Here is a 288,358-nt window from a genome sequence, read left to right as displayed (position 1 = left end):
GGTGTAGCAGTGGGTTCAGCGTGGCGTCTGGCTTGTTTCGGTGCCTGTTACTCACGTGATGGGAATACTGAGTCGCCCTGGGGTGATGGAAAGCTGGTAACTCTATTTCTTCGAGTGTTTCTGAATCTTCTTAATTCCGGCAAGTTGGGCATTCTAGACAATGCATCGGCTTTCACATTCTTGTGCCCTGCACGGTACTTGATAGTGAAATCATAATTGGACAACCGACCCATCCACCGTTGCTCCAAGGCACCTAGTTTTGCTGTGTCCAAGTGTGTCAGAGGATTGTTATCCGTGAAGACGGTAAATCTTGCCAAGGCCAGGTAGTGCTTGAATCTCTCTGTCACTGCCCAGATGATGGCGAGGAACTCCAGCTTAGAGGAACTGTAGTTTTCAGGGTTCCTTTCGGTGGGGCAAAGTTTCCTGCTGGCATAGGCAATTACCCTTTCTGGACCTGGGACAAAACTGCTCCTTGTACAGCACAAACGGTTGGTGATATTCAGGATAAGCCAGCACCTCATCTCCCGTCAGAGCCAACTTCAAACGAGTGAAGGATCTCTCCAGTCCGTCGTCCCAGTCAAATGGGGTATTCTTACCCTTGGTTTTCTTGGATTGGCCCACTAACAGGTCTTGTAGTGGTGCGGCTTTCTTGGTGAAGTCTTTGATAAATCTTCTGTAGTAGCCTACCAACCCGAGGAACTGCCGGACTTCATGGAGGTCTCTGATCACGGTGACCTTGTCAGGGTCTGGTGCCACTCCTTCAGCGCTCACCACATGGCCCAAGTACTGCACTTTGGGCTTTAACAGATGGCATTTGGATGGTTTTACCTTTAGGCCAAAGTTGGACAGAGCTTCGAACACCTCGGCCAAGTGCTTCAGGTGGTCCTCATAAGTCTTGGAGAAAACGATGACATCGTGCAGATACAGCAAGACGGTTTTGAAATTCTTGTGTCCAAGACAGCACTCCATCATCCTCTGAAACGTTCCTGGGGTGTTGCACAGTCCGAACGGCATGTAGTTGAATTCACAGAGACCCATCGGTGTGGTGAAGGCCGTCTATTCCTTATCCGCCTCTGCTACGGGAACCTGCCAGTACCCACTGGTGAGATCCAATGTAGAGAAGTAGTTAGCAGATTTTAAAGAAGCTAGTGACTCTTCTATTCTTGGCAGTGGGTATGCATCTTTGTGTGTTATGCGGTTTATCTGCCTATAATCTACACACTTGGCAAATTCAGAGGTCACGGATTTAGCACCCCTACTAGTTTTACTTTTATTAGTTTTACTTTTACTTTTAATTTTCTGTATACATTCATATTGGGACAATACTCCTGTTTTAGAAAGGGCATCTTGAACCAGTTTTTTAGGGTAGCCTTTTTGTAAAAAACGTTGCTCTAAGACTTTGGCCTCTTCAAAAAAAATCCTTGTCTCTTGTGCAATTTTTTCTTATGCGCCAATACTGCCCATGCAGGATGTCACGGATCCATTTGGGAAGGTGTCCACTATTAAAATTCAAGTAACTATTCGCATCCACCTTTTTAAAGTGTGTAGTGGTGGAGAAACAGCCCTCAGTGTCAACATGTACCATTAGATCTAAAAATTGAATTGAGGAGCGTGAGAAATTAGCTGTAAAGGTAAGACCCCAAGAATTAGAGTTGAGACTGTGAACAAATTCAAGGGCTTCCACAGAAAATTAAAAGTAAAACTAGTAGGGGTGCTAAATCCGTGACCTCTGAATTTGCCAAGTGGAGCTTGGTTACAACTTTTAATCAATCTCATGCTACCATCAAAAGACTTTTGAAAAAATATTGGTTCATATTGAAAGGTGACCCGATATTCTCAGGTCACATCCCTACCCACCCCAGAATAATTTATAGGCGGAATCGCACACTCCGCAACCTAGTTGCACCCAGCAATACAGTTATTAGCCCCAGTGCCATATCCGCGACCCAGCTAACAAAAAATCCCGGCTGTTTTGCTTGCAGATCTGCAAAATGTCTATGTTGTAACTCCATCAGAAATGGTGTTAAAGAATTCACATCCAATACTACTAATATTAATTACAGAATCAACTACCATGTTAACTGACAATCTTCATTTGTAGTATATCTAATAGACTGCGGATGTGGGCTCCAATACGTTGGACAGAGGTGTATCTAGGGTTTCTGGCACCCGGGGCAAGAATTCAGTTTGGCGCCCGCCCCCCCCCCCCCAGAACGTATGCGATATTCACACTTAGCCATGTACCGACGAGCTCCTCTCCCTAATGCTCTCAATGTTCAGTGAAAAACTGAGAGAAGCAGAAGAGAAGCTCGTTGTCACAGGACCTTAAGTGTGAAAGTCGCATGTGAGTGAAGTGTCCATGTGACGATGACTGGAACATGCAGAGCTGAATCCTGACATCGCAGCTTCTGAATTCTCACAACGCATGCACTGCACACTTTTAGGATTCTCCCTGGCCAGTGGACAGTCATGTCAGCACAAGCATGTGATTTGTATACCTCTGGCCACATTTCGACTAGACGTGCCTGGCCTCGCTCAGTTCATTTTAATTGACTGAGGCCACATATGTCTAGTCAGCACGTGACCGCATGTATGTAAATCGCCAGCACGAGAGAATCCTGACAGCGTGCAGTGCACACTGTGAGAATTCAGAAGTCTGCAGTCACATAGAATGAATCACAAACCTGGACATCCCCTTTAATGTTCCTAACAAATAAAAACATGAGAGTTAGTCAGTATCACAAATAACATTTACATCCAGGTACCTTACAGAAGACGTCGTCTCTGGAGCCGATCTCCTTTTCTTCATCTTGTCCAGACCCCATGATGAGTTTTCTCATCCACAGCCGTCTCTGCAGACTTCCATCTTCTCCGCTCTTTTGCAGAAAATCTCCACATGATGCCCTTAAAGATACAAGTGTCATTATAATGCTCCTGAATAAAAAATTGCCCCTCATTATATTGTCTGCATAAAATATGACCCCCACACTGTCCCTCTTATGGTACATGCTCTTCACACTGACCTCTCCTTTCCATATCGGACCCCATTTTCACACTGTCCTCTCACACTGTGTCCCCCCTATAGGGCCCAGTATTTATACTGTACTCTCATCACACTCCCCCCTCCTTGGTATACTGTCCCCTCCTGGCTGTGCCCTTACACTGTCCCTCCATGCTACGCAGGCACACATCCCAACACCCTCACTCCCTGTACTCTGTCCACACGTTTTTCACATCGCTACTCATACTGTGTCTGCATACATTCCCCCGTTTGCTCCCCAAACTGTCTGCACCCATCCCCCATTCTGTTTCCTCATACATGCCCCCCATCTCCCCCTTTGCTCTTTATTTTGTGTCCTCAAATCTCCCCCACACATTAAATCCCCCATCCCCATGAGAAATCTCCCCACACATTAAATCCCCCCATCCCCATGAGAAATCTCCCCCCACACACATTCAATCCCCCATCTCCACTCCAATTCTTTCCACACACAATAAATCCCCCCATCTCCACTCATATTAAATATCCCCATCCAATAATAAATCCCCCCATCCCCATTAAATCTCCCTCCCACAATAAATCCCCCCATCTCCACTCACATTAAATCCCTTCCCCACAATAAATCCCCCCATCTCCACTCATATTAAATATCCCCCATCCAATAATAAATCCCCCCATCCCCATTAAATCTCCCTCCCACAATAAATCCCCCCATCTCCACTCACATTAAATCCCTTCCCCACAATAAATCCCCCCATCTCCACTCATATTAAATATCCCCCATCCAATAATAAATCCCCCCATCCCCATTAAATCTCCCCCCCACAATAAATCCCCCCATCTCCACTCACATTAAATCCCTTCCCCACAATAAATCCCCCCATCTCCACTCATATTAAATATCCCCCATCCAATAATAAATCCCCCATCCCCACTCACATTAAATCTCCCCCCCACAATAAATCCCCCCATCTCCACTCACATTAAATCCCTTCCGCACAATAAATCCCCCCATTTCCACTCATATTAAATATCCCCCATCCAATAATATATCCCACCATCCCCACTCACATTAAATCCCCCCCTGCACCTTCGGTGTCTTCAGCTCCACTGGAGCACTTACCACCGCTCTGTGTCTCTGCCTCTGCTTTGCCGCGCGGGTGAGTGACGTCAGCAGCGTGATCACATGACCTGATCACGCTGCTGGCGTCGCTCTGACCCGGCAGTCAGAGCTTCAATTGTACTCGCATCTCAGATGCAGTACAATTGAACACTGGGAGCCGGCGCGCTGCAACTTCTCTGTGCCGGCTGTCAGCTTGACAGTCGGCACAGAGAACAGCTGACTCCTAGTGCGGGGGGCGGCAGAATGCAGCCACTGGGGGAGACACTGTGGACCGCCGCTTTAGGCGGCCCGACTGAGCCCCCCTGCCGGCTGCGCCCGGGGCACATGCCCCGGCTGCTCCCCACTAGATACACTACTGACGTTGGACGGACTATACAGACCATGCACGCAAGACTGAACAAGCATCGCCATAATATTAGGAATGGTTTTATGTTGCATAGCCTATCAAAGCATTTTTTAACCAAGCACCAAAAAAATTTAGAATCTCTCAAACTAACGATTATAGATTTTATACCAGACAATGTATCTGATCGGTATGGGAGCTTGATTAATAGGGAAAGTTTCTGGATTTTTAAGTTGGGGACTCTGGCGCCTGAAGGGTTAAATCTTACCATTGAAAGGGTTAACAAGTGATCTCTCTGTTTTTAAGTCGTTTTATAGTGTCATTTTATTATATGTTGTCTTATTTCTGCTTTTTATCATGTTTTATATTTTAATCAGGTCTAGGGGCTTTATTTAATCTTTTTTTATATATACACAATTTTGTTCCTATTGTGTTTTTACCATGTGACCTTACTATTTTATCATGTGACTTGTTCTTATCACGTGACCTGCTGACTGTGAATTTTATTGGTTGCTATTTGTTTAAATACCCCTTCCTGCTCTCCATTAAAAAACTTCCACCTGATGAAGACGGTTTAACCGTTGAAACTCGTTGTGGTTCAACACTAAAATCCTTGTTTTGGTCTCATTTCCAGCGTTCCTAGGACTGTTATTACTATTCTTTACTGCACGTGTAATTTCTGACACCAATCTTCCATTTCCCCTACAGAGCCATTGTCCTCCACCTGGTTGGACGGGACCAAGGGTTCTGTTGCCTGTATCACATTATTATCAACCGTAAACAGTTTGGCAAGTGTGGCATATTTGGTTAGGCGGACCTCCTTCTCTCCACAGTTAGAGACACGTACTGGCACCCTCCCCTTGCAGACTTCAACCACCCCTCTGGCTGTCAAGATTGTGGGCCTACTATCTGAATACACAGGTTCTACCAGGGCCTGGTAGTCTTTACCTCTGAGGCCTATTGCTGCCTGACACCATATTAACATTTCACTCCTGGGGGGTAGGGTTGAGCGACTTTTATTTTTATAGGATCGGGTCGGGTTTAACAAAACCCGACTTTCTCAAAAGTCGGGTGGAGTGAAATCGGCCGATCCTATAAAAAAGTCGGGGTCGGGGTCGGCCGAAACACGAAACCCAATGCAGTGCAATGGGATACTATGGTTCCCAGGGTCTGAAGGAGAGGAAACTCTCCTTCAGGCCCTGGGATCCATATTTAAGTGTAAAATGAAGAATAAAAATAAAAAATATTGATATACTCACCTCTCCGACACAGCCCGATGTAACCAGCAGCTTCGTTACCTCAGAATGAGCGCTTGAAAGACCTGAGATGACGTCGCGGCTTCTGATTGGTCGCGTGGCGGTCACGTGACCGCCACGCGACCAATCACAGGCCGCGACATCATCTAAGGTCTTTCAAGCGCTCATTCTGAGGTACCGAAGCTGCCGGTTACATCGGGCTGCGTCGGAGAGGTGAGTATATCAATATTTTTTATTTTTATTCTTTATTTTACACTTAAATATGGATTCCGATACCGATTCTCGATATCGCAAACATATCGGAACTCGGTATCGGAATTCCGATACCAGATTCAGAAGATCGCCGACCTCATGGCCGACCCCACACAGGGGTCGGGTCGGGTTTCATGAAACCCGACTTTGCCAAAAGTCGGCGACTTCTGAAAATGGCCGACCCGTTTCGCTCAACCCTACTGGGGGGTATTGCAATGGGAATTGAATCACTCACTGTGGCACGGCCAATTTCTCCACCAGATGCTGTCTGCTACATGCTGTCTCTGCACCAGAGCTCTGATTTCTTTCTGCAGTACACGTTGTTCACTGGAACCAGCAGTTTCGGCCATCTGTTGCAATAAGACAATAACCTCTGCAAGACAATTTTCTATGACATTAGTACCAATGGTCATCATGGGGTTACGTTCACGTCAGTCAATATCAACAATCACCATTCCTTGGGCCTTCAATTCTACCCGCCCCACCTTAATGGTGACCTCTTTGTACCCCACTCGTGGCAATGGCTGACCGTTACTGGCTACTATGGTGAAATCATGATCTGGGCCACGAGTAATGTCTGTGTCAGCCCAATAACGTTTATAAAGGATGTAAGTGTTATGATCCGGTGACCTTGGAGCCGCATGAGACTTTCTCAGGAGTAGGTGGAACCTGTACTGACCGCAAACCCTAAACTGTCACCGCAACTAGTAGTAGCCGTGGGGTGTACCTAACACATCCTAGACACCTCGACACAGCCGGAGGACTAAATACCCCTATAGATGGAAATGGGAATTCTATCTTGCCTCAGAGCAGAACCCCAAAGGATAGGCAGCCCCCCACAAATATTGACTGTGAGTATTAGAGGAAAGACACACGCAGCCAGAAATCAGGATTTAGCAAAAGAGGCCACACTAGCTAAATAGGAAAGGATAGGACAGAATACTAAGCGGTCAGTATTAAAACCCTAAAAATATCCACAGCAGATAATACAAAAATTCTACCATCTAACTAAAGACATGGAATGTATATCTGCATCTCCTGAGAATCCAACTTGACTGAAATATCCAAACACAGTCTAAGCTGGACAAGAAAAAACATTGAATAGTACTGAATTGTAAAGCACACAGCATGTGTACTGTAAAAACAAAACCAGACCTGTTGTGAAATTGGATTCTGGGCTCCCCCGGTGGCCACTTGTGGAATTGTACTTGTGTGCATCATCCCCTCTGTTCACCTGCTCCTATCAGGATGTGGGAGTCGCTATATAACCTTGCTCCTCTGTCAGTTTCATGCCGGTCAACAATGTAATCAGAAGCCTTTCTGTGCATGTTCCTGCTACTAGACAACTCCCAGCTAAGTTGGACTTTTGTCCTTGTGTGTTTTTGCATTTTGTTCCTGTTCACAGCTGCTGTTTCGTTACTGTGTCTGGAAAGCTCTTGTGAGCGGAAATTGCCACTCTGGTGTTATGAGTTAATGCTAGAGTCTTAAAGTAATTTCTGGATGGTGTTTTGATAGGGTTTTCTGCTGACCATGAAAGTGCCCTTTCTGTCTTCTTGCTATCTAGTAAGCGGACCTCGATTTTTGCTAAACCTATTTTCATACTACGTTTGTCATTTCATCTAAAATCACCGCCAATATATGTGGGGGCCTCTGTCTGCCTTTTGGGAAAATTTCTCTAGAGGTGAGCCAGGACTGTCTTTTCCTCTGCTAGGATTAGGTAGTTCTCCGGCTGGCGCTGGGCATCTAGGGATAAAAAAACGTAGGCATGCTACCCGGCCACTTCTAGTTGTGCGGCAGGTTTAGTTCATGGTCAGTATAGTTTCCATCTTCCAAGAGCTAGTTCTCATATATGCTGGGCTATGTTCTCTCGCCATTGAGAATCATGACAGTTTGACCGGCCAAAAAAAAAGGGTTAAATTACTGGCTGAGAAAGGAGAGAAAGAAGAAGTCTGCTACAATTTTTTTTTTTTTTTTTTCCCTCTAGTTCTGAGTGTGCTCTTAATTGAATCACTTGCTAGTCTGCCTATACTGCAGCCTTCCTCTCTTTCTCTCCTTCTTATCCTTGAATGGCTCTGTGTTCACCTGTTTCAAATGGATCTTCAGAGTGTAGCTACAGGTTTGAATAATCTCGCCACAAAGGTACAAAATTTGCAAGATTTTGTTGTTCATGCACCTATGTCTGAGCCTAGAATTCCTTTGCCTGAATTCTTCTCGGGGAATAGATCTCACTTTCAAAATTTTAAAAATAATTGCAAATTGTTTTTGTCCCTGAAGTCTCGCTCTGCCGGAGACCCTGCACAGCAGGTCAGGATTGTAATTTCCTTGCTCCGGGGCGACCCTCAAGACTGGGCTTTTGCATTGGCACCAGGGGATCCTGCGTTGCTCAATGTGGATGCGTTTTTTCTGGCCTTGGGGTTGCTTTATGAGGAACCTCATTTAGAGCTTCAGGCGGAAAAGGCCTTGATGTCCCTATCTCAGGGGCAAGACGAAGCTGAAATATACTGCCAAAAATTCCGCAAATGGTCTGTGCTTACTCAGTGGAATGAGTGCGCCCTGGCGGCGATTTTCAGAGAAGGTCTCTCTGATGCCATTAAGGATGTTATGGTGGGGTTCCCTGTGCCTGCGAGTCTGAATGAGTCCATGACGATGGCTATTCAGATCGATAGGCGTCTGCGGGAGCGCAAACCTGTGCACCATTTGGCGGTGTCTACTGAGAAAACGCCAGAAAATATGCAATGTGATAGAATTCTGTCCAGAAGCGAGCGGCAGAATTTTAGACGAAAAAATGGGTTGTGCTTCTATTGTGGTGATTCAACTCATGTTATATCAGCATGCTTTAAGCGTACTAAGAAGCCTGACAAGTCTGTTTCAATTAGCACTTTACAGTCTAAGTTTATTCTATCTGTGACCCTGATTTGTTCTTTGTCATCTATTACCGCGGACGCCTATGTCGACTCTGGCGCTGCTTTGAGTCTTATGGATTGGTCCTTTGCCAAACGCTGTGGGTATGATTTGGAGCCATTGGAGGCTCCGATACCTCTGAAAGGGATTGACTCCACCCCATTGGCTAGTAATAAACCACAATACTGGACACAAGTGACTATGCGTGTTAATCCGGATCACCAGGAGGTTATTCGCTTTCTGGTGCTGTATAATCTACATGATGTTTTGGTGCTGGGATTGCCATGGCTGCAATCTCATAACCCAGTCCTCGACGGGAGAGCTATGTCTGTGTTAAGCTGGGGATGTAAAGGAACTCATGGGGACGTACCTTTGGTTTCCATTTCATCATCTATTCCCTCTGAGATTCCTGAATTCTTGTCTGACTTTCGTGACGTTTTTGAAGAACCCAAGGTTGGTTCACTACCTCCGCACCGGGAGTGCGATTGTGCCATAGACTTGATTCCGGGTAGTAAATACCCTAAGGGTCGTTTATTTAATCTGTCTGTGCCTGAACACGCGGCTATGCGAGAATATATAAAGGAGTCCTTGGAAAAGGGACATATTCGTCCTTCGTCATCTCCCTTAGGAGCCGGTTTTTTCTTTGTGTCTAAGAAAGACGGCTCTTTGAGGCCGTGTATTGATTATCGACTTTTGAATAAAATCACGGTTAAATATCAATATCCGTTACCACTGCTTACTGATTTGTTTGCTCGTATAAAGGGGGCCAAGTGGTTCTCTAAGATTGATCTCCGTGGGGCGTATAATTTGGTGCGAATCAAGCAGGGGGATGAGTGGAAAACCGCATTTAATACGCCCGAGGGCCATTTTGAGTATTTGGTGATGCCTTTTGGTCTTTCAAATGCCCCTTCAGTCTTCTAGTCCTTTATGCATGACATTTTCCGCGATTATTTGGACAAATTTATGATTGTGTATCTGGATGATATTCTGATTTTTTCGGATGACTGGGACTCTCATGTCCAGCAGGTCAGGAGGGTTTTTCAGGTTTTGCGGTCTAATTCCTTGTGTGTGAAGGGTTCTAAGTGTGTTTTTGGGGTTCAAAAGATTTCCTTCTTGGGATACATTTTTTCCCCCTCTTCCATCGAGATGGATCCTGTCAAGGTTCAGGCTATTGGTGATTGGACGCAACCCTCTTCTCTTAAGAGTCTTCAGAAATTTTTGGGCTTTGCTAACTTTTATCGTCGATTTATTGCTGCTTTTTCTGATGTTGTAAAACCATTGACTGATTTGACTAAGAAGGGTGCTGATGTTGCTGATTGGTCCCCTGATGCTGTGGAGGCCTTTCGGGAGCTCAAGCGCCGCTTTTCTTCCGCCCCAGTGTTGCGTCAGCCTGATGTTGCTCTTCCTTTTCAGGTTGAGGTCGACGCTTCTGAAATCGGAGCTGGGGCGGTGTTGTCGCAGAGAAGTTCCGACTGCTCCGTGATGAGACCTTGTGCTTTTTTTTCCCGTAAATTTTCGCCCGCCGAGCGGAATTATGATATTGGGAATCGGGAGCTTTTGGCCATGAAGTGGGCTTTTGAGGAGTGGCGTCACTGGCTTGAGGGGGCCAGACATCAGGTGGTGGTATTGACTGACCACAAAAATTTAATTTACCTTGAGTCTGCCAGGCGCCTGAATCCTAGACAGGCGCGCTGGTCGTTGTTTTTCTCTCGGTTTAATTTTGTGGTGTCTTACCTACCGGGTTCTAAGAATGTTAAGGCGGATGCCCTTTCTAGGAGTTTTGAGCCTGACTCCCCTGGTAATTCTGAGCCCACAGGTATCCTTAAAGATAGAGTGATATTGTCTGCCGTTTCTCCAGACCTGCGGCGGGCCTTGCAGGAGTTTCAGGCGGATAGACCTGATCGTTGCCCACCTGGTAGACTGTTTGTTCCTGATGATTGGACCAGTAGAGTCATCTCTGAGGTTCATTCTTCTGCGTTGGCAGGTCATCCTGGAATCTTTGGTACCAGGGATTTGGTGGCAAGGTCCTTCTGGTGGCCTTCCCTGTCACGAGATGTGCGAGGCTTTGTGCAGTCTTGTGACGTTTGTGCTCGGGCCAAGCCTTGTTGTTCTCGGGCTAGTGGATTGTTGTTACCCTTGCCTATCCCGAAGAGGCCTTGGACGCACATCTCGATGGATTTTATTTCGGATCTGCCTGTTTCTCATAAGATGTCTGTCATCTGGGTGGTGTGTGACCGTTTCTCTAAGATGGTCCATCTGGTTCCCTTGCCTAAGTTGCCTTCTTCTTCCGAGTTGGTTCCTCTGTTTTTTCAAAGTGTTGTTCGTTTGCATGGTATTCCGGAGAATATCGTTTCTGACAGAGGGACCCAATTCGTGTCTAGATTTTGGCGGGCATTCTGTGCTAGGATGGGCATAGATTTGTCTTTTTCGTCTGCTTTCCATCCTCAGACTAATGGCCAGACCGAGCGGACTAATCAGACCTTGGAGACATATTTGAGGTGTTTTGTGTCTGCGGATCAGGATGATTGGGTTGCTTTTTTGCCTTTGGCGGAGTTCGCCCTCAATAATCGGGCCAGCTCTGCCACCTTGGTGTCCCCGTTTTTCTGTAATTCGGGGTTTCATCCTCGATTTTCCTCCGGTCAAGTGGAATCTTCGGATTGTCCTGGAGTGGATGCTGTGGTGGAGAGGTTGCATCAGATTTGGGGGCAGGTGGTGGACAATTTGAAGTTGTCCCAGGAGAAGACTCAGCTTTTTGCCAACCGCCGTCGTCGTGTTGGTCCTCGGCTTTGTGTTGGGGACTTGGTGTGGTTGTCTTCTCGTTTTGTCCCTATGAGGGTTTCTTCTCCTAAGTTTAAGCCTCGGTTCATCGGCCCGTACAAGATATTGGAGATTCTTAACCCTGTGTCCTTCCGTTTGGACCTCCCTGCATCCTTTTCGATTCATAATGTTTTTCATCGGTCATTGTTGCGCAGGTATGAGGTACCGGCTGTGCCTTCCGTTGAGCCTCCTGCTCCGGTGTTGGTTGAGGGTGAGTTGGAGTACGTTGTGGAAAAGATCTTGGACTCTCGTGTTTCCAGACGGAAACTCCAGTATCTGGTCAAGTGGAAGGGATACGGTCAGGAGGATAATTCTTGGGTCACTGCCTCTGATGTTCATGCCTCCGATCTTGTCCGTGCCTTTCATAGGGCTCATCCTGATCGCCCTGGTGGTTCTGGTGAGGGTTCGGTGCCCCCTCCTTGAGGGGGGGGTACTGTTGTGAAATTGGATTCTGGGCTCCCCCGGTGGCCACTTGTGGAATTGTACTTGTGTGCATCATCCCCTCTGTTCACCTGCTCCTATCAGGATGTGGGAGTCGCTATATAACCTTGCTCCTCTGTCAGTTTCATGCCGGTCAACAATGTAATCAGAAGCCTTTCTGTGCATGTTCCTGCTACTAGACAACTCCCAGCTAAGTTGGACTTTTGTCCTTGTGTGTTTTTGCATTTTGTTCCTGTTCACAGCTGCTGTTTCGTTACTGTGTCTGGAAAGCTCTTGTGAGCGGAAATTGCCACTCTGGTGTTATGAGTTAATGCTAGAGTCTTAAAGTAATTTCTGGATGGTGTTTTGATAGGGTTTTCTGCTGACCATGAAAGTGCCCTTTCTGTCTTCTTGCTATCTAGTAAGCGGACCTCGATTTTTGCTAAACCTATTTTCATACTACGTTTGTCATTTCATCTAAAATCACCGCCAATATATGTGGGGGCCTCTGTCTGCCTTTTGGGAAAATTTCTCTAGAGGTGAGCCAGGACTGTCTTTTCCTCTGCTAGGATTAGGTAGTTCTCCGGCTGGCGCTGGGCATCTAGGGATAAAAAAACGTAGGCATGCTACCCGGCCACTTCTAGTTGTGCGGCAGGTTTAGTTCATGGTCAGTATAGTTTCCATCTTCCAAGAGCTAGTTCTCATATATGCTGGGCTATGTTCTCTCGCCATTGAGAATCATGACACAGACCCTTATCTTTGCTGATTTGGTAGCAGGGCAGGAGGAACCAGACAGAGATGTAAAACCTCCAAGAACAATGGACAACTGGCAAGGGCTAATGAATACTGTACACCTAAATATCCCAGTCAGAGCTGCAATCAGCAGGGACACATGCCCAGGATTGCAACCCAGGGACAACTGCATTACTATCAACAACCACCGGAGGGAACCCAAGAGCAGAATTCACAACAGTAAGGCATAGTTCTCACCTGAGAACCGGTGTTCAGTAAAGCGTTCATCGGGATGCCGTCTATCACAATAGGGAGGACTGGTCGTCCTCCGACGTACTTGGCTCGCCAGTTGTGTGGGCTTGGTCGTCCTACTCCTGGGGGTTGGCCCTCTGCCCCAGGGGTCGCTCGTTTAAATGACAGTACCTTGCGATGTGTCCTGTCTGATCGCAGCGGCGGCAGATGGGTCGTCCATCCTGGTGATCGTCGTCCCTTCCTCTGGTCGTCGGGGTCCTCTTCTGTCGTCGCCAGGAAACATCCTCCGGTCTGGAAGCCAGCTTGATCTCCTTGAGGGCCTCCTGTAGGGATTGCACGGTCCGGGCTAATGAGGAAAAGTTCTTGGTCAGCTCCTGCAGCTGGAGACGTAGTCCCATTGGGGAATCATCATCGAGGAACTGGGCATCGGCCTCAGCAGGGATCTGAGGATCTAGCTCCACCTCTTGGTGGTGTGAGGGCTGGATGCCTAGGGGGCACTGTGCGGCTGGGCTGTGGTTCATGTAGCACCCAGATGGCCTTGTCTTTAAATTGTGCAAAGTCCAGGTCAGGGTTTTGCATGGCCAGGAGGCGCAGCTGGGTTCTGTGGTTGTTGCACAGGAGTCCTTCAATGAACCGCTCTGTTAAGAGTTTGTCTCCATCCTGCATGCTGTTAGGGTCAACCTGCCTGACAGCCCGCAGTGCCTCCTGGAGATTAAGGGCATAGTCCCGTATGCTATCCTGCACCCTCTGCTTGCACCCATAAAAGGTGGTTTTAAGTTTAGCAAATATCTGCCATACAGTCCGTTTGTCCACATTTGGCCAGGATTTCACTTCTCTTAGGGCTGAACCTATCAATTGCCCAATTAAGATGCTGACCTTTTGATGCTCTGTCAGGGGATATACTTCAAATAGGCTGCAGAGTCTTTCCTTAAAGTCACTTAATGTGTGGCACTCCCCGAAATATTGTGGAAGCCAGGCCGCTCCAGGTATATAGGGCATGGACAGCGGCATGATGGGCGCTGTAGCTGCAGTAGGGTCTGGCCGGCTTATGGGAGCTGCGAGCTCGGCTAGCAATATGGGGACTGCGGCTGCGTTTTCCGCGGGGCCCGGGGGCATCACTAAGCCTGCAGGTGCATCTGCTGCTGGGCCTGGGGGCGCTATGAGGTCTGTGGCTGCGACCACCACCAACTCTCCCCCCAAACTAGATATGGCTCTTTCCCCTCGCTAACTTGGTGGAAGTCGGATATCTTCTTCCAGAATCTGCAGTGGTCCCTCCTGTGTGTCGCTCGGCACTTTGCAGCGTCCTCACTTCTGGCTCCGCTGTACGGCGTCTTCACTTCTGGCATTCCAGGCAGCGCAGCACCCACTTCCTTCTAGCTCTTTCCGGCTGGCTCCGCCCACGAAGGTACGTCTCCTCCCTCTTGAGCTCCACGCGGCGTGGCAATGGCGGATTTTGGCGGCACTTTTTGGCGGCAATGGACAATGAATAGTCTCTTAGCAGAAAACAGTTAGGCACAGTCTTTTAGGCGCATGTGACCCATTTTGCTGGGTCAGTACATCCTGTTCGTGACGCCAAGTTGGAGGGGTTACTCGGTACCGGGTTCTGCGGTTCACAGGGGGATGTCACTGTGGCTGACCTGGTCCATGGCCCTGGGGCGACCGTATAAAAGGGAAAGGTCCATAAAGGGAATAAAGTTTGTGTTCGTGACGCCACCTGTGGTATTTGGTCAGGGTGTCCGACGCTGCTTTAAGGGGTCCCCTGGGGTGAGGTTATGGCAGCTAGATGGTATACCTTCCCACAGGGGAAGTATATCCCCAGGGCTTCCCAGTATGTAGATGGTAGAATGGTGAGAAGTGCAGTGAAGAACGAGGACACAGGTTTGCAGTCTCTTTACCTTGTTTACTGTTGGTTTCAGCAGCCACAGTCCAGGGCACCAGATCACAGGGCAGGTAGAGTCCGGCCAGTTTGGAGGCAAGTCCAGAGTACCCTTGTCTAGGTGGAAATCAATAGCCTTCCCTTGCGCTGTAGTGGTGTAGTCCCTTACTGCATAAGCTTCAAATAAGGTCCTCACAGATGTGGTGTTTCTCTCTGTCCCCCGTAGTCGGATAGGACAAAAAAACGCATGACTGGTGGCTTGAGGCGGTTTATAGGGACTCTAGCATGCCCCAGCCTCTGAAGGGGTGCCACCGTGCCTACTAGGTGTGGGTGCGGACAGGTAAAATGCAATTTGCTGTCCTGCCGGTCTCTGAAGTAAGGAGTAGAGGTCCTCACTACCTTGGTGTTCTGGCTACCGACGTTCTGCGCCTCAGAAGGAGGCAGCCTGCTCCGGGCTGGTCCCCTTCTGGTATCCTCTCCTGTGCTTTGCTTTCCTGCATGCCATGAAAAGCAAAAAATAGAGCGCACTACCAATACAACCTGTAATAAAATATAAAAACGGGGTGCAACAAAGCAGCCAGACAAGGCCAATACAACAAAAAAGAAGCTGCTCAAAAAATGCACACCACGCAAGATAAGACAAAAATGATTATATACTGATAACAAAAGGAATTTTTATTGACACACAACAACTTCAAAACATGTAAAACATAATTAAAAACAATGTAAACTTCAATTGGCACATACACATATGACGTGTGCAAAAATACAAAGTACAAATCTGCAGAAACCGGTATATATATGACAGGAGTCCCTTCTGGCTCATGGAGCTGCCAGCACCCAATCAGATAGGTGCACCACCCTTATATGAACCAAAAAACAGTCCACCAACCTGGGAAAACTAGTCAAGCGTCAGTGCTCACATGCAAGGTGAAGCCACTGAAATGCAGCAACGCATGAAGTAACTTATGGAGTCCCAGATGGTCCAGTGTCCCTGATAAGACAAAGGAGCTGAACATACCCACAAGGAGGAGGGCGGGCACACCGGCTCCAGACGCAGACAAAGTATGTGCCAAGAAGAAAAAAAAACGCCCAAAAAAATTCCTTTTGTTATCAGTATATAATCATTTTTGTCTTATCTTGCGTGGTGTGCATATTTTGAGCAGCTTCTTTTTTGTTGTATTGCTTTCCTGCATGCTCACTGCAACATATTCTGCTTTCTGAAAAGTCTCCTTCCAGGAGCTGTAGCAATTCAGGCTACACGGCTCCTCTGCTTCCTTTCCCTTTGTCTCTCTGACAGGAACTGAACTCTTTCCCTCCAGATCAGGATGTTCTTATAGGGGAGTTCACCTTAAACAGGTTTAGAGCTCCCCCTTCTGGTCTGGAGTGTGAACATGTTGCATGCATTGTGTTACCTGACAAAGAGTTCTCCTTCGTTGCCTCCAAACGTAACATCACTCTCCCCGTGAGGAAAGCAACATTACTGTGACGACCAGGACCCTGGGGCGCCACCGATCCAGAGAAGGTGTCGTCAGCTCTCAAAATTAACACGTCTAGATGGCTTTAACTCATTTCAGCAGATAAGGATTTGCCAACCATTATCGCAGTTTATTCCCTGTTTCTCATCTCTAACCGACTCCATTTCAAAGCTGATCCGTTAGTGCGTGAATCCAAAGGTGTGGATTCTGGAGTCTGAATTCACATTTTTGACCCTAAAGGCCTTCTCCTGTGCTACATAGACCCAAAATCAATAAACTGTTTTTCTTGGAAGTGGATGCTTCATCACCTGTGGCAGGGGCAGGTTTCACGCAAAAGTTTTCCTCTGGTTGAATGATCACCTATGGTGTCTTCTCCAAGGCATTTTCTGTTCCTGAATGCATCGAAACAATTGGCTAACGAGAGTTACTAGTGATTAAGGTGGCCCTAGAAGAGTGGAGTTACTTTCTCAAAGAAGCAGTTCATCCTGTTATATACTTCGACCATAAAAGAGCTTGGATTTCCTGCAGTCCACACAAAGGCGGAATTTGCGTCAAAATAGGTGGTCTCTGTTCCTTGCCTGCTTCGACTTTGTCTTCCATTTCTGGCTAGCTGACAAAATGGTTAAGGCGGATGCCCTTTCTATGGCCTTTCTGCCCATTGATCAAGAGGAGGAACCCAAACTTATTAAGTCTTCTAATATAGTTACAGTGGCTCATGTAAACTTGTCTCAGATTAATCCGGGAGACATTTGTTTCTGAATCTGATAGGGGGCAAGTCCTGCAGTGGGAGTAATCTTCTAAGGTGGCTGGTCAGGCTGGGCAGAGAAAGATCTTGCAACTCATCTCATATCGTTATTGGTGACCAACCAAGTCAAAGTATATGATGGATTTAGTTTTCTGCCTGTTCTTCTGGTGCTCATAAAAAGGTTCCTAAGCAACTGCCATCCTGACGACTGTTTCCACTTCCTATGACATCGACTTCTGGCAACACATCACCATGGACTTTATTACAGGCTATTTCAGGCTTAGGACCCACTGAGAGGTTCACCGTGATGTTGTAGCGGGCTTCATATAGTCTTCTCAAAATGTTAAACTAAGAACCTCATGTTCATTTTGTAAAGTTTTGCCTAGCAGAATTAGATAAGTATGATTATTGGGATGTGCAGTACATCTTTTTCTATAGTTATAGCTTATAGTATGCTCCCTCCTCTTTTTTTGGCTTCACGTGGCCAGCACTCGTTTGACCCAGGTGCTTTAAATTAGCAGGAGACTGCAAGAGGGGTTCTGCCTATTTTTGCTCTGAGTTCACATTCTGAGGGTTTGTGGAAGGTGAACAGTGATGGACAAATCTGAATGGTAAAGACAACTTCCAAAAAGAAACATTTCACCTGCATTTACATAACGTTGCTGTCATCCGTAGGGCTTACAAAGTTGGAGGAAATGCAGCCCTTGTTCAATTTTAGAAGAGTCAGCCATTATGATTGCACCTGCCAAACTAAAAACCCATTCAGACAACACTTGCGGCAGGGCATGGCAGCACCTCCATGGCGTACAATGAGAGGTTGGCCCAAGTGTGCAGCTTGGACAACCTATAGTTACAGGGCACTGAAGAGTCAGGAAGGATGTTGGTATTGTCATTTAAGTAGTCCCTCACCATTTTGGTCAACTTCTCCCTCCTCATCATAGTTACAAACACAGATAGCCCTTGCTGATGGGATGGTCTCATGAAATTGGCCCAGTTGGTGGACACCCCCCCCCCCAAAGTTGCATCTAGTGTTTGTGGCCCTCCCCTGTAATCCTTGTTGTTGAAAAGAGCCAGTACCTCTGCCTCCAGTGTTGTCTGAGGGTAATCTTTTGAGCAAGTTTTCCACTACGGCCCTCTGGCATGTCTGCACACTGAAAATGGCACGTCTGCCTCCGACATTAGAGAATCAAATTTCTCCTTGTACCGTGGGTCAATTAAGTCACACAGCCAGTGTTTCATGGTGGATAAAATGTGTTTCAAGAGGGGGTCTTGGGAAAGGCATCTGGACATGAACTATGACATGTGTGCCAGACTACAAAGAGTTAAATGTTCAGTGTCCTCACCAGGAAGAACAGTAACCATCCTCTCCTCCTAGCCTCCTCCTCTTCATGCCACATATACTAGACAGGAATGAAGCTGGGATTGGGAGTCCCCTCTGTAGTGCAGAGCAAAAAATACTTTTCCTCCTCCTTCTCCATCACCCAATGTGGCCTAAGAATACTGTGTGAGACTGGGCTGTGTGGTATCAGCCACTGTACAATCTTGCTCCATAGGCACCTGCTCGGCATTCAAAGCTACCTCTTTTAGATTCTGCACCGAACATTTTAATAGACAGAGCAGTGGGATGGTTACGCTCATAATAACATCATCAGCACTCACCATCTTGGTGCAGTACGCAAAGTTTTAAAGAACCTCACATAGGTCAGCAATCCACACCCACACAGCAGTTGTTATGTGTGGGGCCTGAGTGTTACTCTGACCGGCATTGAGAAGCTGGAATTCAGACACTGCCCTCTGCTGCTCACTAAGCCATTCCAACAGTAGTAGAGCGTCGGGTGGTTTCGTCAAACTCAATTTGACAGGTGGACACGCCCCTATCAAAGTTTATCAAAGTGTGTAACTCCACCCCTCCCTGGCAGCCAGCTGTTCCTCCTTGTCTGGCTGTTCCCTTTTGATATAGTTTAATATTATTATCACAGTATTTGATGCAGTGAATATTATCCCAGTAATTGTTTTATATTAGTTGTTTATATGCAGTATTATTCTGCCGTGAGTTTGAATGAGTCTGGTACTATAATTGCTAGCGGCTGCTAAAATGTATCTCTACTGACCACTAACTAGGCAGCCAGAGTTTCTGTGTTGGAGATACAAACATTCCACACAAACACTCCTTAAACCACACAGAAATAATTTGGTGTTGTGATTATTATCATAGTGTTGGTTTGTTTTTATAGCCTATTAGATTTTTATATTAAATGTAACTGCTGAGTTGAATGAGTCTGATACTATAATTGCTAGATTATCGTATCAAAGTGTATTATTACACCTATTATTACATAGGTCCTTTTATTTATAGTCACAATAATATTTATTCTCTTTTATTTACATTTTCATACACCTATAGTCCCAATAATATTTATTTGACCAGCAGTTAATTAATTAAAATCGCATAAAGTGTGTTAAATAGACATCATACGGATATCGTAGTGAATCAAAATGTATTAAATTGATTACTGATACGGTTCCAACAAATTGATAACAAATTGTTATCAAAGTGACAGCAAAGCATATTAAATAGATATCACAGCGAAATCATAGTGTATCAAAGTGTATTATTACACCTATTATTACATAGGACCTTTTATTTATAGTCCCAATAATATTTATTCTCTTTTATTGACATTTTCATACGCCTATAGTCCCAATAATGTTTATTCTCTTTTATTTACATTTTCATACACCTATAGCCCCAATAATATTTATTTGACCAGCAGATAATTAATTAAAATCGCATAAAGTGTGTTAAATAGACATCATACGGATATCGTAGTGAATCAAAATGTATTAAATTGATTTGCAGTGAATATTATCCCAGTAATTGTTTTATATTAGATGTTTATATGCTGTATTAAGATTACTCTTATTTGATAATCCGATGATAGGGAGAGTGAGGCTGTGCTTCTGCAGTATTATCGGGGGTAGTGGTATTCTCATTTATATCTGATTTATAATGGGCACATTATGTATGCGCCCATATTACAACACCCGCAAGTATGAAGCGTGGTGTTTTATACGTTTATAAAAAGCAAAGACACGGTATTGTAAAAATGTAAAAGATTTTATTGTAAAATAAACACATGTCAAATACATTTCTTCATTGCTGTAAAATTCTTGCAGAGTATAAAAGCAATCACATTAAATAGTACAGGGTTCATTCAGCAACACACTTCGTACAAAATAAACAGCATCACTTGAATATACATCATTACACTTCTTACAAAATAAATATAGTGTTACAACAGTAATTGTTTTATATTAGATGTTTCTATGAAGCTGAGATTAGATGTCTATGAGTTCGAGTTTCTGTTGACCCAAGCAGTAAAACAGGTGTAGAACTGAGTTTGCTCCCGTAATCAGAGCAGTGTATTTTAGACCCAGTGTTTCTGTCTGCAGCATGTAATGTGTAAGAAGTACATCAGCACACACATGGCTCCTCAATCAGCACAGCAAAACTGTCTGCATTTGCTTCCCACGGGCATTAAAATTCTTGCATACAAGTCATGTACGTCATTTATCCACTATAAGATGTGTTTCATTATCATAATATAGTGTTACAAGTTATGTAGTCCCCTTTTGATATAGTTTAATATTATTATCACAGTATTTGATGCAGTGAATATTATCCCAGTAATTGTTTTATATTAGTTGTTTATATGCTGTATTAAGATTACTCTTATTTGATAATCCGATGATAGGGAGAATGACCCTGTGTTTCTGCAGTATTATTCTGCCGTGAGTTTGAATGAGTCTGGTACTATAATTGCTAGCAGCTGCTAAAATGTATCTCTACTGACCACTAACTAGGCAGCCAGAGTTTCTGTGTTGGAGATACAAACATTCCACACAAACACTCCTTAAACCACACAGAAATAATTTGGTGTTGTGATTATTATCATAGTGTTGGTTTGTTTTTATAGCCTATTAGATTTTTATATTAAATGTAACTGCTGAGTTGAATGAGTCTGATACTATAATTGCTAGATTATCGTATCAAAGTGTATTATTACACCTATTATTACATAGGTCCTTTTATTTATAGTCACAATAATATTTATTCTCTTTTATTTACATTTTCATACACCTATAGTCCCAATAATATTTATTTGACCAGCAGTTAATTAATTAAAATCACATAAAGTGTGTTAAATAGACATCATACGGATATCGTAGTGAATCAAAATGTATTAAATTGATTACTGATACGGTTCCAACAAATTGATAACAAATTGTTATCAAAGTGACAGCAAAGCATATTAAATAGATATCACAGCGAAATCATAGTGTATCAAAGTGTATTATTACACCTATTATTACATAGGTCCTTTTATTTATAGTCCCAATAATATTTATTCTCTTTTATTGACATTTTCATACACCTATAGTCCCAATAATGTTTATTCTCTTTTATTTATAGTACATGCATGTACTATTGGAAGCCTCTGCTTCATTCTGAAAATAAAAGAACGAGAGAACTTTTTCAGATAAAAGTAATAACATTTATTGAACAAAATCAATTACATTTTATAAAAAAGTTCTCTCGTTCTTTATTTTACAAAGATCGGTACTGTTTATAGTATCAAATTGTCAATAAAAGAGGGTCCTACCTATATAAATACTGTAGATGTATCAAATTGTCAATAAAAGAGAAAAACATTATTTAACTATAAATAAACGCTAATCAACAGTCATTATACTGCCAGCCACATATGCTCAGATCGGGTGCTCTTCAGAATGAAGCAGACGCTTCCAATAGAACATGCATGCACTATAAATAAAAGGGCCTATATAATAATAGATGTATCAAATTGTCAAAAGAGAATAAATATTATTGGGGCTATAGGTGTATGAATATGTAAATAAAAGAGAATAAACATTATTGGGACTATAGGTGTATGAAAATGTCAATAAAAGAGAATAAATATTGTTGGTCTCTAAATAAAAGGTCCTATATAATAATAGGTGTAATAATACACTTTGATACACTATGATTTCGGTGTGATATCTATTTAATATGCTTTGCTGTCACTTTGATAACAATTAGTTATCAAATTTTTTGGAACCGTATCAGTAATCAATTTAATACATTTTGATTCACTACGATATCCGTATGATGTCTATTTAACACACTTTATGCGATTTTAATTAATTAACTGCTGGTCAAATAAATATTATTGGGACTATAGGTGTATGAAAATGGAAATAAAAGAGAATAAACATTATTGGGACTATAGGTGTATGAAAATGTCAATAAAAGAGAATAAATATTATTGGGACTATAAATAAAAGGACCTATGTGATAATAGGTGTAATAATACACTTTGATACACTATGATTTCGGTGTGATATGCTTTGCTGCCACTTTGATAACAATTTGTTATCAATTTGTTGGAATCGTATCAGTAATCAATTTAATAAATTTTGATTCACTACGATATCCGTATGATGTCTATTTAACACACTTTATGCGATTTTAATTAATTATCTGATGGTCAAATAAATATTATTGGGGCTATAGGTGTATGAAAATGTAAATAAAAGAGAATAAACATTATTGGGACTATAGGTGTATGAAAATGTAAATAAAAGAGAATAAATATTATTGTGACTATAAATAAAAGGACCTATGTAATAATAGGTGTAATAATACACTTTGATACGATAATCTAGCAATTATAGTATCAGACTCATTCAACTCAGCAGTTACATTTAATATAAAAATCTAATAGGCTTTAAAAACAAACCAACACTATGATAATAATCACAACACCAAATTATTTCTGTGTGGTTTAAGGAGTGTTTGTGTGGAATGTTTGTATCTCCAACACAGAAACTCTGGCTGCCTAGTTAGTGGTCAGTAGAGATACATTTTAGCAACCGCTAGCAATTATAGTACCAGACTCATTCAAACTCACGGCAGAATAATACTGCAGAAACACAGGGTCATTCTCCCTATCATCGGATTATCAAATAAGAGTAATCTTAATACAGCATATAAACAACTAATATAAAACAATTACTGGGATAATATTCACTGCATCAAATACTGTGATAATAATATTAAACTATATCAAAAGGGGACAGCCAGACAAGGAGGAACAGCTGGCTGCCAGGGAGGGGTGGGGTTACACACTTTGATACACTTTGATAGGGGCGTGTCCACCTGTCAAATTGAGTTTGACGAAACCACCCGACGCTCTACTTCTTCCAAGATATGGATCAGTTATGACAAGGCAAATTAAAGCGCTGCTGCAACGAAGCTAGACTGGCGAAATCCTGAGATGACTTTTGGAAATGTGCGCTAACACGGCATATCTTGGCAAGTAGGTAGGCAAGTCAGGGTATGTTTTAAAACCCGCTGTACAACCAAATTCAGCACATGGGCCATGAATGGAACGTGTACCAGCTTGCCAAGCTTTAAAGCCACCACCAAGTCACTCCCATTATCACACACAACCTGACCTGGTTGGAAGTTCAGCAGGGAGAGCCACTGATCGGTCTGTTGTTTTATAGAGCAGATCATGCTGCTGCTTCTCCAAGGCCGTGCTGCAGATTTCCCAGCTGGGGACTGATGGGGAGGCTAGTTCCGCTGAGGAGGAGAGACAGGAAGTGGAATACGAGGAGACTGAAACCCTGCTGGATGTTGGCCCACTAATCTTGGTGTGGGTAAGATGTGTGATGTCCCAGCCTCTGATTCTGTACCAGACTCCACCAGGTTAACCCAGTGTGCCATCAGGGAAATGTATCTTCCCTGTCCACAAAAACTTGTCCACATGTCTGGATAGGTGGACCTTCCCTGTGACTCCGTTGGCCACAGCAAGGCTGATATTGTGTAACGTGCTTATGTACCGCAGGGATGGCACACCGGGAAAAATAGTGTTGGCTGGGAATCGAGTACCGTGGGACTGCCACCGCCACGAGGTCACAAATGACTCAGTTCCCATAAGTCGAAACATCAACATTTCCAGGGCTAGCAATCTGGCAATGTGGGTGTTTAGCGTTTGGGCCTGTGGGTGGCTGAAAATTTCTGCTTCCTAGTATATGTCTAGGGCAGGGACAAGTGAACGCTGAGGAGTATTGAAGATTATTGCCCCTGATGAATTGTCATGATTAGCTCTACCCAGATGGCTCCAGTCGCTCAACTGCTAGACAAATAGTTAGATTATTTTTAAGTGGGAAATAGCAGAGAGCTACAACATGTACTTGCAATGATCAGAACACCCAGGTGCCTGCCTTTCAGCCAAACACCCTCCCTCCTATTAAATCTCTCCCCACTAAATCCCCACCCAACAAACAAAAACAAGTAATCTTGACAGTCTTCAGCTCTTAAAAGAGCTTTTTGGAATAAACAATGCTCACTATAACTTTTTTCACTGTCACTACACTCCGTTCACTCTCCCTACGATCACACTACGCTCTCACTACGCTGTTTCCAGCTGCAGTTTGTAAAGGATGGCTCAGGAAGCGTTTAAATAGTCCTGGAAGGCCAGCCAATCACAGTAATGCCACTCCAAAGATGGCACCAGCATTACTGTGATTGGCAAGCCAGCAGGTCACTCGAATATACCAATTGGTTGCCAAGTAACAAATAACCCAAATACCATACTATTCGTGGAGGAATGAATGGTGCCCAATTTATTCACTCATCACTAATAATAATGTCTGAGCCTGATCTTGAACTCTCATTGTTCATATATGATGGTTCAATAAGATGTTTACATTTGATTCTTACTGTATAATTGAATTGCTGCTGGACTTTTGGTATTTTATATGATTTGTACTTAGCACTTTATTATAGACTTTAGGCCACTTCTAGCTCTCAGATTATATACTCATGGCATAACAGTTATGGTAATGCTAGGTCTAAATATTTTTGCACCATCTTGTCTCATTAATATGCAAGCAGTATTTATTTTTATTATAGTACTACATACCTATTTATGCCAATCCATGGTGCCCTTATTTTCTTGGTTTGTAGCCACCACTTAACTTTTGTACCATCGTGTATCTTTTCCCTCTCCCCGCTATTTTGTATTTGTACATGAAATACAATTGTCGTTTTTATTATTATTGGTTCCTCGTGTGCTTCCTTGTTTTTAGATGATATCACATTTCTATTTATAGATTCTGGGCTCTCGCTCTGCCTATTTCAAGCGGGATATGAGGAGATCGCATGTAGCGATACCCATATATTTGAGCAGCCACGTTCACAAGAAATGGTGGGAAAATGCAATTATTGTCTCAAGAGTTGGATGATGATGAGACACAATTGCTAGTAAGTGATGTTGTTAAGTCAGCAAGTCAAGAGGAGGACCAGCATGCAGAAGTTGAAGATGAGGTGGTGTACAATGAAGTCACTCACCCAAACTGGAAAGGTGACATGTATAGCGAGGACAGCAGCACAGAGGGATAAGGATCCGTAGCACCACAACAGTAAGGCAGAGGCAGTGGGTGGACAGACAGACACAAAATTGGCAACTGTTCCATGTGAAGTTGTCAGGCCAAGGGTTAGCTATTGCCAAGTTTGCCCTTTTATAAAGAGAGGCAAGTTAACCCAAAAAGGCCATTTGTAACATCTGCCATGCCAGCAAAAGAAGGGTCAGCACAACTACCAGCCTGACAATCATCAGCATGCTCAGGCACATGAAAGCAAAGCACCCAACTAGGTGGGCCATCCACCAGGGTCCACAAACAGTGTCTGTGGGTGACCCCACTGCCTTTTCCCCTTTTCTACTTGCATGCCAATCCCCTGTCAATGACGCAGGTGAAGATGCCTCCCACCCTGCACCTGTCATTGCACACTTACAACCACCATCAGCAACCGCATCCTTGTCACAGTGCAGCATTCAGTTGTCCCTACCCCAGTCCTTGGAACGCAAGCTAAAATACGCAGTCACCCACCCACAGGCTACAATACTAAAACAGCTACTTTTCCAGACTGCTTGACCTGGTAATGTTGCCGCTTAGGCTTGTGGAGATGGAAGCTTTCCGCAATCTCATGAAGGCAGTCATCCCTTTGTACTCGGTTCCCAGCTGCCACTATTTATCCCAGTTTGCTGTCCCTGCCTTACCCAAACATGTGTCCCATAACACCAGCCGTGCCCTGACTAATGCTGTTACTGGGAAGGTCTATTAACCACAGACACGAGGACAAGTGCTTATAATCAGTGACACTACATATTCCAGATGGCACATTGGGTGAACATTGTAGAAGCTGGGACCTAGTCGTACCCTGATGGAACACGTGCTACCTAACCCTTACCCTTGGCTTGGCAACTTCACCAGTGTTTCTGTTGGCAACTTCAACTGTGTTTCTGCTCTGGGGAACAGTTGCCCACCTTGTGTCTCTCCCCCCACTGCCTCTTCCTGCCTGTAGTAGTACTGTGGATGACTCTCCCTGTGCGCTGTTGTCCTCACTCTGCATGTCATCTTCCCAGGATGGATTAGTGACTTCATCATCCACGACCTCGTCTTCCATTTCTGCACTGTGGTCCACCTCCTGACTTACTGACGTAACAACACCACTTGTTGGCAATTGTGTCTCATCATCATCCTCTACCTCTTGCAACAGTAATTGCATTTTCCCACCATCGCCGCCTTGTGAGCATGGCTGCTCAAATATTTAGGCATTGCTACTTGCGATTTTCTCATGTCCTGCTTGAAACAGGCAGGACGTGAGACTAGAGTCTATAAATGGAAATGTGAACAGCTGTTCGGAGTGTCCAACTGTGGAATCACTTGTGTCACTTGTGTCTAGGCACTTGGCATGATGGGAAAAAGGAGGATCAGGGTGAGGATTATGTGGTACAGAATTATGGCTACTGAGACTGGACCGTGATGTAGACAGGGTAGCAAAGTGACGGGAAGCATTATCTGCTATTCATCCAGCAACATTTTCACACTGGTCTGGCTTCAAGAGTGGTGTTCTGAGTCTCCCTACAAAGTGGGACAGGAAGCTAGCTAGGTTGACTTAATGTGTGTGTTTGTGGTGCTTCCGCGACAGGCACCATTGCCCTCGGCCTCTGCGCTCACCATCATCATCACGTCCTTTTCCCATTCCATTACCATACGCTTTGCCCAATTTAACCCCTTTACCCCCAAGGGTGGTTTGCACGTTAATGACCGGGCCAATTTTTACAATTCTGACCACTGTTCTTTTATGAGGTTATAACTCTGCAACGCTTCAACAGATCCCAGCGATTTTGACATGGTTTTCTTGCAACATATTGCACTTTATGTTAGTTGTAAAATTTATTTGATATTACCTGCGTTTATTTGTAAAACAAATTGAAATTTGGCGAAAAGTTTGAAAATTTCACAATTTTCCAACTTTGAATATTTCGCAATTTTCCAACTTTGAATATTTATGCCCTTAAATCACAGAGTTATGTCACACAAAATACTTAATAAGTAACATTTCCCACATGTCTACTTTACATCAGCACAGTTTTGGATCCAAAATTTGTTTTTGTTAGGGAGTTATAAGGGATAAAAGTTGACCAGCAATTTCTCATTTTTACAACACCATTTTTTTTTAGGGACCACATCACATTTGAAGTCACTTTGAGGGGTCTATATGACAGAAAATACCCAAGTGTGACACCATTCTAAAACTGCACCCCTCAAGGTGCTCAAAACCATATTCAAGAAGTTTATTAACCCTTCAGGTCTTTCACAGGAATTTTTGGAATGTTTTAAAAAAAATGAACATTTAACTTTTTTTGGCAAAAAATTTACTTTAGCTCCAATTTGTTTTATTTTACCAAGAGTAACAGGAGAAATTGGTTGTGCAATTTGTCCTGATACCCCATATGTGGGGGTTAACCACTGTTTGGGTGCATGGCTGAGCTCGGAAGGGAAGGAGCGCCGTTTGACTTTCCAATGCAAAATTGACTGGAATTGAGATGGGATGCCATGTCGCGTTTGGAGAGCACCTGATGTGCCTAAACATTAAAACCCCCACAAGTGACACCATTTTGGAAAGTAGACCCCCTAAGGAACTTATCTAGATGTGTGGTGAGCACTTTGACCCACCAAGTGCTTCACAGAAGTTTATAACGCAGAGCCGTGAAAATAAAAATGATTTTTTTTCCACAAAAATTATTTTTTAGCCCCCAGTTTTGTATTTTCCCAAGGGTAACCAGAGAAATTGGACCCCAAAAGTTGTTATCCAACTTGTCCGGAGTACGTTGATACCCCATATGTTGGAGAGCTCGGAAGGGAAGGAGCACTGTTTTACATTTTCAACTCAGAATTGGCTGGAATTGAGATCGGACGCCATGTCGCGTTTGGAGAGCCCCTGATGTGCCTATACAGTGGAAACCCCCCAATTCTAACTGAAACCCTAACCCAAACACAAAACCATAACCCTAACCACACCCCTAACCCGAACATGCCCCTAACCCTAATCCCAACCACATCCCTAACCCCAACACACCCCTAACCCTAATTCTAACCCTTACCACACCCCTAGCTCCAACACACCCCTAACCCTAATCCCAACCATAACCCTAACCACACCCCTAACCCTGACACACCCCTAACCCTAATCTCAACCGTAACTGTAATCCTAACCCTAACTTTAGGCACAACCCCAACTCTAACTTTAGCCCCAACCCTAACTGTAGCCTTAACCCTAACCCTAATGGGAAAATGGAAATAAATACATTTTTAAAATTTTATCATTTTTCCATAAGGTGGTGATGAAGGGGGGTTTGATTTACTTTTATAGTGGGTTTTTTAGCAGATTTTTATGAGTGGCAGCTGTCACACCCTAAAAGACACTTTTTATTGCAAAAAATAGTTTTTGCGTCTCCACATTTTGAGAGCTATAATTTTTCCATATTTTGGTCCACAGAGTCATGTGAGGTCTTGTTTTTTGCGGGACGAGTTGTCGTTTTTATTGGTACCATTTTTGGGAACGTGACATTTTTTGATCGCTTTTTATTCAGATTTTTGTGAGGCAGAATGAACAAAACCCAGCAATTCGTGAATTTCTTTTGGGAGAGGCGTTTATACCGTACCACGTTTGATAATCAGTACGATTACAGTGATACCTCATTTATATCATTTTTTTAATGTTTTGGCGCTTTTATACGATAAAATCTATTTTATATAAAAAATAATTATTTTTGCATCACTTTATTCTGAGGACTATAACTTTTTAATTTTTTCGCTGATGATGCTGTATGGCAGCTTGTTTTTAGCGGGACAAGAAGACGTTTCCAGCGGTATCATGTTTTTTTATATCCCTCTTTTTTTTTACTTTGTAACATTGCCCCGGGGGGGACATAATGCTATATTGTCAGATCGCTGATCTGACACTTTGCAGTGCACTGTGTCAGATCAGCGATCACACAGGCACTGAAGGAAGCTTGCCGGCGCCTGCTCTGAGCAGGCGCTTGCAAGCCACCTCCCTGCAGGACCGGGAATGCCCCCGTGGCCATTTTGGATCCGGGCCTGCAGGGAGGAGGAGGTAGGAGACCCTCGGAGAAACGCGATCACATCGCGTTGCTTCGAGGGTCTCAGGGAAGCACTCAGGGAGCGCCCTCCCTGCCCGATGCTTCCCTGTGCTGCCGGAATGCTGCGATCATGTTTGATCGCAGTGTTCCGGGGGCTAATGTGCCAAGAGCGGTCCGTGATAGTCAGCTGACACCCGGCCCCGATCGGCCGCGCTCCCCCCGTGAGCGCGGCTGATCGGTGATGACGTACTATCCCATACGGGCCCATACCACCTCGACGGGAAAGTACGTCAGATGTCAGAAAGGGGTTCAATTGCGTATGATACAGTATATCCCTGCGAAAACGTTGCAGACAGTATTACAATGGCAGCAAAATTTGCCCAATTCAGATGGACATATAAAACTGCAGTATCAATATAGCAATACTATTGAGATCCAACTTAGTCTGGCTATATGCTTTTGATGCACGCAGTAGCTGCCACAGTAAATATGGTGTATAATATTTCCCTGCTCTGAACAATTGCAGGATTAAGAGCAGAAACTATTTTATTAGTCCTGAGCAGGGGGCTGCAGCATAAAGGATATGCAATTCACCCTATTACATTTCCTTGTGAATTTTTTTTTCAACATTGAAAGCAATGCAAACATGCAAAAATTCAGGAATTACAACACGTGTGAACATAGCCTTATACAAGTTATTATCTTGGAAAGAATGTTTAACATTTTTTTTTCTAGTAAAAATCAATTTTATCTTCGGTTTTGTATGTTTTATCGTCAGTACCTAAAGATGTGACAACATTGTTCCCAGCGCAAACTTCGGGGTGGAAGGAGGAGCATTGGAAAAATGCTTGAGTTTTCCATTGACTTCCATTAGACTTATTACTTGGATCGATCACCCAACCATTACAAATTGCTCGAGCAACGAGCACCTGAGCATTTTAGTGCTCGCTCATCACTACAAAAGACATGAATGATCTATGGAGGAAGGTGCTGTGGTCAGTTAAGAAGAATATTGTACTTTTTGCACACCAAGGTAAACGCTGGTAAATGTCTGGCGCCAAACCAACACAGCTCATAACCCGAAAAACACCATTCCCACAAACATGGATGGTGGCAAAATCATGCTGTGGAGATGTTTTTCGGCAGCAGGGACAGGGAAAATGGTGCAAGTAGAGGGGAAGATGGATGCTGCGAAATACAGAATAATTCTTGAGCAAAACCTGTTTGTCCGTTAGTGATTGAGACTGGGACGGAGATGGACCATCCAACAAGACAATGACCCAAAGCATACTGCTAAAACAACACTCAAGTGGTTAAGGGGAAGCGTGTAAATGTTCTGGAGTGGCCAGACTTGAAGATTGCTGTTCACCAGAGGAAACCATCTTACTTGAAGGAGCTGGAACAGTTTTTCCTTGAGGAATGGGGAAAATGCCAGTAGCAAGATGTGGAATGCTCAGAGATTGATTTGAAGTGACTTGCAGCTATAATTGCTGCAAAAGGAGGCTCTACAAAATTCTGACTTTAGGGGAGTGAATACTTATGCACACTGAAGTTTTCAGTTATTTTGTCCTCTTTGTTGTTTGCTTCACACATAAAAAGAAAACCAAATGTTCAGTTAGGCTGGGGTCACACTGGCGACTTAAACGGATGAGTGCAATGCGATTAAAAATCGCATTGCACTCGGACCAATGTTAAATTATGGGGCAGCTCACAGCAGCCGACTTTTTGTGGGCCGTTTTCCTCGGTCCGAGACAATCGCAGCATGCTGCGATTGTCATGGACACTCGGTCGACTCTCGGCTCACTCGCACACATATGAGCCTATGGGTGCGAGTGAGACAGCGCACATCACTCGGATATTATCCGAGTGCTGTGCGTTATAAGTGGACCTCAGCAATGGAAGAGATGGAGAAATTAGTTTCTCTGCCTCCTCCACAGCTGTACTCCGATCCGCTGTGTGCGAGAGGTTCGGAGCACAGACGCATGACACTCGGCTCCCCCTCGCAGCAGAGCAGGAGCCGAGGGTCATTAGCATATCGCATCCAATGCTCTCGCATCGGATGCAATACGCTAGTGTGACCCCAGCCTTATAGGCATGTTCTTTACATGAACTGATGCAAACCCTCCAAAAAAACTGAAATTCCAGGTTGTTAGTAGCAAAACCCAAAAAATGCTATGGGTGTGAATACTATTGCAAGCCACTTTAGGTGTTGTGCAAATTTAAATCTTGCCAGATACTCTCATCTTAAAGCAACATCTTGGAGGGGAGGGTTTGGTAAGGATCACTTCGCAATAAACCACTGATGAAGGGCGACCTTTTCCAGCCCACAGCAGTCTCAGGACTACCAGTAAATTTGCTTTACTGTTGTTCCCAATTATGCTCCTGTTTGGGCCTATCCCAGCTTCCGACAAAGCTGCACTCTCTTCACGGAAAATACTTCTGCCACGTTTCTGGATTCCTTTTCTTGTAGACTTTGCATTCTGTGTGGTTGATGCTCACTGTGCTGTAACGCTGTAACTACAGGCACTTCGGTGTGCTAGGTGTCTACAGTCCTTTATATTGATAAACCCCTCCCTGAGCTTCACACTAATTGCCAATTCTTTCTTGCCCAAAACTTTCAGCTAGAATTAGTTTTCATAGAACACTTCTAAACTATTGCAGCAACTGAGAAATACATTCATAAAACAGATTATATTTATTATAATATATTCTGGGGGTGATGATCACTCTTCCTCTCCCTTATACCAAATCCCTCTTTTCTCCAGTTTATTTGCCTGCTTTTAGGTGCTGTCATATCAGAAGATACTCAATTGGAGTACTTATGTTGGCAGTCAAAGTGCCAGTACCTGTCTCCTCCTCTGAGTGTTGTGTTTATCAGAACAATCTTCTGCAGCAACTTCTCCCCAGAGTTAGTGAGAAATGAATGCTGAGCTGTCCTGCTCACTAGCCATCATCTGTACTCCAAATGAGTATCTTCCGATATCATGGCTGCTAAAGGCAGACAAACAGCCTGAGTAAAAGCAGGGGTTTGGAAGCAACTAACATGCATTTTTTTTAAAAGAAATTAAGACAAATTCACTATTAAAGTGATTTGCAAATTTTCATAATAGAGATTATTGCACCTTTGGAAATTTAAATTGTTGCAAATACATTTGCACGAATAGCAATACTGGAAAGATTGTAATTGCTTGGAAAATACACATGGGAGAGGGGACAAGGTAAAGAAAATCCTGCTGACCATAAGAGCTTACACGTTACAGGCAATAGAGTGGACCCTGCTGATCAGAAAAGATGACCCACACAAGAAAAAGAGGACCATGCTTATCATGTAAGTTTACATACTACAAAAGCGATTAAGCGGATTCTGCTGGCCATAAGAGCTTACACACTACAGTAGAGAGAAAGGGGCCGCCACTGATCATGTGAGTTTACACACTACAGTAGAGTGAGAGAACCTTGCTGACCATAAGAGATTGCACTCTGCAAAAGAGAGAGAACCTTGCTGCCCATAAGAGATTATACTCTACAGAAGAGAAAGAGGACCCTGCTAACCATAAGAGATTACACTCTGCAGAAGAGAGAGAACCCTGCTGACCATAAGAGACTACACTCTATGGAAGAAATAGAGGACCCTGCTGCAGTGGCGTAGGAAGGGGGGTGCGGGGGGGGCGGGCCGCCCCGGGCGGCACAATGCCGGGGGCGGCTCCGACCCAGGGAGGAGGAGGAAGAAAGAAAAAAAATTGAGACGCGGGCCCTTTAAATCTTCGGGCGGCGCCGACGCCACCGCCACAACCAGGGCCGCCATACCAGCTGGCATTGGGCCCCCCGTTCTAATCCTCACCTCTCCTGGTTCCTGCGGCAGCTGCAGCTTCTTCACCGCTCTCTGACTCTGCGACGTCTCAGGGCAGAGGGTGCGATGACGTCATCACTGCGCGCTCAGCCTCTCTGTCCTGAGCGTTGCAGAGCCGGAGAGACGCTGAGTGCACGGGACCTGCGCTGGGAACGGGAGAGGTGAGGATTTTACTTTTTTTTTTTTTCTTTATGTCTGACTCAGACAGACAGATTGCTGGAGACAGACTGGGGGCAGATTGCTGGAGACAGACTGGGGGCAGATTGCTGGAGACAGACTGGGGGCAGATTGCTGGAGACACACTGGGGGCAGATTGCTGGAGACACACTGGGGGCAGATTGCTGGAGACACACTGGGGGCAGATTGCTGGAGACAGACTGGGGGCAGATTGCTGGAGACAGACTGGGGGCAGATTGCTGGAGACAGACTGGGGGCAGATTGCTTGAGACACACTGGGGGCAGATTGCTTGAGACACACTGGGGGCAGATTGCTTGAGACACACTGGGGGCAGATTGCTTGAGACACACTGGGGGCAGATTGCCGGAGACACACTGGGGGCAGATTGCCGGAGACACACTGGGGGCAGATTGCCGGAGACACACTGGGGGCAGATTGCCGGAGACACACTGGGGGCAGATTGCCGGAGACACACTGGGGGCAGATTGCCGGAGACACACTGGGGGCAGATTGCTGGGCACACTGGGGCAGATTGCTGGACACACTGGGGGCAATGCTGGACACACTGGGGGCAATGCTGGACACTGGGGCAGATTGCTGGACACACTGGGGGCAATGCTGGACACTGGGGCAGATTGCTGGACACACTGGGGGCAATGCTGGACACTGGGGGAGATTGCTGGACACTGGGGGAGATTGCTGGACACACTGGGGGCAATGCTGGACACTGGGGCAGATTGCTGGACACACTGGGGGCAATGCTGGACACTGGGGCAGATTGCTGGACACACTGGGGGCAATGCTGGACACTGGGGCAGATTGCTGGACACACTGGGGGCAATGCTGGACACTGGGGCAGATTGCTGGACACACTGGGGGCAATGCTGGACACTGGGGGAGATTGCTGGACACACTGGGGGCAATGCTGGACACTGGGGGAGATTGCTGGACACACTGGGGGCAATGCTGGACACTGGGGGAGATTGCTGGACACACTGGGGGCAATGCTGGACACACTGGGGGCAATGCTGGACACTGGGGCAGATTGCTGGACACACCGGGGGCAATGCTGGACACTGGGGCAGATTGCTGAACACACTGGGGGCAATGCTGGACACTGGGGGAGATTGCTGGACACACTGGGGGCAATGCTGGACACTGGGGCAGATTGCTGGACACACTGGGGGCAATGCTGGACACTGGGGCAGATTGCTGGACACACTGGGGGCAATGCTGGACACTGGGGCAGATTGCTGGACACACTGGGGGCAATGCTGGACACTGGGGCAGATTGCTGGACACACTGGGGGCAGATTGCTGGACACTGGGGCAGATTGCTGGACACTGGGGCAGATTGCTGGACACACTGGGGGCAATGCTGGACACTGGGGCAGATTGCTGGACACACTGGGGGCAATGCTGGACACACTGGGGCAATGCTGGACACTGCGCCTGTGCGGCCGCCCTGCTTGTGAATCCCAGCCCCGAACTCTGCATAATGCATAACACACTGCAGGGCTGGGATTACCAAGGTGGGTGGCCGCACAGGCGCAGTCTGCAAGCCTGGCTGTGACGTCAGACGGCCAGAGCTCTCTGCGCCTGCACCAAACAGCGATACACAGCGCAGGCACCGGATTTCATGGGTAAACAGTGCTGAGGGGACGGTGCCCGTCGTTGAGTGACGGCAATGGGGGGGGGCGCCAAACTCGGAAACAGCCCCGGGCGGCAAAAGCTCTAGCTACGCCAGTGCCCTGCTGACCATAAGAGATTATGCTCTACAAAAGAGAGAGGACCCTGCTGACCATAAGAGATTACACTCTGCAGAAGAGAGAGAGGACCCTGCTGACCATAAGAGATTACACTTTACAGAACAAAGAGAGGACCCTGCTGACCATAAGAGATTATGCTCTACAGAAGAAAAAGAGGACCCTGCTGACCATAACAGATTACACTCTGCAGAAGAGAGAGGACCCTGCTGGCCATAAGATATTATACTCAATGGAAGAAAGAGAGGACCCTGCTGATCATAAGAGATTACACTCTGCAGAAGAGAGAGGACCCTGCTGACCATAAGAGACTACACTCTATGGAAGAAATAGAGGACCCTCCTGACCATAAGAGATTATGCTCTACAAAAGAGATATAGAGGACCCTGCTGACTATAAGAGATTACACTCTGCAGAAGAGAGGACCCTGCTGACAGTAAGGCTGCTTTCACACATCAGGTTTTTCCCCGCATGCCGGTTCCGGCGTCGCGCCGCAGCGCCGGATCCGGCATAATTAGCTAAAGCCTGATGGAACAGATCCGGTTTGTAGCCGGATCAGGCGTCCGGATCCGGCAAGAAACCGGATCCGTTCCATCAGGTTGTCACCCGTTTCGTCCGGTTTTCCATCCAGTTTTTGATGGATACGGTTTCTAAAAACGCCCCCTGAAAGGCTAAAAAAGTGATTGGCCTGCTGAAAACTATATATACAGTGTTCCTACAACCCATCTGTGACAGGTCTGAGAAGAGCAAGATACAGAGCAAGATACAGAGCAAGATACAGAGCAAGATGGACGGCATTATTGCGAAGATTCTGCAGAACAACGTGGATTTCATCGTGGAGGCGAATCGATTGAAAGCAAGTGTTATTGAAAAGGAGCGAGAGAGACAGCGTGTCATGCGTCTGCGCTGACGCCGTTTGTGGATCCACCCCATCACGGCACAGAGAATGACGCGGGGAGTCTTTTCTACTTTATACATGGAGCTATGTGCAGATGAAAGCTGAGAACTTTGATGTATTGGTGGAGCGGGTTGAACATCTAATAAGAAGGAGTGATACCTATTGCAGATTCTCCATAACACCGGCTGAGCGTCTGATGGTCACTCTTCGGTAAGCATTCTTTTTGTATCTACTCTTGTAGCGCACTTTCATTGATTGATATTTTGAATTTGCAGTAATTTCTGCCTTGCTTTTGTTCAGATTCCTAGCAACTGGTGAATCCCTGTCTTCACTACATTTTCAGTTCAGACTGGGCATTTCAAGCATATCTGGAATAGTGAGGCACACTTGCCGTGCTGTGTGGGACTCTCTGCACGACGAATGCATTCCACATCCCACAATGCAGACATGGTTGGAAGTTGCTGACAGATTCCAGGAAGTGTGTCAGTTTCCCAATTGCTTGGGCGCGGTGAATGGGAAACACATCCGTATCGTGAAACCAGCTGGTTCTGGATCTCAGTTTTTCAACTACAAAAAGTACTTTTCCATCATGCTGATGGCCATCACCGATGCGGATTACAAATTTGTAGCGGTGGATATTGGGGCGTATGGCCGCTCTAATGATTCTCAAGTTTTCAAACTGTCTTCTATGGGATGGCATTTGTATGGACAAACCTTTCAATTCCCCCCCCCCCAGACCACTGCCACAAACCTCTGAGCCACCAATGCCTTTTGTTTGTGTTGGAGATGAAGCTTTTCAGCTTTCAGAACATCTTTTGAAACCCTGCTCCAGCCGTGGTTTAAACAATACTAAAAGAATTTTCAACTACAGACTCACACGTGCACGTAGAATGGTGGAGTGTGCGTTTGGGATCTTAACCGCCAAATAGAGAGTTCTCCTGACATCCATTAACTTGAAGTGTAAATAAACCCGGCACTCAACTTAATGCTAGTAGCTTGGAATTTTATTGTGTAGAACCAACAAAACGTTTCGGTCTCACATAACCTTCTTCAGTTACTACAGTGTGTGAAAATAAAACATAAAAAAAGAACAACAAAAATGAAAACAAAGTGTAAAAGAACAAAAGTATATACAATCTATAAAATAGGTCATATCTTGGTATAAACATATGAAGACAGCTAAAAACAACGCATGGATTCCACAGAGATATCCTATACCACAGTATATCATGTATAGTGGAAGCTAGAGGAACAGGAAAAGCTAGCATACCGTGTTTAGAGTAGGTAGCCTGTCACTTCGTGAGCGTAGTAGGTAGGTCAACTTGGACTCACTACGGAGAATAGGGGAGTGCATATGAGTGTTATTTATGAGACCAGGTGTCATAAGTGTCTTAAATAGATCGGTATTACCTGGGGTGCCAGTGCCCTGTTAATGGAAGAGGCTGTAAGCTGTGGGGAGAGGAAGCATTATGATAAGGACTGGGGATTACGCTGTGTGGTCAGCCCAAAGTCCGGTACAGCTAGATAATGGTGGCGCTAAGTGTGAGTGGCGATGAAACTACACAGCCAATTCGCGATCGGATTTCAAAGCATAAATCGACAATTAGATGCGGCAATATGCTCCTACCAATCCCTCATCATTTTATATCGAAGGGACACAATATATTACAGTTGAGGTTCCAGGAGATTGAACATATACCAGCTCCCAGACGAGGGGGCGACAGACTAGCCTCCCTCAAACGTCGGGAGGCGTACTGGATTCACACCCTGGATACCTTACATCCAAAGGGATTGAATAGGGACTACGATCTTCTGAGTTTCATGTGATAGGTTCTCATGATTAGCGTGGCATCCTAATTCTGACATAGACACCATAGCACACATAAGGGCTGACCCTCTGTCCCATGTAAATGACAACACATGTGTATAATATTTATTGTATAGTATTTATTGTTTAATATTCTTGTTCAATGATTTGATACTCTGCCATTAGGTTTAATGCCTATATACCGTTTATTAGTTGCAATATACTAATATTATTGTCTGTTTCTCTAGAGTCACCTTTACTGAGGCTTCGTCATTATATCTCCGCCTCCCATCACCTTGGAAGTCACAGAAATTGTCATAGAAATGGGCACCACGGTCACAGCCTCCACAGCGCTCGGAGATACACCATGCGCAACATAGACCTTATCGCTGGCACATTGGTATGCAGCACAATCCCTTTGACCCACCCCCCACCTCCGCTCCTATCTTCTCATTGGCCGATCCATATATGCCAGTCTCTGCATCTCGGTGATGCACTTCCGGTGCGTCACTTCCGGCCAGCTCCCGGCGCTCACAAAAGAGCGCGCAGCAGGTGCCTTCTCACTCTGGCATGCACACATAGACTAGCGGTGGACACTGCGTCCAGCTCCGGATCAATAAGGTAATTACAACATCGCCACTCACACTTAGCGCCACCATTATCTAGCTGTACCGGACTTTGGGCTGACCACACAGCGTAATCCCCAGTCCTTATCATAACGCTTCCTCTCCCCACAGCTTACAGCCTCTTCCATTAACAGGGCACTGGCACCCCAGGTAATACCGATCTATTTAAGACACTTATGACACCTGGTCTCATAAATAACACTCATATGCACTCCCCTATTCTCCGTAGTGAGTCCAAGTTGACCTACCTACTACGCTCACGAAGTGACAGGCTACCTACTCTAAACACGGTATGCTAGCTTTTCCTGTTCCTCTAGCTTCCACTATACATGATATACTGTGGTATAGGATATCTCTGTGGAATCCATGCATTGTTTTTAGCTGTCTTCATATGTTTATACCAAGATATGACCTATTTTGTAGATTGTATATACTTTTGTTCTTTTACACTTTGTTTTCATTTTTGTTGTTCTATTTTTATGTTTATTTTCACACACTGTAGTAACTGAAGAAGGTCATGTGAGACCGAAACGTTTTGTTGGTTCTACACAATAAAATTCCAAGCTACTAGCATTAAGTTGAGTGCCGGGTTTATTTACACATATGGTCTTAAGGTGCGGGAACCTACCCGGGCACCACTATAGCAGTGCTCACGTCTTTGTCCACCACATTATTTTCCCATACGTGATAGCACGCTCACCTGGTGACCTCTAATACTTTCTCATACAACTCTGAGGAAACCACTAATATCCTATCGCACTCAAAATATTCGTGTGATTTTCTTAAAACTGCACCCCGGGAAACCAGGGTACGGGACCTAGAACGGAAACTAAGGCACCATATCAATATCGAATTGCACTGTGCCACCCTTTCAGAATATCTACGCGTACAACGCATCCCCAGGGGCCTTAGAGTTCCCTTACACCCCACATTATTCCGTGATTCTCCGGAATATTGCACTAAGATTGAACACATTTTAAATAAGTGTTCCTTAGATTTGATTACCCTCACCATAGAACACTTACATAAAGCGATTGAGTCAAGCTCAGAACGGATCAAGACTATTGAGGCACAGCTTTCGTCCACAGGTACCCCGGAGGAGCTGAACTCCCTAAAATCTGAAATCAAAATCAGAAAAGACCAACATCGGAAGGATACAGAGAGCAGGAAGCGACAGAAGTTTGCCAGGGACACCGAGGACTACGAGTGTAAACAGGTCTATAAATGGCAGGACAGCTACTCTTCCCGTCACACCACCTCAAGAACAGAACACCGTTCATCAACAGATTACTCTACCTCGGAATCGGAAATGGACAGGAGCTCCTCAATTCCAAACACATCCCGTTTTTTAGGTCAACGAGGCCCACGTGGGAAAAGAAGAGGATGCGGAGGGGCCATGGACACCAGAAGAGACGGGGATCGAATGCGGATCACACGGTCACAGGTACAGAGACTCTAATTGTGAATATTTCCTCTAAGACTTTGGGAACATCTGAATATAGTGTTCTCCAAAAGGGACTCTCTTTCTGCCCAACATATCGATACCGTACCTTCGACCTCGATATGGACCTTCAGAGGTTCTTCCGGACATTGCGACTGAAAGTGTATTTTGCTGATCCCAATAATTGTATCCCACATATGAACAGAGACAACCCACCCCAACTACTCACAGCAGAGAGTCTAGGATTGCGTCCCAAGAGTCACTTTAGACCCCCACGTGGTTCTCACGCATTAGAGACATTCATTGAATTCATCCAGAATTAATTCCAGACATTTCGGGGGGAGGTTGAACTGGGCCATCTCCACTATCCACCCAATTTGACCAACACAGAACGTCAGGCTTTACAAACATTACAATCGGACACCAGCCTTATGATTAAACCGGCGGATAAGGGTGGGGCGATAGTTGTCATGGACAAGAGTGTCTATCTACAGGAGGTACTAAGACAACTCGACAACACCACAATTTACCGTAAACTAGACTCTAACCCTACACACTCCATCAAGAATAGGATCTCAGCAATCCTACAGAGATACACTGAAACAGGCATCCTTGACATGAAAACATGTAACTACCTTACTAATGATCACCCCGTCACCCCGGTGTTCTATATACTCCCCAAAATACACAAGAACCTGGAACATCCCCCAGGGAGACCGATAGTGGCCGCCACTAATTCCGTTTTGTCCCCCATCGCCATTTTTTTTAGAAAAAATACTAACCCCTCCATATTCAATCCACTAGATCTTATCTTTTGGACACAGGCGCCTTCCTAAATATCATACATAGTATGGGCAGTGTACCACCCAATGCCATCTTGGTATCACTAGACGTAAAAGACTTATACACCTCTATACCTCATACAGATGGCATTAATTAAGTTAAAAAACTTCTGACGGCATCTGCAACTGATAAGCAACAGATTGACCTTTGCATTGAACTCCTCACCCTAGTGTTGGATTCAAATCACTTTCTATTCCAGGACCAGTTTTATCTCCAGATACGTGGGACCGTGATGGGCTCCAATGTGGCACCCCCATTTGCAAACTGCTATATGGCAGATTTTGAAGATAGCTTAATCTATTCTGATACCCGTTTCCAAGACAATGTGTTGCTATGGAAACGTTACATAGATGACATTTTTTGCATCTGGGGTGGCACATTGGAGTCCCTCCTGTCATTCTTTGATTTTTTGAACTCAGCCTGGCCTGGTATTTCTCTCACTATGTCCCACGACTTAAATAAAATGAACTTCCTGGACACAGTGGTTATCAAGGATCCCAATGGTTTCTTGAACACGGATCTCCATATTAAAAATACCGACCGCAACAGCTTGCTCCACTTTGCAAGTCTACACCCTCAGGCGGTCAAACGGTCTATTCCCAAATCCCAAATCCAACGTGTATCACGCATTGTCTCAGATGACAATCTACGTGAACAACGGATAACCGAGATGAAGTCAAAGCTTCGTTCCAGGGGTTACCCCAACTCCGTACTCCAGGACATATCCCAAAGACCCAATAGAGATAGAGCCAAGAATAATAACAGAATCCCATTTGTTCACTCTTTTCATCCGTTCGCATACATCTTGCACAAAAACATCTGCCGTCATTGGCACCTTCTAGCCACTGCCCATCCGGACATCCCGGAGTTCCAGGAACCTTTCCTCCCGTGTCCTCCCGGGACACATTGGTAAAAGCAGACATGAAACCAGAGAAACACCTATCCACACAACGTTTCCTACAGAACCCGAGGTTCGGTACTTTTCCATGCCTACATTGCATGCAATGTAGCAACGTTCTTAAGGGGAGCTCATTTCTCCATCCACGCTTGGGCAAAAGTTTTCCCATCAAACACTACTCCACATGTGACTCAACTTATGTAGTCTACCTCATAAAGTGCCCCTGCGGCATGTTGTATGTGGGAGAAACTACACAGCCAATTCGCGATTGGATTTCAAAGCATAAATCGACAATTAGATGCGGCAATATGCTCCTACCAATCCCTCATCATTTTATATCGAAGGGACACAATATATTACAGTTGAGGTTCCAGGAGATTGAACATATACCAGCTCCCAGACGAGGGGGCGACAGACTAGCCTCCCTCAAACGTCGGGAGGCGTACTGGATTCACACCCTGGATACCTTACATCCAAAGGGATTGAATAGGGACTACGATCTTCTGAGTTTCATGTGATAGGTTCTCATGATTAGCGTGGCATCCTAATTCTGACATAGACACCATAGCACACATAAGGGCTGACCCTCTGTCCCATGTAAATGACAACACATGTGTATAATATTTATTGTATAGTATTTATTGTTTAATATTCTTGTTCAATGATTTGATACTCTGCCATTAGGTTTAATGCCTATATACCGTTTATTAGTTGCAATATACTAATATTATTGTCTGTTTCCCTAGAGTCACCTTTACTGAGGCTTCGTCATTATATCTCCGCCTCCCATCACCTTGGAAGTCACAGAAATTGTCATAGAAATGGGCACCACGGTCACAGCCTCCACAGCGCTCGGAGATACACCATGCGCAACATAGACCTTATCGCTGGCACATTGGTATGCAGCACAATCCCTTTGATTCACCCCCCACCTCCGCTCCTATCTCCTCATTGGCCGATCCATATATGCCAGTCTCTGCATCTCGGTGATGCACTTCCGGTGCGTCACTTCCGGCCAGCTCCCGGCGCTCACGAAAGAGCTTGCAGCAGGTGCCTTCTCACTCCGGCATGCACACATAGACTAGCGGTGGACACCGCGTCCAGCTCCGGATCAATAAGGTAATTACAACATCGCCACTCACACTTAGCGCCACCATTATCTAGCTGTACCGGACTTTGGGCTGACCACACAGCGTAATCCCCAGTCCTTATCATAACGCTTCCTCTCCCCACAGCTTACAGCCTCTTCCATTAACAGGGCACTGGCACCCCAGGTAATACCGATCTATTTAAGACACTTATGACACCTGGTCTCATAAATAACACTCATATGCACTCCCCTATTCTCCGTAGTGAGTCCAAGTTGACCTACCTACTACGCTCACGAAGTGACAGGCTACCTACTCTAAACACGGTATGCTAGCTTTTCCTGTTCCTCTAGCTTCCACTATACATGATATACTGTGGATATCTCTGTGGAATCCATGCATTGTTTTTAGCTGTCTTCATATGTTTATACCAAGATATGACCTATTTTGTAGATTGTATATACTTTTGTTCTTTTACACTTTGTTTTCATTTTTGTTGTTCTTTTTTTATGTTTATTTTCACACACTGTAGTAACTGAAGAAGGTCATGTGAGACCGAAACGTTTTGTTGGTTCTACACAATAAAATTCCAAGCTACTAGCATTAAGTTGAGTGCCGGGTTTATTTACACATATGGTCTTAAGGTGCGGGAACCTACCCGGGCACCACTATAGCAGTGCTCACGTCTTTGTCCATCCATTAACTTGAAGACAGACACTGTGGATGAGGTAGTGAAAGCGTGTGTTGTCCTTCACAATTGTTGTATCCAAGGAAAAGCTTTCCATTGAGGACCACTCTTCCGAAACCACCTTGGCTGATTATAGCAACCAAACATACAGAAGTTCTGCCACTGTTTCCAGAATACGGGATCACTTTGCAGAATATTTTATTTCACCCGAAGGAAGAATACACTGGCAAGATGAGAGAGTTTAAACAATTTGTCTTGAACCTAGTAACTTTTTCACCTTTTACCCATGTCGTGTACCTGTTTGGTTTTACCTTTTACCCAAGATGTGTACCTGTTTGGTTTTACCTTTTACCCAAGTTGTGTACCCGTTTGGTTTTACCTTTTACCCAAGTTGTGCATCAGTTTGGGTTTGGTATTTGGTATTTTACCTCTGACCAAATAAACCTTGTTTATCCAAAGTGTGTTAATCTATACCTTATGAAGAATAAATACAAGATAGCTGTAAACAACAAACTTTTATTAAAAAATTTTTTTTACAATATCCAAACCCAACTTTTATTTGGAAACAAAAATAAATAAATAAATTTTGCAGCGTACTAAACAAACTAAAGATTGGAATAAGTCGGGGTGGAGATAGTGCTGGAGGGGCTGTCGGATAGGGACACCGACAGTGGGAGTGTGGAGAGAGGAATGTGTTGGTGGTGGGGAAGGATCAATAGGTAGTGGTGAAGGAGTGGAGAAGGAAATTGACCGGGTGGGCAAGACAGTGGGATTGGGGTTAGGAATTTGGTAGGATGGAGGGGTGTAGGTGATGTTTTGGGAGGATTGGGAGGCAGAAGCAGTGATGGGTGGAGAAGAGAGTTGGGAAGGAGGTGAAACAGGCTGGTGGTAGTGGCCAGGGAGAGGAGGCGTGGATGAGAAGTGGTATGGGTTGGGATCATCATATTGGTGGGAAGGGGCACGGGCAGGACACTGGTAGTGTGGCTGGTGGGAAGGGGCACGGGAACGCTGGAAGTGTTGTGGCTGGTGGAACGGGGCATGGGCACGATGTGGGTGATGGTGAGGTTGGTGGGATGGGGCACGGGCAGGTTGGTCGTACGGGTCTGGAGGATGGTAGTGGCTGTAGTGATGGACAGTGGAGGAAGGGGGAGCAGTTGCAGCATGGGTGGCAAGAGTCTCAGCTCTTGAGGCAATGAGCGCTAGAGTAGACTGGCAGGATTCCATTACTTGCATCTGCTGAGAAGCAGATAGTGTCTCCATTTGCTCAAGCACCGACTGGAAAAAAGTATTGTTCAGTGACTGTCTTGCCTCTGAACGCATCGTTACCAGAAGTGTATGCATCTCGAGTATACTTTTATTTATAAAATTAAAACCTGCAGCCATTTGCTCGGACAAAACTTTCAGACAGTTCTGGAATGATGCGTTCAGGTGTAAGAACTCGGGCGCATAACTCTGTACCTGACCCCTCTGCCGAAGGCGCCCCGATGCTACAGGTGTGCTAGAGGTGGCAGCAGCAGAGGGGTGGGGTACAGGAAACGATATATCCTCACCAGCAGATACATGCAATGGAACCGGCCAGGATGCTCCAGCGCTCATGGATGGGACAGAGGGATCCGATGTGTGGGAAGGTGCAGAGTGGGAAGGTGCAGAGGGTTCCTCACTGTCAAAGTGGCCTTCAGTGGCAGCCTCCTGAGGGATCGCCGCAGAAGGGTTCAACTGTGCTGCAGGCTCCCGGTGCTGTGGAACAAAAGAGAAAAACAAACAATTAATATACTGTCATAACATTGCCCTGGCTGAAAGAGCAAAAGAGGTTTAGACATTTGTTAGTGCATGTGGTGGGTAATATTTACCTTCGTGTCACCATCATTGACCTGAGGAACAACAGGGCTCGGGCATACTTGTATTTGCTCCTGCGTCCTCCAGATCCACTCGGGGCCCGCATCTTTGTTGAACTCCTTCTTAAAGCGATCCCTGATTGACCGCCACCTTCTCACAATCCTCTCACCTGTTAAAAAAGGAGAAACACAACGTGGTTAGAAACAATACTTAAAATGCATCAACAAAACTGAACTGTGGATACTTACGTTCTTGATTCTAGGCCACAACATTAAGGTCCTCCCATCTCGATATAAGTTCTTTGCAGATTTGCTCTCAGAGTCGACGGGTCACTGTGATATCAGCATGGCGGCGGTCACCCATATTCCACAGCGGCTCCCTGTCTCGGACAAGATCGATGAGGAGGTCAATATCAAGGCCGACTTCCTCACCGTCAGGAGCATGCTGTGAAACCTGTTATAAAAAAGGGAAAAATAAATTAACACAAAATTGTAAACATAGAAAACGTCACAAAAAAAAAAGTTAAATAAAATAAAATCTTACACGACGACGGCCGCCACGACTCTCACACCGACGACCCTGGGAGCCACTGGAAGGACCTCTCGATTGAGCACCAGAATCCGAACTGTAGAAGAAAAATAACTAAAATTTTGTGCTTGTAGGTAGCCTTTCTATGTGTTGTGTGCCATGTGATATCTATAATGATAAGTTTTTTATGTGTTGTGTGATGTCTGAATGTATCAGTTTGTATGTGTTGTGTTCTATCTGTAAGTATCTAGTGTTTTGTGTTGTGTGTAGTGTTAGGTTGTGGTTCCGCAATACATGAAAGAAACATACCAATTGTGAACCCTCTCCATGTCTTTCTCCACCCCTTCCCTCTTCTTCGGGGAGCACCTCTTGGACTATGGCAGCAGCTTCAGCAGCTTCCTACAAAGATGCAAAATGACAAAATACATTAATATACACACACAGACATGCATTCACAAATGCACACATACACACACAGACATGCATTCACAGACATGCATTCACAGACACACACAGACACACACGACAGCGAGGAAGCAAGAGAGCAAAATCATGTAACATATTTACCTGCGCTGCCGATGGGGAGGAGGGCTCCCAGAAGACATGTCTGCTCTGGTACGGCTAGCTGGCAGGCCTCTGTGGAAGGAGAGCTGGCTGGGCTCTGTGGCAGGTAGCTGGCAGGCCTCTGTGGCAGGTAGCTGGCAGGCCTCTGTGGCAGGAGAGCTGGCAGGCCTCTGAGGCAGGAGAGCTGGCAGGCCTCTGTGGCAAGAGAGCTGGCTGGGCTCTGTGGCAAGTAGCTGGCAGGCCTCTGGCAGGAGAGCTGGCAGGCCTCTGTAGCAGGAGAGCTGGCTGGGCTCTGTGGCAGGTAGCTGGCAGGCCTCTGTGGCAGGTAGCTGGCAGGCCTCTGTGGCAGAAGAGCTGGCTGGGCTCTGTGGCAGGAGAGCTGGCTGGGCTCTGTGGCAGGTAGCTGGCAGGCCTCTGTGGCAGGAGAGCTGGCAGGCCTCTGTGGCAGGAGAGCTGGCTGGGCTCTGTGGCAGGTAGTTGGCAGGCCTCTGTGGCAGGAGAGCTGGCTAGGCTCTGTGGCAGGAGAGCTGGCAGGCCTCTGTGGCAGGTAGCTGGCAGGCCTCTGTGGCAGGAGAGCTGGCTGGGCTCTGTGGCAGGAGAGCTGGCAGGCCTCTGTGGCAGGAGAGCTGGCAGGCCTCTGTGGCAGGTAGCTGGCTGGGCTCTGTGGCAGGAGAGCTGGCTGGGCTCTGTGGCAGGTAGCTGGCAGGCCTCTGTGGCAGGTAGCTGGCAGGCCTCTGTGGCAGGAGAGCTGGCAGGCCTCTGTGGCAGGAGAGCTGGCTGGGCTCTGTGGCAGGTAGCTGGCTGGCCTCTGTGGCAGGTAGCTGGCAGGCCTCTGTGGCAGGAGAGCTGGCTGGGCTCTGTGGCAGGAGAGCTGGCAGGCCTCTGTGGCAGGTAGCTGGCAGGCCTCTGTGGCAGGAGAGCTGGCAGGCCTCTGTGGCAGGAGAGCTGGTTGGGCTCTGTGGCAGGTAGCTGGCAGGCCTCTGTGGCAGGTAGCTGGCAGGCCTCTGTGGCAGGAGAGCTGGCTGGGCTCTGTGGCAGGAGAGCTGGCTGGGCTCTGTGGCAGGAGAGCTGGCAGGCCTCTGTGGCAGGAGAGCTGGCAGGCCTCTGTGGCAGGTAGCTGGCTGGGCTCTGTGGCAGGTTCTAGCTGGCAGGCCTCTGTGGCAGGTTTATAGCTGTCTCCGCTCTCTCTTGTGGTCTCTCTGGCTGGCAGTATGGCTGAAAATGAGTGAAGGCCTCAATGGCATTGCTTTATATATATAGTTCTGGGGGCAGGCCCATAGTTTCTGAGCATGCTCAGTGTAAAAAGCCGGATCAGGCCGCCGGATCCGCCATTTTCTGGATCCGGCGCTATCCGGCGTCCATAGACATGCATTGGCGAAAAAAGCCGCAAAAGCCGGATCCGGCCCTTCCGGCTTTTTCGCCGCAGACAAAAAACGCTACAGTAGACGTTTTTTTCAGACGCCGGAATCGATTGTCCGCCGGATCCGGAATCAAACTGGAAGGAACGCTAGGCAATCCAGCGCGAATACAAGTCAATGGGGGAAAAAACGGATCTGGTTTCACACTATTCCGATTCCGGTTTTCCACGGAAGAGCCGGAATTAGCCTGAAACAAAAAACCTGATGTGTGAAAGCAGCCAAAGAGATTACTCTCTGCAGAAGAGAGAGGACCCTGCTGACCATAAGAGACTACACTCTTCAGAAGAGAGAGAGAGGACCCTGCTGCCCATAAGAGATTACACTCTGCAGAAGAGAGAGAGGACCCTGCTGACCATAAGAGATTATGCTCTACAGAAGAGAGAGAGGATCCTGCTGACCATAAGCGATTATACTCTACATAAGAGGAAGACCCTGTTAACCATTAGAGATTACACTCTGCAGAAGTGAGAGAGGACCCTGATGACCATAAAAGATTACACTCTGCAGAAGAGAGAGGACCCTGCTGACCATAAGAGATTACACGCTACAGGAGAGAGTGAGAGGACCATGATTACTATAAGAGCTTACATTCTAAACATTACAGGAGCGAAAGACTTATTCAGTGGCTTTGGAGAAGGAAAACGATGAAATGGTGCTGGGCAATTTTTTTTTTTTTTTTTTACGAACCGCAAATTGAATTTCAAAATCTTCTAATTCGTGTGAAACCACAAATTTCAAGAAATTCAACTCGAACTTGATCCTCTACAGATCGATCTGATCATCTCTATTTCAATACTTTCCATGCTGGACAAAATTATTTAAAAAATTAAAAGTTTAATTACTACTGTAAGAACATAATTTCAAGAAAATATCCCAGTTTTTCAAAGGTAAGAGCATTTTTATATTGTGGATGGAAATGTCTGCAACAACTGTTTATCCAAAGTGGGAGAGGGGGACAAAATAAGAGCCGATTTTCTCAGTTTCATGTTCTGGATCAGAACGAAAAAAAATCAGCACCATTTCGGACTTCCCTCCAATATACAGTTGTGCTCAAAAGTTTACATACCCCAGCAGAATTTTGCTTTGTTGGCCTTTTTTCAGAGACTATGAATGGTAACACCAAAACTTTTTCTCCACTCATGATTAATGGTTAGGTGAAGCCATTTATTATCAAACTACTGTTTTCTCTTTTTAAATCATAATGACAACCCAAAACATCCAAATGACCCTGATTAAAAGTTCATACACCCCATTTCTTAATAGCATATATTGCCCCCTCTAACATCAATGACAGCTTGAAGTCTTTTGTGGTAGTTGTGGATGAGGTTCTTTATTTTCTCTGATGGTAAAGCTGCCCACGCTTCCTGGCAAAAAAACAGGAGTTCCTGTAAATTCCTGTGCTGTCTAGCATAAACTGCACGCTTGAGCTCTCCCCAGAGTGGCTCAATAATATTGAGGTCAGGAGACTGAGATGGATACTTCAGAACCTTCACTTTGTTCTGCTGTAGCCAATGACAGGTCAACTTGGCCTTGTGTTTTGGATCATTGTCATGTTGGAAAGTCCAAGTACGTCCCATGCGTAATTCTTCTTTTCTTCAACTTTGACCAAGTTTCCCATGCCTTTGTAGCTCAGTAGGAATGGTGTTCCTTTCATCATAGGCCTTGTTGACCTCTCTCCAAATGTAACGTTTATGGTTGCGGCCAAAAAGTTCAATTTTGGTCTCGTCACTCGAAATTACCTTGTTCCAGATGTTTTGAGGCTTGTCTCTGTGCTGTTCTGCATATTGTAGCTGAGATACTTTGTGGCATTTGCACAGTAATGGTTTTCTTCTGACGACTCAACCATGCAGCCCATTATTCTTCAAGTGCCTCCTTATTGTGCATCTTGAAATAGCCACACTGATAGTTTTCAGAGAGTCCTGTATTTCAGCTGATGTTATTTGTGGGTTTTTCTTTGCATCCCGAACAATTTTCCTGGCAAGTGTGGGTGACATTTTTGTTGGTCTACCTGACCATGGTTTTGTTTTTACAGAGCCCCTGATTTTTCATTTGTTAATCACAGTTTGAACGCTGCTGACTGACATTGTCAATTCCTTGGATATCTTTTTGTATCCCTTTCCTGTTTTATACAGTTCAACTACTTTTCTCATAGATCCGTTGACAATTCTTTTGCTTTCCCCAGGACTCACAATCCAGAAACGTCTGGCTGGAAGAAAAATGCAAGAGTCTGTCTGGATCCCAGTAACTCACTCAGCTTTTATGCACACACACTGATTACAAGCAAACAGGTCACAGGTGAGGATGTTACCTTTAGTAGCCATTCAAACCCATTTGTGTCATCTTCTGTGTATGTTATCAGGCCAAAATCACCAGGGTATGTGAACTTTTGATCAGGGTCATTTGGATATTTTGGATTGTCATTATGATTTAAAAAGAGAAAACACAGTAGTTTGGCAATAAATGGCTTCACCCAACCACTAACCATGAGTGGAGAAAAAGTTTGTGTTATCATTCATATTCTCTGAAAAAAAAAGCCAAGAAAGCAAAAATTCTGCCGGGGTATGTAAACTTTTGAGCACAACTCTATTTTATTAACCAGAATAACAAAAATACAAGTTCTATACCCCATTCCGGTATCAATATTTGCAGTAATAGCAGATCTATTCATACATAATTTACATTGCAAGCTACTTGTGTAACCCCATGGATTTGTACCATTTCCCAGGATTGAGATGACAATTGCATCTACTTATGATCTATTGCCCTCTTGTGGTTGCTATTTATAATATATTGTTTGAAGCAACTTCCATATAGGAAAGAAGATAATACCACCACAACCTGCCAATTTATACAAAGCATATCGATCAGCAATAGGCATCTTGGGGAGGGTGCACAGACGTGGCTTGTAGGACTGCAGTAGACATACTTAGAGAAAAACTTGTAGACTGAGTAAAGGTTCTTGTAACCCGAAATGCGTAAGGGCTGAACATGGCCTTTCTGCTATTTTTAATGGAATGCAAATTAAGTGAGACAATAACTCTCGAATGCTTCTGCATATCCCAGTGATTCTAAGATGTTTTTTTTACAAAACATTGTACTTTATATTCATGGTAAATTTAGGTCGATATATTTTGCATTTATGTGTGAATATATCTAGAATTTGATAATTTTAGAAAAATTTACAATCTTTAAACTTAATTTTCATAACCTTAAACCACATATATCACATATAAAAAGTCAATAAATAACATTCCATTTACTTTGTCAGCATCATTTTTAGACTTCCTTTTAACTTGTTAAATGGCTTTAAAGTTTAGCAGAAAATTTTCATTTTTTTTCAAGGCAAGGAAATTTACAAGACCTGTTTTTTGAGGGACCTAGTCACTTTTGAAGTGACTTCAAGAGGTTTATATATGGGAAAAGTGATACCCATTTTAAAAAACATATCTCTCAGGCCGGGCGCCAATGATCCAGAAGTGGCAGTGCTTTGGACACAGCTCATGTTCGCTGTGTCCAAAGCGCTGCCGTCTATTGAACGCAGATAAATCCACATGTGATTACTGAATCATGTGGATTTACCCATACAATACCAATACATTCTACAACCCCTGGCAAAAATTATGGAATCACCGGCCTTGGAGGATGTTCATTCAGTTGTTTAATTTTGTAGAAAAAAAGCAGATCACTGCACAAAACTAAAGTCATTTCAAACGGCAATTTTCTGGTTTTAAGAAACACTAAAAGAAATCAAGAACAAAAAACGTGGTAGTCAGTAATAGTTACTTTTCTCAGTCCCCCATGACAGCACCACAGAGAGAGGGGATCTGCCCATCAGGGACAGGAAACGTACAGGATAAAAAGGGCGGTACCTCTCCCCCGCATCAGTTTGGTTTCCTGTCCCTGACGGGAGACCTACTTGGTGTCGGTACCTGAAGACATCTGAAGATCAGCGAAGATCCGGAGCCGGCCAGTCCGGGGTCTGGCAGCGGGTAGGCCCCTGCCACGGCTGGTGTGGTATCTGAAGCTGCCACTGCTGAGACTGATGGGTCTGCAGTGAGTGGGGGGAAGCGCGGCCGCCACTCCAGATAGGAGACAGGGGCTTCGGTGTCCCGGCCAGTGTTCACGAGGAGCAGAAGGTGTTCCGAGATGGCGCCGCACCGGAAATAGTGAGGACTTCCAGTCTCGGGGCGGGTGCATGCGCAGTGTGTGCTTGGGGTGCACCAAGATGGCCACCGCCCCGGATATAGAATTAGACTTCCTGGTCCCTGGCAGCACGCGCATGTGCAGAGCAAAAAAAAGGAAAAAAACGCTTCCCCAGCGACGCAGCCACAGGGGGAGGGTCTAGTAATTGGCGCCGGTTTTGAAAAAGCAGCTAGTTGTGGAGCTCCCTACTGCATGCAGTCCTAGGTGAAAACCATGGAGGACGGTGACCAGCAGCTCCAACCCCAGCAGACACCGCCGCCACAGCAGCGCCACCACCAGCGACAGAAATCGGATGTGCAGAGGAATCTATCTTCTGCTGACATCTGGAGTACTCGGTCCAGCTGTCATTCCACACAACGTAGTAAGAAGTCCAGTGGGGTGAACCAGATACCTTCACCGGAACTCACATTACAGGATCCTACCCCTCCTCTGTAACCGGTACCTGCGGCTGCATCAGATTGGTGAGTGATCTTCATGAAAGTTCACTATTATAATTAGGGTCCGCTCTGTTATGTTTATTTTAGGGAAGGAAAAGAGCGGGAAAGACAAAACACAGGTCCTGCCCCTTGTGCGAAAAGCTCCTGCCGCAGTCCTGGGACAAGAAACTCTGTGAATCCTGTATAGGATGGGTCCTCTGCTAGGAAACCCCAAGCTTTGCCTCTGAACTAAGATCTGTAATTAAGTCGAAGGTTGAGACTGTGTTTAGTTCCCTTAAAGAAGGGGAGAAAACAAACAGAAAGGACTCTATAGTTTATTCCCACTCAGATTCCTCTAGTTCCGAGGGTAGGGATTCAGAGATACTGGACTCTTCCCTCTCTTCCTCGGATGATGAAAGTAGGGGCTGTCATTGTTTCCCCCTACATGAAGCAGATGCCCTGGTGAAGGCTGTAAAATCTACTATGGGGGTGCTGGACCGTCGCCCCCACAGGACGGTCCAGGACATAATGTTTGGAGGGTTAGGCCAAAAACGGCGGAAAGTTTTCCCCCTTAATGAGAATATACAAGGCCTGATCAAAAAGGAATGGGAGAACCCAGACAGGAAGAACTCAGCGGTACCCTCCCTTAAGAGGAAATATCCCTTTGAGGAGGAAGCTTCCACTTCTTGGGATAAGGCCCCTAAACTTGTCATTGTGGTAGCTAAAGCCTCAAAAAACTATGCACTCCCCTTTGAGGACATGGGAACTCTAAAGGATCCCCTTGACAAGAGAGCTGACACCTTTCTTAAAGGGGCTTGGGAATCGACAGGGGGAAGTTTAAGACCAGCCATAGCAGCCACGTGTACTTCTAGGTCCCTAATAGTTTGGGTCGATAACTTAGAAAAGCAATTGTGGGATGGGGTACCTAGGAATAAGGTAAATCATCACGCAATGTTGCAAAAGATGTTGGTTGTTCAGTCAGCTGTGTCTAAAATCTGGACCAAATACAAACAACTTAGGAAGGTTGTTAAAAGCAAATATACTGGTAGACCAAGGAAGACATCAAAGTATCAAGACTGGAAACTTAAAGCAATAGGTTTCCAAAACAGGAACTGCACAACAAAACAAATGAGGAACGAATGGGTGGAAACTGGAATCAATGTGTGTGACCGAACTGTAAGAAACAGCCTAAAGGAAATGGGATTTACTTACAGAAAAGCTAAACAGAAAAAAACAAGGTTACAATGGGCTAAGTAAAAGCAATTGTGTACTGTGGATGACTGGATGAAAGTCATATTCAGTGATGAATCGCAAATCTGCATTGGGCAAGGTGATGATGCTGGAACTTTTGTTTGGTGCTGTTCCAATGAGATTTATAAAGATGACTGCCTAAAGAGAACATGCAAATTTCCACAGTCATTGAGGATAAGGGGCTGCATGTCAAGTAAAGGCACTGGGGAGATGGCTGTCATTACAGCTTCAATAAATGCACAAGTTTATGTTGATATTTTAGACACTTTTCTTATCCCATCAATTGAAAGGATGTTTGGGGATGAAATCCTTTTTCAAGATGCTGATGCATCCTGCCATAGAGCAAAAACTGTGAAAACATTCCTTGAAGAAAGACACATATGGTCAATGTCATGGCCTGCAAATAGTCCGGATCTCCAATTGAAAATCTTTGGTGGAAGTTGAAGAAAATGCTCCATGACAAGGCTCCAATCTGCAAAGCTGATCTGGCAACAGCAATGTTAGAAAGTTGGAGCCAGATTGTTGAAGAGTACTGTCTGACACTCATTAAGTCCATGCCTCAGAGACTGCAAGCTGTTATAAAAGCCAGAGGTGGTGCAACAAAGTTCTAGTGATGTGTTGGAGTGTTTACTTGCTTGTTTTTCCAGATTCCATAATTTTTTCCCTCAGAATTGAGTGACTCCATAATTTTTACCCTAGGCTTGGTTAAAAAAGTAACCATTACTGACTGCCACATTTTTTGTTCTTGATTTCTTTTGCTGTTTCTTAAAGCCAGAAAGTTGCCATTTGAAATGACTTTAGTTTTGTGCCATGTCTGTGATCTGCTTTTTTTCTGCAAAATTAAACAACTGAATAAACATCTTCCAAGGCCGGTGATTCTATAATTTTTGCCAGGGGTTGTATTAGTGAAATTTCTCTTGCAGAGACTAGAATCTCTGCAAGAAAAATTTAAAAGCTACGTTCTGGAAGGACGCGCCGCATATCCTTCTTCATGGGTGATCCGTGGGCGTCTGTGGACGCATAGTGGACATGGAATTTATTGTAATCCCATCCACTATACTGTAACTTCTGGACGCTGCAGGCTGGACGCTGCACAAGTATGCAGCATCCAACCATCAGCGTTTACTGATAGTCTGCACATACCCTCAAAGGGTTCAAATCTGCAGACAGGATGTTTTGTCAACCCTTCAAGTGTTTCAGAGGATGTAATGCAAATAGTAATGAATAAAATAAAAAAAATAAAAACATTTCCACTGAAATATTGCTTTAACCCCAAATTTCCTAATAGAATACAGATCTGATTTTTTTTTAAAGGATACAGATCTGCTGCATTGACCATCACTGAACTATGGATAAGTTTGGAATAGTCAGGATTTGGACCCACCGATCTACTGAGCCCCATGGATATGTTTCGGAAAGCCAGGATTGGGACTCATTGGTCACCTGGCTTCATGGGGATGTTCAGAGAAGCCAATGGACTGTTAGCTTCCTAAAACTTCTTACTACCTCCTCTTTGTGCGTGCTACAGGTGGGCGTAGTTGGACCTGGAAACTCACAGCTGCTCTTATCACAGCGAGTCAGCGGAAGGGTGAGACTCTGTAATTTTGCACCATCTTGGATATTTTGCTGGGACTGATCGATGTGTTATTTGCCTGTTTTGTTGTTCAATAAAGTATTTCCACACTGTTTTACCCTCACCTTGTGTTGTCTGAGTAGTATTATGCCCACGGTGAGAGGGTGTACGGTGGTATGATCCCTTGTTCATGCAGTTTCGGCTAGCGGACTAGAGCACCCACTGACCCCTGTGCCTCCACAGGCATTATCAGCACTACATTATACAGGTCCTTCTCAAAAAATTAGCATATAGTGTTAAATTTCATTATTTACCATAATGTAATGATTACAATTAAACTTTCATATATTATAGATTCATTATCCACCAACTGAAATTTGTCAGGTCTTTTATTGTTTTAATACTGATGATTTTGGCATACAACTCCTGATAACCCAAAAAACCTGTCTCAATAAATTAGCATATTTCACCCATCCAATCAAATAAAAGTGTTTTTTAATAACAAACAAAAAAACCATCAAACAATAATGTTCAGTTATGCACTCAATACTTGGTCGGGAATCCTTTGGCAGAAATGACTGCTTCAATGCGGCGTGGCATGGAGGCAATCAGCCTGTGACACTGCTGAGATGTTATGGAGGCCCAGGATGCTTCAATAGCGGCCTTAAGCTCATCCAGAGTGTTGGGTCTTGCGTCTCTCAACTTTCTCTTCACAATATCCCACAGATTCTCTATGGGGTTCAGGTCAGGAGAGTTGGCAGGCCAATTGAGCACAGTAATACCATGGTCAGTAAACCATTTACCAGTGGTTTTGGCACTGTGAGCAGGTGCCAGGTCGTGCTGAAAAATGAAATCTTCATCTCCATAAAGCATTTCAGCCGATGAAAGCATGAAGTGCTCCAAAATCTCCTGATAGCTAGCTGCATTGACCTTGCCCTTGATGAAACACAGTGGACCAACACCAGCAGCTGACATGGCACCCCACACCATCACTGACTGTGGGTACTTGACACTGGACTTCAGGCATTTTGGCATTTCCTTCTCCCCAGTCTTCCTCCAGACTCTGGCACCTTGATTTCCGAATGACATGCAAAATTTGCTTTCATCAGAAAAAAGTACTTGGGACCACTTAGCAACAGTCCAGTGCTGCTTCTCTGTAGCCCAGGTCAGGCGCTTCTGCCGCTGTTTATGGTTCAAAAGTGGCTTTACCTGGGGAATGCGGCACCTGTAGCCCATTTCCTGCACACGCCTGTGCACGGTGGCTCTGGATGTTTCCACACCAGACTCAGTCCACTGCTTCCTCAGGTTCCCCAAGGTCTGGAATCGGTCCTTCTCCACAATCTTCCTCAGGGTCCGGTCACCTCTTCTCGTTGTACAGCGTTTTCTGCCACATTTTTGCCTTCCAACAGACTTACCATTGAGGTGCCTTGATACAGCACTCTGGGAACAGCCTATTTGTTGAGAAATTTCTTTCTGGGTCTTACCCTCTTGCTTGAGGGTGTCAATGATGGCCTTCTTGACATCTGTCAGGTCGCTAGTCTTACCCATGATGGGGGTTTTGAGTAATGAACCAGGCAGGGAGTTTTTAAAAGCCTCAGGTATCTTTTGCATGTGTTTAGAGTTAATTAGTTGATTCAGAAGATTAGGGTAATAGGTCGTTTAGAGAACCTTTTCTTGATATGCTAATTTATTGAGACAGGTTTTTTGGGTTATTAGGAGTTGTATGCCAAAATCATCAGTATTAAAACAATAAAAGACCTGACAAATTTCAGTTGGTGGATAATGAATCTATAATATATGAAAGTTTAATTGTAATCATTACATTATGGTAAATAATGAAATTTAACACTATATGCTAATTTTTTGAGAAGGACCTATACATAGTGTACTTTTCAAAAGGAGGGGGTAATTTTTTCCTAGGGTACTTCTTTGATAGATTTTATATCTATGCGCATTCATTTCAATTAATACTTTGTAATCCTTCATTTTCTATGTGATGGCACAGCAGGGGAATGGAACACTTGCTGTCAGGTTCTCTAATTTTACCATTGATCTCTGAGGGTTTAAGCAGTAGGGCAATCTATTATAAGCTTATTTTCAAGAAAACTTTCTAACAAATAAGGATTGTCCAAATGAGAACAAAACCTTTATGTAACAGTATTTTATTATTTAAAGTTGATTTAAAATGAAAGATAGAAGGAAAGAGGTGATACTGGCATTCTAAATTTTACTCTGTATATATAATGTATGTAAATTTGAGTATTCCAAATGCCAAGTATAAAATATATATGAAAAAATACCTATAATTTTAATAATGGTTGTGATGATACCAATCATAAATCACACATTATTCAGATTAACAGAGTTGAAAGATTTGGGCTTAATCTTTCTGCCTCTACCACTAACATTGAAGCGTTTTACATTCCTTTGAACTGCTGCATGATGGAAATCAACTGTTGATTGCGTTTTTCAATCATTTGCTGATCTTCTTTCAACTTTTCTTGTTGGAGAAGAATTTCTTCCTAAGCAGCAATTAAAATACAGTTATGGAGATGATGATTATTATTATACATTTGCACAGACAAGTTGTATGGTAGCACTTTACATTACTTATAGACAAGGTAAATCTGCTACTCAGAAAAATGTTTTATACGTTGAAATCGGGGTAGAACAGAATCACCAGTCCATTCAATCCAAATAGCAGTACCTTTATTTTGAACTAAACTGCCCTCGTGTAACCTGGAAATGGAAGCATTCCAGTAGTAATACAAGTTCTAGAAAACTTTCATTCCATTAAAGGGGTTGTCTATTTTTTTTACTTCTGCTCCTATGGTTCCCAGCTTCCTGCTTGCCAATGAGTTGAGTGCTCTTGAAGATTGACAGTTCAATCCAGCTGCATCATCAAACCCGCTGGCCTGAACTGTGCACTCACTCATGCTACAAGCAAAACTTTGGCAATGCAGCATCGAAGGAGTGCTGGGGCACTGAAGCCCAATCTGGTCAGCTTCAGCTCTGCACTTGTAGGCTGTATAGCAAACAGCTTGCAAGTGTGTGCTCCTTGCCTAGGGACAAGACACCAAGCTACAGTTGTGTGAAAAATTGTTTACCCCATTCCTGATTTCCTATTTTTACATGTTTGTCACAATTAAATGTGTCAGATCACCAAACAAATTAAATATTAGACACAAATAACAAAAAGTAAACACAAAATGCAGTTTTTGAATGAAGGTATTTATTATTAAGGGAAAAAGAAATCCAAACCTGCAGGGCCCTGTATGAAAAAGTGATTGCCCCTGTGGTAGGCCGACTCGCTCAGCAGCTCACAGAGTTATAAACAGGAATGTTTCTTCTGCTGGTTTATTTAAATCACGGCATAAAACAGTGCAGGGTTCAATAAAATAAACACGGCCTTTCTGGCAAAACCGGGAAACAAAAAGATAACGTATAGCACAGTGCTTAAGCCTTCAGGAATCCGCCAGCTCAGGGTACAATCACCAGTGCCCAGCACAGTTGCATATACACACTTCTCTGGCGCTCTCCTTCCTCTAGACACACAGAGAAAAAAACTCAGTGGCAGGACATTTTACTTGCCGAACCACATCCTTGGGGTGGAGATATGGTGAGTTACTGTCCCTCCCATCTTTTACAACTACTCACAAAAAAAACAATCCCGCCATGGCCAATTAACCCCTATCAACACATAACATGCTGGAGCTAAACTTCTGGGTTTTCACATCACGGAAGATAGCAACCTTCGTGACACATATCTCCACTCACTTACATTACCATTGACCCTGTCACATATCCCACCTCTCTGCCCAAAGCCAGGGGTTTTGACTTTCAGACACCAAACATGGACTTCTGGAAAGGGCATCTGTATCACCTTGCAACTTCCCAGGTCTATGTTCTACTTGGAAATTAAAGTCCTGGAGGTCTAAAAACCACCTAGTCACCCAGACATTCTTACCTTTCTATTCTCTTAACCATCTCAGAGATTCAAGGTCCAACACTAGCTTAAACTTACGGCCTAGTAGGTAACACTTCTGCATATCCATGGACCATTTGATAGCAAAGCACTCTTTCTCAACAATGGCATAATTCTTTTCACAAGAAGAGAGCTTCACTCAATGACTCAAATACAGGATGGGATGTTCTTCAATATTTATCTCTTGCAATAACACGGCTCCCTACCTGACTGCTGAAGCATCTGTCTGGATCACAACTTCTCTGCTGAAATCCAGTGCGAACAGGACTGGCTGTTTACTTAGGGCCAGCTTCAGCTCTTGGAATGCCATTTCTGTTTCAGCACTCCATTTGGCCATCGTCAATTTGGTTCCATTAAAGAGATTCATCAGTGGTGCGGCAGTTGTGGTGAAATTTGGTTAAACCACAGGTAATATCCCACAATAACAAGAAATCTCTCAAATGCTTCTTGGAAAGCAGTTGAGGCCACTTCTGGATTTCTTCAACTTTGTTTACTTGTTGCTTGATTTCGCCTCTCCAGATAATGTATCCTAAGTACTTGGCCACTTCCCCATGGCACATTTTTTAAAATTTATAGTAAACCCCACCTTCCTCAGAGCATCCAGAATCGCTTGTACTTTTGGTAGTTGACTACCCCAATCTGAGCCGAAGATCACTGACATTGAGGTAGGCTGCAGCATACTTCCTATGGGGAGCTAAGATCGAATCCATGGACCAGTGGAAGGTGGCTGAGCACCCTGTAGTTTGAAAGGTATTTTGGTATGTTGAAAGCACCCATCAGGTGTCGATAAGGCAGTCTTTTCCTTGGCACTTTGAGACATGGGGATATGCCACTAGCCCTTCGTGATGTCAAGGATGGTAATGTACTTTGCAGGTCCAAGCCTCTCAATGATTTCACTGATGTGGGGCATTCGGTAAGCATCAAATTTGAACACTTCATTCAGCCTGCGGTAGTCATTACTAGAGATGAGCGAATATGTTTGGAAAACGATCACTAAACATAAATTCGGCATGAATATGGCACATTCGGATTCATAATTGGTAATATGAGAATTTTTGTTAAAATCGGAAAAAAGTCAGTAAAATTCGGTAAAAGTGCAGGAAAATAATTGAGTTGCCACGAAAGTATTTTAAAGTAGATGATAGATAAGAAGCCAGCCATTAATTTGCCGCATACAGTAAAAACTCAGCGTGACAGGATAGAACAGAATAGATAGATATATAGATGTCAGTGACACACACACATATACAGCTCTGGCAAAAATCAAGAGACCACTGCAAAATGTTCAGTTTGTCTGATTTTTCTCTTGATAGGTATATTTTTTAGTAAAATGTAAATTAATTAATTCTTTAAACTTCTGACAACATGTCTCCGAATTTCCAAGCAATACATTTTTTAATTTTTTTCCAAAAAAATAAAAAAAAAAGTTTTTCAGACCTCAAATAATGCAAAGAAAACAAGTTCATAATCATTTAGAAACAACAATACTAATGTTTTAACTCAGTAATAGTTCAGAAATCAATATTTTGTGGAAAAACCATGATTTTTAATCACAGCTTTCATGTGTCTTGGCATGCTTTCCACCAGTCTTTCACACTGCTCCTGGCGCAAAAATGTAAGCAATTCTTCTTTGTTTGATGGCTTGTGACTATGCATCATCCTCTTGATTACATTCCAGAGTTTTTCAATGGCGTTCAGGAGATTGGGCTGCCCATGACAGGGTTTTGATGTGGTGGTCTCTTAATTTTTGCCAGAGCTATGTATTACATAGCTAGAGGAAAAGCCTGCAATTCAGCAGCCACGAACTGTAAAATTACATCGTGACCCGACAGGATAGAAGAGATGGATTGTACACAGTATATACACCTAAAATAGATAGATGTACAAATATACAGCATCGTGGGAAAAAGTACTGAGGTCACTGCAGTTCAGCCCAGAAGTAACCGGAAGTGACCGCAAGTAACCTCGATGACATCACCGCTAGTTACTGAGGCTGCTCTCGCAGCAGCTCATTCTTCAGTGGTTCTCAGCCTGGACGGTAGCATCTTGGCACCGTCCAGGTTGAAAACTATCAATCCCCCAGACATGGATTAAGGCATGGGACAGAACGACTGAGAGTTGAGGGAAATGGTTGTTTTTTATTTTTGTTTTATTACAGAAGACGAGAGAATCAGCAGAATTAGGCATTAGGTGACTATACTGTAACTGTTTGTTATTTTTAACCCCTTTCTGCCATTGGACGTACTATTCCGTCCATGTGGGGTGGGCCCTAATTCCCAAGGATGGAATAGTACGTCCAGTGCGATCGGCCGCGCTCACGGGGGGAGCGCAGCCGATCGCGGCCGGGTGTCAGCTGATTATCACAGCTGACATCCGGCACTATGTGCCAGGAGCAGTCACGGACCGCCCCCGGCACATTAACCCCCGGCACACCACGATCAAACATGATCGCGGTGTGCCGGCGGTACAGGGAAGCATCGTGCAGGGAGGGGGCTCCCTGCGGGCTTCCCTGAGACCCCCGAAGCAACGCGATGTAATCGCGTTGCTGCGAGGGTCTCTTACCTCCTATCCCTGCAGGCCCCGGATCCAAAATGGCCATGGGGCTGCATCCGGGTCCTGCAGGGATTACTTCCGGGTCCAGTGCAGGCGCTGGTAAGCCTGCAGCACTGCAACTCAGATCGGTGATCTGACAGAGTGCTGTGCAAACTGTCAGATCACCGATCTGTGATGTCCCCCCCTTTATTATTTAAAAAAAATAATTCCATATGTGTAAAAAAAAAAAATAAAAAAAAATTCCTAAATAAATAAAAAATAAAAAAAATATTCCCATAAATATTCTTTATCTAAATAAAAAAAAACAAACAATAAAAGTACACATATTTAGTATCGCCGCATCCGTAACGACCCCACCTATAAAACTATATCACTAGTTAACCCCTTCAGTGAACACCGTAAAAAAAACAAACAAACGAGGCAAAAAACAACGCTTTATTCTCATACCGCCAAACAAAAAGTGGAATAACATGCGATTAAAAAGACGGATATAAATAACCATGGTACCGCTGAAAACAGCATCTTGTCCCGCAAAAAATGAGCTGCCATACAGCATCATCAGCGAAAAAAAAAAAAAGTTATAGTCCTCAGAATAAAGCGATGCCAAAATAATTATTTTTTCTATAAAATAGTTTTTATCGTATAAAAGCGCCAAAACATAAAAAAAATGATATAAATGAGGTAACGCTGTAATCATACTGACCCGAAGAATAAAACTGCTTTATCAATTTTACCAAACGCGGAACGGTATTAACGCCTCCCTCAAAAGAAATTCATGAATAGCTGGTTTTTGGTCATTCTACCTCACAAAAATCGGAATAAAAAGCGATGAAAAAATCTCCCGTGCCCGAACATGTTACCAATAAAAACGTCAACTCGTCCCGCAAAAAACAAGACCTTACATTACTATGTGGACCAAAATATGGAAAAATTATAGCTCTCAAAATGTGGTAACGCAAAAAATATTTTTTGCAATAAAAAGCGTCTTTCAGTGTGTGACGGCTGCCAATCATAAAAATCCGCTAAAAAACCCACTATAAAAGTAAATCAAACCCCCCTTCATCACTCGCTTAGTTAGGGAAAAATTAAAAATAAAAAAAAATGTATTTATTTCCATTTTCCCATTAGGGCTAGGGTTAGGGCTAGGGTTGGGGCTAGGGTTAGGGTTAGGGTTAGGGCTAGGGTTAGGGTTAGGGCTAGGGTTAGGGCTAGGGTTGGGGCTAGGGTTAAGGCTACAGTTAGGGTTGGCGCTAAAGTTAGGGTTAGGGTTGGGGCTAAAGTTATAGTTAGGGTTTGGATTACATTTACGGTTGGGAATAGGGTTGGGATTAGGATTAGGGGTGTGTCTGGGTTAGAGGTGTTGTTAGGGTTACCGTTGGGATTAGGGTTAGGGGTGTGTTTGGATTAGGGTTTCAGGTATAATTGGGGGGTTTCCACTGTTTAGGCACATCAGGGGCTCTCCAAACGCGACATGGCGTCCGATCTCAATTCCAGCAAATTCTGCGTTGAAAAAGTAAAACAGTGCTCCTTCCCTTCCGAGCTTTCCCGTGCGCCCAAACAGGGGTTTACCCCAACATATGGGGTATCAGCGTACTCGGAACACATTGGAGAACAACTTTTGGTGTCCAATTTCTCCTGTTACCCTCTGGAAAATACAAAACTGGGGGCTAAAAGATAATTTTGGGGGGAAATTTTTTTATTTTTATTTTTACGGCTCTGCGTTATAAACTGTAGGGAAACACTTGGGGGTTCAAAGTTCTCACAACACAACTAGCTAAGTTCCTTGGGGGGTCTAGTTTCCAATATTGGGTCACTTGTGGGGGGTTTCTACTGTTTAGGTACATTAGGGGCTCTGCAAACGCAATGTGACGCCTGCAGACCAATCCATCTAAGTCTGCATTCCAAATGATGCTCCTTCCCTTCTGAGCTCTGCCATGCGCTCAAACGGTGGTTCCAACCACATATCAGGTATCAGCGTACTCAGGATAAATTGGACAACAATATTTAGGGTCCAATTTCTCCTGTTACCATTGGAAAAATACAAAACTGGGGGCTAAAAAATAATTTTTGTGGAAAAAAAAATATTTTTTATTTGCACGGCTCTGCGTTATAAACTGTAGTGAAACACTTGGGGGTTAAAAGCTCTCACAACACATCTAGATGAGTTCCTTAGGGGGTCTACTTTCCAAAATGGTGTCACTTGTGGGGGGGGTTTACTGTTTAGGTACATTAGGGGCTCTGCAAACGCAATGTGACGCCTGCAGACCATTCCATCTAAGTCTGCATTCCAAATGGCGCTCCATCCCTTCTGAGCCCTCCCATGCGCCCAAACGGTGGTCCCCCCCCACATATGGGGTATCAGCGTACTCAGGACAAATTGGAAAACTTTTGGGGTCCAATTTCTCCTGTTACCCTCGGGAAAATACAAAACTGGGGGCTAAAAAATAATTTTTGTGGGAAAAAATTTTTGTTTTATTTTTACGGCTCTGCATTATAAACTTCTGTGAAGCACTTGGTGGGTCAAAGTGCTCACCACACATCTAGATAAGTTCCTTAGGGGGTCTACTTTCCAAAATGGTGTCACTTGTGGGGGGTTTCAATGTTTAGGCACATCAGTGGCTCTCCAAACGCAACATGGCGTCCCATCTCAATTCCTGTCAATTTTGCAGTGAAAAGTCAAACAGCGCTCCTTCCCTTCCAAGCTCTTCCATGCGCCCAAACAGTGGTTTACCCCCACATATGGGGTATCAGCATACTCAGGACAAATTGTACAACAACTTTTGGAGTCCAATTTCTTCTCTTACCCTTGGAAAAATAAAAAATTGGGGGCGAAAAGATAGTTTTTGTGAAAAAATATGATTTTTTATTTTTACGGTTCTGCATTATAAACTTCTGTGAAGCACTTGGTGGGACAAAGTGCTCACCACACCTCTAGATAAGTTCCTTAGGGGGTCTTCTTTCCAAAATGGTGTCACTTGTGGGGGGTTTCAATGTTTAGGCACATCAGGGGCTCTCCAAACGCAACATGGCGTCCCATCTCAATTCCAGTCAATTTTGCATTGAAAAGTCAAATGGCGCTCCTTCGCTTCCGAACTCTGTCATGCGCTCAAACAGTGGTTTACCCCCACATATGGGGTATCGTCGTACTCAGGACAAATTGGACAACATCTTTTTGGGTCCATTTTCTCCTGTTACCCTTGGTAAAATAAAACAAATTGGAGCTGAAATAAATTTTGTGTCAAAAAAAATTAAATGTTAATTTTTATTTAAACATTCCAAAAATTCCTGTGAAACACCTGAAGGGTTAATAAACTTCTTGAATGTGGTTTTGAGCACCATGAGGGGTGCAGTTTTTAGAATGGTGTCACACTTGGTTATTTTCTATCATATAGACCCCTCAATACTACTTCAAATGTGATGTGGTCCCTAAAAAAAATGGTGTTGTAAAAATGAGAAATTGCTGGTCAACTTTTAACCCTTATAACTCCCTAACAAAAAAAAATTTTGTTTCAAAATTGTTCTGATGTAAAGAAGACATGTGGGAAATGTTACTTATTAAGTATTTTGTGTGACATATCACTGTGATTTAATTGCATAAAAATTCAAAGTTGGAAAATTGCAAAATTTTCAAAATTTTCGCCAAATTTCCATTTTTTTCACAAGTAAACGCAGGAAATATCAAAGAAATTTTACCACTATCATGAAGTACAATATGTCACGAGAAAACATTGTCAGAATCACCAGGATCCGTTGAAGCGTTCCAGAGTTATAACCTCATAAAGGGACAGTGGTCAGAATTGTAAAAATTGGCCTGGTCATTAACGTGCAAACCACCCTTGGGGGTGAAGGGGTTAAATAAAAAAGGAAAAGTGTGTTTAGTCTTATTTATAATAAAGGACTTTATTCTGGCTGTGTCCTTATTTACAATACAACTAAAGGTTTAGTAATGGATAGGTGTAATATACACGCCACTCCATTACTAAACCGTGGGCTTCATGTCATCTGACAATAAAAATGTGATATCAACCCCACAAATATGAACCCCACTTGCCACCGCTACAGGGCAAGTGGGAAGAGCCAGGCAAAGCGCCAGAATTTGCACATCTAATAGATGCACCTCTTTTGGTGGCTGCAGGCTGTTAATTTTAGGCTGGGGGGTGGCAATATCCATGGGCCCTTACCAGCCTGAGAATACCAGCACCCAGCTATCAGCTTTAGCAAGGCTGGTTGTCAAAAATGGGAGAATCCCCACACTGTTTTTTTAATTATTTAAATAATTAAAAATACAGCTTGGGGACCCCTCTCTTCTTGATAACCAGGCTTGCTAACACTAACAGCTGAGGGTTGCAGAAATACAGGGGAACACATGTCCATTTATATTTATAGCGCAGAAGCCGGCTGATGAATACTCCCATCAGCAGCTCCTGCTGTTACTGTTATTAGCGGCAGCAGGTGTAGGCTGATGGGAGTAATAGTCCCAAAGACCCCCTGCTTTCATTGTTCTCACTTGAATACAACTGTCATCATTGTTTCCTGCTTGTCCTGATTGATGGCAGAGCAGGGGACAATGATGAGTCGTCTTCAGCACCCGACGCCGGGGAACAGCACTTACTGTACCGCTGCTTCCCTGGTGCCCACCATGTGGTACTAATGCGGCACTGATGCGGTTCCATGGATATTACCCCCTTCCCAGACTATAAACATCTGCCCCCAGCGTCAGCTTTCCCTCTGCTGGTAAAGAAAATTACGAGGAGCCCATGCCATTTTTTTCAAAAAAAAAATAATTATATTTTTATAATTAAATACATGTACAGTAAGCTGCACATACACTGTACTAATTGTATATTGTCACTGACATGACTGCTACCTTTATTTTCCAGTACCAGAAATATCAGGAAGTGTAAAACGGCCTTAGGATGTAAATCGGATGCTAGGTGTTAAAAATCGGATTGTACTCACATGAAAAGGGCATGACACTTGCATTATACTAATCAGACTTTGCAGGAACAAACTTGGACTGATTTTAAAATCGCTTGTGTGACTGCAGCCATAGGGTATGTGCGCATGTTGAGTATTTGCTTGTAGAAATTTCTGCAAGGTTTCTGCATCTCTGCATTTTTTGCCAATTTTTTGGGTGCATTTTTTTGCCACGGTTTTGTATGCATTTTTGTACATCAATGAAGGCTTTGCTGAGCTAAATAAAGATATTTAACCCCTTAAGAACCGCCAATACACATTTCAACGGATGCAATTAAGGGTACTTATTCCTCAGCTGAGAAATAAGGGTATAGTGCCCCTCAGCATTGGAAAATCTCCGGGGTAGCTGAGACCCCGCAGAACATGATTCGGGTCCGTTTTTACCATCCCCAGTCTTGTGATCACCGCTATTCACCGAATAACGGCGATTGAAAAAAAAAAAAGGTCCAATTTCCCATTAATTTCTCTCTCCTCTGATATGATCTAGTATACCAGAGCAGAGAGAAATGAGGTTCCCCAAGCCATGCATGCGCAGTGTGCCCACAGAGACCTTCAGGCCGGTACCTGGCAACAATAGATTTTACCTATTGGTTCACTTTGATCACTGTGATAGACCCTATCACAGTGATAAAATAAAAATAAAAACCCCCTTTGTGATTTCATTAGCTAGGTAACAATATTTTAAAAATATTATATATATATATATATATATATATATATATATATATTTTTTTTTTTTTTCCATTCTCTGCAGTTAGGGTTAGGGTTGGAGTTAGAGCGAAGGTTAGGATTGGGCTAGGGTTAGGGTTGGGGCTAGGGTTAGGTATGGGGATAGAGCTAGGGTTAGAGTTGGTTTAGGGTTGGGGGTAGGGTTAGGGTTCGGCTAGGGTTAGGGTTGTGCTAGGGTTAGAGTTGGGGCTAGGGTTGTGTTGTGCTGGGGTTAGGGTTGTGTTGGGGTTAGGGTTGTGTTGGGGCTACGGTTGGGGTTACAGTTGTGGTGTTGCGGTTAGGGGGTGTTGGTGTAAGGGTTGTGGTTAGGGTTGTGGTTAGGGTGGTTTTCACTTTTTGGGTACATCAGGGAGTCTCTAAATGCGACATGGCGCTCGCCCTGATTCCAGCCAATTTTGCATTCAAAAAGTAAAACATTTCTCCCTCCCTTCTGAACCCTGCCATGTGCCCAAACAGTGCCTTTCCCCCACATATGTGGTATCGGTGTGCTCAGGAGCAGGAGAAATTGCACAACAAATTTTCCACATTGCTTTTGTTTTCGTGAAGCACCTGAAGGGTTAATAAACTTCTTGAATGTGGTTTTGAGCACCTTGAGGGTGCAGTTTTTAGAATGGTGTCACTTTTGGGTATTTTCTGTCATATTGACCACCCAAACTCAAATGTGAGGTGGTCTCTAACAAAAATGTTTTTTTAAATGTTGTTGGAAAAATGAGAAATTGCTGGTCAAATTTTAACCCTTATAACGTTCGAACAAAAAAATTGTTTCCAAAATTGTGTTGATGTAAAGTTGACATTTGGGAAATGCTATTTATCAACTATTTTGTATGACACGACTCTGTGATTTAAGGGCACACAAATTAAAAGTTTGAAAATTGCAAAGTTTTCTAATTTTTTCCAAATTTCTGTTTTTTCATAAATTAATGCAAGTCATATTGAAGAAATTTTACTACGAACATGAAGTACAATATGTCACAAAAAATGATCTCAGAATTAGTGGAATCCGTTGAAGAATTCCAGAGCTATATCCTCATAAAGTGACAGTGGTCATAATTATAAAAATTGGCTTGGTCATTAACGTCAAAATTGGCTCGGTTACTAAAGGGTTAAAAAAAGTTTTGTGCTGTAATTTCTTGGTTCAAGACCTTCTTTTTTTCATTTTGATGCAGTAATATCAGGGTAATGGGATTAGGACTTGGTGTTAGCAGCTATTATTGACACCAAGCCCTAGGTTTAGTAATAAAGAGATGTCAGCCAGACACCCTCATTACTAAAATGGTAAGTAAACACACACACACACACCTGTGCACATGCGCACGAACACATGCACATACTGTCACCAGCCTATGTAGGAGCGTTAACAGAATGAACCTACTTAAGCTGTAATCAAACAGCAACTGTTAATTTTTTACAAAATTAAAAAAAAAAAGTGTGGGCTCCCATGTAATTTTCATAACCAGCAGAGGGAAAGCCGACTCCTGAGGGCTGATGTTAATACAGGAGCTAATAGCCATAAAGGTTCCCAGGCAATTGATATCAGCTCACAGCTGTTTGCTTAGCCTTTACTGGCTAGTTTACAGGGGGGCCCCAGAAAAAAATTGACATGGGGTCCCCTAAAAAATCTAACTACCAAAGACTAGGCAGACAGCTGCAGGCTGATATTAATAGCCTACGAAGAAGCCATGGATATTGGCCCCCTCCCAAACTAAAAACATCAGCTCTCAGCTGCCCCTGAAAAGGCACATCTGTAAGATGCGCCAAATCTGGTACTTAGCCTCGCTCTTCCCACTTGCCTGTAGCGGTGACAAGTGGGGTAATGGTTTGGAGGGGTTGATGTCACCTTTGTATTGTCAGGTGACATCAAGCCCACAGGTTAGTTATAGAGAGGATTCTATAAGATGCCCCCATTACTAACCCCATAGTGATATTATAAAAAAACACACCCAGAAGAAAGTTCTTTATTTGAAATGACACAGACTCCTTTATTGAATCTAAATTAAAACATACTCACTGAATGCCTAATCCACTGATGCCAATATCTCCTGCAACAAGAATAAAATAATAAACCACAATATTCCTCACCTGTCCACAGAGACGATAATCATAATGTCCCACGATGATGATTGCTCTCAGACAGCCTGCTATATATTGGCACAGGAGATAATCACTCCTGTAGTGTATAGCAATGAGCTGCTGTGAGAGAGGTAATCGGAGTTCATCAGCTGATCAGTTCCAGTGATCTCGCGTACGATACCACTGCTGTGTGAGAAAGTTCACCGGAGTTCATCATGAACTTGTGTGACCTCTCTCTCAGCAACTTAGTGATACACTGTGGGAGCGATTACCTCCTGTCAGTGGATCGTAAGCGGCCGGTTAGATCAGTCACATCTCCTGATGTGACTGTTCTATAAGTGAGATTGCCATGGGACTCTCGGGATTATGTGGACTACCACAGACAGGCGAGCATATGGTGGGTTCTTATTTTTGATTTTTTTTTTTCAAGGAGACATGGGCATCGGGGATTGGGTGTTGTGTGTACATATAATTATTTTACATTTTTTATAGGAGGGCATCAGAGATTTGGTGTTAGGTGAGTGTAATGTGTTTTTTTTTATTTTTTAAACTTTGAACACAGGCACCGACTCACGAGAGATTACTTCTCCCATCAGCAGCTCCTGATATCACTGTTATCAGTGACAGCAGACATAGCCTGACAGGAGTAATAGTCTCTCATCACCCGGTGCCTGTTGACCTGCGGTATGCTTTTTACAGCAGGTCACCGAAGCGGGTCACGGTATCTCTGCGGGGTCACGCTAATGTCTGACAGGGTGACCACACGGCAATCTGACAGCAGTAAGCTTCTTACTGCGGATCACCACATCTTTGCATGGTCACGCTGACTTCTGACAGTGTGACCCCGCAGAGCTCTGATGGAGGTAACAATCTACCAATAGCACTACGCCAGGGTTTCCCACACTGTCACACAGTGTGGGAAACACCGGCTTTTGTGCTGTGTATGTTTAGCTATATTCAGAGATTAAATCGATGATTAAATTGGCAGATATTGCAAATTCGGCAATCATGAGCCCGACCGAATATTGAAATATTTGCTCATCTCTAGTCATTACAAAATTGCCACTCAACCACCCGCTTTTGGACTTCTCAATCATGCCGAAGTCTAGCATTCTCATCACCCCGTTTGAGATTCCCCACTGCGTGCTTCGGGAATTGTAGATGGCTTAAAATTCACCCTTACATGTGGCTCTGTCAGAGAATCATGCTCCAAAACATGCATACTCCCCGGCACTTCAGAGAATAGGTAGTATTGATGTCCCTGTGCAGACTTAACTATGGGACATACTAGGTCCATCACAATTATTTCAAAAGGGACTTCTATAACAGGTAATGGGACTAGTGGACTTCGGGAGTGGGGAGAGCAAGCAGTTACCTGGCAGGTGGGGCAGGACCTATAATAATTTAGGATCTCCCGGTAGCATCCGGACCAATAGAACCTCTGTATCACCCTCTCAAGTTTTTCCTACACCCATATGTCCCAAAACCTCGAAAGGGCCATGTCTAAAATTCTCTGCCGATAGGGACCTGGAACTAACAGCTGCTCCACAATTTCCCCTCAGTTTAATCACCCGATACAACAATTCCTCATTGAGTGCCAAGTGTTTGAACCTGGTGTCTACCCCCAGCTCTTAAGCAACCCTGTTACAGATGGTAACATTATCAAATGACCCCTTTAAAGTAAGGTCCCTAATTTGAGCAGTCCCAAAGATCTCTCTGTACACTCAACTTAGGGAGGTTGGTCTCCTCTGTCACAGTCTCATCATTCTCACCAGAAAGGAGACACAGAGGGAATTCATCCACCTTTGATTTTTGAAGGGGTCTCTTTTCAAGGGGTCTGGCATTTGTTCACGATGCTCGGTATACCTCCCTTTGCCACAAGTATCAAAATAAGGAAAAGTCCTGCCCCAATATGACCGGATGTATCCAGTCCTTGACTACTCTGACCTAATGGCACTTGGTACCACAGTCTTTTACCAAGGTTATTCTGGCCACTAGGTTACTCTGGCCACTGGGTAGTCCTTGGCTACTAATGTATACAGCGAACACTCACAAATTTGTCAGGGATTAGCACATTTGATCAGGGTCACCAGCCTTCTCAAGTCCAAAAGTCTAAGTGCCACTACACCATTAACTAACACTGCACATGCCTGTGGTCCCTTACCGTGTTGGCTGTCCACTTTGCAGACTGGATATGTAACAGGAACAATGCTGCACTAGGTTTTAGTTCAATAGTTCAGGGGACATATGACACCTAGCGGCTATGTGTCCAGGACTGTGACATTCCCAACAGACCACGCTTCCTTAACAGTCTTTGGGGGACCCTCAGTGGAATTTGGACATGACCTCATTTGTGGCTCTAGATCCCATCAGTAGCGGGCCTGCCCCCTTTTGGGTATTCCAGTACGGGGAAGTGATGATGTCTTTTTTCCTACAGATTTCTCGACAACCTGGTACCTCTCCACCAGGCCAACCATGTCATATGCATTCCGAGGGTTGCCATGGGCAACCCAGGTCTGCACCGGTTTGGGAAAGGAGTTGATGAATCTGTCATTTATCAAACGCTTGACCATCTGGACAGGAGTGGAAGACTCTGGCTGCAACCACTTCTGGGCTAGATGTAGCAAAGCAAACATCTGCAAGTGAGGGGGTTTGTCACAGGCATATGCCTAGTGGTGGACTTGCTGAGCTCTAACCGATACAGTTACTCCAGGCATGCTAAGATTTTGTTTTTTAACTTAGCACTGTAGGATGCCAAGGAATACGCCAAGTCTTAATATGCCTTTTGGGGTTCACTTGTGAAATATGGCGCCAGCACCTCAGCCCTACTGATCTGGAAGAAGTCTCTCCCATCTCAAAAACCATGAGAAAGGCTTCCACATCATCCCCCTGGATCATCTTCTGCATGGCCCGTCTTACAGTCTTCCAGACATGTGAGTTGTTATCTGGACTTGGGGAAGGGGCTGCCGGCATCCCACGAATCGCCTCTGCAAGCAATTCAATCTACTGCTGTTGTTGTTGGTGCTGGTCTTTCTGCTGTTGCTGTTGGAGCTGCTGCTGTTTCTGTTGAATCTGTTGCATAAGCAGCTTATTTGTCTACTGATGTGCCAGCTATTGCTACTGTGCTTTCACAAAGTGCATAATCAGGTCCTCCTTGGTGTCTGACTTTGCTTCTCGACTCACTGTCAACTTCATCAAAGACATGCAGGTTATCCATAGCAGCTACACATATTCCTGGAACTTTGCCCACATTTAAAACACCAACTGTGGTAGGTCGGCTCACTCTGCTGCTCACAGAGCTAGACACAGGACTGTTTCTTCTGCTGGTTAATTTAAATCACGGTATAAACCAGAGCAGGGTTCAATAAAATAAACATGGCCTTTCTGGAAAAAACAAGAAACTAAAAGATAAGGTATAGCACAGTCCTTATGCCTGCGGGAATCCGCCAACTCAGGGTACAATCACCAGAGTCTAGCACAGTTGCACATAAACACTTCTCTGGTGCTCTCCTTCCTCCAGACACACATACAGAGAAAAAAACCTTTATGGCAGGACATTTATCTTGGCGAACCAAACCCTTTGGGTGGTGATATGGTGAGTAATCGTCCCCCCCTACCCTTAGAGCTACTCACAAAAAACACAACCCTGTCAGGGCCGATTAAATCCTCTCAGCACATAACATGCTGGAGAGAAACCTCTGGCTTTTCACATCATGGAAGATAGCAATCTTCGTGATACATATCTACCCTTACATTGCCAGTGACCCTGTAACCCCAACCTTAAACCTAATCACTTGTGGGGCCACTCATAAAAGCAACAACTACAATCAAGTGTTTGCATTAATGGGCAATGAGTCTTTTACAATGTTCTGGAGGAATTTTGGCCCACTCGTCTTTTCAGAATTGTTGTAATTCAGCCATATTGGAGGGTTTCCAACCTTTTTAAGATCTTGCCACACCATCTAAATCGGATTAAGGTCAGGACTTTGACTAGGCCACTCCAAAGTCTTAATTTTGTTAATCTTGAGCATTCAGACATGGACTTCCTGTTATGTTTTGGATCGTTGTCATGCTGTATAACCCAAGTGCGCTGCAGCTTGAGGTCACGAACAGATAATTGGACATTCTCCTTCAGGATTTTTTAGTAAAAAGCCTAACTTATAGTGCAAGACTCGTTACAGGGTCGATAGTGACTTGTAGGATTGCTGCTTCCAACAAGTGGTGCTACAGAGTTCAAGTCCTCTTCTTTGAAGAGGTAATTTGAATATTACATTTCCCAGAGGAGTATTATACAGTGAATAAGCCTCCTTACCTCGACATGCCAGAGCTGGTATGCCACTCTCCACATGGAGAAACTTTACCCCTTAGACCTTGGCAGACAGAAAAATGTATGATTCCATTTACCACAGCAAGTCTTCCAGGTCCTGAAGGCGCAAAACAGCCCCAGACCATCACACTACCACCACCATACTTTTCTGTTGGTATAATGTTCCTTTTCTGAAATACTGTGTTACTATGCCAGATGTAATGGGACATACACTTTCCAAAAGGTTCAATTTTTGTCTTGTCAGCCCACAGAATGTTCTCCCAAAAGTCTTGGGGATCATCAAAATGTTTTCTAGAAAAACTGAAATGAGCCTATTTGTTCTTATTACTCAGCAATGTTTTTTTGTCTTGGAACTCTACCGTGCAGGACATTTTTGCCCAGTTTGTTTCTTATGGAGCCATGAACACTGACCTTAACTGAGGCAAGTGAGGCCTGCAGTTCTTTTGGATGTTGTTGTGGGCTCTTTTGTGACTTATTGGATGAGTTGTCGCTGTGGTCTTGGGGTAATTTTTGTCAGCCAGCTACTACTGGGAAGGTTCACCACTTTTCCGTGTTTTTGCCTTTTATGGATAATGGCTCTCACTGTGGTTCGCTGGAGTCTCAAAGCTTTAGAAATGGCTTTATAACTTTTTCCAGACTGATAGCTAGGTAACTTGAACTACACTTCCCAAAGGTGATAAACCACAGTTAATTTATGTGTTAGGCCGGCGTCACACTAGCGAGTTTTACGGACATATGAGCGCAGAAAATACGTCCGTAAAATACGCATAACACACGGCCCAATGATTCTCTATGGCCCAGCTCCTATCAGCCGTATTGTTCGGATCCGTATTATACGGTCTTCTACGGCCGTAGAAAATCGCAGCATGCTGCGTTTGTCACCATATTGCGCAAAAAAAATCGCCAATGAAAGTCTATGGGGGCGAGAAAAATACGGATTACGGTGTGACTTGCGAGAAATACGTAGCGGTGTTAGAGAGAAAAGCCGGTAATTCAGTGGGGTGTACAGTAAAATCACATTTACAGAATAGAATAGAATAGAATAGGTAGAATAAATGCCTACACATAGAATAGGTATATATATATATATATATATATATATATATGTGTGTGTCATTGAGACAATGAAACAAATATATATATATATATATATATATATATATATATATATATATATGTGTGTGTCATTGAGACACACATATATATATATATATATATATATATATATATATATATATATATATATATTTATTTCATACTGCGCTAGATATCATAAAAGCCGGTAATTCAATTGCCGGCTTTTCATTTCTCCTTCACAAACCCGACAGGATATGAGACATGGTTTACATACAGTAAACCATCTTATATCCCTTTTTTTTTTTTGCATATTCCACACTACTAATGTTAGTAGTGTGTATGTGCAAAATTTGGGCGCTGTAGCTGGTAAAATAAAGGGTTAAATGGTGGAAAAAATTGGCGTGGGCTCCTGCGCAATTTTCTCCGCCAGAGCGGTAAAGCCATGACTGAGGGCAGATATTAATAGCCTAGAGAGGGTCCATGGTTATTGCCCCCCACTGGCTACAAACATCTGCCCCCAGGCACCCCAGAAAAGGCACATCTGGAAGATGCGCCTATTCTGGCACTTGGCCAATCTCTTCCCACTCCCGTGTAGCGGTGGGATATGGGGTAATGAAGCGTTAATGTCACCTTGCTATTGTAAGGTGACATTAAGCCAGATTAATAATGGAGAGGCGTCAATTATGACACCTATCCATTATTAATACAATAGTATGAAATGGTTAAGAAAACACACACACATTATTACAAAGTACTTTAATGAAATAAAGACACAGGGTGTTGTAATATTTTATTAGACTCTTAATCCACCTGAAGACTCTTGTCACCTGAAACAAATTTAAAAAAATAAACAACAATATTCCATACCTTCCGTCGTTCTGTCCCACGTTGTAAATCCATCTGAAAGGGTTAACTAATTTTACAAGCAGAAGCCTGTTAATGCAGCCGCCCCTGCCTGTAAAAACTCGGGGAATGAATGGATTGCAGGGGAATGACCTGTAGTTACCTTGAGTTGCAGTGATGCGCCCCCTGCTGGATGTCCTCATATGAACTCGAGCGTGGGAAAAATTCCCAGTCTCCAGTTCATGAGGACATCCAGCGCTATATAAAAATAAAGATTATTATTATTATCATTATGGACTAACGGCAGACGTGAGGATTACTTCGATTTTTTATTTTAGCCTTTGCTGGCTTTTAAAAATGGTGGGGACCCCACATCATTTTTTGGGGGTCCCTGCTTTTTAATAACAAGTAATGGCTATGCAGTCAGCTGTGAGCTGATATTATTAGGCTGGGAATCTTTATGGATATTGGCCCCTTCCCAGAATAATAACACCAGCTCTCAGCTGTCTGCTTTTCTTATTAATGTGATTTAATGCTGTGTGGGTTTCAATGAATGGATGCATGACATTGATTATAATAGCCTACATTGATTTACATTGATTTTGGACTGTGCATTGTCTAGACTTAAGGTACCGTCACACTAGGCGATATCGCCAGCAATCCGTGACGTTGCAGCGACCTGGATGGCGATATCGCTGTATTTGACACGCAGCAGCGATCTGGATCCCGCTGTGAAATTGCTGGTCGCTGCTAGAAGGTCTGCACATTATTTGGTCGCTAGGTCGCCGTGTATCGCCGTGTTTGACAGCAAAAGCGACGATACCAGCGATATTTTACACTGGTAACCAGGGTAAACATCGGGTTACTAAGCGCAGGGCCGCGCTTAGTAACCCGATGTTTACCCTGGTTACCAGCGTAAAAGTTAAAAAAACAAACAGTACATACTCACCTGCGCGTCCCCCAGCCTCTGCTTCCTGACACTAAAGCGCCGGCCCTAAACTGAAAGTGAAAGCAACAGCGGTGACGTCACCGCTCTGCTGTTAGGGCCGGAGCTCAGTCAGCGTCAGGATGCAGAGGCTGGGGGACGCGCAGGTGAGCATGTACTGTTTGTTTTTTTAACTTTTACGCTGGTAACCAGGGTAAACATCGGGTTACTAAGCGCGGCCCTGCGCTTAGCAACCCGATGCTTACCCTGGTTACCTGGGGACCTCGGCATCGTTGGTCGCTGGAGAGCGGTCTGTGTGACAGCTCCCCAGCGATCAAACAGCGACGCTGCAGCGATCGGCATCGCTGTCGCTATCGCTGCAGCGTCGCTTAATGTGACGGTACCTTTAGGGTACCGTCACACAGTGCCATTTTCATCGCTACGACGGCACGATCCGTGACGTCGCAGCGTCGTATGATTATCGCTCCAGCGTCGTAGACTGCGGTCACACTTTGCAATCACGGCGCTGGAGCGATGCCGAAGTCCCCGGGTAACCAGGGTAAACATCGGGTTACTAAGCGCAGGGCCGCGCTTAGTAACCCGATGTTTACCCTGGTTACCAGCGTAAACGTAAAAAAAACAAACAGTACATACTTACATTCCGGTGTCTGTCCCCCGGCGTTCTGCTTCTCTGCACTGTGTAAGCACCATAGCCGGAAAGCAGAGCGGTGACGTCACCGCTGTGCTCGCTTTCCGGCCGGCAGGCGCTCACAGTGCAGAGAAGCTGAGACGCCGGAGGACAGACACCGGAATGTAAGTATGTACTGTTTGTTTTTTTTACGTTTACGCTGGTAACCAGGGTAAACATCGGGTTACTAAGCGCGGCCCTGCGCTTAGTTACCCGATGTTTACCCTGGTTACAAGCGAACACATCGCTGGATCGGTGTCACACACAACGATCCAGCGATGTTAGCGGGTGATCAAGCGACGAAAGAAAGTTCCAAACGATCTGCTACGACGTACGATTCTCAGCGGGGTGTCTGATTGCAGTAGCGTGTCAGACACAGCGATATCGTAACGATATCGCTAGAACGTCACGAATCGTGCCGTCGTAGCGATGAAAATTTCACTGTGTGACGGTACCCTTACACCATTATATTGATTCTATCCAACCTGTCGGGTACACTAATTAACTCAATGTTTACTGACTAATTGAAAGGGATTTAATTCATTTTTCTATACACAATTGTTTGCATGGCAGTTGTTCTGTTCTTACCCCCATTTTGCTTCTCCAAACAGACTGCAATTTAATTCAAGTTCGGTAAGTGAATATGTTAACCTAGAAGGAGTCTTCTGATACAGCAACTCAAAGATACTCAGAAATGCACATTTGTGGAGAGATTGTTTCTACCATTTGGATGACCTTGCCCCAGAGCAGGGTTCTCACCAGCCATACTGATTTTACTTAACACCAGACACAGCTCTTGAATATAAGTAGCTTTGCTTCTGGGGAAAAGGTTGATCCTTATTTATTATCTTGGACAAACCATTAAAGGGTACATATATGTATATGTGTCACCCTTTCAAAGATAAATCCAGAAATACTTTACATGACCAGTTTGTTCCTCCATTACTGAGAAATCAGTGTTTCAATTGATATGCAAATGAGGTTGTAGATCTGAAGCCTCTTTTACTCCAGCTTTATTCAATGACTGGAAATGCAATCATATCAAGTAACATTTTCCTAATTGCATCAACAACCTAAAGTACCTAAATATAATAATTTAAGAAAGAAAAATCAATGTTTCTGTATAATCTTTCTTGAGAAATTGTATAGGCCCAGACAAAAAGGTATATGCAAGAAGAAGAATCTGCGTAGGGTAAAATGACCACTTATAATGCCCACATCACAATCACAACTTACTCTTAGTTTACAAATGTCTTTCCTTTCTTTGTCATTTTCCTCAGCTCTTGCTTTCAGCCATGTTTCATTTTGCAGTCTGTGTTTTTCCAACATTTCTTGAAGTTCCTGCATACAAAAATGCTGCATGAATAAGATGTTTCCTTCTTGGCATTTCAATTTCATTGTTGATGACTCAACATTGGAATTGCAACCTTAAAAAGAAAATGAATGGACATATCAAAATCACAGGATCAATAGACATGTTAATGAGACTAATGAGGAATGTAACAATGTTATTCACTTGGGAGCAATCTGAGGTATCACAGGAACTCTTTCTATTTAAAGTCTGGCTGATTTATACCAGCCTTTTTTTTTGTCTGGCACAAAATGAAACAATGTAACAATTCCAAACAATAGTGCTGGTTAGCTGCTTAGCTTAGAGTCCAACATCTTATTCCTTTAGCAAAGGCACTCAATCCAGGAGATCTACACACAACCATCTGTGAAACAAAGTGGTCTCATTTTACAAAGTGAACCACACTCAGGGGTGGAAATATGGGGAGCAGCTGTTGCTCCCAACTCTTCAGCTACTCATAATCAGCCTGTCATGGCCGATTCCTCACTTCTAGTCCTATATTTACTAAAGCATTACTTCAGGTTTATCTCCCATCCACGAGGTATCCTAGAGTCTCTTTACATACCTACCCCCTCTCCTTAAGCAGTGAGCTTGGCACCTTCTACCACTAGACATGGGATTCTCAAGCAACAGCATCATCATTGTCATCATCAATGCATCAGCATTATCATGTAACTCCTGGCTAGAAACCAGGGGGTTAAACAAGCATTTTTCTCTTTTCCCCCTCATCCACCTGAGTGGACTATGGTCTGACAATAATAAAAATTTTTGATTTGTCCACAGCCCACTTTATGGCCAAGCATTCCTTTTCTACCATGGAATAATTTTTCTTACATGCTGCCAGTTTACTACTCGAGTAGAGAACAGGATGCTCTTCTCCATATATCTTCTGAGAAAGGACCACTCCTAATCCAATTTCCAAGGTGTCCATTTGGAGTACAAATTCCTTCTTAAAGTTGGGGGCAACCAGGACCGGCTAATTACACAGAGCTACTTTCAGTTCATTGAAAGGCCGTCTCCGCTTCTAACATCCATTTGGCCGTGACTGATTTTGTCCCCTTAAGGAGGTCAGAAATCATTGGTAAAGTTTGAAACGAATATTCTGTAGTACCCCATGATTCTCAGAAAGGCCCTAAATTGCATTTTTTGAGAGTGGTTTTGTCCAGTTCTGGATTGTGTCTACTTTATTGATCTGGGATGTGATTTTGCCTCTAGCTAGTACATATCTAAAGTATTTGGCCTCCTCTTTCCCCATGGCACATTTTTTGGATGTATAAAGAACCCCGTCTTCCTGAGTATGAAACACCGCCTTGACCTTTCCCAGATGACTTCTGCAATCTGGGCTGAAGATTATGATATCGTCCAGGTATGACACAGCATAATTCTTATGGGGTGTCAGGATGTGGTACATGGCCCTCTGGAAGGGCATCTGGACATATTGGAAGAAACTGTTGGGAGTAGAGAAAGCCATCTTCTCCTTCGCTTCTTGTGATATGGGGATTTGCCAATATACCTTTGTTAGATCCAAAGTGGTTATGTACCTTGCTGGCCCAAGTCTCTCCATCAGCTTATTGACACAAGGCATCAGATATGCATTGAATGTGGAGACTTCGTTCAGCTTTCAACAATCATTAGAGAATCTCCATTATCCATTGGGTTTTGGATCACGGATAATTAGTCCACCTGCTCTTAGACTCCTCAATAAATATGAGATTTTTAATACCTAGGGCCGTCTCAATGACCATTCTGGCCACCGAATAGTCTTTAGCATCTCCGTGAATGCAGCGGACGCCCACCTTTTTCCCAGGGATCAGTTGGAGAGGTAGTGTGGCCCTTACAAGGGTCACCAAACGCCCTGATTATAGTAGTCCAGTCATTTGCAGACCACTTTTACAGGACAAGCTTGAGGCCTCTCACTGGGTGGTAGACCCTCACTGTAAGCCAGACACGCATAGAATGAACACCGGCAACCCATGCCACAGTCCATTTGCTTGATGGTCAGGAGACAATGGCCAGCTATGTGACCTGAGCTGTGGCATCTCCAGTAAATTACAACACCCAATGAGAACTTTGGCATGATCTCCGACATTCCATTGGACTTGAAATGCCCCACCCCCTTTTTAGCCTCTGCCCCCTGATGGGACCCCCAGTGTGGAGTGGGTTGCCTCCACAAGGAACCATCGACCCCCTGTTACCTTTCAACCAGTCCCACCAAGTCATTGCCATTCCGGGATCTCCCTGGGCAACCCAAGTCTGCATAGGGCTGGGAAGGGAGTGCACAAACTAGTTCATTACAACTGTCTCTACCTTCTCTGCTGGGGTAGAGGAATTTCAGTTGCAACCACTTTTGGACGAGGTTCAGCAGATCAAACATTTGGGAGTGAGGGTGTTTGATAGTGATATGCCTAGCGGTGGACACGCTGTGACCTGACAGACCTTGTCACTCCAAGCACGCCAAAATTTATGTTTTCAGTTTTGCATATTTGTTGGTATCATGCAAGGCTAACTCATAGTAGGCCTTTTGTAGGTTTGCCTTTAACTACTGTGATAATTTTAGGCAAGTCAACTGTTGTCTGCTGAACTTGCAGTAGGAACTGCCACGATGCCATGAACCGCTTCTATGAGTAATTCAATCTGCTGCTGTTGTCAGTTCTGTCGCTTGAGATGTGGCATAAACAGCTTATTTGCTCTTGTTGTGCCTGGAGTTGTTGCTCATGCAGCTGCAACTGTTGCCGGAGCTGCTGCTGGGCGTACACCAGGTGTTTAATCAGGTCCTCCATGCTGTCTGACATTGCTCTCTGGCTTATAACACCTTCAACCAAGACATGCAGTACTTCTGTAGCAGTCACACATGGTCCCTGGGAATGCTGCCTGCACTTCTAACACCAAATGTAACAATGCTACTCACTTGAAAGTGATCTGATGTATCACAGGAACCATTTCTATTTAAAGTCCAGCTGGTTTATTTCAGTCCTCATAAATAACATCACAGGAAAACTTTAAATACAGCCTTTGTCCTGCACAAAGTGAAACATAAAGTAACAAGTCTCCATACAATAGTACTGGTTAGCCAACATGGCTTGGAGTCCAGCTTCTTAGTTCTTTATCGCAAGTACTCAATGCAGGAGATCTTCATACCTCCATACACACAGCCATCTGGGAGACAAACAGGTCTCATTTTACAAAGTGAACCACACCCAGGGGTGGAGATATGGTGAACAGCCTTCTCTCCCAACTCTTCACTACTAGGTGTCCTACAGCCTCCTTACATGAGAAAAACTACATTTTCAAAACATCAATGATTTATTCAGTATTGGGAATGAGTACCACATGCAGACATACAGACAAACACCTTGGCATACCATCAATAAGGATATTAATGGTTTGCTGATGACTGTTCTGCTACATTGAGTGCACTTGGGCACATAAATCATCAAGATAATGACATCACAGATGTTCTTGATTGAAGACAATTCTGGAGACGCTGTAGGCCACAACAGCATGTTAGCCCATGCAGGCTTATCAAAGTATCATGAGCAACATGTGGCTTTGGTGTTGTTGTCTTAAAAAATGGCTTCTGGGACACTTTGCAGAAATGGCTGTACCACTGGTTCCACAATTGCTCTATTCTGTACTTCAACTGAAACTGGATGTCACATATCAAATTTAAGGCATCAAATAGTCTTCAGAAACTATCAGAAGGCATTTCTATGACATTGGGCTATGAGCCAGACATTCTGCTACAAGTGATCTATGGAGCTTGTGCTACCACTCTTAAAGGCAATCGAGTGCAGAATAAGAATGGCAATCGAGGATGGAATAGAGGTCTATCCTCTTCAGCGTATCCTCCCGGTTTTGTCGTGGATACAGTGATAGCCAAACATTGGTCTGGATACCACGTGGGCAACGCCATGATGAAAGAAGGTCACACAGGTCCTATTCTTGTGGGGTGGCATAATGTATATGTGTGGCAATCAGATCCCTCTAGTCTTCAATCCATGCACACTAACAGCTCAGCATTACATTGATTTGGTTGTGGAATAAATTGAAATGTTTTGAAAACTTTGTTTCCATTTTTTATCATTTGTATATAATTGAAGGGAGTCTTTCATCCCAAATGTACACTTCAAATTAACCATAACCCCTTGTGGGGATGAAGCAACACAACAATAAAAAGTGTTAGTTTTTTTTTGTTTTTTTAAATCTGTTTTCATTGATCCAAAAAACAACATTATTGTAATATGCAAATAAAGGTACTCAGTGCAACCCATGTCTGGCTAAAAATGTACCATTCCACCCACTTATTTAGATTACTGCCACTCCTTCTATGTTGATTGACAGTGTTACCTTGACCAAAGCAGGGGAGAGCACACTGATCATTCTCTTCTTGTAATGCTGGTACACAGTGACCAAGTAACGTTGGTGAGTGAGAACCCACTGTGTTACGGGCCGCGCTTACCCTGGAGGGGCATGACTAAACAACTACCTTTGTTTTCACTTGAACCTCTGATGGTGAGCATAGGCTGGGCTGCTAGTAATTGCCAAGTACCACTCCAAGGCAGTCCCTGGGTCTGCAGCAGCTGACCGAAAGGTCAGAGGCACGAGTGAGCAGTACAAGTGGGCAAAGACAAAATTTAGTCAGCGGGTCTGAGGTTGGGTCAGGTAGCACAGGGTTAGTAAGAATAGCCAGGGTCAATAAGAAGCAAACTAGTTGTTAATGTAGAACAGAGCACAAAGACACGTATACAAGTGAACTAACATTGAAGGAACAAATGTTCAGGTAAGGAGTGGTTGATGTAGCTGCCAGATATAGAGCATGCAGACAAAGGATTGGCAGGGGAACTTAATCTCTGCAGGACACAGCAGGGTTAAATTCCTACCGGCCACTCCCCCAAGGCCAGATGGAAACACCATGCAGGTGCATGAGTGCTGCATGCAGCAGACTCAGTAGGATGGTCAGACATGAGATGAAAACCACATGGTGAGCAGAGCGGTGCTGAGGGGGCCTACGAGTCACTGGCATGTCACTTCTTGCTTCTGACATTGCTCATCTCCTCCGCAATCATTTCAGTGCAGGAGACAACTCATAATTCATTCTCTTGGTGATCACATTGGTATAGCTGTGTATCGATGTCAGCAGCAAGAAGAGTTATTTGTGCGCCCTCCTGCACTGAAGTGATAGCAAAGGGGACAAGCCATCTGAGAAGCGAGGAAAGAGTGATTTGTGTGCTCTCTCTTGCACTGAAATGATAGTGGAGTAAACGAGCAATGTCAGAAATAAGGAACCAAGAATTCACACCAGGAATTGAAGCTCGAAGAAGATAATTTACATATTCCTAGTGCATTCTGTCCACAGTGAGGAGTTGCCGTGAGTTTGGGTGTAGATGGATCAAACTGCTGGGAGGAAGTCATCAAACCAGAAATTTAATCTTTACGCTGATTCCACAGAAATTCATTTTGTTCAACATGGAGAAGAAGATTATCCATATGGTGTGCTGCAATGTGTGCTATATATTTACAGACTTGCCAGAGGCAAAGACAAGGTTTACGTGTCAGGTATGCAAGCTTGTTATTCTTTTAGCAGAAAAGAAGCAAAATCTTCAAGAGAGAAGAGCTACATTGAAGCTCATCAAAGATTTCCTTGACAGAGCAGAAGATTCCCTTCAAAATGTTGCAAGAGAAGAACTTTTCAGTGTTCCTGCAGAAGATAATGACAGAGTAGAAATAACTGTTCAGAATGTTTGACAATAAGCACCTTTCAATGTACCTGCAGAAGAAGAGAAATGGAAGCATGTGACTCAAAGAAGCAGGAGGATGAGGAGTCAGCACCCACAGTGTTGGAGAACCGTTGCCAGGCTCTCACGTAGGACAAGCATGAAGATGTATATCAAAAAAGTGCTTTGTCCTCAAAGAACACCCCACAATAAGATATCAGAAGCCTATTGAAGGAAGAAAAAGAAGCACTGTGGTGAAGAAGAAAAGTAGAGTGGTGATCGTGGGGGATCTGAGTGGAACAGAAGCCGCTATCTGCTGACCGGATATTACCTCATGAGAAGTGTGCTGTCTTCCATGTGCCAAAATCAATAATGTGTTTGATAGGGTATCAAGACTCTTCAGTGCTGCAGACGACTACCTACATCTACTAATACACGTAGTAACAAATGACACAGTATAAAAGGACCTAAAAACTATATGCAGAGACTTTGAAGACCTAGACCAGAAAGTGAAGGAACTGGGAGTGTAGGTTGTCTTCTCATCCATCCTCCCAGTGGATGGACATGAACCAAGGAGATTGAAAAGGATTCTACAGGTGAACAACTGGCTACGTCAATGGTGCTGTGAGTAACGTTTTGAGTTTCTTGACCATGGAGTGAATTACGTGTATGATGTACTACTTGCTAGAGATGAGTTGCATCTTGCGAAAACAGGAAAACACAATCTTGGTCCTAATTCTTACCAACAGGGAGGAAATGGTTGAGGAAGTAAAGGTGGCTGGGAATTTAGGAGGCAGTGATCATGCTATCCTTGAATTTTGGATTACAAGAGGAGGTAGACCAAGGAGGACTCAGACGTTAAGGTTGGACTTCAATAAGGCAAATTTTAATGAACTTAAAAAGAGGGTAGGAAAGGTCCAATATCTGGATGTTCTAAAGAACATAAATGTTCAAGAAGAATGGGAGATTTTGCTAAATGAAATTTCTCATGAAAAATCGGTAACAATCTCGAAAAGAAGAAAGAATTGAAAGCATTTAAAGAGGCCAGGATGTATGAACTCAGAACTTAATTACTTGTTAAAAAGGAAAAAATGTATCTTAAATGAAAAGAGGGTGGCATATCTAAAGAAGAATATAATGCTCTTTGCAGGGAATGCAGGGAAACCATTAGAAGAGCTGAAGACAGTAATGAAGTAAGGCTTGCACTGGAGACCAAAAGCAGTAAAAAAGGATTTTGGGTATATGTCAAAAACAAAAGAAAAGTTAAAGATGCTATAGGATTTTTACAGGATGAAAAGGGTGAAGTGGTCAAAAATGATGTTGAGAAGGCCGAACTTTTACATTCTTATTTTGCATCTGTTTTCTCTAAAAAAGCAATTGTAACCTCAACTGATCATCATGGTGCCATCGAAGGAATAAAAGAATCCCCACTATCTATAAACAGAGAGCTGGTGATGGAACACTTAGATAACTTAAATTAATTGAAATCTCCTGGTCCAGATGAATTATATCCTAGGGTACTGAAAGAGTTAGCAAAGGAAATTGCAAAACCACTAGCCAGAATCTTTGAAAAATCCTGGAGAACAGGAGAAGTCTCAGAAAATTGGAGAAGGGCAAATGTCGTCCCTATTTTCAAAAAAGGAAAGACGATGGAGCCAAGAAATGACATGCCAGCGAGCCTTACTTCTATATCATGAAAGATCTTTGAGCAAATTATTAAACAGCATGTATGTAAGTACTTGGATAAGAATACAATAAATAACCAGAGCCAGCATGGGTTAGTAGCAAACAAGTCATGCCAGACTAATCTAATTTCCTTCTATGATGGAATCACTGACTGGGTGGATCAGGGAAATGTGATAGATATATTATATCTCAAATTCAGCAAAGCATTTGATAAAGTATCTGATACTTCCTTATTGAAAAAATGACCAAGTATGGGATTGACAAGGATACGGTTAGGTGGATTCATAACTGGCTCAGTGATCGTACTCAGAGTGGTAATAAATGGTTGCACATTCAATTGGAAGAGTGTTTCAAGTGGGGTACCACAAGGCTCTGTCCTGGCCCCAGTGTTCTTAAACATTTTTATAAATGATCTAGATAAGAAAACTGAAGGTAAACTAAATAAATTTGCAAACTACGCAAAGCTAGGAGGGAAAGCTAACAGAGAAGACACAGAAAGGATTCAGAAGGATGTAGATAAGCTTGACCAATGGGCAGCAAGCAATAGAATGGTATTTAACAGGAAGAAATGCAAGATTCTACATCTGGACAAGAAAAATGAAAATTACATCTATAGAATGGGAGGAATAGAACTAGGCGACAGCATGTGTAAAAAAGACTTGGGTATAGTAATAGATCACAGACTGCACATGAGTCAACAGTGTGATGCAGCAGCAAAAAAGGCAAACACATTTCTAGGATGTATTAAGAGAAGCATTCAGTCTGTCACGTAAAGTAATTATCCCCCTCTACTCCTCCTTGGTCAGACCTCATCTAGAATATTGTGTCCAGTTCTGGGCATCACATTTTTAAAATGACATTGAAAAACTAGAGCAAGTTCAGGGAAGAGGTACCAGGATGGTGAGCGGACTGCAAAGTATGTCCTATGAGGAATGGTTAAAGGATCTGAGAACATTGAGCTTGCAAGAAAGAAGGCTAAGAGGAGAGTTAATATCTGTCTACAAATATCTGAAGGCACATGGAAACACAAGAAGCAATGGAATGCAACTGAAAGGCAGAAGATACAAATTAGGTATTAGAAAAAAAACTTTTGAAAGTGAGGGTGATCAATGAGTGGAACAGGCTGCCATGAGAGGTGGTGAGACTCCTTCAATGGAAGTCTTCAAACAGAGTCTGGACAGATATCTGTCTGCAATGGCTTAGTGATTCCTGTGCTGCATTAAACAGGGGGTTGGACATGATGACCCATGAGGTCACTTCCAACTCTAACATTTTATTATTTGTATGCTCTCTCTTGAACTGAAGTGATGGCACAGATGATGAGCAATGTCATAAGCGAGGAAAGAGTGATTTGTGTGCTCTCTCATTAACGAGTGACACATAACAGAGATTTATCTTCCTACAGCGCTGGCTTGAGATAAACCAGCACTGTCCAAATAGGTGGGGGAACCGAGCACCGACACATTTAGCCACACTAAGATATACTGATCACCTTAATTAGCATATTACAATGACGTTGTTTCTTGTAGCAACAGGGGATTAGATTTAAAAGCATACAAGATTTTTGTTGTTGCTCCATCTTCTACAAAGCTTTATGGTTAGCTTGGAGTGTAAATTTGGGGTGACAGACACCCTTTAATATAATTATTGATCCCGTGATTTCTATAATTTTTTTTTTTAATATTGCAATTTCAATTTTGAGTGATACATATACACTCCTCGTTCTGTCTATCTGTTTATTTATATTTTTAGAAGAGTAGAAAAATATTTCAGGCACACTGGATTACATGACAATACTAGGTAATATTATATAATTAGTTTAAACCGATCAATGCCACTTTTCATTCTACCACCAGAAAATAAAAGGGAGGAACACAAAGTGAAAAATGGAATTCTAGAACCAATAGTTCAAACCTGTTGGCGTAGTTTGTACTGTTTGTTGAATTCTTCTTTTTCATGGAGGAAAGCAGCTTGATCCTGGGCAAACTTTCCTCTTTCACTAAAGATACATGAAGTTTAAACATTTTATCTACCGTCTATTAAAAAATACTAGCACAAAGAAAAAGTTGAAGAATAGTTTCTTACAGAAACAGATTGGGTTTCAGCTCTCATTTGACATATGCTCTTTAGAAAATAACTGCCACAGTGTTATCATACTGAAAGGGGCTTCTGTCATTTGGGAATACCATTGCCATTAAAGGGTGTACTTGGCAACAATGATTAGGTAGGTTGTATGTCTAAAAGTAAAAACCATATGTCAAAACCTAAGGTTTTCCTCAAAAACATTGCCCATCGCATGACACTGCCGCAGTACATTTAGCTTTTTTTTCTATTGTGCTTCCTGGTGTAATTTCTTCCCTAGATAAGGTCCCAGTACTGCAGTGAACAGGAATCAGCATGGGTACTGTAGCTAAAGCCATATCCATAGCACTGTGTTCTGACACCTATGTATCGTAGGCAGCTATTTGTGCTAAAAAGCTCTTGTGTAAAATCACACCAATTTAGCCTTCCCGGCTAGTGTATCTGTAATTGGGTGCATTGTCAGACTAGGGAACATTGAACCTTCCAGAGGACTTGATTTTGAGGGCCCAGCCTTCATCAAGTCAAAGTCAATGCATTATCCTTAAAGGGTTTTATGGACCAAGGTTAATTTTTGGCTGGCACTTTATCTTGTGGTATTCCCATAAGATATACAATGTTAGGATTTAGCTCTACTTGCCAATAGGCTCTACTAGTTCAATTGGTCATCACATAATTGCTCGTGTGATTTGCCTGCACGTGGTCATGTGGAAATGAGCTAATCTTCCTGTTTCTCTGAATGCCAATGTTAAAGCATTGAGAGAAGAGATAAAAGTTAATTGGCATATATAACAAATATGCAAATTGCATATGAATGATCACGTGATGACTGATCAACCCGTCAAGCAGAGCTGAATCATAACAGCGTGTATACTACACACTGTTAGGTTTCAGCCTACAGAAAATTAGCCCTGGCTTGCAAAACCCCTTTAGGCATCTTTCAAACGTCCATGTCTCTAGTACGTGTGGTGACAGTTTTCACACGTACTGGAGACACGTACACATGTAGACCCATTTAAATGAATGGGTCTATGCACATGTCAGTGTGTTTCCACGGACCGTATGTCCGTGGGCAAAACACGCTGACATGTTTGTTTTTTTGCTGTCATCATGGATGGCAAAATGTCCTGCACACGTGCACATGGAAAGCACACTTTGATGTCCTCTGTGTGGCATGGACGGCCGCCGGGGAACAAGCGCTACTGTAAACACTGTTCCCCGGCGGCTGGTGCTGAAGCCGGCTGTCATCATTCTCCCCTGCTATGCCGGAGAGCAGAGAAGGATGAGCGTTATTTTAAAGTCTGAACGTCAGCAGGTGGTGGCTTTTGGGATTGTTACCCCATCATCCGAAACCTGCTGTTGCTAATAACACCGGCTGCGATCGTTCGGAAATAAATGAATGAAAAACCCAACATGGGTTCCCGCCCTATTTTATTAACCAACCAGACAAAACTCACAGCTGGGGGCTGCAACCCCAGCTTTCAGCTTCTGCAAGGTTGGTTATCAAGAATAGAGGGGTCCCCACATTGGTTTTTTAATTATTTAAAAAACAGCATGGGGTCCCCCCTATTTTTGACAACCAGCCTTGCTAAAGCTCACAGCTGGGGGCTGCTATTCTTAGACTGGTAAGGGGCCATTGATATAGGCCCCCCAGCCTAAAAACAGCAGCCCCCTGTTTTTAGGCTGGGGGGCCTATATCAATGGCCTCTTTCCAGTCTGAAAATAGCAGCCCCCAGCTGTGAGCTTTAGCAATGCTGGTTTCCAAAAATGTGCGGGACACCATGGCGATTTTTTAAATTACTTAAATAATTAAAAAAACAGAATCCGGACCCCTCTATTTTTGATAACCAACCTTGCAGAAGTTGACAGCTGGGGGTTGCAGCCCCCAGCTGTGAGTTTTGTCAGGTTGGTTAATAAAATAGGGGGAACCCACATCGGATTTTTCATTCATTTATTTCTGAACGATCGCAGCCAGCGGCTGTGGAATACCCCCATCCTCCGCACCTACTGTCACGGTTATTAGTGACAGCAGGTGTTGGATGATGGGGTAACAGTCCCAAAAGCCACCATCTGCTGTTGTTCGGACTTTAATATAATGCTCATCATTCTCCTCTGCTCGCCGGCAGAGTAGGGGAGAATGATGACAGCCGGCTTCAGCACCAGCCACCGGGGAACAGCGCATACTCTAGCGCTTCTGCCCCGGCGACTGTGTGGTACTGATGTGGTACACATGCGGACACGGATATCTCCGGTACCGTTTTTTTTGGTACCGGAAATATACGGACGTGTGAAAGAGGCCTTGGAGTTCGGAAAATGAATGGGCTGTTTTTGCGCAATTTAAGAAAACAAATGGAGTAATTATATGGATGAAGAAAGGGTTTTATTTAAAAAACTGAAAACAACGACTTGTTCTGGCTTTGCTCCTTCATCAAGTTTTTCAACTACAAATAAGAGAACCCCACAGATTTACATATCTGTATCTGTATTTGGGAGGAACCAAAGGAAACATCCAGATAGCACAAGAAAAGGGTGTTCATAAAGCAGTCGCTATATCAGAACAAAAAGAACCCGAAAACTTCACAATTATTAGGATAAACATTAAAAACTGGGAAAAATGCAAATCATGGGAGCAGACGTTCAGACATCTGGACAAAACATTTTGAGCAAAAAGTTCTTAATCATGATAGTATGTCTGATGGTGGAAAGAAAAGTTAATAAGAAAGAAATTCCCAGGAAAAAAAAAGGGTTGGGGGGAGTGGAGGTGAGTGGTCACACCCACATGGAAATTGATATGTGTGGAAATAACTAAACCAAGCACATAACCATGCAAAGGAAAAAATATAACAATGCAATATACAGGTGCTTCTCACAAAATTAGAAAATCATCAAAAAGTTAATTTATTTCAGTTCTTCAATACAAAAAGTGAAACTCATATATAGCGTCATTACAAACAGAGTGACCTACTTCAAGTGATTATTTCTCTTAACGTTGATGATTATGGCTTACAGCCAATAAATACCCAAAAGTTACTATCTCAGTAAATTAGAATACTTTATAACACCACCTTGAAAAATGATTTTAAAATCCAAAATGTTGGCCTACTGAAATGTATGTTCAGTAAATGCACTCAGTACTTGGTCAGGTCTCCTTTTGCATCAATTACTGCATCAATGTGGCATGGCGTGGAGGCGATCAAATTGTAGCACTGCAAAGGTGTTATGGAAGCCCAGGTTGCCTTGATTGCAGCCATCAGTTTGTCTGCATTGTTGGGTCTGGTGTCTCTCATCTTCCTCTTGACAATACCCCATAGATCTATGGGGTGAAGGTCAGGAGAGTTTGCTGGTCAATCAAGCACAGTGATACTGTTGTTTTTAAACCAGGTATTGGTACTTTTGGCAGTGGGACAGGTGCCAAGTCCTGTTGGAGAAATTTCCATCTCCAAAAAGTTTGTTGGCAAAGGGAAGCATGAAGTGCACTAAAATTTCCTGGTAGACAGCTGCACTGACTTTGGTCTTGATAAAACACAGTGGACCTACACCAGCAGGAGACATGGCTCCCAAAACCATCACTGATTGTGGAAACTTCACACTAGACCTCAAGCAGCTTGGATTGTGTGCCTCTCCACTCTTTCTCCAGACTCTGGGACCTGGAATTCCAAATTAAATGCAAAATTTACTTTCATATGAAAACAACATCTTGGACCGCTGAGCAACAGTTCAGTTCTTTTTCCCCTTGGCCCTGATAAGACGCCTCTTGCTTTGTCTATTGGTCATGAGCGGCTTGACACAAGGAATGCGACACTTGTAGTCCATGTTCTGGATACATCTGTGTGTGGTGGTTCTTGAAGCAATGACTCCAGCAGCAGTCCACTCCTTGTGAATCTTCCCCAAATTTTTGAATGGCTTTTCTTAACAATCCATTCAAGGCTGCAGTTATCCCGGATGCTTGTGCACCTTTTTCAACCACACTTTTCCCTTCCACTCAACTTTCCATTAATATGCTTGGCTACAGCACTCTGTGAACCACCAGTTTCTTTAGCAATGACCTTTTGTGGCCTGCCCTCCTTGTGGAGTGTGCCAATCACTGCTTTCTGGATTTCTGGACATCTGTCAAGTCAGCAGTCTTCCCCATGATTGTAGAGCATACTGAAACAGCATAAGGGATCTTTTTAAATGTTTAGGAAGCCATTACAGGTGTTTTTTTTGTTAATTATTCTAATTTACTGAGATAATGACTTTTGGGTTTTCATTGGCTGTAAGCCATAATCATCAACATTAACAGAAATAAACACTTGAAATAGATCACTCTGTATGTAATGACTTTATATAATATACACTCACCGGCCACTTTATTAGGTACACCATGCTAGTAACGGGTTGGACCCCCTTTTGCCTTCAGAACTGCCTCAATTCTTCGTGGCATAGATTCAACAAGGTGCTGGAAGCATTCCTCAGAGATTTTGGTCCATATTGACATGATGGCATCACACAGTTGCCGCAGATTTGTCGGCTGCACATCCCAAAGATGCTCCATACAAGGCAGGATGGATCCATGCTTTCATGTTGTTTACGCCAAATTCTGACCCTACCATCCGAATGTCGCAGCAGAAATCGTGACTCATCAGACCAAGCAACGTTTTTCCAATCTTCTACTGTCCAATTTCGATGAGCTTGTACAAATTGTAGCCTCAGTTTCCTGTTCTTAGCTGAAAGGAGTGGTACCCGGTGTGGTCTTCTGCTGCTGTAGCCCATCTGCCTCAAAGTTCGACGCACTGTGCGTTCAGAGATGCTCTTAGGCCTACCTTGGTTGTAACGGGTGGCGATTTGAGTCACTGTTGCCTTTCTATCAGCTCGAACCAGTCTGCCCATTCTCCTCTGACCTCTGGCATCAACAAGGCATTTCCGCCCACAGAACTGCCGCTCACTGGATTTTTTTTCTTTTTCGGACCATTCTCTGTAAACCCTAGAGATGGTTGTGCGTGAAAATCCCAGTAGATCAGCAGTTTCTGAAATACTCAGACCAGCCCTTCTGGCACCAACAACCATGCCACGTTCAAAGGCACTCAAATCACCTTTCTTCCCCATACTGATGCTCGGTTTGAACTGCAGGAGATTGTCTTGACCATGTCTACATGCCTAAATGCACTGAGTTGCCGCCATGTGATTGGCTGATTAGAAATTAAGTGTTAACAAGAAGTTGGACAGGTGTACCTAATAAAGTGGCCAGTGAGTGTATGTTTCACTTTTTGTATTTAAGAACTGAAATAAATTAACTTTTTGACGATATTCTAATTTTGTGAGAAGCACCTGTCCATAGGATAATTATTAACATAAAGTATATCACAAAAGTGAGTACACACCTCACATTTTTGTAAATATTTTTTTATATTTCTTCATGGAACAGCACTAAAGATATGACACTTTGATACAATGTAAAGTAGTCAGTGTACAGCTTGTATAAGAGTGTAAATTTGGAGTACCCTCTAAATAACTCAACACACAGCTATTAATGCCTAAACCGCTAGCAAGAAAAGTGAGTACACAGTGCTCAATTATCAATTTCCCTCCCCAGTGTCATGTGACTCGTTAGTGTTATAAGGTCTCAGGTGTGAATGGGAAGCAGGTTAGGTAAATTTGGTGTTATTGCTTTCATACTCTCTCATACTGCTCACTGGAAGTTCAACATTGCACCTTGTTGCAAAGAACAGTCTGAGGATCTGAAAAAAAGAATATCTGCTCTACATAAAGAAGGCCTAGGCTATAAGAAGATTGCAAACACCTTGAAACTGAGCTACAGTACGGTGGCCAAGATCATGGGGTAAATTGATTATCGGTTACTGAATGGCCCCTGTCACAATGACATAGCCTGTATTAACTAATGATTTTCATACTGCTGACCAGTAGCTAGGTAGGGCTGTTGCTTGTACATACCTGCTCATATACCAATGGATTACATGCATAGATATTATGACCTCAGCCATACCCAGCAGTGCTCCAGTAGAAGTACCAAGATTGCAACAATCTTTGACGATGCCAGCCATTCCAAGGATGAGCCCTACTGCTGTTTGCATATGCTGAAGTACCATTTCTCTACATCAAGCTACTTTTACCACTGTAGATGTTTGTGTGCTTTACAACGTCTCCAATTCTTGGCTACATTACAATATGATATGAAAAGTTCAAAGAGAAAAATACTGGCACCAGACAAAATATAAAAAAATTCCCTGGAAGGCAGAATAGACATCCCAAGTAGAGCTACAGCGGCAGATAGAACGGTGTTTGGTGCTCTGCATAAACTACTTAAACGTGCAATATTGGAGAAAAAAGAGGCGGCACTCACCAGTTTGAATAAATGTGAAAATGTTTATTCCATACCTTGGGATTAGGACTGGTACATGATGTGCAGGTTACAGAGGCGTGGGAGGGAGAGGCAGATAGGACGACGGCCGTTTCGTGTAACAAGGCTTCCCCTGGATCCGTTGTTATTCGAAACGGCCATCGTCCTATCTGCCTCTCCCTGCATGTCTCTGTAACCTGCACATCATGTATTAGTCCTAATCCCAACGTATGGAATAAAGGACTTTTTCACATTCATTCGAAAGGGCGAGTGCCGCCTCTTTTTTTCTTCAATATTGCACATTTCAATATGATATGCTAATAATTGTGTTGTCCCAAAATTATTAAATGGTGAAATTGCATAGTGCTAGTGAAGACAAGCAATTTACCTCTGATTAAATATTCTTCAGTTCTCAAGAACAAGGGTTTATTTATTTTAGGCTACAGATTGTTACGTAGGTTACCGACTACCTCTGCAGTCTCGTAGTGGACTGTTACCAAGGTGAGGAGTAAGCGCTTACATATAGATCCAGACATCCTCAGTGTGTCTATGCTCCTCGGATACTGCAGACGCAAAAGCTGCCCAGTATAGCAGCATGGCACAAAGCTATGGCCTGATCACTAGACCTATTCAGCTTCAGTCCCCTTGCACTTCTCCCAAGCTTTCCAAATCAAAGCTACCACTGGTGGCAGTGTGGGAGCTATCAATTTGGGCCAGTGGGTCACCATGCCATCAGCCCAAACTGTCATTCTTTAGGAGCCTGTGCAAAGCAGGAAGACAGGTGAGGAACGGCAGGCTCCTGAAGAAAAGATGATAAGAGCAATCCTGTAATTACTTTTTTTACTTCCCTGCTTAATTTTTTATAATCATACTTCAATACAGTAACATAGCATAAAAAGCCATATACACCAATTGTACATCACACCATCATATAGGACTTTACAAAAAACTGGTGTGCGGCAATAGGAAAGATAAAGACCAATGAAGAAATGAAAAAAAAAGTAATTAAATTAGAAATTCAACTTGTAAGGTAACTTGAAATTAAAAATGAGGTCATAGCTTTGAGGTTTGATGAATATATTGATGCAGTTGAACTTAATTAAGAACATTTACGGTTAACTGCAAAGTCTCAGACACATCAAGCATCAATTACACAGACTTTTCATATCAAGCAATGGCCAGATGGTGGTGCTAAGAGCACAAAGCCTACCATAATACCTGTAAATATCTGATATTTTTACCATGAAAAATTCTAAAGCGGAATACTTTTATTATGGAAGGCACAACAAGCCTGTATGTAGAATTCACACTTACGGGATCTTTTGGGATAAAAAATTTTGAGTTTGGCATTCAAGTGCTAATAACTTTTTTTCCTCAGAACAGCAGTATTGGGTCTGGTTATACTGTATGTGGAACAAGTTGTGGTTTCTACATATATACCGTAATTTGGGGGTAAGAATATGTTAGCATTTAATTGGTATTCATTTCATTTTGTGTTGTCTTCATATTATTATCCTGCTTTTATTTTAAATTTTTCATTACTAATCCAAAACAAGTGTATACCATTAAAGTTGTGGTGGATAAGAGGATAATAGGGGTATAATTTTTTATATAATTTTTGCTCCATAAATAGTGCCTTTAACGGCAGTGGTGTCCGGGATGCCAGGAGGGAAAGGAAAAATGAACAGCGTAATGGAGGAAGACGTGGAACTGACGATGAGGGTGAGAGAAGGGATTCCAGGGCGTTTAGACTTTGGTCTAGCAATTACTTTCTTAAAGGGAACCTGTCACCAGAAAAAACATTATTAATCTGCACATATAGGGTTAATTGTGCTATGAACCTGACTGGCACTTAGCAGAATGCTGCGGGGAGAAAATGAACTTTATCCCCACTGGCAGCATTCCGGTTTCAGTCACGCCGGTACAGGTTCAGTCAGAGCGGCTGTAACCACTCCCTCAGCACTGACCAACACTTGCCTGCATTGGGAATGGCTGTCAGTCAGGGCCAGGGGTGTTACGTAATACCCTTTATAAAGGGTTCAATATAGACACAGTTGCGGATTGGGGGCCTGCGGAAGCTTCCCTTTACCAGCCTTCTTTTTAACCTAGGTGCCTGAATGACTGCAGAATGAATTACTAATGAAATCGACCAGTGAGTTCGTTCTGACAGCCTACTTTCCAAACCTCACCTTTCTAAACATTAGTGCAAAAATACTTTTTTAACCAAAAATACATGCAGCTAAGCAAAAAAAATGCTCCTGAAGGTGTCTGTATCCTATAAGAACAACTCCAGTTTTTGTTATAAGGAATCTTGTAGTTCTTGCACTACAGATGAGTAAGATTATTATGAATTACCTAAGGGTTCCCTTTATATTATACCGCGCAATACTCTTTATGTTAATTTAAAATACCTTATCATTACCTTACATATTATATAAGCATACATTTAATAGCAGAACAGCGTTACAAAACTTACAGGTCAAATTTTTCAAATTCTGCGTCTAACAAGACGAAAGCTGATTTTATTTTTTCTATAGCTTCACTACGAAGAGACATAAAGCTGCTTTCTTTAACATCCTGCAAGAAATTGAAATTGAGAAATTTGTCGTAAAGTATATTGGAGGAGTACAGAAATAATAATGGTGCTCAAAACAGTGCCGTGGAGTCGGAGTCATGGATTCGGTTTCCATTTTGGTGCAGTTGGAGTCTGTAAAAAATGGACCGACTCCTAAAATATATAATAAATTGGGTAGAGTAGTTCAATGCAGTATGTGCAAAACATGAGCCATGTATGAGGGAGTCGGAGTAAGGGAAATTGAGGAGTCGGAAGTTTGGCTTATTGACTCCACTGCCCTCACTCAAAATAAATATATCTGAAAAATATTCCATGTAGTGATTCGTAAATCTAAAAAGTGACTTTGAGGGAAGTTCTATGACAGGTCTAGCCAGGGGTGTCTGCACCATTATTTATTACAATTACTTTTCTGAATAGACGTATGGAGATCCAGAGAGGTCCGAGTGGTCAGGGCAACAACCCGAAACCTATTCAACGGTAGCATAAAAGCATGAAAATTATCTTTCTATATGGACTTACATAAATAGCATGTGTAGAAGAGGTTTTTGGAGGCTCTAGCTCACTTAGGTTATATTTCACTTTTGGGATTTTGGTTGGTGTATATCTACAAAGCATAAAAAGAGTACATAATAATAACAATCTACATTAATATTAATCTATAAAATCTTGCATTTTTAATTCTGGCTACAGAGGCACGTAATAATCTAACAGTTCTTGTTCTGAATAGATTGCGTCTCATATCATTGGATTACAATAAGAGGTAACAACACCTAGATAACACATGATCCACCATTCACAATAGGTAAAGGACTCAGATCACCTCCTCCTCCTCTCTACACAATGACTTCTGCACAGGTCACACAGCATTCCTAGAACACTCTTCCATATACGTCAATGAGTCATGCCAAGTCCATAGGTTCCTACCGGTCTATGGAGCTGTAGTAAAGTATATCTCTAAATAAATCTAAATTTGGAAAAAAAACATGAAAAGATTATGTCAGTGTCCGGTTTTTAATTAGTAAAATAATTATAGATGATGCATTCCCTTTGAAGGCTTTGTTCACTTTTTCATCATATGTGGTAAAGAAAGTAATCAATATAGCCATTGTAATCTAATGGTTGGTAATATTACTTGGCTTAAAGGGAATCATCATCAGGAAATTAGGCCGCTAATTAAAGACATGTTTCTAACAACTCTTTAACCCTTTCCCCCCCTAAGCCTGCTTTCGGTTTCATAACCAGGCCAAATTTTACAATTCTGACCAGTGTCACTTTGAGGTAATAACACTGGAACGCTTCAATGGATCCCACTAATTCTGGGATGGCATTTTCGTGACATATTCTACTTCATGTTATGGAAAAATTTCTTCAATACAACTTTGTGTAAAAATGAGAAATTTGGCAGAAATTTAGCAATTTTCAAACTTTTACTTTTTTGTGAATTGTCCACTACTAGGACAACCCTTTCTTGATCAAAATGTTTGGCTCCTATAAAATAATAAAGCCTATACTCATCTCCCATTCCAGCGTCATTCCTGCGCCGTCGACACTCGCTCTCCCCGGGGCTATCGTGCGGTGTTGTGATATGTGACCTCAGCGCCCAATTATCGCCGGTGTCACTGTGTCCTCCTTCAGAAAATTGGAACATGAAGAGGAAGCCTGAGATCAGCTGCAGCTCGGACTTCCTCTCCATGTTCAATTTGTCAGAAGGCGGGGGACAGTGACGTGCTTGATTGGGCGACAGCGTCACATGTCAACACCGCACGAGTGCCCCTAAGAGAGAGCAAGTGTCAGGTGAGTATAGGCGTTATTATTTTATGGGGGCCGAGCCAGGGGTATGAAAAGGAGTTGTCTAAGTAGTGGACACATTTTTTAAATCAGAGAGATATGTCAGACAAAATAGTAAATAAATAACATTTCCCACATGTCTACTTTACATCAGCACAATTTTTGAAACATACCGGTTTTTTTTTTTTTTTTGTTAGGCAGTTATAAGTGTTAACATTCGACCAGTGATTTCTAATTTTTCCAACAACATTTTCAAAACCATTTCTTTTTTGGACAACCTCACATTGGAAGGGGCTTATATGAAAGAAAATACCCAAAACTGACACCATTCTAAAAACTGCACCCCTCAAGGTGCTCAAAACCACATTCAAGAAGTTTATTAACCCTTCAAGTGCTTCACAGGAGCTGAAGTAATGTGGACGGAAAAAATGAACATTTAACTTTTGTTTGACAAATTTTTTTTAATTTTTTTAACGAGGGTAACAGGAGAAAGTGGACTGCAAAATTTGTTGTACAATTATTCCTGAGCATGCTGATACCCCATATGTGTGGAAAAACCGCTGTTTGGGCGCACGTCAGTGTTTAGAAGGGAAGGCGCATCATTTGACTTTTTGAACGCAAAATTGGCTTTAATCGAGAGTAGTGTTGAGCGATACCTTCCGATATGCAAAGGTATTGGTATCGGATTGGATCGGCTGATATCCAAAAAATATCGGATATCGCCGATACCGATACCCGATACCAATGCATATCAATGGGACACAAAATATCGGAATGGTTCCCAGGGTCTGAAGGAGAGGAAACTCTCCTTCAGGCCCTGGGATCCATATTCATGTATAAAATAAAGAATAAAAATAAAAAATATTGATATACTCACCCCTCGGACGGCCCCTGCCTCTCACTGGTCCAAGCGTCTGCCTCCGTTCCTAAGAATGCAGAGTGAAGGACCTTCCATGACGTCGCGGCTTGTGATTGGTCGCGTGACCGCTCATGTGACCGCTCACGCAACCAATCACAAGCCGCGACGTCATCGAAGGTCCTTCACTCCCTGCATTCTTAGGAACGGAGGCACCGCTAAGAGCCAGGGTCCGCCGGAGGGGTGAGTATATCAATATTTTTTATTTTTATTATTTATTTTTTACATGAATATGGATCCCAGGGCCTGAAGGAGAGCCTCCTCTCCTCCAGACCCTGGGAACCATACGCACCGCACACTTACGATTCCGATTTCCGATATCGCAAAAATATCGGAACTCGGTATCGGAATTCCGATACAGCAAATATCGGCCGATACCCGATATTTGCAGTATCGGAATGCTCAACACTAATCGAGAGCATACACAATGTCGCATTTGGAGAGCCCCTGATGTGCCTAAACAGTGTTAACCCCACACAAGTGACCCAATTTTGGAAATTATAACCCTCAGGAACTTATCTAGATGTGTGGAGAGCACCTTGAACCCCCAGGTGCTTCACAGAAGTTTATAATGTAGAGTCGTGAAAGCAAAAAAATCCTATTTTTTCCATAAAAATGCTCTTTTAGCCCACAATTTTTTTTATCACAAGGATAACAGGAGAAAATGAACCCCAAAAATTGTTGCTCAATTTCTCCAGAGTATGAAAATACCACATATGTTGGGGAAAACTACTGCACCATTTGACTTTTTGAACGCAAAATTGGCTGAAATCGAGAGCGGACGCGATGTTGCATTTGGAGAGCCACTGATGTGCCTAAACAGTGTAATTTTTTTATTTATTTATTTTTTACTATTTACTATCTGACACCCTGATTCAATTCAGTAAAAATACTGTTACAGACTCCGATTACTACAGTATATTTTTACTGTTCCTAATCTAGTCCTATCAACTAATCTAAATTATTTGTTCTGATTCTTTTTTTCACAGGAAAGAACAATAAGTCCTTGCCAAAAGCGAACACGGATGCTAATCAGTTATGTGTGTCTGATCGGCGGCTTTAGGACGCACCCACAAAGTTGTGCAAAAGGTAAGGGGGAGATAAGAAATAGACACAAAAGTTGAGGAAAACAGAGAGCCTCTGTACGGATCAGTAATTTGCATCACTGATCAGCACTTGGTGGCCGCAGAATGCACGAATAAGAAAAAACTGCCAATAAACGAGCAATTAAGTACTCGGTGGCAGAAGGGAAGGTAGGGAGGAGAAAAAAATTGACCATATCGAACAGGAAATTTTCTCCCATTCCCCTCATGCCATGCACTGTCCTCCCTCCCCCACTGCATCTAGCTCACTCTCTGACTTTGAATGGAAGAAGAAGTGATCAGGCTCCTTATATCTTCTCGCCCTACTACTTGCACCAGTGACCCTATTCCATCACATCTCCCCCAGTCCGTTTCCCCCAGTCCATTTCTAGGAATTTAGGACCTGAGAATTACGTCACGGCTTGTGATTGGTCGCGTGGCGGTCACATGAGCGGCACGCGACCAATCAGAAGCCGTGACATCATGGAAGGTGCTGAACGCGCTCATTTTAAGCAAAGCAGGCTGCCGGTTACCAGCGGTGATGTCCAGGGGCCTCCGGAGAGGTGAGTATATCAATATGTTTTATTTTAATTCTTTATTTTTTACATGGATATGGATCCCAGGGCCTGAAGGAGAGTTTCCTCTCCTTCAGACCCTGGGAACCATACACTGGGAACTTCCGATTCCCGCACCACAAAAGTATCGGATCTTGGTATCGGAATTCCGATACCGCAAGTATTGGCCGATACCCGATACTTGCGGTATCGGAATGCTCAACACTAGCCATAATACATCCATTACTTAAAAAACCATCCCTTAACCAAACCTGTGCTGCTAACTATAGACTCGTCTCTAATCTTCCCTTTATCTCTAAACTCCTGGAACGCTTGGTCCACTCCTGTCTAATCTGCTCTCAGATCACTCTCTTCTTGACCCTCTTCAATCTGGTTTCCGCTCTTTGCACTCTACTGAAACTGCTCTCACTAAAGTCTCTGATGATCTACTAACAGCTAAATCTAATGGCCACTACTCCATGCCAATTCTGCTGGATCTCTCTGCAGCATTCAACACTGTGGATCATCAGCTCCTCCTCACTATACTCCGCTCCATCAGCCTCAAAGGCACCATTCTCTCCTGGTTATCCTCCTACCTCTGACTGCTCCTTCACTGTTTCTTTTGCTGGCTCCTCCTCCTCTCATCTTCCCCTTACTATTGGGGTTCCTCAAGGATCAGTCCTAGGCCCCCTCCTCTTCTCCTTGTATACTGCCCCTATTGGACAAACAGTAGATTTGGTTTCCAGTACCATCTCTATGCTGATGACACCCAAATATACACCTCTACTCTTGGCATCAAGCCTGCATTATTACAAAACACCAGTGATTGTCTTACTGCTGTCTCCAACATCATATCCTCTCTCTTTCTGAATCGAAACATGTCAAAAACTGAATTCCTTGTTTTTCCTCCCTCTAGTAACCTACCTATGCCCGAAATTGCCATTTCCGTGTGTGGTTCTACCATTACACCCCAGCAACATGCCCACTGTCTTGGAGTCATACTTGATTCAGCTTTCATTCACCCCCAAAACCTCCCATCACTGGCTCGCTCTTGTTATCTGCACCTCAAAAACATTTCTAGAATTCAACCTTTTCTTACTTTTGACTCTGCAAAAACTCTTACTGTTGCTCTTATGCAACTCTTTACTAATCAGTCTCCCTCTTATCAAACTCTCCCCTCTCCAATCTATCTTGAATGCTGCAGCCGAGATCATATTCCTCACCAGCCGTTACACCGATGCCTCGATCTTATGCCAGCTATTGCACTGGTTACCCATCCACTCCAGAATTCAATATAGACTTATTACTCTCACCCACAAAGTGCTCCACCATTCAGCACCACACTACATCTCCTCCCTCATCTCAGTTTGCCACACTACCTGTGCCCTCCATTCTGCTAATGACTTAAGATTAACATCCGCAATAACCTCCAACTCCCATCTCCAAGACTTCTCATGTGCTGCACCAATTCTTTGGAATGCACTACCCAGGATAATTCCATTAATCTTCAATACCCACAGTTTTAAGCGTGCCCTAAAAACACATTTCTTCAGACTGGCCTATCGCCTCAACACATTTATTTAACTATCCCTGTGTTGCCCATTCAAAATTTTCTTCATAACCAGGTTCCTCATATCACGTTCTCGCACGCTTTATGCATTAAATAGCCCTCTGTGTCTATACTTTTACATATTTTCGCTGATAACCGGTTCATGCAGCATTACATGAACACCCGATTTATTATATTATGGCTGGTCAGAACAATGAAAGTAAGGGTACGTTCACACAGGACTTTTTTGCTGCTTTTTTTTGCTGCTTTTTTTTATGCTAATTTAGGTGCGTTTTTTTGGTGCGTTTTTGGTGCGTTTTTTGGGTATGTTCACACAGGACTTTTTTGCTGCAGATTTTTGCTGCAGATTTTTGCTGCTTTTTTTTATGCCAATTTTCAGCTGCTAGGACACCTCATAATGGCTCTTTACACCTTACTACCAGGAACTCCCTCACAATAGATCACAATCAGGACACCTCACAATGGCTCTTCACACCTCACAATGGCTCACAATGGCTCTTCACACCTCACTACCAGGAACTCCCTCACAATAGATCACAATCAGGACACCTCACAATGGCTCTTCACACCTGACAATGGCTCACAATGGCTCTTCACACCTCACTACCAGGAACTCCCTCACAATAGATCACAATCAGGACACCTCACAATGGCTCTTCACACCTCACAATGGCTCACAATGGCTCTTCACACCTCACTAACCACACCCCTAAGCTCTTGGCTGTGAGATCCCTTCCTGCTGGCCATGATTTTCTGCACAAAAAAAGCAGCAAATAATGCTACATGCGTTTTTTCAGCGTTTTTGCAGCGTTTTTTTCATCACCCATTCAAGTCAATGGGTGAAAAACGCTGCAAAAACGCTGCAAAAACGCTGAAAGAAGTGACATGCCCTATGTCCAAAAAAAGCAGCAAAGCAGAAAAAACTGATCAAACAAAAAACCAACGTGTGTGCATGAGATTTCTGAAATCTCATAGGCTTTACTGGTACTGTAAAAAGCAGCTGAAAATTAGCATAAAAAAAAGCAGCAAAAAAAAGCAGCAAAAAAGTCCTGTGTGAACGTACCCTAATTGTTACAATCTACCATTTGTATCTCCCCTATTTCCTCATAGATTGTCAGTTTGCGAGCAGGGCCCTCATTTCTCTTCATATCTGTTGTTTATGTGATTATTGTTATGCGGTAATGTCTTTTATTGTCTGTACAAGGCCCCTCCAAAAATGTAAAGTGCTGCGGAATATGTTGGCGCTATAGAAATAATTATTCAATAACTATTATTATTATTATTATTATAGAAATAAACACTTGAAATAGATCACTCTGTTTGTAGTGACTCTATAATATATTAGTTTCACTTTTTGTATTGAAGAACTGAAAAAAATTAATGTTTTGATGATATTATAATTTTGTGAGAAGCACCTGAATAATGGTCAGATATGCAAATACAATAGGGGTAGTAAAAAGGATATAAACGGAAAATATAGTCAGTTACCAGTTAGATGAAAGGCTTGGATTGCAGGGGAGGGGCTGCCATGTGGGAGGCTTATGGTGCTCTCTGTGTTAGACTTGTCCTCACACAACGTTCTTGTGGCAATCTCCCAGAAAAAAAAAACCATAGGAAATGCTGGACACAAGCATTTAACCCTTTGGGTCACTCCCCTCCTGCCCTCTGGACTGAACCTAAATTTTCTCCCCTGGAAGTTTGTAGATAAATCTCCCAAAACCTATGAAAGATCATAACTACTTTCTGGGCTGTCCTAGGGCAGCAGTTTTGGCGCCATCGGATCTGACCAGGCCCTTGCTACTCATAGAGACTAAACACACTTTTGCTACCTAGCTGATAGTGGCTGTTCTATGTATCTCCTTTACCGTGCGTGTTAAAATGACTCAAGACCCAGACAGGTGCTTGCCCTGATCTGGGTTCTCTGAAATATATAAGATATACAGCTAGGAGTAGGACATATAGTATCTCCATAACTCCTTTATGAAATCCTAGCTGACTAAACAAAGGCAACATGGCTTAGATCCACAGTGGGTTTTCCTGTAGAAGGTTACACACCAGCTGCTAGTTAGGGATGTGTGAATCCTTTGTTTGAGCTGACCAGGTGTCATGTTACCACAGCATGTGCTGAAGGATTTTTTATAATTCCATGCCAAATAGTATACAGATGATTGACATGGAATTCTGTCTCCAATATTCTTCACACAAGGGTATTGGACATTGTAATTTATTCATGGAGTATATGTAGTATCATAATGTATTTACTTAGAGATACAAAGTTGTACATACCCATTGCTTATGCCTTGAATCCCACATTCCAACAGAATGTCTTTCATGACTGCAAAGGATTAAAAAATGTTAAGCAGTTAAACTCAGTTTCAGACCACCCCTTTAAAGGGAACTTGTCACCCCCAAAATCGAAGATGAGCTAAGCCCACCGGCATCAGGGGCTTATCTACAGCATTCTGTAATGCTGTAGATAAGCCCCCGATGTATCCTGAAAGATGAGAAAAAGAGGTTAGATTATTCTCACCCAGGGGCATTCCCGCTGCGGTTCGGGTCAGATTGGTGTCACGGTCTGGTCCGGGGCCTCCTATCTTCTTATGATGATGTCCTCTTTTTGTCTTCATGCTGCAGCTCCGGCGCAGGCGTACTTTGTCTGCCCTGTTGAGGGCAGAGCAAAGTACTGCAGTGCGCAGGCCGGGAAAGGTCAGAGAGCCCCAGGGCCTGTGCACTGCAGTACTTTGCTCTGCCCTCAACAGGGCAGACAAAGTACGCCTGCGCCTGAGCCGCAGCGTGAATGCAAGAAGAGGACGTCATCGTAAGAAGATGGGAGGCCCCAGACCGCGACGCCCATCAGACCCGGACCGCAGCGGGAACGCCCCTGGGTGAGTATAATCTAACCTCTTTTTCACATCTTTCAGGATACATCGGTGGCTAATCTACAGCATTCCAGAATGCTGTAGATATGCCCCTGATGCCGGTGGGCTTAGCTCATCTTTGATTTTGGGGGTGACAGGTTCCCTTTAAATACTAACATTTATTTTTATCCTACATGTCTGTCTATTTAATATCATAATCTAATTTATTTTCTAATATACTTTAATTAAGTCTCTATTGTTCCCTCACTACTGTAGCTGTTTATTTATTTATTTTTTAACTATTTCCTGTTTGATGCATTGTTTGAGAATCCCAGTGCATGTTGGGATACTCAAATGAGTCATCATCAGGGGCAGAGGCTAGTGGCATCACTAGTCTCTACTTGCTCGATCTTTCGTTACAATTCGCACTGACAGTGCACTCTCTTTCTGGCTCATCACTTCTCATCAGATTCGGCAGGGAAGTGCAATGTCACTGTACAATATACAAGATCCTACAAGCATCCATTGGAACTGACAACCGATGCATGCTCAGTACTGCAAGGACACTGATGACGGTTCGTTTAAGGGCGGGTCAGGCAGAGACTGTGGCAGTGACCGCAGCCTCCGCCCCTGATGACGTCTTGTTTGAGTATCACAGTATGCAATGGGATTCTCAAACAAACCATCATCACATAGGAACCAGTTAAATAAAAAAGACAACATAGCAAGGGAACGATAGGGAATTTTTAATTAAGGAATATTGAAAAAAAGGGTTAGATTATGACATTAAATAAATATTTAGGATTTAAGCATTTTTAGTTTTGGACCACCTAAGAATATACACTTAATACAGATCATTTTCTTATATTCTTAGAAATCTAATCTTTCTGTAACATTGCATTGTATAACTTACTGGGTTGTCTGTCAGAAGGATTTATGAGTTTCATAGCCATTACATCATTGAAGTCTTTTTCATCATTTCTTCCACCAAATACAAAAAGCTTTAATATTGAGGGGAAAAAAGGTAAAAATGTGATCATACTATATTCACATATAGTACTCAGTCTAAAACCTGAATTGTAAAACTGCAACACTTGATTTACATGTTCTATAAAAAAATGCCTTTATGCAGTTTTTCATATTTTTAAAGATTTTTTTAAGTTATATTCAGGTTGTACAAAGCAAATGAACATAAACACTTGACTGCATCCTCCCAATCATACCATACATATTGAGGGAGTTAAGCTAGAACATATAGTCCGTATGCAGTATATATTTTTTGAACAACCAGTCTGATGATATATGAGTGCTGGGTGATAATGGGGTAAAGGGAGGGTTTTGGGGTTTAAGGAAAGAGGACATAGAAAAAGGTTGGGGAAGGGAAACTAAAAACATTAAGCAAAAAAAAAAGAAAGGCAGACCTATAACAGTTATTAGTGTATTGTGACCATAAGCAGAAAATACTAGGAAGTACAGTGGCCTACAGTAGACTGTCTTGCTGTCCACCTCTAATAGGCGTATACGGCCGAAAATTATGCACAACAGAGTACGCGATCACTCTGTCTGCACCACTATAGTCAATAACTCCATCAACGCATAAGCCTGGATCCTGTTTTGTGGGGGCTTCAGATGTAAGCTCTGAAAGGGGCCACTGAAAGTAGGAGGAAATGCTGTGTGAATGGGCCCTTAGTGTTGTACTTCCCACCTTCATCACACCAAAGGTCCATCTGTCATGGATTAGTATTTATATCATATGGATAGCGTCCATAAATCAAACCACCTGGACATTCTACGTTGTTTTTGGTTAAGTTTTCCACGGACAGACAACTTGTTGTGATGCTAGTAGTAGAGATCCATGGGAATGGGGAGCAACCTAAACTAAAGTGGAAAAGGGGCACAGATTCAGCCCCCATCACTCAGCATCCTCTCTACACCATTTATAAATTAGGATTCCTAACAACCAGTTTTTAATTTTTTTTATCCAATATAAGGCATTGACAATTATGTTTACAATTTGTCATAATCTCCACTCTGTTCTTGTCTGATATATTACTTTGTGTAGGGGCTGTCAGTCTGTTTTGGTTGTGCTGGGTCTGTGCTACAATCATCTGTGTTCACTTTCCTTGATTAGTCTTCCACTTAAGCATGCTAGCTCCTCTATCCAGTGTCAATCGTACACTTACTTCTGCCTGTGTAAGACTGATCCCTCTGTGCGCTGTGCCTGACCCAGCCTGACTTTATTCCCTTCCTGGACTTAGACTCTTTGCTTGTGACCTGACTTCTCATGTGCCTAAATTGTCTTGTCTTTCTGGTTTTCCTGACCTCGGCTCGTGATTTGGATTTTGTCTCTGACTTCCCCTTGTTGCACTGCACCACTTCCTGGACCTGACCTCGGATTCTTTGACCTTCCTTTACTTATTCTGTAAGTAGTACATATTTTTGCTATCTGTTATTGTGGTTCTTCTCTCCACTTCTGGGATTAATATTTACTATAGTGACTCAAGTCACTCAATTGTGTAAAAAAGTGTTTGCCCCCTTCCTGATTTCCTATTCTTTTGCATGTTTGTCACATTTAAATGTTTCAGAGCACCAAACAAATATGCATATTATACAAAGATAACACAAGTAAACGCAAAATGCAGTTTCTAAAATAAGTATTTTTTATTAAGGGATAATGAAATCCAAACCTACAAGGCCCTTTGTGAAAAAGTAATTGCCCCCTAAACCTAATAATTGGTTGGGCCACCCTTATAAGCAACCACTGCAATCAAATGTTTGCAATAACTGGCAATGTGTCTTTTACAACGCTCTGGAAGAATTTTGGCTCACTCACCTTGGCAGAATTGTTGTAATTCAGCCATATTAGAGAGTTTCTGACCATGAACCGCCTTTTTAAGGTGATGCAACAGCATCTCAATTGGATTAAGGTCAGGACTTTGACTAGGCCACTCCAAAGTCTTAATTTTCTTTTCTTAAACCATTTAGAGGTGGAATTGCTGGTGTGTTTTATCATTGGCCTGCCGCATAACCCAATTGCACTTCAGCTTGAGGTCACAAACAGATGGCTGAATATTCTCCTTGAGGATTTTTTGGTAGACAGCACAATTCATGGTTCCATTTTCCAGAGCATGTCTTCCAGGTCCTGAAGCAGCAAAATAGCCCCAGATTATCACACTGCCACCACCATATTTTACTGCTGGCATGATGTTCCTTTTCTAAAATGCTGTGTTATTTCACCAGATGTAATGAGACATACACCTTCCAAAAAGTTCAACTTTTGTCTCGTCAGTCCACAAAGTATTCTCTCAAAAGCCTTGGGGATCACCAAGATGTTTTCTGGCAAAACTGAGACAAACCTTTATGTTCTAATTGCTCAGCAGTGGTTTTAGTCTTGGAACTCTGCCATGCAGGCCATGTTTGCCAGTCTCTTTCTTATGGTGGAGTCATGAACACTGACCTTAACTGAGGCAAGTAAGGCCTGCAGTTCTCTTAATATTTTTGTAGGGTCTTTTGTGACCTCTTAGATGAGTCATCGCTGCGCCCTTGGGGTAGTTTTGGTTGGCTGGCCACTACTGGGGAAGATTCACCACAGTTTCATGTTTTCTCCATTTGTGGATAATGGCTCTCACTGTGGTTCACTGGAGTCCCAAAGCTTTAGAAATGGCTTTATAACCTTTTTCAGATTGATAGATCTCAATTACTTTGTTTCTCATTTTTTCCAGAATTTATTTGGATCATGGCATGATGTCTAGCTTGAGGATCTTTTGGTCTGCATCACTTTGTCAGGCAGGTCCTATTTAAGTGATTTCTTGATTGCGAACAGGTGTGACAGTAATCATGCCTGAATATGGCTAAGGAATTTGAGCTCATCTTCAAAAAGATGTGATAAACCACAGTTAATTAATGTTTTAAAGTGGGGATCACTTCTTCACACAGGGCCCTGTAGGTTTGGGTTTCTTTTTCCCTTAATAGTAAAGACCTTCATTTTGTTTACTTCTGTTATCTCTGGCTAATATTTACATCTGCTTGCTTATCTGAAACACTTAAGTGTGATAAACATGAAAAAGATTAGGAAATCAGGAAGGGGACAAACACTTTTTCACACAACTATCTATAATATAACGCTGGGAGCGTCACTCTGTCCGAAGCCTTTATAGACTGCGCAAGCGCAAGCGCCGGCGCAGTCTGGACCCACAGAGTGACGCTCCCAGGAGATCGCGGTATGCGTAAGCACTGAACGCACACTTCGATCTCCAACGGAGAAGCAGGGACCAGCCAGGAGGGTGAGTATATGCTATATTTACCTGTCCCCGTTCCAGTGATGCGCGCTGCTCCATCCTCCGCCTGCGACTGTTCAGTCAGAGGGCGGCGCGCATTAACGCGTCATCGCGCCCTCTGAACTGAAAGGTTCAGAGGGCGCGATGACGCGCTTAATGCGCGCCGCCCTCTGACTGAACAGTCACAGGCAGAGGACCCGGAAGATGGAGCGGAGCGCAGCAGTGGAACGGGGGACAGGTAAATATAGCAAGTGCCGGGGGCCTGAGCTAGCGGCGACTCCGGCACCTGACCCCCCCAGCGCGCCGGTATCCCCGCCTGCTCAGGCCGCCAGCACTCGGCGCCCAGCACAGCTGCCCGCACTCACCACTGCCACGCACAGCCGCCCGCTCTCACCACCGCCACGCACAGCCGCCCGCACTCACCACTGCCACGCACAGCCGCCCGCACTCACAACCGCCACGCACAGCCGCCCGCACTCACCACTGCCACGCACAGCCGCCCGCACTCACCACCGCCACGCACAGCCGCCCGCACTCACCACCGCCACGCACAGCCGCCCGCACTCACCACCGCCATGCACAGCCGCCCACACTCACCACCGCCACGCACAGCCACCCGCACTCACCACCGCCACACTCAGCTGCCCGCACTCACCACAGCCACGCACAGCCGCACGCACTCGGCACCGCCAAGCACAGCACCGCCACGCACAGCCGCCCGCACTCAGCACCGCCACGCACAGCCGCCCGCACGCAGCACCGCCAAGCACAGCACTGCCACGCACAGCCGCCCGCACTCAGCACCGCCACGCACAGCCGCCCGCACTCACCACCGCCACGCACAGCTGCCCGCACTCACCACAGCCGCACGCACTCGGCACCGCCAAGCACAGCACCGCCACGCACAGCCGCCCACACTCGGCACCGCCAAGCACAGCACCGCCACGCACAGCCGCCCGCACTCAGCACCGCCAAGCACAGCACCGCCACGCACAGCCGCCCGCACTCAGCACCACCACGCACAGCCGCCCGCACTCAGCACCACCACGCACAGCCGCCCACACTCACCACCGCCACGCACAGCCGCCCGCACTCAGCACCGCCAAGCACAGCACCGACACGCACAGCTGCCCGCACTCAGCACCGCCAAGCACAGCACCGCAACGCACAGCCGCCCGCACTCAGCACCGCCACGCACAGCCGCCCGCACTCAGCACCGCCACGCACAGCCGCCCGCATTCAGCACCGCCATGCACAGCCGCCCGCACTCAGCACCGCCACGCACAGCCGCCCGCACTCACCACCGCCACGCACAGCTGCCCGCACTCACCACAGCCGCACGCACTCGGCACCGCCAAGCACAGCACCGCCACGCACAGCCGCCCACACTCGGCACCGCCAAGCACAGCACCGCCACGCACAGCCGCCCGCACTCAGCACCGCCACGCACAGCCGCCCGCACTCAGCACCGCCACGCACAGCCGCACGCACTCAGCACCGCCACGCACAGCCGCCCGCACTCAGCACCGCCACGCATAGCCGCCCGCACTCACCACCGCCACGCACAGCTGCCCGCACTCACCACCGCCACGCACAGCTGCCCGCACTCACCACAGCCGCACGCACTCGGCACCGCCAAGCACAGCACCGCCACGCACAGCCACCCACACTCGGCACCGCCAAGCACAGCACCGTCACGCACAGCCGCCCGCACTCAGCACTGCCAAGCACAGCACCGCCACGCACAGCCGCCCGCACTCAGCACCGCCACGCACAGCCGCCCGCACTCAGCACCGCCACGCACAACTGCCCGCACTCACCACAGCCGCCGCACTCAGCACCGCCAAGCACAGCACCGCCACGCAAAGCCGCCCGCACTCAGCACCGCCAAGCACAGCACCGCCACGCACAGCCACCCGCACTCAGCACCGCCAAGCACAGCACCGCCACGCACAGCCGCCCGCACTCAGCACCACCACGCACAGCCGCCCGCACTCAGCACCGCCCCGCACAGCCGCCCGCACTCAGCACCACCACGCACAGCCGCCCGCACTCAGCACCACCGCACACAGCCGCCCGCACTCAGCACCGCCACGCACAGCCGCCCGCACTCAGCACCGCCACACACAGCCGCCCGCACTCAGCACCGCCACGCACAGCCGCCCGCACTCACCACCGCCACGCACAGCTGCCCGCACTCACCACAGCCGCACGCACTCGGCACCGCCAAGCACAGCACTGCCACGCACAGCCGCCCACACTCGGCACCACCACGCACAGCCGCCCGCACTCAGCACCACCGCGCACAGCCGCCCGCACTCAGCACCGCCACGCACAGCCGCCCGCACTCAGCACCGCCACGCACAGCCGCCCGCACTCACCACCGCCACGCACAGCTGCCCGCACTCACCACAGCCGCACGCACTCGGCACCGCCAAGCACAGCACCGCCACGCACAGCCGCCCACACTCGGCACCGCCAAGCACAGCACCGCCACGCACAGCCGCCCGCACTCAGCACCGCGAAGCACAGCACCGCCACGCACAGCCGCTCGCACTCAGCACCGCCACGCACAGCCGCCCGCACGCAGCACCGCCAAGCACAGCACTGCCATGCACAGCCGCCCGCACTCAGCACCGCCACGCACAGCCGCCCGCACTCACCACCGCCACGCACAGCTGCCCGCACTCACCACAGCCGCACGCACTCGGCACCGCCAAGCACAGTACCGCCACGCACAGCCGCCCACACTCGGCACCGCCAAGCACAGCACCGCCACGCACAGCCGCCCGCACTCAGCACCGCCAAGCACAGCACCGCCACGCACAGCCGCCCGCACTCAGCACCACCACGCACAGCCGCCCGCACTCAGCACCGCCACGCACAGCCGCCCGCACTCACCACCGCCACGCACAGCCGCCCGCACTCAGCACCGCCAAGCACAGCACCGCCACGCAAAGCCGACCGCACTCAGCACCGCCAAGCACAGCACCGACACGCACAGCTACCCACACTCAGCACCGCCAAGCACAGCACCGCAACGCACAGCCGCCCGCACTCAGCACCGCCACGCACAGCCGCCCGCACTCAGCACCGCCACGCACAGCCGCCCGCACTCAGCACCGCCATGCACAGCCGCCCGCACTCAGCACCACCATGCACAGCCGCCCGCACTCACCACCGCCACGCACAGCTGCCCGCACTCACCACAGCCGCACGCACTCGGCACCGCCAAGCACAGCACCGCCACGCACAGCCGTCCACACTCGGCACCGCCAAGCACAGCACCGCCACGCACAGCCGCCCGCACTCAGCACCGCCACGCACAGCCGCCCGCACTCAGCACCGCCACGCACAGCCGCACGCACTCAGCACCGCCACGCACAGCCGCCCGCACTCAGCACCGCCACGCATAGCCGCCCGCACTCACCACCGCCACGCACAGCTGCCCGCACTCACCACAGCCGCACGCACTCGGCACCGCCAAGCACAGCACCGCCACGCACAGCCACCCACACTTGGCACCGCCAAGCACAGCACCGTCACGCACAGCCGCCCGCACTCAGCACTGCCAAGCACAGCACCGCCACGCACAGCCGCCCGCACTCAGCACCGCCACGCACAGCCGCCCGCACTCAGCACCGCCACGCACAACTGCCCGCACTCACCACAGCCGCCCGCACTCAGCACCGCCAAGCACAGCACCGCCACGCAAAGCCGCCCGCACTCAGCACCGCCAAGCACAGCACCGCCACGCACAGCCACCCGCACTCAGCACCGCCAAGCACAGCACCGCCACGCACAGCCGCCCGCACTCAGCACCACCACGCACAGCCGCCCGCACTCAGCACCGCCCCGCACAGCCGCCCGCACTCAGCACCACCACGCACAGCCGCCCGCACTCAGCACCACCGCGCACAGCCGCCCGCACTCAGCACCGCCACGCACAGCCGCCCGCACTCACCACCGCCACGCACAGCTGCCCGCACTCACCACAGCCGCACGCACTCGGCACCGCCAAGCACAGTACCGCCACGCACAGCCGCCCACACTCGGCACCGCCAAGCACAGCACCGCCACGCACAGCCGCCCGCACTCAGCACCGCCAAGCACAGCACCGCCACGCACAGCCGCCCGCACTCAGCACCACCACGCACAGCCGCCCGCACTCAGCACCGCCACGCACAGCCGCCCACACTCACCACCGCCACGCACAGCCGCCCGCACTCAGCACCGCCAAGCACAGCACCGCCACGCAAAGCCGACCGCACTCAGCACCGCCAAGCACAGCACCGACACGCACAGCTACCCGCACTCAGCACCGCCAAGCACAGCACCGCAACGCACAGCCGCCCGCACTCAGCACCGCCACGCACAGCCGCCCGCACTCAGCACCACCGCGCACAGCCGCCCGCACTCAGAACCGCCACGCACAGCCGCCCGCACTCAGCACCGCCACGCACAGCCGCCCGCACTCAGCACCGCCACACACAGCCACCCGCACTCAGCACCGCCACGCACAGCCGCCCGCACTCACCACCGCCACGCACAGCTGCCCGCACTCACCACAGCCGCACGCACTCGGCACCGCCAAGCACAGCACCGCCACGCACAGCCGCCCACACTCGGCACCGCCAAGCACAGCACCGCCACGCACAGCCGCCCGCACTCAGCACCGCGAAGCACAGCACCGCCATGCACAGCCGCCCGCACTCAGCACCGCCACGCACAGCCGCCCGCACTCAGCACCGCCACGCACAGCCGCCCGCACTCAGCACCGCCACGCACAGCCGCCCGCACTCAGCACCGCCACGCACAGCCGCCCACATTCACCACCGCCACGCACAGCTGCCCGCACTCACCACAGCCGCCCGCACTCAGCACCGCCAAGCACAGCACCGCCACGCAAATCCACCCGCACTCAGCACTGCCACGCACAGCCACCCGCACTCAGCACCGCCAAGCACAGCACCGCCATGCACAGCCGCCCGCACTCAGCACCGCCACGCACAGCTGCCCGCACTCAGCACCGCCACGCACAGCCGCCCGCACTCAGCACCGCCACGCACAGCCGCCCGCACTCAGCACCGCCATGCACAGCCGCCCGCACTCACCCCAGCCGCCCGCACTCGGCACCGCCACGCACAGCACCGCCATGCACAGCCGCCCCACTCGGCACTGCCAAGCACAGCACCGCCACGCACAGAGGCCCGTACTCAGCACCGCCAAGCACAGCACCGCCACGCACAGCCGCCCGCACTCAGCACCGCCAAGCACAGCCGCCCGCACTCAGCACCGCCACGCACAGCCGCCCGCACTCAGCACCGCCACGCACAACCGCCCACACTCACCACAGCCGCCCGCACTCTGCACCGCCAAGCACAGCACCGCCACGCACAGCCGCCCGCACTCAGCACCACCAAGCACAACACCGCCACGCACAGCCGCCCGCACTCAGCACCACCAAGCACAGCACCGCCACACACAGCCGCCCGCACTCAGCACCGCCACGCACAGCACCGCCACGCACAGCTGCCCGCACTCAGCACCGCCACGCACAGCCGCCTGCACTCAGCACCGCCACGCACAGCTGCCCGCACAGCCGCCCACACTCAGCACCGCCACGCACAGCCGCCCGCACTCAGTACCGCCACGCACAGCCGCCCGCACTCACCCCAGCCGCCCGCACTCGGCACCGCCACGCACAGCCGCCCGCACTCAGCACCGCCACGCGCAGCCGCTCGCACTCACCACTGCCATGCACAGCTGCCCGCACAGCCGCCCGCACTCAGCACCGCCACGCACAGCCGCCCGCACTCAGCACCGCCACGCACAGCCGCCCGCACTCACCCCAGCCGCCCGCACTCGGCACCGCCACGCACAGCCGCCCGCACTCAGCACCGCCACGCGCAGCCGCCCGCACTCAGCACCGCCACACGCAGCCGCCCGCACTCAGCACCGCCACACGCAGCCGCCCGCACTCAGCACCACCACGCACAGCCGGCCGCACTCAGCACCGCCACGCACAGTGTTATGATCCTAGTGGTAGAGGATCTCAAGAGTTTCAGCTAAGTCCGCAAACACAAAAACCAGCTCATAGGGAGGTGGTAACTTGGCTGACCGCATACCTGATCCTAGCCCACAACTAAAAGCAGCCGGGGAACGTACCTACGTTGATTCTAGACGTCTCGCACCAGCCGGAGAACTAACTAACCCTTTCAGAGAAAATAAGACCTCACTTGCCTCAAGAGAAAAGTACCCCAAAGTTATAATACAAGCCCCCAACAAATAATAACGGTGAGGTAAGAAGAAAAGACAAACGTAAGAATGAACTAGATTCAGCAAAGAGAGGCCCACTAATTAATAGCAGAAAATAGGAAGCGGACTTATGCGGTCAGCAAAAACCCTACAAAAATATCCACGCTGAATATCCAAGAACCCCCGCACCGACTAACGGTGTGGGGGGAGAATATCAGCCCCCTTGAACTTCCAGCAAAATCAGGAATCACATTTTGAACAAGCTGGACTAAAAATGAGAGCAATGCAAATAAACAAAAATAAGAAAGCAGGACTTAGCTTATCTTGCAAAAATCAGGAGACCAGGAGACAGGAGCAAACAGACATAGACTGATTACATCGATTCCAGGCACTAGACTGAGCTTCCAGGAAGTCTAAATAGGAACACCCAAGGCCTAACGAACCAGGTGAGTACCAACCTGGGGAAAGACAATCCAAGTGCCATACCGCTAGTGACCACAAGAGAGAGCCAAGAAATATAGTTCACAACAGTACCCCCCCTTTAAGGAGGGGTCACCGAACCCTCACCAAGACCACCAGGGCGATCAGGATGAGCAGCGTGAAAGGCACAAACCAAATCGGCCGCATGAACATCAGAGGCGACCACCCAGGAATTATACTCCTGACCATAGCCCTTCCATTTAACCAGATACTGAAGCCTCTGTCTAGAGAGACGAGAATCCAAGATCTTCTCCACCATGTACTCCAACTCGCCCTCAACCTACACCGGAGCAGGAGGCTCAACAGCAGGAACAACAGGCACAACGTACCGCCGTAACAAAGACCTATGGAACACATTGTGAATGGCAAACGACACCGGAAGATCCAAACGAAAAGACACCGGGTTAAGGACTTCCAAAATTTTATAAGGACCAATAAAGCGAGGCTTAAACTTAGGAGAGGAAACCTTCAGAGGGACATACCGAGAAGACAACCAAATCAAATCCCCAACACGAAGTCAGGGACCCACACCGCGGCGGCGGTTGGCAAAACGCTGAGCCTTCTCCTGTAACAACTTCAAGTTGTCCACCACATGATTCCAAATCCGCTGCAACCTATCCACCACGGAATCCACCCCAGGACAGTCAGAAGGCTCAACATGACCCGAGGAAAAACGAGGATGAAAACCAGAGTTGCAGAAAAATGGCGAAACCAAAGTAGCAGAACTAGCCCGATTATTGAGGGCAAACTCAGCCAATGGCAAGAAGGTCACCCAATCATCCTGATCCGCAGAAACAAAACATCTCAAATAAGCCTCCAGCGTCTGATTAGTTCGCTCAGTTTGGCCATTAGTCTGAGGATGAAAGGCAGATGAAAACGACAAATCAATGCCCATCTTAGCACAAAAAGATCGCCAGAATCTGGACACAAACTGGGATCCTCTGTCAGACATGATATTCTCAGGAATGCCGTGCAAACGAACCACATTCTGAAAGAACAAAGGCACCAGATCGGAAGAGGAAGGCAACTTAGGCAAGGGCACCAAATGGACCATCTTGTAAAAACGATCACACACCACCCAGATGACAGACATTCCTTGAGACACCGGAAGATCTGAAATAAAATCCATGGAAATGTGTGTCCATGGCCTCTTCGGGACGGGCAAGGGCAAAAGCAACCCGCTGGCACGAGAACAGCAAGGCTTAGCCCGAACACAAATCCCACAGGACTGCACAAAAAAACGCACATCCCACGACAAGGAAGGCCACCAAAAGGACCTAGCCACCAAATCTCTGGTACCAAAAATCCCAGGATGCCCTGCCAACACCGAGGAATGAACCTCGGAAATAACTCTGCTGGTCCAATTATCAGGAACAAACAGTCTATCAGGTGGGCAAGGGACAGGTCTACCAGCCTGAAATCTCTGCAACACACGTCGCAAATCAGGAGAAATGGCCGACAAGATTACTCCCTCTTTAAGAATACCAGCCGGCTCTGAGACTCCAGGAGAGTCAGGCACAAAGCTCCTAGAAAGAGCATCAGCCTTCACATTCTTCGAACCAGGCAGGTTCGAGACCACAAAGTCAAAACGGGAGAAAAACAATGACCAACGAGCCTGTCTAGGATTCAGGCACTTAGCAGACTTGAGATACATCAGATTTTTGTGATCAGTCAAGACCACCACACGATGCTTAGCTCCCTTGAGCCAATGACGCCACTCCTCAAATGCCCACTTCATAGCCAACAACTCCCGATTACCAACATCATAGTTCCGCTCAGCAGGCGAAAATTTCCTAGAAAAAAAAGCACATGGTCTCATTACAGAGCAACCAGAGCCTTTCTGCGACAAAACAGCCCCTGCACCGATCTCAGAAGCATCCACTTCAACCTGAAAGGGAAGTGAGACATCAGGCTGGCACAAAACAGGCGCCGAAGTAAACCGGCGCTTCAGCTCCCGGAAGGCCTCCACGGCTGCAGGAGCCCAATTAGCAACATCAGAACCTTTCTTGGTCATATCCGTCAAAGGTTTAACAACGCTAGAAAAATTAGCAATAAAACGACGGTAGAAATTAGCAAAACCCAAGAACTTCTGAAGACTCTTAACAGACGTGGGTTGAGTCCAATCATGAATAGCTCGGACCTTGACTGGGTCCATCTCCACAGTAGAAGGGGAGAAAATAAAACCCAAAAAGGAAACCTTCTGCACTCCAAAGAGACACTTTGAGCCCTTCACAAACAAAGCATTATCACGCAAAACCTGAAACACCATCCTGACCTGCTTTACATGAGAATCCCAATCATCAGAAAAAAACAGAATATCATCCAGATAAACAATCATAAATTTATCCAGATACTTCCAGAAGATGTCATGCATAAAGGACTGAAACACTGAAGGAGCATTAGAGAGCCCAAAAGGCATCACCAAGTACTCAAAATGACCTTCAGGCGTATTAAACGCAGTTTTCCATTCATCTCCCTGCTTAATGCGCACAAGGTTGTACGCACCACGAAGATCTATCTTGGTGAACCAACTGGCACCCTTAATCCGAGCAAACAAGTCCGACAATAGTGGCAAAGGATACTGAAATTTAACCGTAATTTTATTCAGAAGCCGATAGTCTATACAAGGTCTCAAAGACCCGTCTTTCTTGGCCACAAAAAAGAATCCCGCACCAAGAGGGGAAGAGGATGGACGAATATGTCCCTTCTCCAAAGACTCCTTTATATAAGAACGCATCGCGGCATGCTCAGGTACAGATAGATTAAATAATCGTCCCTTAGGAAATTTACTACCAGGAATCAAATCTATAGCGCAGTCACAGTCCCTATGAGGAGGAAGAGCACTGGACCTGGACTCACTGAATACATCCTGATAGTCCAACAAATACTCAGGAACTTCAGAAGGAGTAGAAGAAGCAATAGACATCGACGGGGAATCGCAATGAATTCCCTGACAACCCCAACTTGACACAGACATAGCCTTCCAATCCAAAACTGGATTATGGGTCTGTAACCATGGCAGACCCAAAACGACCAAATCATGCATTTTATGCAGAACAAGAAAACGAATCACCTCCCGATGTTCAGGAGTCATGCACATGGTCACTTGTGTCCAATACTGCGGTTTATTCTCTGCCAATGGCGTAGCATCAATTCCTCTAAGAGGAATAGGATTTTCTAAAGGCTCCAGGACAAAACCACAGCGCTTGGCAAACGACAAGTCCGTAAGACTCAGGGCAGCACCTGAATCCACAAATGCCATAACAGGGTAGGAAGACAATGAGTAAATTAAAGTCACAGACAAAATAAACTTAGGCTGCAAATTACCAATGGCGACAGGACTAACAACCTTTGTTAGGCGTTTAGAGCATGCTGAGATAACATGTGTAGAATCACCACAGTAAAAACACAACCCATTCTGACGTCTATGATTTTGCCGTTCGGTTCTAGTCTGAATTCTATCACATTGCATTGAGTCAGATGTCTGTTCAGACAACACCGCCAGAGGATTAGCGGATTTGCGCTCCCGCAAACGCCGATCAATGTGAATGGCCAGAGCCATAGAATCATTCAGACTTGTAGGAATGGGAAAACCCACCATCACATTCTTAATGGCTTCAGAAAGGCCATTTCTAAAATTTGCGGCCAGAGCACACTCATTCCATTGAGTAAGCACGGACCATTTACGAAATTTTTGGCAATACACTTCAGCTTCATCCTGGCCCTGAGAGATAGCCAGCAACGCTTTTTCTGCCTGAATTTCAAGATTGGGCTCCTCATAAAGCAATCCGAGCGCCAGAAAAAACGCATCAATATTTGCCAATGCCGGGTCTCCTGGCGCCAATGAGAAAGCCCAATCCTGAGGGTCGCCACGCAAGAAGGAGATAACAATTTTAACTTGCTGAGCTGAGTCTCCAGACGAACGAGGTCTCAAAGATAGAAACAATTTACAATTATTCCTAAAATTCCTAAATTTAAATCGATCTCCAGAGAACAGCTTAGGAATAGGTATCTTAGGCTCTGACATAGGACTACTAGTAACAAAATCCTGAATGCCCTGCACTCGTGCAGCAAGCTGATCCACACTAGTAATCAGAGTCTGAACATTCATGTCTGCAGCAGAGCTTCAAGCCACTCAGAGCAAAAGGGGAAGAAGAAAAAAAAACAAAAAAAACTCAGAACTTCTTTTCTTTTAATCCCGCTTCTGCAATGCATTAAATATTCACTTAGGCCTGGAATACTGTTATGATCCTAGTGGTAGAGGATCTCAAGAGTTTCAGCTAAGTCCACAAACACAAAAACCAGCTCATAGGGAGGTGGTATCTTGGCTGACCGCATACCTGATCCTAGCCCACAACTAAAAGCAGCCGGGGAACGTACCTACGTTGATTCTAGACGTCTCGTGTTGTGGATTCTGTTTTTGGGCTCCCTCTGGTGGTTACGGCTGGTACTGGGTGACTTTGGTGGGTTGCGGTCTCTGGTTTCCACCTGTCCATCAGAGGCTGGGTGTTTCCTATTTAACCTGGCTTTCCTGTCATTCCCTTGCCGGCTATCAATGTACTCAGATGTGCTCAGTTTGGTTCCTGACTACCTGCTCCCAGATCTCTCAGGATAAGCTAAGTTCTGTTTTTCAGTTGTTTGGTTTTTTGTCCAGCTTGCTAATTATGACTCTATGCTAGCTGGTAGCTCTAGTGGGCTGAGGTTCTCCCCATGTGCCATGAGTTGGCACATGGGTTCTTGTAATCTCAGGATGGTTTTTGATTAGGGTTTTTTGCTGACCGCTCAGACCCCTTTTGTATCATTCTGCTTTCTAGTTATAGCGGGCCTCATTTTGCTAAATCTATTTTCATCTCTATGTGCGTGCCTTCCTCTCATTTCACCGTCAATACATGTGGGGGGCAACTATACCTTTTGGGGTTCATTCCTCTGGAGGCAAGTTAGGTCTTTATTTCCTCTGCAGTGCTAGTTAGCTCTTAGGCTGGCGCGTGGCGTCTAGAATCAACGTAGGCACGCTCCCTGGCTATTTCTAGTTGTGTTTGTCAGGAGTAGGGCAGCGGTCAGCCCAGGTTCCATCACCCTAGAGCTCGTCCGTTATTTATGTTATTTTGCTTGTCCAGTGCGATCCCTAGCCATTGGGATCCATGACAGTATAGCCGGCCCACAAAGTGTTAATTGTTTGGGCTGAAGCAGGAGAAAAAGAAGTGTTTAAGGGAAAATTTTTTTTTTTTTTCCCCTCAGAGTTTTGCTGCCTAGCCCTTAATTGCTGTCTAGCTGCTTCTTACCTCCTCTTAACCCTTGAATGGCTCTGACCTTAGCTGTTTAACATGGATGTCCAGAGTTTGGCTTCCAGCCTGAGTAATCTTGCGGCAAAAGTTCAAAACATACAGGATTTTGTTGTTCACACTCCCATGTCTGAACCTAGAATTCCTATTCCAGAGTTTTTTTCTGGAGATAGATCTACCTTCCTGAATTTCAGGAACAATTGCAAATTGTTTCTTTCTTTGAAATCTCGCTCCTCTGGAGACCCTGCTCAGCAGGTTAAGATTGTAATATCTTTCCTGCGGGGCGACCCTCAGAATTGGGCATTTGCATTGGCACCAGGGGATCCTGCATTGCTCAGTGTGGATGCGTTTTTTCTGGCACTGGGATTGCTCTATGAGGAACCTAACCTGGAGATTCAGGCTGAAAAGGCTTTATTAGCCCTCTCTCAGGGGCATGATGAAGCGGAAGTATATTGTCAAAAATTTCGGAAATGGTCGGTGCTTACTCAGTGGAATGAGTGCGCCCTGGCTGCAAACTTCAGAGATGGTCTTTCTGAGGGCATTAAGGATATTATGGTGGGGTTCCCTGCGCCTACAGGTCTGAATGAATCTATGGCTATGGCCATTCAGATTGATCGGCGTTTACGGGAGCGCAAACCTGTGCACAAGTTGGCGGTGTCTTCTGAACAGGCACCTGAGACTATGCAATGTGATAGAATTCAGTCCAGAAGTGAACGGCAAAATTATAGGCGGAAAAATGGATTGTGTTTTTATTGTGGTGATTCAGCTCATGTTATATCAGCATGCTCTAAACGCATAAAAAAGGTTGATAAATCTTTTACCATTAGTACTCTGCAGTCTAAGTTCATTTTGTCCGTAACTCTGATTTGTTCACTGTCTTCCATTTCCGTCGATGCCTATGTGGATTCGGGCGCTGCCCTGAGTCTTATGGATTGGTCATTTGCCAAACGCTGCGGTTTTAGTCTGGAGCCTCTGGAAGTTCCTATTCCTTTGAAGGGAATTGACTCTACACCATTGGCTATGAATAAACCGCAGTACTGGACACAAGTGACCATGCGCATGACTCCCGTTCATCAGGAGGTGAATCGCTTCCTTGTACTGTATAATTTACATGATGCACTAGTGCTTGGTCTGCCATGGTTACAAACTCATAATCCTGTCCTGGATTGGAAAACAATGTCTGTGTTAAGCTGGGGATGTCAGGGGGTTCATGATGATGCACCTCTGATTTCAATAGCTTCATCTACTCCTTCTGAGGTCCCTGCATTTTTGTCTGACTATCGGGATGTTTTTGAGGAGCCTAAGCTCAATTCGCTCCCTCCTCATAGGGATTGTGACTGTGCTATAGAATTAATTCCTGGCAGTAAGTTCCCTAAGGGTCGTTTATTTAATCTGTCAGTGCCAGAGCATACTGCTATGCGGAATTATATTAAGGAGTCCTTGGAAAAGGGACATATTCGTCCATCTTCGTCCCCTCTGGGAGCAGGTTTTTTTTTCGTGGCAAAAAAAGATGGTTCCCTGAGGCCTTCTATAGATTATCGCCTTCTAAATAAGATTACAGTCAAATATCAGTATCCATTGCCATTATTGACTGATTTGTTTGCTCGCATTAAGGGGGCTAGGTGGTTCACTAAGATAGATCTTCGCGGTGCGTATAATCTTGTGCGGATAAAACAGGGTGATGAGTGGAAAACCGCATTTAATACGCCTGAGGGCCATTTTGAGTATTTGGTAATGCCTTTTGGACTTTCTAATGCTCCTTCAGTCTTTCAGTCCTTTATGCACAATATTTTCCGTGAATATCTGGATAAGTTTATGATTGTGTATTTGGATGATATTTTGGTGTTTTCTGATGACTGGGAGTCTCATGTTCTACAGGTCAGGAAGGTGTTTCAAGTCCTGCGGGCCAATTCTCTGTTTGTGAAGGGCTCAAAATGTCTCTTCGGAGTCCAGAAAATTTCTTTTTTGGGGTACATTTTTTCTCCTTCTGCTATTGAGATGGATCCCGTCAAGGTTCAGGCGATTTGTGACTGGACACAACCTACATCTGTTAAGAGTCTTCAGAAGTTCTTGGGTTTTGCTAATTTTTATCGTCGGTTCATTACTAATTTTTCCAGTGTTGTTAAACCTTTGACTGATTTGACTAAAAAGGGTGCTGATGTTGCTAATTGGTCTCCTACGGCTGTGGAGGCCTTTCAGGAACTTAAGCGCCGGTTTTCTTCTGCTCCTGTGTTATGTCAACCAGATGTTTCACTTCCTTTTCAGGTTGAGGTTGATGCTTCCGAGATTGGAGCGGGGGCGGTTTTGTCACAGAGAAGTTCCAATGGCTCGGTGATGAAGCCATGTGCGTTCTTTTCTAGAAAATTCTCGCCCGCCGAGCGCAATTATGATGTGGGTAATCGGGAGCTTTTGGCCATGAAGTGGGCATTTGAGGAGTGGCGTCATTGGCTTGAGGGTGCTAGACATCGTGTGGTGGTCTTGACTGATCACAAAAATCTGATTTACCTTGAGTCTGCCAGGCGTCTGAATCCTAGACAGGCTCGTTGGTCGTTGTTTTTTTCTCGTTTCAATTTTGTGGTTTCATACCTGCCAGGTTCAAAGAATGTGAAGGCAGATGCTCTTTCCAGGAGTTTTGTGCCTGACTCTCCTGGAGACTCTGGGCCTACTGGTATCCTTAGGGATGGGGTAATATTGCCCGCCGTCTCCCCAGACTTGCGACGTGCATTGCAGGAGTTTCAGGCGGATAAACCTGATCGTTGTCCACCAGAAAGACTGTTTGTTCCGGATGATTGGACCAGTAGAGTCATCTCCGAGGTCCATTCTTCTGTGTTGGCTGGTCATCCTGGAATATTTGGTACTAGAGACTTGGTGGCCAGGTCTTTTTGGTGGCCTTCCTTGTCAAGGGATGTGCGCACCTTTGTGCAGTCTTGTGAAGTGTGTGCTCGGGCTAAGCCTTGCTGTTCTCGGGCCAGTGGGTTGTTGTTATCCTTGCCTATCCCGAAGAGGCCTTGGACGCACATTTCCATGGATTTTATTTCAGATCTCCCTGTCTCACAGAAAATGTCCGTTATCTGGGTTGTGTGTGACCGCTTTTCTAAGATGGTTCATTTGGTACCCTTGCCTAAGTTGCCTTCCTCCTCTGAGTTGGTCCCTTTATTTTTTCAGAACGTGGTTCGTTTGCATGGGATTCCGGAGAATATCGTTTCTGACAGGGGATCCCAGTTTGTGTCTAGCTTTTGGCGGACGTTTTGTGCTAAGATGGGCATTGATTTGTCTTTCTCATCTGCATTCCATCCTCAGACGAATGGCCAGACGGAGCGAACTAATCAGACCTTGGAAACTTATTTAAGGTGTTTTGTTTCTGCTGATCAAGATGACTGGGTTGCCTTTTTGCCACTGGCCGAATTTGCCCTTAATAATCGGGCTAGTTCTGCTACTTTGGTCTCTCCTTTCTTTTGTAATTCGGGGTTTCATCCTCGTTTTTCCTCTGGTCAGGTGGAGCCTTCGGATTGTCCTGGAGTGGACGTGGTGGTGGACAGGCTACATCAGATTTGGAATCAGGTGGTGGACAATTTGAAGTTGTCTCAGGAGAAGACTCAGCAGTTTGCTAATCGCCGTCGCCGCGTGGGTCCCCGACTTCTTGTTGGGGACTTGGTGTGGTTGTCTTCTCGTTTTGTCCCTATGAAGGTCTCTTCTCCTAAGTTCAAGCCTCGGTTCATCGGTCCTTATAAGATCTTGGAGATTCTTAACCCTGTGTCTTTTCGTTTGGATCTCCCAGCATCGTTTGCTATTCATAATGTGTTCCATCGGTCGTTATTGCGGAGGTATGAGGTGCCCGTTGTTCCTTCGGTTGAGCCTCCTGCTCCGGTGCTGGTGGAGGGAGAATTGGAGTATGTTGTTGAGAAGATCTTGGATTCTCATGTTTCCAGACGTAAACTCCAGTATTTGGTTAAGTGGAAGGGTTATGGTCAGGAGGATAATTCCTGGGTGGTCGCCTCTGATGTTCATGCGACTGATTTGGTCCGCGCCTTCCATAGAGCTCATCCTGATCGCCCTGGGGGTTCTCGTGAGGGTTCGGTGACCCCTCCTCAAGGGGGGGGTACTGTTGTGGATTCTGTTTTTGGGCTCCCTCTGGTGGTTACGGCTGGTACTGGGTGACTTTGGTGGGTTGCGGTCTCTGGTTTCCACTTGTCCATCAGAGGCTGGGTGTTTCCTATTTAACCTGGCTTTCCTGTCATTCCCTTGCCGGCTATCAATGTACTCAGATGTGCTCAGTTTGGTTCCTGACTACCTGCTCCCAGATCTCTCAGGATAAGCTAAGTTCTGTTTTTCAGTTGTTTGGTTTTTTGTCCAGCTTGCTAATTATGACTCTATGCTAGCTGGTAGCTCTAGTGGGCTGAGGTTCTCCCCATGTGCCATGAGTTGGCACATGGGTTCTTGTAATCTCAGGATGGTTTTTGATTAGGGTTTTTTGCTGACCGCTCAGACCCCTTTTGTATCATTCTGCTTTCTAGTTATAGCGGGCCTCATTTTGCTAAATCTATTTTCATCTCTATGTGCGTGCCTTCCTCTCATTTCACCGTCAATACATGTGGGGGGCAACTATACCTTTTGGGGTTCATTCCTCTGGAGGCAAGCTAGGTCTTTATTTCCTCTGCAGTGCTAGTTAGCTCTTAGGCTGGCGCGTGGTGTCTAGAATCAACGTAGGCACGCTCCCTGGCTATTTCTAGTTGTGTTTGTCAGGAGTAGGGCAGCGGTCAGCCCAGGTTCCATCACCCTAGAGCTCGTCCGTTATTTATGTTATTTTGCTTGTCCAGTGCGATCCCTAGCCATTGGGATCCATGACAGTCTCGCACCAGCCGGAGAACTAACTAACCCTTTCAGAGAAAATAAGACCTCACTTGCCTCAAGAGAAAAGTACCCCAAAGTTATAATACAAGCCCCCAACAAATAATAACGGTGAGGTAAGAAGAAAAGACAAACGTAAGAATGAACTAGATTCAGCAAAGAGAGGCCCACTAATTAATAGCAGAAAATAGGAAGCGGACTTATGCGGTCAGCAAAAACCCTACAAAAATATCCACGCTGAATATCCAAGGACCCCCGCACCGACTAACAGTGTGGGGGGAGAATATCAGCCCCCTTGAGCTTCCAGCAAAATCAGGAATCACATTTTGAACAAGCTGGACTAAAAATGAGAGCAATGCAAATAAACAAAAATAAGAAAGCAGGACTTAGCTTATCTTGCAAAAATCAGGAGACAGGAGCAAACAGACATAGACTGATTACATCGATTCCAGGCATTAGACTGAGCTTCCAGGAAGTCTAAATAGGAACACCCAAGGCCTAACGAACCAGGTGAGTACCAACCTGGGGAAAGACAATCCAAGTGCCATACCGCTAGTGACCACAAGAGGGAGCCAAGAAATATAGTTCACAACAGCACAGCCGCCCGCACTCAGCACCGCCACGCACAGCCGCCCGCACTCAGCACAGCCGCCCACACTCAGCACAGCCGCCCGCACTCAGCACAGCCGCCCGCACTCAGCACAGCCACGCACAGCCGCCCGCACTCAGCACAGCCGCCCGCACTCAGCACAGCCACGCACAGCCGCCCGCACTCAGCACAGCCGCCCGCACTCAGCACAGCCGCCCGCACTCAGCACAGCCGCCCGCACTCAGCGCGCAGGATGGGAGCACATGACAGGATGGGGACGCAGGATGGAGCAGCATATGATAGGAAGGGGGCGCAGGATGGAACAGCACATGACAGGATGGTGATGCAGGATGGAGCAGCACATGACAGGATCGGGGCGCAGGATGGGAGCACATGACAGAATGGGGATGCAGGATGGAGCAGCACATGACAGGATGGGGGCGCAGGATGGAACAGCACATGACAGGATGGGGATGCAGGATGGAGCAGCACATGACAGGATCGGGGCGCAGGATGGGAGCACATGACAGGATGGGGATGCAGGATGGAGCAGCACATACCAGGATGGACACCATATACCAATATAAATGCTCGCCACCCGGGGCGTAGAACGGGTTCAATAGCTAGTATCTTATATTCATAGGTAGCTGCTTGGCCTTCCACTAGAATGTCCGAAAAAATACTAAGAAGAGAGCAACCTCTTTGTTACACTTCCTCTATGCTTTTAGCATTGACATCTCCATAGAAGCGCTTAACTGTTACCAGATGTTTTTTTCTGATTTCTGCCAAGGAGTGCTATGATATATTCATTAATTATATAAATAGCGTACAAAAAGTTTATAAAATTAGGGTTCATGACTTTTTCTTTCTATTACTCCTGAGATTTGGAGTCACACTACTGAAAGCACCCTAACTTCATCATACATTGGCCATGTAGTCAATACTTACATGACTCTGCAGAACAAAGGATGTATGCTTATATCTGCATGCCGGAGGAATGCCAAAATAAAGTGGCATCTTCCATTTCATCTTTGCTGCAAAGGACAAGAAGCAGGTTGTTAAATATTTATAAGGACTAATTCATACATCTGGGTTTTTTTATTGTATGTAAACAAAACGGACCGATTTTCATCAGTGTTTTCTCCATGTGTCAGTTTTTACCAACTGTGATTTTCTCGTATGAGAATAAAATTACAACTCTTCTACTAATTCCAATTCTAAGGCCATGTTCACATGCTCAGTATTTTACATCAGTATTTGTAAGCCAAAACCAGGAGTGGGTGATAATGCAGAAGTGGTGACGTGTTTCTATTATACTTTTCCTCTGAGGCCATGTGCACATGTAGGTTCGGCTCCCTGCGGGTTCTCCCGCAGCGGATTTGATAAATCTGCAGGGCAAAACCGCTGCGGTTATCCCTGCAGATTTATCACGTTTTGTCTTGCGGTTTCCGCTGCGGGTTTTGGTTTTACTATTGATGCTGCATATGCAGCATCAATAGTAATGTTAAAAATTAAAAAAAAAATGGTTATACTCACCCTCTGACGTCCCAATCTCCTCGGCGCTGCACGCGGCGGTCCGCTTCCAAAGATGCTGTGCGGGAAGGACCTTCGTGACGTCACGGTCATGTGACCGCGACGTCACCGCAGGTCCTGCTCGCACAGCAAACCTGAGACCGGACGGCCGCGTGCAGCGCTGAGAGGTGAGTATAGCATTATTTTTTATTTTAATTCTTTTTTTTTTACCACAAATATGGTTCCCAGGGCCTGGAGGAGAGTCTCCTCTCCTCCACCCCGGGTACCACCCGCACATTATCCGCTTACTTCCCGCATCGTGGGCACAGCCCTATGCAGGAAGTAAGCGGATCAATGCATTTCTATGTGTGCAGAATCGCTGCGATTCTGCACAAAGAAGTGACATGCTGCGGGTTGTAAACCGCTGCGTTTCTGCGTGGTTTTTCCGCAGCATGTGCACAGCGGTTTGCGGTTTCCCATTGGTTTACATGTTTACTGTAAACGCAATGGAAACTGCTATGGACCCGCAGCATCAAAATCGCTGCGGTTCCGTGGTAAAAACCGCAACGTGTGCACATGACCTGACTGTTCCACTCATGATATTGGTTTACAAATACTGGTGTCAAATACTGACCAAATATTGAATGTGTGAACATGGCCTACAGACGACAGCCCATGGATTGCACAATGATGTTATCTGTGTGCTGTCTGTGATTTTCACAGACTTATAGTCTTGTATAAGTGTATTGAGAAGACATGTTCTGCACAAAAACCACAGACATGTGAATATCAACATAGACTGTAATGGGTATGTGTGCTATCTGCGAAAAACAGATTACGTACATGAAAAACTGACATCTGAATGAGGCCTTAGAGAAAGTACCTGAATGAGTCAAGCTGACATTGCATAATACTAACTAAAATGAAGATGTCTTTGGTAAAAATATGTCACCCCTCCGATCTCTAGGACAATGGGGCCTTGGATCCCTCCATTCATTGCAATGTGGCTACATATTCATTGCAAGGAAAGATACAATGTGACGTGCGACACAGAGACCAGCTAAACACCTAAGTATTGTCGATCTCTGCACAATATTATTTTCAAACATAGTATATGGCTGCAGATGGTTTATGTGGTTGTATCTACAGACACAAATTCTACAATAAAGGTACAGCTTTAATAATAATAATAATAATAATAATAATAATATTAATAATAATGTTATTTCTATATCGCCAACATATTCCGCAGCACTTTACATTTTATAGGGGACTTGTACTGACAATAAAAGACATTAAAGAATAACAAAAATCACATAAACAACAGATACCAAGCGGAATGAGGGCCCTGAGTGCAGGCTTATGAGGAAATATCCATGATTGGAAAACTATAACTTCTATCTTCCAGGAACAGTGATGATAAAACCATTGCAATGTAATGGGTGAAATTAATGATGAAATCCACTGCAAAAACCTGCACATGACAAATACTGATTTAGCCAAAGCTATGAGGCCACTTATGTGGCAAAAAGGCTCAGTGTGCACATTGTGTTAACCCCTTCAAGCCACAGCACTTTTTAGTTTTTGCGTTTCTGTTTTTCGCTCACCTTCTTCACATTATGGCCATGTGAGGGCTTGTTTTTTGCGGGACAAGTTTCACTTTTAAACGACCCCATTGGTTTTACCATATCATGTACTTGAAAACGGGAAAAAAATTCCAAGTGCGGTGAAATTGCAAAAAAAGTCCAAATCCACAACAGATTTTTTAATTTTTTTTTACTACATTCACCAAATGCTAAAACTGATCTGCCATTATGATTCTCCAGATTATTACAAACTCGCTGATAAAAAAAAATGCATATGTTGTTTTTATTTAAATGGTGAAAAAAAAATATCCCAAATTTGTAAAAAAAAAAAAAGTGTCATTTTCTGAGACCCGTAGCATCTCCTTTTTTTTGGGATCTGAGGCCAGGTGCAGTCTTATTTTTTGCATGCCAAGCTAATGTTTTTAATGATATCATTTTGGCATGGATACAATCTTTTGATCATTCGTTATTGCATTTTAATGCAATGTTGTGGTGACCAAAAAAAACGTAAATCTAGCGTTTTTACTTTTTTTTCACTACTCCGTTTACCAATTGTATAAATTTTTTTTTATTGATCGATTCTGAACACAGCAATACCAAATATGTGTATTTTTTATTTTTCTTAAATTGTTTTATTTTTAATGGGGTGAATGGGGGAGTGATTTGAACTTTTATATTTTTTTAATATTTATAAAAACATTTTTTTTCTTTTCACTTGCTTCAATAGCCTCCATGAGAGACTAAAAGCTGCGATAATCTTATGGCCTCTGCTACAGACAGGTGATGATCTGATCGCCTATGTGTAGCAGAAATGCACACTTGCCATGAGCGCTGACGACAGGGCGGCACTCATAGCAATCCAGCAATGACAACCACAGGGCTCTGCTGCAGACCCCAAGTGCGATGCCAGCCCATCGGGGACCCGTGGTCATATGACATGGGCGCTCATTGGCAGAATTAGTGACGCACTTCTGGCACAATCACATTAAATTCCACTGTCCGAGATTGACAGCGGCATTTAACGGGTTAACAGCCGCGGGTGGATTGCGAGTCCACCCGTAGCTGTTAGGGGCACATGTCAGCTGTTCGAAACAGCTGACATGTGCTGGGAAAGTTGTGAGCTCAGCGCTAGAGCCCACATTAAAGGGAGAGACACGACATGCGCTGTACATGTTCGGCGCATGTTGTGAAGGGGTTAAAGGGTTGGAAAGGAGCTAAAAAACTTCCCCATGGTTTGCACCTGATATCTCAACTCAACTCTACTCGTTCTATGGAGCAGGACTGCAATACCAAACGTGGAAAGGTGTGGCACTGCTCTTGGATGAAAGAATTTATATTTTTCTAAACAAGGGAAAGCGCATCTAACTTATACTATAAGGACTCATTCTGACCTCCGTGATTTCTCACGTACCCCAAAACAATTGTACAAGTGTCATCAGTGTTTTAGATCCGATTTTCATCAGCATTTGGTCAGTGTGTCAGTTTACCATCAATGATTTTTAAGCATAATGAAATAATTCCATTACAAAGCTTCTATACATTATAATGTTAATCACGGACAGCAGACAGATTGTACACTGATGACCTCTGATGTCCATGATTGTAACGGATCAATAGACTGAATGATTTCTTTACAGACTCATGCAGAAAAACCTAGACATGTGAACAGCCCCATTCTGTCTGTGAAAAGCAAGGCTAGAGCACGCGCATGAAGAATGGACATCTGAATGAGGCCTTATTGTGGAGAAGGGAAACGTTCCAACTATCCTCACAAAGTAGGAGATGGAGAACCAGGGTAGTCTGCTGAGGCAGTTGCCGCTAAGTCTGCATTTAGTTTGTAGGAAGGCAGACATTTATATTTGTGGCTGCCAAATACAGACCTTACATAAACAGGTGATGAATGTTCTGGCTGCAGATGGGGTGCGTATGATCAGATGACATAACTACACGAATGGAAATTAAATAAGAATAATGGTGCTGTTTCTATGTCTAACCCAATAGCACGTGCATTATTTAGCACAGTATAATTCTACTGTGCCTTCTATATAACAGCGTTTCCATTCACATGAAAGTGTCAATGGAGTCAAACTATTCTTTAGGGTTTAAATAGGACTAAAACAGATTAGCGCCATGTGTAGAGTCTCGTGTATGTCAGACGCACTCATGAATAGTTAATGTATTTCTGCTAGAATGAATATATTAAAAGTCCTCATCATAAGGTACTTCTCTTCTCTGATATTGTGCATTATATATAATTCATATATTTCCACAATTCATACTAATTAGTAACTTTTCAATAAGTGAATAAAACAAAGGTAAGGATAACGAGGTTCATAAAAAGTAGTGAAAGGAAAGGGAGTAATTGTCAATAGCTACAAAGCAAAATACTCTACAAAATGTCGAGTGCAATATATTTAGTGAAGATCACTGCTCCAGTTTTTGTGTCTGCTTTGTATATTTCCCCAGAGAGCCTTGGCATCTGTAAGAGTCATTAAAGGGGTTGTAAACTACTTAGGATAAGTCATCAACTCCAGATCAATGGGGGTCTAACATGTGAAAGGCTGTTGTAGCGGTAGAACAGCACAAAACTGGAGCCGCACAGCTCTGTACACTGTGCAATGGCCGTCCCCCAGTAGTCCAGCTCTGAATGGCCGCTACTCAGCGTACATTGCTGTGCCGTTCCTTCCCGTGAGGCCGGAGTCACACTAGAGAGGAATACGGACGAGTGCTATGCGAGAAAAAAATCGCATAGCACTCGGATCAATGTTCATCTATGGGAAGCTCACATCATTCGTTTTTTTCTCGGCCGTATTATGCGTGCAAGTGAAATTACAGCATGCTGCGATTTGCACCGTGTATCGGCTGAGACTCGCCAATGCATGCGAGAAAAACTCGCACATCAGTGTGACATCCGTATGTAACGCGATTTTAACATGAGCTTTTACATAGAGAGAACTGCTGTATGTAAAAGCTTATGTTAAAATCGCATTGCATACGGATGCCATAGGGATGTCACACTGTTACTAGATGCGTGGAAATCACATCCTCGCATTGCACACATTACATACGGATCACTGTTCGGGAACATTTGTGCCATTCTCGGCCGTCAAAATTGGACTGATTTTTTTTATACGGCAAGTGTGACTCCAGCCTAAGTAGCTCCATCTGATGCTACAAACTGCTGCTGAGTGGTGCTGCCTTTTGTTGACCCCCCATCAATCTGATATTGATGAACAATCCTTCAACTTATTTAGCTTCTCACCATTTTATGATTAATGTTTGATGTTCATGAATAGGAAAATCACATTCAGATGCTGAAAACTGCCCCGATTAAAAAATAGAGACGCAACGCCCATTACAAAGGACACACCTGATGCACTGTGTTGGACCGTGCACTGTGTCAATTGGACAGGATTATGGTTGCCTTTGAGCCTCTGGGGGTAAGCAATGAATTGTCCTTTTTACTGACAGCAAGCAGACATCTTAAAAGGTTGAAAAATTATATTACATAGTGTACTAGACTGTAACATAACTTTTCATTTTATAACAAAAAGGATTTATATCATATTGGAATTTATTTTTTGTTTAAAAAAATTAGCGTTATTCAGCCCCCAAATTACAGTTCAGAGAGCTGCACAGAAACACTACCGCATCCAACAAACTGTTCAGTGCCACCTCCCAGGTACTGAAAATCAGCCGTAAACATTGTGACGGAGCGGTGATGTTCTGTTCCGTACACCGTTTACATTCAGTGGCTATTGACAGCTGATTGGTGGCACTCCTGGGTGTCAGACATCCACAGATCTGATATTGATGACCTACAGTACACTAACAAGAGGTAATCAATACAAAGGCTCATTTACACGTCCAATTTTCATGTACGAGTACTATCAGAGTTTTTCACGGATAACACTAGTACATGTTGTAGTCTATGGGGCCATTCACATGGGAGTTTTCAATCTGTGGAAAATCGCGGAGACATTTCCAATTTTGATCTTATTGTTGGATCAAAATTGCTAATACAAGTCAATGGGTACATGAAAAAAATCGGACTGCACACGGCTGACATCTGAGAAACGTCTGATATTCATGGACTGTCAGAATGAAAACGTTAGAGAAACTTTCTCTTTAAATGACTTCACGTGTGAGAAAAACAGTTTGACACTCGGGCCACACTCTGATCTATCTCTGATAAGAATAATTGATCCATTTTTCTCATAATTTGACTTGTGAATGAGCCCTAATAGTAGTGAAGAACCCTGTTAGTTTCTTTGAGGACACCTTTCAGATCTCGATATTTTAAAATATACCGGTAACTCAAACAAATTGCCTCATTGAACACTGTAATCAATCGAAACCATTCCAGACAATTACAATATACCTCATGCCACAGTCACCATACAGTAATTCAGAATGAATAACTAGATGTGTGTCCCAGAACCTAATAATCTGTGCATTTTTAAAGAGGTTATCTAAAACTTTATCATTGATGACCTATCCTCAGAATAGGTCATCATTTTCTGATAAGTCGGGGTCTGACACCAGGCATCCCTGACCATCGGACGCTCTTAGTGTGGACACTGCCACGGCCATAACCAGAAGATGGAGCAGCTCCACAATCGAGCATTTCATGCCAGCTGCTGCCAACACTGAGGACAGCTGATCGGCATGGGGTGCCGGGTGTCGGACCCCACCGGATCAGACAATGATGATCTGTCCCAAGGATAGGTCAATAGGTCATCAATGAAAAAGTAGTGGACAACCTCTTTAAGTATTTGGAGCACTCGTACAATGATATGTAGAGGTAAAGTATTGACAATTCATAGTACAGTACAGATGGGTTTCAGCATCATCGTCTTGTTTGAAGTAAACAACTCAAGCATCGCTCGCTCAGTCAGAGATAAACTTAATTATATATCATTTCCCTGATGACAGCTCTTAAAAAACTCCGTGAGATCTATATCCACCGTAGATCTGGGAAATAACTGTTGTCGAGCACACAGTGTTTTTTTTTATGTTCTTATTTCACTAGTTTTCTGATTAGAAGTAGGCTAATAGACATGACGGTTATAATGTTCATAGCCACAAGTGATTAATATAGATAGCTATAGAGATATCATGTGTAACATGTAATTGCGATTCTCAGAGCTTTGGAAGATTCAAAGGGAATTGCTTAGCAAAAACAAACAGTATTTACCTGCAGTTATAATGTTAATCGGCAGATAAATAGCATTACAAACCTGTGCAGGTGTACAATTGAAAGAGAGGCTACAGGATGAAAATGAAGTTATATTCTCCCTGCAGCTGCTCACTTCCTGTTATCAGGGCGGTGTAGGGAGATTTTAAAGTCAATGCTCTATAGACAGTGAGCGCAGTATAATCGCTCCCCCTGCTCCTTGACTGACATACCACTTCGTGCACAAACTGCAGAGCAGGATGTCAAATAAGGTGCAGGGGAAGTGAATATAGTGCTCTCACTGAATAATGAGTGGCTGCAGGGAAAATATAATATAATTTTTTCCCTGCAGCCGCTTTTCCAATTATTTTCCAACATATTTAAAATGCTTTAAACTTGCAGATTACACTATATCTGCAGGTAAATACTTTAAATTAATATAATGCAATTACATTTTACTTCACTTACCAAGACTTAGCTTCATTACATCACATTTCAACATTTTAATTTCAGATTCAGTTTCTTCAATGCCTCCAAGCAAGTAGATGTCCTGTCAATGGAACAATACAAAAAAGAACAAAATGTCATATGAAAGTATGGATTCAATTACTCCATCTGTGCTGTGATCCCTTCACAGTTTTTCCTCTTTCCAGCATTGTTCCCAGTCATCTTCCCTGTCTGGATGAGTGGTAGTGCTATTATGCATGGGAAAAACTGAAGGGAGTACTGCGCTGAAGCAGTGCATTTGGGTGGGATGCCGGAACTTGGATGGCCCTAGCAATATGCCATCACATAAAGAGAATGCCTTTTTAATAGAAGGCGAGTGGTTGATTGGCAAGGAAATATAGAGAACACATGGGTTACCCCTACACTTACAATTACAATATCCGCCAGCTTTCTGGCTGTGTAGACGTGATCGTGTACAGACAAACAGGAAGCCTACGGCTACATCATTCGGCAGCTACAGTATATACACTGCAGAAAGCTCCACAGATCTATGCATCTGCCCACTGAATAAGATGTTGGGAGTTGTTGCTTTATTCAAGATTGAATGAAATACATATTTCTTTTTCAGAAATAAAAAGTCACAAAACAAGACATCACATTGAATGGATGACTTGACAAGTCAATTTGTCTGGAAATGGCCCGCACTCACACGTGTGAAGTGCTGTGGACTGTCTGATTTTTTTTTTTATCCTCAAAATCAGATCTGGATAGAATATGCCCTGAGGTACATGGATCTAACTCTTGGATCCATCATGTTAATGAATAAGTGTGTCCGTGTGCCATCCAATACAAAATTGGACAGTAATTGGTTACTTTGATGCAACAAAGCAGACAAGGAGTAAGCAGTGATATTCAACCTTCACTATTTATTTGTCTACATAGAAACAAAATCTAGTTACATGTACACAAATATATGCAAGTACACAAGATATGATAAGTAACAACAAGAAGAGTTATATAGTATGTTATGACACTTACTACATTAAATTATATATCCTATTCGACACTATTTATATACACTATGCTTAATATCTAGCAGCTGAATGAGTAATAGGGCCTGTATATCTCAACTGAACAGACTTCACTCCCCGTAATAGGTCCATCAGTGTTGTACACTTCCATTGCCACCTCTGTTTGTTACAATGGCCATAATGGGTGTTAAGGCCGCAAGTCCCTGATATCTGAGTTACTTATTACCCAGTGTGTTCCTCACACTGACCACCTTTGTTCCCTAAAGCATGGCTCCACTCACACCCTGTCCGTGACGTCATTGTTGGAAGTAATGGCACAATTCAACCCGAACGATGGACGTTCCATGCCATTCAAAGAATAGCGTCCGTTGCCTGGCGGAGTATGGATATTGGGTCTTAGTGGCAAAGTCTGGATGTTGGGTCTTGACCGGCGAAGTCTGGGCATGGGGTCTTGATTGGTAAAGTCTGGACTTTGGTGCTTGACCAACAATGTCTAGCCCACTCTGATACCTAGTCACTCTTAAGTGACTATTTTGGGGGAGCAAGCTCTTTACTCTGCTTATGCGCCCTCCAATTCTCAAGTCTTGGCGCCAACTGAGTTCCCGGTTCACCATCATGACGTTTTATATATGACAACACCACCACAGCTTTCACCTGGCATCACTTTCAAACTCTTCCCTACAGGAATACTGTCCCCATCTTTCAGTTCCAGTCTGTTCGGCTCAACTAGCAAATGGTGGAATTTGCGGGGGGTAAGGGCAATGGTGGAGCGGGGTCGCAGGAGCAGGGTCACATTTACGTCATTTAACAGCAAGAGTGGGGCAATGCTGCAGGCCCTGGGCTAGGAAGTGGGGGTGTTCTGGCCATGCAGGCCTGGAGCAGAGTCCTCGCTGCCCACATTGATCTCCTGGCAGTCTCCAGTAAAATGACGCCGGAGATGGCACACATGCAGATTGTGATCTTGCCTTGTCATTGAGCTGATACAGCATCGCCCCACTCCTGCAACTACCGGTATCCTGCAGCGGCAACCCTATTCCTGTCTCCTGTGACCCCGCTTCACTGCCGCAGCCCCCCAGCAACTTACATTCGGATTAAAAGATGCACCCCCCTCTTTCCTCCCAAAGTTTTGGTTAAAAAAGTAGGTCTTATAGTCCAAAAAGTCTTAGTTACTTACTGATTACAGGATTTTTTGGACCCCATGACAGCACCACAAGAGAGGGGATCCAGTCTTCAAAGACGGGAAACCAACATAAAAGGGCAGCAACTCTCCCATGAATCAGTTGGATTACAAACCATGTGAGGACCTCCAATGGTTATCGCAAAAACACAAATTTTCCCAGCACCACAAATCACAATAAAAAATGTGAACTTATACACTAGTGAAAAAAGTGCTCACCCATATGTGACAGGAGGGAAAATAAGGGTGCTGTGATTGGTTCCGAAAAATCCTGTTACCAGTAAGTAACTAAGACTTTATTGATCACTCATGACAGCACCACAAGAGAATTACAGAGAAAAGTAAGAATTTAGGGAAGGACCACAGCCTGGAGCATCCTTCTTTCAAAGGTGAGGTCAGAAGAGGAACCCATTTCCAGCCTATAATGCTTATAGAAAGTCGAAGGAGAAGACCAGGTTCCTGCCGTTTAGATTGAGATTGCACGATTGAGGCGTCTGATCTCTCTGCCCTGAAGGTTGCCATGACCCTTGTAGAGTGAGCATTCAGACCTTCTGGAACTACTTCACCACTTGCAGAATGTGCTAAAGAAATAGCCTCTCTAATCCACTTAGCTATTGTGCGTTTTGAAGCTTTAACCACTTCCTGGGTCCCTGAAAGGACACGAACAAAGAACTATCCCTCTTCCAGGAGTCAGTAACAGACAGGTACTTCAATAGGCATCTTCTAACATCTAGATTATTAAACTTTTCTTCCTTCTGATTCTTTGGGCTAGAGCAGAAAGAAGGAAGAACTATCTCCTGTAATGTGAGTAGTTGTCTCATCAGTATTTTGCACCTGTATTGCCGCCATCTTCACTACATGGGTTTTCCGCATTCTGAGAGTGCATTAGTTCTGAGATCTGGGCAGGTAAATACTGTGGCCTCTATTTTTCTGTATTAAAGGTTTTAAAGTTACCCTGTTTGCAGAAACTGAGTGAATGGTGGAACTCTAGCCTTCGGGCAGATGTTAAGGCTACCAGAAGGGCTGTTTTAAGGGAAAGATCTTTGACAGGTGCTAAATCAATGGGCTTGAATTGTAACTCTGTTATGGCTGCTAAGACTAAGTTTAAATCCCACAGCACTACTCATTCTTTTAAGATTTGCCTGGATCTAGATGAAGCCCCAATAAAGCTATATACTCAGTAATGCCATTCTAGATCACAGTTATACAGGGCTCCCAGAGCTGACAGCTGGACTTTTTTGGTGCTGGTGGATAGGCCTAGTTTGATGCCTTTCTGTAGAAAATCCAGAACACGACCCACTGGAGCATCATCCTCAATTTTTGATCCTGGGGCAGTTAAATATTTTCTCCATGTTGTGGCAAAGATTCTGGTTGTGGATACCTTCCTACTTTGAAGTAGGGTGGAGGCAAGATTGGGAGAGAGATTCAGAGAACATATTTTTTTTTACTCTAAAGTTCAACCTGATGGCAAAAAGGTCTATATCCGGACAGCCGCACCTGCACTATCTGGCTGAAGATGGACTGATCTAACTCCCACTCTCCTTGCTTTAGTTGATTGTGGCTTAAAAAGAGTGCTCTGATGTTCTCTTTTCCTCTTATGTGAAGAGCTGACAAAGACAGGAGATGACTTTCCACTAGTTGGAACAAGCGATTTGTCACCTCCATTAAGGGTCTGGATCGAGTTCCCCCCTTGTGGCTTATGTAGGCCACTGTCACCTGATTGTCGAAGATGATCCGGATATGATGACCCTGTAGGGACACAAGGAGTCTTCTTACTACTAACTCAACTGCAAGAAATTACTTCGTTTGATGGAAAAACTATCTTGTCCTATGACCAAATCCCTTGGATTAGTAAGATTTCTAGATGAGCCCCCTAAACCCTGGGGCTAGCATTCTTGGTGACTACTTGTGAAATTTCATTCATCCAGGGAATCCCCTGCACAGATTAGTGATATCCAGACACTAAGGGAGGGACTGCTTTGATGACGGAGATAGCGTCAGCCTTTCTTCCAGGTGCCGTCTAAGGGAAATATTGTTTCTTAACACATGTCATTGTAAAGGTACCGTTACACTAAACGACTTACCAATGATCACGACCAGCGATGCGATCGTTGGTAAGTCGTTGTGTGGTCGCTGGGGAGCTGTCACACAGACAGCTCTCTCCAGCGACCAACGATCAGGGGAACGACTTCGGCATCGTTGAAACTGTCTTCAACGATGCCGAAGTCCCCCTGCAGCACCCGGGTAACCAGGGTAAACATCGGGTTACTAAGCGCAGAGCCGCGCTTAGTAACCCGATATTTACCCTGGTTACCATTGTAAAAGTAAAAAAAAAACACTACATACTCACCTTCTGATGTCTGTCACGTCCCCCGCTGGCGGCTTCTCTGCACTGAATGTGACACATTCAGTCAGTGCAGGAAGCTCTCGGCAGCAGCGCGTAACCCTGTGGACGCCGGGGGACGTGACAGACATCAGAAGGTGAGTATGTAGTGTTTTTTTTTTACAATAGTAACCAGGGTAAATATCGGGTTACTAAGCGCGGTCCTGCGCTTAGTAACCCGATATTTACCCTGGTTACAAGTGAACACATCGCTGGATCGGTGTCACACACACCGATCCAGCGATGACAGCGGGTGATCAGCGACGAAATAAGGTGCTGGCCATCTAGCTCCAACCAGCGATATCACAGCGGGATCCAGATCGCTGCTGCGTGTCAAACACAACGATATCGCTATCCAGAACGCTGCAACGTCATTGTCGTTCTCGTTGGAAAGTTGTTCAGTGTGAAGGTACCTTAAGACTCTAGTATGGAATTGGGCACACAGGACTGCCAGGATGCTGAAGATGTCAGAGAACCCAGAAGGGACATAGCACTTTAAGAGACATGGCGTGGAACTTCAGGGCCCTTAACACCTGGCGTTGGAGGTTTTCTATTCTACTGTCAGGCAGAAGCCCCAGAAATTCCTGTACTTTTAAGAGCGCTAACCTTGATTTTTTTTTAAGGTTGAACAGGCAACCTAAGCATTCTAAAGTGGACATTACTCCTTCTAGCTGGATAGTGCAATGCTGGGCCAAATTGCCTACTACTAAATCATCCAAATACAGGATAATCAATATATTCTTTTCCCACACAAGGGGCAATAGTGAGGCCAAATGGGAGGCCACTAAACTGGAAGTGTCTGACAATTCCATCAATAGCTACCACACCTCTGAGGCACTGTTGGTGTTCTACAAGTATGGACACATGGTAATGTCCATTCAGATCTAAAACTGCCATGAGGCAATCCGGGAAGAATAATTTTATTGCAGATTTTACAGATCCCATCTTGAAGGATTCTTAGGAATTTATTCAGGCCCTTCAAATCTAGTTTTGTCCTAAAGGAGCTGTTTGGTTTCTTAATTAGAAAGAGAGGAGAGTAAAACCTCTTTTCTCTTTCTAACAAGAGATCCTCCAATAGGACAGCTTTCTGCACCAGCTTTGAGACTTCCGCATCTAAGGCCTGTTGTTCTGCTATTGAAGACCGAGAGAGAGTTACCATGAACCTTTTTTGCAGGATTGAGTGGAGCTGCATCTTTAGTCAGGATTCTATCAGGCCAAGAACCCAATTACTCCTGATAATTCTTCCCAGGCCAGAAAGAAGGACAAAAGCCCCCCACCCCCTTCCTCCACCTGGGCTGGAAGTTATTGGCCCGTTTTTTTGGAATCCTGAAAGGAGGTTCCGAACATGAAACCTCACCTTTCGTCTTCCGGTCTTACCATTTGTCCTGATCTCTGGAGGGTTTCCTTAGGTTGAACCTTCTTTTTCTTGAAGGATCGCTTGTTAAATAGGATGGATAAGCTATGAAATATCTTCTTAGCATCGCCAGCCTATACCAAAAGTTCATCCAAAGCTGGGCCAAACAGGTATTCCCCCTTACACAGAATGGTACACAGCTTTGTCCTGGCCTCGATATCCCCTGGCCAGCATTTCAACCATAAGGCCCTAGAGTACGTGTTTAAACGGGCTGCAGATCTCAGCGTTAAACGAACAAACGAGTCCGCTGAAGGGTCCAGCAGAAAGGCTGCAGCCCCTCACATAAGTGGGACAGTGGTGAGGATGGTGTCTGTAGATGTTTTATCTTTCAATTGGGTTTCCAGAAGATCCAACCAGATCATTAAGGATCTGGCTGTACATGCAGCAACCACTGCTTGGTTTTAGGGCTCCCACTGACATTTCCCATGTACCTTTAAGGAAGGTATCTACTTTCTTATTAAGGGGTCTTTTAAATTCCTCATGTCCTCAAAGTGGAAAGAGGTTCTTCTAGAAGCCTTTGCTACAGTCGCATCTGGTTTTGGGGCTTTGTGCCAGCTTGACAAGGAAGGCTCATCAAAAGGATATCTCCTCTTAAATGATGCGGAAAGGGAGCCTCTCTTTTCAGGTTTTTTCCATTCCCTATCAAGGCGCAGATCTTTTCATTTAAAGGAAATGACTTACACCTCTTTTGGTGCAAGCCTGCAAACATAATGTACTGAACCGATTTTTGAGTCTTGGACTCGACTATCCCTGTAATGATCCTCCTAACTGACTTTACAAGTTTTTCCATCCATTCTATAGTGAAAAAGAGATAAGCTGTGCTATTGTCTGAAGAGGAGGAAGCTGATGAGGAAGATTCGAAGGAGTCATCATCCTTATCTGAAACACTAGACACAGCCGACACCAGGGACCTAGCCCTTTTCTTCTTCTTCCCCTTATGGACCTCTTCCTGTGAAAAGGATTTAAGGAACTCTCTAACTTCCGCCCTGATGATTGATCTTAGGTTGGCAAAGCTAGGGGTCTCCTCCACTACTGTCTGCTCTATACAAGTCTGGCGAAGTTCATTCTGGTAGGAGACAGGCAATAGATTTCTGCAGAGTGCACACTCCTTGTGCTTAGACTTTGCTGTACACTTCTTTCCCTGGCAACAAAATGACAAAAAAAGGGAAAGGCTACATCACCGAGTGAACTTTTACAAAGATCACATATCAGTGTGAGGCAATCAAATGGTACCAAATTATGAGGGGGACATATTTCAGCAGAAAGATGAACTCAAGAGGCTGAAATCTAGAGATGAGCGAATATGTTAATATTCGGTTCAGATCACGATCGCCAAATTTACAATATTAGGCAATTTAATCATCAATTTAACTGCCGAATATAGCCGAACGCCAAACACAGCACAAACGCCAGAGTTTCCCACGCTGTGTGACAACGTAGCAAACACCGACGTAGCGATTTTGATCGGTGGTAATGTTACCGCCGGTAGATCATTACCATTGTCAAAGCACTGCGGGGTCACATTGTCAGATGCAGTGACCTGCGGTAAAAAGCTTAGACATTATACTCACCTTAATGCCCAATCCCAGATGCCCATGTCTCCTATAAAACAAAATAAAAAATAATAAACTACAATATACTCACCTGTCCGCCATAGTCCACATAATCCCGAGTGTCCCACGGAGATCTCACGCATCTATCCGGACACAGGCGATGCACTGACAAGAGTATCATTGCTCCCACAGTGTATCACTGAGCTGCCATAAGGGAGATCACTGGAGCTGATCAGCTGATGAACTCCGGTGAACTTTCTCATGCAAAGTGGTGCCGTAAGTGAGATCACCGTAGCTGGTCAGCTGATGAACTCTGGTGAACTTTCTCACCGCAGCTCAGTGCTATTGATGTAGCGATTACTTCCTGTGTCAGTGTGTAGCCAGCTGTCTTTGAGAGCAGTCACATCAGTGACTGGTCTCAAGGTCATCAAGATCATCTCAGTGGACAGGTGAGAAATATTGTGATTTATAATTTTATTTTTGTTACAGGAGACGTTGGCTTCAGTGGATTAGGTATTCGGCGAGTATGGTTTAATTTAGATTCAATAAAGGAGTCAGTGTCATTATTTCAATTAAAGGACTTTATTCTGGGTGTGTGTGTTTTTTTATAATATCACTATGGGGTTAGTAATGGGGCATCTTACAGCAAACAGCTGTGAGCTGATATTAATAGCCTGAGAACCTCTATTGGCTCCTTCAAAGAATATTAACAGTCTTTTTTTCTCATCTTTTGGCAAAAATTAGCAGTTGTTGCTTGGCTACAGCCTATGTAGCGTTAAATATGGTAACGCGTTAAATATGGTAACGCTCCTACATAAGCTGGTTACAGTGTGTGTGCGCATGTGCACATTTACTTACTGGTTTAGTAATGAGGGTGTCTGGCTGACACCTTTTCATTACTACATCTAGGGCTTGGTAGCAATGACAGCTGCTGACACGAAGCCCTAATTTCATTACCCTGATGGTACTGCATCAGAATGAAAAAGAAGGTGTTGAACCAAGAAATTATGTCACAATACTTTTTTTTTTAAATATATTTATTTAGCTAAAAAAGCCTTCATTACTGTACAATAACACATACAAAAAACACATGCAAAAAGGCATGCAAAACTGCGTCAATAACACAGCAAAAAGCGTAAAAACTTTTGTTTTTGCTGCCAAGAAATGCAGAAACCTTGCACAGAATTCTGCAAGCAAATATTCAATGTGCACACATACCCTATTGTTGGAGTCACACTAACGATTTTAAAATCGGTCTGATTTTGTTCCTGCAAGAGTCATGCGTATTTCATGCGAGTACAATCCGATTTTTAACACCTAGCATCCAATTTACATTCTAGAGCAGTGCGATTGTTATCTGATTACAATGTGATTTTAACATGAGCCGTTACATAGAGCAATTCTCTGTCATTTACACATAGTTTTCAAAGGGAATATTCTTCAAAGCACACACACACATATACACACACACACATATATATATATATATATATATATATATATATATATATATATATATAGTAGCATGGCTAAAGGGTGTGTAGTCGACGGGAGGTATGTGCCATATAAGTGCCTTGTTGCTGTAATGTAGCCCGGAGTATTTCTTTGTTGTATATAACCATGTATATATGTGTGTTCCAGGACCTGTGGTGATGTCAGACCACATGGCTAATCATGTGATGGGTTACTGGGTGTGGTTAGCTCTATATTAGACAGGCTAATGCTTAACACAGGGGAGATGTGTGGAGCTGCTAGCCTCCAGTGGATGTTCTTGGAAGCAGACAGGGCAGTTGTCTGCAGAGCACTCTGTGCGGAGCAGCACAGAGGCTGAGGGAGCCTGAAGGACTGGACACGTTGTTTTTCTTTTCCTGAACTAAAGGCTGTTTATTTGCTGTTATCTTTCCATGTGGTTTATGAGGTAATAAACCCTGAGAACTTTTAAAGAAACGTGCCTCCTGAGTGTCAGCCATCGCACCTGAGTGAGTGAAATCCCTACAATTGGTGGTAGACGTGCGGGCAGCGTTCCCAGCAGAGACGAAAAGTCTGTTATTGAATGTCCTGGGTCAAGTCTGTTGTAAGCCAGCCGGGGAAAATGGAGGAACTGCTGAAACACTTGGTCCAGTTGCAGACACAGCAGGAGCAACGGCAGAGCCAGCAGGAGCAACGGCAGCAAGAGACCAACAGGCTGTTGATGCAGCAGATACAACAGAGCCAGCAGGAGCAACGGCAGCAGATGCAACAGAACCAGCAGGAGCAACGGCAGCAGATGCAGCTTCTGGCAACCGCCATCCAGGGCAAGTCGAGTGCCCCAACCCCAGGTTTGCCTGATGACACCCACGTCCGGAAGACGGTAAGACGCGCATTGCAGAAAATGACTCCCGGGGATGATGTTGAGGCCTTCCTGACAGTGTTTGAGAGGGTCGCTGAGAGGGAAAAACTCCCGCCAGAGCAGTGGGCAGAGGTACTGGCGCCATACCTGACGGGTGAACCCCAGAAGGCGTACTATGATTTGACCTTGCAGGATGCCAAAGAGTATCACAAATTGAAAGTTGAGATTCTCGCACGTTTGGGGGTGACACTGACTGTGCGGGCACAGCGAGTTCACAGCTGGGCCTATCACCGGGACAAACCACCTCGCTCTCAAATGTTTGATCTGTTGCACCTGGTCCAGAAATGGCTGCAGCCAGAGTCGTGTACACCTGCACAGATGGTGGAGCGGGTGATGATGGATCGGTTTGTGCATTCCCTCCCGAGGTCCATACAGATTTGGGTTGCCCAGGCTGATCCCCAGAATGCCGACGAGCTGATCGGACTGGTTGAGAGATACCAAGGGTTGGAAGGCTCCTCCGGGAGGCAACCCATGCCGTACTGGGGGTCCCAGAAGGGAGCTGAGTCCCAAAAAGGGGTGGCGCATCCAAGGTCACAAAGGGCGGGGGAGGTGGTGCCCAAGGTCCCTACGGGTGATGTTATTTGTTGGAGGTGCCACCGGCCAGGACATATAGCTGCCCGTTGTTCCCAGACCACTGAGCAGATGGACTGCAGCATGGGATGCCGTTGTTCATACTATGCGTATCCAGCCTGCAGTGTGAACTCTCCGCCCAACGAGGGACCTCAAGCGTGTCCCGTAAAGGTGAACGGTCGAGCAGTAACGGCACTGTTAGACTCGGGGAGCCTGGTGACCCTGGTGAGGGCCACTTTTCCTCTCCACCTGCTCCCGGGAAAGAAGGTCGGAGTGCGGTGCATCCATGGTGATGCAAAGGACTACCCTGTGGCTAGGGTGGACATTGAAACGGCATGTGGCACTGAGTCCCACATAGTCGGTGTCGTGCAGGACTTATTGCACCCTATAATTATTGGCCGGGATTTCTGTTTGTTTTGGGATTTGTGGGGAAAAGGTTCTGAGCCCCCTAGCAAGAGTAGGGAACAAGTGAACCCTGGAAGGGTGTCACCACACCCAGAAACAGACAGGTTTCCTTTTTGTGTGCTGGTTGGGGATGAGGAGGAAGTGTCCCCTGCATCTGACACTATGGAGTTAGAGGTAACCGGTGAAAATTTTGGGACTGCCCAACATAGGGACCCCACTCTGAGGGAAGCCTTTAATAATGTCACAGTTATTGACGGGGTGGTACAGGAGCCGGGGGCAGACACAAGGTTTCCCCATTTTCTGATGAGTGGGGAGTTGTTGTACCGGGTCACGAAAATAAGGGAGGAGTTGGTAGAGCAGTTGGTAGTGCCGGGTCCATATAGACGGAAGGTGTTGGACATGGCCCATTCACACATCTTGGGTGGACACCTAGGGGTGGAAAAAACACAGGAACGGGTTGTGCAGAGATTCTATTGGCCTGGGTGTCACCGAGAAATAGTGAACTATTGCAGATCCTGCCCTACATGTCAGCTAACTGCCCCCACTCCTCATTTCCGGAACCCCCTTGTGCCACTGCCCATTATTGAGGTACCGTTCGAGAGAATTGCCATGGACTTGGTTGGTCCCTTAGTTAAATCAGCCCGGGGCCATCAGTATATATTAGTCATCCTGGACTATGCCACACGCTATCCTGAGGCAATTCCCTTGAGAAATTCTTCCTCCAAGAGTATAGCCCGCGAGTTGGTCCATGTATTTTCCCGGACAGGTCTGCCAAAGGAGATCCTGACTGACCAGGGGACACCTTTCATGAGCAAGGTGATGAGGGAGTTATGCAAAGCCCTGAAAATCTCCCAGTTGAGGACCTCGGTGTACCATCCCCAGTCAGATGGTCTTGTTGAGAGATTTAACAAGACACTGAAGAGCATGCTGAGAAAAGCTATAGAGAAAGACGGTAGAGACTGGGATTGTCTCTTACCCTATCTGATGTTTTCCATTCGTGAAGTTCCACAGGCCTCCACAGGGTTCTCACCATTTGAGCTTCTATATGGCCGACATCCGCGAGGACTCCTGGATGTAGCCAAGGAAACCTGGGAAGCCGAAGCCACGCCCCACAGAAGCGTCATTGAGCATGTGGCCCTGATGCAGCAGAGGATTGCAAAGGTGATGCCTATCGTGAAAGAACACCTCCTCCAGGCACAAGAAGCTCAGGCCAGAGTCTACAACCGGTCTGCAAGAGTGAGGCCGTTCAATCCGGGAGACCGAGTTCTTGTGTTAGTTCCAACGGTAGAAAGCAAGTTCTTGGCCAAATGGCAAGGGCCATATGAGGTTGTCGAGAAACTTGGTGAAGTAAATTATAAAATTCACCAACCAGGAAGACGGAAACCATTCCAAGTATACCATGTCAACCTCATCAAGCCGTGGCAAGATAGAGAGCCGACAGTAACTCCATCGTTGTTAAGCAACCCAGAAGGTGAGGTTGGAGCGGTTACTATAGCGGAGACGCTATCGAAGACCCAGAAACAACAGTGCCGGGAGTTACTCCAGAAAAACAGGGACCTGTTTTCAGAGTTGCCAGGACACACGAAGGTCATAGCGCACGAGGTCCTAACAGAGCCACATGTGCGGGTGAACGTGAAGCCCTATCGTATTCCTGAGGCTCGTCGAGAAGTTATCTCCAAGGAAGTGGAGCGTATGTTGAAGCTTGGAGTCATTGAGGAATCCAAGAGCGGTTGGTCGAGCCCAATTGTCCTGGTCCCAAAACCTGATGGAGAGTGGAGGTTTTGCAACGACTATCGGAAGTTGAATGAGGTCTCCAAGTTTGACGCTTATCCCATGCCTCACGTTGATGAGCTCATCGAAAGGCTTGGACCTGCCAGGTACATAACCACCTTGGATTTGACAAAGGGGTATTGGCAGATCCCCATGGCACAGGAAGCCAAGGAGAAGATGGCGTTTTCTACGCCAGATGGATGTTTCCAGTATGTCCGGATGCCGTTTGGCCTACAGGGAGCTCCGGCGACCTTCCAGAGGGCTATGGATAGAGTCCATGCACCCCATAAGGCATACGCTGCTGCGTACTTGAATGATATCGTCATCTTTAGCCCGGACTGGGAGAGTCATCTGGAAAAGGTCCAAGCGGTGTTTGATGCTATAAGAGAGGCCGGATTTACAATAAACCCGAAGAAGTGTGCCTTGGGTAAAGAAGAAGCTAAGTACCTTGGATACATAGTGGGTCATGGAGAAATAAAACCCCAAATCAGTAAAGTGGAGGCAATTCAAACATGGCCAAAACCAGTTTCCAAGAAGCAAGTTAAAGCCTTCCTGGGAATCGTGGGATATTACAGGAGGTTCATCCCAAACTTCGCCACGATGGCTGCGCCTCTGACTGACCTGCTAAAAGGGACAAAATCAGTAATGGTTAAGTGGTCCGAAGAAACAGAGTCAGCCTTCCAAGAAATGAAAGAGGCTTTGTGTAAGCAACCCGTTCTGGTGGCCCCAAACTTCAAAAAAGAGTTTCTTCTTCAGACAGATGCCTCAGATGTCGGGGTGGGAGCAGTCCTTTCTCAGGAGCTACATGGGGAGGAGCATCCTGTCCTCTATCTGAGTAGGAAGTTGTCCTCATCTGAAAAGAACTACTCAGTCGTTGAGAAGGAGTGCTTGGCCATAAAATGGGCGGTGGACACGTTACGATACTATCTGCTGGGTCGTAAATTCAGATTGATATCTGACCATGCCCCACTAAGATGGATGAGGGAAACGAAGGGTAGAAATGCTAGGGTCACCCGTTGGTTCTTAGCCCTGCAGGACTTCAGTTTCCATGTGGAACATAGGGCCGGAAAGCTGCATGGTAATGCGGATGCCCTATCAAGAATCCCTTGTTTAATGGGGAAAAGTGCCAAGCCCCACGGCTTTAGGCAGAGGGGGAGGTATGTAGCATGGCTAAAGGGTGTGTAGTCGACGGGAGGTATGTGCCATATAAGTGCCTTGTTGCTGTAATGTAGCCCGGAGTATTTCTTTGTTGTATATAACCATGTATATATGTGTGTTCCAGGACCTGTGGTGATGTCAGACCACATGGCTAATCATGTGATGGGTTACTGGGTGTGGTTAGCTCTATATTAGACAGGCTAATGCTTAACACAGGGGAGATGTGTGGAGCTGCTAGACTCCAGTGGATGTTCTTGGAAGCAGACAGGGCAGTTGTCTGCAGAGCACTCTGTGCGGAGCAGCACAGAGGCTGAGGGAGCCTGAAGGACTGGACACTTTGTTTTTCTTTTCCTGAACTAAAGGCTGTTTATTTGCTGTTATCTTTCCATGTGGTTTATGAGGTAATAAACCCTGAGAACTTTTAAAGAAACGTGCCTCCTGAGTGTCAGCCATCGCACCTGAGTGAGTGAAATCCCTACAATATACAGTATATATTTATACACACACACACACATGTGCTTCTCATAATGTTAAAATATCATCAAACAGTTAATTTATTTCAGTTCTTCAATACAGAAGTGAAACTCATATCATATAGAGGCATTACAAACAGTGATATATTTCAAGTGTTTATTTCTGTTCATGTTGATGATTATAGCTTACAGCCAATGAAAACCCAAAAGTCATAATCTCAGTAATTTAGATTAACAAAAAGCACCTGCAAAGGCTTCCTAAGCATTTAGAAAGGCCCCTTAGTCTGTTTCAGTAGGCTCCACAATCATGGGGAAGACTGCTGACTTGACAGATGTCCAGAAGGCAGTCATTGACCCACTCCACAAGGAGGGTAAGCCACAAAAGATCATTGCTACAGAAGCTGCTCTTCACAGAGTGCTGTATCCATGCATATTAATGGAATGTTGAGTGGAAGGAAAAAGCACGGTAGAAAAAGGTGCACAAGCAACCGGGATAACTGCAGCCTTGAAAGTATTGTTAAGAGAAGGCCATTCAAAAATTTGGGGAAGATTCACAAGGAGTGGACTGCTACTGGAGTCATTGCTTCAAGAGCCACCACACACAGACGTATCCAGGACATGGGCTACAAGTGTCGCATTCCTTGTGTCAAGCCACTCATGACCAATAGATAACGCTAGAAGCGTTTTACCAGGGCCAAGGAGAAAAAGAACTGGACTGTTGCTTAGTGGTCCAAGGTGTCGTTTTCAGATGAAAGTATATTTTGTATTTCATTTGGAAATCAAGGTCCCAGAGTCTGGAGGAAGAATGGAGAGGCACACAATCCAAGCTGCTAGAGGTCTAGTATGAAGTTTCCACAATCAGTGAAGGTTTGGGGAGACATGTCATCTGCTGGGGTAGGTCCATTGTTTCTTATCAAGATCAAAGTCAGTGCAGCCATCTACAAGGAAATTTTAGCGCACTTCATGCTTTTCTCTGCTAACAAGCTTTTTGGAAATGGAAATTTAATTCTCCAGCAGGACTTGGCACCTGTCCACACTGCCAAAAGTACCAATACCTGGTTTAAATACAACAGTATCACTGTGCTTGATAGGCCAGCAACCTCACCTGCCCTTAACCCCATAAAGAATCTATAAGGTATTGTCAAGAGGAAGATGAGAGACACCAGACCCAACAATGCAGACGAGCTGAAGGTTGCTATCAAAGCAACCTGGGCTTCCATAACACCTCAGCAGTGCCACAGGCTAATTACCTCCATGCCATATAATATATGAATTTAACTTTTTGTATTGAAGAACTGAAATAAATTAACTTTTTGATGTTATTCTAATTTTGTGAGAAGCACCTGTATCTATTCTATTCTAACCTGTCACGCTGAATTTCTGGCTTTTCTTCTATCTATCTATGTAATATACAGTTATATGAAAAAGTTTGGGCACCCCTATTAATCTTAAGTTTAATGTTTTATAAAAATTGTTTTTTTTGCAACAGCTATTTCAGTTTCATATATCTACACTGTGTTCCAAATTATTATGCACAAAGAGTTTAGGAGTGATAAGGTTAGAATTTTTTTGTTTGTCATTTAAACTCATTGATGGTGATGTGTGTAAGGGCTCTTTATATCACTGAAAGCAATTGCAGATACCTGTGCTAATTAGTTTGGCAGGTGTGTCCAAATAAAGGCAAGACTACTTAAGAAGGCTGTTCCACATTATTAAGCAGCCTACATTTTTTGCCAAAATGGGAAAGAAAACGGATGTGTTGGCTGCTGAGAAGCAACAAATTGTGGAGTATTTAGGTCAAGGCATGACTACAATCAACATTGCCAAGACACTTCATCGTGGTCATCGCACAATCAAGAAGTATGTAGCTGATTCCCAGCACACACGTGTGCGTGATGATAAGGAAAAATTGAGGACTCTTTCCAACAGGCAATTGCGTAAGGTTAAAAGAGCAGTGTTGTGAATTTGGATTCTGGGCTCCCCCGGTGGCCGCTTGTGGAATTGGACTTGTCATCCTCTTTCCTGTTTCACCTGGTTCCATCAGTAGTGGGTGTCGCTATTTAAGCTCATTTCTCTGGTGGTTTCTTGCCGGTCAACAATGTTATCTGATGCCTCTCAGTGCTTGTTCCTGCTTCTAGACAACTACTAGATAAGTTGGACTTTTGTCCATGTTTCGTTTTGCCTATTTGTTCCAGTTCACAGCTGAAGTTTTGTTACTGTGTCTGGAAAGCTCTCGTTGATCAGGGATTGCTACTCTGGCGTTATGAGTTAATGCCAGAGTTTAAGGTAATCTCTGGATGGTGTTTTGTTAGTGTTTTTCTGCTGACCATGAAAGTATACTATCTGTCTTCTGCTATCTAGTAAGCGGACCTCAAATTTGCTAAGACTATTTTCCTGCTGCGTTTGTTGTTTCATCTGAACTAACCGTCATTATATGTGGGGGGCTACTGTCTTCTTTGGAATATTTCTCTAGAGGTGAGCCAGGTCTTATATTTCCCTCTGCTAGCTATTTAGGTCTTAGGCCAGAGCTGGGCATCTAGCGATAAATAGGAAATGCTACCTGGCTATTTCTAGTTGCGCGGCAGGCTTAGTTCATGGTCAGTATAGTTCCATCTTCCGAGAGCTTGTCCCTCTATAGGCTTGCTATGATCTCTGCCTGCAGAGATCATGACAGTTTGACCGGCCCGTAAAGTGTTAAAGACCCAGGTTGAGAAAGGAGAGTTATAAGAAGTCTGCTGGAAATTTTTTTTTTTTTTTTTCCCTCCAGTCTGCCTTGCTGCAGTCTTTTTTCTCTCTCTCCTCCTAATCTCTGTATGGCTCTGTGTGCACCTGACAATAATGGATCTCCAGAGTGTAACTGCGGGTTTGAATAATCTCATCACGAAAGTACAAAATTTACAAGATTTTGTGGTACATGCTCCGGTATCTGACCCGAGAATTCCTTTGCCGGAGTTCTTCACAGGGAATAGAGCTAGCTTCCAGAATTTCCGAAATAATTGTAAGCTTTATTTGTCCCTGAAGTCTCGTTCTGCTGGAGACCCTGCTCAGCAGGTTAGGATTGTGATTTCCTTGCTCAGGGGTGACCCTCAAGATTGGGCCTTCTCATTGCCAGCAGGGGATCCTGCGTTACGCGATGTGGATGCGTTTTTTCTGGCCTTGGGCTTGCTTTATGAGGAACCTCATTTGGAACTTCAGGCAGAAAAAACTTTGATGGCACTATCTCAGGGGCAAGACGAAGCTGAAGTTTTCTGCCAAAAATTCCGTAAATGGTCTGTGCTTACTCAGTGGAATGAGTGCGCCTTGGCGGCAACTTTCAGAGAAGGTCTCTCTGATGCCGTTAAGGATGTTATGGTGGGGTTCCCTGTGCCTGCAGGTCTGAATGAGTCCATGACAATGGCTATTCAGATTGATAGGCGTCTGCGGGAGCGCAAACCGGTGCACCATCTGGCGGTGTCTATGGAAAAGACGCCAGAAAGTATGCAGTGTGATAGAATTCTGTCCAGGAGCGAGCGACAGAATTTTAGACGGAAGAATGGATTGTGTTTCTATTGTGGGGATTCTACTCATGTTATATCAGCATGCTCTAGGCGTACAAAGAAGCTTGATAAGTCTGTTTCCATTGGCACCATTCAGTCTAAGTTTATTTTGTCTGTAACCCTGATTTGCTCTTTGTCATCCATTGCCACGGACGCCTATGTTGACTCTGGCGCCGCTCTGAGTCTTATGGATTGGTCCTTTGCCAATCGTTGTGGTTTTGATTTAGAGCCTTTGGAGACTCTTATTCCTCTGAAGGGGATTGACTCCACCCCATTGGCTAATAATAAACCACAATACTGGACACAAGTAACCATGCGTATCAATCCGGATCACCAGGAGATTATTCGTTTCCTGGTGCTGTATAATTTACATGACGATTTGGTACTGGGATTGCCATGGTTGCAGTCTCACAACCCAGTCTTGGACTGGAGAGCAATGTCTGTGTTGAGCTGGGGATGTAAGGGTATTCATGGGGACTTACCTTTGGTTTCTATTTCGTCGTCCATTCCCTCTGAAGTCCCTGAGTTCCTCTCTGATTATCAAGACGTCTTTGACGAACCCAAGCTTGGGTCGTTACCTCCGCACCGTGAGTGCGATTGTGCCATAGATTTGATACCGGGTTGTAAATATCCAAAGGGTCGTTTGTTTAATCTGTCTGTCCCGGAACATGCTGCTATGCGGGAATATATAAAGGAGTCTTTGGAAAAGGGACATATTCGTCCATCTTCTTCTCCCTTGGGAGCTGGGTTTTTCTTTGTCTCAAAAAAAGACGGCTCTTTGAGACCATGTATTGATTATCGGCTTCTGAATAAGATCACTGTTAAGTATCAATACCCATTGCCATTGCTTACTGATTTGTTTGCTCGTATAGAGGGTGCTAAGTGGTTCTCTAAAATTGATCTTCGTGGGGCGTATAATTTGGTGCGGATCAGGCAGGGGGATGAGTGGAAGACCGCATTTAATACGCCCGAGGGCCACTTTGAGTATTTGGTCATGCCTTTTGGTCTTTCTAATGCCCCTTCAGTTTTCCAGTCTTTTATGCATGATATTTTCCGCGATTTTCTGGATAAATTTATGATAATATATCTGGATGATATTCTGATTTTTTCTGATGACTGGGACTCTCATGTCCAGCAGGTCAGGAGAGTTTTTCAGGTTCTGCGGTCTAATTCTTTATGTGTGAAGGGGTCTAAGTGCGTTTTTGGGGTCCAGAAAATTTCCTTTTTGGGGTATATTTTTTCTCCCTCTTCCATTGAGATGGATCCCGTCAAGGTGCAAGCTATTTGTGACTGGACTCAGCCCTCCTCTCTTAAGGGTCTTCAGAGATTTTTGGGCTTTGCCAACTTTTACCGCCGATTTATTGCTGGTTTTTCGGATGTCGTTAAACCACTGACTGATTTGACCAGACAAGGCGCTGATGTTGCTAATTGGTCCCCTCATGCTGTAGAGGCCTTTCAGGAGCTTAAGCGCCGTTTTGCCTCTGCCCCTGTGTTGCGTCAGCCTGATGTGAATCTGCCTTTTCAGGTTGAGGTTGACGCTTCGGAGATCGGAGCTGGGGCAGTGTTGTCGCAGAAAGGTTCCGACTGCTCCGTCATTAGGCCTTGTGCCTTCTTTTCTCGCAAATTTTCGCCCGCAGAGCGGAATTATGATGTTGGGAATCGGGAGCTTTTGGCCATGAAGTGGGCGTTTGAGGAGTGGCGCCATTGGCTCGAGGGGGCTAGGCATCAGGTGGTGGTATTGACTGACCACAAAAATTTGATTTATCTTGAGACTGCCAGACGCCTGAATCCTAGACAGGCGCGCTGGTCTTTATTTTTTTCTCGCTTTAATTTTGTGGTGTCATACCTACCGGGTTCTAAGAATGTTAAGGCAGATGCCCTTTCTAGGAGTTTTGACCCGGACTCTCCTGGTAATTCTGAACCCACAGGTATCCTTAGGGAGGGAGTAATTTTGTCGGCCGTTTCTCCTGATCTGCGGCGGTCCTTGCAAGAGTTTCAGGCGGATAGACCGGATCGTTGTCCGCCTGATAGACTGTTTGTTCCGGATGATTGGACCAGCAGAGTCATCTCTGAGGTACATTCTTCTGCATTGGCAGGTCATCCCGGAATTTTTGGTACCAGGGATTTGGTGGCAAGATCCTTCTGGTGGCCTTCCCTGTCACGAGATGTGCGAGTCTTTGTGCAGTCATGTGACGTTTGTGCTCGGGCCAAGTCTTGTAGTTCTCGGGCTAGCGGACTGCTGTTGCCCTTGCCTATTCCTAAGAGGCCTTGGACACACATCTCGATGGATTTTATTTCAGATCTGCCTGTTTCCCAGAAGATGTCTGTCATCTGGGTGGTCTGTGACCGTTTCTCTAAAATGGTCCATTTGGTTCCTCTGCCCAAGTTGCCTTCTTCTTCTGAGTTGGTTCCTCTGTTTTTTCAGAATGTTGTCCGATTGCACGGTATTCCTGAGAATATTGTTTCTGACAGAGGTACCCAATTTGTGTCTAGATTTTGGCGGGCATTCTGTGCTAGGATGGGCATAGATTTGTCTTTTTCATCTGCTTTTCACCCTCAGACTAATGGCCAGACCGAGCGGACTAATCAGACCCTGGAGACATATCTGAGGTGTTTTGTCTCTGCTGACCAGGATGATTGGGTTGCTTTTTTGCCATTGGCAGAGTTCGCCCTCAATAATCGGGCCAGCTCTTCCACCTTGGTGTCCCCGTTTTTCTGTAATTCGGGGTTTCACCCTCGATTTTCCTCCGGTCAGGTGGAATCCTCGGATTGTCCTGGAGTGGATGCGGTGGTGGAGAGATTGCATCACATCTGGGGGCAGGTTATGGACAATTTGAAGTTGTCCCAGGAGAAGACTCAGCGTTTTGCCAACCGTCATCGTCGTGTTGGTTCTCGGCTTTGTGTTGGAGATTTGGTGTGGTTGTCTTCTCGTTTTGTCCCTATGAGGGTCTCTTCTCCTAAGTTTAAACCTCGGTTCATCGGCCCTTATAGAATATTGGAGATTCTTAATCCTGTTTCTTTCCGTTTGGACCTCCCTGCGTCCTTTTCCATTCATAACGTTTTTCATCGGTCGTTATTGCGCAGGTATGAGGTACCTGTTGTACCTTCAGTTGAGCCTCCTGCTCCGGTGTTGGTTGAGGGTGAGTTGGAGTACGTTGTGGAGAAAATTTTGGACTCTCGTGTTTCCAGACGGAGACTCCAGTATCTGGTCAACTGGAAGGGTTACGGCCAGGAGGATAATTCTTGGGTCAATGCATCTGATGTTCATGCTTCTGATCTTGTTCGTGCCTTCCATAGGGCTCATCCTGGTCGCCCTGGTGGATCTGGTGAGGGTTCGGTGCCCCCTCCTTGAGGGGGGGGTACTGTTGTGAATTTGGATTCTGGGCTCCCCCGGTGGCCGCTTGTGGAATTGGACTTGTCATCCTCTTTCCTGTTTCACCTGGTTCCATCAGTAGTGGGTGTCGCTATTTAAGCTCATTTCTCTGGTGGTTTCTTGCCGGTCAACAATGTTATCTGATGCCTCTCAGTGCTTGTTCCTGCTTCTAGACAACTACTAGATAAGTTGGACTTTTGTCCATGTTTCGTTTTGCCTATTTGTTCCAGTTCACAGCTGAAGTTTTGTTACTGTGTCTGGAAAGCTCTCGTTGATCAGGGATTGCTACTCTGGCGTTATGAGTTAATGCCAGAGTTTAAGGTAATCTCTGGATGGTGTTTTGTTAGTGTTTTTCTGCTGACCATGAAAGTATACTATCTGTCTTCTGCTATCTAGTAAGCGGACCTCAAATTTGCTAAGACTATTTTCCTGCTGCGTTTGTTGTTTCATCTGAACTAACCGTCATTATATGTGGGGGGCTACTGTCTTCTTTGGAATATTTCTCTAGAGGTGAGCCAGGTCTTATATTTCCCTCTGCTAGCTATTTAGGTCTTAGGCCAGAGCTGGGCATCTAGCGATAAATAGGAAATGCTACCTGGCTATTTCTAGTTGCGCGGCAGGCTTAGTTCATGGTCAGTATAGTTCCATCTTCCGAGAGCTTGTCCCTCTATAGGCTTGCTATGATCTCTGCCTGCAGAGATCATGACAGAGCAGCTGCAAAAATGCCTTGTCATAACAGCAGACAAGTTTTTGAAGCTGCTGGTGCCTCCAACGTCCCCAGAACAACAAGATGCAGGGTCCTTCAGAGGTGTGTAAGCCATCCTGTCGACCACCTCTATCCACTGCACACAAGCAAAAACTGCTCCTGTGGGCCAAACGATACATGAAGACTGACTTCCAAACTGTTTTGTTCACCGATGAGTGCCGTGCAACGCTCGATGGTCCAGATGGATGGACTGGAGGATGGCTGGTTGATGGACACCCCATGAAAACACGGCTAAGGCGCCAACAAGGAGGAGGTGGAGTAATGTTCTGGGCTGGAATCATGGGGAGAGATTGTCGGCCCCTTTATGATCCCTGAAGGGGTAAAGATGAACTCCATAATCTATGTGGAGTTTCTAAAACAACACTTCCTGCCATGGTTCAAGAGGAAGAACCGTGCTTTCCGCAGCAAGATCATTTTCATGCATGATAATGCACCGTCTCATGCTGCAAAAAACACATCTGCATCTCTGGCTGCTATGGGCATAAAAGAGGACAAACTTATGGTGTGGCCACCATCTTCCCCTGACCTCAACCTCATTGAAAACCTCTGGAGCTTCATCAAAAGGAGTGTCTATGATGGCTTGGATAAAGACTGCTTGTCAGTCGAAACGCGTCGCTCTCCCTCACGGGGTTATGGCGGGTCCAGGGAGCATGTATTGCTATTTTAACCATTTGGATTAAAGATTTACATTTTATCAAGAGCAAGCTGGAAATTTCGTTTTTTCTATTTATCTACGTCTTATCAAGACTGCTTCCGTGCTTCTCTCCACGGTCGGTGAGCTGGCTCCCATTTTTTTCTTTTCTCTCATATGATGGCGGGAGGCAGTTCACATCTAAGCAACAGCTCTGAGAGGGTATTCTGTCCACCTGCAAAACAATTCAACCAGAAACCATCCAAAAACTGACAAATTCAATGGACGAGAGAGTTCAGAAGCTTCTTTCGAATAAGGGGTCCTATGTGCAAATGTAACATCACCTAGAATAAAGTTTTCACTTGAAAACTGTTTGATTTCATTTTGTAATAAGCTGATAATGCTTATAACTTCACAATTGACCATTTTTTTGTTCAAAATTAAAAAAAAGGTTGAAAACTCTGCTGTGCATAATGATTTGGAACATGCATTTTGAGTGTTTATTTTTTTTTAAAAGATACTGTATTCATAGGCAGTTTGTTCCAAAACATTGCAATTATACTAGAATAGTAGATGACTGGAAAATAACAATGACTGCAATTCAGATAGGTAATTTAGAGAAAATATGAGGAAATATTATTTGCATAATAATTTGGAACACAGTGTAATAATTGTTGGACACAGTAATGTTTCTGCCTTGAAATGAGGTTTATTGTACTAACAGAAAATGTGCAATCTGCATTCAAACAAAATTTGACAGGTGCATAAGTATGGGCACCTCACCAGAAAAGCGACATTAATATTTAGTAGATCCTCCTTTTGCAAAAATAACAGCCTCTAGTTGCTTCCTGTAGCTTTTAATGAGTTCCTGGATGAAGGTATTTTTGACCATTCCTCTTTAAAAAACAATTCCAGTTCAGTTAAGTTTTATGGTCGCCGAGCATGGACAGCCCTCTTCAAATGATCCCACAGATGTTCAATGATATTCAGGTCTGGGGACTGGGATGGCCATTCCAGAACAGTGTAATTGTTCCTCTGCATGAATGCCTGAGTAGATTTGGAGCGGTGTTTTGGTTCATTGTCTTGCTGAAAGATCCATGCCCTGCGTAACTTCAACTTTGTCACTGATTCATGAACATTATTGTCAAGAATCTGCTGATACTGAGAGGAATCCATGAGTCCCTCAACTTTAACAAGATTCCCGATGCTGGCATTGGCCACACAGCCCCAAAGCATGATGGAACCTCCACCAAATTTTACTGTGGGTAGCAAGTGTTTTTCTTGGAATGCTGTGTTTTTTTGCTGCCATGCATAACGCCTTTTTGTATGACCAAACAACTCAATCTTGGTTTCATCAGTCCACAGGACCTTCTTCCAAAAAGAAATTGGCTTCTCCAAATGTGCTTTTGCATACCTCAGCCGACTCTGTTTGTGGCGTGCTTGCAGAAACGGCTTCTTTCCCATCACTCTCCCATACAGCTTCTCCTTGTGCAAAGTGCGTTGTATAGTTGACCGATGCACAGTGACACCATCTGCAGCAAGTTGATGCTGCAGCTCTCTGGAGGTGGTCTGAGGATTGTCCTTGACTGATCTCACCATTCTTCTTCTCTGCCTTTCTGATGTTTTTCTTGGCCTGTCACTTCTGGCCTTAACAAGAACTGTACCTGTGTTCTTCCATTTCCTTACTATGTTCCTCACAGTGGAAATTGACAGGTCAAATCTCTGAGACAGCTTTTTGTATCCTTCCCCTGAACAACTATGTTGAATAATCTTTGTTTTCAGATCATTTGACAGTTGTTTTGAGGAGCCCATGATGCCACTCTTCAGAGGAGATTCAAAAAGGAGAACAACTTGCAAGTGGCCACTTTAAGTAGCTTTTCTCATGATTGAATACACCTGGCTATGAAGTTCAAAGCTCAATGAGGTTACAAAACCAAAAAAAGTGCTTTAGTAAGTCAGTAAAAAGTAGGTAGGAGTAAATAAAACCAGAAAATGATAAGGGTGCCCATACTTATGCACCTGTCAAATTTAGTTTGAATGCAGATTGCACATTTTCTGTTAGTACAATAAACCTCATTTCAAGGCAGAAACATTACTGTGTCCAACAGTTATTAGATATATGAAACTGAAATAGCTGTTGCAAAAAAAACAATTTTTATAAAACATTAAGCTTAAGATTAATAGGGGTGCCCAAACTTTTTCATATAACTGTATATATATGCGTGTGTGTCACTGACATCTAGATATCTATATACTCTGTGTGTATATACTGTATGTAATTATGTAATTCATCTATTCTATTGGGTGTTGTGAATTCTGCTTTTGGGTTCCCTCCGGTGGTGGTAGGTGGTAATGCAGTTGTCCCTGAGTTGCAGTCCTGGTCAGGTGTTTCTGCTGATTGCAGTTCTGACTGGGGTATTTAGGTGTGCAGGATCCATTAGTCCTTGCCAGTTGTCAATTGTTGTTGGGAGGTGTTGGACCTCTGCCTGGTTCCTCCTGCCTTACTGCCAAATCAGCAAAGAGAAGTGTCTGGGTTTTTTTTCTGTGGCACACATGCTGTGTGCTTCACGATTCAATGCTTTTCTCTTGTGTTTTCTTGTCCAGCTTAGATTGTGTCAGTATTTTCTCAGTCTTGTTGGATTCTCTGGGGTTGCAGATATTCATTCCGCGTCTTTAGTTAGATTGTGGAATTTTTTGTATTATCTGCTGTGGATATTTTTGAAGGGTTTTAATACTGACCAAATACAAAAAAATACAGCTCAACGAGGTGGTGAAAAAGCAAAGTCTTGGTACTTTATTCACTTCATATCAAAAAATAGAGGATAAAACAACAGCACAATATAATTAAAAACACTATCTACGCATTTATGACTAAGGGTGCTATGTCACCAGAAACTTCTAATTGCGGTGTTAGTTCAGGATCTGCGGTCAGTATAGTTTCCACCTACTCCAGAAAAAGTTTCATGTGGCTCCAAGGTCACCGGATCATAACAATTGGGTTATTTTCCCGCACTTCTACCGAATTTTATTGACTATTTACGATTTTATGAAAAAAATGCTTGTTTTTCTGATCACAAATCCGAATGTGCCATGTTCGTGCCGCATTTATGTTTGGTGACCGTTTTCTTAACATATTCGCTCATCTCTACTGGAGACTCATGCACTCTGCTGAAGCTCCTATGACTGGATCTGCCACTGGCTACAGAACTTAGTTTCTCACCAACACAACCGCCACCAGTACTGCTACGGAGTTGACGCCATTTTGCTTGCTGTTGGGGCTTCCCAATGAGCTATTGCTGCTGCTCGTGCTGCTGCTGCTGCTGCTCATACTGCTCGGGTGCATCCATACTCCTGGAGGCGACAACGGTCAAGGAAGAGCCTCTTAAATGCCAGAGCAGCGCCAGAGCAGCCTGCCCCTGCAGACTTTGGTAACCCCAGAAGTTCTAGGTCAGCAGGTTGATCACGTGGCCTGTGCGTCATCTAGGAGTGCCCCACCTTGGTATGTTTCTCCGGCACATCCCTGGCGTCCTCGTACATTACTTCTGAACACGCTGGGTGGCGTCACTGGAGCACTGCACTGCACTGCACATGCCACTGTCTTCTTCCCTGGTGCGTGCCAGTGCCCAAAGAGCCACGCCACAGCCAGCTATCCCACTCGGAAAACTGCTCACCTGCGCTCACACACAAGCATGAAAGCCTCCCTGGACCCACTGTGGCACTTCCAGAGACTCCAGGCAGGGAAAATATCACTACCTGAATTGACCAGTCGGGACTGGGAAAATGGTCATCCATTCTTCTGATCTTCAGGTATGCCTTCAAGAGGTTCATCTGTCAAGGACAGTAAACCAACTGATGCATGGGAGAGGTGCCGCCCTTTTATGTCTGTAGGTTTCCTGTACTGGATGGGCAGATCCCCTTTCTCATGGTGCTGTCATGGGTGATCGATAAAATATGGTATTCCTATCTAAATCAATTAAGGAATGTGCTCCTCAGACAATTTTGGACATCACGACCATGGACCTGATCTCAGTCAAGGGATAATAAACCTTTTACACTACATCAATGAACTGCTCCAATATTTACTGCCAAAACTGTTCCTCCCTTCCCATATTGATAGCTCTGCTTCACATCACTTTTCTTATTTACTGCACTATTCTATGTCCTGTTGTGTATAAATATGTAACTCTTCAGATTTTGCGTTATTCTAAGACTGATGAAGAGACGTGAGTAGTCAGTCTTGCTATTTGTTACCACCTTTTCAGTTAGCCATTAAAAGTATCAACAACCGAGAACTCTCATATTTTGAAATGTTTCTATCTAATGGCTAACACAGAGCAAAGATATATTTTTACTGTAAGAACTAAGGTGCAGATGTAGGGAAAATGGCTGCATTATGGCTGGATAGAGATACATAGGTCTGAATAGAAGCTATAGACACAGCTCAAAAATTAGGTTGCAAACGTGAACATTCCCTTTATTCATATTCACAGTTACATCTATACATGTCACTGAGAGTGATGGTCGTCTTTGGTAAAAATCCCACTACTGATGCCTTAATCTGTATTTGACTTGAAACACGGCTAAATGTACAGTATATTATTGTATGGTACCGGGCATTAGAAGAAAGTCACATTTTGGTTTAGATTTGACGATATGTTACAAGCCTTCTATTCTGTATTACTGTGCCATGTTGTACTGGATAGTACCTTATCATGATGAGCTGTAAACGTGTGGAGTTTCCTTCCAGCTGGGCTCTCTCCTTTGATCTCACAACACTGCCATGACAGAGTAGCTAACGAAAAATAGAAGTATAAAATGGCAATATTGTTATACACATTCAGGGGTGTAATGTTACAGACAAAATAGGCTTATACCAGGGTGGAATAGGTAATGACAATGCTAAATAGGGGGCTGATGTTTATAGAAACTTAGGTTTTGACTGAAAACACTGGCTCATTTCAGTACCGTGGTACAAGTACACTTTGAGGGTAGGACATTTAAACGGGTTATCTGGGACTTTATTTTCACTATGGGGCTAAGAACATACAGGAAGGTAGTTGCTAACTACCTTCCTTCGCCCCCTCCTCCCCGGACCTTGCAATGGGGCAGCAGAAGCGTCCTAAGACTGCTTCCGCTGCCCACGTCGGGCATTTTTTGCACAGTATGCGTCGGTACGTTGGGCCGACACAGTGCGACGGCCCCGTACTGACGCTAGTGTGAAAGTAGCCTTAGAGTGGTCTCCTGCCGATGATTCTGCGGCTTCCGGTGTAGTCTCATCAACAGTGCAACTTCTTCTTCTCCACTCTGTTCTGTTGATGGGGCTTTACTGTCAATGTCATGTTGAGTGACAGCTGGCTGTCAATCAGCATGATGGTTGCACTGACACCTCATCAACAGAGCAGACCGGAAGAGTTACTTTGTTGACATGAGATCAAATGACGAAGCAATCCTTTAAAATTGTAAGGATTTAACACTCTGCAAAACTGGTACACTATGTTATACCTAGTGCAGGATTGACTCTTGAGTGGCACTGACTGTTGCCGCCATACTATCCATTTAGCCTCATAGTATACCTTTCACACTGCATAAGTTTGCCTTGGATCTGCTATACATCATTGAGCAGGCTCCACAAATATAAAATTGCCAGGCTCTCCAGACAAAAATCTTTATTCTGTGACTATTTTTAGACGTTAATTTTATCTCTTGGTCTTTAACTGTTAGGGCTAGCGGACCGCACCAAATAATAAAGAGATTGATACGAGGTGCGTTCGCAGCCCGGGGTCCACCGTGCAGAGATGGTACCTGCTGCTATGTAATGGCGGAAGGCCACTTAGCTCACACGTGGGTTAGACCTCACCCCGTGTGAAATGGTAGCGAGCTCTGTTGCTTCACAGAGTCGTACAATATGCTGCACCCTGTTAGCAGTCACAAGGGCAGCTGCAAGACACTAGTGGGATCCCTAAGAATTACCCCCACTAATCTGGTGATTGAACTGGCTTTGACTCTCGGTGGCTGAGGACGCCCCGAGTCAGATGCACAGACCAAGCGGGAATTCCCACCCTATACTTACAGTTATCAGGAGAGCGCACTGATGGTGCACGGTGCCGTAGAGACGGGCACTGCAACGTGTGCTTAGTGTGCAGGTAGCACTATCGGGCACTAGATAGCTTCCACCATTCTCGAGCAGTCAACAACACAAGGAATGGGAATGATTAAGGAGCTTTCATCCATCGACAGTCATTCATCTACACACACACATTGTCAAGGTTTACACTAGCGCATGGCCGAGCGGCCATGCAAACCTTTTATAGCAGTAGCGCTCCAGGACGTTCCTGATGGTCCAATAGGAGCCCCAACAGGACCTGAGCATGTGACCCCTGACCTCCAATGGGAGGTTGCCCCATGGGCATGCTCAGTGTGGGAAAAGCAGGACTTAGTCCCTGAAATGCCTGCTTGCCGCTGAACAGTGCTGTCTACAAAGGCAGAGCCTAGAAAGGCAGCAGTACCCAAGCACACAGTATCAGCTTGAGCCAGATGCTGGGATCAACGTCTCCGCTGAGCAGGTTCCACTGTGGCTGGAGGAGAATGGGAGACCGCAGTGGACATGGTTCGAGATTCCCCCTGTGCAGCTGCAGTAACTCGACACCTAACATTTAACAGTGATCAAGTAGAACTCCTTCCTAACCAGCGCATGTTTGCACTTTAGTCTTTTCCTCCCTAACTTTTTTGCTGACATAGCTGTATCAGCACAAAGAAACAATAAAGGAGCTACAGGAATTTCTGGCAAGTACAAGTTGCATATGCGTGTAACAACAATCTCCCATATTGAATTATTATTTTGCCAAAACTTACACCAAGTCTGTCAAAAGAATTCTATGGTCTGGTGAGACCAAGATTGAAAATTTTGGACATAATTTCAAAAGGTATGCTTGGTACAAAGCCAACACCGCACATCACCAAAAGAAGACCATACCCACAGTGAAGCATTGTGGAGGCAGCATTATGGTTTGAGACTGTTTTTCAACAACTGGACCTGGATTTTAGTAAAGATGGAGGGAATTCTGAACAGTTCCAAATATCTGTGAAATATGGCAGCAAAGCCATTAAGTCTCTCCTAAAAAGCTGAAGATGGATTTAGAATGGATGATGTTTATATTTTGACTATTAATCTTTCTTGATGCAGCAGCCACTATTATTATTTTGTTTGTATATTCTAAAATTGTAGCTTATTGCCATTTTTCGATGCTATACAATGTAATTGCTGTGCTGTGTTTTTATTCTTTCCTGTCTGATTCACTTAAATAAAAAATTATAAAAGAAAAAAAAAGCTAAAGATGAGGAATTTCACTGTTTAGCACAGCAACGACTCTAAGTATACCTCCAAATCCACAAAAGAATTGCTTCACTAGAAGAAGTTCAAAGTTTTGGAATGGCCCGGAACAGCCCAGACCTAAATTCAATTGGAAAAGTATGGGCTGACCTGAAGAGGGCTGTACACAGGAGATGCTCTGACAGATTTAGAGCACCACTGCAAGGCGGAATGAACAAAGATTGCCCATTCTAGATGTGCCTTGTTGATAGATTCGGCCCCAAAAATACCGAAAGGGAATCTGTAATCATGTTTTTGCTACCCTATCTGAGAGCAACATGATGTAGGAGTTGAGACCCTGATTCTAGTGTATCACTTACTGGTCTGCTTGCTGTCATTTTTATAAAATTACTGTTCTATCTGGTGAAGATCTTCCAGTTATCTGAATGCTGAGCTCTATATAGCCCCAACCACACCACTGATTGCCAGTTTTCTGTATAGGCAGAAAGCAGAGGGTTACTAGTCCTCTAATGAAAAAACAGAGTGATTTTATCAAGACTACACTAAGCAGCCAGTAAGTGCCACATCAAAGGAGTTAGGGACTCTGTTTCTGTCATTATGCTGCACTCAGATTAGGTGGGAAAAACCTGCTGACAGATTCCCTTGAATGCTGTCATAAATTTAAAGGGTAATTCAACTAAGTATTAGTTTATGGGTGTGCACATTTAAGCCGCCACATTATTTTCGGTCTTTATTCTTCTTCCTCCTGAAAAAGATTTTTATTTGATTTTTCCATTGAATTCCACAGATTATGGGTAACAAGTAAGGTGGAAAAAATCTAAAATGATTCTTCTTGGTATGATTTTTTTACATGACAAAAAACCTGACATTATAACGGGTATGAAGACTTTCTATCCACTGTATACCGTAATACTAGAGTATTGCATTATATAGTAAAAATAATTATTTCCTTTGAATGCCAACCACAGACTGGTTTACATAGGAGCAAGAACGAGAAAGGCACGGGGGGCCTTTAGGCAGATTCTGGCCGTGTAAGTTTAAGTTCCTACTTTGAGGTTTTGGTGAGTTTTTGATGCTGGGTATTTTCGCTGTGCAAAAAAAAAAAAATTTGTTGATCAATAAGTCTAACCCTAGCCTAGCCCCAACTCTAACTCCAACCCTAACGGCAAAGAATGAAAGAAATAATAATGATTAAAAAATATATATATATATATTTTGACTAAGGGGAAGCTGGGGGGGGGGGTGATATACTAATTATTGACTTTTGATCACTGTTTAATGTCTATCATAGTGATCAAAATGAACCAATAAGTAAAATCACCGATGTTGCAGGCATGCGCCCACCATTTTTTTTCCAGGAAGAGTTGTCGGAGGGCCGGGGATGGAGCTGGAGGGACTGGAGGATGGCGGAGGTACTGAAGGGGCTTGGGGACCTCATTTCTCGCTCATCTGACATGTATATCATGTCAGAAAAGAGAGAAATATTTTAAGAGCGTAATTTCTGTTATTGAATAATGGTGATCAAGTGACATGAGACCGGAAAAAACGGCCCTGATCGTGTACGCCAGGGTCTCAGCTGAATTCTGGGAGAATTTCCGACACTGGATGGGGCCCAATCGCTGCTTTAAGACGGCAATGAGGGAATAAGTCGTATCGGCAGTCGTTAAGGGGTTAATGAAGGCAGAAAGCGATGACAAAGCCTCACAAATCAGTATAATCTGCATTACACTGTCAAAAGATTTTTGTTAAAGGGAACTTGTCAGCAGGATTGTGCTCAGTAACCTACAGACAGTGTCAGGTCTGAGCTGTTATACTGATTATAATGATACATGGGGTGATGAAATCCGTCTTGTGATTGTTGATTAATCTTTAGTTTCAATTTTAAGTTAATGATATGCTCGTGCTCCGGGGCGGCCTGGAGGGGGGTCTTCATGTGGTGCTCTGATTAGGTATTCATAATGCAGACTGCTGACAGGCACTGATTCCGCTCGACTATCTCCGAGCTGCTACTGCACAGGTGCGGGCGGCACCATCTTGGAAGAGGAATTTTTTCCTCTTCTCCAGTGAGATAGCGCCGCAAGTGCATGCGCAGTAGCAGCTATCGGATCACAGCTATAGACACCGATAGCAGCTACTTTTCAAATAGATTTTTTTTCCTGGCTGAATAACACAAAGAAAATGTATAATTGGCATTTTCAACCCCTGGCAAAAATTATGGAATCACCGACCTTGGAGGATGTTCATTCAGTTGTTTAATTTTGGATAAAAAAAAGCAGATCACAGACATGGCACAAAACTAAAGTCATTTCAAATGGCAACTTTCTGGCTTTTAGAAACACTAAAAGAAATCAAGAACAAAAAATGTAGTCAGTAATGGTTAGTTTTTTTTAACCAAGTATAGGGTAAAAATTATGAGGGAAAAAAATATGGAATCATGAAAAACAAACAAACAAAACTCTCCAAAACATCACTAGTATTTTGTTGCACCACCTCTGGCTTTTATAACAGCTTGCAGTCTCTGACGCATGGACTTAATGAGTGTCAAACAGTACTCTTCATCAATCTGGCTCCAACTTTCTCTGATTGCTGTTGCCAGATCAGCTTTGCAGGTTGGAGCCTTGTCATGGACCATTTTCTTCAACTTCCACCAAAGATTTTCAATTGGATTGAGATCCGGACTATTTGCAGGCCATGACATTGACCTTATGTGTATTTTTTTCAAGGAATGTTTTCACAGTTTTTGCTCTATGGCAAAATGCATTATCATCTTGAAAAATGATTTCATCATCCCCAAACATCCTTTCAATTGATGGGATAAGAAAAGTGTCCAAAATATCAACATAAACTTATGCATTTATTGAAGCTGTAATGACAGCCATCTCCCCAGTGCCTTCACATGACATGCAGTCCCATATCATCAATGACTGTGGAAATTTGCATGTTCTCTTCAGGCAGTCATCTTTATAAATCTCATTGGAACGGCACCAAACAAAAGTTCCAGCATCATCACTGTTAGGGGTCGAGTTCCCGCCTCTGCACAGGGGGAATCTTGGGCCATCTCTGCTGCGGTCTCCCATTCTTCTCCAGCCACAGTGGAGCCTGGTCAGCGGAGACATTGGTCCCAGCGTCTGACTCAGCCTGATACTGTGCGGATGGTTACTGCTGCCTTTCCAGGCTCAGCCATTGTAGCCAGTACTGGTCAGCGGCGAGTAGACGTCTCTGGGACTAACTCCTGATTTTCCCCTTGTGAGCACGCCCAAGGTAAGGCCTCTCATTGGAGGTCAGGGGTCACATGCTCAGGTACTGCAGCAGCTACCATTGGTCCTCTAGGAAGGTCCTGAAGTTGCTACAGCTATAAAAGGTTTGCATGGGCCATGCGCTAGTATCAACTAAAGTTATGTGCTCTGTGCCAGTGTGGTCTTATGCATGTGGATTCAGGGTCCGGCTGAAATAAGCTCCTAGAATACTGGCACCTCCGGTGAGGAGTTTTGTGTGAGTGGATTCAGGGCCCGGCTGAAATAATCCCGTAGAATACCGGCACCTCCGGTGAGGAATTGTGTATAAGCTTTGCTGACTGCATGACCACTGTTGACTCTATTTGCTAGCTGTTCCCCTGTGAGGTTAACAGGGCACAGCGTTCTCTTTTCTCAAGCATCTCTGTGAAGTAGCAGAGTTCGCTTATACCGCCATATAGTACCGCCATCTACTAGCAGCAGGTTTCTCTCCTGCACGGTGGACCCTGGGTTGTGAATGCACCTACTATTCAATATATATTTACTTGGTGAGTTCCGCCAACCCTAACAATCACCTTGCCCAATGCAGATTCGCGATCCATCACTGAATATGACTTTCATCCAGTCATCCACAGTCCACGATTGCTTTTCCTTAGCTCATTGTAACCTTGTTTTTTTCTGTTTAGGTGTTAATGATGGCTTTCGTTTAGCTTTTCTGTATGTAAATCCCATTTCCTTTAGGTGGTTTCTTACAGTTCGGTCACAGACGTTGACTCCAGTTTCCACCCATTCATTCCTCATTTGTTTTGTTGTTCATTTCCTGTTTTGAAGACATATTGCTTTAAGTTTCTGGTCTTGACGCTTTGATTTCTTCCTTGGTCTACCAGTATGTTTGCCTTTAACAACCTTCCCATGTTGTTTGCATTTGGTCCAGATTTTCGACACAGCTGACTGTGAACAACCAACATCTTTTGCAACATTGCATGATGATTTACCCTCTTTTAAAAGTTTGATAATTGTCTCCTTTGTTTCAATTGACATCTCTCGTGTTGGAGCCATGATTTATGTCAGTCCATTTGGTGCAACAGCTCTCCAAGGTGAAAATTTACAGGGTGATTCCATAATTTTTCCCTCGTAATTAAGTGACTCCATCATTTTTTCCCTATGCTTGGTTAAAAAAATTAACCATTACTGACTACCACATTTTTTGTTCTTGATTTCTTTTAGTGTTTCTTAAAGCCAGAAAATTGACATTTGAAATTACTTTAGTTTTGTGCCATGTCTGTGATCTGCTTTTTTTAATTCAAAATTAAACAACTGAATGAACATCCTCCAAGGCCGCTGATTACATAATTTTTGCCAGGGGTTGTAAAACATGCAATTATGTTGCAGAGCAAATGTCTCGGCTGGCACCTGCCTGCAGAAGGTTTTTTTTTTTTTAAGTATATACAGATATTCATTATGCAAACTAGGGAGCAGGTCACTGAGGGATCAGTGACCTGTCAGCAGTCTGTATTATGAATACCTAATCAGAGCACCACATGAAGACCCCTCTCTAGGCCTGCCCTGGTGTATAAGAATCTCAATAACTAAAAACTGAATATAAAGATTAATCATCAACGACAAGATGGATTTCATCAACCCAGGTATCATTTAATCAGTATAACGGCGCCGAACTGACACTGTCTGTACGTTACTGTGCACAATCCAGCCGACAGGTTCCCTTTAACTGATTGTTCATTTTGACACATAATACACCATCTAAATAAAAAAATGCCTTTTTTGTTTACTAGCATATTCATTAAACACAGAGAACTATTTAGAAAGATATTTAGCAATTTGTAAGATTGAAAATGGAAAAAAAAAAGAATGCAAGACTTCAATTTTATATACATAAGAATTATCTACATGTGTAGCAGGAAAGAAAATAGTTTACCTGTATTCAGGATGTAGACATCACTGTAGTACACTCCATCTGCTGAACAGCCACCAAACATGTATATCTGTTGTCCGACAGGCGCAAATGTGTGACCCGATCTTAGTATAACACATCAATGAATTACTACATTTTTTTCAAAGATAACAGTTACTGTACATCTGGATAATCAAAGGAATTACTTTATAATTTAGTTTTGCAAAATAATGTCAATTTTTTACCTTGCCTCGGGCATTGAACCAGATGTCTTTACTGGCACCCATGTTTCAGAAACTAAAATTTTATTAGTGACAAAAGAAAAATAATAACAATTATTATTTTTTTTTTTAAAGGCAAATATTTATACCTCCATAATCTAGTAAACTTAAAATTACCCAGAACCTACTCAGATACAGTCTCATTTCAGCTAGTCTCAAGATGCTTTCGAAATATTTTTCAGCCTGTACTGCAAAGGGGCATGCTCACTGCTTGGACTATTCCTCCTTTCCTCCCAGTAAAATGATAACACTTTGGCTACGTGCACACATGCAGTATTTGGTCAGTATTTTACAGTGTTTGTAAGTCAAAATCAGGAGTGGAACTATAAGAGGAATAGTATAAGGCCACAGATTCAGTATTTTACATCAGTATTTCTAAGTAGACACAAGCAAACTTTTTAAGGTTCAGTTTGGTTACGTTCGACGAACTTCCCGATGTTCGCCGAACAGTTTGTCAAATGTATCCAAACCCTATTGAATTCAATGGGAGGCAAAACCAAACACATAGAGCCCAAAAGCTGCCAAAACAGCTCAAATTAGGGGCAGACACCAGGAAACGTGGCATCAATTTACCCAAAGTACAAATAGTATAATTGCACTGCATGGATGCATGGGACAGGGCATGGGCCAGAATTTCTAGCTTAAAGGGAATCTGTCACCCCAAAATTTGCCTATAAGCTAAGGCCACCAGCATCAGGGGCTTATCTACAGATTCCCTTTAAACATTGATCAGTAACAGGTGGATAAGTGACAGGTGTAGGCCTGGTGGTCTGAGAGCCCTGTCAAATTCAGGCAAGACACATGAAGGAGACCCAACTTGCAGTCCAAACATTTCCAAAACAGTTATGGTCAGACACCAGGAAAAGTGGCATCAATTGACCCACTGTAAAAATGTTATAATGGCACAGCATGGATGGATGGGACATTTCTAGCTTACAAATTTATAAGAGGTGGATGAGTAACAGGTGTAGGCCTGGTGCTCTGAAATCCCTTCCAAAAAGGCAACCCATCAGATGGACACCAAACTTGGAGTCTCCACATTTCAAAAAAATTATTGGTACACACCACTAAAATGGCATAAATTTCCCCAGAGTAAAAATAGTATAATGGGTCTCTGACACCCCTTTCACTACAGGCAACCCACCAGATGGAGATCCAATTTGGAGTCTACACAGTTCAAAAAATTATTGGCACCCACCACTCATGCAGTATCAATTTCCCTAAAGTAGAAATAGTATAATGTGGCTCTGACACTCCTTCCACTACAGGCAAATAACCAGATGGAGATCCAACTTGGTGTCTCCACAATTCGAAAAAGTATTGGCACACACGAGTAAAGTATCATCAATTTCTCCAGAGTACAAATAGTATAATGGGGCTCTGACACCCCTTCCACTTCCTTCAGCACTATTTCTAATCCTACAACAATATGGGCATCATGTTGCATATAGTGCAGCAAGAAGTGTCGGATGCTTCCATGAGGTTCAAGTCCATGGTGTGTTTGTGACAGGGTAACACTCAAGTTTGCTTCCTTCGTCCCCTCCTGCAAACCATGGACAACAGAGAGGATCATTATCCTCTTCATCTCCTGACTGTTGCGGGCCCATCATCTCTTTCTCTTCGTCTTCCTCCATTCCTCGGCTCCTGCACCTTTACTAACAGTTTGTATGGTGCCATAAGCCAACCACGATTGCTGTAATCAACCCTCCCATGGCACCAGACTGTTTAATGACATTTCGGAACTTAGAGATATTGTGATCCCTTCTGCATCCTCCCTCAGACAATTCAAAGTCTGCTCCAGCATGCAGATGACCGGAACAGTGATGCTGATGATGGCATCATCAGCGCTAACCATCTTGGTATCCATCTCAAAACTGTGCAGAAAGGTATAGAGGTCTTTCATCTCTGCCCATTCTGCAAGCGTGATTTGCTCCTCATCCATACTGCGTTGGCCCAGGCTATGCAAAATGACATAATGCACCAGGGCCACAGTCACTGCAACTTGTGCAGAATGGAATTCCACCATGTCGGCACATCGCTTATCAACTGGTTAATCGGTAGCCCGAAAAACATCTGTAGTGATGCAAGTCGATGATCTGTGGGCTGAGAACAGCAGAAGTGAGCACACAGCAACTGTGCTTTCTGCAGCAGCGCATCCAGGCTGGGATAGTGGCAGAGAAATTGCTGTACCACCAGGTTGAGGATGTGAGCAATGCAAGGCACGTATGTGAGGTTGCCCCAGAGTAGGGCTGCCACCAGGTTCACACCATTATCGCACACGGCCTTCCCTAGCTCCAGGCTCAGTGAAGACAATCATTGCGCCAACTCAGGCTGAATACTGTCCACAATTTTTGAGATGTGTGACTGCGATCTCCAAGGCTAATTAATTTAAACACTGCTGATTGCAGTGAGCCCTGGCTGCACAATACAGAGGTGGGGGGATTCTCTCTACATTGTTGGAACGCATAACTCAGTAAGGGAGCAGTTGAGGGTGCAGGTGGAGGCCATAGAGGAGATGGAGGAGGCAGAAGCAGTGGAGGAAGTGTTAAATACAGAAGTTTGTCCCTCAAGCCTTGTGAATTTCAAGACTTGTGGAGCAGTCCCTTCCCCAACTGTCCCCGCAGCCCTCACAGTCTCCTAGTGCCCAGTCAGCAAGATGTACAGTACCATCCCTGGCCTTGCTTGCTCATCCAAGTGTCAGTGGTGAAAAGCACCCTGTCAGATACTGATTTTTTCAAGTGATGTTCTCTGCGGCATGCTGGTGTAGCCCAGGCACAACTTTCTTAGAGAAGTAATTGCGATGGTCATCAGCTTTTAGAAACTATCTGTATACACCAGATGGAAAGGCAGCATTTCCGTGGCCAATAGATTGGAGATGGGGAAGTTCAAGCTCTTAGCTTTGGCATGTGTATGAGGAAAAAATCTTTTAAGTGACCACAACTGCGGAATCAAGGTCTGGCTGCTGTGCTGAGAGAGGGTGGAGTAGGGGGTGCATGGACTGTGAGTGAGGTGCAAGCGGAGATGTTATGGTGGATTGAGAAAGATGTGATGTGCTTGGTGTCTGAGATCGGCCCTAAACAGCAGACATGTCCACTTCCACAAAAGGTGACAGATAAATAAATGGAGGTTCTACGGCCAGATACCTATGTGAGAGCACTCGCCACGGTGACGGGGGAAGAAAAAGTAGCAGAAGCGGTTTATAGGACAGCCAGTGGTTGGCGAGGCCCGTTAGGTCACATTTTAGCCCAATGAGATTTCCAGACTAACGCATGTTGATCGTGCATGTGCCGGTTCATGCATGTAGTTGCCTGTACGGAGTCGCTTTTTTTTATAAAGTTGGCAGATAACATGAGTTGGGTCTTCATTTGCAGTCTCAGAAAGGGGCCCATGCAAACGGCAGACCCACGACCACTGCTGGCCAGAGTTGGGGCTGAGGATGCAGTGCTTGTCGTGGTTGAATCACTCTGCATCTGTGTGGGAAGCTGCAACGTAATCTCCTTGTCATCCTCATCCTCCACCTCCTCTACTGATTTCCTCAGTTGCGTGCCTCTTGTTTCACACCAAATGGGATCTACAACCTCATTTTCATCCTCTATGTTCTCCCACTTCTCGCCCTGAGAGTCACCCTCTTTCTATTCCTGTCCTGAGAGCACAGTACAGTTCTCATGCGCCTCAGGTATCTGAGACTCATCAGGGTCACCTCTACCCTGGGGGTTAATGTCTGGTGATGAGGGTCTGAATTCTGCTTGGACCCATCTTTGTGCGGCCCCAGATCCAACTGAAAAAAAATTTGTGCATCGGTGCAGATTTTTTTTGGTGCAGTCTTTGAATCTTTGGAGCAGACCTCTGATGCCCATGGAATAGTTATTGTATGCAGTATTCCTGCTAATTTATATTTATAAAGTGTATAGCACCCAGTATGCTGATAGTGGCAGAATAGGACAAAAATTTTTAGCACCAACTTCCCCCCAACATGTTTCACCGCGCTAGCGACTTAAGCCTATGTCCCATCCCCTGATGACGCGGCTAGTGCGAAGAAACATGTTGCTGCTGCTTAGATTTGTTGTCCTATTCTGCCAATATCTATTAGCATACCAGGTGCTATACACTTTAGAAATATAAATTAGCAGGAATACTGCATAAAATAACTGCAGACTATTGAGACAGATTAGGGACAAAACATTTTTTACCCTTTGTATATACTTTACTTTAATTAATAAAAATAAAAGTTACATTTTATGGTCTTCTAGTAGGGTTCTCTCCAATTTGAAAATTTTTGTTACACATACAATTGTATTGTTGCTGGCGCACAGCAAATAGCACAATAACCTGTAAACAACCGTGGGGGTGCAAACAAAGTGGTTAATGGTAATAGCAATAAGGAAAGAGAAAAAGAACCACTTATAGAGTATGCGCACCTCCTATGATAATATAAAAACAGAAAACTTTATTGACAAAATGCTAGTATCAATTGATTTTCGTACAAGTATAACAATGTCCTTTTTTTCCTCGATTTACCTGAATCTGATTTAACAATTAATAGAAATAAAATTAGTCATTCATTGAAGCCATCGAAATACATAGATTTTTAGTAGACTATACTAGACCAGGCAAACACAAAGACATAATTTATTTAAAGCAAATTACCTGTGTTGAACATGTGCAAGTCATCTACAACTTTTCCATGGTCGACACCACCAAAAACAAAAACATTTTCACCAACAGCTGCAACACTATGGCTCAAGGTCTGTGGAGCAGCTCCAGTTGGTGTTAATTTTTCCCATTTTAAGGTACCTGAAATGTAAGGACAATGTTTATATTTTTAATCTTTGTGATCCTCTTTTTTTCTGGGACAAGAAATAAAAACTCGTAGCAGAGGAGGTCAAAAGTTCTTGGCGGGCCATTAGCATTTAATTCAATCAGGTTTTGCCTTTTATCCTAAAATGCTGATTTATGTTTCCTTCCCAATTCCAATGAGTCAGAAGAAGACTAAATCCACTGCTGCTCACAGCTCTTTAATCCATCAACCCTACCAAATATTCTGGGAAAGATACGTAGTTTTACAGTCTCACTACTCTTAGAGTTTGTGCATAAAGCATCTTTTTTTCAGGTGGATTCTGCCAGAAATCTGCTTGAAAAAGGATAGCTAAAGCACCCCATAAATGAACACAGTGCACATCAATGTCAAAATTACATTGCTGTGCACATGTTCCATCTTCTGTCACTTCTTTGGAAAGACTCAAGAAGTTAAGACTATGTGCACACGTTGCGGAATTGCCTGTGGAATTTTTTGTGCGGATTCTGCATCTCTTGGCAGAATACGCAGGTGTGGATTTGATGTGTTTTTTATGCGGATTTTGTGAGGATTTGCTGCGGATTTACTGCAGTTTTTGTGCGGATATCTTGCCTTTTTTACCCCTGCAGATTTCTATAATGGAATGGGTACAAAAATGCTGCAGATCCGCAAAAAAGAAGTGACATGCTACTTCTTTTAATCCGCAGCATTTCCGCACAGAATTTTCCACACTATTAGCACAGCGTTTTTTTTTCTCATTGATTTACATTGTACTGTAAATCACTTGTGGATCTGCAGCGTTTCTGCACCATAAAAAATGCTGCGGATCTGCAACGTGTGCACATACCCTAAAAGGAGTGACATGCTCGGGGGAGAAATGTCCGGATGCTGGGCTGATTAGACGTGAGTTGGAGGAGCTACTGCCAGGCCTGTCTAGCATTAGAGTACCTGTACTGACACTATTTCTTGCTCCAACAATGGATCTCAGGAAAATTAAACCCCCGGCACAAGCGGGAGCAATCTCTGCCCCACCTGCGACGTTTCTGTATGCCTTTCTCCCGCACAAGCTGTCAAGCGCGGGAACACGGATACCATCTTGCTGCGAGGATGAGGAGACCGTAAAGCATGAGGGAGATGCTGCGCTGATAGGCACGGGTGGAGGGGACCTCCAGAGCATTACCGGCGAGTATGCCCCTGACAGGGGAGGGGATGAAGGTCCTGCAGGCTGCCTATCTCAGCAGCAGCAGGCGAGAGACAGGCATGGGGAGCTGGTCTCTCATGGGCTGAGCGCTTACAAAATGGCATCCCGCTTCTGGAACATGGGGACGGATTCCTCTCCTCCCCTTCCTTCTGCAATGTCAGGAGACTGGATCTCCTATGCCCCTCAATGCTACTAAGACCCCTCTAAGAAAAAATAGGTCAGAGAGGGTTGGAGAAGATGTGGCTAATTTAAAAGGTCCCCCCAAAATTTCTCATATTGCTAATAATTCAGAGGTCTGGAGTGATTACACAGGGGAGTCCTCTGAGGAGGAAAAGGGTCAAAAGAGTGCTCCTCCTTTAACACCCTGGAAAAGTCTTCTTGCTCAATTACCTTCTAAATATGATTTTAAATCCTCATTAACAGAGGTTAAGAAGACCTGTAGATCTGAGATTGCCTGTATGAGACAGGACTTACAGCATTTAGCCAGTCGCATAGACTCTCTGGAGGGGGAACATGATACCACTACATCTCATGTTGCTAAACTGCATAGGCTATTCATCTCACAACAGAAGACTGTCAGAGAACTAAAAGGCAGTTGGAAGATCTGGATAACAGGGGGAGGAGGTGTAACATTAGGGTGAGGGGCATTCCAGAATTTAGTGAGCAAGAAAATCCCAAACTAATTCTACAAGAGATTTTTAATGTTGTATTGGGAGACCTTTCCTCGATGCCAATTAAATTTGACAGAGCTCACTGTGCCCTGCAACCTAAGGAGTCAACCTGGTATCCACGGGATATCTGCTGTCTTCATGACTATGAGACTAAGGAAAGGATTAAGGCAAAGGCTAGACTGCAAAAAGAAATTTCATACTCAGGCACTGTAGTTCAGCTGTTCCTGGAATTGTCTCGTTTCCCTACAGAAAAGAAGGCTCCTCAGGCTCTTGTTGTCCATTTTGAAAGACCTCTGGATCCCATATAGATGGGGTTTTCTTTTTGCTCTAATAGCTTGCAGAGAAGAAATTTCAGCGTCACTACTCTCCTTGGAGGATCTCCCAGGCTTTTGTGAAGCTATGGGTCTGCAGGTCACCAAGATTGAGTACTGGGATATTCCTTTACCAGTTCCAGGGGAAAGGGTGGATAAAAGAGGACTGCCTTCTAATAGAATGCGTTGAGATATTATTTTTTTATTTCATGATGGTTGAATTGTTAGTCTAATATCTGATAATATGATGATGATGCTTTCTTATGACCTGCTGCTTTGGTACACAAGTTTGAGCCGATACAGATAAAATATTTCAATTAATATTTCAGTTGAGTGTTGCTGCTTAGTTGTTCTGTGGATTAATCCACATGATGGTATTATTCTTCACTTGGAGGACCCCGGGCTCTGATCTACTGAAAGGAAACTTTTTCCTTTTTTCTGGTATACATAGATTTCTCTTTCAGTTTCTGGCCATTGGTTGGGTCAGACTCTGGGCTCTCCTCCCTAGTTAATTTGTTCTAGGGTTACATTGCTAAATTTGCATTCCTGGTGGGTTCAGGTTAGGCCACAGGAGTAGCCCCGAACCTGTTTTTTTTTTCCCTGGGAAATATGACACTGAATTTACTTCAGTTTATTATTTGTGTTTTTGTTTGTTTATGTCTTGGTCTTCCCCTTGCCCTTGTGTTCTTACCCTTTCTTTTAGCTCAGGCACAAATCTTTAGAGGGAAGAAATACGACTGCACTGAGAATCTGAAGATCCATTACCTGCTGAAGAGCTGCAATGAGGGTTCTTTTTTAGGGCCCCATGCTTATGTGAGTAACCCACTTTTTCACCATGACTGGCTTAATTTCATTAAATGTTAAGGGTCTTAATTCCCCTAGAAAATGTAGGCTCACGTTACAGGAGCTGAAGGCTCAGTGAGCTGATATAGCCTTTTCGAAAGAAACCCACTATGATAACACTGAAATGTTTAAGTTTGCTCTCAGCTCCTTCCTTGTGTTCTATTTAGCTTTTAATAACAATAAGAGGCAGGGAGTAGCAATTCTAATATCCTCAGCCTGTCCCTTGTAGGTGAGTAAGGTGGATATTGATCCTGGGGGTAGATTCGTTGTTTTGAAGGTCATATTAATAGGAAACCCCATTAATTTATGTAATTTATATGCCCCAAATACAGGGCAGATTTGTTTTTTGGAGAGGATGTTTTCTCTTCCGCTGGCAGCTTTAGTAATGGGAGAGGACTTTACTATCCCTTTCTCAGAGGTTTTTGATAGGCACTCCTTTGGGGGCAAGCCTCCATCACATAATTTGACTAGAATGGCGTTGAATTTCAGGAGGAACTGATTAGGGCCAATTCCCTTTTTGATTTACGGAGGATAGATCATGCTAAAGAAAGGGCCTTTTCCTTTTACTCTCCTCCTAATCATACCCATTCTAGAATAGATTTTTTTTTTTTGCACATCTAATAGCTCTTAGGATGTTGGAAAAAGTTGAGATGGGTCAAATTACCTGGAAGGATCATGCTCTCGTCATGCTGGATCTCAAGTCTACTCAACCTTCTTCTCGGATTTTTCATTGGCGCCAGAATGAGTTTTTAATCAAAGATCCTAATATTAGAAAGATCTTATTGGGCCATCTCACTAAATTCTTTCATCTTAATGAGGGTTCAGTTTCCTCCCTTTCAACTCTGTGGAAGGCTCACAAGGCAGTGATGAGGGGTTACTGTATAAAGGATGGTTCTAGATTGAAAACGAGTGTTAAACTTGAATATAATAAATTAAGCACCCAACTTAGAACACTGGAATGTAAATTGGTTGGGTCACCTTCTTTGGGGGCCATGAAGAAAGTAGTAGGGATTAGAAATAGGTTAAAATATATTTCTTTACATAAAGTTGACAAATTACTTCTTTGTACAAAACAAAAATACTACAAAAAGGGTAATAAGGCCCATTCATTATTGGCCAGGCAATTGAAAGAAAAAGTCTCATTCTTCAAGTCTCAGGCCCTTAGGGGAGGCGATGGCATGATTCACTATAATCTGGTAGAAATTTAAAACGTGTTCCATGATTATGAACGCAAATTATATAATCTAAAATATAGCATTCCCTCATATAAGAAGGCCAGAGATACCTGATAAATATGTGATTCTTGAGAATTTCTTTTAGTCTTTGCCTGATGAAGAGACCTGTGTAGTCTCGAAAGCTTGCAATTTGTTACCATCTTTTCAGTTAGCCATTAAAAGGCATCAACCACTGAGGACTCTCAATCTCAATTCTAAATATTTTTCTAATTACTGGCTAACACGGTACCAAGATATATATCTTTCCTGGATAAATGGAAGCAGCTTTTACTGTCCATGACAGGCCATATAGCCTCAATTAAGATGTCTCCTCTCCCAAAGGTTGTATACTATTATGAAACTCTACCAGTTAGGGTCCCTATGGGGGAACTCAAGTCCCTTCAAGCTTCTAAAATGAAGATCATCTGGAACGATAAGCGTCACCGGATCTCTAAGCGTGTTCTTATCTCTCATAAAACGCAGGGGGGTCCTACTGTCCCTGATATTGTTGGGTATTATTGGACGGCACATTTGCGTAGGATTCCTTCATGGGCCTGTCTGTGGGATTTTAACAAGTGGACAGAAATAGAGAAGTTATGGCTGGCCCCAGTTCATCCAAATTCCCTATTATGGTCAAATAAGCCTGTTGGGGTTTCGGTTCCGTTATTGTGTCCAATGCAGTTTACAAAGGAGGTTTGGCTTGCATGTAGGAGGAAGTTTAATCTGGCCTCTTATAATTCGCCAATGATATAATTTATTTACAAGCCTCTGATACCAAATAGCATGGATCCTGCAATGGTTCATCCGTGGATCTCGGCGGGACTGTTCAGATTTACAGATTTGGTGGATGGGGAAATCCTGGAGATTCTTATGTTTGACAATATTAAATCTAAAATTTGACAATATTAAATCTAAATTTTCTATAACTAATAGGGAGTTTTTTCAGTATATGCATGCAGATTAAACACCTTGCTTTGTCGCTATATGGTTCATCAAAGGTGTCCGTACCGTCTGATTTTTAGAGGATTTGTAAAAGGGGTTCAACAACCACAAGATTAATCTCGGATATATTTAGGATCATAAATAGTCCCAATGTCAGCAATGGAAACATTCGTACATGAGTAGACGGGAGTCTATCTTAGGGAAAGGGTTGTCATCTCAAACCTGGCAACACATTTGGGGGAAGGCTGCTAAATCTTCTATTTGTACTCTCTACAAGGAGAATCAATATAAAATTTTGATGTTCTGGTGCCACACTCCGGATCTCCTCCACAGATTGAACCATCAGATCTCGAACCTTCACTGGCTTTGCGATTTGGAGGTTGGCTCTCTATTCCACATCTTTTGGTCTTATCCGGAGATCGAGGAATTTTGGGAAGAAGTAAAAGCTTTAATTTATAGGATTATTTTTGTGGAGGTTGAATTGGATCTGGTATCATTTCTCCTAAACATTTTTCCTAAGGGAATGGAGAAAGACTCAGCTAGTTACTGCTGTTACATATCCTTACAGCAGCGAGGAGTTTGATAGCTCTTAATTGGAAGCAGACTTCTCCCCCCTCCCAACAACACTTGCTGAATAGAATTTCAGAGATCCACAGGATGGAATATATGACAGTTTTGCTGTGAGCAGAAGTGGACAGATTTGATACAATTTGGACCCCTTGGGGTTACTATTGGGCTCAGCCTAGCGGTTAGGATCTTCTTATCTTACTATTTTTATTAGATGTGTGCTTCTTCCCCTTCCCTACCCTTATCCCTGTCTGTCTAAGTCTTGTCCTCTTTTATGTTTTGCTCTGTTAATAGTTAGTAGATTAAAATATGGAGCTAATTTATGGTGGAATCAATAATTTCTTCTTAATGACTTATTACTGAACTTGATATTGAGCTTATTAATGAATACTTAGGGTCTTGTTACACTATGGGGAGCGATCCCTCATATTATACTTCAGTGGACTGTATTTTGTATTTAATGCTCTTTTAAATGCCTTTTCAGCATATTGGTTCCTTCATTGTACTTTGACTTTATGTCCAGAATGTAACCATATGGATTTATGTTTAGTTTTGTTTAACTGAAAAATGTAATAAAAATTTACAGTTAAAAAAAAAGGAGTGACATGCTCACTCTTTGGGGGACTTTTTAGCTTTCTATATTCTACTGGTACAGTGAAAGCCACCGGTGGTGAAGCCGCTACATGAATGAGGGCACAGCTGCCTCATGAAAATGTCTGCCAGCACTTTCCTAAAGCAGTTTTGCCTGGGAAAATTTGGCGGATGCACCGGCTTCTAAGTGACACCATATGCACTTACCCCAACGGCCCGCCGTCTATTTACGATCCTCGATGACTTTAATCTGGCCCCTGGGCAGATTTCCGGGGACTGCAGTTCTTGAGCCAGAAGCTGTATTTTGATGGCAACTGGCCCATTAATTTCGTCTTACTCTGTGAGGACGCGCACGCAGTGTTCACTACCGAGCACGTGTGCAATGAAAGATTATGTTCTAACACCTGTGCCAGTGTCAGGATGTACTTTGTGGGTGGAGTTAGCACACAATTTGTATGGCCCCCGAAGGATGGTATAAATATCCAAATGGCCCTTGGCAGAAAAAAGATTCCTCACCCCTGACTTACCTTTCCAGTACAGAATTATCATTCTTTGCTAATGGGGAAACCTTCTATTCTCAATCCATTTGGATATTGTTATATTGAAATATAGTAATCAGGTCACCCAAAGTCAGATTTTTCTAAACTAAATAAATCCAATGACCCCATTAAATGTCAGTCTATATAGAAACAGGTCATTATGTCCAAAAGAATTCTGCGTCATGGCACTCAAAATAAAACCATTTAATGCTTCTTACCTAGGTCAAACGAGTATATCCCTGGCAAACATTCATCAGCACCTTTGTCATCATGACCTCCAAACAAAAAGATTTTCTTGTTCACAACACTGGAAAAATGAAGAACATCATGAGTGTTCTTTGTGAGATCAAACTGTTACCAGAAAGTGGTCTAGGTGAGCAGTGTAATAATGGAACAAATCCTAAAATCTATATATTTCTTTTTTAATGGATTGGTTACACATATATATATATAACATGCAGCTTTATATGAAAATCCCTATCTACTATATAATTGTCTAAGGGTCACTTCCGTCTGTCTGTCGGCAACTTCCGTAAAGGTTATTCATTAGCTGATTGGTCTCGCCAGCTGCCTGTCATGGCTGCCGCGACCAATCAGCGACGGGCACAGTCCAATTAGTCCCTCCCTACTCCCCTGCAGTCAGTGCCGGCCGGCCGCTCTATACTCCCCGCAGTCACGGCTCATACAGGGTTAATGCCAGCGGTAACGGACCGCGTTATGCCGCGGGTAACTCACTCCGTTACCGCCGCTATTAACCCTGTGTGACCAAGTTTTTACTATTGACGCTGCCTATGCAAAAATTAAAAATCATTATATACTCACCTTCCGCTGCCTCTCCCGCTCCTCGCCGATGTGGTGCCCCTAGGGGTATTTGCCACAAAAATAGTTATTGACACCAAATACAAATACTAGAATAGCAAGACTGCACTACCATCTCGGGCCAGAAGGGGGAGCTCCAGAGACTCCCCTTGATCTATTCTGGTCTGAGAAAAGGACTGGCAGTTGGGCTGAGGAGCTGAAAGTGAGAGGTCGTACAACTGAACTCCTAACAGCCCTATGACGGATTATAGGCCCGTAATACCCATAGTAGGAAAAGAGGAGTAGAGAAAAAGGACATTGTGAGAACCGGGTAGCAATAATCACTACCCATAATAGGCGCAGAGACGGATACCGGATCCGTGGCTATATTCATTATATATAATACAGCAACCGGAAGGACATGAGGTGATATCAGCTTCACCAGGGTAAGACGCAGCAACAGACACAGAGTTCAGCGGTACTCCCAGAGGGGGTAAGCCGACAAAAAGGACTCAGGTTGTCCGTCGAACCAGAGCATAGAAGAGACAGATTGGGCCGGCAGCCAGTTCACATACAGCAGCAGGGCCATACAGAAACTGCGCATAATAAGAGGTGGAAATCCTGACAGGGTCAAAGTAACTTCAGAGTTCTTATACAGACTCTGGTGATAGTGTTGGTCACAAATCCCTCTTTGTTGAAGTAAACTGGTTAAACGTTTCAGCGCCTCAGTCTTTCATTTGGACAATAGCCATTGATCCAGGATCGGGGTCATCACAGCTGAGAGGACCTGCTGCTGATCAATTAAGTGTCTGTTCCTTCACGATATTCCTTACACTGTGCATCGCCTGAGGCCACAGCACCGGGTCAAGCCACTAGTGACATCCCCCTTAAGAGACGGACCTCGTTGATCTGGTGCTGGGTACCTCGGTCTCTCGGGCGTCACAACTGGCGTCACGAACAGGATAGGGCCAGCCCGTACACCGGGTACTGTGTGCTGTAATTGGAGTCTGAAACTGTGAAAATTTGGATGAAAAATCTTGGAAATTGACTTTGTTAAAGAAAATCCCGTTCCCCATTGAAAACTATTGAAAGTGACTTTTCTCCATTGGTTATAATGGGGTAAAAATGTCCGCCATCCCCTGATGTAATCATCTCATAACCGTTAAGCACAAAACTGTTAATCGAGCTACGTCATTACCCAAGCCCCAGTCTAACTGAAAAACTTCAAAATCCACCATCACAGAGCGTGCGGCAGTTAGAGGCAGCAGGGGACGTGTCATTGTCATCCTGCTGCACAGAGGAACGAATCTAGATTATCTAGATGGAAGCTGGGACCGGAGGGGTCTGGATTAACTAAGGGGGTACAGTATGTCGCAGCACGGAGACGCCGCAGCACCCGGCGACGCTAATGCAGCTGAAAGACAGAGTGTCGATAGAGAGCCTGGCAGCGCAGCAGTGCAAGGAGTGGCGCCCATCATGCCGGTGTTGATGCCATATACCCCGGGTGGCCCGTGGCTTCCAATGTATGAAGGTGAACCTAATACCCTTGACGGTTTCAGGGAAAAGATGCTGGCTCATTTTGATATGTTCCCCATGGGTGAAGCTCAGCGTGTTAGTCTCCTGATGATGCAGTTAAGTGGCCATGCTAAGCGAGAAGTCACGGCATGGGCAACTGATCTAAAAGGTACTGTTGAACGCATATTTGCTGGATTAAAAGCTACATTTGAAACCACTACCAGCAGCAAAGCTAAAGTACGATTCTTTAATTGCAAACAAAAAGCTAATGAGGGCGTGAGAGATTTTGCCTTAAACCTGCAGGAAGCCCTTAAATCACTTACACTGGCTGAACCCATTTTTAACACAGGAGCCGATAAACTGCTAAGAGATCAATTTATTGAGGGACTCTACACCCCTTCTCACCGGGGGCATGTGAGCATGCTTGTTTTTAAGAACCCTGAATTGACATTTGCCCAATTAAAGGAGAGCGCTATACGTCTCCAGCTGGCAGAGGCACCTCGGGATCAGGATCTCACACAACCCATGGCAGATGCACTTCAGCAACGGGGAATGCCAGTGACATCAGCTACGTCTGGTGCCAGTGCTAAGTCCCTGGGGCCCATTACTAATGAGGCTCTTCAGCAAAAGCTTGACTCTTTAACTGATGTTGTTGCTTCAATGGCTAAAACCATGCAGGAGATGAGAGAACCCAAGATGGAGTTGGCAAACCGTAGAGAGGATGTTCCATGGATGAGGTCCCGGAGATACCCGTCATGGAGAGGACGACCCCGTGACCGCTACCAACCGGATGGACAGCCCATTTGCCGCCGTTGCCAGCAGCCAGGCCACTTTGCACGAAATTGTGATTTAAACGGGAATCCCCTGGGAATGCGGGCCGCTTCGCAGGAATGAATTTTCAAGGCCCAACACCCTGGCACGACAGGTACATCGGAGGACGACCCATCATCCCTATCGTGCTGGACGGAATTCCCCTCAACGCTTTGCTGGATACAGGTTCCCAGATTTCATCTATACCATATATCCTTTATAAGAGGTACTGGGCTGAGGTAGATATTGATAAAGGACCCTCTGATGTTGAACTAGATATATGGGCCAGTAATGGTAAGTTGGTACCGAAACTAGGATTCAGGGAGATGACCATAAAGATTGGTAAAGCAGAATTGAAGAAACAGGGTATAATTGTCGTTGATGTCGACCGACAGAACTGTGAACCAACTGTATTGATAGGAATGAATGTGTTAGAGAACTGCTTTTCCGAAGTTATTTCTGTCTTACAACAAATTGCTGAAACTGCCCGATCCTGCCAGCAGAGAGTTCTCCGGAGGGAAATAAAAGTATTAATGTTAAGGCAACAAATAGAAGTTGCAGGTGGAGAAATCGGCAGTGTGAGGGTGAGTGATCCAACGTCTATTGTAATCCCACCAAAAACAGAAATGCTGGTATGGTGTAGAGCGGCCATTGGTATTAAAGGACGAGACTATCAAGCCTTAATAGAACCAGCGTACACCAACAGCAGGCCCACTATACTCACGGCACGAGGGGTGGTCGAGGTACACCGGGGACGGGTGCCGGTACGACTTTTGAACTGTGGAGAGGAAGAGGTCACTTTGCCAAGGTATGCTACAGTGGCAAAGTTATATACTGTTGACAACAATGCCATCACAACCGTTGAGCCCTTAGAATCGACCTGTCAGGTGGAAAATAACGGCTCAGATGGAGAATCGGAGGATTGGTCCCAACAGTTAGACGTGGGTGTAGATTCAACACCTACCCATCAAAGACAAGGGGTGTATAGATTAGTGATGGAATATGAACAGGTCTTCAGTAAACACCCATTAGACTTCGGACGGATAGAAGGGGTGGAACATACAATCCCCACCGGTGACCATCCCCCGATAAAAGAAAGATATAGACCCATACCGCCCGCTCACTATCAATGCGCGAAGGACATGCTGAGAGAGATGAAACAAGCCGGGGTAATAAGAGATAGTTGTAGCCCTTGGGCAGCCCCTCTGGTGATTGTCAAAAAAAAGGACGGAACCATGAGAATGTGCGTAGACTACCGGCGGATTAATAACATCACCCATAAAGACGCCTATCCCTTGCCTAGGATAGAAGAGTCCTTGACTGCTTTGAAATCTGCTAATTATTTTTCCACCTTAGACTTAACAAGCGGGTATTGGCAAGTCCCTGTGGCTGAGAGAGATAAAGAAAAAACGGCATTCACTACACTAGTGGGTCTAAGCGAATTTAATCGCATGCCGTTCGGACTCTGCAACGCATCCGGTACTTTCCAGCGACTGATGGAATGTTGCCTCGGACACAAGAACTTCGAGACCATCCTCCTGTACCTAGATGATGTGATCGTCTACTCAAAGACTTACGAACAGTACTTAACAGACCTGGCAGAGGTGTTTGAAGCCTTATCCAAGTATGGTATGAAAATCAAACCATCCAAATGTCACCTTCTCAAGCCAAAGGTACAATACTTAGGGCACATCGTGAGTTCGGAGGGAGTAGCACCGGATCCCGAGAAAATAACTGCCATAAGGGATTGGCCAAGACCTACCAACGTAAAAGAAGTGAGGCAATTCTTGGGATTAGTGGGTTACTATCGTAGATTTATAAAAGGATTTACCAAATTGGCAGCGCCCTTGCAAGATGCTTTGATAGGGCAGACGAAGAAACCTTCAAACCGAAACCCTCCTTTTCAGTGGAACGACGAAAGAGAAGACTCCTTTGAACAACTAAAGAAGGCACTAACCGGAGAAGAAGTTCTGGCGTACCCGGATTACCATCAACCTTTCATCCTCTACACCGATGCCAGTAATGTGAGATTGGGAGCGGTGCTGTCACAAAAGCAAGAAGGTCGGGAGAAAGTCATCGCCTTTGCAAGTAGAAAACTCCGGCCTACTGAAAGAAATTCTGAAAATTATAGCTCTTTCAAATTGGAGCTACTGGCAGTAGTTTGGGCTGTGACTGAACGTTTCAAACACTATTTGACCGGTGCAGAATTTATTGTCTATACTGACAACAATCCATTGACCCACTTAGACACGGCTAAATTAGGTGCGTTAGAACAGCGATGGATAGCCCGGTTATCTAATTACAACGTCGTGATCAAGTATCGAGCAGGTCGCAAAAATGGAAATGCCGATGCCCTATCCCGGATGCCACACTTGAGAGATGTAGAAGAAGAAACGGGGGAGCTTGAAGAAATTGAACTACCAGCCTTTCATCAGCCCAAGGTAAAACATCGTCAGTCAAATACCTATCAGAAACAACAAGAAGTGAATTTTAATCCGTTAGCACACCATAGATGGGCTGACACCCAAGATAGCAATACGGCAGTGAAGCTAGTGAAGGAACTATTGACTGTGACTGAGAAAAGTGCATATCCCGATGAGGATGCCCCAGAAGAGACGCATCAACTCTGGAAAGAGAGAGGCAAAATGTTCCTGTATCAAGGGAAACTCTGTAGAAGATACACCAATCCGAAAACACATGAATTGGTTTGGCAGATTATCGTGCCTAAACAAGATGTGAGGATGGTCCTCGAGGCTTACCACAATGGTGCTCGTCACTTTGGTTGGAAAAAGCTAGAAGTACTTCTGAGAGAAAGATTTTATTGGGTCGGGATGAGAAAATCAATCGAACAGTGGTTTAGAAACTGTGGCTCGTGCAACCTCAGAAGGAACGATCAAAAGAGCCAAAGAGCACCACTGCAGCCCATAATCACCAAACAACCACTTGAACTGGTAGCCATGGACCACGTGAAGTTGACACCGAGCCGGTCCGGTTACGTCTATGCCTTGACCATCGTGGATCATTATTCGCGCTTCTTGGTAGTAGTACCTGTAAAAGATCTGACTGCAAAAACAGCAGCCAAAGCGTTCCAAACATACTTTTGTAGACCCCATGGATATCCGGAACAGGTTCTCACTGACCAGGGTACAACCTTTGAATCAGAGATCTTCAGAGAATTCTGTAATATGTATGGTTGCAAAAAGATCCGGACGACGGCCTATTATCCGCAAACAAATGGCTTATGTGAGAAGATGAACCATATTGTGATAGACCTACTAAAGACTTTACCTGAAACGGAAAGGAATCAATGGCCAGAGAAATTGCCTGACTTGGTGGATCTGTATAATCATGTCCCGGTGAGCTCTACCAACTGCACCCCAGCTTATCTTATGCGTGCAAGACCCGGCCAATTGCCAATCGATCTAGAAATGGGAATTCTGAAACCAGACGCAGAAGTTCAAGACTCCAATTGGGATGTCATACGGCAAAAGCAGTATCGCCAAGTACAAGAGAGTGTGGAAAGAAGCCTCCAGCAAACCAGAGAAAGACAAGAGCACACACAATCCTGCCCCCCACCACATCACCACACATAATCCCGCCCCCCACCACATCACCACACATAATCCCTCCCCCCACCACATCACCACACATAATCCCACCCCCACCACATTACCACACACAATGCCGCCCCCCACCACATCACCACACATATTCCCGCCCCAACCACATCACCACACACAATCCTGCCCCTCACCACATCACCACACATAATCCCGCCCCCACCACATTACCACACACAATCCCGCCCCCACCACATTAACACACACAATCCCACCCCCCCACCACATTACCACACACAATGCCGCCCCCACCACATTACCACACACAATCCCGCCCCCACCACCACATTACCACACAATCCCGCCCCCCCACCACATCACCACACATGATTCTGCCCCCCCACCACATCACCACACATAATCCCGCCTCCCACCACATAACCACACATAATCCTGCCCCCCACCCCATTACCACACACAATCCCACCCCCCACTCCATTACCACACACAATGCCACCCCTCCACCCCATTACCACACACAATCCCGCCCCCCACCCCATTACCACACACAATCCTGCCCCCCACCCCATTACCACACATAATCCCGCCCCCACCACCACCCATAATCCCGCCCCACCACCACATTACCACAAGTAATACGGCCCCCCACCACATCACCACACATAATCCCACCCCCACCACATTACCACATATAATGCCTCCCCCACCACATCACCACACATAATCCCACCCCCCCACTACATCACCACACATAATCCCGCCCTCCCAACACATCACCACACATAATCCCACCCCCCACCACATTACCACATATAATCCCACCCCCCACCACATTACCACACATAATCCCACCCCCCACTACATCACCACACATAATCCCGCCCCCCACCACATCACCACACATAATCCCACCCCCCACCACATTACCACAGATAATCCCGCCCCCACCACATTACTACACATAATCCCACCCCCCACCACATTACCACAATTATTGTTATTCATTTAATTTTAAGTTAATTTACCAACTGCGTAAGCGCTATTGAATGTTGTCATTATTTACTTTAGTTTAATCACCAGCAGCGTTAATTAGATAGCAATGAGCGTGCCGAGCGTTAGCTGGCTGGAAACAGCTAGTACATAATATGAGGTGTGAATAATGGTTGATTTAAATGTAAGAAATAACTATGTAACTATACATATGGGGTTACTGGAAAAAAACTTGAACCGAGCACCCTGTATACTGAAAGGTGACAAAATCAATTCCCTGCACCACCCTGGTGACTCGGAAAGAGTTATTCCATGGAGGTTACATTAATTTTCAATGTGTAGCTACACTTCAAGCCAGCAGGCTATATAAGGGTTTTAATGCTATTTATCTGCAGTTTAACTTTATATCTTCAAGTAAGTAGCTTTTCTGGTGATGTCAGGTTCCTTTTAATTAAAGACTATGAAATAAAGAAAAACACAAACTGTTCCACGAATTGAATCTAATACTTACAAAATGTCATGGCCTTCTCGAGGGGATGGTATGTGGCCGGTGTGTGGGATTAGTTCCCATGTTACATCATTAGGCGTTACTGTGGAAGAAATTATTTGAACCAATTACAATAAATTTAATTTTTCTTATGATATAATCAATTTAAAAAGATTTTCAGTGTGTTTATCATTTTTGAGATTCAAAATAAAAAGACATTACAACTAGTGATGGGCAGACCCATGGATGTTCAAGTCCGTCGGATTAGGTAGAACATTTGAAAAAAAGTTTGGCTCGGGTGCCAGCAGAACGGTACCTGAACTCGAACCCGAAACCGGACCCCATTCAAATGAATGGGGGGGGGGCGAACATCTGGTGTTTCCTAAGCTGTCATCTGTGTGACAGCGCAAAGAACACCGACTTTGGTTGGTGGTAAGTTTGTTATCGCCTGTCAGAGAGCTGCGGTTCCCACACTGTCACACAGATGAAAGCGTTTCAGCCATCAGCTCTGACCAGCGGTAAAAGGGTTACCGCCGGTGACAGGTGTCGGCTGATGAGAGTACTACTCTCATCATAGTTCGCCTGGTCTCACGAATAGCAGCGAGAGCAGGCGTACACTGATGAGAGTATTCACCAGCCGGCGCCTGTGCAATAAATAAATAAAAAGAAAAAAATGGTGTGGGGACCCCTCTATTTATATTATCTCATTATCAAAACGAGAGAGAGGTCCACACACTGTATTTTTTAATTATTTAAAAGAGAGTGAGAAGTGTTTATTTCAAATAAAGAATTTGTCTATGGGGTTAGTAATGGGGGTGTTTTATATATACCTCTCCATTAATAACCTGTGGCTTGATATCAGCTGACATTACAAAGCTGATATCAACCCCACAAATATTACTCCGTTTGCCACCACACCAGGGCAAGTGGGAAGAGCCGGGCAAAGCGCCAGAATTGGTGCATCTAATAGATACATCTTTTCTGGTGTGGCTGAATGCTGCTAGTTTTAGGCTAGGGAGGGCCAATATCCATGGCCCCTTCACCAGCCTGAGAATACCAGCTCCCAGCTGTCTGCTTTAGCTTGGCTGGTTGTCAAAAATGGGGGGATCCCTGTAATTTCTTACCCCGCTGGGGGAAAGCTGACAGTTGGGGGTGGTGCTATTTTTCTTGGAAGGGGCCAATATCCATGGAGATTTCCAGGTTATTAATATCATCTCATAGTTGTCTGTATAGCCTTTACTGGTTAGTAAAAGAAGGACCCCCAAAAACAAAGATAGGAGTCATCAGCATGAGGTGACCGGAGTTTATCAGAAAGCAGCATGAGTTAGGGTCAGAGAACTTGGTTTCAGCAATTTGTCACTTTTTGGACTGCTTGCTGTGGCATTTTTAAAATCCGTGTTTTATCTTCTGCCAATTTGCCAGTTCTTTGAATTCTGAGCTCTGTATAACCCCACCCACACCACTGATTGGCAGCTTTCTGTGTACACTGTGCATAGGCAGAAAGCTTCCAACCAGTGGTGGGGGGTTATACAGAGCTTATGAATACAGAGGACTACAGGGCAGCAGGTTTACTAGTCCTCTAGCTTTAATCTCCTGCTGATTAAAACAGTTATATTTATCATAACTAAAGCACATAGCCCAATAAGTGGCACATCACTGGAAACAGGATGTGACGACACTGCGTTTATTCTTATTTATGCCAGATGTATTATTCAGTAGGCCCAGAAACATAAGCTATTGTTCATATGATACTGAATATTGACTTGTGTAGGTTGAATTGATGTTTGTTGATCTGTTGCTGACTACCTATTGTACCAGTCCTTGCAGCTTATTGCGCTGCTATCCTTGAGGGACAAAGGAGCAGGTTAACTGAACAATCAATCTTTGTTAATTTGGTGAATAACTGCTGACTACCAATTGTATCAGTTCATGCAGCTTGTTGTTCTGAAAACATTGAAGAACAAAATATGAAGGTTAATTGAACACTCAAAAAATGAGAAATGACCTCCTCCCACCTCCTGCCAAACCAGTGGATAATGTCTGAAGGACAGCTGTGGGTATAAAAAGGGCCCTCTATCCTTCTACAGAGAGATTTTAGATGTCAATGGCCAAGGAACCATGGCTCCAACCAGAGAAATACAGATTTGATCCACAACCCATCACTGAACCCATGGAGATGTTTGGAGAACCCAGGTTGGGACAATCAGGTCACCTGGCCACATACCTTAATGAACTCTGTTAGTTTCCCAAACTTGCCACAACCTCGTCTTTGTGGGTGCCTGCCAAAAGCGGGGTTCTAATGGTTGGGGTAGCTGGTTCTGCAAGCCCCTAAGTCGCAGAAATTGTTATTCCCAGCAAGCTAGCTGAAGGGTGATACTCTGTCATTTGCACAATCTTATCTACTTGCTGTGACTGTACTATATGTTATTGACTGTTGGTGGTCCAATAGAGTATTGCCACACTGTGTTACCCTAACCCTGTGTTGTCTGAGTAGTATTCTGCCCACGGAAAATAAGTAGGGTCATTCAGTGGGATGAGCCCTGGTTCATTTGGTCTTTCCAAAGACAGCCAGGTCAGCAGACAGAAGTACCCACTGACCCTTGCGTCTCCACACGGGCTTTGTCTCTACACAATGTTGCTCTCAGATTAGGTGATAAAAACCTGTTGACAGATTCACTGTAAATTCAGTTTGGTTCGGGAGCTAGAGTAACTAGCTGATATGGCCCTTTAAATGATGGCCATGAAAAATTTGCCATGACCACACCTTTTCTAGGTCGCTCCATGTCCATTTTATGCCCCATTACCTGCTCTCTGAAAGTATGTTTGGACACCAGGGCTCAGTGTGATGTTGCAGCATCCTGACATCATGCACCAGAAACCATTTGGAAGTGTGGCTTTCCTGGATATTTCTATGAATATCTTCCAATTCTTCCCTTTTATATTAGCTTCTCAGATGTTTTGGGAGAGGTGGCAAGTATGGGCTAAACATTGTTTGGACTATTATTTCTCTGTCCTCTAATGTAAAGTAGAAATATGAATATATAAATATTTTTTTTCAGCAGCTCTGCATGGGAGAAACAAGGAGAGTGAGGAGAACTCTGAAAGATTTATTGAGACATATTCGGTAAACCACTCCACAGTTTGTGCTAACTTGGTACAATATTCCACAAAGTTGTAAAACTGCATTCAATTCAAAAATCCAAGGCATCGAAAATTGTCCTTAACAAAAAGTTTATTGACGCCATTGTGCACACAAGAGAAAAATCAAGCAGAAAAACATGCAACGTTTTGGCCACACAGGTCCTTTTATCAAGCAATAAAAAGGTGCATCATTGAGCAATTCCTGATATGCAGGTGATGAAACAGGCAGGTACACAGGAGTACACGATCATCACTCAAAATTAAGAAAGAAATAAAAAAACACTCACAAAATGGTACGAGAAAAAGATTAGTCTTTTAATCCATTGTATCCAAACTTATATTAGTAGGATAGGGTATCAGGGTATATAATGGACAATGGCCATTTTGTGTCTCCTATACTTTCTCTAGCTCTAGACACTAGAGAAAGCATCATAAGAGATACCAAAAACCTACTATACACCCTGCCATCCTTCCATGTAAATAAATGTTTGTATGCAGTGGATTGAATAAAAAAAAAGATTTTTAATCCTAAAAGCCCCAGCATTAACATGATTGGAAACAAACTTAAGCAGTGCGGACAAAGATATCTATTTTATGTATTAACAATATTCTATTCTGATGCTATCATAAGGGTTTTCTATGAAAAATGTATGCAATGAACTTAATCATTCCATTCACAGTCCTAATAAAAATTAATTTCTAATACCCAGGACAACTAATCGACAAAATACATTTTAAACCCATTACAGCATATACTAACCATATGCAAGACCCATATTTTTACACGTGGTGGCATTATATCTAATATCTTCAATAAAGCTTGCCTAATTTATTGACATATATTGCATCAAATGTATGATTGTATTTGTCGTCTTTGTATACTGTGATCACAATTATTAAGCAACTAAGTATTTACCATATCATTTTTATGCAGATTTTCCAATTCCAAGCTGTATAAACTTGAATGCTTATTGGATGAAGCTGCTAAAGTGATATGTATGTATTTAATGAGGGACGGTAAGTAGTGATGAGCGAGCACTAAAATGCTCGGGTGCTTGTTGCTCGGGTCGAGCAAATTGGAATGCTCAGGTACTCGGCCAGAACAACGAGCCCAATGTTAGTCTATGAGAAACCCAAGCTTTTTTTACCACGATCCCCTGGAGGTCTTTTTAGGGTAACAAAACGTCAGAGATCTATGGGAACGCTGCTCAAATGACACGAGAACATCATGGGGATCGTCCCTGGAAGCATTTCTGACTTCTAGGTCACAGCTGTAAGCAATGTTGTCAGAGCGTTATGCCACTTTTACAGGCGCACACTAAAACATACAAAAACGAAACCAAAATAATAATAATAATCTTTATTTTTATATAGCGCTAACATATTCCGCAGCGCTTTACAGTTTGCACACATTATCATCGCTGTCCCTCATGGGGCTCACAATCTAAACTCCCTATCAGTATGTCTTTGGATGGATTATCCTGGGAAATATGTTAAGGAACATTCTTTCTAGGGTTCTAATTTGTATGCAAGGCAAAATAAATAACCCCGACCAAAAGAATGCTCCTCCATCACTTGGGCTATGTTTGCACGTAGTGTTTTTGATGCGTTTTTCAACTTTAACATTGCTTTGAACCAATACAAATGCATTCACTGGGAAATGTCATTGTAACATTTAACAACCCTAGTTGGCCATGTGGTGTGTGACACATAAACAGACCCATCTTGTTTCATTTATGAAGGATGGACTCTTAAAGTCACAAAGCCTATTTTTATAGGGGCATCAGGCTGTATTAATATTCTTAGAGGGCCATCAGCCGACTGTGCTTTGTTTTTCCCATTATTAAACAGTGGGTCTCTTATACTGTTACTGCCTATGCAGTGAGTGGCTGGGCTGCCAAAAATTAGGACGCACTCCAATAACCCTTTGACAAGACATACAGGAGGGCCTCATGAAAAAATGTTCTCATTATAAGAAAGTGGGTCTCCCATAGTGTTTGCCTATGCATTGAATGCAAGACCTGCCCTGCCCCAAAGTTACACGCACCCCAAAAACCCTTTGAACCAACGTAGTGGATGGCCACATGAAACCAAAGTTCCCATTATGCTTATTTTTTTTACTCCCATACAGTTTTCCCATGAAGTAAATACAAGGCCTGCCCTTCCACAAACTTACAGGCACCCCAATAACACTTGGAACAGAAGTCCTAGATGGCCACATGAAACCAAAGTTTCCATTATTAGAAATTTGGTACTCTCATACAGTTTGCCTATGCATTCAATGCAAAGCCCGCCTTGCCACAAAGTTACACGTACCCCAATAACCCTTTGAATTGATGTCCTGAATGGCTACATGAAACAAAGTTCCCATTATTTTTCATTTGGTAACGCCATACTGTTTGCCTATGCATCGAATGCAAGGCCTGTCCTGCCCCAAAGTTACACGCACCCCAAAAACCCTTTGAACCGACGTAGTGGATGGCCACATGAAAGCAAACTTCCCATTATTAGGAAGTTGGTACTACCATACTGTTTGACTATGCAGTGAATTGCAGTGTTAAGCCTGAAGAATGTGCATCAGAGACTTGCAGTGTTTTTGGATGAAGAAACTGCAGTGGAGAATTGCAGTGTTTAGGATGAAAAGCCAGCAGTGGAGAATTGCAGTGGTAATCCTGTAGAACCTGGAGTGGAGAATTGCAGTGTTGAGGCTAAAGAACCTGCATTGATGAATTGCAGTGGTAAAGAACAACTGGCAGTGGAGAATTGCAGTGTTGAGGCTGAAGAACCTGCAGTGGAGATTTTCAATGTTGAAGCTGAAGAACCTGCAATGCAGAATCTCAGTGTTGAGGATGAAGACCCAAAATTTGAGAATTGCATTGTTGAAGCAGCTGACCAACCCCTACAGTTTCCATTATTATGAAATGGGTCTCCCATACTGTTTTGCTTTGCAGTGAATGGAAGGTGTACCCCAAATTTGCACGCACCCCAATCCATCTTGGAAGAAATGTGGAGGAGGGCCTCATAAAAACTTTTTACCATTACAAAGGAGCGGGTTTCCTATACTTGTAATGACCATACACTAAGTGTATGGTCTGACAAACATCATTTCCCCCTGGGGGTACACATCAACATACTGTGCAAACTTTTTTTTTTACGGCCATCATAAACACCCTTATAAACAATAATGTGGTTTCCTACACAGTTGCTGCTGGGAAGGTGCAGGCTTTTAGCAGAAATATGGCAGACGACTTGTTGGATGAAGTGATCAGTAAAAGGAGCATGTGACGGCAGGAATGGGAACGTACAGGATTAATAACAGGGGGCTATGGGAGGTATGAGATCCAGGATCCAGCCTACAATGATTAGTCGCTTACCCACCACCAATTACCAGAATGCATTTGATGCCCATCAGAAGATAGGTGTAACAGATTTGCATCTGAAGCTAGGCATAAAAGATGCCCGTGAGAAATTGGTTGCCAAAGAAGCACGTGTCCGTATAAAGGGTAAAGTGCAAGATTCTCGTGAGATGCTTAAAGAGGAGTGCACCGGCCGTAACTATCAATTCACCCGTGGCACAAGGTTGTTCATCTTCATCCCTACATATTACCAAGACCATCCAAATTTCACAGCTGAAAACTATTTGGTCAGGTGTAACGAACACTGTTAAAGGAATGCCAATAAACGTAATTAACTACGAACCTGGGAAACAACAGATTTTTTCTTTATAAGATATGGACGATGATGAAATTAATGATGACTTGGAACTTTCCCATATCCCCTTGTAGATTGTGAGCCCTCGCGGGCAGTGTCCTCTCTCCTCCTGTACCAGTTGTGACCTGTATTGTTTAAGATTATTGTACTTGTTTTTATTATGTATACCCCTCCTCACATGTAAAGCACCACAGAATAAATGGCGCTATAACAATAAATAATAATAATAATAATCCCCACCAACAAGATGAAGATCACAGCTGCCAACACTGCAAATAAGGCTGGAAATTCATTTTCTCTTGGGCAAACTTTACCTCTTACTAAAGTGGTACAGAATGATGCATACACAGCTCCCATGTCTACTCAGCACGAGACTTTGCCACCTTTATTGCACACAAAGGCTCTAACCAATGTGTCATGGACACTAGTGTTGAGCAATACCTTCCGATATGCATTGGTATCGGTATCGGATAGAATTGGCCGATACCGGCAAAATATCGGATCTCGCCGATACCGATACCCGATACCAATGCATTTCAATGGGACGCAAAGTATCGGAATGGTTCCCAGGGTCTGAAGGAGAGGAAACTCTCCTTCAGGCCCTGGGATCCATATTCATGTGTAAAATAAAGAATTAAAATAAAAAATATGGATATACTCACCTCTCCGGCGGCCCCTGGACCTTACCGCCGTAACCGGGAGCCTCCGTTCCTAAGAATGAGCGCGTGAAGGACCTGCGATGATGTCGCGGCTTGTGATTGGTCGCGTGAGCGGTCACATGAGCGCTCACGCGACCAATCAGAAGCCGCGACGTCATCGAAGGCCCTTCACGCGCTCATTCTTAGGAACGGAGGCTGCAGGTTACAGCGGTAAGATCCAGGGGCCGCCGGAGAGGTGAGTATATCCATATTTTTTATTTTAATTCTTTATTTTACACATGAATATGGTTCCGATACCGATTCCCGATATCACAAAAGTATCGGAACTCGGTATCGGAATTCCGATACCGCAAGTATCGGCCGATACCCGATACTTGCGGTATCGTAATGCTCAACACTAATGGACACTTGTCACAAAGGAGGCCAGTTCATCAGTAGGGCCCACTCCAAAAGAGTCTGTCTTTAGCCCTTTAGAAGGCACAAAAATGACCATTAATAATTTGCATCCAAGAGTCACAGAGGAAGATATCGTGGAGCTTTTCTGTATATGCAGTGCCTTGAAGTGCACCTGCTTGTTGAGTTCCGGAGTTGCAGAGGTTGCATTTGAAAGAAAGGAAGATGCAGTTGGTGCCTACAAAAATACAACAACAGATACCTAGATGGACAACCAATAAAATACAATCTTCCTTTGAATGGTAGTGTGATAACATCAGACCAGCCCATACTTCTAAGATTAAGTGACACCCCATCAAAGAAGGAAGGCGAATCTATAAGAAACACAACTTCCTCCTCCTCATATGTGTGCATAAAATCCTCCAGCTGAAGTTGATCCTGATACTATCTAAAAATCACTCTTTAAATCCTCAAGGTCATCAGCAGTCATCCGACCACAAGCTCTGATGACACCAACACCAACACAAATTGGAGCCTGTAATAAGAGAGATTCACAATTCACATCTAGGCCCAGAGCCTCCTTAAAAAAAAAAAAAAACCCTTAATTTTTCTTCTTGGTCTTTGTTTAGCACTGCTGATCACCAGCAGGTAGTTGATGTTTGAAGGAGTCTGGCATCAGACTTTGGACAAATAATCCTGTTCCCAGCATTGTAGTACAGTTCACCTTTGTTGTGGGGCAGTTGCATTATTGCATCAAGAATTTCCGTTTTCCACTTGCTCTAGTATAACTGATACAACACGTTTATTTTTCTACTGTTCTGTCAAGGGAGGCTAAATAAATGTTGAATATCTTGTTTTAATTTCTTCAATAATCTGTTTCTACTTAAAAGATAATCTTTGCTGTTTTAATATCTGGATTCTTCTGAGTTCTGCATGAACTCCGGTGAACTCTCATGGCAGCTTAGTGATACACTGTGGGAACTTTTACCTCCTGTCAGTGTATCACCGGTGGCCGGGTAGAGCGGTCACATCTCCCGATGTGACTTTTCTACACGTGAGATAGCTGTGGGACACTCTGTATTAAATGGACTACGTCCGTCTATTATATGTTGGTTTATAATTTTTTAATTGTTTGCAGGAGACAAGGGCGTCGGGGATTAGGCATTCAGTAAGTATGGTAAATTTAGTCTGTGTGATTATCTAATATATAAAGCTGAATGTGTGTATGTATGTGTGTATGTATGTCCGGGATTGGCATCTGAACCGTCGCAGCTACAGCCACAAAATTTTGCACAGTCACACGTCTGGACCCCGAGAGCGTCATAGGCTATATTGTGAGGTGAAATTTTAACCCCGCGCTTTCCAATTCACCAAACAATTTTGCCCCTATCTACATAATGGGGAAAAAGTGAAAGGAAAAGTGTTGGAGGCGTCGCAGCTACAGGCACAAAATTTTGCAGTCACACGTCTGGACCCCGAGAGCGTCAAAGCTATGTTGTGAGGTGAAATTTTAACCCCGCGCTTTCCAATTCACCAAACAATTTTGCCCCTATCTACATAATGGGGAAAAAGTGAAAGGAAAAGTGTTGGAGGCGTCGCAGCTACAGGCACAAAATTTTGCACAGTCACACGTCTGGACCCTGAGAGCGTCATAGGCTATGTTGTGAGGTGAAATTTTAACCCCGCGCTTTCCAATTCACCAAACAATTTTGCCCCTATCTACATAATGGGGAAAAAATGAAAGGAAAAGTGTTGGAGGCAAATTAACAGCTGCCAGATGTGAACAAGGGGGACTTAAAGAATAAGAGCGATGGCGCCAAAGAGTATATACTGTACAGTTGCTAAGGTGGGGCCCCGACATGGGATAATCACCACACCACCACGGGGATATGAACACACACACAAAATGCGCCACACACTACCACGTGCTCGAACACATATACCACCCTCAGCGCACATTTCACCACACATACACCAACCTCGCCACATAAAAGTTGAAACACAAAAGTCGCCGCTCAAAACACGCCACGCGCAAAACTCTCCACATGCAAAACTCGCCACACGTGCAAAACTCACCTCATGGAAAACTCGCCACACGCAAAACTTGCACACGTGGAAAAATTGCCACATGCACAAAAGTTGCAACACATGCAAAAGTTGCCTCACACAAAACTTGCACATACTCAAAAGGCACCACACATAAAACTCGCCACGCGCAAAACTCGCCATGCGCAAAACTTGCTGCACACAACTTGCTACACTAACCTGTCACATGCAACTCGACACACAAAAAGTTGCTACACGCATGTCGCCACACAAAACTCATCTCACAAAAGTCGCTACATGCATGTCGCCACACGCAACTCAACACACACAACTTGACACACGAAACTCGCCCTAAAACACACACAAGTCTGGTATTATCCTTCAAAAATAAAAATCTGATTAATAAGCTGACAAACTACAAGAGCAATAAATGTACCATATAGGAATCTGGCAGCTGTCAGTCACATGACCAGTCTATTATGTGTATGTGTGAGCTAATATATACTGCCAGGGGGTGGGCTTACTGTTGGCTGGGGATTTATCAGGCTGCCAATTTAGCTTACAAATACTGAGGTAAAAGTACTGACCAAATAACGTGTGAACGAGGTCTAATACAGGAGGAGATGACATACAGATATATACTATATACAGGAGGAGATGACACACAGGTATATACTATTTACAGGGGAGATGACACAGGTATATACTATATGCAGGAGGAGATGACACACAGATATATACTATATACAGGAGAGATGACACACAGGTATATACTATATAGAGGAGGAGATGACATACAGGTACATACTACATACAGCAGGAGATGACATACAGGTATATACTATATACAGAAGATGACACACAGGTATATACTATATACAGGAGCAGATTACCTACAGGTATATAGTATATACAGGAGGAGATGACATACAGGTATATGCTATGTATAGGAGGAGATGACATACAGGTATATACTATATATAGGAGATGACACACAGATATATACTATATATAGGTGAGATGACACACAGGTATATACTATATACAGGAGGAGATTACATACAGGTATATACTATATATAGGAGGAGATGACATACAGGTATATACTATATACAGGGGAGATGACACACAGCAGGTATATACTATATACAGGGGAGATGACATACAGGTATATACTATATACAGGAGATGACATACAGGTGTATACTATATATAAGGGAGATGACAAACATGTATATACTGAGGTGAAAATGAGAGGTGTGAGGTGAAAATGAAAAGGTGTGAGTGCAAAATGAGAGGAGTGAGGGAAAACAGTGGAGTGATCGGAAAATGACAGATGTGAGGTCGAAATGACAAGTGTTAGGGGGGAATGAGAGGAGTGAGGGGGAAAATAAGAGGAGTGAGGGGGAAAATGAGAGGTGTGAGGGAGAAAATGAGAGATGTGATGGGGAAAATGAGAGGCGTGATGGGAAAATAAGAGAAGTGAGGTGCTATAACTAACCACAGATATTTACTATGCCCAGGCAACGCCGGGCTCTTCAGCTAGCTTAGATTTACAATCTCCATGCTTTTCTCATGGTCAACTTTATGTGGCCTGTTCAAGAGTTGGAACAGCCAAAAATCTGTTTGTCTTTGCACCTGAAGGAAAAACTAAGATTGTCGTTTATCAAAAGGCTCTCGATTAAGTAGTAGAAGATTACTTCACATTACTTGGCCAATTTAGTTAAATCTGTGTGGAATATCTCTGGTGTTGAAATATATGTTGTAAAATGCTTCTATTAGCTTAGTTTTTGCCTTTTAATAATTACATTTCTATCTATTTGTTTTGTGGTTTTTTGTGCAGAATACATTTTTGTTAACACATTCTATTTTGCTAACAGCAGTTATTACCCCTGGCGAAGCCGGGTAGTACAGCTAGTTTCAAATAAAGGACTTTATTCTGGGTGTCTGTGTTTTATACAATATCACTATGGGGTTAGTAATAGATAAGTGTCTCATAGACACATGTCCATTACTAACCTGTGGGCTTGATGTCACCTGACAATACAAAGGTGACATCAACCCCACAAATATCAACCCCACTTGCCACCGCTACAGGGCAAATGGGAAGAGCGAAGCTAAGTGCCAGAATTGGCACATCTATAAGATGCGCCATTTTTGGGGCGGCTGAGAGCTGATGTTTTTAGCCTGAGGGGCAATATCCATGGCCCCTTCCCAAGCTATTAATATCAGCCTGCAGCTTTCTGCCTAGCCTTTGCTGGTTTGATTTTATAGGGGAACCCCATGTCAATTTTTTTCTGGGATTCCCCTGTAAACTAGCCAGTAAAGGCTAGGCAAACAGCTGTAAGCGGAGTTTAATAGCCAGGGAACCTTTGGCTATGGCTCCTTCCCAAAATATTAACATCAGCCCTCAGCTTTCCCTCTGCTGGTTATGAAATTATAAACGCAATTTAAAAAAACAAAACAAAAAACAGATATTGCTTTTCGCGCAGATTTCTAACAGTTGCTGTTTTGTTGCAGCATATGTAAGTTAATTATGTTAATGCTCCTACATAGGCTTGTGTGTGTGTTTGTGTGTGTCTTTACTTTATATTAATGAGGGTATCTGGCTGAAGAGGTTGAACAAGGAAATGACATCACAATTCTTTTTTTTTAAAATATTATATGTTTATTTAGCTCTATGGATTTACAAAAAAGCATTCTTATTTTTATCTGCATTTTTCTGCCAAGAGATGCAGAAACCTTGCAGAAATTTCTGAAAGCAAATATGCAACATGCGCACATAGCCTAATCATTACCTGGGTACAGTAGAATACACTATAATCAGAGTTGGGAAAACTGCGACCCGTTAGAGTTCAGCCTGCATACCGAGATAGCCAAAGGGCTGAAACAGTGGCCCAGGAGCCGCACCATGCCCTCTCCCACAACCGCCCACTGTCACCACTATCTGCATACATTGGGGGAGGATGGAGCTTTCGGCTCCTTCTTCCACCAACCAGCGTATGCAACTGAGTCTAGATTACATTATTATTATAGCACCATTTATTCCATGGCGCTTTACATGTGAGGAGGGGTGTACATAATAAAAACAAGTAGAGTAATTTTAAACAATACAAGACTGGTACAGTAGGAGAGAGGACCCTACCCGAAAGGGCTCACAATCTGCAAGGGATGGGTGAGGATACAGTAGGTGAGGGTAGAGCTGGTCGTGCATCTTGGCTCATACTGCATTTAAGGGACTTTGCGAGGGCTCATACTGCATATAGGAGGCTATGTGTGGGCTCATACTGTATATAGAGGGTTATCACACTATATACAAGGGTCATGTGGGGACTCATTATATATAGATGGGCTATGTGGGGGCTAATGCTGTATACAGGGAGCTATGTAGGGGCACACACTGTATCTAAGTGTGTGGGCTCATACCGCATATAGGTGGCTATGTAGGGGCACAAACTTTACATAAGGGGTCATGAGTGGGCTCATCTATATATATAAGAGGCATCGTGATTACTCGCTAATCCCGCCCCCCACCACAATACCACACACAATCCCGCCCCCACCACATTACCACACACAATCCCGCCCCCCCTCCACAATACCACACACACACACAATCCCGCCCCCACCACATTACCACACAAAATCCCACCCCACCACAATACCACACACAATCCCGCCCCCACCACAATACCACACACAACACCCACCTGTTGTGAACTCTGTTTTCGGGCTCCCTCTTGTGGTCACAGGTGGTATTGTGTGAGTTTTGTTTTTGGGCTCCCCCTGGTGGCTTTGTTTGTTATCCTGTGGATCTGTGGCTGGATCAGCTGCCTCGTTATGCACTAGGGAGTTTCCTATTTAGCTCTGCTTCACCTCCACTTGTTGCCGGCTGTCGATGTATTCAGTGCTATTCTGATCTCCCCTGATTATCTTCGTTTTCAGTCTCTTCTGGAGAAGCTAAGTTTCTGTTTGATTATTTTTTTGCTCATCAGTCTGCAATATGATTTCAGTGTATGATGAGTTTAGTCCAGCTTGCTAATATGTGAGTTCTTGCTGCTGGTAAGCTCTGGGGTACGGAGTTGCTTCCCCCGCACCGTTAGTTGGTGCGGGGGCTCGAGCAATCTCTGCGTGGATATTTTGCTTAGGGTTTTCTATTGACCGCACAGCTCCCTTCCTATTTTCTGCTATCTAGTGTTAGCGGGCCTCATTTGCTAAATCTATTTCATCTCTGCGTTTGTGCTTTCCCCTTAACTCACCATTAATATTTGTGGGGGGCTTTTCTATATCTTTGGGGTCATTTCTCTGAGGCAAGTAAGGACTTTACGTTCCCTCTAGGAATAGGTAGTTTCTCAGGCCGTGAAGAGACGTCTAGGATTTCCAGGTAACGTTCCACGGCTGCCTATAGTTGTTTGCGGATAGGATCAGGTTGCGGTCAATCCAGATACCACTTCCCCAGAGCTGGTCGTCGGTTTAGTTACTTAGCTAGTCAAAGTTGCGATCCTTGCCACTAGGATCATAACAGTACAGCCGGCCCATAAAGTGTTAATTGCATGGCAGAAGCAGGAGAAGAGAAGCCTTGAGGAATTTTTTTTTTTTTTTTTGCTGCCGTGTGTCTAGCTGCTCTGTGTCTAGCTTCTCTCCTCCTCTTAATCTTGGTGTGGCTCTGAGTTCAGCTGCTGACATGGATATCCAGAGTTTGGCCTCCAGTGTAGATCATCTTGCTGCAAGGGTACAAAGTATTCAGGATTTTGTTGTTCACAGTCCTATGTCAGAGCCTATTCCGGAGTTGTTTTCTGGAGATAGATCTAGGTTCCTGAATTTTAAGAACAATTGCAAATTGTTTCTTTCTTTGAAACCTCGTTCCTCTGGTGATTCCATTCAGCAAGTTAAGATTATTATTTCTTTCTTGCGTGGCGACCCTCAAGATTGGGCCTTCGCATTGGCGCCAGGGGATCCTGCATTGCTCAGTGTGGATGCGTTTTTTCTGGCCCTTGGATTGCTCTATGAGGAACCTAATCTTGAGAACCAGGCTGAAAAAGCTTTGTTGGCCCTCTCTCAGGGGCAAGATGAAGCAGAGGTGTATTGCCAGAAATTTCGGAAATGGTCGGTGCTTACTCAATGGAATGAGTGTGCCCTGGCTGCAAATTTCAGAAAGGGTCTTTCTGAAGCCATTAAGAATGTCATGGTGGGGTTCCCTACGCCTGCAGGTCTGAATGAGTCAATGACTCTGGCCATTCAGATTGATCTGCGTTTGCGGGAGCGCAAACCTGCGCACCATTTGGCGGTGTCTTCTGAACAGACACCTGAGTCTATGCAATGTGATAGAATTCTGACCAGAAGTGAACGGCAAAATTATAGACGGCAAAATGGGTTGTGCTTTTACTGTGGTGACTCAGCTCATGTTATCTCAGCATGCTCTAAGCGCACAAAAAAGTTTGATAAATCTGTCACCATCGGTACTTTACAGCCTAAGTTCATTTTGTCTGTTACCCTGATTTGTTCCCTGTCATCTTACCCGGTTATGGCTTTTGTAGATTCAGGTGCTGCCCTGAGCCTGATGGATTTGTCATTTGCCCGGCGCTGTGGTTTTGTTTTGGAGCCTTTAAAATTCCCTATTCCACTAAGGGGTATTGATGCTACAGCATTGGATATGAATAAACCTCAGTACTGGATGCAAGTGACCATGTGCATGACTCCTGTTCATCAGGAGGTGATTCGCTTTCTTGTTCTGCATAATTTGCATGATGTTGTCGTGTTGGGTCTGCCATGGTTGCAGACTCATAATCCAGTTCTGGATTGGAAAGCAATGTCTGTGTCAAGTTGGGGTTGCCAGGGAATTCATGGCGATGCTCCTGTGGTGTCAATTGCTTCATCCACTCCTTCTGAAGTCCCTGCGTTTTTGTCGGACTACCAGGATGTATTTGATGAGCTCAAACTCAGTTCTCTACCTCCTCATAGGGATTGTGATTGTGCTATAAATTTGATTCCTGGTAGTAAGTTTCCTAAGGGACGACTTTTCAATTTGTCAGTGCCGGAGCATGCTGCTATGCGGAGTTATATAAAGGAGTCTTTGGAGAAAGGACTTATTCGCCCCTCCTCCTCCCCTCTGGGTGCGGGATTCTTTTTTGTGGCTAAGAAGGATGGTTCCCTGAGACCTTGTATTGATTATCGCCTTCTAAATAAAATCACGGTCAAATTTCAGTATCCTTTGCCATTGTTATCTGATCTGTTTGCTCGCATTAGGGGGTCTAGTTGGTTCACCAAGATAGATCTTCGTGGTGCGTATAACCTTGTGCGTATTAAGCAGGGTGATGAATGGAAAACTGCATTTAATACGCCCGAAGGCCATTTCAAGTACTTGGTGATGCCTTTTGGACTTTCTAACGCTCCTTCTGTCTTTCAGTCCTTCATGCACGACATCTTCCGCGAGTATCTGGATAAATTTATGATTGTGTATCTGGATGATATTCTGTTTTTTTCTGATGATTGGGAGTCCCATGTTAAGCAGGTCAGGATGGTGTTTCAGGTCCTGCGTGCCAAGGCTTTATTTGTGAAGGGCTCAAAATGTCTTTTTGGAGTCCAGAAGGTTTCTTTTTTGGGTTTCATTTTTTCCCCTTCTACTATTGAGATGGACCCAGTCAAGGTTCAGGCTATTCATGACTGGACTCAGCCTACATCTGTTAAGAGTCTTCAGAAGTTCTTGGGTTTTGCTAATTTTTACCGTCGCTTCATCGCTAATTTTTCTGGTGTTGTTAAGCCTTTGACGGATTTGACCAAGAAGGGTTCTGATGTTACTAATTGGTCTCCTGCGGCTGTGGAGGCCTTTCGGGAGCTGAAGCACCGGTTTTCCTCGGCTCCGGTCTTATGTCAGCCAGATGTCTCTCTTCCTTTCCAGGTCGAGGTTGATGCTTCTGAGATTGGAGCGGGGGCTGTTTTGTCGCAGAGAAGCTCTGATGGCTCTGTGATGAAGCCATGTGCTTTCTTTTCAAGAAAGTTTTTGCCTGCCGTGCGGAATTATGATGTCGGTAATCGGGAGTTGTTGGCTATGAAGTGGGCATTTGAGGAGTGGCGACATTGGCTCGAGGGAGCTAAGCATCGTGTGGTGGTCTTGACTGATCACAAAAATCTGATTTATCTCGAGTCGGCCAAGCGGCTGAATCCTAGACAGGCTCGTTGGTCGTTGTTTTTCTCTCGTTTTGATTTCGTGGTCTCGTACCTGCCTGGTTCGAAGAATGTGAAGGCTGATGCTCTTTCTAGGAGTTTTGTGCCTGACTCTCCTGGAGATTCTGAGCCGGCTGGTATCCTCAGAGAAGGGGAGATTTTGTCTGCCATCTCCCCAGATTTGCGACGAGTGCTGCAGGAGTTTCAGGCGGATAGACCTGACCGTTGTCCACCGGAGAGACTGTTTGTCCCAGATAGATGGACCAACAGAGTTATTTCCGAGGTTCATTCTTCGGTGTTGGCAGGCCATCCTGGAATATTTGGTACCAGAGATTTGGTGGACAGGTCCTTTTGGTGGCCTTCCTTGTCGCGGGATGTGCGTTCCTTTGTGCAGTCTTGTGGAATTTGTGCTCGGGCTAAGCCTTGCTGTTCTCGTGCCAGTGGTTTGCTGCTACCTTTGCCTGTCCCAAAGAGGCCTTGGACGCACATTTCCATGGATTTTATTTCAGATCTCCCTGTCTCTCAGAGAATGTCTGTCATCTGGGTGGTGTGTGATCATTTTTCTAAGATGGTCCATTTGGTGCCCTTGCCTACGTTGCCTTCCTCCTCCGAGTTGGTTCCGCTGTTTTTTCAAAATGTGGTTCGTTTGCACGGGATCCCTGAGAATATTGTTTCCGACAGAGGATCCCAGTTTGTGTCTAGATTTTGGCGGACCTTTTGTGCTAAGATGGGCATTGATTTGTCTTTTTCGTCGGCCTTCCATCCTCAGACGAATGGCCAGACCGAGCGAACTAATCAGACCTTGGAAACCTATTTAAGATGTTTTGTTTCTGCTGATCAGGACGACTGGGTGGCTTTTTTGCCATTGGCCGAATTTGCCCTTAATAATCGGGCTAGTTCTGCTACTTTGGTTTCGCCTTTTTTTTGTAATTCGGGGTTTCATCCTCGTTTTTCCTCGGGTCAGGTGGAGCCTTCTGACTGTCCTGGAGTGGATCTTGTGGTGGATAGGTTGCATCAGATTTGGGATCATGTGGTGGACAATTTGAAGCTGTCACAAGAGAAGGCTCAGCGCTTTGCCAACCGCCGTCGCTGTGTGGGTCCCCGACTTCGCGTTGGGGACTTGGTGTGGTTGTCTTCTCGCTTTGTTCCTATGAAGGTCTCCTCTCCCAAGTTCAAGCCTCAGTTTATCGGTCCTTATAAGATTTTGGAAGTCCTTAACCCTGTGTCATTTCGTTTGGACCTCCCAGCATCGTTTGCTATTCATAATGTGTTCCATCGGTCGTTGTTGCGGAGGTATGTGGTGCCTGTGGTTCCTTCGGATGAGCCTCCTGCCCCTGTGCTGGTTGAGGGAGAATTGGAATACGTGGTGGAGAAGATCTTGGATTCTCGTATTTCTAGACGGAGGCTTCAGTATTTGGTTAAGTTGAAGGGCTATGGTCAGGAGGATAATTCCTGGGTTGTCGCCTCTGATGTTCATGCGGCTGATTTGGTTCGTGCCTTCCATGTGGCTCACCCTGATCGCCCTGGGGGTTTTTGATGAGGGTTCGGTGACCCCTCCTCAAGGGGGGGGTACTGTTGTGAACTCTGTTTTCGGGCTCCCTCTTGTGGTCACAGGTGGTTTTGTGTGAGTTTTGTTTTTGGGCTCCCCCTGGTGGCTTTGTTTGTTATCCTGCGGATCTGTGGCTGGATCAGCTGCCTCGTTATGCACTAGGGAGTTTCCTATTTAGCTCTGCTTCACCTCCACTTGTTGCCGGCTGTCGATGTATTCAGTGCTATTCTGATCTCCCCTGATTATCTTCGTTTTCAGTCTCTTCTGGAGAAGCTAAGTTTCTGTTTGATTATTTTTTTGCTCATCAGTCTGCAATATGATTTCAGTGTATGATGAGTTTAGTCCAGCTTGCTAATATGTGAGTTCTTGCTGCTGGTAAGCTCTGGGGTACGGAGTTGCTTCCCCCGCACCGTTAGTTGGTGTGGGGGCTCGAGCAATCTCTGCGTGGATATTTTGCTTAGGGTTTTCTATTGACCGCACAGCTCCCTTCCTATTTTCTGCTATCTAGTGTTAGCGGGCCTCATTTGCTAAATCTATTTCATCTCTGCGTTTGTGCTTTCCCCTTAACTCACCGTTAATATTTGTGGGGGGCTTTTCTATATCTTTGGGGTCATTTCTCTGAGGCAAGTAAGGACTTTACGTTCCCTCTAGGAATAGGTAGTTTCTCAGGCCGTGAAGAGACGTCTAGGATTTCCAGGTAACGTTCCACGGCTGCCTATAGTTGTTTGCGGATAGGATCAGGTTGCGGTCAATCCAGATACCACTTCCCCAGAGCTGGTCATCGGTTTAGTTACTTAGCTAGTCAAACTTGCGATCCTTGCCACTAGGATCATAACACCCACCCCCCACCACATTACCACGCATAATCCCGCCCCACCACATTACCACACACAATCCCACCCCCCACCACACACAATCCCGCCCCCCACAATACCACACACAATCCCGTCCCACATTACCACACATAGTCCCGCCCCCACCACATTACCACGCATAATCCCGCCCCCCACCACATTACCACGCATAATCCCGCCCCCCACATTACCATACATAATACCGCCCCCCCACCACATTTCCACACATAATCCCGCCCCCCCACCACATTACCACACATAATCCCACCCCCCACCACATTACCACACATAATCCCGCCCCCATCACATTACCACACAAAATCCCACCCCCCACCACATTACCACACATAATCCTGCCTCCCCACCACATTACCACACATAATCCCGCCCCCACCACATTACCACACATAATCCTGCCCCATCACATTACCACACATAATCCCGCCCCCACCACATTACCACACATAATCCCGCCCCCCCACCAGATTACCACACATAGTCCAGTCCACCATATTACCACATAATCCCGCCCCCACATTACCACACGAGGCTCCGTCCCCACACACTACCACACGAGGCTCCGTCCCCACACATTACCATACGAGGCTCCGTCCTCACACATTACCACACGAGACTCTGTCCCCACACATTACCATACGAGGCTCTGTCCCTCCACATTACCACACGAGGCTCCGTCCCCACACATTACCACACGAGGCTCTGTCCCTCCACATTACCACACGAGGTTCCGTCCCCACACATTACCACACAAGGCTCTGTCCCCACACATTACCACACGAGGCTCTGTCCCTCCACATTACCACACGAGGTTCCGTCCCCACACATTACCACACAAGGCTCTGTCCCCACACATTACCACACGAGGCTCCGTCCCTCCACATTACCACACGAGGCTCTGTCCCCACAAATTACCATACGAGGCTCTGTCCCTCCACATTACCACACGAGGCTGCGTCCCCACACATTACCACACGAATCCAGTTTGCTTTGGATTTTACACTGTGAATAAAATGTATTAGTATTATTCTGATTTTTAATTATTATTGTTATTAACTTCATTTTAAGTTAATTTACCACCTGCGTAAGCGCTATTGAATGTTGTCATTATTTACTTTAGTTTAATCACTAGCAGCGTTAATTAGATAGCAATGAGCATGTCGAGCGTTAGCTGGCTAGAAACAGCTAGCACAGTATATAGGGGGAATTTCAGTATTCTTAATATTAAGTGATACAATTAATATTAATATAAAATAATAATAATTAACATGGTAATATTAATATTGAGCAGAATTAATTTTAGCCTATTTTTTTCAGCCATCCACAACAGTCACAGTCTCTCTCGTGGCCCCGCGGGAAAATTAATTGCTCACCCCTGTTCTACATCATGCTAAAACTTACCCCCAAACTAAGCAGCCTTTCCAAATATAATACAGCAACCTCCGCTTTATGGACATAAGCAGAAAAATAACGAAAGAAAAAGTACTACAAATGCAACTACAAGTGCCACTTTAGACAACATTGTTAAAAAAAAAGAAAACCAATATATACACATGACAAAAGAGTTCAAAATGGGTGTTCTCAGGGATAAAGCAATACCTCCTAAAACTGCTCAACTGTTTTTGCTGTCCCTAGAATCAGGCTCTCTGTCGAACAGCACGCTGCTCTCAGATTACATACAGGGTGGGCCATGTATATGGATACACCTAAATAAAATGGAAATGGTTGGTGATACCAACTTCCTGTTTGTGGCACATTAGTATATGGGAGGGGGAAAACTTTTCAAGATGGGTGGTGACCATGGTGACCATTTTGAAGTCAGCCATTTTTTAATGCAACTTTATAAATGGACCACCCAGGTGAATCCATATATTGGGAAAAATACTGTAACATTTTTGACAGTTTGAAAATTTCAGTAAAGATGCAGTGTAAGGGCTCGTGCACATAGCCATATTTTCGATGCAACAAAATGTCGGATCGCACTTGGATCAATGTTATTCTATATGGTTGTGCACATATCAGTTTATTTCAAGTCTGCCCAAGGAAATAAATCACTGCATGCCTGCGGGTGATCTGATATTCAGATTGCACTCAGCCTCACAAGTCAATTAGTCGTTGGGAACCATCAGACTGCGCTCAGATGTCATCTAAGTGCACTCTGGTTTCCAAGGACTGACAGAATGGAGATGATGGAGAAATAGTTTTTCTCCTTCTTTTCCTTATTCGGGAGAATAGGATATGAGTGTGATTTGCATAATAGACCCAATTCTTTGAGATGAGACAATACATGGTCATCTACATCTAGCCTAAAACAGACAAATCAGTGTTAAGAGACAATTATATGTTTGGTGTAACATACATACATCATGTGTGATTATGTCTATACTTGACGCCCAAGCAAAATGCAGTTAAGGCCACATGCACACGTTCAGTATTTGGTCAGTATTTTACATCAGTATCTGTAGGCCAAAACCAGGAGTGGGTGATAATACAGAAGTGGACTGGTGATGCGTTTCTATTATACTTTTCCTCTGATTGTTCCACTCCTGATTTTGGCTTACAAATACTGAGGTAAAATACTGACCAAATACTGATTGTGTGAAAGCGGCCTGAGTCAGATTCTGGAAAGGATTGCTCTTTAAGTAAGGGAAGTATGGGGTAACAATGCTAACTTTTTTCCTATTTCTTGCTTATTTTATTTAGTATTTTTATAGATCATGTTTATCCTTGCTCCAGGTCTTGCTCACACAGTAAAATTGGTTCAGAAGCAATTCTAGACATTGCCATACACCTGAGGCTCAGTTCACAATGACTGCAGAATTTATCAGATCAGTCACGTCCGCAATTTGCAGCTCTGCGTGCTCGCCAGAAGCAGCCTGCTATTAACATTCACTAGTTTGGTCTGTAAATCGGACCAAATTGGAATATGCTGTGATTTTTTTCCCTATGGTCCTTCAGTCAGTGTGGAAAGTAGAGCGTGGGCCCCAGCATATAGACTAATATTGATTTAAATGCTGCCCATATTAGGTCAGTTTTTCACAACACTCTAACTCAAAATACATTCATATGAAAGTATACCTAGATACCGTAGCTAAAAGCTTGTTTGGCAACAATTTTGAATCTGCTTTGAGAAAAAAAATCCGACATGTCGAAAGATCTAAATGACAAACCTCCATATATGTGGACCTAATCTCACAGTTTATAGACCCCTCATAGTAGCACCAGTCTCCAACATTTTATATATTAACTTTTCATAATACTAATTTATATTCATTTTCCATACAAATTAAATAGAGCATAATTAGATAGAATTATATTTTTCATGAAATGTTAAATTAATTCTATGCAAAAAGCAACTGTACTGATCATTATAAAGAAGAAACAAAAAAAAAATTATTTCAGTAGGTGACTGCATTATACACTCACCGGCCACTTTATTAGGTACACCTGTCCAACTTCTTGTTAACACTTAATTTCTAATCAGCCAATCACATGGCGGCAACTCAGTGCATTTAGGTATGTAGACATGGTCAAGACAATCTCCTGCAGTTCAAACCGAGCATCAGTATGGGGAAGAAAGGTGATTTGAGTGCCTTTGAACGTGGCATGGTTGTTGGTGCCAGAAGGGCTGGTCTGAGTATTTCAGAAACTGCTGATCTACTGGGATTTTCACGCACAACCATCTCTAGGGTTTACAGAGAATGGTCCGAAAAAGAAAAAAAATCCAGTGAGCGGCAGTTCTGTGGGCGGAAATGCCTTGTTGATGCCAGAGGTCAGAGGAGAATGGGCAGACTGGTTCGAGCTGATAGAAAGGCAACAGTGACTCAAATCGCCACCCGTTACAACCAAGGTAGGCCTAAGAGCATCTCTGAACGCACAGTGCGTCGAACTTTGAGGCAGATGGGCTACAGCAGCAGAAGACCACACCGGGTACCACTCCTTTCAGCTAAGAACAGGAAACTGAGGCTACAATTTGTACAAGCTCATCGAAATTGGACAGTAGAAGATTGGAAAAACGTTGCTTGGTCTGATGAGTCTCGATTTCTGCTGCGACATTCGGATGGTAGGGTCAGAATTTGGCGTAAACAACATGAAAGCATGGATCCATCCTGCCTTGTATGGAGCATCTTTGGGATGTGCAGCCGACAAATCTGCGGCAACTGTGTGATGCCATCATGTCAATATGGACCAAAATCTCTGAGGAATGCTTCCAGCACCTTGTTGAATCTATGCCACGAAGAATTGAGGCAGTTCTGAAGGCAAAAGGGGGTCCAACCCGTTACTAGCATGGTGTACCTAATAAAGTGGCCGGTGAGTGTATATACCTTGCTGTAACTGAACATATCTTAATTTCACATTTTTAGTTCTATACACTATATTATTGAGTAAGAAACACTTACTTGAAAGCATGTAAAAGTCATTCAGATACACTGGCTCCTCATCCTATAAAAAGAGAAATTGGCAAAATCATGGAAAAGTGGTGAACCTTCCCAGTAGTGGCCAGCCAACCCAAATTACCCCAAGAGTGCAGCGACTACTCATCCAAGAGGTCACAAAAGACCCCACAAGAACATCCAAAGAAATAACACAGCATTTCAGAAAAGGAACATCATACCAACAGTAAAATATGGTGGTGGTAGTATGATGGTCTAGGGCTGTTTTGCTGCTTCAGGACCTGGAAGACTTGTCGTAATAAATGGAACCATGAATTCTGCGGTCTACCAAAAAATGCTGAAAGAGAATGCCCGATCATCTGTTCATGACCTCAAGCTGAAGAGCATTTGGTTTATACAATGATCCAAAACACACCAGCAAGTCCACCTCTTAATGGCATAAGAAAAACAAAATTAAGACCTTGGAGTGGTCTTGTCAAAGTCCTGACCTTAATCCGATCAAAGTCCTGATCCGATCCGAAAAGGCGGTTCATGCTCGGAAACCCTCCAATGTGGCTAAATTACAACAATTATACAATGATGAGTGGGCCAAAATTCCTCCAGAGAGTTGTAAAAGACTGATTGTCAGTTATCGCAAAGGCTTTATTGTAGTTGTTGCTGCCAGGGGTGGCCCACCAGTTATTAGGTTTAGGGGCAATCACTTTCACGTAGTGCTTTCTTTTTCCCCTTAATAATAAAGACCTTCATTTAAAAACTGCATTTTGTGTTTACTTGTGTTATGTTTGTCTAATATTTAAATCTGCTTGGTGATCTGAAACACGTGTGACAAACAAGCAACAGAATATGAAATTAGGAAGGGGGAATGTGTGTGTGTGTGTATATATATATATATATATATATATATATATATATATAGATATATATACACATATATACACACACACACACACACACACACACACACACACACACACACACAGGCTTCTCATAAAATTGGAATATCATCAATAAGTTAATTTATTTCAGTTCTTCAATACAAAAAGTGAAACTCATATTCTATAGAGTCATTACAAACAGAGTGATCTACTTCAAGTGTTTAATTCTGTTAATGTTGATGATACTCAACATACTTTATAACACCAGCTTGAAACATGATTTTAAAATCCGCAATGCTGGCATACTGAAATGTATGTTAAGAAAATGCACGCAATACTTGGTCGGGACTTTTGCATCAATGCGGCGTGGCATGGAGGCGATCAGCCTGTGGCACTGCTGAGGTGTTATGGAAGCCCAGGTTGCTTTGATAGCAGCCTTCAGCTCGTCTGCATTGCTGGGTTTGGTGTCTCCCATCTTCCTCTTGACAATATCCAATAGATTCTCTATGGGATTAAGGGCAGGTGAGCTTGCTGGACAATCAAGCACAGTGATGCTGTTGTTTTTAAACCGGGTATTGGTACTTTTGGCAGTGTGGACAGGTGCCAAATCCTGCTGGATAATGATATTTCCATTTCCAAAAAGCTTGTCGGCAGAGGGAAGCATGAAGTGCTCTAAAATTTCATGGTAGACAGCTGCGCTGACTTTGGTTTTGATAAAACACAGTGGAAATACACCAGCAGATGACATGGCTCCCCAAACCATCACTGATTGTGGAAATTTCACACTAGACCTCAAGCAGCTTGGATTGTGTGCCTCTCCACTCTTCCTCCAGACTCTGGGACCTTGATTTCCAAATTAAATGCAAAATTTTCTTTCATCTGAAAACAACACCTTGGACCTCTGAGCAAGTCGAGTTCTTTTTCTCCTTGGCCCAGGTAAGACGCTTCTGGCATTGCCTATTGGTCATGAGTGGCTTGACACAAGGAATGCGACACTTGAAGCCCATGTTCTGGATATATCTGTGTGTGGTGGCTCTTGAAGCATTGATTCCAGCAGCAGTCTACTCTTTGTGAATCTCCTAATAGTTTTTGAATGGCCTATTCTCAACAATCCTATCAAGGCTGTGGTTATCCCAGTTGCTTGTGCACCTTTTTCTACCACACATTTTCCTTCCACTCAACTTTTCATTAATATGCTTGGATACAGCACTCTGTGAACAGCCAGCTTGTTTAGCAATGACCTATTCTGGCTTACCCTCCTTGTGGAGCGTGTCAATGACTGCCTTCTGGACATCTGTGAAGTCAGCAGTCTTCCCCATGATTGTGGAGCCTACTTAAACAGACTAAGGGCTTTGCAGGTGTTTTTTGTTAATTATTCTAATTTACTGAGGCAATGACTTTTGGGTTTTCATTGACTGTAAGCCATAATCATCAACATTAACAGGAATAAACGCTTGAAATACTGTAGACCACTCAGTTTGTAATGACTCTATATATGAATTTCACTTTTTGTATTGAAGAACTGAAATAAATTGACTTTTTGATGATATTCTAACTTTGTGAGAAACACCTGTGTGTGTGTATCTATCCATCTATCTATCTAATGATGATATTAATGTGTCGTTTTGGAATTCTTCTTTTTGGTGTATTCATGGTAATTTGAAAAAAACAACTGCAAAGGGATGGTATGCATTATTTTACAATGTTAGATTGTACAAATCCACCATAATTGGTGGCATGTGGAGAATATTCTACCATGTTAAGCCTCATTCAGATGTCTATGCTGTTTCATGTATGCAAAAAAAAAGGAATAGGGGGTCATCAGTCTTTTGGTCCAAGTTTCATCAATATTTGGTCATTGTGTCAGTTTTTACTGTCAGTGTTTCTTTAGTGATTTTCACATATGGAAAAATAAATAAATTACAAAGCTTCTTTTATCATTTGCAATGTTAGTCACAGACAGCACACCGTCTGGACATTTCTCCATGATTTTTGCATGGATACATGGTCCACAAAAAATACCTATTTGTGAACAGCCCCATAGACTATAACAGGTACAGTACATGCTGTATTCGCGAAAATCATTGATAGAACACATACGTGAAAACGGACGTCTGAATGATCTTCTCTACATAAGGAAAATAAAATGTTAGACTGTTCTCATGGGTAGGATCTCTCACTCCACCTGTGGCCTTTGTAACTACAGACTTTGTCCAAATTATATGCAAAAGACTGACATCTTGCTTCACTCTACATTTCAGGAAAAGCCCACTGATAATTTGCATATGATCCTATATGTCAGTATTCATGTAGTGCATGTTATTTGAGAAATGGTATATAATATTCGTGGTAATGCAATAGCTTTTCATGGAAGATGGCACTTACCAGAACTTTATTAAGTGTGCAACCTCCAAATATAAATGCAATATTGCCAGCGACGGCTAAAGCATGGCCGTACCTACACATTGTATAGAAAAAATGTATTCATTTAATTACATGTGAATGCAGCTTTAACAACTCATAAGGCAATAAACACAGTATTAACATTGGTACAATAGATGGGAATACACTAGACCTGGTGTTCTCCAGGGTCTACTTAGTGTATGAAATACTGACTCCTTCTAATGCTCACTAACCACCGAACTTCTGTGAAGAAAATCCATTTCGGACAAAGACTTCATCAATTATAAGTTTTTGCATAACCCCTTAAGGATTGAGCCATTTTGTAGGTTTTAATGACCGGGCCTCATTTTTTAAATCTGACCAGTGTCACTTTATGTCATAATGACTCTAGAACGCTTCAAAGGATCCAAGTGATTTTGAGAATTTTTTTTCATGACATATTGTACTTCATGATAGTGGTAACATTTGTTTGATATAACTTGCGTTTATTTGCAAAATTATCAGGAATTTGGTGAAAATTTTGAAAATTTCACAATTTTCAATCTTTTAATTCTTATGCCCTTAAACCACAGAGCTATGTCACACAAAATAGTTAATAAATAACATTTCCCACATTTCTACTTCACATCAGCACAATTTTGAATCATAATTTTTTTTAGTAAGGAAATTAGAAGGGTTAAAAATTGAACAGAAATGTCAAATTTTTCCAACAAAATTTATAACGCCAAGGGACCACATCACATTTCAAGTGACTTTGGGGGACAATATGACAAGAAATACATGCAAGTGACACCATTCTAAAAACTGCACCCCTCAAACTCTTCAAAACCACATTCAAGAAGTTTATTAACCCTTTAGGTGCATTACAGGAAATAATGCAATGTGGAAGGAAAAAATGAACATTTTACTTTAACAAAAATTTTAATTTAGCCACAGAATTTTCATTTTCAGAAGGGTAAGAAGAGAAAATGAACCTCAAAATTTGCTGTGCAATTTCTCCTGAGTAGGCTGATGTGCCATATCTGGGGGAAAACTACAGTATGGGCGCACGGCAGGGCTCGGAAGGGAAGGAGTACCATGTCACATTTGGAAAGCCCTAATGACCCCATTTTGGAAACTAGAACCCTCAAGGAATGTACTTAGATGTGTGGTAAGAACCTTCAAGTGCCAGGTGCTTCAAAGAAGTTTATAATCTGAAAATAAAAAAAAATTCCCACCAAAATGTTCTTTTAGGCCCAATTTTTTTTATTTGCACAAGTGTCACAGGAGAAATGGAACCCAAAATGTGTTATGCAATTTCTTCTGAGTATGGCAATACCCCATATGTGGAGGGGAAAATTTGCAGATTTTAATGTTATGGTTTGCGGGTGCCATGACCCACTGGCAGAGTCTCTGAGGTGCCAGAACAGCAGAACCCCATGTAAGTGACCCCATTTTGCAAAATATAACTGTCAATGAATTCACCTAGTGATGCAGTGATAATAAGTTTTTACATTATATGCACAGTAAATAAAAAATAATTGCATTTTTACAACAAAAAGTTTGTTTTAGCCCCAGATTTTACATTTTCACTGGGGTGATGGGTAAAATTGGCACCAATTTCTGCTGAACGTGGCAATATGCCATACGTGGCTGTACAGTACGGCTTAGCTGTCACAAGTGTGTCACGCCAACCTGGGAGAACTGGGGGTAGAAGATCACTGCGTATTGTGAATCGCAGATCTTCCATTCAGCCTATGTGTTTGGATCCCATTTTAAATTAATTTGGTTTCCTTTGGTGCTGAAGAGGTTAATAACCCTTTCTTTGCTTGTCAGATACATGCAGCTCCATTTACCAATGGCACCCAGTTATGACGTGTGCGGGTTATTGATATCATCGGAACTTTCACAGTGACCGGCAGCGTCATAGGGACTGCCAGAAGTGATGTAAGTTTCAGCGTGGACAAGTGTACACATGCGCCATTACAGATACTCGTTACAGCTGTGGGGAGGTAATTTTAATGCCTGGTTTAGACACACAAAGCAGCACGGCCCCCTGAGGAAGCCGACACGAAACGCACATTGGGGCTGGTGGCCCTTCACCCTTTACATCATATTATGGGTAAGAGCCTTTCTGGACATGGTGGGGTTGGCTTATAGTAGGTTTGATTCTAGGCACAGGCTTATAATGAAGTATTCTTACCTCCTCCACAACTCCGAAGTGTCTCTTAGGTTTACTTAAGCACTATGCACTTTGTTACTGAGTAAAAACCCATTTGATGTAATACAGATGCACATGCTGCTCTCTACCTGATCTTGTCTATGAATTTTCTCTTGAACTGATTTATTTGTTGCCTACATGTATTGATATATGTCTTATGTTAATTGAATAAATTTATACATCATATTTTGGACACAGTGCTGTTTCTTCCAGGGTATAGTTGCGAAGTACCGGCCTGCTCTACCCTGTGACAATCTCTCCCTCTTAAAGTGGTCAATGACCGCTCTTGGTGACGATTCTCCTGCTTTCTGTGACTTCACATGGATAGAGCAGATGCTTTTCTTCCACTCTCAACGCGTCATTGCCAGCTGTCTATCAACACAACATAGGCAGTAACACCCCATCGAAACAGAGCAGAAGGTGTTTTTCCCACATGAGTGGAAAGTAGGAGATTTTCGTTACTTACAACTGAGATCGGCCTTTCAGTCGTACGTGAGAAATACGGGCGCATATCGAACCATCTCGTCGTTACCCCTGATAGGAATTCTTAATTCGCAAGGTCCTCAGGGCCTTATCTCCTCTTTGCATACCTATATACTATCATTGGGAACTGGGTCTGCTTTAAGATCTGTTAGGGGAAAATGGGAGGGACTCATCCTTGATGTACAAGAAGAGGAATGGGAAGAAATTCTAGAATCCCCTCTCAGGGTGTCCCCATCGATTAATAACAGGATGACCCAGTTATACATAATCTATCAATCATATTTGACTTCGATACGACTTTTTAGGATGGGTCGATTTCAATCATCAGAATGTTTACGATGCCACTCACCAGATGCAGATTTTATTCACATGATATGGAGGTGCCCCGTCATCCTTCAATATTGGAAAGAGGTGACGTCATTATTAACATCCCTATTGTCTACTCCTGTTCCTCTTGAGCCGCTAGTTTGTCTGTTTGGGGTATGGGATGAGGAGGCCTGGGATCATTATGTCGGGATTTTTCTACGGGAAACGCTCTTTATGGCACGGAAGGTATTGTCATTATGGTGGATGGGGGGATCGTGTCCCTTCCTTAGAACCTGGACTGAGCTGGTGAACTCAGTTATCCCATATGAACACACATTGTATCAAAATAGAGGATGTCCGGGTAAATTTGGTAAAATCTGGGATAAAAGGAACGCCTCTCACCTTACTCTATAAATTCATAATGATTGAGTATCAATACAAGGGATTTGGCTTTTGTTCTGGGGACATCGCACGGAGAAAAATATAAAGTATAGTGTTAAATGGCGGAATAGTAGTAGTCACTATAAATACAGTTTCAGTTGTAGTTTAGGAACTTTGTATATTTTTAGTTCCATGTTTCTATCTATATGGTTCACGTGATGTAAATGATTTGATATACACAGTCGTTATAAATCTCATTCTGGATATAAATAAGGGTAAACACCCTACTTTATACAAACAACGTATGCTCTGTATTATGTGCACAATAACGAATACAAATGTGTACATTGTATTACTTTATTTTATGGTTAATAAACGAATTAAAAGAAAAAAGCAGATCACAGACATGGCACAAAACTAAAGTCATTTCAAATGGCAACTTTCTGGCTTTGAGAAACACTAAAAGAAATCAAGAACAAAAAATGTGGTAGTCAGTAATGGTTACTTTTTTTAACCAAGCATAGGGGAAAATTATGGAAACACTCAATTCTGAGGAAAAAATTATGGAATCACCCTGTAAGTTTTCATACCCAAAAATAACACCTACATCAAATTAGATCTGCTCATTAGTCTGCATCTAAAAAGAAGGGATCACACCTTGGAGAGCTGTTGCACCAAGTGGACCGACATGAATCATGGCTCCAACACGAGAGATGTCAATTGAAACAAAGGAGAGGATTATCAAACTCTTAAAAGAAGGTAAATCATCACGCAATATTGCAAAGGATGTTGGTTGTTCACAGTCAGCTGTGACTAAAATCTGGACCAAATACAAACAACATGGGAAGGATTTTAAAGGCAAACATACTGGTAGACCAAGGAAGACATCAAAACATCAAGACCGGAAACTTAAAGCAATATGTCTCCAAAACAGGAAATGCACAACAAAACAAATCAGGAACGAATGGGTGGAAACTGGAGTCAACATCTGTGACCGAACTGTAAGAAACCACCTAAAGGAAATGGGTTTTACATACAGAAAAGCTAAACGAAAACCATCATTAACACCTAAGCAGAAAAAAACAAGGTTACAATGGGCTAAGGAAAAGCAGTCGTGGACTGTGGACGACTGGATGAAAGTCATATTCAGTGATAAATCGCGAATCTGCATTGGGCCAGGTGATGATGCTGGAACTTTTGTTTGGAGCTGTTCCAATGAGATTTATAAAGATGACTGCTTGAAGGGAACATGCAAATTTCCACAGTCATTGATGATATGGGACTGCATGTCATGTGAAGGCACTGGGGAGATGGCTGTCATTATATCTTCAATAAATGCACAAGTTTATGTTGATATTTTGGACACTTTTCTTATCCCATCAATTGAAAGGATATTTGGGGATGATGAAATCATTTTTCAGACAATAATGCATCCTGCCATAGCGCAAAAACTGTGAAAATATTCCTTGAAAAAAGACACATAAGGTCAATGACATGGCCTGCAAATAGTCCAGATCTCAATCCAATTGAAAATCTTTGATGGAAGTTGAAGAAAATGGTCCATGACAAGGCTCCAACCTGCAAAGCTGATCTGGCAACAGCAATCAGAGAAAGTTGGAGCCAGATTGATGAAGAGTACTGTTTGACACTCATTAACTCCATGCCTCAGAGACTGCAAGCTGTTATAAAAGCCAGAGGTGGTGCAACAAAATACTAGTGATGTTTTGGAATGTTTTTTGTTTGTTTCTTTTTCACGATTCCATAATTTTTTCCTCAAAATTGAGTGATTCCATAATTTTTCCCTATGCTTGGTTAAAAAAAAGTAACCATTACTGACTATCACATTTTTTGTTCTTGATTTCTTTTAGTGTCTCTTAAAGCCAGAAAGTTGCCATTTGAAGTGACTTTAGTTTTGTGCCATGTCTGTGATCTGCTTTTTATCTACACAATTAAACAACTGAATGAACATCCTCCAAGGCCGGTGATTCCATATTTTTTGCCAGGGGTTGTACCTATTATCTATCTATCAATCATCTATCTATCTATCTATCGATATATCTATAACTTATTATATCTATCTATCTATCTATCTAACTATTGTATCTATCCATTATCTATCTATCATCTATCGATATATCTATCTATAGATCTATCTATCGATAGGTAGATAGATCTATAGAAAGATAATAGATAGATAATGGATAGATAGAAATATCGATAGATATGATAGATAGATAGCTAGATCTTCAGATAGATAATAGATATGATAGATCTATAGATAGATATAGCTATCTATCTATCTATCTATCTATCTATCTATCTGTGTGTGTATTCTTCAATGGAGTACGTAAAAGAAGAGGTTGGACAAGGAAATTACATCACTATTCTTTTTTTTTGTATATCTTTATTTAGCTTACAAAAAACACACACAATTCCAAATGAAAAAAACGCATAAAAAATGCATGTGACCTGCCACTGACCTCAGATGCAGATTTGGTGTAGATTTTACCTGGGTCAAATCCTGGACAAATACTGAGCCATTCCTGACCGTGGAAACATACCCTAAAGCTGCCTTATCACTTTTACAACATGGTTAACGGCATAAAAAAAGCACAAAAAAATTCGGAATTGCTGTTTTTTGTTAATTCTGCCTCCCAAAAAAACTAGAAACCAGAAAGCAATGGGGTATTGCATTGTTCAGCCGAAATTGCGTGACAAATTTTGGTGCCATTTTTACCCATTTCCTCATGTGAAAATGTAAAAGCTGGGGCTAAAACAAAATTTCTGTGGTAAAAATGTAGTTATTTTTTATTCATTGCCCAATGGTATAAAATTCCGTGACACACCCGTGGCGTCAATATGATCACTGCACCTATAGATGAATTCATTGAGACATGATGCCCCACTGTTCTGGCACCTCGGGGGCTCTGCTAATGTGACATGGCACCCTCAAACCATTCCAGCAAAATCTGAACTCCAATATGGCACCTCTTCCTTTCGAATCACAGTTCATTTTCTCCTATTACCCCTTTTGAAAATTAAAAACTAGGGGTAAAGCAACAACAAATTGAGAAATTGCTGATCAACCTTAAACTCTTCTAACTTCCTATCGAAAAAAATTATGTTTAAAAAAACAATGGTGATGTAAAGTAGACATGTAGCAAATGCTATTTATTATCTATTTTGTGTGGTATAACTATCTAGTTTAGGGGAATAAAAACTCAAAGTTTAAAAATTGCTACATTTTCCCATTTTTGTCAAATTTTTGATATTTTCATAAAAACGAAAAACATGTCGGCCAAAATTTACCACTAACATGAAGTACAACGAGTCACAAAAAAAAACACTCTCTGAATCAGTGGGATATGTTGCAGCGTTCCAGAATTATTACCCCATAAATTGACGCTGGTCAGAATTGTAAAAATGGGCCTGGTCAGAAAGGTGAAAACAGCCTTGGGGGTAAAGGGGCTAAATGGTTAACCATGTATTGATAAATGTTGGATAGTGCTTTTGAAAATAAGCAACTTCGCTATTTAATGCTTATTACATTTTCCAGTCGGTCTTGAGATATTAACAATTTTCTTTTGTTTACAGCTTGTTGCCTTGGAGACTGACCACCGCTGCTAGACAACAGAACATGTGTAGTGCTTAGAAGCCCTTTTCTGTAGAGCTGGTAAGCACTTTTTCAAAGCCTATCAGGATTGTTTGAATGCACCATTATCTCTCAATCCTGCCCAGCTTCAGTGCAGTGCTTATATATTAGACAGCAGCAGTGGTCGATCTCCTAGGCAATGACCTGTAAACAGAAGAAAAAGGTGTTACTATCCCTAGAATGGCTGCAAATTTTAACAAGCAGTAAAGGCCCCGTCTCACATAGCGAGATCGCTAGCGAGATCGCTGCTGAGTCACAAGTTTTGTGACGCAACAGCGACCTCAGTAGCGATCTCGCTATGTGTGACACGTACCAGCGATCAGGCCCCTGCTGTGAGATCGCTGGTCGTGTCGGAATGGCCTGGACCTTTTTTTGGTCGTTGAGGTCCCGCTGACATCGCTGAATCGGTGTGTGTGACACCGATCCAGCGATGTCTTCACTGGTAACCAGGGTAAACATCGGGTTACTAAGCGCAGGGCCGCGCTTAGTAACCCGATGTTTACCCTGGTTACCAGCGTAAATATAAAAAAAACCAAACAGTACATACTCGCCTTTCGGTGTCCAGGTCCCTTGCCGTCTGCTTCCTGCTCTCACTGACTGAGCCGCCGTACAGCGAGAAGTGAGAGCACAGCGGTGACGTCACCGCTGCGCTCTGCTCTCAGTGTACGGCGGCTCAGTCAGAGCAGGAAGCAGACGGCAAGGGACCTGGACACCGAAAGGCGAGTATGTAGTGTTTGTTTTTTTTGGTAACCAGGGTAAACATCGGGTTACTAAGCGCGGCCCTGCGCTTAGTAACCCGATGTTTACCCTGGTTACCCGGGTGCTGCAGGGGGACTTCGGCATCGTTGAAGACAGTTTCAACGATGCCGAAGTCGTTCCCCTGATCGTTGGTCGCTGGAGAGAGCTGTCTGTGTGACAGCTCCCCAGCGACCACACAGCGACTTACCAACGATCACGGCCAGGTCGTATCGCTGGTCGTGATCGTTGGTAAATCGCTTAGTGAGACGGGGCCTTTAATGACAAAAGTGCTTGTTTTGAAAAGCACTATCTGACAATGTCCGTTTATGAAAATGTGAAAAACCCTTTAAGATAAGGAAATGAACCCAAGGTGCTGTGTTCAGTGAAGGACAGAATGACTTGAATAAGCTATACCATTATAGATACAGGTCACTGTTAGTAAAGGTATAGAAAAAGCATAGCAAGGCATTGCTATATGAAAAGAGACCGGACCACCAGAGTAAAATAAAGGAACTGGAGCTGGGTGACAAGACCCTCGTGACCAATATCAATACTGATGAGCTGTGCCTTTAACGATTCATTGCTTGGTGAGCCCGAATCATGAATTTGTTTCAATTAAATGTCCTTAGAGAATGGTAGTGAATAAAAACAGAAGGAAAAAAGCTATGACTGAAACATCTGTGATAGCAAAGCACTCGGCTATCTCCGGCTGTCTCATCGGACAGTGCATGGTTGTCTGCTCAGGAACAGGGGGGATCTACAAGTGAGACCCCCAGCAATCTGCAAGTTACTTGCTAACTTGGTACAACCAATTTTAGGAGTGCTTTGAAAAGAGTAAGAATTGCAGAATAATAAGATGTAAAGTAGATTGTAAGCACACATAGGAGGGCCCTAATGTATCTATTCTACCCTATCTTTGTCTCTTTTCACAATTTACATTTTTATAAAATAAATATTAGAAATAAGTCATTAAACATACCGTGGTCTTGGTGCATCTCCAACAACGTTGCTTTGTACCCAATGCCCGCTTGCCAAAGCCATTTTTTTCAAGCTTAAAAAAACATAAATCCAATGAATTTGCAACGTAACTCCTTCATATTTAGGAAAATCATATGGTTTATTTTACATACCAGTGCACCACACAGCTTCTTCGCTTATCAGATGCGACCGGTCACTGTCTCCAAAGCAGGATTAAATAGAATACTTGACATGAAGCTATAAAAGCTACTTAGTAACTAAAGGTATACAGAGCTGAATACTGACCGGAGCTTTGATGAATGCTTTATTTTACTTGGCACTTGTTGCCATGGATCAGAGCAAACAAAGACAGCCAGCAAAGTATGAAATTTGCATGAACAGTTTCCGGCTAAGAAGAACACATAGCAGGTAAAGCTGATATGCTATACTCTTTGTTTCAGCAAGTTCAGGAGATCAGATCACTGTGTGCCAGGTGTGGAAAAGCATGTCTCACATATAGTATGAACTCTCCAAGACAGTATGGGCACCAAGGAAAAAAAAACTTTTACATAAAATTCACATTGACCTCTAAATTGTGAATTTTGCTGCAATGCAGAACTAATGCCAAATTTTTGCAAATATACATAAAAGAGCAGGACATTATTAATCGTATTCCCTCAACATCTTCTGAAGATCTTTTCAGAGATTTTCATCAATCCTAGCAGGGCTTGCATTTAAATCTGCTGCAAATGTCAGAGGAGAGAGAAGTGATGTCCTCATCAAAACCCCCCCCCCCAGGCCTCCGCCATCCTCCGGTCCCTCCTGCTCCGACCCCTGGCCCCCAAAATGGCAAGCGCATGAGTAGTGAGCCCGCCGAGATCTACCGGCCGGCAACAGCAGGTATTTTTCTTATTGGTTTCCTTTTGATAGACCCTATCACAGTAACCAAAAGTCAATAATTAGTATGTCTCCTCCCGGGTGTCATCTCCTTAGTCAAATTTTTTTTTGTCTATAATTTTTATTTCTTTCACTCTGTGCCATTAGGGTTAGGCTCAGGGTTGGGCTTAGAGTTAGAGTTGTGGTTAGGGTTGGGTTTAGCGTTACCCTTACGGTTACAGTTGGGCTTAGGGTTACGGTTGGGGTTAGGGTTGAAGTTTTTTTCAAAAGTAAAAAAATGATGGCGATATGACGACTAGTATTAAGCACAAGTTCTCGCTACTCGAGTTTACATCGGGTGCACGGGTATGCACCGTGTATCACAGGTGCTCGAGTGACATGCTTGAGTCTCTGCACCGCATGTTCTGCGACTTTTAGACAGCAAAAAAAAATACATGGATTACGTGCCATACATGGGCAATCTCCATATTTTTTGGAGATGTCTAACAACCGCAAAACATGCGGGTAGGGATTCGAGAATGTCACTTGAGCACCCATGATACTCAGTGCATACTCAAGTACAGTGACGCAAACTCGAGTAGCGACCACTTGTGCTCAACACTAACGACAACATATTCAATATGACGACCTAATATTATCAAATTCTGTGTAGTACCTTTGGGTTCAAAATCCTCACTATACCCCTGGATAAAATCCTTAAGGGGTGTAGTTTCCAAAATGGGGTCATGTTGTGATCCGCTTTTTGGTCTCCCCTAGTGGTGGCTGGTGGTACTGGAGACTTGTGTGTTCTTTTCTGCCTCAGCTCACCTGCTTCCATCAGTTTTGGGAGTTCCCTATTTAGCCTTGCTCTCCAGTCACTTCCTTGCCGGTCATCATTGTAACCTGAGTCTTTCAGTTGCATGTTCCTGCTACCAGTCTGCTGATCAGCTAAGTGGACTCTTGTCCTTTTTGTTTTGTATTTTTTGTCCAGTTTACAGTTTGTCATTTCCTGTTACTGGAAGCTCTTGTGGACTGAAATTGCCACTCCTGTGTCATGAGTTGACACAGGAGTCTTAAAGTAATTTCAGGATGGGTTTTTGAAAGGGTTTTTCAGCTGACCGTGAAGTCCTCTTTTGTATCCTTCCTCTATCTAGTAAGTGGACCTCGCTTTGCTAAATCTACCTTCATACTGTGTATGTCTTTTCCTCTGAACTCACCGTTAATATATGTGGGGGCTACTATCATCTTTGGGGAATTTCACTAGAGGTAAGCCAGGTCTGTTCCTTCCTCTTCCAGGCGTAGTTAGTTCTCCGGCTGGCGCATGGCATCTAGGCAGCCGTAGGAATGCTTCCTGGCTACTGTTAGTTGTGTGGTAGATTTAGGTCACGGTCAGCTTGAGTTTCCATCACCCGAGGGCTAATCTGTTATTTTGTGTTTCTGATGTTCCCATGCCATTGGGGAATCATGACAGGGTCAGTTGTGGGGTGTTTCTGCGCCTTAGGGGCCCTGCAAATGTGACATGTCGCCTGCAATTTATTTCAGCCAGTTTGTGTTACAAAATTCAAATATTCCCCCTTTTGTGCGAGCCCTACCGCCGAGCACTGATCACTGACACACATCAGTGATCAACCTACGGTTGTTGTTTTTTATTTTTTTTATTTTTTAAATAAAAAAAACTTTACACCAAGCACTTACACCTGCCTTTATTTTTACTCATCCTCCTCTTCAAGTGAAGCTGAAATGCCACACAGACGCCCCAGGGCAGAAACTGAATCAGCGTCCACCGTTACTGACTCCGAATAGACCTCATCCCCTGAAGATTATGAACCACTGATTCCTGATTTTGTGTCGCAATCAGGAATCAAATTTGACACCGTCCACAGAAATTTACTTTCTCAAAGTCTTTATCTTTGAAGATTTTGTAAACCTCATGGTGGCCCAAATTTGTACACCCAGCATTTTTTGGCACAAAACCACCCTTCACCATTTTCTACCTGGACTCCTGTAGATGCAGTAGAAATTATGGCGTTTTGGGGCATGGCCCTTCACATGAGGATAGTGAAGAAGCAAGAACTTCAGCAATATTGAATATTGGTCAGGAGGCAGTGATCAAGGCCCTAATCTTTCGAGATCAGGAAGGAGCGAGCCCCAGTACTTCCGGAACAGAAGGTGCTTGTATCGTACCAGGCCAACATTTCCCTTGAGAAATCCTTCAGAGAACAAAAGAGGTACTGAGTGTGTTACAGAAGGGGATACGCAAGGACACCACTTATCAATGCCACACCTGCCCCGACAAACCTTGCCTGTGTTATAAAAGAATGCGTCAAACTGTACCACACATCCATGGACTACAATATACATTTCTGACTTACATAACTCATGTATGCCAACCTTATGTACACTACACAACTCAACTCACGTATACCAACCTGATGCACTCTAAACAACTTACGTATGCCACTACATTATAACATTCACATACCATGGAACAGCAGATCAGTTGAAAAATGCAGTCCCTTGTGGGGCATTTCCACTGTTTAGGCACATCAGGGGCTCTCCAAATGTGACATGACGCCCACAGACCATTTCACCAAAGTCCGCATTCCAAAACAACATTCTTTTCTGTGACACTAGTCCCTCACCCACAGACAGGCAGTGAGTCAGTGAAGTTAAACGTTCCGGGGTCAATACCAAAAGAGCATTTAGTAAACCAAGGGAAAATACTAAGTCGTAAGTCAGGTCACATGCCAGGGTCAGAATATCAGACAAATAGCGGATAAGCTAAGGGGCAATAACAAACGGGTAGTCAGAACACGGTCCAGCGGTCAGCAGCAGAATATCAGATGCAAAGGGGCAATAACAAACGGGTAGTCTGAACACGGTCCAAAAGTGAGCAGCAGATGAAGATCAGAACTTACAGCACATGGATCAGGTGAACCAGGGGTGGATTAAGGGTAGCCAGGGCCCCGGGCTGTTCAGACACTGTGGGTCCCCCGGTCATGTGACGGGGTCATCATATACCTGAACCACATTATTCTAGAAAAATAGTTGCTGTGTGAAACTATAACCTGTCAAACATCCATTGAGCTATTCAATTTACCCTTCAGTTAGGAAGAAAAAAAAAAAACACAATACTATCACCATAAGTGCCAGTATTCACAGGAGCTCTGTACTTAGTATGCAGTGTCTGAGTAGAGGTAATACAGTGATCACCGGTGACATTATACACAGGACCTCTGTATATAGTATACAGTGTATAGTGTTAGTGTATAGGTAAGGCCGGGGTCACACTAGACCTTAATACGGACGAGTGCTATGCGATAAAAAATCGCATAGCACTCGGCCCAATGTTAATCTATGGTGCAGCTCCCATCATCCGATATTTTCTCCACCGTATTTCGGATCCGAGGGAACTCGCAGCAGGCTGCGATTGTCAGCGTATCTCGGCCGAGACTCGCCAATGCAAGTCTATGGGTGCGAGAAAAAATCGGATTACACACGGACCATGCGTGTGCATTGCGAGAAATACGCAGCGGTGTTCTATAGAAAAGCCGGTAATTCAATTGCCGGCTTTGCATTTCTCCTTCACAAACCCGACAGGATATGAGACATGGTTTTCATACAGTAAACCATCTCATATCCCCTTTTTTTTGCATATTCCACACTACTAATGTTAGTAGTGTGTATGTGCAAAATTTGGCCGCTGTAGCTGCTCAAATAAAGGGTTAAATGGCGGAAAAAATTGGCGTGGGCTCCCGCGCAATTTTCTCCGCCAGAATGGTAAAGCCAGTGACTGAGGGCAGATATTAATAGCCAGGAGAGGGTCCATGGTTATTGGCCCCCCCATGGCTAAAAACATCTGCCCCCAGCCACCCCAGAAAAGGCACATCTGGAAGATGCGCCAATTCTGGCACTTGGCCACTCTCTTCCCACTCCCTGTAGCGGTGGGATATGGGGTAATGAAGGGTTAATGCCACCTTGCTATTGGAAGGTGACATTAAGCCAGATTAATAATGGAGAGGCGTCAATTATGACACCTATCCATTATTAATCCAATTGTTTGAAAGGGTTAAAAAACACACACACATGATTTAAAAGTATTTTAATGAAATAAACACAGCGGTTGTTTTAATATTTTATTGCTCTCTCATTCCATTTTCAGACCCTCGCTTGGCAAAACAATAAACACACAACATACATACCCTCTCTGATGAACTGTCACGTCCCACGAAGTAATCCATCTGAAGGGGTTAACTAATATTACAGGCAGAGCTGCGATAATCCACTCGCTCGTGCCTGTAATCCCCGGGTGCTGAAAGGAAAGCAGTGATGTGTACTTACATTCAGTCGCGGTGATGCGCCTCTGCTGGATGTTCTCATGAACTGCAGCCTGGGAACTTTTCCCCAGGCTCCAGGTCATATGAGGACATCCACCAGGGGGCGCATCACCGCGACTGAAGGAAATGTAGGTCAATGACCTATAGTTACCTTCAGTCGCGGTGATGCGCCCCCTGGTGGATGTCCTCATATGACCTGGAGCGTGGGAAAAGTTCCCAGGCTGCAGTTCATGAGAACATCCAGCAGGGGCGCATCACCGCGACTGAATGTAAGTATAGATCACTGCTTTCCTTTCAGCACCCGGGGATTACAGGCAGAGCGAGTGGATTATCGCAGCTCTGCCTGTAATATTAGTTAACCCCTTCAGATGGATTACTTCGTGGGACGTGACAGTTCATCAGAGAGGGTATGTATATTGTGTGTTTATTGTTTTGCAAAGCGAGGGTCTGAAAATGGAATGAGAGAGCAATAAAATATTAAAACAACCGCTGTGTTTATTTCATTAAAATACTTTTAAATCATGTGTGTGTGTTTTTTAACCCTTTCAAACAATTGGATTAATAATGGATAGGTGACATAATTGACGCCTCTCCATTATTAATCTGGCTTAATGTCACCTTACAATAGCAAGGTGGCATTAACCCTTCATTACCCCATATCCCACCGCTACAGGGAGTGGGAAGAGAGTGGCCAAGTGCCAGAATAGGCGCATCTTCCAGATGTGCCTTTTCTGGGGTGGCTGGGGGCAGATGTTTTTAGCCACGGGGGGGCCAATAACCATGGACCCTCTCCTGGCTATTAATATCTGCCCTCAGTCACTGGCTTTACCACTCTGGCGGAGAAAATTGCGCGGGAGCCCACGCCAATTTTTCCCGCCATTTAACCCTTTATTTGAGCAGCTACAGCGGCCAAATTTTGCACATACACACTACTAACATTAGTAGTGTGGAATATGCAAAAAAAATGGGAATATGAGATGGTTTACTGTATGTAATCCATGTCTCATATCCTGTCGGGTTTGTGCAGGAGAAATGCAAAGCCGGCAATTGAATTACCGGCTTTTCACAGATATCGCGCTGAATGAAATATAAATACAGAATATATATATATGTGTCTCAATTACATATATATATATATATATATATATATATATATATATATACTGTATATATGTTTTCCCGAACATTTGAGCACATAAATCCATTAGATGTCGGTTTTGCAAGCTTGCGAGAAAATCTCGACATACGGATGCCATACGGATGTCACACGGATGTCACACGGATCATTTGATGCGAGGAAATTGCATCCTCGCACTGCACACGGATCACTGTTTTTGAAACATTTGTGCGATTCTCGGCCGTGAAAAACAGACCGTTTTTTTATACGTTAAGTGTGTCCCCGGCCTAACACTGACTCACCAGTGACGTCTCTAGGTGAAGTCCTTCATCTTTCATCCAGCACAGACCGCCATCACTTCATCCAGCCAGGACTCGTCTCTGCAGGAAATAACACAGTTATCTCGAGCTCCGCTTGCAGAACACATTACTTAATTTTTCCAAACTTCTACATTACACCACATGAAGAAAAAGAGGCAACATAGTGTCACTCTACACAGTAACAGAACCGCCCCCCCATTTAATACAGTGTCCTCAAAAAGTAAAATAAATACATCACTGCAGTAATAATATCCCTTAATTAGCCCCTATAGTAGTAATAATATCCCCCATTCTGGCCCCGTGTATCTCATTCCTGGCTCCAGCCATATGTTCTCCCATCCTGCCCTCATGAGTATCCATCCTGCCCCATATGATCTCCCCATCCTGCCCCATCAGTCTCCATCATATCCATCCTGCCCCATGATCCTGCCCAATCTGTCTCCAATCCTGCCCCATGTCTTTCATTCTGCCCCATGTCTCCAATCATGCCCCATATCTACATTCTGCCCATGTCTCCAATCCTGCCCCATCTGCATCCAGTCCTGCGCCCAGTGTGTCCAGCATCTCTGCCCCCATTGTCCAGCATCTCTGCCCCATGTCCAGCATCTCTGCCCCCAGTGTCCAGCATCTCTGCCCCCAGTGTCCAGCATCTCTGCCACCAGTGTCCAGCATCTCTGCCACCAGTGTCCAGCATCTCTGCCACCAGTGTCCAGCATCTCTGCCACCAGTGTCCAGCATCTCTGCCACCAGTGTCCAGCATCTCTGCCACCAGTGTCCAGCATCTCTGCCCCCAATGTGTCCAGCATCCTGCCCCCAGTGTGTTCAGCATATTGCCCCCAGTTTGTCCAGCATTCTGCCCCCAGTGTGTTCAGCATATTGCCCCCATTGTGTCCAGCATTCTGCCCCAGTGTGTCCAGCAATCTGCCCCTAGTGTGTCCAGCATATTACCCCCAGTGTGTCCAGCATATTGCCCCCAGTGTGTCCAACATATTGCCCCCAGTTTGTCCAGCATTGTTCCCCAGTGTGTCCAGCATATTGCCCCCAGTTTGTCCAGCATTGTGCCCCAGTGTGTCCAGCATATTGCCCCCAACGGGAAGGTAGGTAGCAACTATCTGTCTGTTAGTGCTTAGGCACATTTTTTTTTTTAAAGTCCTGGATATCCCCTTTAAGTAAGAGGCACCATTAACTAAACAACACCATAAAGACCTCTTAACAAGTCATGGACAAATTTGATGAGAGGTACAAGTCAGGGTTGGGTTATAAAAAAATATATCCCAATCTCTGAAGATTCCCCAGAGCACCATCAAATCCATTATCATCAAATGGAAAGACTATGAAACCACAAAAAAGCTGCCAAGAGAGGGCCGCCCACCAAAACTCTCAGCCCGAGCAAGGAGGGCATTAATCAGAGAGGCAGCACAGAGACCAAAGCTCTGGGGTTAGATGAGTTAAAAATGTAATCTTTTGGCCAACAAGGTAAACCCTATGTTTGGCACAAAACAAATGCAGCTCATCACCCCAAGAACAGAATCCCCACAGTGAAACGTGGTGGCAGCATCATGCTGTGGGACGTTTTTTGGCAGCAGGGACAGAGAAAATAGTCTGCGTTGAGGGGAAGATGGATGGTGTGAAATACACCTGTTTCAGTCTGAGCAAAAACCTGTTTCAGTCTGTCAGTGACTTGAGACTGGAATGGAGATTCACCTTCCAACAAGACAATAACCCAAAGCATACTACTAAAGCAACACTCGAGTGGTTTAAGAGGAAACGCGTACATTTTTTTGAGTGGGCTAGTCAAAGCCCAGACCTTAATCCAATTAAGAATCTGTGGTCAGACTTGAAGATTGCTATTTACCAGAGGAAACCATCTAACTTGAAGAAGCTGGAACAATTTTGCCTTGAGGAATGGACAAAAATGCCAGTGGAAAGCTCACAGAGACTTATCCAAAGCAATTGGCAATTGTTTATTGCTGCAAAAGGAGGCTGTCATGACTCAGGGGTCGGTCCAATGGATGGCTCAACACACAAGCAAGGGCATGGAAAAAGGGAGAGAAGGCCCTAACCATAGAGAACGAGTGATGGGACACCTCCTAACACAGCCTGTGCCTATCCCTAAGCTCCCCTAACGCCCTATGCGGGTCCTTCCCCCCACCGCCGTCATGTGCCTAGTCCCTAGCTGTCACCTCACTAAACCCTGTCTAGTGCACTGGCCGGCAAGGAAGCTAGCCTCCACACTGAAGATGGTGTAAACACAGGGGGTAGTGACAAGCACGAGACACATAAGGAGAGAAACAACAAAAACTTAGCTCAAGCTGCGGCTGCAAGCTCCACATAGCTGAGGACACAGAACCAGGACCTTAAGCAGCTGATACCCTGCTGGCACCAGAGAGCTCCTTACTCCAAGGTTTGTCTTCAGAGACAAACTCTATTACCAACAGTCAGCTGATGCGTCATGTGACTATTTAAAGGATGGTGGGAGTGGTCACCATCCACAGCAGCTGCCAGCAAGGGACCTGACATTGCCCCTTGCTGACCTGAAAGGAAAAAACTACAATTAAACTATAGCGGAAGCAAAGCTGCCACAAATCCAAAAATGAATAGTGACAGAGGCTCTACAAAGTATTGACTTTAGGAGGTGAATAGTTATACACTCTGAAGTTTTACGTTATTTTGTCCTATTTGTTGTTTGCTTCAGAATATAAAGAAAACTGAATGTTCACAGTTGTAGGTATGTTCTTTACATGAATTAATGCAAACCCTCAAAAAAAACCTGCAAAATTCCAGCTTGTGAGGTAGCAAAACACAAAAAATGCCAAGGGGGCTTGGGTGAATACTTTCGCAAGCCACTGTATCTAATCCATTTTTTTTTTTTTACTGTACTTCCTGTGATGTTTCCTTTGAGGGGAGTCTCAAACATGATGTCACAGGAGGCTAGGACTGCACTCACTTCCTGGAGCATCCATCACCCCTTCTAAGACAGGACATCATCTGGGGCAGCGCTGCAGTTACTCACTTGCATTGCTGCCCCCTCTGAAGACATCCTGGATGATGGATGCTGTGGCAGATGTGAGTGCAGTGTTGGCACTCTACTACTGTCTCTGTCACAGCCATAACTTCTAACTGAAAGAAGACCTTGCCAGGGGGCAGAAACAGAACCAGTGACTGACACCATTGCTGCCTCAGGGTGCGTGTCCACTGTCCGGATTGTCGGCGCTTTGAATGGAGCGGAAAACCAGCTCTGCCCAAAGCGCCGCCCCCTTCTGTACGCACAGTGATTCCGGATGTGTTCATTGCATATATCCAGAATCACCGCACCCTATACATAGTACCCTATTATTTACCTTGCGATGATGGAGCATTGCCATAAGGTAAACAGACATGCTGCGATCTAAAAAGACGCGCCGCATGTCCGTTAACGCAGGGCTGCCGGATGTGTGTTCACACGCATAGTGGGGACAGGATTTCATAGAATCCCCTCCACTATGCTGTAACATCTGGACGCTGCGGGTTGAATGCTGCGGCTGTACGCAGTATCCAATCCGCAGCTAATCCGGCCCGTGGACACGTACCCTCACAGTTTCTAGCAGTGGCCTCACACTAAACGTCAGCAGGGTTGGTGATAGAAGCAGTGACACCAGCACTGCAATCTGCTGACGATTAGTTTGGGAGCGATGCTAGAAGCTGTTGGGCAGCACTGGTGTCACTGACTGCTTCTGTCTCCGCCACCTGACGACGGCTTCTATCACAAGCAGCGGCGGAGACAGAAGCAGAGTGCTGGCGCTGCACTCACATCTACCACAGCAAAAAAGGTGCACATTTGGCTGTAAGCACCGCGCAAACATTCCCTAGTGTAGATACCATCATCCCAGGGGTGGTGGACTGGAGCATAGTTCTGACAAATGTTGTGATTTGTCGCAAAGTGACTCCAAAACAGATGCAAATGAACACAAATGAAAAAAAGGCAAAAAAAAGTGTCCCTGAGAAATGAGAGCTGGAATGTGATTGGTTGCTATGGGTTACTACGCTCCCTGTCCCGCCAGCTACCTGGCTGTTACTCGGCGCTCTCAGGGAATGCCCGGGTGATGAGTCCTTGGCGAACGATCTGACACAAAGAGCCGGCTCCCTGCTGTGAACGATGGGAGCCGGCACCCCCGTGACCCACTAAAATCCCTAATGGCTCTCACTGGGCGTAAAATCCAGGACTTCGGCAGGCGCAACTCCGCCCACCTAAGCAAAACTTCACCGACTCATTAATGTAATTGGTTCCTAGCGGGTGGGCGGGGTTTCTGCAGTAGGTGGGCGGGGTTTCGGACGCCTGATCAGGTATTCAATAGGGATCCGTTAGGATCCAAAAAGAGGTCCGATAATGCCCTTTTCTACATTCAGCCTCCGTCACCACAAATTACGTTCCCCAAGAACGCGTGTGCGTCGTTTCCATAGTTCCCAGTCAAGCTGCGGTGTCTCTGCCGCCCTCTTGCGTCCCCCTAGAGAAGTGCCGGCTGCCTTCTGAGCGCTGTGACGCAGCTCCCGTCAAGAGTCGGGCTTATGGGCGGCTGGTGACGCGCATCCGGCGTGTAGAGCGAGTGCGCAGCCGCAGCTGGAAGAGGCCGAGATTGCCGGCCTGTCAGTGTGTAGGCGGGCAGGTCCAATCGGACCGGGGTTGGAGTCTGGATCCCTCAAAGGACGAGAGGAGGCCGGAAGAGGGCACCGGAGCTGACCGGCCCGAGCCTTCCTCCGGACCAGCGCGCCAGTGTGTGTCCCGGTGCCCCCCTGCCGGCGCGGAGGAGACGGCGGGAGCAGTGCGCTGTGCTGCCTACCCTGTCCTGCTGAGCCCGGCCGCCCTGTGCCCGGTGCCCCTGCACCCAGTGGCCCCGCCGCCGGTAGCCCTGCACTCGGTCCACCCGGTGCTGGTGGCCACCATAGATCTCTCGTCCAGCCCAGCCCTGGACCCCGCGGAGTGTGCGGCCGACGGTCCCCTGATAGTGACCCGGGCATCGGTGGTCGGAGGGCAGGATGAGGAGGGCAAGATGAGCCCGGGCAAGAAGAAGAAGGCGGCGGGCAGCAGGGTCATGCTGGTCAAGAGGATCCTGATGAAGGATGGGGGCACGGTGAGTGGTCGCTGGGCCGCAGGTGGGCTGCTCTGCCAGTGTGGGGCTGGCACCTGAGGCTTAGGGCAGTGTGTGGCCACTGAGCATTGATCTTGGCTGTTGGACGGGGCCGTGTGTGATCTTGGCTCCTGGTGTGACCACAATATTAGCTGGGGATTACGGCTGATCCTTTGTGGCTAGTTCTGAGTGTGTGCTCTGTGCCGTGGTGAGGTGGCCACAGGCGGACTCCCTGGCCTCAGGTCCCGCACGTGGAACATGCCGCCTTGCCATATGCATTTGTTCTTGGTGCCCCTGTAGTTTCCATGCCAGATTGGCTACATTTGGTGTTCCCTACTGCCCAGCGTGAATCTGATCTGCTCTAGGGGTGAATTGAGACGTTGGTGGAGCAAGGCTCAGGTGCCCGGACTGGCCATGGGCCTCCTGACCAGAGTTTGGCTTATATGAGGCAGTGGAGCTCAGGTCAGGATACCTGGGACCAGTCTGTACACAGACGGTTTGTTACTGATGTCTGAGTCCGCCCTAAGGCTACTTTCACACTAGCGTCGTACGACGCACAACGAATTGGGTCGTTGCGACGTACTGACGCAAGCAGTGAAAGCGCCACACAACGGGGGCAGTGGATGCTGTTTTTCAACGCATCCGCTGCCCCATTGTAATGTGCGGGGAGGAGGGGGCGGATTTCCGGCTGCGCATGCGCGGTCGGAAAAGATGGTCTTGATGCACCAAAAAACATTACATGCAACGTTTTTTTGGTGGCGACGGACCGACGCAACCGTCGCACGATGGTTGTGACGTGTGGCAATGCGTCGCACTGCATGTCGCTAATGCAAGTCAATGGAGAGAAAAAACGCATCCTGCAAGCACTTTTGCAGGATGCGTTTTTTCTACAAAATGACGCATAGCGACGTGCAGTGCACGACGCTAGTGTGAAAGTAGCCTTACACTGTCCAGTCAGTGGACTATACCATTTGCTGGGCCGCAGCAGTAGAGAAAGCCCGGACGAGCCAGACCCTGCCCAGGGATGTGTAATCCTACTCTGGAGCACTGGCATCTGGCTCTCCCAGGCTTCCCCTGCTGCCCGGATCTCCCTGGTGCTGGTTACTTTCATGAGTGCAGTCTGTAAGGGCCTGTTCACATTGCCTTTGGCAGTACGTCCATGTGTCTGTCCCAGGGCTTCCATTGGAATGGCGGTCTTAAGGCTCATGCAGACATCCGTGGATCTCGGTATGATCACACACCGCAATGTACAGACTCCCGACCTGAGCGTGACGGCATCATGTATTTCTAGAGGGCCGTCACGCTCTGGTCCAGAGACCCGCAAACATTGCGGCCTGTGTGACGGACCGAGATCCACGGACGTTTGTATGAGCCTTCAGTCTACTTATACGTCCTTGTTCCCGCCTGGATAGATTGACACCACCGAGAAGGAGTGCAGATTGGGCCCAAAGTGTCCTACATAAAGCTTCTTTCCCATTATTCGCCTCTTTGGCTCCATCAGGATCGTGTCGGAACCCCTTTTGTTTGGGGATACAGATGGAGACATGGATTTCGTGTGAATGAGACCCAAGATCTGGAGCCGCCCTAACATTCTTTCAGAGGGTTTTAAGCTCGCACACTGACAAATGGACACACTTGTCGACTCTTTTGTTTGTTATTCAGGATTTGTCAGGAGTTGTCAGTAATAGCGCTGATTGGGGGAACAGGGAATTTTTAGAAAATAGAAAAATGCGCTGAAGATTTTGTAAGTTTTACTTCTTTTGGATCCTCGAAAATATTGATTGCTCCAGATGTCTCAGCTCCCATTGATCCCTAGGTACTCAGAGTGCGACACTTGTGACTGACCAGGAAGGGGTTGTCCAGCGCCTCTCGTTTCTGATGGTGTTAGACGCTACTGATGTGGTGTCCATTGGCTGTAAGGTCTCGTGCATGCCCGGCAGGCGGTGCCAACACCTGGCAAGTGGCTCACAGAGGTCTCATGCATGCTCAGCAGGCGGTGCCAACACCTGGCAAGTGGCTGACAGAGGTCTCGTGCATGCTCGGCAGGCGGTGCCAACACCTGGCAAGTGGCTGACAGAGGTCTCGTGCATGCTCGGCAGGCGGTGCCAACACCTGGCAAGTGGCTGACAGAGGTCTCGTGCATGCCCGGCAGGCGGTGCCAACACCTGGCAGGTGGCTCACAGAGGTCTCGTGCATGCTCGGCAGGCGGTGCCAACACCTGGCAAGTGATAAAATATATAATCACTGCACTCGTACAGGAGAAGGTTTGCTTCAAGTAGATAATTTATTGGTGAAAAGTGAGGCGACAGGAAAATAAATTATCCACTTGAAGCAAACCTTCTCCTGTACGAGTGCAGGGATTTATATATTTTATCGATGGGACTACTGGGTCTGTTCACTAGCACCATAACCGCCACAGAAGTAGAGTGCTAGCCTTCTTCTTCTACAACACCTGGCAAGTGGCTGACAGAGGTCCTCTCCGTAGTGGCTCTTCTCCTGATTTGGAAATATTAGGCATTAGGTTACCTCCTTATCTTCTGAAATCACTGGAGAATGTAGTGATTCATTAGTATATGAAGTTTGCTTCTGGGCATTGGCTTTATCCATGGCTTTCCCTGCATCTCCCAATCTCTGGAGAACACACTGCATTAATGTAGTAATTGTTTCTCCTGAGTCTGGTATTTGTGGTGTCAGGGGATGACTTGGTTCAGTGCGAAGTTTTGCTTCTGGATGAGGTTGGGTCCAAGGTCTGTAGAACATTTATTATAATTAGGGATGAGCGAATAGCTTCGGCTCCCTCCTTATCCAAATAGCTATAGCGCTTACCAAATAGCTGCATCAGAACCCGGATATCTGGAGCGCTCCCAATAATCATCTGTTCGGCGCTGCATATGTCACAGCTGTGTGACAGTCACAAGACATGCATGGAGAGCAGGGCTGTGGAGTCGGTAAGTCAAACCTCCGACTCCTCAATTTCCATGACACCAATCCACCAAAATGGGCTCCGGCTACACAGTCCTGATGGAGAGCCCAACAAACAGTGACTCTGTTCCATATGGATGTGGTAGCCTGTATGGCCGCCCTCATTAACACCAAGATGTTCAGGAGGTCTTGCTGAATGATTGCAGCCAGGTATATTTTTCTCTGAAACGCTGCATTGTTTCAGAGACATCATAATATGACGTGGTGGCCTGGGACTATAGGAAGACACCTGACTATCCAGGGCCACCCTGGCCGGCTTCCTCCTACAGGGCTCCAAGTGATTGACCGGTCTCTCCTTGTGTACATAGGGTGAGAGCTGTAAGTCAGCCGGGGCGGAGAGAAGCCGGCTTGGGTCCTCATCGGACTCTGCCACTATGCTTTGGGTAACATGACTCAAGTGATAGATTCCCTTTAAAGTCCTATTTCTCCTCCCAAAATACCCATCCAGGCCTTTTCCTAGAAGATTACGGCACCACAGGACTGTTATTCATGGCTGCTTACTGTCTCCATGTAATGGTATAGATACCGTGGAGGTATTCCTGAAGATCTTTTGGGATCTGTTCACATCTGTGTCTTCATTTCAATTTCCTACCTATAGCTATTGTATTCTTCAAGATAGATGGCCGCCACCGGGTCTGAAGGAGTTTCATTCTGCACTTTCTTCATTCCTTTTATTTAGGTCTGTTAATATTAAGTGTTGTGCAGAGTTTGCAATGATTGCGGTGCTCTATGGTTGTTATGTAGGAGCGACACGAGGTTGCTACACAAGAGTGCTCGCGACACTCATTCCTCTCCCCTCCGGGATGTCTTATTGTTTTGTACACAGTGGCTTTAGGTTGCTGAAGTCTACACAGAACCTGGGGACAAGTAATTCCTACGCCAGCGCTTGTCTATGATAATCTAGTGTGTCTGCCAAGGCAGGTATTCTGGACGAGGCAGACACTGCAGGAAGGAGGCCGCCAGTCGGGAATTTCTCCTGTTTGTCTTTCCTCTCCGCCATACGCACGGCTTGTAAATGCAGAATCCCCATGTAGGAGTAGCAGGACGTGCACACGGATTTAGACGTGTAGCTTCCTACTTGTAGGCTTTTCTAATTAAGATAGCCTCTGTGTGGGTGCCAGACTTTCCTGATCAGGCCAGGAAGGCCGCTGCGAGACAGACCATGGCAATCTCTAGTTCCAGCACATAAATCCCCCCTAGCAGGCCATTTAGAGGACCTTTCCCGGGACTGATTAATTGCTACTGAGCACTTCATCCAGTGGTCGCTGTACGGTAGGTGCACGCGGCAAACAATGAACATAATGCGTGGCCATGAGTAAATGACATCGCTGCGCACCTGTCTCATTTCTGGGTTTGGAAACCTTGAAGCAGTTAAAAGAAGTAATGTTCATTCTTCGGCCGGCCCTATATATATTGGAAAGAGTAGAGCAAACACGCCGTCCTCAGAGCCACCGCAACAACGACTGAGAAGACGAGTCCGGAATACGACCGCAGGCGTGTTTAGATGCTGAAATATCGGCACTACACCATCAGCCATTATTTGTTCTGCTAGGGGGCTGCTGACTCTTCCAGATTGTTGGGTCGGGGTGGGGGACTGGACGATTTCCACCATACTAGTTAAATGCCAGGTCTCTCTGATTCCTTTTGTTTGTGTGTTACTGGGACATGTCAGAAGATGACATCTTTGGGCTTCTTCATCACGTGGACCCTGTCGATCACTAATATGACTAATGACTGTGACGATGACTAATGTGACATGCACTGCAGCGGGTCAGCATGTCGTGTCAAGGCCCTTAGGCTGTGTTCACATGTTGTGTTTTTGCATCAGTTTTTCTACAGATCAAACCTCTTGGCAGTAAAGAAGCTGCTTACAAAAAGAGTTTTTGTTCCAAATTGTATATCATTTCTAAATTAAATGTTTTATTCATTAAAAATGCAGAGTTTTGTTTTTTTGCACCTACTCATTGCATGCTATGGTGGAAAAAAAAAAAAAAAAAGCTGGAAGAATTGACATGCCAGAGATGTCAGTAAGGAGAATAAAACAAGTGTGGCCATGAGATTTCTGAAATGTCATTGCTTTTGCTGGTCCTGTAAAGAGCCGCTATTGATTTGGATAAAAAAAGCTTCAAAAACGCAACGTGTGAACATAGCCTTTGCTTATTAACTCAGTGTTGCCCAGGCCCACTGACCATTTAAAGTGAGTTAGGGGGTGTCTATTGTGCTTTTGATAGATGTCATGGTGTGGGAAGGCGGATTGGCCCGGCATGATGAATTTCAGGCACTTGGAGCCTTAGCTGCCGGCTGAGGTGTCTACTAGCTGCTTACTCCCCTCTCTGCGAAGAGAATGTATACGTGGTCCGCAGGGATAAATATCGACCGTCCATTTCTATGGTGTACGGGCACAATCACAATACAATCATATAAAATTCCATCCTTCTATGTTGTACTTAGACGTAGCCTCTTTGGAGGGCGCGTTGGCTGGTGTGTTTTGTATGTTATAGAAATAAGATCTGGGGTAGTTTTGCAGGGTGCCCGGCCCTGGGGATGATGAAGCATTGCTGCTATCTTAGAATCCAGGTCACCCCTTTTCTCCTCCATTCCTCATACACCAGCAGGAGGCTTGTTAGTTTGGGGCTGACACTGAAGTGGCACATTTGTCACCCGGCTCCGGAATAGACTTCTGTAGATACATGTGAGATTTGGCGTTGTATCTTTGTAGAATACACATACAGTAATCTGGCTCCGGACCCGTGCTCCATCATACACGAATTGTTACTTAATCCTGACGTAAAAATAGATCTAGAAGTAATTTCATAAGCGCAGGTTAAGCCTGGTTAATCTTGGAGGACACATCTATTCTGCGTGGTGGGATGCCAGAATACAGGACGCTGGTAGATGTGGTAGTGTAGCGCCATCATGTATGAAGGGGAAGATGTACGCTCGAAAGAAGCAACCACTTTTAGGCTATGTGCACACATAGCGGTTTTTACCGCGGAACCGCAGCGTTTCTGCAGCTGCGGGTCCGCAGCAGTTTCCATTGCGTTTACAGTTACATGTAAACCTATGGAAACCGCAAACCGCTGTGCACATGCTGCGGGAAAAACCGCGCAGAAACGCAGCGGTCTACATTCCGCAGCATGTCTCGCTGCGATTCTGCACACATAGGAATGCATTGATCCGCTTACTTCCCACATGGGGCTGTGCCCACGATGCGGGAAGTAAGCGGATAATGTGCAGATGGTACCCGGGGTGGAGGAGAGGAGACTCTCCTCCAGGCCCTGGGAACCATATTTGTGTGTAAAAAAAAAAAAAAAAAAAAAAAAAAAAAGAAAATAAAAAATAATGATATACTCACCTCTCAGCGCTGCACGCGGCCGTCCGGTTCCAAAGATGCTGTGCGAGCAGGACCTGCGATGATGTCACGGTCACATGACCGTGACGTCACGAAGGTCCTTCTCGCACAGCATCTTTGGAACCAGACCGCCGCGTGCAGCGCCGAGGAGATCCGGACATCAGAAGGTGAGTATTTAACCAATTTTTATTATTTTTAACATTACTATTGATGCTGCATATTGCTGCATATGCAGCATCAATAGTATAGGAGTAATCCCGCAGCGGAAACCGCGATAAATCTGCAGGGATAACCTCAGCGGTTTTGCCCTGCAGATTTATCAAATCCGCTGCGGGAGAACCCGCAGAGCACTCCGCAAAGTGTGCACATTACCCCTTTATATCATGACTGCGAGTATAGAACTTCAGACCCTTTTTCTGTTATTAATATGTGTCATTTTACCCTTTTTAGCATTATTTTTAGTTTTTGAAGTATGAAGTCTGTGGTAAAGCATGGCAAGCAATAGAATGAATTGGATTTAATCAGGTTTTATAAGACAGCAGTTTTCCAGACTGAACTGATATATTAAGAAGGTAATGGGGAAAATTGCCATTAATGGGGGAATTGAGGCGACTTCTAATGTTCACACTTGACCAGGTGTTGCACATCACTCGTCCGTATTGTTAAGTATGGGACTGTGGCCTTGTGAAATGTTCCATCCTCATCATTACCTGACTTTTGTTAGATTTAGCACCACCAGCATATACAGGGTGCAGCTAGTGGCTGTATTCTCCCCATGATATAATGAATCCATCTGTGTGAAGTAGAAGATAAATCTAAAGCCCACCATACACATTAGATAGCCGTTAGCCGATGGTCCAGCCGACAGCTCTCTTGATTGGCTCTCCCATACACGGGAGCACTTGAGTGCTCTATCAGAGAGCCGTGGGCTGGTATCTCCTTTTGTGGCTCCTCTCCGGGAACCGAAATTGGATATGCCGGATCAGTACTTCAATACAGTAAACCAGGGCTGTGGAGTCGGAGTCATGGAAATTGAGGAGTCGGAGGTTTATCTTACCGACTCCACAGCCCTGCAGTAAACTATCCGAGGCTCCCACACACATCAGACTGTTGGCCAAACTTGCCAATACTGGTGAGCTTGGTTGAGACTAGTCCGATGTGTGTATTAGGGCATCCGTTAGCCATTTACAAATTGCATATAACTATCTTTAAGCCCTAGCCACTATTGTAATCTGCTTTATTATAAATTAACCCTATATCTGATGAAGTTTCTACTTCCTGTGATGTTTCGTTTGAGGGGAGTCGCTTCTCTGCAGCGTCTATAACCCCCTCCTGAAATTGCGCGACATCAGGGGGCAGCGCCGTGGTCACTTAGCACAGCTTCTGTCTCTTAATGTTGTCCTGCCCCAGTAGTGATGATAGAGTAGTGACCGCCGCTTCTGTCCCTGCCACCAGCATCTTCAGTCGTTGTTTCTGTCCTCGCCGCCCTGTTCGTCATCAGGGATCGGTGTTAGAAACCGTCTGAGTGACAGCAGTGCTGCCTCATGGCTTTCATCACCACACTGACACGATTCGTCATCATGGCTGGTGTCACCCTCCCTGGTTCTGTCACCACCCCCTGATCACGTCTCATTTCAGCAAACCAAGCAGTTTTAACAGAAGTTATGACTAGTGGCGGCAACTAGTATAAGGATTTAAATGGGTATTCCCATCTCCAAGATCTTATCCCAATATGTAGTTGGTGTAATAATAATAATAATATGAGCAAATCCCTCCAATTAGAACTGTAGTATAGTTCTTCTGATTCACTGTCTTTTTCTTCATTTGCAGGACCTTTGGTATCCATGGTTATCACCACTAGCAACTAGCTAAGTAACTCACTATATCAGTGGTTGTAACCATGGACACCTAAGGTCCTGCAATACTTGCACACGGGGAAAGAGACGCAGCAATCAGAAGAACTATGCTACATTTCTAATTGGAGGCATTTGCTAATATCATCATTATTACAACATATTGGAGATGGGAATACCTCTTCCTTTAAAGGATAGGGAGAATAGTAGGAATTTTAAAGTAAAGGTAATTACAAAAAAAAAGTGGTTAGAGCTTAAAAATAGGTATAAATATAACACCTTTAAGACGGTGAAATGAAGGAAGAGGTGTATTTGTCCTGGAGGTCAGAGGAAGGGTGTGTGAGGAAAGGCATTGTCTGCGTGCTGTAAAACAGTCTCCGGGGAATCTACGTTTGTAAAACTATAATTGTACTTGTAATAAGACCGCTCTGGTAATATCCGTAACCTCTCCCCGACCAGGCGATTATTCCATTTTTGCACTTCTAAGAGCAATAACTTATTTTTTTTTCTCCCATCTTTGCGTTCACATAGCGGGGCTTGTTTGTTGTGGGGCGAGTTGTGGTTTTGAATGACCCCATTCATTTTGCCATATAGCGTACTGGAAAACAGGAAAAAATTCCAAGTGTGAAATTGTGCATTTCCACAGTTGTTTTCTTTTTCCTATATATATTATTTTATTTGGTGCTCAGTATGCATTAAAAATGACCAGGCAATATTATTTTCCATTTTTTTTTTCAGAATTTTTTTTTTATTTGTAAAAAAAAAAAAAATAAATAAATTGAAATTGAAATAATTTGCCTCTGTCACTGTTTCGATATCGGTAACATTTTAATTTTTTTATCGACGGGCTAGTTTTTTGTTGAACAAGCTAATGTTTTTATTGATACCATTATGGGGTAGAGATACATTTTGATCACATATTGCATTTTTTTTCCAGTACCGCGAAAACCAAAGAAAATGCTGCAATCCTGATGTATCAATTTTTCTCATTAAGGCATTTTAAGTCAATTTGTTTTTATTTTGATACATTTTGATAGTATGCTTTTTATTTATATTTTTTTAATTGTAGTAAAAGAGAGGTGACTCAAATTTTATATTTTTTATTTGTTTCCTAACTTGTCTAAAAACATTTATACTTTTTTTATTTTACTTCCCTAAAGGGACTTGAATCTGCAATCATCTGCTTGTACTACGCTGCTCAAAAAAAATAAAGGGAACACCTAAACAACACAATGTAACTCCCATGCCAATCACACTTCTGTGAAACCAACCTGCCCAGTTCTGAAGCAACATGGATTGTGAATCAGGTTCTCCTGCTGTTGTGCAAATGGAACAGACAACAGGTAGAAATGATAGGCAATTAGCAAGACACCCACTATAAAGGACTGATTCTGCCGGTGGTGACCACAGAAAAATTCTCTTTTCTCGCCCTTTTTGGCTGTTGTTTTGGTCACTTTTGCATTTTGTTATTTCTATCACTCCTAGAGGTACAGTAGCATGAGGCGGTGTCTACAACCCACAGAAGTTGCTCAGGTAGTGCAGCTCATCCAGGATGGCACATCAATGCGAGCTGTAGCAAGAAGGGTAGCTTTGTCTGTCAGCACAGTGGCCAGAGCATGGAGCAGATACCTGGAGACTTGGAGGGGGGCCATAGAAGGGCAACAACCCAGCAGCAGGACTGCTACCTCCTCCTTTATGCAATTAGGAATAGAAGTGCTAGAGCCCTGCAAAATAACCTCCTTCAGGCCACTAACATCCGTGTATCTGCTCAAACTGTCAGAAAGAGACTCCATGAAGGTGGTATGAGGGCCCGATGTCCACAAGTGGATGTTGTGCTCACAGCCCAACACAGTGCAGGGTGATTGGCATTTGCCAGAGAACACCAAGATTGGCGAATTCAACATTGGTGCCCTGTGCTCTTCACGGATGAGAGCAGGTTCACACTGAGCACATGTGACAGTCTGGAGATGCCGTGGAGAACGTTCTGCTGCCCGCAACATCCTTCAGCATGACCGGTTTGGCAGTGGGTCAGTAATAGTGTGGGGAGGCATTTCTTTGTAGGGCTGCAGAGCCTTCCATGTGCTAGCCATTGGTACACTGACTGCCATTAGGTACCGGGATGAGATCCTCAGACACATTGTGAGACCATTTGCTGGTGCGGTTGGCCCTGAGTTCCTTCTGATGCATGACAATGCCAGGCCTCATGTGGCTGAAATGTTTCAGCAGTTCCTGGATGGTGAATGTATTGATGCTATGGACTGGCCCGCCCATTCCCCAGACCTGAATCCAATCGAGCATATCTGTGTTACACCACAGACTGTCCAGGAGTTGGCGGATGCTTTAATCCAGGTCTGGGAGGAGATCCCTCAAGAGAACATCCGCTTCCTCATCAGCAGCATGCCCAGACATTGTAGGGAGGTCACACAGGAACGTGGAGGCCACACACACTACTGAGCATCATTTCCTTGTATTGAGGCACTTCTACTGAAATTGGATCAGCCTATAATTTGATTTTTTACTTTGATTTTGAGTATCATTCCAAATCCAGAACTCTGTGGGATATTAATTTACATTATTCATTTTTATGTTGTATTGTTCTCAACGCATTCCACTATGTAGTTAATAAAGATTTGCAACTGGAATATTTCATTCAGTGATATCTAGGATGCGATATTTTAGTGTTCCCTTTATTTTATTTTTTTAACAGTTTATATAATTCAGTACCACAGTATTACAATATAAAGTAAAAAAACACGGTCTCTTATGGACGCCAGCCACATGCTAATTTTCAACAGAGCGGCATCATGACAAACACCGAGGTCTTCAGTAGACCCGCGGCTGCTATATCGATCCATCGGAACTCCTTAATTGATGGAGCTAATGTGCATGTGCAATGCTTTGATGGTCAGGATCCTCCCCGGGTGTTATGATTGTAAGATCCAAAGCAGGACTAGTCCTGCTTAATTAGCACACATGCTGCTGCCGGGTAATAGTTCATTCTTCACACACTGAAGCATTAGTATGTCACCTAAAGCACCTTCATATTAAAGAAATCTTCCACACTGCTAAAGTAGTGGTTGGAGACATTTGCCTGACATCTTCCCTTTAATCTCTGATGAGGCTTATAGGAGTTGTCCCCTTTGAGAACTTTTCTACCATATGCTTAGTTCCTTGTTAAAACAAACAGCTTTACTTATCCTTCTCAGATTAAGCGCTGAGTCTCTGCTGCTGCCCCAGTCTCTAGCTGCATCGGTGCCTTCCCATCGACAATGCTGCAGCCAATCACTGTGTTCAGCGGCTCGTGCACGCTACGTTGGCAGAGTCGCTGAACTCAATGATTGGTTGCAGCTCTGCTGATGTGATTTCACCTTTGCAGCCAAACACAGATTGAGGCAGTGGTAGAGAGCATTACGACCATTAACAACTGCCACTATATTAGTGGTCGTAACAATGGACACCTAAGGTCCTGCAATGCCTGCACATGAGGAAAAGAGACATGGCTAACCAGAAAAACTATACTACAGTTCTAATTGGAGGTATTTGGTAATTGTATTACACCTACTACATATTGAGATAGGATATTGGAGATGGGCATACCCCTTTAAGATGAATTCACACATCTGTGTATAACTTATGTATGGACCACAATGTCCGTGCCTACCACAGATGTGATCAGAAATAACAGCCTCGTAGGCATAGTCCTGCATGAATCACAGTCGGGTGAATTCGGCCTTAAAGGTGTTTTCTACTTTCAGGAATAATAACTGACCACTCGGGTCTCGTTGTTTTGGCTACAGCGGTGACGTCACATTGACAGCGCACATCACCGCTGTAGCCAAACGCTGAGCTCAGAGGCTCGACAGTTTACCTCAGCCAAAGAACTGAGACCCAAGCGGAGGCGGAGAGGCTGACTACCCACTCTATTACTTGATGTATGTTAGAGCTGTAAAGGAGAACGTGGACCCTTAACACAACTCCACTTTTAAAATAACAAAGTAAATGGGCATAGAATGTGGGAAAGGTAAAAAAAAAAAAAAAAATGTCCCCTGAGCAGATACAATATCCAGAGTTAGGCATTGAAAGGGTTATATTTTCTGAGTGAAAAAATTGGCCATTTCAGCCAGGGCTGTGGAGTCGGTAAGCCAAACCTCCGACTCCTCAATTTCCATGACACCGACTCCACCAAAATAGGCTACGACTCTGACTCCACATCCCTGACAGGGCTTTGGAGTGAGTAAGCCAAACCTCCGACTCCTCAATTTCCATGACTCCGATTCCATCAAAAGGGGCTACGACTTTACATCCCTGACAGGGCTGTGGAAGTGAGTAAGCCAAACCCTCCCACTCCTCAATTTCCATGACACCGACTCCACCAAAATGGGCTCTGACTCCTTCGACTCCACAGCCCTGGTTTCAGCCTCCTGATGGGATCAGACCCCTTTCCAGTGATGTTTTCAGCCATGTACTATGATATGACTTTGTTGTTATATTTGTCTCCATTAATTCCCATTTTCCTGCATGACTTCCATGACTGGAGAACTATGGGAGAGGAGCCTGAGGTAGGGAGAAACTCGCCCTGTATAACCTGTTCGTGCGAGGCTGGGAAACCTGATTTTCTGCTATAATCTCCTTAGCTCTGTGTCTGTAGTGGAAGCAGAAGCCTGTGTGTGTCGGACTGCTGCAGCCACCGCACTTTGCTGTACAAGCTGCTGTTTATCAGAAACTAGATGGTGGCCCTAATCTAACGCATCGGGTATTCTAGAATATGTATTTATGTATGTATAAATATAGCAGCCACATAGCATATAGCAGAGGCCACGTAACAGACAGCCACGTAGTATATAGCACAGCCATGTAGTATATAGGAGCCGCGTAGTGTATAACACTGCCCACGTAGTGTATAACACTGCCCGCGTAGTGTATAACACTGCCCGCGTAGTGTATAACACTGCCCGCGTAGTGTATAACACTGCCCGCGTAGTGTATAACACTGCCCGCGTAGTGTATAACACTGCCCGCGTAGTGTATAACACTGCCCGCGTAGTGTATAACACTGTGGGCACCATATCCCTGTTAAAAAAAAAAAAAAAAAAAAAGAATGAAAATAAAAAATAGTTATATACTCACCCTCCGGTGTCCAGCGAAGCTGTCCCTATGTGCGCAATGCGGCCGCCAGCTTCTGTTCCCAGCGATGCATTGCGAAATTACCCAGATGACTTAGTGGTCTCACCGTCTCGCGAGACCGCTACGTCATCATCTCGGAAGACCGCAATGCATTGCCCGGAGTGTCGCGAGCAGCGGGAAAGGTGCCGGAAGGTGAGTATATAATGATTTTTTTTTTTTTTTAATTATTTTTAACATTCGATCTTTTTACAATTGATGCTGCATAGGCAGCATGAATAGTAAAAAGTTGGTCACGCAGGGTTAATAGCAGAGGTAACGGACTGAGTTACACTGCGGCATAATGCGGTGTAACGCAGCCATTAACCCTGTGTGAGCGCTGACTGGAGGGGAGTATGGAGGGGGCACTGACAGAGTAGGGAGGGGCGAATTTGCGGCCGGACTGGCTGCGGCCACCAAGCGGGATTTCCGTGACAGACAGACAGACAAACAGAAGTATCCCTTAGGCTTCTTTCACACTTCAGTTGTTTGGCGTCAGTCACTTCCGACATAGTGACGGATCGACGGATCCGTCACAATTGTTGAGAAAACGGTTCCAACGGATCCATTTTTTTGACGGATCCGTTACTTGGGGGTTGTCTGGGAAAAGTATCTACTTTTTGGAGCATGCGCAATTGAAAAAACGGATTGGGGCGACGTATCCGCCGAAATGACGGTCGCGACGGATCCGTCGCCCATAGGCGGCCATTCTATGGAATGACGGACGCGACGGAACCGCTGCGAACCGTCATTTCGGCGTTGACAAAAACGTTTCAATGTCCGTCTATATCTAAACAACGTCCGCCAAATTTCGACGGATCCGTCGCATGACGGATGGAACTGACGACCATCCGTCACAATCCGTCGCCAATGCAAGTCTATGGGAAAATAACGGATCCGCCAAAAAAAAATGACGGATCCGTTATTTGAGGAAACTGGCGGTTTTAGACTGACGCCAAAAAACTGAAGTGTGAAAGAGGCCTTAGACGATTATATATAGATGGGCTTACCCCCCCCCCCCTTTTTTTTTAACCATCTTGTAATTGTAAGACATAGAAAATGTTCTCAGTCTTCCTTCACTCCAGAAATACCCAGCTCCATGTAAACAATCCGGCCATAGCTATGTTTAGTGCAGAAAGCTCCGCAGACATGTCCAGGGATGACATCTGAGGACACCATGTCACAGTATCTAAACTGGTCTCAGTACAATGGGTTAATGTTTAATTAGATTTATTTATTTATTTTTTTGGGATCATTTGACTTTTTTTTAAATGTTTTATATAAGTCTTGTCGTTAATCTGACGTTAGAAAGATCAAAGCTGTGACACAGTTCACAGTGAGGACCTGGGCGAAGTGCGTAGATTTTCTCCACCTCGCTCCTGTCCACAGAGCTTTGCATATCTAACAGACTGGTAGTTTTGTAGGTCACAATTGCTGCTTAGCAACAAATGACGTCACCAGTGCTAATGCTTGTCACCAGCTCACTCTTCAAATAAAGAAAAAAAAAATCTCTTGTGCACCGTAAATGCGACTGTGCTGTAACTGTTTGCTTCCTTACGGTATCGTAAAAAATGACATCTTCCCTAAATCGGATTTTTGTAATCATGATATAGTGATATGATAGATATATATATACCGTATATACTCGAGTATAAGCCGTCCCCCCTAATTTTGCCACAAAAAACTGGGAAAACTTATTGACTCGAGTATAAGCCTAGGGTGGAAAATGCAGCAGCTACCGGTAAATGTCAAAAATAAAAATAGATACCAATAAAAGTAAAATTAATTAAGACATCAGTAGGTTAAGTGTTTTTGAATATCCATATTGAATCAGGAGCCCCATATAATGCTCCATACAGCTCATGATGGGACACATAAGATGCTCCATACAAAATAGGCCCCATATAATGCTCCATATTAAAATATGCCCCATATAATGCTGCACAAAGGTTAATATTGGTCCCATAAGATGCTCCATAGAAACATTTGCCCCATACAATGCTGGATAAAGGTTGATGGCCCCATAAGATGCTCCATACATTATGGCTCCATAAGATGCTCAAAACATTATTCCCCATAAGATGCTCCACACATTATGGCCCCATGAGATGTCCCATACATTGTGGAACCATACATTGTGGCCCCATAAGATGCTCCACACATTTGCCCCATTTGCTGTTGCTGCGATTAAAATAAAAAAAATCACATACTCACCTCTCTTCGCTCAGGCCCCCTGCACTTGCGATAGTCACCTAACACGTTCCACCGCTGCGCGCTGCTCTGTCTTCCATCCTCCGCACTGACTGTTCAGGCAGAGGGCGGCGCGCACAGTAATCGCGTGAACAGTCAAACCTGAACAGTCACAGCCAGAGGACGGAAGACAGAGCAGCGCGCAGCGGTGGAACGAGAAAGGTGAATATCGCGCAATGCTCACCTCCCCCGATATACTCACCTGCTCCCGGCGCGGTCCCTGGCAGCGTCTCACTGTCCGACGGTCTACGGGAGCCGGCGGCATCTTCCTGTGTTCAGCGGTCACGTACCGATCATTATAGTAATGAATATGCGTGCATATTCATTACTGTAATGAGCGGTACCACGTGACCGCTGAACACAGGAAGAGCTGCCCGGAGACCATTGGACATGCAGGGAAAGCGCCAGGAGCAGGTGAGTATGTGACAGCCGCCGCTCCCCCTCACCCACCGACACTGACTCGAGTATAAGCCGAGAGGGTCACTTTCAGCCCAAAAAAGTAAATAATATAAAAATAATAATATATAATAATTTGTATTGATTTAATTTTACAATAACCAGTTGGGTTATTTTCCCCCTTTTTTTTTTTGAGGGAGGTGAGCTTTTAAAAAAATGCATGTAAGACAGAAAAAAAGGTAATCTGCATTTTTAAGTGCAGGAACCCGATAAAGAAATGCATTGAAAAAGCCACTGCAGCTATCTATTGCTGCTTTTGGGGCGAGACCTGCGGGGAAATTGCAACATTTCCCTTTGTGGAAATCTGTCGCTTTCACATATTATTTTCAGCTGAAACCAGGAGAGGATCTTAAGCGAAGAGGTATCTTTCCATTCCCCTATTTGCCTCCGTATTTTGGACCCACTTCTGGTTTTGGCTACAAATACTGATGCAAAACATTCACCAAAGTGCAGCAGTGTGAACGTTGTTCTAGCAGCCAGAGCAAAGTGCTGTCCGAGCTGGAGATATGTCCACACAGAGGTTGGGTTGGTGGAAAAGCTCCTAGTTGTACCATTATTTAGTAAAATATTAGAACCTTGATATGAATATAATCTGCCTCCTAATTGTAGAGATCTGGCCTCTTCTCTGTGTGGCGCTATGGATTACTGTGCTTGCACCGCCATCATGCGTGTATGTTATTACAGCACTTTATAAATATATCTGTTTTTTTTTTCTCATTGAATACAGCAACAAGGAATGGGAAGGCCGAGTGTGTATCATGCGGTCGTGGTCATCTTCCTAGAATTTTTTGCCTGGGGTCTTTTAACAACGCCAATGCTTGTAGTGAGTATTACTGCAGTATTCTGTGTTCTTTATGTATAGCTTATTTATGTAAAGACTAATATGAATGGTGCGATCCTACAATTATGCTTTGCTTATATAGCGCTTTACAGACATCATCATCACTGTTCCATTGGGGTTCACAATCTAGATTCCCTATCAGTATGTCTTTGGAATGTGGGAGGAAACCGGAGAACCTGGAGGAAACCCACACAAACACGGGGAGAACATAAAAAACTCCTTACAGATGTTGTCCTTGGTGGGATTTGAACCCAGGGCCATAGCAATGCAAAGCAATAGTGCTAACCACTGAGCCACCGTGTGGACTCCAGGACTACAAATACACATAAAGGGCGCTATGATTCGCACATAAATTCCGTTTTGTTTTTTATTATTGTAAATTGCATGACTGTATATCACAGGCATGTTCCTGACCAGGTACAGTATACATTGGAGGTGTATTCCTTTAGATGTCCTCCCCATGTTTGCCTGGGTTTCCTCCGAGTTCTACAGTTTCCTCCCACATTCCAAAGTCATACTGATAGGGAATCTAGATTGTGAGCCCCAATGGGGAAAGTGATGATAATGTCTGTAAAGTGTTAGGGAATTAATGGCACTAAATAAGTGAGTAAAATAAATAAATAGTACCATATGTACTCGAGTATGAGCCGAGGCACCTACTTTTGCCATGGAAAACTGGGTAAGCTTATTGACTCAAGTATAAGCCGGTTATGCATTGTCCCCTCATCCCTGTCATTGTATGCATGGCTGTCCCTTCCCTGTCCTGGTATGAATGCCTCCCCATCCCTGTCTGCATTCCTCCCCTGTCCTGGTGTGAATGCCTCCCCATCCCTGTCTGCATGCCTCCCCTGTCCTGGTGTGAATGCCTCCCCCGTTCCTTCCTTGAATGCATGCCTCCCCTGTTCATTCCCTGTATGCATGCCCCACCTGTTCATTCCCTGTATGCATGCCTCCCCCGTTCGGTCCCTGTATGCATGCCTCCCCCTTCCCTGTCCTAGTATGCATGCCTCCCCCGATCCTTCCCTGTATGCATGCCTCCTTATTCCCAATCCCTGTGTGCATGTTTTCATGTTCTGGCCGCTGGCGCCTGTCTGCAGCTCTTCCTGTGCTCAGCGGTCCAGTGGTACCGCTCATTAAGGTGTTGAATATACGCTCCACCCCTATGGGAGTGGAGGCGCGTCCATATTCATCACCTTAAAGGGAACCTGTCACCCCCCCAGGCGTTTTTAACTAAAAGAGCCACTTGTGCAGCAGTAAAGCTGCATTCTGACAAGGTGGCTCTTTTAGTTCTGTGTGCTGCTACACACACACACACACACACCAGCTGTGAGGATTTGGCAAGGTTCCAGGCGATTGCACGGAGGAGGGATCACCTGAGGATGCACACGCTGTAGCAGGCGGTGGGAGAGGGTGAGAGGCTTAGACACGCAATGCGCATGCCCAGGAATCCCAGCCCCGTAGTATGAATAAATCATAAGACACTGCGGGGCTGGGATTCACAGGCAGGGCTTACGTACGCACAGAGGACAGACCGCCAGCGCTCACTGCGCCTGCCCAAGGCAGGAGAAAAGAGCGCAGGCGCCGCATCATTTCAAAACAGCCGTGAGGAGGCGGCGCCCGGCGCCAAGAAGATGTGAGTGATGGCTGTGTGGCGTCTAAAGCAGGGGGGAAAGGCCTGCCTCCTTGACTGAAGAAAGGTATTTTGGACAATTTATAAAAATGATTATTTCGGCAGTTACAGCACACAGAACTAAATAAGCCACCTTGTCAGAATGCAGCATTACTGCTGTACAAGGTGGCTCTTTTAGTTAAAAACGCCTGGGGGGGGTGACAGGTTCCCTTTAATGAGCGGTACCATGTGACCGCTGAGCACAGGAAGAGCTGCAGGCACCAGCGGCTGGAACGAGATGCAGTGCCAGCACCCAGGGCAGAAAGGTAGGTGAGTATGATGTGTGCGCCGGCTCCTGGCACTCGCTGCTCTGCCGACCTCCCCTCCCCTCCGGCTTTCTATACCGTGACTCGTGTATAAGCTGAGGGGGGTGTTTTCAGCACAAAAAAAAAAAGTGCTGGAAAACTCGGCTTATGCACAAGTATATACGGTAGATTGAAAAATTTATCTCTATTGGGGGCAGTTAAGATTGCCGAGACATTTGAAACAGCCGAGCGACTTTTGTTTCGCAGTCACTTTATGGAAAGGTGGCTGCTCATGCCCAGCTGTTTATCTCTCTTCATGCACCCAGCTTGATGCAGGGAGTTAAAAACTGCACTAAATCAATAGTTTTTTTTACCCTAAACCATCCCCTCGCCATCATACTTCTATAGATTAACAAAGAAAAGTTCTGCTGGAAACAGATCATGTGCGGTAAGGTGCATCTACAGATACTCCGGGTACTCTACTCTTTTGATCTTACCCTTATCGCTATGTGTTCATTACTGGAGATGTCACATGCTCCCAGACTACTTTTGATCTGTACCCATGGCACAATGTCATGCGCATGTCGCTTTGCAACAATGAAGACGTGCAAGGACTATAAATCAAGAGTTGGGATGTCTGCAAATAAGAGGTGTTGCAGGGCTCTGAACTAGTGGCCGCAGCCGTGTTACTTGGCTGCTGGACCAGGGCTCTGCAGATCGGTTTGCCCATCTGTAATCTATCACCGTCTGCCTTTTCTATTACAGTCTTGATCTTGTGTCACATCAGTGTTTTTTTTCTCTCTTGTGCAGGTGCTACATGAAACCTTTCCCCAACATACCTTTCTAATGAATGGTCTCATTCAAGGAGTTAAGGTAAGAGGACCTCTGCCCTTGTTCTTTTTATACTTGCCTAAAGCTGTTCAGTATTGACATGAAATAAATCGTGATACTTAATGCCAGGGCTAGACCTTAACGTCATGTAGCAGAACTTTTTTTTTCCTCTGATTAAAAGGCGACTACTCTCTGAAATTTGTATCAGAAGCACAGACCTTTTTAGAGGTCCGTAGGCTAAGAGGAGCCATTAGATAGTCATGGAGAAAACGTTTATGTTCTTATGCGAATAGGTTGTGGCCATACATGCTTGATCACTGTCCTTTTGAAAACCTTTGCATAAATCAGTAGTGCAGGTGAATAATACAATGGACTTTACCAGAGTGGCATGTTTCTTTAGAGGATCATCAGTTATCAGGGAGTGTTAAGTTGTCAAAGGTGACGGAGCGCTGGGATAAATAGTTGGCATGCCTTAATTCTGACAAGCTGCTAGTCACATGTAATGGCTTGTGCTCTCCGCTTCCTTGCCAAATGCACCCGATTAGTTTTCAGAAGTATACAGCTAGTCGTGATGACTATCCACATTATGCACACCACATTTTATTTTCCATAAGAATAAAAATATAAAAAAGTAAAGCAAAAATGAGGAAAAAAAAGCATAAAGCTGAAAAAAAATAAAGTATATTGCTAATTATGTATTGTGTTACATATGATATTGGAATGTGGTGTGCCATATAGGGCTAGCTACAATAATATGCTCATACAGTGCCCTCCAGATTTATAATGGTGCGTCTATATACCGTATATACTCGAGTATAAGCCGACCCGAGTATAAGCCGACCCCCCCTAAGTTTGCCACAAAAAACTGGGAAAACTTAATGACTCGAGTATAAGCCTAGGGTGTGAAATGGAGCAGCTATCGGTAAATGTCAGAACTAAAAATAGATACCAATAAAAGTAAAATTAATTGAGACATCAGTAGGTTAAGTGTTTTTGAATATCCATATTGAATCAGGAGCCCCATATAATGCTCCATAAAGTTTATGATGACCCCATAAGATGCTCCATATTAAAATATGCCCCATATAATCCTACATAAAGGTTAATAATGGCTCCATAAGATGCTCCATAAAGATATTTGCTCCATATAATGCTGCACAAACGTTAATTATGGCCCCATAAGATGTTCCATAAAGATACTTGCCCCATATAGTGCTGCACAAACGTTATGGCCCCATACAGACACTTGCCCCATATAGTGCTGCACAAACGTTATGGCCCCATATAGACACTTGCCCCATATAGGGCCCACGGCACTTTCAATATTCACCTGACTTCGTTCCGGCGCCGCTCCATCTTCAGCGTCTTCTGCACTGACGTTCAGAGGGTGCACACTAACCACGTCATTGCGCCCTCTGCCTGAACGACACTGTAGAAGACGCTGAAGACGGAGCGGCGCCGGAACGAGGAGCAGGTGAATATCGCGCAGCGCTGCGCTCCCCGTTATACTCGCCTAACTGGCGCTGTGCAGTCCCTGCTTCCCCGGCGCCGGCAGCTTCTTCCTGTACTGAGCCGTCACTGTTACCGCTCATTACAGTAATGAATATGCGGCTCCCCCCCTATGGGAGGTGGAGCCGCATATTCATTACTGTAATGAACGGTACCATGTGACCGCTCAGTACAGGAAGAAGCAGGGGCGCCAGGGACCTGCAGGGACCGCGCTGGGAGTAGGTGAGTATAATTAGACAGCCCCCGCTCCCCCTCCCCTGCCGACCCCTGTCTCCGAATTTGAGAAAAAACACAACATCCGTTTTCACTGCACCAAAAAAAAGCTATCCAAAAAATTTTGGTGGGAATTTTTGCCCATTCATCCAAAAGAGCGTTTACGAGGTGAGACGCTGATCAAGCAGGGGATGTAACGCGGGATGACTAAAATAAATGTATGTAATGTAGGTCACCAATGCCGTCTTGCTATTTCCTATGCCGTGCTGATGGTCCTCCTTATTTCTGGGCTCTGGAGTAGGAAGGATCGTCCCGACAACTTCACTTTCCTGGACTTTTAGATGGGCTGTCTCGGTAGGATTGAGTAGATGTGCTGCACTCTACTACGTGCACACTTAGTGTAAGCTAATGCGCTTACGTCTGGGTCTCTAGATGCTTCAGTGTCTGCTGTGTCTTTATTGGCTCAGAAGCCTGATAGTTTATTATGGGAGTGCTCAGGAAGGGAGGAACAGTAGGCTTTCCTAGCGCTGATCTGGACTTCACTGCTAAAACTCATGGTAAATCAAGGCAAATGGGGGTCCTAATGATGGAGGTCTTGATTGGCAGCCGAAAAAAGTGAGGTTTAAAAAACCCAAAAATGCACTCAAAGTAGAGAAGGAGGATATCTAGGGATGTTTGGGAAGATAATAATAAAGACGTTTTTGCATCTACTAAGGATTTGTTTGATGAGATGATGAAACGTATTGATAAAACATTGTGTGATCCAATGGCCTGTACTCATCTCACACTATTACTGACCATGCACGCTTACATTTCATGCGGATCTGTTAACTAGTTCTCCTATCTCCATTGCCGGCTTGTACATATCCTTTTTATGGCAACTGCAGTATTACCGCTGAGTAATCGCCACCTACTCTTCATTTTGTTTATTGGATAACATACATAGGATTTCTCATCATGTTCCTGCTTTATCCAAGTCATTCTCTGTTGGCAGAAAGGTAGTTTCCAATCCAGGGTGAGCATGTTGGATGAAGATACCTTGTGTCTTTAAGAGGACATATCACGTCCCTTCCCCCCCCCCAAAAAAAAGGCATTTGTTACCTTGCCAAAATCCTTGTGATCTCCTGAACCTGCTTCCGATTCCTGTTTTTTTTTATCATTTTGACACTTCATTGCGATGATATGCCCCTTTTTTATATTTTGGGGCCCTGTTTTCTTATTCCTTGCTTGTGGTCCTGGAGAGTGCGACAGAAGAGAATTCTCTGGACCCCTATAGACTTTTAATGTCCAAAACTGATTCACAGAACGGATGAAAATAGGACAGGTTCTGAGTATACAGTTTAAAGAACAGGCAACAGATGGACATGCACAGTGGATGTGTCATTGCCGCCCATCCCCCACCTCTTTTTTTTTTTTTTTTTTTTTTTTTTTTTTTAAATTTCTCTTTTTGCGTTATTGATTTATTTTATTCTATACGCAATCACTTTAGACTTGCACATCCTGAGTGAGAAGTGTGAGGCCTTTTTCCTTTGCGCGTCCCCTCCTGCTGCTCTGAATGGTCTTAATGCTAGTGAAATGGGCCAAGGCAGGGAATGGCTCGGCACGTTGATTATAGCGCTCTTGCTAAGCTCTTCTCAAGGAATTAATTTGTTCTGGTTGTGTAATAATTTAAAGGATTACACTTTCTTCCGTTCTTTTTCCTAAACCCGAGAATCAGCGACCTGCTTTTGCCTCTGTGGTGCTTTGCTGGAGTTGCAGGTCGGCAGCAGCTGTGGGGCCGCGTGTTTCTCTCCACCCTCCTCTAGAACAGATGTGGTCACTGGGATCTGTTCCATGTCATTCTTGATTGTTTCATTGTGCACATTACTGATCAGGAAAATCGAGAGATTGTTTATGTGCAATGGCTTTCCTGTTCCTCAACGGTTTTCCTCTTGCAGCCTGCAAATATAGACTTGGGTTTATTAGGTATTTATTGCTTTAAGGTTATTGTGCTTATTTTTATTCTGTGTACCCCTTTTATTCGGTCTCCCATGACAGCACCACGAGAGAGGGGATCCGCCCTTCAGGGACAGGAAACCTACAGGCACCTCCCCCATGCATCAGTTGGTTTCCTGTCCCTGACGGTGACCCTGTTCCTACAAATACCTGAGGAGTCGTCGGATCCCAGGCCCGGCCGGTCGGTTCAGGTAGCTGGGGGTCCCCTGCCTCGGCTGGTGCGCGGTTCCTGGAAGCGAATAAATAATAATAAAATACTCTATAAACTCTTTTGGAGATCCCATCTTTATGTGTTAGCGGTACGACAATGTTCTGGTGAAGTTCAGTTCATCGAGGCGACAGAAGCTGGATGCTGAAGTTGTTGGCATGAACTCCCTGAACTTTTTTCCTTGGAACAGTGCACATGGGAAAGTCCTCTAAGTGAATGTAGAACATCTGGTGACTAAATGATGTTAACCCTTTGTGACTGGGTATTGCTGTATGCCCATATCTTAGAGTGCATAGGACGCCTTAAAACATTACATAAATGTATCACTTCAAAGTCCTGGCATATGCTCACATATGGTTAACATGAACCCGTGACAGGACTCCATGGCGCTTTGTTTTATGCAGGACAAATTGTATTATTTTGTAGCTTTTTATTTTCAGATTCAGCATAAAATATTGTGAAATTTTACTTTTTGTTACACAAATATCGAAAAGGAATTTTACTTTGTTTTTTTTTCATACTTTTTTAATTTGATTTTTTCTGAACAAATAACCTGATGAATGCGACTGTGCAAGTTATTACATTTGCGTAATAATAATAAAATTAAATGTGATTTATGTGGTGGATACTGATTTTTGTTTGCATTGTTTTGCAAAGGGGACTTTTTGTTTCCTTTATTTTACACATGATTTTTAAAAGTGGCTTTTGTTACGTAATTTGTTGTCCAGGAGCTCATCAAACATTGCTGGACCCCTGGTGAATGTTTTTTTTTTTTTTTTTACTTTGATTTTATTTTTTTGCTCTTTAACCTTTTGACAACCGTCAATACGTGAGAAAATAGCAGGCGTTAAATTACCTCATTCCCTCATCAATGATCTCCCCGGCCCCCCCTCCACGGGTGCAATTTCCGCTGGTGTCAGCGGTACACAACAACTAGGCTCTGGTTCAAATACTGGCCAATAGGGTACGAATAACCCCTTAAATACCGCTGTCAATTGCGACAATGGTATCTTAAGTGGTTAAAAGACCCCCTATGGCAGAATAGACTACCCACGATTGTTAGCGCAGGTGCCAGTCGTTGCCATGGTATCATGGGGTCATCTGGTGATCAGGGTATGGTGACCTGTGAGATCCCGCTATAAGCACTCCCAGGCTCTGTCAGTAAGTCACTGCAGTACGTGAGTAAGGCCAGTATGAGACCAGTGATGAGACCAGTGATGAAGGGTGGGGGCGGCTGCCGTCGTTACTGCAGGAAGCTGGCGGCGCCAGAAGTGGGGCGATGCTGTTGACCCTGGATGGGAGGAGGGTGCATGCGTAGGTTGAGATCTTGGGAGCCGACGGGACTCCGCTGGCATATTGTGATACCCTGGGGCCTGCCACAGTGTCGCACCACTGAGCGCCCCACTTCTGCCGCTGCCAGCTTTTTGGAGCAGCAGCCCCCCTCCACGGCAGCTGCCCCCTACCCCTTATTAAACTACCTTTAAAAACTGACTATAAGACGAACCACCATTTTATTATTTTAAAAAAAAATCATTTTCCCTGTTTTCCTCCTGAAAATTTGGGTTGCGTCGGTTCGGTGCGTCTTATCTGCAAAATACTGTAGATTTTTGTGAGATTTACATGGAAACCCCCTAGTAAGTGTTCAGCGTAGAACACAAGAATGTGACCCCAGCCTGAAAGCGATCAAAAAATGTTATGTACCCCAAAATCTTACCAAGAAAAATAAAACTTTCTCTCACACATCTAGCCCCCACTCAGGTCTGTCATCTGTTACTGGAAATATAGGAGGTTCCTGCGTTACTGGTAGAACAAAGGCTCTGGAAAAGCGACACGGCTCCCGGCCCCTCAAATAAAATCCAGTGAAATCTGTTCCCCCAAATTCTCCCTCTTTTCTGAGCCCCACAGTGCCTTAACCTCAGTAAGGGTATGTTTCCACGTTCAGGAAACGCTGCGTGTTTGACGCTGCGTAGAGCCGCAGCGTCGAACACGCAGCGTCCAGATGTTACAGCATAGTGGAGGGGATTTCATGAAATCCCGTCTCCACTGTGCATTAAAAGACGCATGCGGCAGACCCGCGGAAACTGACATGCGACGCGTCTTTTCATAACGCAGCATGTCCTTACAATGCTCAAACTGCATGAAAAACGCAGGTGACCTCAGGTGCAGATTTGGTGCAGATATTACCTGCGTAAAATCCTGACCAAATCCTGGTGCAATCCTGACCGTGGACACATACCCTTAGTTTGACATTATTGTAGCGGGGAGAGCCCAATTAACAATTTATGTAGTGCATGTCTCCAGAAGCTCAAGCTGGGCACGATGTATGGGGGCTTTAAAATGTAGGGGGGCACAATGTGTGGGCACTAGACTGGCATATTTGCAAGTCTTCAGAATAAAGCATGACGTGGATGTTACAAAATAGTCACTGCAGCCGTAGATGAATTCATTGAGAGGTGCAATTTCTACAATGGGGTCAGTTTTGGGGTTTTTCTGCTGTTCTGGCACCTTCGGTGCTCCGGAAATGTCGGCCACAGACAATTCTAGCAAAATCTGTGCTCCAGAAGCCAAATGGCGCTCCTGCCTTCTCAGCCCCGACGTGTGGCCTAACAGTGGTTTCTGACAACATATTTGGCATCACTGTGTTGGAGAGAAATTGCGCAATAAATTGTGGGGTCCAGTTCCACCTATTAACCCTTGTGTAAATGACAGATTTTCAACAAATATAAAAAAAATTGCATTTTTACCACTATAATGCTATATTTCCACTTTTTAATGTTATAAAATTCTGAGAGGCACCTGTGGGGTCAAAATACCACACCCCTAGATAAATTCCTTAAGCAGTATGGGGTCACTTGTGGGTGTTTCTGCTATTCTAGCTCCCCAGGGACTTTTCACATCTAGATGTTTATAAAGTTGTGTGAATCACCTGTAGGTTATATAGGCTCAGTACCATGGATTGGTAGGTCAGGATTGGCATCGAGAGAGTTACAGCGATACCGTTGAGGTCTGTTCTGAAGAGCTAGGACTATGCAGTAAATCCATTCCAGATGCATTACATTTCTTGGCGATACTTTATCTAGCATGCTCGTATTCATCTGTATTTAAACTCGGTTATAACGAACGGTAACTAAGCAAGGCATCTTCTCATTTGGCGAACTGTGGTCCATCTTTTGCACTTTCATATGACTTGTACTGCGTTGGGAGGTGAGATTTGCTGTATTTTTTGTCTGTAATTGTTCTTAATTTGAGAAAAAAAAAAAGCTCAGTACACCCTAGATGAATTCTTTTCTAGTTTCCAAAATGGAGACACTTGTGGGTGTTTCTGCCGTTTTGTTACCTCAGGGGCTCTGCACATGAGACATGGTGTCGTCAATCTATGGCAGCCAAATTCACCTTCCAAATACCAAATGATGGTCCTTCCCTTCCCAGCCCTGTCATGTGTCCAAACAGCTTTTTGACCACATGTGGGGATAGTGCCATGCTCAGAAGAAAGTGGGTAACAAACTGTAGGTCCACTGCAAAAGTGAAAAATTTGGAGCTAAAGCAAAAAAAAAAATGACGACCTAATGTTATGAAATTTTGTGTATTACCTGTGAGTTCAAAATGCTCACTATACCCCTGGATAAAATCCTCGATGGGTGTAGCTTCCATAACGGAGTCATTTGTAGCGGTTTTCTGCTGTTTGGGTGCCTTTAGGTGCTGAAATTTTTGCTCCTTCGCTTGCGAGCCCTGCCTTATGTGGAAACGTGTTTTTGACCACATGTGGGGTATCGGCGCACTCAGAAGAAACTAGCTGGCAAATAGTGGGGTCCGTTTTCTTGTCCTATTCCTTGCAAAAGTGAAACAGTTGGAGATAGTGCAACATTTTAGAGTAAAAAGTACGATTTGTTTTCCCATTCCACTTTGTACTAATTCCTATGAAGGGTTAAGAAATTTCTTAACAGCAGTTTTTAAGTATTTGAGGGGTGCGATTTTTAAAATGGCATCACAATCTTGGGATTTCCAATGTATAGGCCCCTCAGAGTCCATTTCAATCTGAATAGGTCCCTAAGGGTATGTGTCCATGGTCAGGATGGCCGGCGGTATCGCCGCAGCGGCGAAGCCGCTCGGGGCTAAGCCCCGCCCCCTTTCTGGGACGCGATGATGCCGGATGTGTTAACTGTACACATCCGGGATCATCGCTCTCTCCCATAGCGCCCTGTGATATGCCTTGCGGGGATGTTGCGTCTCTGCAAGGTGTACGGACATGCTGCGATCTGAAAAGACGCGCAGCATGTCCGGAGTCGCAGGGAAGACGGATGCGGGTTTCCACGCATAGTGGAGACAGGATTTCCTACAATCCCCTCCACTATGCTGGAACATCTGGACGCTGCGTGTTTGACGCTGCGTGTTTGACGCTGCAGCTCTGCGCAGCGTCAAACACGCAGCGTTTACTGACCGTGGAAACTCACCCTAAGGGTCTGTGCACACGCTGTGGATACGCAGCAGTTTTCCATCCGGTCTACAGTACCATGTAAACCTATGGAAAATCAAATCCACAGTGCACATGCTGCGGAAAATACCACGCGGAAACGCTGCATTGCATTTTCCGCAGCATGTCAATTCTTTGTGCGGATTCCACAGCGTTTTACACCTGCTCCTCAATAGGAATCCTGCGTTAAAACGAAGGTGAAATCCGCACAAAATCCGCGGGTAATCCGCAGGTATAGCGCAGTGCATTTTACCTGAGGATTTTTCAAAAACTGAGCGGAAAAATCCGCACACGAATCTGCAACGTGTGCACATAGCCTTAAGAAACAAGTTTTGTAAATTTCTTGAGAAAAAAAAATTATAAATTAAAATTGCTATTAAACTTTTAACCCTTCTATCATCCTTACAAAATAAAATTACATTTGAAAAATGATGCAGAGGTAAAGTAGACATATGGGAAATGTTGTTAATAATTTTGTACAGTTTGACTGACTAACAGGTTTAAGGATATAAAGATTGAAAGTTGTGAATTTTTCAAAATATTCAACAAAAGTCTTCACAAACGCAAAATATATCTACTTAAATTTACAACTAACTTAAAGTACATTGTGTCACGAAAAAACGACAACTATGCAGCTGAAGAAATAGGAGATAGATGCGGTAGCATGTTCTCCAAGATCCTTCGCTTGTCTGACAGCTCAGCCTCTGACCTTATGCCAGGTTGCAGGAGCTCTAAATTTTCAATAGCGTTGGGTTAAAGCCGGCCAGGATCAAGTTCTGTAGATTTATGGCGCTTGGCTGTTATGAGGTTAAGATTCTCCTGACCACAGATCTGATGACTCAAGCAGCATTGCAGGTCCCTGTGGGACCTTACTCGGATACACTGCCATGATTAAATCCTATTCTGCACATTTGATGCACAAGTCCGGTGGGCAGTCCTGTCCTATGGTTGGTCCTGGTATACATGCAGGGAAGACTGTCAATCACTGAGTAGAATCGCCCAGAAGGGATTTAATAAATGAGACACTCCATTAACCTACCCAGGTCTTCCTGTTGGAAAACATTCTACCACACACAGACTAGCCTGTTCCCCGTTCTTTCGACAGGCTTGCTTTAGACGAGATATTTAATTTCCATCACCGTTTTGAGGTACCCCTATCACCGGTGTTCAAGTCCAGCCTATTGATGCCTGATAGGATGGTTATCAACCCTCCAGTGCTGTGTGGTATAGAGTCTCACATTCTGTGGTGGAAATCAAAGGACTTTTATGTATGAAGGGGCAAGATTGAAATAAAGTCAACCAGTCAGGCGGACAGATGAGAGGAGAGTGTTATCGTACTCCATAGGATGCCGTGGGTGCTTTCTTGTGCTTGGTAGGAGTTGCTGAAGTCAGACCTCCCCCAGACCTCCCCCAGACCTCCCCCAGACCTCCACCAGACCTCCACCAGACCTCCCCCAGTCACATATTGATGAACTATCCTAGGGATTTGTGGTCAGTGTTTAACAGTACTTTGTCCCTAGATCAATGTAATCTGTACCAATTTTGTACCTTCATGTCCGTAAAAGTCAAAACGCTTTTATGTAGGTCAGTATGGTATCCGTAAGAACTACGGTTCAGTGCGTAAAAGATGAGCCCTCTCACAGCCACATTGACAGAAAATAAACGGTGCGTTATGGGTCTCTGAAAAATGGCGACACGCCGTCATATTGTCAGGTCATTTTACCACACACTGAATGCTGTTTAAAGAAAAAAACCACAATGCAATTCCGTTATTTTTCTTATGTTTTTATCGTTTTACCCCACTTGGCAATTTTTTCGTTCATTTTCAGGATCTGATACGATAAAATGAATAATGAAAATTCGCAGTTAAATGAATAAAATACAGGTTATTGTGAATCTTTCCCCACAAATCTATATATGAATCTGCTTTGCGCCTCATGCTCCAGAATGTCCTCGCTACCTCACAGTCAGGGCTGTGTGTATGGCTAAACAAGTTCCCTTTAAGGTTTGGGGGCTCTGAGGCTGGACACCTAGTTTTGTTAAATGTGTACACCGACACAGCACAATATAGTAGAGATACATTCAGTTCAATCAAAGACAAGGAAAAATACATGTGTAGGACTAGAGTAGAGCGTTTCACTGTGCGACACTAGTCGTAGTTTTAATAAGGCTGTTTGTGTATTTGTCTTTTAATATTGTGACAGCTTGGTAGTGGGCGCTCCTGTGGGTGCCAGCTGGCTTCCACAAATATGATCCGTTGTTATATTTATGCCCTTTAAGTTATGGATTGGAAGCAAATTTCGAGTCGGATTGCCGCAACGTTGTATTAGTTGGCATGACAAATTTTGCTGATAAATAAGGTTTGCAAAGAATTTGTCATCTTTCCCCTCAAACCTCTGAAGGATGAGATGTCTTATTTCTACCATGGGTATTAAAAGCTGATACTGTATGTAATTAGTGACACCAGCCCCTTTTTTTTTTTTTTTTGATGGGGGTGTATGCCATCCGGGCCCGGAATTTGTCTTTAGCGATTGCGACGCTTCCTGCCGGTTAAGGCTACTTTCACACTAGCGTTAACTGCATTACGTCGCAAATGCGTCGTTTTGCCGAAAAAACGCATCCTGCAAAAGTGCTTGCAGGATGCGTTTTTTCTGCATTGACTAACATTAGCGACGCATTTGCGACGCAATGACACACGTCGCAACTGTCCTGCGACGGTTGCGCCGTGCTGTGGCAGACCGTCGGGAGCAAAAAACGTTACATGTAACGGAACTCCGCCCCCACCTCCCCGCACTTCCCCGCACCTCACAATGGCGCAGCGGATGCGCTGGAAAAATGCATCCGCTGCCCCCGTTGTGCGGCGGGGACAACGCTAGCGTCGGGGACCTCGGCCCGACGCACAGCGACGGGCCGAGCCCGACGCTAGTGTGAAAGAAGCCTAAGCAGGTGACATGTAATGGAGAATTAATGGTATCACTGATTTATCTTGTGCTGTAGCCCTGTAAATTAGCAGCCCAGCCATGTCTCCATTATCCCACTATATCCGAATTGTCTTCCAACAGTATGAATTCTAATTCCTCAGTCTTGTTGGTGACACAGAACTTTTCCCATCGGGGCTTATAATCTACCATTGGAGGGGGATTGAGACAAAAGAAGGTTTGGGATGTGGGATCAGTCTACACAGGGTTGGTTTGTAGTCTATAACCATGGAGGGACACAGGTCTGCTGAGAAGAGAAGCTTTGGTTACAAATTATGATTATTTTAGAAAATGGAATAATTACAATAAGACATTGACTGATACCAGGTATTTGCTACCCTCATCCGAGAGCAGCGTGATGTAGAGACTGAGACCCCGATTCCTGTGATGTATCACTTACTGGGCTGCTTACTGCAGTTTTGATAGCCCCGCCCACACCGCTGATAGCTCTCCATTTACACTGTGCACAGAAAAAGCTGCCAATCAGTGGTGAGGGCATGGTTAGACAAGCTCATGAATATGGAGGACTACATGGCCGGAGGTTTACTAGTCCTCTAGTGATAATTTAGTGATTTTTATCAATATACAGCAAGTAGTCCAGTCTGGTAGACCTCGCGGGACATTTTCCCTTATAGTGTTGCAGTATTTCACTTCCTTGGTCACACCTTGGGGAACTGTATCCTCTCTATGTATGGTAATAAAGAGAGGTTACTATTGTTTTCCGCTTATTACTGACTACTATAAGTGTCGGCAACCCTTTTATACAAGCGGTGATGCAGGAGCAGCTAGGTAATGCCAGTAATAAGAGGATATACCGGTCACAACATTGTATGCCAGGACGTTAAGGAATTGGTATCTAGTGGTCCCATGGAGCTCAAGTAGAAGTGATAGTAACAAGTGATGAGCGACCGTAACGGTATAAGGTGTTATCCGAGCATTCTCATGTGCTAACAGAGTGTCTTCAGGGTGCTCGAAAAATATGTTGGTTGAGAGTCGCTTGCGGAGCATAGAAGATGGGTAGGCCGATAAACAGAAATGAAGGAGGAGATGTATTGAGGTGCCGCACTGTGGAGAGCTTTGTGGGTGAAAGCAAGCAGTGTAAATGTAGGGGCAACCAGTGCAATGACTGGTACACAGGTATCCAAGTACCAATTAGCCAGATGGATGACCCTGGCTGCTGCGTTAAGGATGAACTTGAGAGTGAGGGAGAGGCCAATCAATAGATAATTACAGTAGTCCAGGCGGGAGTGGATCAGGGCGACAGTGAGGGTTTTTGTTGTTTCTATGGTGAGAAAGGGGCAGATTCTAGAGATGTTCTTTAAGTGCAAGCCACGAGAGGGCTAGAAATTATATATGGGAAGTGAAGAAAGATTGGTGTCAAGCATATAACAACCAGACAACGCGCCTTCTGCCGGGGCGTTATTGTGGTGCCACCCACGGAGAGGGAGATGTCAGATTTAGGGAGGTCAGTAGATGGTTCATGGACGTCATCCTAAAATACAAGCCAAAAGCAGAATCCAGGGCACCCAGGGATTTCTCCAACCCTGACACTTGCAGTCTACCGTATTTGTCCAGCTAGCTCACCATTTCTTACTATAATTTCCGGGTTACTAGGCAGTAGAAAGTAATGCTCAGACTATTTCCACTGCTTTTTTTTATACCTGTAGTTGTAGTTCTGAGAACATTAATTTGTGGTTTTCTTCTATTCTTCAGGGCTTCCTGTCGTTTATGTGTGCTCCTCTCATAGGTGCTTTATCAGATGTTTACGGGAGAAAGTCTTTCCTGCTTATAACGGTGTTCTTTACCTGTGCCCCTATTCCACTGATGAGGATAAGCCCCTGGTAAGTGAGCGTGGCACATGTCATCAGATGGCAGATGCCACCATACAGTGGGGTCACATAGAATGGGGGGCATGTGCAGGTGTATATGACATCTATCCCTTTTCTCCCTGCAGGTGGTATTTTGCAATGATTTCAGTGTCTGGAGCATTTTCTGTTACTTTCTCTGTGATTTTTGCCTATGTTGCGGACATTACACAGGAACATGAAAGAAGTACAGCGTATGGCTTGGTGAGTGGACTTTCTATTGCTAGCCTGTGTCTTCTAAGAAAATCTGTTACTTGGTTTCTTGGAGTGTGATTATTATGTAACTCTGGGAAAGTAGAAGGCCTACAGATTAGTTTCAACACTTTGTTTAGGATGTCATCAGGGTTATTTTTGTTTTTAGGGGGATAAGCTGCTGCCAAAAGTGTCTGGCAGTGGCTTTCCCTGTTTTTGAAAACATGAACGCTCAGCCTAGAGCCCATGTGTATGTGGGAGTCGGGTGACTTTGATCTGATGAACTGTTCGGCAGACTGCTACCTACTAGATGACCTGTTTCAATTTATTATTTTTATCGTTGGCAAAAAGAAAACAAAAACATGATAACTTTGTTTTGTGCGTCTTCTTTTCTAGGCACTGTCTTCACCACTGCAACCACCACATGGGGACTGAGCTGGTGCTTGGGAAATAACTATTATAACATTAATACGGCATTATTTTTTTTTCTGAATAAACTTTAAAACTCCTCCAGCAGAATCCTCCGAAAGAAACATTGTTGAGTCTTCTACTTTTCAATTAGCTGGAACTGGATATAGCCACAGTAATCGGAGGTTTCCACAGCTCGGGATGTCGGGCTTAGCATTTCTTACTTGGCTCATGTTTCTGTGTTCGCTGTACTGTCTGCTGTGTAGGAAGAACAAGAATTCTTTATTTCACAGTAATAAGCAGACTGGTCAGAAAATGAGTGGTTAACTAGGAGGGAGTCGGTCAGCAGGTTTTTGCTATGTAATCTGAGAAAAGTATAATGTAAGGGCAGGGAGCCTGATTCCAGCGATGTATCACTGGACGGCTTGGTGTCGTTTTCATAGAATCCCTGTTTTGTCTGATGTAGACGTAGCGCCACACGGGGTATAGGGCTACGTGATTTCAGATCATATTATATAAATTGCACCTTTCTAGAGTTCTGGATTGGTGCAGTAATGGGTCTTGGAAAGTATGGGTTGGGATTGAACCAAATGTTACAAGCACTAATAACTGGCCTGATTTATCTACGGTTTTTACACTCCAAGCTCATCCTTTGTTTGGGACCACCTGTGTGTTGCAACAATCCTTCGGTTCGATCGTCCATTTTGCCATTATATTCATCCATGTACCCTATCTTGGGTAATCCACTTTATTTCCCCTGCAGTAGAGGATTTCATTTTCAATTCCTGGTTTAAAAAGGGCAATTTTAGTGTTACATTTCAGACAAGGAAACCTATGGCCATCAAAAGAACATCTTCAGAGTCTCTTAACTAGTCCGCCCTTTGGACACTGGAGAATTGGGCAGCTTATGTCTGAGGTTATAGAACAGCAGTCTGTGCGATGTAAACCGAAACGTGTCATGGCTTATGGCATATTCATAGTATGTAAGGGAGCCAGGGGATTGCCGTGGGCAGCCTAATTATTGTATCATGGCAAAGTGGTGTTTTTAAATGTAAATGTGCCATAATACCTCCAATAAATGCAGTATTTTTGGGACTTGGAGTGTGCTCATACTTAATCTAATGTGGCTCTGCGTTCTTTTTTTAATGGATACTCCTCTGACACTTGGTGCCTTTAATATTTGTGGTCCTTTACATTTATCCCCATTTCTTGCGTTCACAGGTGTCTGCTACATTTGCAGCGAGTCTGGTTACAAGTCCCGCGATTGGTGCTTACATCTCCACATTTTATGGCGATAACTTGGTCGTTCTTCTGGCCACTGTGGTGGCATTGCTGGATATCTGCTTCATCTTACTGGTGGTGCCCGAATCTCTGCGAGACAAAATGAGACCCAACTTCTGGGGAGCACAGATCTCCTGGGAACAAGCCGACCCATTTTCTGTAAGACTCTCCTGTCTTTCTTACTACTTCGTGCTATGCAGTAGTTCTGGTTCTGGTTCCCTACTTGTTCCATGTAGTCGGGTGGGTGATAAAATGCATTACGGTGTAACTTTTTGTAACTTTTGCAAAACTTATTTTCTTTTTTTTTATTGACCAAAACCTGACACAAGGTCAATGATAATCGTCCTCTAAAATGTTGAATTACAGCCAAAGCAGAGTAGTATGTAGCCTAGATCTCACTAGGGAGTACAGTCTGCATGGAGTAAAATGTGTGCGCGAATTGTGTACCTACTGGCAGCGGAAAAACCCAGGTGTCGTACCAGTGGCCGCATAGTGAGGATTCTGCAGCACGTAGAATTACTGCAGACTTTGCTAATTGAGCTGTAACGTAAAACCTGATGTGTGTTGTGTTTTGGTTTTTTTTTATGTATTTTCTAAAAGCTTTTTCTCCTTTTTCTTTCAGTCACTTAAAAAGATTGGGAAAGACACCACGGTCCTGCTAATCTGTATCACAGTTTTCTTTTCCTATTTGCCAGAAGCTGGACAATATTCTAGTTTTTTCCTTTATCTTAAGCAGGTAGGTTTTTTCTTTAACTGCTTTCATAATCCCTCATCCTAAAAACTTGGGAGCATGGGGAAAAAAATGTGCATTTCCCTTATATAGTCTTGAAGTCGACCTATTTTTAATGTCACCATTCGTATATAATATGGTATGTGGCGGTAATGCTCGTTGTGTCTTGTTGCAGATCATAGGCTTTAATCAGGGTAGCATTGCAGCGTTCATAGCAGTGGTGGGGATTTTGTCCATCGTGGCTCAGGTATGTACTTACCTTTCTTGCGTTTTTATATTGAGGTCTTTATCTTGGTCTATTCTATATCATCCATTATCTGCAACCACCGCGAGGTCACTGTGCCTTCACCTTGGCTTCCTCCAACCTCACAGTTGAGGTCACTTACCCGCTCATCCTTGATGCATCTTATACAGAAATCTTAACGTCTTGCATACTTAGGTATTTTCTTTTATAGGTTGGAGGTCACGTGTATATTATAAAGCTAAGGATGACTAGTTCAGCCATGCTGATAGGTGTTGCCAGAGTTGAGGAACATTTTTCCCCTGTGTTTGGAAGTTACATACAATGCAGCTGGTGTATGTCCTTTTCACTCCTTGTCCTACCAAACAATTCTTCTATATAGGCCATCTGAACTCTTTTATTAAAGCCGGTTCTTGTGATATGCTATATGCCTGTTTTCTTTTGTATCTTTTCAGACTGTGTTTCTCAGTATATTGATGCGCTCCATTGGAAACAAAAATACTGTTCTGCTTGGTCTTGGTTTCCAAATGTTCCAGCTGGCCTGGTATGGATTTGGTTCCCAACCATGGTAAGTATAGTTACTACTGATGAGCGAACGTGCTCTGATGAGGTGTTATCCGACCATGCTCAGGTGCTAACCGAGTGTCTTCAGCGTGCTCGAGAAATGTTCCAGTCCCCACGGGTGCATGTCTCAGGGCTGTTCGACAGCAGCAACACATGAGGGATTGTCTAACAAACAGGCAATCCCCGTAAGTGTTGCGGATGTCAAGCATCTGCGAGACATAAAGGAGCAGGGACTTGGACATATTTTTCGAGCATGTTGAAGACACTCAGTTAGCACCCGAGCACGCTCCAATAACACCAGATTGGGAGGACAATAAACAGAAATTACCAATAGCAGACACCCTGCACTACTCTCATTCTACCTGACCGCAGAGGTTGTCACCCTAACCCAGCAATACAAGTGGAGCCACCACTCAACGTGCTTTGTTCCTGTTAAGCCCTGTCCTAAAACTCCCCATTAATCTCAGTATAGATGGTTAACAAGGCCAAAAAATAGTGTGTATATCCATTCATATGTGCACACCATCAGCTAGGACATTTATCTTAATGCTTTATTTCCAAGTTCTCCTGAGGAACCATCATCTGGAGGGAAAATGCATCTCGATTTAGCATGTGGACTGATAAGTTACAAGGCATGTTCCATATACTTACTTGAAGGAGTGATTCTTTCTCTCTTACAGCATATGGACTGCCTTATTAATAGATACATCTACATCCTATATTAGCCAATGATTGTATTGTTGCTGCTCAGCCATGTTATGGCTACCAACTGTGAGGTTTGTTTCTTGTTATACTGCCATTCTACACAAATAACACCTTTACAAGTGGGTCATCATCCTTTGCCTGGGATATTGAGCAGTCCCTGTCATTGTATGTTAACCCATGGGCCCAACAGCTTATGGTTTTCCAGAGATATGTAGGACTACGTAGGGCATATCAGGGACAGTCGACATTGGAGTGGGAGTGCCACGTGTGTACAGTTTTAGGGTGCCTTCTCCCACGATCAGCTAGCATTATTATAGGATGATAAAGTAATTACCATACTTATTAAGGTGTTTGTTTGTTTTTAAACTGGTTTATGTATTTCTTTGGCCCTGTTACCCTTCTATTCTAATATTGGTGGTGCTTTAGGGCAGGGTTTGACAGGGACAGACCACACTGAGCGGGGGCGCCACTTGTATTGCTGGGTTAACCCTCTTTTGACCTCGGACGGGATAGTACATCCGAGGTCAGAACCCCCGCTTAGATGCGGGCCCCAGCGGTGAGCCCGCATCAAAGCCGGGACATGTCAGCTGTTTTGTACAGCTGACATGTGCCCACAATAGCGGCTGGTGGAATCGTGATCCTCTCTCTGCTATTAACTAGCTAAATGCCGCTGTCAAACGCTGACAGCGGCATTTAACAAGCGCTTCCGGTTATCGGGTCGGAAATGAGCGCATCGCTGACCCCCGTCATGTGATCGGGGGTCAAAGATGCGTCGGCATGACAACCAGAGGTCTGTTGAAGACCTCTATGGTTGTTGATGCCGGATTGCTGTGAGCGCCACCCTGTGGTCGGCGCTCATAGCAATGCAGTAATTCAGCTACATAGGAGCGATCTATGCATCGCTCCTATGTAGCAGAGGCGATTGAGTTGTGCCAGCTTCTAGCCTCCCATGGAGGCTATTGAAGCATGGCAAAGGTAAAAAAAGAAATGTTTTAAAAAATCTGAAAAAAATAAAAGTTTAAATCACCCCCCTTTCGCCGCATTCAAAATAAAATAAAAACAAAATCAAATATACACATATTTGGTATCACCGCGTTCAGAATCGACCGAGCTATCAATTAAAAAAAGGATTAACCTGATGGCTAAACGGCAGAGCGAGAAAAAAATTAGAAATGCCAAAATTAAATTTTTTTGGTCGCAAAAAATGCAATAACGGGCAATCAGCAGAATGTATCTGCACCAAAATGGTATAATTTAAAAACGTCAGCTCGGCACGCAAAAAATAAGCCCTCACCCAGTCCCAGATCATGAAAAATGGAGACGCTACGGGTATCGGAAAATTGCACAATTTTTTTTTTTTTTTTTAAAGCAAAGTTTGGAATTTTTTTCACCACTTAGATAAAAAATAACCTAGACATGTTAGGTGTCTATTAACTCACAATGACCAGGAGAATCATAATATCAGGTCAGTTTTAGCATTTAGTGAATCTAGCAAAAAAGCCAAGCATAAAACAAGAGTGGGATTGCACTTTTTTTGCAATTTCACCGCACTTGGAATTTTGTTTTCCTGTTTTCTAGTACACGACATGCTAAAACCAATGATGTTGTTCAAAAGTACAACTTGTCCTGCAAAAAATAAGCCCTCACATGGCCATATTGACAGAAAAATAAAAAAGTTATCGTTCTGGGAAGGAGGGGAGCGAAAAACGAAAACGCAAAACCAAAAAAAGCTGGGGTCACGAAGGGGTTAAGGTGACAACCTCTGCTGTCAGGTAGACTGAGAGGTAGTGTAGGGTGTCTGCTATTGGTGATTTCTGTTTATTGTCCTTCCAATCTGCACATTGACTACCCTAGAGCAAAGTGGTTTTTATGGTGCACACATTTGTTTTTGTTGGGTATTGCTTCTTAATCATTTTATTAAAAGTAATATTTATAAAAAGCTATTTTTGTAAGTCAATTCTCCAAGTGTGTAGTACAATGGTCCCCATCACGTAATTCAAAAGGCAGCAGTCCCAGTCTTGTGCTAGGCTGCAGCCTGAAGAAACAGCGCTTCTGAGACCTGTGTCTCAACTGACAGAGAAACTTTAGGCTGTGTGCACACGTTCCGGATTTTTTGCTGGTTTTTTTTTTGCGATAAAAACACTTAAAATACGCATACATATGCATCCCATCATTTAGAATGCATTCTGCAATTTCTGTTCATATGTTGGTTTTTTTTCTGCGAAATAAACGCAATACGGAAAAAAACACAGCATGTTCATTAATTTTGCCGATTTTTTTTTGCGGATTTCCCACTATATTATTGCATCCCAGAACCTCCGGAAAAAAAACGCAAGAAATATGCGGAAAAAAAGCTCCAAAAATCCGCATGCGGATTTCTTGCAGAAAATGTCCGGTTTTGTTCAGGAAATTTCTGCAAGAAATCCTGACGTGTGCACATAGCCTCATTGTAAGCACTCACTGGAGCTGCCAGAGAAGGGCTGTGACAGGAGAAGAGATACATCTTCTCATCTGACTGTCCATGGAGGTTTGATGCTGGAGACAGAAAATCTTTTATGCTCAGTCAGCTGCGAAGCCTTTTCTTTTCTGTCGCAGTCCTTCTCTGGCATGTCCAGCATGCGTGCTTATGATACAGCTCCTATGTCAGGACTTCCTGTGGAATTGCAGTGTTTTCTAGTAACAGCGTCCCAAGAAAAGACTAGCAGTATGAAAAAATGATCCATTTAACCCCATCCTAACATATGATGTACTATTACATCACGTGTCGGGTCCCTGACTTTGATTCAAACTCTAGTGGCATCATTCCTGTCAGATAATAGCTATGTTGCACAGCCATCATCTGCAGCGAACAGCGGGTAGTGGAGCCGAGCGTCGCCTGCTGCTGTTTACCACTGTGCCCATAAAATCCCACATCAAAATGCAAAATTAAGTAACCTGATCAAAACTCCAAAATGATGTTTTTCAGGTCGCAGCAACTTTTCTCAAAAAATGTAATAAGAAGTGATCAAAATGTCGTATCTATACCAAAAAGGTATCATTAAAAATGTTAGTACGCCCCACACAAAACAATAAGCAACTGAATAATGAAAACGTTAAGGGTATCGGAAAATGGCTTCACAATTGAAACATAAAACCCCCGTCCCCTTCAGACTTGCATTTTTTTCCTGCAATTTCACTGCTCTTGGATTTTTTTTCTTTTTTTCTAGTATGTTAAATGAATGGTGTCATTCAAAACTACAACTCGTCCTGCAAAAAACAAGCCCTCATCTGGCTATGCCCACAAGTAAAGAGAGTTCTGGCTTTTGGAACTCAGGCGCCAAAACGGAAAATTTCACAGTTGGGAAGGGGTTAAAGCTGATTTTTTGCTGTTTCATAGTTTACTGCCAATAGTAAAGACTGCGTTATCTGGAAGGGTCTGTGTGCACAAGTTGTGTTTTTTTGTTTTTTTTTCTCCACAGATTTGTCACAAATCCTGAAGGATTTCCTAGATGCTAGAGTTCAAGTCCTCTTCCGCTCTGAAGAGAGAATTTGCATGTTTAATTTCCCTGAGGCGCATGCAAGGCGTTTGTCTGCTCGTACTGGCCTGTCAGACCTGGCATGTCACTCTCCACAAGGAGAAAACGTATCCCTTACAGTCTAAGGCTTAGATCCTAGTCCCAGCACAGTGAGTGAGATTCCTGAAGTCTCATGGACATGTTGCTTATGTTTTCCTTGCAGATTTAAATCTGCACTTTGCTGGTACTAGGAAATCTTTTTTTGTGACAAAACTGTGTGGAATAAGCGCAACAAACGCAATGTGTGCACAGGCCCTTAATGATATCAGTGCCTGAGAACTAAGAATTGACGCAGCACAAGAGTATTGTATGGCATTAGCGGTTTGCTCCTTTCCTTTTATCTTATTCTTTTCTTTTCTCCTAGGATGATGTGGGCAGCCGGTGCTGTAGCTGCAATGTCTAGTATCACATTCCCTGCAGTCAGTGCCCTGATTTCCCGTAATGCTGAATCGGATCAACAAGGTAGATTTTGTTACCAAGAGTTGCAGACAGTTCAATTGTCTTCAGCTGCACAAAAGAAACGTACCGCACCATTTCACTCCTCCATCTATGCAGGCTTCTATGTGCGCTGTGCTAGTAAATTTCTCCAGATCACTTTCCTAGAAAGATCTGAGCATTGATAGTGTGTGTGCGTTGCTATTGTATCCACCCTTCACATCTGGTGTGTCAACTAAACCACACCAGGGCTCGCTCACACTGGCGTAGATTCTCAGGTCTCGCGCTCGGTCTCGCGCTCGGTCTCGCGCTCGGTCTCGCGCTCGGTCTCGCGCTCGGTCTCGCGCTCGGTCTCGCGCTCGGTCTCGCGCTCGGTCTCGGCGCTCGGTCTCGGCGCTCGGTCTCGGCGCTCGGTCTCGGCGCTCGGTCTCGGCGCTCGGTCTCGGCGCTCGGTCTCGGCGCTCGGTCTCGCGCTCGGTCTCGCGCTCGGTCTCGCGCTCGGTCTCGCGCTCGGTCTCGCGCTCGGTCTCGCGCTCGGTCTCGCGCTCGGTCTCGCGCTCGGTCTCGCGCTCGGTCTCGCGCTCGGTCTCCTCCATTGTCACCGTGCTATTTTGTTTCTGCTTATAACCACCAATTTCCTGTTATGTATTAGATATTATTTTGTTCTAAGAAAGCTTGAATGGACTAAAGCACAGAATTGCTTTTACTAAATGTATGTATGATATAACATGAAGATTTTTGTTTGTTACCAATGCAGGGGTTGCACAAGGCATGGTGACTGGTATTCGCGGGTTATGCAATGGTCTGGGTCCAGCACTTTATGGGTTCGTCTTCTTCCTCTTCCATGTGGAACTTGGAGGATTAGTGCCAGTGCCAAGCTCAGATGATAAAACTACAAGCAAAGAACCTGGGGAAGAGGTAAAGCCGTGGAGTAATGTTCTGCCGCTTACTCGTGTGTCAAATAAGTGATTGTTACATAGAATTTAGTAAAGAATTCTTCCAAGCACACTGATTAAAGCAGGTTAGGAGGTTTGGCGTAAAGTCCTGCTGTGAGCGCCAGCAATCATAGTTATCACCTATCCTGTCATCCAAACCTCTAGAAAAAGTTGTTGGAGATTTAAAAATGATAAAAGTAGGAAGCAGCAATAGGATTTTGGCCATTCTTCACATGATCACTGACCTAGGCATGTGCCGCACGCACATTTCCAGGCCAGCAATGGGTTGTACTAGTCATAAGAATGTACAACATGTAATGCGGACCACCAAAGCAGTGAGGCTTTTAAAGGGGAGTGAAGGTTGTTTTATCTTATATCATGAAGCTTGGTTTACCCTCCCCCCCACCTCCACAGTTATAATAGAGAACCGGGGGTAGCAGGGTGCAGGACCGGTATCAGGCACTTTACTTGAATGAGACTGTGCAAGAAGATAAAATAATGTTCAGTGACCTTCAGAAGACGAGACCTAATCTGGTCATAGATATGAAAGGACACTTTCCTGGTCTACCAGTCTAATGAAAGCAAAGTCATTGACACATTGTAGAGGCGGATTGAGCCTTAGGTAGGCATTAGGGTATGTGCTTTTTTTTTGTTTTGTTTTATTTGGTAGATGTTGCTAACTTTTGATTTCTTTCCCCTGCTCTTAGGGAGCCATTATTCCTGGACCACCATTTTTATTTGGAGCAATTGCTGTCCTCCTTGCTTTCCTGGTTGCCTTGTTTATCCCTGAACACAGCAGTCACACCAAAAATGTGGTTGGTGGAAAGCACAACATGGGCAGCAACAGTCAGGCGAATAATCCAGACCGTGGGGGCAGTGAGGACATAGAACCCTTGTTACAAGACACCAGCGTCTGACCACCCTTCGAAACCATCCCTAGGTGAAACCTGCAGTCAGAATAAAGGAGCAATTCTGCTGAAGACAGAGGTCATTACACAACGACAACCACGAAATATGGCATTGGATCACCATGCAGATGTTATATTAACGACTTTTTATTTGATTAGTATTTTTTTTTTTGTCTAAAATATCAGTTGTTACCTATTCACTGCATGGGAGGTTGCATGTGTAGCGGATATCTCCAGCAGTAAAGCAGCTAAAGGTTTGAGATTGTGTTTTCAGTTTATGCTACCTCGAACCTTGTCATTGCATTTTATATTGACTGTTGACGAAAAAAAGAATCCCTAGATATTGCAGTGACAGTGACTCCGAATGGTACCATATGCAAAGAGAGACCGTGTTGTTACTCACCCTACAGTGCCTGCTATTACATTTCTGTGTTGTGTTTTCTTTTTTTTTCTGTTTTCTTTTTTTTTGTGTAGGGGAAGGTGGGGAGAAGACTTGGTTTTTGCCTTTCTTGCTGCGTTTTCTAGTAACCTCGTCTTCTGGAGTAACTCTGAAGTTAACTAGAACCTGTTTACAGAGATGTACTAAGATGAACAGAATGCTGCAGGAATCCCCAAACCACCACTCTCTAATCAGTCATGCACCCCAAATATTTAGGCCCACGCTGCTAGGGCGGTGCGGTAGTAGAGCAGTAGGCGTTGCTAGCAGTGCTGTGTCCTAAGTAACCTCGATGGATGGGAACGAGCTGCCTCATTGTCACATAAGGCGAGTATTTGCACAGAGAATTGTTATATAAAATTGTATGTATATATAAAAATAAAAGAATGGAAAGAAGAGTGAAGTTATGAGTAGTTAGCGAATATTTATATGGCAGTTTTCTTCTATGTTACATACAAACATGAGTTACTTTCCTCCTGACACCTGTTCAAGCTAGTCACATTCTAGGGCGTATTATATATATATATTGTGTGTGTGTGTAATATATATATATATATATATATATATATATATATATATATATATATATATATATATATATATATATATATATATATATATATATATATATATATATATATATATATATACACATTTATAATTTTTTTTCCTTATTTGATGATGCACCGATCATGGAAAATAAAATATTTGTAATGCTCAAATGCTTTTAGTGTGCATTGAATAAAAGGGTTGTGTGGTCATGTTAAAGTAATTGTCCAGCTTGGAAAATGAAATGCTTAAAAGATAAAACATATTAATATAGTTGGATTAAAAAAAAAAAAATAATGGTGCCCCAATCTGAAGACATCAGAGCCGGTCCTGCTTCACTGCCATCCTTGTTTTCACGTATAGAGATTTTCCAGTGTTCGCTCGTCACCACTGATGTGCATGAAGGAGACTGCCTTATTTCTATAGCTAGACCTGCCCCTTCTGTCTATGAAACAGCTGGGACAGCGAATGGGGCTGGCTTAGCTACTGAAATGAATCCGCCGTTCATGTACGGCACTGATGATTTGCCCACACAGGAGTCTCTTTAGGACCTAGGATGGAGCAATTGATATTTGGAAAATGATGACTGTTTTCTTAATTTAATGGGGTATTCCCATCTCCAGAATCCCATCCCAATATGTAGTAATGGTAATAATAGCAACTACCTCCAACTATATGTGGTATAGTTCTTCTAATTCGCTGTGTCGCTTCCCCCATGTGCAGTTGCTTAGGGATCCATGGTTATGACAACTCATATAGTGTTGGCTGTGTGGTCATAATCATGGATACCTAAGCTACTGCAATGCCTGCACATGGGGAAAGCAATAGTGAATCAGAAGAACTATACTACATTTCTAATTGGAGTTATTCGTAAATATTATTATTACTACATATTGGGATAGGATCTTGGAGATGGGAATACCCCTCTAAGAATATTAGTAAAGTATAAGCCTTTTGCTAAATTTACATGGGCACAGAATGTATCGGTCCAGTCACATCAGCAGCTCCCTGCACCCATCCACATAGTGGACAGGTCCAGGAGCTGCCTGCTGTTCACACGCACTAGTCTGGCCCATAAATTAGACCTGTCTAGAGCATGCTGAGGGCCACGTGAAAACTAGGCCACTTTGGCTAACATTGATCTGTTTTTCACAGACGGCAATTGGTCTGCATACACATTTGTGGGAACATACCCATGCACCCATTTTTCAAGCTGGGCAACCCCCTAAAGGCTGCAGTCAGACGTGCGTTTTTTTGAGCCAAAGCCTGGAGTCGATTCAATAGGAATGGGGAATATAAAGGTAGAACTTTTACTTCTCCTTCCTGCTGGATCCACTTGATCTAAAAGCTGCATATGTGGTTTCAGCCTAGTTGTATTTTACCTTTAGCTTTGATATAGCCGTTATTATGACAACATTCCTAATTTAGGGTGCTTTCACATGGGAACTTTTTTGGGGAATACTCCACTGCAGTTTTTGATGCATTTTTTGTGCCAAAACTAGAAGTAGATCCAGCAAGAAAGCAGTGTATGTCATTTCTTTCTAATTTTCTCTCCTTTTGAATCTTCTCCTGGTTTTGGCTCCGACTGCGTCACAAACTTGATGGTCGTGGTCTCCTGAAAAAGCTGTGTGCGAAACCACCCTTAGGAAGACTTCCTACTTAATCCAGGTGGATGCCAGGAGCTCCCGGCATGTGTAGTTTCCTCGGTCCAGATATTAAGGTCACCTCATTTATTACACCCCAGCCTTAACTGCTATGTAGAGTGCATTGGACACATATCATAGCCTTCATATATGAAACTCTTCCTACACTGCTTTGATGAAAGAGATATACAGATTGATATTTTCTTTTTATAGCTCAGTCTTGAGACACTTTGTCGCATTTGTTTTGTTTCTTTTTTTGTTTTGCTTTTCTTGAGAAGATTGAGTGGTTGGATGAAAATATACAGATGTACATGTATTTTTCTGAAACAGACACAGACCATTAAAAGTAAATAAAACATCATTAACGGAGCGCCGCTTTTAATGTTTTATATGTAGATATTTGTAAGAAACATTTTCCCTACCGAGAGGCTGTGTATATCTTGTATTTATAACTGTAACAAGACTCTTGACTGAAAAATATATTGCTTTTATATAAAGGAATATCTATGACTCAAAATGTTTTTTTTTTCTCTTACATACGGTATATATTTTGTGATGTTTTTTTTCCTTCAACGAAGATAACATACATTTTATAATATGCATTTGATTTTTATGTTAACTCTGATCATGATACATAATAAACAAGGCATATTATTCTCCTGTGCTGCTCCGTTGTTGCTTTAATTAAAGTGTGGATATGATTTACTTCATGACCAATATCTCTTGTTTTGTTTTTTTCCCCACCATAGTTGGGTAGCATTGTGTGGGAGACAAAATAGGGTCTGGTTTTGCAAGAAACTTTTCAGAAAACACAGCCTATTAGCAAGGCATGGTATTGTTTCTGGGAAAAAAAACAGTTTCTTCTCCAATTCTCGACTACAATTATTACTCCTATTAAGGGCTTGTGCAGACAAAGGTATTTTCGGTTCTAGTGCGATCCAACTCATCTCATCTGGTGGTCACGCTTTATTTAAAGAAAAAATGCCCAACCAAAACTGATTAAAGTTGATGCGTATTGATTTTCAGGTCCTGGTCCATCAGTCATATCCTTAATCTGTGGCCTCTGGACAGTAGCCCTAAGAGCCTCCACCTTCCTGTCAGCATTTGTGTCATGGCTCAATGATGACATTGCACCAGGCCGGCTAAACAAAAGAGGAGCTGTGGATGCCAGGAAGTAGAAGGCAGTTCCAAGGCTCATGTAGTGGCTACAGATTAGTGACTTGGCCGATGGACTAGGTCCTGGGAATCTGTGCCATTTTAAGATTTCTGCAATTCGTTAAATAGAAAAGTGCTGGTTAGTGATTAGCGAACATGCTCGGATAAGACATTTTTCGAGCATGCTTGTGTGCCGAGTGTCTTCAACGTGCTCGAAAAATGTTTGAGTCCCCGCACCTGCACGTCTCTCTGCTGTTCCACAACTGCAACACATGCAGGCGCGAGGACTTGGAACATATTTTTCGAGCACCACAAAGACACTACGTTGGCACCCGAGCATGTTCATATAGCACCTTATCCCAGCATGTTCGCTCATCACTGGTGCTGTTTTACGCCCTTGGCAGAATTGACCTACAGCTCCTATACTTTTAGTGGAGACCTAGTAAATATGGCGGCTACTTCATACTACAGTTTAATGTAAATTGTGTATAGAAAATGTCAGCAGTGTGAGTGAGGAATGAGGGGTTGGCATGCTTCCCATGGTATGGCCACTGACCTCTACCTGCCGGTCACCAAGTAGGCCTGTTATAAAATACTAATCTTGTCAAAAAGTAATACATTCATCATTCAACAATGCAATGCATCTTAAATGTTAGAATCTGTGCATTTTTGTGACCAAAATGCATTAACATTTTAAATCGGGAGTGGGCAATTAATTTTCCTGAGGTGACCACATGAGAGACCGTGACTGTTGTGGAGGCTGAGCCAATCAGCTGAAATGAATTCTGCTTAATATTATGTTGATTAGATTATTTCATATTGTATCAGTTAATATTGAGGAGAATTAAGTATTCTCACATTCACATCCCCCCATATACCATATGAGCCCACCAACACCCCCCATTTACATAATGTGCCCACAGTATACAATAAGAGCCCACCCAGTCGCCTATAAACAGTAGGAGCCTGAACACAGCCCCACTATAGACAGTATGAGCCCACACGCAGCCTTTCTATAGACCGCTGAGCCCCTATGTACTGTCTACACTAGTGGCCAATATTGTGGATACACTTGCAAGTTTTTAATAATTTTCAAGGCTTCTGGAACTTTTGGCAATCTTACTTGCTTGATTACGTAATTATATTTATAGCCCAGGCACGCAATCAGTTACTAAAGATATCGGGAGACTTGTTTTTGATTTTATAATTTTGACAAGAAAAGCTGGACTTCGTTCTCTGTGAGTAAAATTCATAAATTTTTAGTTATATGTTAACTTTCATGTGCTCATTAAGGTTTCTTTTACACTTTCCGTGTTTTTTGCCGTAATTTTCACGGTCTGCCGCAAAAAACGGGCTGCAAAAATCTTCTCACATTGCCAATTTTCTGGTTTGGAATAAGTTTTGAAAAGTAGGGAGGGGGAAAAGGAAATTGTACATAAAATGGAAAAAAAAAAAGCAGGAAATTATAAATAATGGAACAATAAAAAAAAAAAAAAAAAACCACAAAGAAAGGATCCGCCCTTTCTCCAGTGCCATTTTCTTCTGGTCTTCAGAGTGCAGAGCTCTGTGTCCATCTCGTCTCTCTGCAGCCCTTTGAAGAGATAAACAGGAAGTACATGGGAGTGTCCTAGTTAAAAATACGGCGTTCCGCAAATACGATCTTCACAGTGTACCGCAAAATCAACACACTGGGCAAGCTACCGTTGTTTTTGTGGCCCCATTAATTTCAATGGGGGCCATGTCCGTAAGCCGTGAAAAATATCGAACAGGCTCGATATTTTTTCATGGCTGTAAATACGGCCATACACTGGCATGCCTCCTTCCCTGCCTGCACGATCGCTGATTTGACACTCTGCTGTGCAGTGTCAGATCAGCGATCTGACATTATATAGTGATGTCCCATACTGGGACAATGTAATGAAGTAAAAAAATTTATATATATTACTAGATGGAGGCCTGATGCTATCGCATTGGGAGAGCGGTAATGTCACGATGGGGGGCTGGCATGCAGCGCTATTGTTACCTAATGGCATCCTGTGATAATCTAATGACTTTTGCATCAATGGACTCGTGCTTGACGCCTACGCTTATATGGATTGT

At 44.4% G+C, this 288,358-nt stretch overlaps 2 protein-coding genes and 1 pseudogene across 3 annotated transcripts; 2 read left to right on the top strand and 1 right to left on the bottom strand.

Moving 5' to 3' along the window:
• Nucleotides 1-57,677: 57,677 nt before the first annotated feature.
• On the bottom strand, nucleotides 57,678-228,459 carry LOC143794014 (kelch domain-containing protein 3-like). 2 transcript variants are annotated; one of them, XM_077280931.1, is made up of 19 exons: nucleotides 228,063-228,439; nucleotides 227,912-227,983; nucleotides 219,155-219,227; nucleotides 215,901-215,943; nucleotides 191,990-192,068; nucleotides 184,003-184,091; nucleotides 176,758-176,904; nucleotides 172,075-172,126; nucleotides 171,854-171,954; nucleotides 164,061-164,146; nucleotides 136,747-136,828; nucleotides 128,953-129,038; nucleotides 107,184-107,271; nucleotides 105,699-105,747; nucleotides 98,022-98,106; nucleotides 97,404-97,504; nucleotides 88,426-88,510; nucleotides 78,997-79,101; nucleotides 57,688-58,108 (listed from the first exon to the last, which is right to left on the bottom strand). In XM_077280931.1, the coding sequence occupies exons 2-19, from the start codon at nucleotides 227,971-227,973 to the stop codon at nucleotides 58,004-58,006; spliced, it is 1,518 nt and encodes a 505-aa protein (XP_077137046.1). In that variant the 5' UTR covers nucleotides 227,974-227,983; nucleotides 228,063-228,439; the 3' UTR covers nucleotides 57,688-58,003. The 2 variants fall into 2 exon arrangements, 1 of the variants encoding a protein (XP_077137046.1); XR_013220380.1 differs by lacking the exon at nucleotides 88,426-88,510 and having other exon boundaries at nucleotides 57,678-58,108; nucleotides 228,063-228,459.
• LOC143793703 (polymerase delta-interacting protein 3-like) lies at nucleotides 198,344-200,806 on the top strand (annotated as a pseudogene).
• A 10,447-nt stretch (nucleotides 228,460-238,906) lies between the features above and the next one.
• LOC143793690 (hippocampus abundant transcript 1 protein-like) lies at nucleotides 238,907-283,312 on the top strand (the record flags this gene model as incomplete). The annotated part of the gene is made up of 12 exons (XM_077280727.1): nucleotides 238,907-239,647; nucleotides 256,425-256,520; nucleotides 259,263-259,325; nucleotides 272,371-272,498; nucleotides 272,612-272,726; nucleotides 274,344-274,562; nucleotides 275,026-275,139; nucleotides 275,309-275,380; nucleotides 275,830-275,942; nucleotides 280,562-280,659; nucleotides 281,390-281,550; nucleotides 282,275-283,312. Coding segments are annotated over 12 exons (2,130 nt in total), but the record flags the coding sequence as incomplete, so codon positions are not given.
• Nucleotides 283,313-288,358: the final 5,046 nt, after the last annotated feature.

Source organism: Ranitomeya variabilis, chromosome 1 (genome assembly GCF_051348905.1).
Source record: "Ranitomeya variabilis isolate aRanVar5 chromosome 1, aRanVar5.hap1, whole genome shotgun sequence".
NCBI lineage: Eukaryota > Metazoa > Chordata > Amphibia > Anura > Dendrobatidae > Ranitomeya > Ranitomeya variabilis.
This window is presented reverse-complemented; position numbering and strand designations above follow the sequence as displayed.

What these genes read in the sequence shown, in the direction of transcription:
- LOC143794014 (XM_077280931.1), bottom strand. Translation starts at nt 227,973, where the DNA reads ATGGCTTTGGCAAGCGGGCATTGGGTACAAAGCAACGTTGTTGGAGAT. An exon ending in GGTTCAATGCCCGAGGCAAG is followed by an intron (nt 171,955 to 172,074) that starts GTAAAAAATTGA and finishes TGTTATACTAAG; the next exon opens with ATCGGGTCACACATTTGCGC. An exon ending in TGTAATGAAGCTAAGTCTTG is followed by an intron (nt 129,039 to 136,746) that starts GTAAGTGAAGTA and finishes TGTCCTTTGCAG; the next exon opens with CAAAGATGAAATGGAAGATG.